Consider the following 288,358-nt stretch of genomic DNA (forward strand, 5'->3'; position numbering starts at 1 on the left):
GTGTCAGTCATGTTTTTTGTAGTCTTTATGGCTTTTGTGCTTATGTATAGTTTTTTTTGTCTTTAGGGTTCTGTCTCAGTGTCTTCCCTGTCTTTCCGTGTTTCATGTTCCCTCTTCGTCTCTCCAGTCAGTAATGTCCCCGTGTTTGTTTCTCCACCCTGTTCTCAGTGTTAAGCTTGTGTGTCTTTGTCCGCTTCTCCATAGTTGTCATGCTTCCTGTTTTATGTTGATAGTCCTTGTCCTGCATTCGGCTCATTTGTCTCGTTATGTCAGATTAGTCCCCAGCTGTGTTCCCACCTGTTCCATCTTCTCGTTATCCTACCTGTGTATTGAAGTCCTTAGTCTCCCTCTGCTTGTTGTTGTGTTCTCCACGTTAGCTGTGGGCCCTTTTCTCGTCATGTCTTATCTGCTTTTGCTAGGTCAGGTCTTATACTCCAACTTTACATTATTTGTCCTGGTTTGAGTTTTTATTTATTTTTGTAGTGTTCATGTATTTTGTTTTCAGTTCATTTTTGCCAGCAAATAAAAGCTGCTGCTTTAAGGTCTCTGTCTCAGAGTCCTGCTTTTGGGTCTAATCCCTGCCTGCTACACAGCTTACCATGACAAAAACCTGTGGTATAAATGTGATCCTCTCAAATGAAATCCTCTCATTTTCAGAAAAGTTAACCTCTCGCCTTGAAGTCAGTGTCACTGAGATTTAAACTTATCTGAGACTTTTAGTACATGTAACCATGGTATTGATTTAAAAATTCTACATTGTCTTGTCGTGTAAGTTGTCTTGAGTTATTACATTCACAAACTTGGGTGTACGGTGTACATTTTAGGACATCCTCAGGTCTCAGGAAAAAAGTCGTCAGATCTCAGACAAAAAGCTGTCAGGTCTCAGACCACAAAAGGTCAGGTCTCAGGAAAAAAGTTCTCAGGTCTCAGACAAAAAAAATGTCAGGTCCCAGGTGTCAGACAAAAAAAATGTCAGGTGTCAGGAAAAAAGTCATCACGTCTCAGGTGTCAGAGAAAATAATGTCAGGTCTCAGGAAAAAAGTTGTCACATCTCAGGCAAAAAAATGTCAGGTCTCAGGTCTCAGACAAAAATTCATCAGGTCTCAGGAAAAAAGTCGTCAGGTGTTTAGCTTCCGGGTAACAAAGAAATGACATCATTCACATAGATTACTGATTGGTGGCGCTAACTCGAAATTTCGAGTTTTCTCAAAATTTTGAGGTAATAACTCCAAATTTCAAGAAAATAACAAAATTTCGAGTTATGGATCCTTTTATTTATTTTTTAGTGGCAGAAACGGGCTTACCATTAACTCAAAATTTCGATTTATGGATCTTTTTATTTATTTTTTGTGGCGGAAACGGACTTACCATTAACTTGAAATTTCGAGTTATGGATTCTTTTATTTTTTTGTGTGGTGGAAACGGGCTTACCATTAACTCAAAATTTCGAGAAAATAACTCGAAATTTTAACTTATGGATCCAGGATTTTATGGATTTTGTCTGAGACCTGACTTTTTTTTGTCTGACACCTGACGACTTTTTGTCTGAGACCTGACATTTTTTTTTGTCTGAGACCTGACGAGTTTTTTCCTGAGACCTGACATTGTTTTGTCTGAGACCTGAGACCTGAGACCTGAGGACTTTTTGTCTGAGACCTGATAACTTTTTTCCTGAGAGGGAGGATGTCCTAAAATGTACACAGTATTGGTGTCCACAGCGACCGGCTACATAGCAAACTTCTTTTAGATAAAGATTACAACACACACATAACAAAATACTACCCTTTTTGACAACACTATTTTGATTTTATTTAATGTAGTGCAAAAAAGAAAACAAAACAAAAAAATAAATAATGTATATACTACATACTATATAAATTCTTGTGTTACTGATCCTCTGGTGCAGCTTAGCAGGGGTACATGGTCTATGTCAACACATAGGCGAAGACTAAGACTTCAGATTTTCATGGCATTTGTCAAACTCAGACACATATTTGTTTGAAATAACTTGCAGATTTTTCACATAACATGGAGGACAGACTTTGTCCCTCATCATTTCCGCTGGACAAATTTTATAAGGTGGTCTTTTATGTGAACATGACACACATTTTCTGCGCCCATACAATAAAAGAGATGAATGACAGTGAGGTCAATCCATCAAACGTTGTTGCCCACATGGATCTAAAACAGGAAACATTATATTCAAATAATTTCTGATCTTTCCAGCTCCTTGTTCTAATCCTTTTAGTTGGATTCGATTGGAATTATTTAAATGTTCTTTGTTTGATCAGTTTAATCGGTTTTCATGATCTCTGGAATTAAAAGTTACACTACGCTAAATTAAATCAGGTATATATGTATTTGGGGTGGCACGGTGGTTAGCACTGTTGCCGCACAGCAAGAAGGTCCTGAGTTCAATTCCACCATCAGGCCGGGGTCTTTCTGTGTGGAGTTTGCATGTTCTCCCCGTGTTTGCGTGGGTTCCCTCCGGGTACTCCGGCTTCCTCCCACCGTCCAAAGACATGCAGCTTGTGGGGATAGGTTAATTGGATAATCGAAATTGTCACTAGGAGTGAATGTGAATGTGAGTGTGAATGGTTGTCTGTCCCTGTGTGTTGGCCCTGCGACAGACTGGCAACCTGTCCAGGGTGTACCCCGCCTCTCGCCCTATGACAGCTGGGATAGGCTCCAGCGCCCCCCGCGACCCTGAAAAGGATAAGCGGAAGCGAATGGATGGATGTATTTGGTTAATTAGCAACCAAGGCTTAATGTCTGTTTGGTACAATTCTAGCAAGTACTTGGAAAACAGAGCTTTTCATCTAGTGTATAATTCTCGTTTTGAACAGGGCTATTCTAAATATTATTGTGTGGATGCCCTAAAGGGCTTCCACACTATTGTTTTCCTGTTTCTCTTTATTCTTTATTATTCCTGTTGCTTCCGTACGTTTTTCGGCACTTAACTACTCCTCCAGTTTTCAGCCGATTTTCTCAGTTCAAACTCTAAACTGTTCTGCCCTTTCTGCTAATTCCAGCTATGACTTTTGGTGTTTATTACTCTTATACTTTTTAAAATATTACACTTTTTTCCTTTAATTTGTCCCATTGAAATGAATGGGAAACTTCCACAATTCTGCTAAAACTTGCTTGTCTTTCAAACTTAACTACGTTCTCATGCTTTCACCTAGAAACTCCATTCAAACTTTAAAATGTTCTCAGATTATTGGGCTATTCCTGTCTGATTCAGCTTTTTCAGATCTTCTACCGTTTTAATCTTATCTCTCTTTAAGTTTTCAGTTGCAAAATTGTGATTTTTCAGAAAATACATGCGTTGCTATGGTTGCTATGCAATTAAGTCAGAGTGAGTGCTGGTCCGTTCTGAATTTTCTCTTCATGTCTAAACAACTTCTTGCTACTCGCTCAATTTCCACTCAACCCCCACAAATTATACATCAAAACGTAGGTATTTTTGCTGGCTTTCAGAAAATGTCACTATCTTTATTGTGAGATTTACCGTTTTTTCGCAATTTGCCTCGGAGTGACACAAGGTCTGACAACTCCCCATTCAAAGTCTATGGGGAGGTTTTGAAATTCAGAGCTGAAATTCTGAAACGGGAGGCATTTTCAAATCGCCATATCTCTTTAACAAAGCAAAGTTAGGACATGAGGCTTGTGCCAATATATCTTCAGACACTGCTGACTCTCACAGTGGAAGCAGTTTTTACAATTATCTTACCGTTAAGCAATGAATTACGTTTGTTTGAGGGGTGGAAATCTGTCCTTCTCTCAGTCTTCAAACTCTGGAAATGAAGCCGTTTCTTCTCTCGTCATATCTCCGCGACGGAGGTAGAACGAGCTATGAAAATCGCAGTCAAAATACACCAAAGTCCGCTGATTCACCCAGTACAAGAATTATGCTGCTAGCCCTCCTAGTTTTTGAGTTACACGACGTTTTGTAACTCCAAAAAACGGCGTTTTTCGCCTCTCACCCGATCTATTTTCTGACTGCCCAAGTATCTGTCTTTCAGACCGCCGCCCCCTTTCCAGGTGGCGCAATCAGTAATGACACGGCTCTGCAGCTCAAAGGTCGTGGGTTCAATCCCACCTTGGTCCACGTTTTTTTTTTTTTCACTACAAATTTATACACTATCACAGACCTGTAATTTATATTGCTAATTTATTACAATTCTGCAAAGTTTTATGATTTTAGCAGCTTTTCTAATATGGACCTCAGATTCTTGTTAACGCTCCATGGCAGAAACAAGTACACAGCCTGATGAAGCAGACTGAGGCAGTACCTCTGATTGGTGAATTTGAGCAGAACCAGGTTGTTCTTTCATTTCATTTCTTTATTTATTTCACACATGGTTCAACAGTGTTTCTTTTTCTACATACAGAACCTTCTGCCTCTTTTCAGTAGAAATTCTGCTCATTCACCTCATCTCTTGTGTTGGAGTGCCCTCTTGTGGCGCCTTTTGGGTAGTGCCTTAGTAAACGTGAACACTGCAAAGAAGTGGTATCAGACTGGTTTGTAGTGGAGGAATTTGTTGCCAGTTTCTTTCATCTTTAATCGGTATTCATGTTGTAATGTAGTAGTACCACAATATGGCAGAAACACTATGTTTTGGCACAAATACTTTGATTTGCTATACTTTACCTTCTTCACCCCTGTAGGAAAAATTTTCATTTTTTTCACCCCTTTTCAGCACAAATTCCAGCTTTTTTGGCTGTTTTCAGAAAAACAAAACTCTTTTCAGCAGAAACTCTGCTGATTCATCTCTTTTCAGCGCAACTTATTGCTTCTTTACCTCTTTTCTGCAGAAATTCTGCTGATTCACCTCTTTTCTGCAAAATGTTCAGCTTTTTCACCTCTTATCAGCACAAATCTCAGCTGTTTTCAGAAAAAAAACTCTTTTGACCAGAAATTCTGCTGATTCATCTCTTTTCAGCGCAACTTATTGCTTCTTTACCTCTTTTCTGCAGAAATTCTGCTGATTCACCTCTTTTCTGCAAAATTTCCAGCCTTTTCACTTCTTCTCAGCACAGTTCTCAGCAGCTTCTGCTCATTTAGCAACATTGTCAGTTGCTCCATCTCTGGTTTTTGAGAGAGTGAGTTTAGCTCAGTGAGATGAGCAGCTGCCTTTAGACCAGCAGGGCCAGGTTCGAATCCTGCTCAAGGCGACATGTTTTTTTTCACCACCATGCAACTTTTTGCAACTTTTCATCTTTTTCAGCTTTTCAGCAGACAGCTTCAGCGTTAAGGCATCCACACAGCATTTTCGCAGGAAATGCAAATTTTTCTAGTTTTGATTTAACTTCTGATTTTTGCCTATTTAGAATTGTAGTTTAAAGATTTTCTTAATTGCTTAAGTCTCAGTGAAATTAAAATACGTTTTCCAAGTGATAATCCTTCTTTCCGGAATGGACTTTTATCTTGTGCTATAGGCTACACTATGTACACTACCGGGCAAAAGTTTTAGAACACCCAAATTTTTCCAGTTATTTATTGCAATTCAAGTCGTTCAAGTCCAATGAATAACTTGAAATGGTACAAAGGTAAGTGGTGAACTTTCTCTGTCTGCATAAAAGCAGTGGTTGAACACACTGTGGTACCTCACCCTTGTGAGCATCAGTTGAACAGTAGTGTGTATTGCAGAAAGCATTGTGTTGCTACAAAAATGGCAAGAAAAAGGCAATTAACAATGGAAGAGAAACAGATCACCATAATACTTAAAAATGTAGGTCTTTCCGACATTTTGTGTGATAGGTGGCTCACAGGACAACAGCTTCAAGCATAATAGTGATTGCAGAAAGCAAGTCTCAGTTTCAACTGTGAAGGGAAGACTTCGGGCTCCAGGTTTGACAGGAAGAGTTGGAGCAAGAAAGCCATTGCTAAGATGTCAGAATAAGACAGAGAGGCTTGCCTGGGCCATGAAACACCACCATTGGACTACTGAAGACTGGAAGAAGGTATTATGGACTAATGAATCAAAATTTGAAATCTTCAGTTCATCACTCAGGATCTTTGTACACTGTCGGGTAGGTGAAAGGATGGTTCCACTGTGTGTGGCACCAACTTTCAAACATGGAGGAGGAAGTGTGATGCTCTGGGGGTAGCCATGACGATCTTTTGATTTTATCACCATCTTCTGGAGCGCTGCAGTGTAACACGCAATGTGGACCTAAGAGCTTGAAAAAGAAGGAAACTGGACTTGTATAAATCTGCAAAGATGTTTCATCTCTCATTCAAGAGACAAAGATGGCCATTTCCTGGTTGTGGGAATAATGTTTAAATTGTAGATTATCCTTTGTTTTATTCTTTATGCTGCTGTAGTAGTCATTTTAATTGCAAGATTAATTACTTTCCAAAAAAGTCATATTACCTCAAATCTATCAAACTGACAGAATCTGAATTTAAATCAGTAGTTTCTGAAACAGCCCAGAGGTTCTATATATTTGATATCTACCTAATCAAGTGAGCAGTGTGTGTGTGTGTATATTCTTTTATTATGAATTATTTTTTTTAAATTTGATCTTTTATTGACCATCGTGCCAAGGAAAAACAAATCTGCATGTGAGTCGTGCATATTTGCTGTCAACCATTTTTGCTATTAATTGCTTAATAATGCTAATTTCTGTGCAATAATAATGTAAAGATTCCAAACATGTATCAAATATGAGAAACTTTGTGTTAAGGGGTTACTGCTTTGTGTTAACCCAATTTTTTAATGTTCTAATAGGCAAGTTCTTTAAAAACGTGACCTTACAGACTGTGTCCATGAGTGTGTACAGGAACTTGTGCAACAAAGGATGACCTAGGTGCAACTCGCAGCAGGATTTCTGAGAAAAATGTAGGGTCACATGGAAAACAAAACCAAGACATAAATCGTACAACTTTATTTTACGTAAAAACTCCATTTTGCTTCTCAAGAAAACTATTCCCGTTTTACAATTCCAGTGACTGGAAGCAGTAGCAAACATATGAAAACATGTCAGTTGTGAATCGATCAGTAATATTTTGTCTCAAATTTAATCCTGCTGGTTATTGAGAAAGCCCCTATAGAGTGATGCTTTTTACGACTATCATGCAGTGATCGGCTGTCTGTGATGAATCCAGTTAAATGGCCCACTTTCACCTGAACTGTTCTGTTCTAAACAACCAGAGCTACAGGAAAGGATCTATTTCACCTCGTAGTGCTATTGATACTTGTCTGAAAAGGTAACCTTTTAGTTAAAGGGAGAGCTGTACAAAAATCCACCACTCTAAAGGCACTCCCCTAAAGCACTAAATCAGAGCAAAAAAAACAAACATAAAAAACAAACAAAGAAACAAACCATCCCACCACATCCAGTTCTTGTCCCTTTGTTCAAAGTCAATAAAAATAAATTCACTTCAGAGAATAATCACACTGACCACAATGCAACAAGACTGCTACAAACAAGCTGGAAGGGCTGACACCTATCAGCATCGCTGTCATTTGTTTGAACATATGCTTTGAGACATCATTTAATCCACAATATTTCCCATTTTCAGTAAATAATCTGACACATCTGACTGTAGTAACAGTAGGGAGGGTGAGGGAAACGACAATTCAGAGGACACCACTGTAAGACAATTCAAAAGGAAGCTGATTAAAAAAAAAAAAATTAACAGATGACTCCACATGTTTGGGACATTTAACAGATACTTAAATGATAACACATACTTCTGGCAGACAATCAGTTTAGCTCAAACACATTGTTTTGGGTTTTTTGTCAGTTTTAACCTTTTTGGTTGTCCTTCCCTACAGGAAAAACAAAAAACCTTCTACAGATTTTACTAATAATGAATATTTCCTCAAAAAGGTACAAATAACAGGAAACTTAAAAAAAATAATAAAAATAAAATACGGCAGTCAACATATACATCTAAACCTAATGCTATAAACTGCATATATCAAATGAATGGCTGCACTAGGCTGCCGACCTAAAGCTGAAAGAACTCATCTGATTTATGAGGGCTGAATGATCTACTTACTGAGTACACGTCTTAAAAACTAGGAGAGACTGGGGTTTTTTTTTTGGTGGGCAATAAATTTGCTGTGGAGCAGGAAGAATAAAATGAGATGGGAATACATTCAGTACAGCTCAGATTTTTGCTTCTTCAGCTGGCTTTGATCTCACTACATTTGAGAAGGAATTAATGAAAAATAAAATGTTTAAAGTTGAGAAGGGATACTGAACACATGAGTCTGAGAGGAGAAAAAAAAAGTGCAACTGGCGATGCATTGAATTTTGGTGTCAAAAAATATATCAAACGGGGTTGAGGGGAACTGAAAAAAGATAAAAATAAAGCTATCAATCACACCGACTGTGATCTGCTCACAGTATCAGAGGGCACTCTGGATACAGCATTCAATATCAAACAATACTGTAGGAAGAAATTAAGAGAACAAATTCCAAAACATGGTATATTTACATGTCTTCCTGTCCATCCGGTGACTACTTATCAAACTAATATTTTTGGGGGAAAAAAACAAAACAAAAAACCTCATTGTGAAGTTGAGAGAGGGAGCGGCACTCTCACTGCCTGAACAGTCCACCGTGGTGCTGGTGACCAACAAGATGTCTTCATTTTTTCTGTCTGTTGAATGCTGAGAACAATCTGTAGGATGAATATAATTTCATGATGACTGGCTACCATTCATCTTGGATCCATCACTGCAGTACTACGCAGCCACCTTGTTCTCCTTCTGCAAAAATGCAAAACAAAAGTTAATCATTTCCTCCACTCTGCTTTATTTGCTAGAAAAAAAATACATGTGAGATCTTCAGAGAGCATAAGAGATGGACACAGCCTCCATGACACCTCACTGTTGAGCAAAAATCCTGGTATGATGCCTTAAGATGAACATTTTTGCTGTCATGATAACTGCAGAGCGAAGTCAAATGAAACTGGACGGTCATCGGTTAACAACTTGTCCATCACAAGTTTCTATCGTGGATAATTCTCCCCTTTCACTCTTAGAATGGCCATATTTTACACGATGAACTTTGTGTTTCAGACAATGTCCTGAAACTAGTGAGTTCTCAAGCTCATTGGGAAGGTGCCTACTGAGATACTGAGTCTTTGTTGCTCACTGACCCCTACAAGACCACAAGGGTTGCCATTGAACAGAACGCACAACGCGCTAGTAAAGTTCAATTCACTTTTTGTATATGGAAGCTAAGTCCATCTTATGCCGTCTATAATGAGAGTTCATAAAGGATTTACCCTGTATTCAAAATCAGAGAACTCCCGGCCTCCTCTGCCACCTCTGAATCCGCCTCTGAATCCAGGTGGAGCACCCCGGGGTGGTCCGAAGGAGCCTCTGCTTACCGGTCGCCCTCGGCCTCCACGAGGCCCCATGAAGCCTCGGCCACGGAAACCACCTCTTCCTCGGTTGTGCCTCAGAGGGATGCCGAACGTCTCAGCGTTCATTCGTCTCTCTTCAGCCCAGGTTGGCCTACGATCCCTGAGACACACAGACATCAATAAGGATCCAGATTTTTTTCTAAATAAATAAAAGCCACATGAAAATAAATTTACACAACATAAAGAAAGGCATCAGAGGCTAACATGAAATTTTATCAAAAATTCATTAGAGAGTGAACAAACCAAGCATTAAGAACTACAAAAAAAAAAAAAAAAAAAAAAAAAAAAGCAGGTGTACATCAGTGAAGTTCCAACTTTGGGCAGATGACAAATCATCAAAAAGTTTGTTTTTTTCAGAATTTTCGTGCACACACAAAAAACCAAAGCATCTTTAGTTCTTCAGAAGGCGGCAATGGACCGACTAGTAGCAATTCGGTGTCCCATTCACATGCGAAGCCTCTACTAACATAGAAAAATGCATCTCCTTTTGAAAAACCTCTTTCACCTGTTTTATTGAAAGAGATAGAAACAAGTCTTTCAGCATACTGATTAAATACAAAGCATAGTTTATGCAGAGGCAGACTGCAGAATCTCCAGAGGGGCACAAAAAACACCGATTCTGACCTTTTTTTCTTCTTCTTAAGTGCAGCTCTACACATCTTTGAAGAACCTTGCTGGCAGTTCACATGTCAAATCTGCTTGTTGTGTAACTTTCGATTTTGTTTTATTTATTTTTTTAAATATATAATCTGGCCAGGCTGAAAACACAAGTGTACAAGTGAATCTTTTTAAATCTAATATGACTACACGAGAGACTTCACATGAGAGATATAGACAGTGCAACACTTGGATAAAATTAACTGCTCTGTGACTTTCTTTTTTCAGTTTCTGTTATTCTTGTACCAGTGCAGAATTGCAACACCAGTTGTTTAGAAAAAGCAGGTTCACTCTCATCAAAAGTGGGTCTAGCGGTGAATGGTTCATATGTTCACACAGTCTAGATTTAGTCTTTAAGTGCAAGCGCAGCTAGTGTTCTGCTTGTTGGATAATGGTGTGGGGTCTGGTTTGAGGGTATACGTACGACCTACATCCCATAAAAGTGACAAAACTTAAGTCACTCAAATCTTAACATGCCCTTGTGTAACTAATGCACCACAGAACAGATTAAAAATAAATAAATGGACGTATTGAAGTACCTGGTATCATCACAGGACAGGTTATCAAAGAAGGACTTGGACTTGTCATAGTAGCAGGTATTTATCACAGCCTCCTCCTCCTCAGCAGCACCTTCATTGGCTGGATGCTCCGATTCCTCCCCATTGAGTGCCTTTTCAGTTTTGTCATCTGTAGGAAGAAATGTTGTAAAATCAAACAACTTAAAATGCCAAAAGTGTTAACATTTGTATCATGGTACATATAGTTTTAGTTGCTGCAGTTTAGGACTCGTTTAAGTGGTACCTTTGAGTTTGAGCTTGTTCTGGAGCTCTTTGTCAATCTCGTCTTTGTGAAACTGGGCGTTGGCAGTCTCAAAGTCAAAGTCTTCATCAAACTTCACTGTGCCATCCCTGCGCACATTTACTTTGCCTCTGCTGCGGTTTCCTCTTCCACGGCCGCGGCGGTTAGAAGGCTGAATGCCAGCTGAGAAACAACAGAAACAAACTTATATGTTAAACTTTAAAAAAGAAAAATAGTGCTTCCCACTTGATAAATTACAAAAGTACATTCTGAGGGAACTTTTCAGATTTGGTTGACGTGAAATGAGCCTAAAGCATTTCAGGAAAAGCACTGCCGTCCCAACATGAATCCAGTAAAGCTTTTCATTATGTATTTAATTTTCAAAACTGAGTGGCTACAAAATAAAAACCAACCAAAAAAAAAAAAACCAACCGATGAACACATCAGTAAACAGCAGTATGTGTTGTGGACATTACTGACTGAAGGTGCAAATTACTCACCACCTTGGCGCTTGTTGGGATCCCGGTTTTCAACTGCACCCTGTTCATTATCTGGCTGCGCTACCTTCTGAACCTCAGGAGCTGAACAGCAAAAGAAAAGAGTCATCAATTTAACTTGGCAGGGCTTTGGCACTGAGGAAGACCATAAATATGAGCTTCAACTGCAGCACAGGTTCAGGTTTAATTGTATTTATTAAAAATAGAATAAATTCAGACGTTAAACTCTTGCTTTTGGTTCTGTAGAGTAGCCATTACCAAACATAAGATCCAATTCAAACTTTAATCATATCCTATAGCCTAACACCTTGCTTATGAATTGCTTGATTAGGCTGATTCTCTATTAACAGCAGTATTTGATAGCCAGTGTTAAATTTTAGTTCTTTCCACGCTAACAAGATAGAACAAGCTGATAATCAAAGACATCAGAAAGTTAGTATTCTTTACATCCTGTGGCTTTGCATACTTTAAAAAAAAAAAAAAAAAAAATCAACATTAATGATTAATGTTAATTTTAAACTAAATTTCAAACTTTACTCTTTTGCTCTGTTATGAACTTACTACAAATAACTTTTTAACCAGCCACAGCCTACACTCTGAAAATCACCGACAGCACTGCTGGACCGTGCTGGTAAGAAAATTGACCAAACCCTGTTGGCTATTTTACCTTTTCTCTGCTCCAGGAGATCTGGAGGCTTCTGGCTGCCAGTGGTGGTGGTGGTTCTGGAAGCTGCCGCCGCCCCTGTCTGACTCCGCTGTCCTACAGGTGCAGGTGGAGCTGGGGCAGCTGATGGTGGGGCCTGCACTGCCTGTTCCAGGGTGGGACTCTTTCTTATAGAATCCAGCTGGGGACTAGTGCGTCCTGCAAACAAACAAACAGCAATTAAAAGCTGTTCCAAAGTAGCTGCTCTTATGGGAAAAAAAAAATTTCACATTAAAAGTGTTGAGTGAAAAACATACTGTCCATTAAAGTCCTGCTTGTGCAGGACTTCACAGTGTAAGCATTTTACTTGTATTTGTAATAGATTTGTGTCCAATGTAAAACATTTTTGGAGTATTTGTGAGTAAAAGTAACATTCAGCCCAATCTACTTAAAAATTTAATACACAGTAGCAGTGAAGATGATTCTGTCAGAGCTGAATGATAAGCTTCAGCTACTCACAGACTTCCATGTTACTGGCAGTGGATGACACAGATGTTCACTGACAAAAAGGTAAAAATCGAATCTGTACATTTAGAGAGAAAATTTGACATGTGTCTTTTATACATGACCTCTCCTTTGAACACTTTAAAAAAGGTCCAGGCTTCACCAGTTTATTAGAAGTATGACGCAAAACTGTCTTTTCTGTTTCCAGTTCAAAACACAATAGGGACCAGGTGTGTAGCAGGAAACTCAAAGCAGTGTGCAGCTGTGATCTATTCAAATGAGCAGGAATCAGGTGTTGCTCCAAATTTGCTTGAGAAACAGATGTTTAGCTTACAATAATATTGTTTAATTGTCTGAGGTCACTACGTAGCATTTAGACAGATATGAGCAATGAATGATTTAACTTCATCTGCTACATTTCACACCATCCATAAAAGAGGGTTTGGACAGCCTTGAACAACCTAATGCTTTTTAATGTGGCTGACTTGCTTATTTCACACAGCTCCTTACCAACTGCTCCAGTAGATCCAAACTGTTGAGAACCAATGGGTGCAACACCAAACTGGCTGTATGATGGGGCAGGAGCCCTGCTGAAAGGTGCATAGGACCCAGGAGCCTGGAATGATGGAGGTGCTGCACCACTTGAGGATCCAATTGATGACTAGACAAACAAATATGCATCCAGTTGAAAACATTACAAGATTTTTAAACATAGCTGTTAACTATGACTGAAAATACTAAGATACAATTATAAAAGGTCTGATGCCTACATTTCAAAACAACAAATAACGCAAAACGAATGTGAAACTGTAGTTAGGACACAAAGCTGTTAATAAACCAATGCACGTCTTAGAAAGTGTTATCTATCTAGAAGATAGATAAGATACCATATCTAGAAGGGAAAAAAAGCCAGACTCTACTTTGAATACACTTTATTTTAACCGACTCCTTTGTTTGTGAATCTGGTTTTCAGGGCTTCTACAACAAGTAGCAGCCCTTTATTTTTTTTGTTGCTTCCTGTATTTTCTAATTGGCTTCTTTCATTTTCTTAAAATGGGCAATAATTAAAAACATTGATAATCACTTATTTTCTGTAACAAAGAAAGAAAAAGCAGTAATACAATAGTTGTCACTTTTCTACCTGAATTTCTTTATAGGTGATCCTTGTAATACAGGTGTTAGAAATAATGTTAACGATGGCCCTACAGCAAAGTTTCTTTAAAGCAAGCTTTGCAACTCACAGAATGCCTCTAGGCAATTATTTCAGTAATAATTCTGAATAGTTATCTCAATTGCTATTATTTAATTATTATAAAATCACACACACACAAACTCCACATACATAATAATTAGTCAGTGTCTCTCCCTTATAATGCCTCAATAAAGCCATGCCTGTGCAACCATGAGCCAGAATACAAGAGCCCTAAAGAAAAGCCTTTACACAGCTGTTTTATAGTAATGGAATGCACGCCAACTGACTTACTTGAACTATAGCAGGGTCCTGCGGCAGGGCACTGGTGGCTTTTGGTGGCTCACAAACCGTTAGGTCTTTAATATCACTTCCTCGGAAGATGATGTACTCAAAGACCTCATCCCGAGGAGGAATAGGCCTGTCAGTGGGCCGATCCTCAGTGCCAAAGGAGCGCACTGTAGGGAAAATTCACAGGTTAATTTACACGACTTTACTTTTTTTGTATTATTAAGGAAGAGAATATCCTTGCGTTAAGAACAGACACTGTTGACTTCACATTACCTGTCAATGTTAGAACTGAATATTATGAATTTGCGTTGGAATACAGACGAAAGAAAACAGACCCTTCAAGTTATATCAATTTTTGTTAACCACATTATTCAACATAATAAACTCCACACAATATGAGCACTTGAGATGAAGTTATTACTCTTCCCATACGCACAGCCCACCAGGTCTAAGCGATACTGTCAGTCAAAGTATTATAATCAGAGTTTCTAAAACGCATGTTAAAAAATAAACACTAAAAAGAGCCAATAAGCCGCAACTAGTGCTTTAACAAGGTATGCCTGGTGGTAAGTATGTGTCACTTGGTGCACAGCATTTGACTTTACCACAATTACAACGTAAACAAAGGACTACAGCGCTTAACTATAGCGCCACTTAGCTCTGTTGGCTAACTAAAAAGCTAACCAACAAAGCTAAATACGCTAAAAAATACTGTTTTCCTTCGCTTAACACTTTTACGCTCTTTGAGTCTTCTCTGCGTGCCTTAACTTACCTTTAGCGAGAGCTACAGTCGAGTTTTCTGTGTCAATCGTGTACAAAATTCCTTCATAGCGGATCTCGGCCTTGGAGATGAGGCTAATTTTGCTGCCGAGGTACGGTGTCCCTCCTCCGCTCATCTTCGTCCTTTAACTTTATTTACACACGTACTTCCAAAGAAAACGTTTTGTGTCACACGAGACGTCGGATGCGTTATTTTCAGACCTGCAGTTCTCAGACTACATAACATATATCGTCAAACGACACTGAATCTCACTCGCCCGCTCGCAACTGATCTCTACCACGACATGGCCGTTTTCATTTTCCTTCCCCTGCCGCAAAGGATATTGGGAGATAGGTAGCGGCCTAGTCAACTAAAGTCGCCTCCTTTTCCTCTTCCGTCCCTTCCACTGTTGCCTTTGCTTAAAAATAGAAACGAATGATGTGACAAATATATTTTTAGCTGTACTAACATTTTTGATGCAGTTTGGACTTTTATTTTGTAATTATCATTATAATATTTCCTCAAAGGGACTAACTAAGTCACTAAATAAGGATACTTAATACAGGTTTGAGATTTAGCCACAAAAAATCTCGCGATATTACACGAGATTACATCCAGAGAAGGTTTAGAGCAGAAAATTTCGCAGCCATTAAACAGTCTAAATTTTTTACGTGTCTCCCACAGCTCTCATGACGCTGTCCCTGCAAGGCACTAATTTTAAATAAAAAATAATAACAACGGTTATTTTCATTTTAGTGTGAATGTTTTTAGGCAGAGGCTTCTGAGCAGTTATAGTTAGGCTAACTCAAACTAAATACTAATTGTGAAAACATTTTTAGTTAACCACAAATAAGTAAATAACTAAATAACTAGATTTCTGAAAATAATCAGAATAAAATAGCTAATATAAAATAAAAAACAAACAAACAAACAAAAAAACCCAAAGGAAATGTCTTTAGCTTTAGCGTTTGCTATTATGCCAATAAAACTAAATAGAATAGACTAAATAGAACTTACATAAACTAAAGTCAAAATATTTAGAAAACAGACAATATTAACTCATCAAAATGTTATTCCTTGGCCAAACAAATTCATAGTAATGTCGTGGTGATGTAATGTTGCAGTGTTGTGATTTATATTAAAAAATAATGCTTTCATTGAAGTTATTTAACGTTACTTATTGTGTGTTTTGCCTTGTTTTGCCAGAACATAAACTGTAGCTATAACTGTACAAAATGTACAAACATTGCAAAAAATGATAAGAAAAAAACTCCATAATTATTGCTAATAATATTATTTTTTTTAGTATTTTACTTTAAATATTACTGTACTTTTTACTAATATTAATGTACTGTACTTAATACAATATACAACTTATTACAATCTTTCAACATACAACAATCAAATACAGCTACCATAAAGTTTTTAAAATTATTATTGTCATTGTTGTTGTTATTTTAACTGCTATAAAAAAGTATTCCCAATTATTCCTGATCAAAATCTCGTCGTCAGAATAGACCAGTGTATTATTCTTTTCTCATAATGCCATTTCATTTCAACCCTGCACGGCCTTGCTATGTTGAGCCAGATTGAGAAATCTCATATTTATTATTAATATTTATTATCTTATTTTAAGACATTTTAAGCTATTTTTTGTATGTTGGATTAAAGACATTTTAATTTAATTTAATACTTCATATTTTTATTTTGTCATATTTTACCTAATTGTATTTTTTTCATATTAGTTATTGCCACATTTCCTTTTATTTGATTTAAGATACAATCCTAATGATTTAGGCTATTATTTTACAGATTGTGTTAACTTCATTTTTAACTGCTGTAAAAAAGTAATTTACTAACTGTATGGATAATAAATGATATATTTCCCATCTGACCTTTTGCAAAAGATGCACAGACAAAGGGAAAAAACAATATCAAAATCAGACCTAATAATTATATAACTTCTGAATAAATGCTTTGTTTCAGATCTATTTTATGTATTCATTAACTTAGTAGCTTTATGTACATTATAACTGTCTTATATCGTTTTAAAATAATCTTTGCTTATTTCTTGAACATTTTTTTCTCATCTATATATGATTTTCTTTAAATATGGTCACAGCTCCTCATATTTTACTTTGGGATGGCGGTGTAACTGCACGGTACTTAGTATGATTACTAATTAATACTCCATGAAGGTAACACATAATAAACAGGATACAATAATCACAGACTTACGGCTACACCTAGGACGCCCCTTCCTCCATTTATACCCCCCTTGTTTAATGACGTCAGATCCATTCCCACAATGCCTAGTAACACGCAGGCGCATTGTAAAAAAATAGAAGACGGCTATCTGTGACCAGAGATGGCGGGCGCCTCCGACCCCCTGGAAGATATGCTCTTTTCGGAGGTGGATGAAAAAGCTGTGAGCGACCTAGTGGGCTCATTGGAGTCACAGCTTGCTGGACAAAGCAACCCGGCTGGTAAAGCAGACGAAAACGGAGGCGCTGGCTCTGTGGCCCCCTCTAACCATCACTTAGGAAAAACGCTACCAGCTCCAGTGAGCACCACAACACTAGAACAACAACAACAACAACAAGGACGCCGAAATAAAACTGAGATGCGCCAGGAGATCAACTCTAAAGACGTTAGCCCGGATAAGACTGTCACATCTCCTTCACCGGGCTGCAGCCCTTCTTTTGGCGAGCCTTCCACCACTTCGGGTGCCTGTGTGAGCGCCACTAGCAGCGGCTCGCAATCACATGGAGCATCCATCACAACACTGACTGCATCTGGTGTGTCAACTTTGGCATCTTCGCCGCCAGCCAGCATCAGCACCACTACATCCAGCCGGGGCTCTAAAGTTACCGTGGGCACAGGCGAGACGTCGACGGGAGCAACCCCGCCGAGAAAACGCATAACGACGCCGCGGAGGAGCGCTTCGGCGCGGATAAAGAGTTTGAACGGCGCAGCTGTAACAACGCGGAGGAACAGCAACACGGCGGTGGTCGACAACGTTAGCCCAGTGGATACGAGTGCAAGTACACCAAACTGTGGACGACCCGTCACAACCTCTATTAACACTTCGACGTTCACCTTATCCAACGCGAGCCTGCCTGTGGGTCAGTCGGCTATTGCTCTCGACAGGGGGACTCCTACTATTGCTTTGCATAGACTCCCGAGTCATATTGTTGCCAGTATAGCCCAGAACGGCAACGGGACCAGTGTTTCGGCCTTGGTCCAGCAGGGTGCTCGTATAGGACCCGTTACCTCTTCAGCTTCCCCGGGGAACCAAACCAAAATGGTCACAGACACTGGGGCTTCCAAAACAGACGACTGTCAGTCCAAAATTGTAATGTTAACCCAGTCTAGCGGTGTCAACTCTGTAGTAAATACTGTTTCCACTTCCTCTCCTCCTCTTCCTCCTCCTTCTTCTACTTCTTCTTCGTCTATTGTCACACCACCAACAACTACTACAGCTGCAGCAACAACAACAATAACAATAACTCAGCCTCTGAGCTCCATCACACCTGCTGCGTGTGTTACAGGGATGGCAACTATTTCAGCATGTGGAGCTGGTCAGACCACATCAGTGACCACCACTATTACTATGGTTAGGCCAACAGCTCCCTCTCCAACACCTGCTGTGGCTACATCTGCACAGTCGCAACCCCGTCCTGGACTTACAGCACCACAAAGGATTGTAACCCCCCAACTGATTGTCAGACCGCCTCAGCAGCAGACCACCATTCAGCTGCCCCCTGGGTTTACCATCCCACAAGGTAAGGTTAGCAGGAGGGCTAACAACCAAGTCAGAGGATCCTGGTTGTGGTTGTTAAAAGGGCTCAGTGTGTGTTGGACTCTCCCATAATAGAAGATTGTGTGTGACATCCTCCGGATTTTCCCTGGCTCAAAATAAGCCTTTGGGCATGAATAATCTACATATATGTATGGCAAGAAGTGTTGTACCTTACATAACAGAAGTTTGTGGATTTTTCATGTTATTTCTGATCATTTACTAAATAAAACTGTGTTTTATGTTTGATTAAATGTTTAAGTAAAACATTTTCATTACAGTCCTGGTGATTTTCATTTACACAACGGTCAAAATATCTTTTTTTTGTAAACAGGAAAAACCCTGATTTTCTTGTTTGGTTTGTTTGTTTGTAATTGGGGAAAAAATGAGAAAACTGAGAGGAAAAAGACAGAAATCAAGGTATTTATACAGATAGATGCAATAAGCACACACACCTTGTGTTTGTGGTAAATCTAGAGCAAAAAACATCAGTTTAAATGTTTATTTATGCAGGATAATAATAGCACACTGTGAAGATGAGTAGAATCACAAAAGACCTCTAAGGAAACTTTGGGAGGCACGGAGAAATGCTTTGGGCAGCTCCAGTGTGCAGACAGTAGCCACTGATGCTTTGAGACAGCAATATGTTGTCAAAAAATATTTGAGTAGATATTGGTTTTTTTTTATGTAGCTAACTTTTGTTATTACAACAACAATTCAGTGGGCCAGGATTCCAGTAGTTCAAATTATAGCTTACCCAATAGATGAGCCATATTTGTAGTCCTAATTTAGCTGTTATATTTAAAACATTGTAATCTCCATAGAAGCTCATATTCTGTAATTGTAAAAGGGCAGGTAATAACAGAGGACAGTGGTCATAATGGTTTTTGTGCTGCACTGCTTGAATGAGTCATCTGACCTCAGAAATAATAGTTCAGTTACATTTTCAAGAGCATGATCAGAACATGCTGTTAACCTTACTATTGACCTTATGTCCTTTTCTCTTTATGGAAATTCTGCAAAGATAAACAAATGTGTAATAAAACATTTTATCATGGCCAGGTGTGGGGCTATAATAACTGCAGTCCTGGTCCTTAAAAACGAAGAGAGAGTTTGTGTAATTTGCTCGTGATCAGAGCCTGAAGCAAATTCTTCAGTCTTTGTAATTTGTGCACTACTGTAACGTCGTACAAAGTCTGGATCCTGTCATGAAATGTTACTTTTGTAAAATTGCATTGTTTTATAAGGTTGCAGTGCAGTGATATACCTGCAGTATAATACGTGACATATACAGTATTTTTTTTAGTGGCTGCTTTAGCTGTTCTTCTGCGGTATTTATGTTGTGGTGTTCTCTAATTTATGTTTCCTGCTCTTTCTTAGGTATGGTGTTGGTACGCACAGAGTTAGGACAGCTGGTAATGGTTCCCCAGCAGGCTTTGGCTCAAGCTCAAGCACAAGCACAAGCTCAAGCCCAAGCCCAGGCCCAGAACAACATTTCTCCACGACCTGCTACCCCCACCACAGGGACATCCTTCAGAGTAACCTCTCCACAGGTGAGACCACAGAACCCACATGATAGCTGGCAGCTGTAGACTCTCACTGCTACAACCATGGCACACAGTGTTGCTGTTCAAATGAGACAAAAGGAAGGAGAAAGACAGAAAAATTAGAAGGAGTATTATACTCATTTGCAACTCTACTAGTGTAGCGTTGCATTGGTTTAACAGTTCAAAATTATCCATGTTGTTAAACTAGACCTTTACACTGGCGATTGTTCAGTTGTTTGAAACAAGCCGTTAGTTTTGCTTCTTCAAGCCAACCTTCTTCTGATTGGCTGCCTCTTGCAAACAGATGGTTTGGGTTTGAACTGCGGATAGGTGGGGCCAAATTCCCATTTGATGCAATTTGTGATTCTGGGAATTTGGCAGCTATCTTGAATCTTGAATCAGCAGACACCCATAACTTTAAATGCACTAGTTAGTGGGACATTAAAAATGCATGTACTAATTAAATCCAATAAAAAGCTCTTCGAAGGTTTAGTGAATTTTCTCCAAAATAAGGTTAAGAATTAAGTTTTGATGGCAGATTGTATTCCTAGTACACTATTACTCAACATTACAGCTTCATTACTGGCTCAGTCCAGAGAGCTGGTATGAAAAAAGTATCTCTACGTATCTCAGCAGACCACTGAACAAATGGCATGCCTATCAATGTGAAGGATATAGTAAGCCAAGAAAAAGTAAAACGTACATGCACCTACATTTTTACTATGATAACATTTGCCACAGCACACCTGCTGTGATTGCCTACCATTTACATGGATAAGTGCAAAAACAACTGGTTAAAGTTTCCTTTTATGGCTTCTGATCTGCTCTTAAGTTGTTTATACACTGGAAATGAGTTGCTTGTCAAGCATTGCTTTAAAACTGCCTGCTGGTCGCTCGCAGATATTCCAGGCTGTAGTGTGGATCCTCTAATGTATTTACTAGTAGGTCATATGTTAATCAACTGTGTTCTTCACTCTCATTAGTAATCTCTTCAGTTCCTTGCATCAAAGTTTATTGCGGGTCCACCCACTTTGCACTTGCACTTGTAGTCATTTTCTCCGTAGTTTGAGGTCGTAAATGTTATTCAGTTTTTTGTCTCTGGTCACTAAGTCACCATAAATCGCTTCCAGTGTGTGGAACAGCTAAAGAGGGTCCTCTTGGGTAAAGAGGACAGAAGTGGAACAGCCACCAACTTTAGCAACTGAGTGTTTTTCAGACAATTTCTAATCAGGATTCTTCTCGTCAGCTTAATGTAAAGTTGTTGTTTTTTTTAACCTGAGCCATAGTGCAGAGCTTTTATAATGTATTTATTTATTTATTTTTTCCATTGGCCCTCATAAGGAAACACTTCTCTGTTTTTTCTTTTTGGCATCCATTTGTTGAACTTCATCCACTTTTTGGCTTGCAGCTAGCAGCACTCAGTTTAGAGTCATTCTCATTCAGAAACATACACAAGTGGTGCAATCTAAACTTGCTGACACACATTGTGGGTAGAGCAAGCAATAGGTAGGAATTTGTAGAAAACTACGCGTGTTAGTTACACAAGGGCTCATTCTGATATTACTCTGATTTTCTACCAGGAAGCTGGCAGGTTAAAGTCCATTTAATGTCTGATCTGACATGTCTAGACATTTGCGCTCTCACACTGATAAAATGAAAAGGTGAGGTTTTAGCCTTGGGGAATCACTTTTACTATCCCGACTTCAGTGGGAGCTCATTCCATCTCTGTGGAGCCAGAACAGAGAAGAGTCATAAATGACCATGTGGTTTTCTTGAGTGATGGGATGACCCAAGGGATATTTGACCGTGACTTGGAGGTAGGAAGGAGCTGCCCTGTTCATGGGATGTAGATAAGCAGGAGAATTTTTGAATGACTGGAAGCCAGACAGGTGTACATGGTAGGAGAACTGTGCAGGAATACAAGTACTAGGCAGACATCAGCTACTTGGACTAATGGTCGTAGCCTAATGGCACAAATGTTGTCTCCAGCAAGGGGGGAAGTTTATTAGTCTGGGGTCATTATCACAAGGATTTTGGACAATTTAGAAAGTGTCAGGGTGTTTTCATCAGTTATTTTGTCTTGATGTCCATTTCACATGCACTGCTTGAAATACTCTTTGGTTTAGGTGTAGGAACTATCTGGATGGAGTGCACAGGAGGCAGCACATATAGTGTCTACTTGATAGGTCTATTAGGTAATTGTTTTCTTTTTGTTTGTTTGTTTAATTTCAGAACTGACAGGTTTAAGACTACATTTGATACCTGCCTACTCACGTGGAACTCGGTTGGCTACTCTTCCTAGAAGAGTTCGGTACCTGTGTGAAAAGAGGAGATGCCTCAGATGCCTCACTGTTGAGGATAGAATGCAAGATGGCCATCTTTTATTGCAGTATTTGCTGCAAATGCTATTTTGTTGTTCAGGGTCGCTTGTAGCTTCCTCGCCAGCTGAGCGAACACCATCATCATAATGGTAACGTGTCAGCGAAGGATTCATTCCCTGTGGGAACAGGGGTCAGTCTACTTGAGGTTGAGCTTTAGGTGATTTCACATCCATTCTTACATGTCAGTTGGAGTTTCAGATTGGCGCTCTAGCAAGGATGTCCGAGTGTCAACCACATGATAGAAACCAGAAGCGTATAACAGAACTAAGTGTCTTTGTGTAGAGGAAGAAGAGGGGCCTACAATTCTCTGGATGGAGAATTGTAAGTTCCAATATTTTCAGGCTGTCCTTCAGTCTGTAATGGCCTGCCATGCAAACAGCGAGTCTCCAACGCAAGGAGAATCATGTCAAGTGAGCAGCCTATATTTGCAAATAAATAATACACACATTTTTCTTAACAGTAGCTTATTTTACCCTCAGTCAGGGAATGTTGTGATATATTGTGGTGTATACCCAAATTCATTTAGGTATCATTACCTGGAATTGTAAAGGTCTTTCTATTTCTAGCAATGGTTGGTTTGCATTTTCTCCTCATATCTTTCACGCTAAAAAGACATGAATGTATGAGTTACTACTCTTAATAATCTTTAAAAAAAGAAAACAGCCAACTCCTAGCTGCTGTGATGTGACTGCTCGCTGCTCCTGAAACATTAGGATGGAGCACAGCGATATATCACATCACATAAAGCAGCAAAAGCATCTGAATGCAGATGCACATTTTGCTTTTGGGTAAATAATTCTGCAACCTTCAGAAAAAGTTAGATGGGATTTCTTTTTTTTAATAAACAAGTAAATAACCTGCATAGTAAAAGGTGTCCAGATGTTGTTCATCTATCAGTGAATGTCAGATAAATAATTGAAATGGAGTCGTATGTTTTCAGTGAGACAAACAGAAAAACAAATTGATTGCAGACAGTACAGGACTGTAGACAGATCCTGGTGCTGAATTAAAAAAAACCCTCTAAATGAATATCAGATGAAACAGAAAGGCCTGATGGTAAGAGTGATAGAGAGTTTTATTATTTTTTATTATTTTTTTTAGCAGCGTATAGAAAAAAAGGAAACGTTTCACTTTAAAGCATATTTAAAAAGCCATGTATCTTTACTGTACCTCTAAAACCTGCTGATATTCCACTTTGTGCAAACTCAGCTTACACCAATGCCATGCATATGATTTACTGGGATTACAAAAACATCGAACTCCAATCCTCATGGGCACATTTCAGGTTTCTTTAGCTTCTCCAGCTCTGCATAATTTCCATCAATGTTAATGCCACAGGTGGTGACCTTTGTAAAAGAATAATCTGACTGATGAGATTTGAAAAACTGTGATCTAATTATACGTGTGTTCCCACAGTTGATGTTGGGTGGGCACCACCTCATTAAATGAACACTTTATTAGTTGTAGACCCTAATTGGGGTGTGATTAATGCGTTAAACTGTGTAATTATAACAAAAGAATATCCTTGATTTTTTTAATCTATAGATTAAACTGAGATTAATAGGTGAATTAATGTCTCAAGGCTTTTTAATGACTCCATGGGGTCCTCTCATCAAAATTTAACGAGCTCCTGAATCATTAATTGGAATTTGCTTATTATCACCTGTGGATCCATCATTCATTTGATAACTTGAGCTTGTGCTGGTGGCTGTACACCTTTGAAGCTTAATTGCTTTTAATAATGAGGTTACTTGATAGTTGGTCCCCCACAGTTCTCTTTAAATCAAGTGGGACAGCTGAAATGGGCTGGTGACAGCAGAGCACTAATAGAGCTGAAATGTGTGCACAGCTTAATATTTGAGCGTGTTAATGTCTTTGGGCTAGTTTTTCTGTTATTGATCTCAGAATGCCAAACACTACCTCTGCAATGTGAGAAGATGTGTTTTATTGTAGGCCATTTTGGGTGAATATTATTCCCAAACTATTATTATTATTATTACTAATAACTATTATTCCCATCCCAAACTACACCCCAAGTCTGTTAATGTTCAGATATTTGGAGCTGGAACCAGTAAAATCTCGATTATTGTGAAAAAACCTACAATTAGTTGTCTAACTGATTAAATTAGTAATTGCTTCAGCATTTGTATTGGATTAAATACAAAGCTTTTGTCTGCATGTAAAAAAATGTTGGCACACCACAGAGGATTTGGCCTTACTCTAAAGAAAAGTCAGCATGACTGGGATATTTTTTACCATTTTTTAAGGAGAAAATACAGTTTTCATCCTTTTTTTCAAATAATAGGAATATGCATAGACTTCAGTTATGTAGGTTGAAACCAGCTTATTACTTTAACTATATGTAGACTACTCATGCTTACCCGCATAGTTATTCCCTTGAGACCTGTTGTTAACCAGGAAAAAAAAATCGTATACACTCAATGCTACTTACAAATTGCTAGTACTGGGCTTTTTAGAGAGTTTGGTCCATGCAGTCATTTGTCAGCTGCACATCCATGATTAGAATCTCCAGTGGCACTACATCCCAAAGGAGCGGTACTGCATTGAGATCTAGTGACTGTGATTGAATACAGTGAACTCATTGTCATGTTCAAGGAACCAGCTTGAGATAATCTTGCTAGAAGCAACTTTCAGAAGAAGGGTACACTGTAATCATAAAGGGATAGACCTGTGAGTAACAGTACTCAGGTAGGCTATGGAGTTGATATTAAGGGGCTCAACGTGTGCTGAAAGATATCCTGAAGGCAGAAGAGTGTTGAGCCCCGTACTTGGAATTTGTGGTGTTAAGTGTATATCAGTTTTTTTTTCCTGGTTAAAACATAACTTTAAGTGATAACTACACTGGTAAACATAACTGGTTTACATATAGTTAAAATAATAATTATTTTTCATCTTAATTATCTGAAATTTGCATGTTAAGTGATAACTCAAAATATTTTGGCCATTCCCATCTGATCTCTGGCATGAACAGGGCATTTTCACCAAGAAAACTGCCTCTCACTGAATATTTTCTTTTTCACACCATTCGGTGTATACTCTAGAGATGGTTAGTGTGGGAAATTCCCAGGGGATCAGCAGTTTCTCAAATATTCAGACCAGTCTGTCTGGCACCAACAACCATGCCATGTTCAAAGTCACTTAAATCACCTTTCATCCTCATTCTGATGCTCGGTTTGAACTTGAGGAGATTATTTTCTATGCATGCCTAAATGTTTATTGCCTTATGATTGGCTGGTTATTATTGGTTCATATCTGTTAATTTGATAAATCTCAAAGGTTTAAATCTAATGTAGCTAGTTGTTGCCCCCCCCCCCGGGGCTTTCAAGGTTGCACTTTTCATTATAACCCTAACCGCAAAGACAAAAGATTAGCACTAGAGGGCAGCATTTCATTGCCTATTTTAACTTGACTTGTCTTTTACTCTGAATTTTGATGACTGTTTGTACTGTTTGCTGATCACGTTGGGCTATGGTAAGATATGCATTCATGCTACCTTATATGATTTTTATCAGTTTTACAACTTTATATATATGAAATTAAAATGGAAACTGAAGAGAGTTTGACTGCTCTTACATAAGGTGCAAGAAGAACTGACGTTGAAATTAAGTCTATAATGTTATATACATATAATGCAAAGTATCACTGTAAACTTTAGTGTTCATGTGTTTAGTGTTATTGTGCTCTATAGTGGGTATAGTATTACATTTTCAGGTAGTTAGGACTGAACTGAGAGACATAATGTGATATATTTCAAACCTAAGTTTAACCTCAGGTGCTCTGTTACTTTCATAGTGTAAAAAACTGTAAACTGTGAATCAGAGTCAGTGTCACACAGAGCATGGTCAGACATTCATCTCCTTAAACGTCATGGACAGAATTCTGCGTTAGCTGCACAACAATCCTCTCTGCTCATAGTCAGCCAACCTGTATCCATCCTGATACAAACCCCTTTCAAAAGAAAGTCGCAGATTGTCATCGCCTCTCACAGTTGATGACAAATTAGTGGGCTGCGGCGTTGCCATCTCGACAGGAAAAGCAGTAGCAGGGAAATGAAAGGGAATGGTGTTTATTCCCAGAGCTCAACCCCTCTGTCGGCCTGTCACTCTTCCCATGACCCTAAGGGGAGAAACGGAAGGCATCCTGAGCTTCCTTCCTTCCATACCTGTTAAATCATTCATCATCCAACTGCCTGATTATTTTAAAAAGCTAACAAGGCTTTGGTTCTCAAGTGTGTTTGTGTGTGTGTGTCTGTCTGAGGGAGAGAGAGTGAGCGAGAAAGCGGCATAGCTAGCGGTGGGATGCACCCTGTGGCTCTTAGCATCACCCTCCTTACTTCCATCGCCTCATCTCTCATACACTCACTTCCTCCAACTCTTCAGTGTAACATTCATTTGGATCCTACTAAACTTTTAGTGGAGGCAAACCCCCTCCTCCTTCTTTCTTATCCCACTTCTTCTCCTCTGCACTGTAGTCTTTGTTTCATTTCTTCTGTCTGTGACAAGTGCAGTTTATCATGTGCATGAATTTGTGTCTGTTAGCCTGCTTTGGTCTGTCTGTGAATGGAAGGCTGAGTGCCAGAGGTCGGGGTTGAGGCCCTCCTGGGTTGTTTTGGCTAATAAACTGGGTAGCAGGGAACCAGCCAGGAAGTGTTTATGAACATTTGTGTGTGTGTGTTTGTTTGTGTGTGTGTGTGTGTGTTTGTCTGTGTGGTGTGTGTGAGTAAGAGATGAACCTCTTTGGCTTTGTGGCACTTGGCACTGTCCTCCTCATTCGTTCTTCTGCCTTTCATATGTTAGCAAACATTTTATTAGGTTACGACACATTTCAGCACTAGCGTGAATCCTTTTCTAAATGCTACATTTGTCAAGTTCCATTTATTCTTCCAGTCTTCATTCGATTGCACATACCGTATTTCGATATGTCACTGTGCTTTGAACCTATTCCACAGATTTTGCAGCCTAACCTGAATTTATACTTCATGCTAGGATGTACTCTGTGCATCTGATTTATTCAGGTTTTTCGGCCTTATAATAATCTCTGTGCCCCTATTTTGCATTTTTACACCTAGGTTAACAACAAAACAAGTTAACATATCTAAGAAATATTTGAGAAACCAGTTGTCTGAGTGCTTTTGGCTCTGCGTAAATATGCTATGAAAATTGTTGTTTATAATACAAACAGTATGCATGTAAACATCCTCAAATTGCAACTCGGAGTCAGCAATTTAAGCTCCCAGTTAATGTGTCATTTGAAATCTAATGAGCTAGAGTAATACGGTACTAAAGAGAATCTGCTGAAATATCCCTAAACATAATTTGTCTGTATGCGTTGAGTGATTAATCCCTCTTGTGTATTCTGTGTGATCCTTCTGCACTCATTGGTTTTGTCTCTGTTATAGTAAAGTGTGCCTTAATAAATTGCTTGCAATATTTCCTTACTTTTCTGCAACAATGTACAGTGGAAATTCTAGACGGTATCAAAGAAGAATAAAAAATAAGAATGTTTTATACAGTCATTGACACTTAATAGTGAATAGTGATATTTTTTCTGTTTATTTATTTGTTGACTAACCCATTTGTGTGTTTGTTGGGTCTTCTATTCTTCCATTAATTTGCTTAACTCACTCCTTAGTGCAGATAAAGTTTAATAAAACATTAAAATATTGCAATGGTTTTCAGGCGTGCTGTACACAAATATCTGTGGTCTGTTAAAAGATCAAGTAGGCAGGTTCAAATTTCTGATACTGTTAATATACTGTACTTGATGCACTTTGTTTTTACATGTTTTCCTTGGTGACATCATCAAGGTTAGGTGAGTATTTAGGTGCTAATATCTGTATTAGTTGAATAGATGGGGTGATATGGTACTATAAGGTCATTAAGATAAGATGGGGCTTGATTATTCAAGACCTTGTATGTGAGGAACAGGATTTTGAATTCAATTCTGGATTTAACAGAGAGCCAATGAAGGGAAGCCAATATAAGAGAAATATGCTGTCTCTTTCTAGTTCCTGTCAGTACTCTTGCTGCAGCATTTTGGATTAACTGAAGACTTTTCTGGGAGTTTTTAGGACATACTGATAATAACGAATTACATAGTCCAGCCTTGAAGTAATAAATGTATGAACTTTACGTGCTATACTGGGGTCTCATCATCAGCCTTTGAAGGCCAGATCACCACCTTGGTTCTCTTTGCCATGTTTGAATCCTGAGCAGTTTTTGTAGTGTGGCATTATTCTTATTGGGAGGCCACTGCTGTTAGGGAGTGCCATTGCAGTAATTGGGTGTGCACCAATATTTGGGTTTTTATAACCTCTCTGTCAGCATGAGTCTCTGGACTCAGATTAAGGCTGGGTGATGATCTATAGTTTAATTTCAAATATGATTTTGCTTTTTGTTTGTGTTGTTTGCTGTATTACAGATTAAGAGCAACTCCAGGGTTTCTTTTGTTTTCAGTAGCAGGGCATTTTCAGTCCTCCTTAAAATCTCAGACTCACTCAAAATTTAATTCTTGAGCTAAGAAGATTGAAAAGTGAACTTTTGGTCAAAAAGACTTATGTAGAAGAAGGTCTTCTGTAAGTGAACCTGTTGAAGGATCATTAGTAGTTACCTGTCTGTTGGTTGTTCACTTACTCTCCACAGGTCCGTGCAGGTCCCCTGAGCCTCATGTTGCACCTGTTAGCTGACAGCAAGTGATGGTTGTCCTTGCGAAACAGACTCCTTACTGTATGACCTTGTTTGCCTCTACTACACCCACCTATTTTTCACATGTATTTACTTTTTAAAATTATTTTTGTTTTTTATTATATTTAAAGTTCTAATAATTCCCCTGTAAAAGCACACATTTATTTAGTCAATGGATAACTCAAGGTTTCCCAGCAAAGCATTTCACTGTAATGAAATCATCAGGGATATTCACTTGACCTGTCAGTAGTTTCAGTGTCGTGGCTGATTGATGTAGGTCCCCTCTGGAATCAGACCCCAGTAGTACGACACTGTGAGCCAGTGCCACCTGACCAAACGTGCTTTCTTGAGTTAAATCTTCACGTCGACAACATGCTGCCACCTTCCTTCTTCTTTCCTGCTGTCATGACCTTTTCTCATCTGTCTGCAAGGCACGATACTGCTCTTTTCTTATTCTGTTGCCCTGTCTCTCTCTCCCTCTCTCACACTTTCCCCCGTCTTTTCTCTGGCTGCCATCCTTCCTCCTCACTCTTTTCTTTCACAGCTGAAACTGGCACAGCATCACTGTTGCTGTTTTTCTTCCTTTGTATCTTTTAAGATGGCTTGTATTCAGTTATCTCTCCTGTTTCTCCTTCTTCACCTACTTCCTCTGATATATTTATTCCCTGTTCTGTCTCTTTTTCCTCTTTCTTTTTCCTCTGTTCTCCTTTTTCCAGCAATCTCCTGTGACCTCTCAGACCAGCAGGCAATGTCCTTTGACCCCAGCCAAGATGGCACCGTCTCCTTCTCCTACTCCTTCCAGCCCTGCCCTCCAGACTTCTTCTTCCTCTTCTTCTTCTTCTTCCTCCTCCTGCCCTGCACTCCGCCCAGTGAGACAACTCCTCCTGACATGTTATTCAGTCCTCTGCCTGGCATTTTCTTCCTTTGCTATCCCAGATAACTGCCTAGACATAGTGCTGGCTGAGTCTAAAGTTTACTTGCAGGTTGTGTACAAGCTGATATGACTTCAAGTATTTCGGAGGAAATTTTAGTAAAACCCTTTTCTGTATATATTATACCTGCTGTAAGCCATAATATTCACTATTATAACTAAAATTTATTTAGTAACAGAAAAAAATCATGGGGACATTTTTTAAAGTATATATCAATTATGTAACAAAGTAACAACTTGCTGTTGTTACAGGAAAGAGGAAGCTTAGATTATATGCACGTCAGGTTCAGTTAATTGCAAATACCTAGAAGAACTTAAAAGTGAATCCAGAGTAAGACCTTGGGTCTCAGAAGGTCAAACCATTTATTTTCAAAGTGTGCAGACAAAAAAAGGAAAGTATGAGTCCCCTGTATTGATGCCCTAGCTACACATAATACATAACCTGTACTAAATACTGGCACTTATTGGCAAGGAACTAGAGCACTGAATCCTCTGATCCAGATCGAATTTGGACTGTTTTGATTTAACCAAAAACATACTACACTACATAGCCGCATCACAAATATAACTGTACACGTAGCCTTGTTACCATCTATATGTCACTCAAATGATAGGACCTTAATGTGTCCCCTTCATCCGGGTGTATTCACACCTGTATTTAGAGCTGTCCACTTATGACCACGTCACATAAGATGTATTTTATTGCCAAGTGTGAACAGGCCCTGAGAGATTTAAAAGAGGTGATGAGGGCCTTAGAGTGAGAGACTGCTGTTGGCACCTCCTCTCATGAGCAAAATTGTGTTTATGAATTTTATTCAACTGCGCACACATCATTATGGGTAGCCAACATTTGTTACAGATCTTCTAAGTCAGGTAGGTGACGATTAAGAAAAGCTTTGATGGGCTCCTGTGTTTCCCAGCCTCTAGCTTGTCACCTCCTCCCCTTCTTCCTCCTTGTCTGTTAAGAGATGTCCACCAAAGTAAGGACACCAGATGTGACAGGAGCGCTGTGGCGCCTGCCTCCTGTTCTCTGTGGCCTTGCTGGGAGCGAGGCGTCACGTCCTGTTTATCTCTCTGTCTCTTCCTTGCTCTTCCAGAAGGGCCCTGTGGCACCGGTCGTGGCTGTGACGGCTCCGCAGCAGACCCCCGTGGTTTTGCCTCCCCAGGCCCCGGCCCAGCCTGCCTCCCAGCCAGTGCAGCCTGCACAGCCGGCAATCGCCACGGCCTCTGGAGCTTCTGTCGCATCCCAGGTCTGTTTCCTCTGCCACACTGCCCTCCTCTCACCCTCCTCCACTACCACCCACACTCCACCCTAAAGGGTGAGGGCACTGTCACAGCTGCCAGGAGGCTGGCTGTGTCACAAGCTCAGACCCGGACCCACAGCTACACCACGTCACACAGCTGGCCATGGACAAAGAGTCTTGCACATGCCCACACATGCTTGCGCTCATACATTCACACTATTGCGTACTAACCCAAGGACATAGAAAGACATAGAAGCACAGATTTACCATGAAGTCACATGTATGCATATTCTCACACACACACACATATATCTGTCAACCCAGGTGCTACATTTTAATGTCCTAAATGTACACTATTCACTGAGTTGTGACTGATGTGTTTCAGCCCCTTTTATCAGCCAAGTTAATTCCACTCTTTAAGCTAATATTTAAGGACATGCAGCACAGTTATAGGGCCACTTCCTCTCTGTCTTATGTTGTGATCTATTGTTTTACATAGCGACTTTAAGGTTGAGATTTGTTAATAGTGGTGTCATTGGGTTTTTTTTGTTTGTGTGTGTGTGTGTGTGTGTGTGTGTGTGTGTGTGTGTGTGCGTGCGTTTCATAGAAAATGAATCGTTATTTTGTTGTCTTCAACAGGAAATGCAAGAGAATGTTAAGAAGTGTAAGAATTTCCTGGCCACACTTATCAAGCTGGCATCTCACAATTCTCCGTCCCCCGAGACGTCTAAGAACGTCAAGGCTCTTGTTCAGGACCTGCTGGTGAGCTTTACAAAAACACTATTCATATCATATAGGAAAATAATTTCACTTGTTTAGATTTGACAATTTTGGGGCAAGTATTTGATTTAGAAAAACTGCTAAGGACCTGCCGTATACCTCTTTTTTTTGTAGGCAAATAATTTTAACTCATGCATCTAACTAATTTAATGAAATCATAACATGGTAAGTGTGAGTCCATTGTTTTGGGGGGTTTTTTTCCCATTTTTTTTGCGGTGTAACATATTTTAAATTTTACATTAAAATTGACACTTTTCTGTGTCGTTGTATTAAATATTTCCAACCTGTAGATGGCAGCATGAAACTCTTTCCGAAAGTCTCTTTTCTGTGTCATGAATTTTCATCTCATACACAATGTGCACCTTAAGTTGTACCCTGAAGTTTCAGGATGGAATGGTTGATGATTCCTTCTGGTGATGGGCTTTCATCTAACTGTGCTTATACCCTGTGGTGTACTGCACGGCTTCTCTTTTGAAATTTAATTTTTTCTTTACTCTTAACCTGACAGGATGCCAAAATCGAACCGGAAGAGTTCACCAGCCGACTGCAGACAGAGCTCAAGTCATCTCCGCAGCCTTACCTGGTACCCTTTCTCAAGGTGAGGTTCTTGCTAGTTAACTTCTTTTTTTAACCTTCTCCCGAAGCTATATCATCCACAAAACTGATTCCTACACTGACTAATGCAATGGCTCATTGAGCTCATCTTCTTTATAAGTCTCTGAAACTGCCTGTCTAACATTGAACCCTACACCTCTGTCATCAAGTAGTCTTCTTCACCTTGGGCCTGATTATTCAGTTTATAGCACCTGTAGGTACTTGAAATTCTCATCCATCCATCCATCCATCCATCCATCCATCCATCCATCCATCCATCCATCCATTTTCTTGTGCTTAACCAATTCAGGGTCATGGGGTCTACTTGAAATTGACCCCTAAAATTGTTTTCTGAACTGCCCCTTATCTTTCTCCTCTAATTATTCCCTAACTTGGCTCCTTAAGCTGCCACTCATAGATTTTTCTGAAATGATCCCCCTAAAGTAGTTCTTTGCATGGGACCAGAGTCAATGTTAGCCTGGCCTGACAGTTGAATGAGACACACACACACACACACAGACACACACACACACACACACCCTCCCTCTGGCCTGACTTCTGACTGCGGTGACGGTGGCCCCTGCAGCCGTTCCAGTAGCCAGCAGGTTTTTTTCAGCCAGCCACGATGAGCATCACATCAAGGCACTCACCCGCCCAACAGGGCCACAAACACATGGTGTCAGGCAATGTTAGGTCATTTACGTCAAAAATCTGCCCTAAAATAGTCTCTAGGGAACGACATCAGCTCCTTAGGTCAACTGACAGTGAGTTATCATGCTAATATTTATGGTAACACTGTATACAGTTTTAAGCATACTGTAGGTTTATTATCCTGAATGCAAATTAAACAATTTCAGGTCACAAATAAGCATTTTTTAAATAACAAATAAAACTCACATGAATCATTGTGCAAACATTCTACAAGCATGTGGTCACATGCATCTGCAGATGTTTTTTTAGCTGTCTATAGCCATATTTTTTTTGATAGCATTATGCTTAATTAGCCAGTGACCACAGCAGTAGTTGTTGCAGCTGTGTATGGTGTTTTGTAATGCATGTCTATTTCTCTGTGTGACTGTAAACTCTGGCTGCCCTCTGTCCATCAACAGAAGAGCCTCCCAGCCCTGAGGCTGTCTTTGCTGAATAGTCAGCAGTCTCTGACCCAGCCCCCGCAGCAGGGACTAAAACCAGCACCCTGTGGCACCCCTCCTGCCATCGTCGCTGGGCCAGCTGTCCGCATACGCCACCCTAATAGTGTCAGCACCACTACGGGTGCCAGTGCACTGCCTGCTGGGACGCTCGGACATGCAGCTGCAATGGTATGTATAACGTGGGCAAGAGTATCCAGTACAGACACAGTCATCACAATTGGGAGTTGCTTTTTAAAACTCTTTTGTTCACACACAAGAGTTTGTTCCCCAAAATCACAGTCCAAATAAAACTACATGTGATCTTTGAAGTAAAACATAGCAAATACAAAGATCGATCCTAAAATGTGTAAATGTTTGTAACTTACATATTCACACCATAGATAGATTGTTTGCATAATGTGCAAGTGGCTCCAGAGCAGAAGCACTGACCATAGCAGATGGCAAAGCACAAGTATCCAATTAGAGGTACTCAATTTACAAACTTTGCTGTTACACTGTTAAGTTGCTCAAAATGGGAGGTGAGAAGGACTAATAACAATGTCTGGGTTGGAAAAAGAGCCAGGGGAAGCATATGGAGAAATAAAACAACTTTTTAACAGAATAATATATAATAATAAAGTATTAACAGATCATTCATTGATACCACACTTCTTCACAAGCATTATATCAACTCCCAACACTTATGAAGCTCGATCACTGGGCTGACCAGCTGCTCTCACTGGCTTTTTATACGTGAATGCTGAGTGCTGAGTGAAGTCAGCTGTGCCACCTGAATTCAGGGAGAGAGCAGCACAATACACCCACACAACACCACATAGTAGGCCTTTTAAAGCTATGACGTAAGGTTTGTGTCTTTATTAGTAGGATTTTGAAAAATTTGTCAGTGAATTTGGAGGGTTTTGTTGTTAGACTACAGTAGTTTTAAACATGAAGGTTCAGTTATTCCACAAAGAAGTCCTTTGGAGGCGTTACATTAAGCTAGGAATACATATGCCTAACACATAGGACTGTGTTATATGTCTTTGTGAGCTTTCTGAAGGGCTATTTAAAGATCCTTCCCCCAGTTTAATGGAAACAGTTTAACACCACACCATCTGTCCTCCAAATCTGTGATATGATTCTTGGTATGCAGTACAGTCTCTGTGATGGTTAGTCACACCCATATGTTGCAGGTTATAAAAGTGTCATGATTATTTGTGTACAGGAGTCAAAGAAGCAGGAGTTTCAAAAAAAATACAAGAAGTAAATCTACAAGAACATCGAAACTCCACAAAACTTGGGCTGAGCGCACACACTGAGGAAACACAGACACTACAACAAAAGGGCAATGTGAAATTGTTGCCTATTTATACAAACTGACACATTCTAAGAGCTAATCAGGGGAATAGGGACCAGGTGGGGAACGAGGAACAGCTGAAGACAATTAAGACAGTTAGGAACAAGACCAAGAAGACAAAAGACTACCAAAATAAACCTGGAAGTCACTGACTGACAAAGAGACAAGACTCTAACACACTTGAACTTGACATAGGGGAGACCATGGGGAAGGCTAGGAGAAACACAAGAGATTATAGAAAAGGTTGAGACCATCTCAACCTTGCCTCTCTAACTTTGTCTCCAAACGCTCAACCTGTGCTGTCCCTCTGATATACTCATTTCTAATCTTGTCCGTTCTGGTGACTCCTACTGAAAATCTTAACATCCTCTACTCTGCCACCTCCAGCTTGGCCTCCTGTCTGTTTGTCAGTGTCACAAAAAGAGGCCGAGTTTTACACCTAAAGGTAGAAAAGAATTCAAAGTCCCAACAAAATTCATATTTTAGGGTCAAAGACCCAGTATGATGACAGAGGGAAACTGTTGGACTGTACCAAGAAGCAACAGCCTTACCTTTTCTTTCTTTTTTTTACCGTTTGTCTGATTTAGTTTCCAGATTTGATTTGCTTGTTTCAGTTATATTTGAAATGTTTTAAAAAATGTTTATTAATTTTAGTCTTTATAATCGTAATACTATAGTTGGTAGTGCCAGGAGCAGATTTAAGAAGTTCAGACAAGGTATTGCAGAACAAAAACCTGGCTCAGAGTCAATGCCTTCTTTTGCTTAATGTATTGAATAATATGGCAATATTAGCAAAGACTAATAATATGGACCTTTCCTCTATATTTCTAATTGGTTTGGCATTTTTGTTAGTTATTTTCTGTTAGTTTTCTATTCCCAGTTTCAGATTGTGGTTTAGTTTTAGTTAACTATAATAACCGCGTTGTGGATACTGAACGTGTGTTTGTGTCTGTGTGTGCAGATGTGCTTGTACATTGAGAATCATGCAACCCCACAGAGCCCCGATGTCTACAGATGGGTCAAGTGAGGTCAGACTCAGATTGGTGTGGTGCAGGCAGAGTAGTGGGCAAGCTAGAGGGGTCTCTCTTTTGTATTTCTCTCTCTCTCTGTTTCTCTTTCCTTCTCCCTCCGTTTTTTTTCGCTCACTTCTTTCCGATTTACTTGGGCTGTCACTTGCATACACACACTTTCTCTCCATCTCTTTCCAACAGCTTCTTTCACTGTATCTGCCCCCGCATCACCCTCTCATTTCTCTCCCTCTTTCCCTCCCTCTACCCGTTAACCGTTGAAGGGTGAAGCGAGGTAACTAGGTCAGCCCCAGGTCAATTTTAAAGCAATGTGGCGGCCGCAGTCTATGTCCAGAACATGCCTCTGGTCTCTCGCTCCCCCTTCTCTCTCTCTCTCTCTCTCTCTCCCTCTCTCTCTCTCTCTCTCTCTCCCTCCACACACACACACAACGGCAACATAAGCTATCACACAAAACATTAGTAAATGATCGCCGCTGGCACATCAACAGTCTGAAACCAGAACGCTAGTTGAATTAGCCTAAAAAAAAATCTGTTCATACTACAGTGGTATGGGAAAGATTTCTTGTTGTAGTATAGTAGGGTATATAGATGTGGGCTTACATTATTTAAGGTTTCTTATTTAATTACAATTAATGCTCCAGGATATCCAATAAGCCACAATCATTTTGGTTTTGAACCCACAACATTTGAAACAATGCTGTGTTTCAAATGTCAGGGGTTTAATTTGATCAAATTTGCTTTTAGCAGAAAACATCTGAAGTATTCTACGTTTCTAAACACATGGAGGATAGACCACTTGATAAAGACATTATTTAGAAAATCAAAGTTAGATACTTTTAAATAATATATATATATATATATATATATTTTTATTGTGCCAAAAGCTATATGGGAACTAGACCATAAACTTCCTTGGGGCAAATTTTATATGAGGTGAATGGCCTTGATAAAAACTCAAGAGGTGTAAGTAGGCCGCACCACCACATACCGTAACAGTTCATTCTTCATTGCAACAGTGTGCAGCGTCAGTACATGTGATGTTCTATGGATGTTTGAGCTAAGAGGTTGAAATAATATATTCCAACTTTGCTGGTCAAGTTATTGGGCATCAACAGCAAGGAAAATGAATAATGAATCAATAATAAATAGACATATAAATAGTAAATAGCGGCAAATTCGTAGCTTTATATGCATTTTTCTGTATTATTGTTTAAAATCTGTCTCTCTTTACATAAAACTAACATGTTATTCTTTAATCTAAAAAACATCTAACATTTAAGATCACTCTAGATGTTAAATGTAGGAAATATGAATCATATGAAAGATGAGCAGTTTAGGTTTACTGTTATTCCTTCTGCCCCTGATTCTAAAACTTCTTACCTGAGGTTTTTCCCTCTCTTAACTGTGTCGCCAGCTGGCCAGAGGTGCTAGCTATCTCTGCTCATTCTGAATGTATTTTTCTCCCCTTCCCCCCCTTACTCGCAGACCCCTGCAGTGGATCTCTGGGAAAAATGGCCTCTGTCTTTTTTCAGTAGCTTGAACAGTAATATAGCATGTGTCAGGGAATGGAAAACAAGGCTAAAAAATATGCAGCAAGAAGCAAACTGGTAGGAATGGATGGCTGAGCCTGAGGCTCGGCCCGTAGCTCCTACCAAGGAAGGAAGTGACTCTAATAGCCCAGCATACTCTCCCACCCCCCGCACCTTCTTCTTCTACTACTTTTTCTTCTTCTCAACTACTTTTTCACTGTGGCCTTGACTTTTTATTGCCTTTGTCTTATCTGCAAATGCAAGCAAATGTAGGTCACATACAGTGGGAGAAATCCATCCTTCTTGTGCATTTAATTTGATCTCTAGTTTCTCTGTACTGTGTGGAGAATTCACCACTCTTGTATGTATTATGCATTTATTCTGTATATACTGCTGGTATTTTCACTGTGTTACAACTGAAAAGAAATCAATATACAAAACTCAAGTGGGTCTAGGTCTACAGATTGTGTTTTTTTTCTATCCAACTATGACAAAAAGTTTGCTTTTTCACTTTCAGTTTTGGGGATCACACAAAAATGGAGCAATGCTTTAATAGGCATTCAGTTTCATCCTTTTTAATTTCCCTTCTTTCCCTCCTCCTTCTCTCCAATTGTTTCCTTCTGAGAAATGCTACAATAAAGTTTTGCTTCCTCAGGGTGTCAAGACAGGAGGCGCTGTTGGTGGCCAGGTCCGGATGCCTGTGGTGATTACGCAGTCCATCAGAGCGCAAGGTAAGACATCTGCAGGCCTATTACAGACACATTTGATTGAATTCAATTACATGTACAGTCCCCATTCTTATATCAGGCATTTAGAGGACTAAAGTATAGAAAGATAAAAGAATGAACAAACATTTCTTGATATTTTTTGAAACTTTGACTCACGGTTTTCTTCCGATTCTGTTATGCAATATTTACATCCTTCGATTAAGACACCATTGCAGAAAAAATATTCAAAGACTTTCAGCCTCAGTTTAAATTTCTTTTTAAATGATGAACCAATAAAACAGGTTATATAGCCTAAGATGGCCATTAGTGAAACCGTAAATGTTTTCTCGGTAGGCTGAAGGTTGTGTAAACAGGCAGGAGCCATAGAGAGAACAGGTGGTTTTTTTTGTGTTGTTTTTTTTTTTTCCTGTCTGGTTATAAAGCCTTCTCAAACATTTGCGCTACTGCTTACTCACACTGATTCACAAACACTCTTCCCACAGAAGCCCACAAATATCGCCCCAACACCAACCGGGTGTAACGCTCCCCTAAGAGAGCTCTGTGCTCTCAAGTGGTGTGTGAAATGAGTGTATGTGTTTGTACCTGTTTGTGCTTGTGCGTTTGTGTTAGTGTGTGTGTGTGTGCGTGTGTGTACGATCGGAGGTGCATACAAATTTGATCTGCCCCCTTCCCCAAGATTGCCTGCAGTGAAAGATCTGTAGGTTGTTTTATGCCCATAAATTGGAATGCGGGGATAGTTCTAAAAATACTTTCCTGTGCCTCTTGGCTAGGAACATGCCTGTTAAAATCAAGTTTAAATTCACTCTGGCAGTCCTTGTGCCTCTCTGGAAAACGTGTCTCGGAGCAGGATGCGGTTTAGGAGTGTAAGGAAAGGCGGTGAAGTGCAGTGATATTGACAGAGCGACGCTCTCCGCACCAACCTGGGGAGAGCGACAGCCCCGCACCCTCACCCTCACCCTCACCCTACCCCTGTGAGGATGACAGAGACAGCTGAAGGTAGTCGTTAGACAGAATGAATATTTGATGCAGATAGAAGGGGACACTTCAATGATAACATTACTCCTTTCCTTTTTGTTTAGTGTTTTCTTCTTTGTTCCCCCCTTTCTTTAACAGGCACAATGGGAAAGGGAGCCATAATCCAAGCAGGCAAAAGTCCCATGGGCCTGCCTGTTCAGATCACTGGGAATCAGAAAAACAAGCTCAATGACCCCGGAGGAGGCACATTCAGGTACAACTCCTCTCGCCAGGAGAGTGACTGTGGAGCATGTTATTTGTGGCTGCCAACACATGGGGGCAGCATTTCACTAAAAAGCTTCTGCATGACTACAGGCTACACTCTCAGCTAAGACTGTGAGTGTTTATCTGAGTTGCCTGCCTGGCCACCTGGCTGCCTGCCTGCCCGACTGGTTGATCGGTGGTCCTTACTTCCCATGCCCACCACATAGCAGCACACTGTCAGTTAATAGATCACCCTCACGATCGCCTTCCTTGTGTCACTGTCACAACTCATCGACAGGATTCCAAATGAGCTACAGCTTAATTTAGAAATAAGATAATTGTGCCCATATGGTTGGAATTTCTGGATGCGGTTCTGAAAATACCTTTTGGTTAAGTCAAACATACAGTATTTAGCCTGCAGCTTTCCTCCCTCTCTCTCTCTCTCTCTGGTCTTGTCTCTGCTTCAGCTGTGCCTTTGTCTCGAAACATAAAAGGTTCATCGCCCACATGCTGGCCTTTGTGGTCCATGTTTTGTGTGAGTCTTTATGTGTTTTATGTTTGCATACATTCCTCTATTTGTCTGTGTTTGTTTGTGTCTCTGCTTGGGTGCACATGAACATATGTGTATATTCCAGAAATCTAAGAATTTGTGTGTGTATGTGTGTGTGCATATCCAGTGTGCTTGTACACATGTATTGACAGGTGCCGGAGGTTTAGGATTGCCCCTGTGTGACTGGGACAGGGCAAGAAGAGTCTGGGTCACATGGGCCAACGGGTTCATGGTAATGGCTCCCATCTCCTGAGGGGAAAGGCAGCGCCCTGGGCTCTGATTGATAAACCAATAAATCTTTAGCTGCGTTGGTAATTAAGCTGTCAGGCTCGCTTGTTACTGGCGACCTTTTTCCCCCCTGCGGTGATCACAGGGGCCCACCACACACAAATGCACTGGTTTCAACACAAGTCCAATAACACACAGTACCACTGTCACGGAAGAATCATGTCAATGATATTTTGTAATTTATTTTCTCTTTATCCGGGTCAGGTGACATTTCGCCTGCTCTTCATTTTATGCGTTAGACACTCTACGTATTGTGTAGTCAATCATCATTGTTTTCATCCCTTTATTTGTCTCTTTCGTTTTCTTCCAACGACACATACATGCTGAACTTTCTCGCCATCATACTGTTACTTGAAGTCACATATGACTTTTCTGAGTCCGATATAAATTTAACTGTTTGATGAGTTGACCTCCGTATTATCGAATTATCTTCATTTCTCACTGTCGCTCCTAATTTTCCACTTTACTGAAAAACGCCTGTGCGTTAAATTCTTAACTTGTTAATGTTTCAGCTGGACCTCGGTTGGTTGCTGTTGACTGAAACCTCAGTTAGAAATTGATGTTATTTTTCTATGCTGTTACTTTTAGTACCTGAGGATATAAACATGCTGGAACAGAGCTCATTGTTACAAGGTGATCCATCTGACGCCACACTGTCTTCACACCACGTCCAGTCAGACGCGACGACTTGTGTCTGTGAGCAGACGCTGTTTTTCATGTTTACCATGCTGAAAAATGCAGACAAGTTGTTAAAAAAAAAAGTTAATTTTGAGTTTCTACAGCCTTTTAAAGAAGCTAATATTTAAACAGCAACAGCAGGTCATTTGCATAAAATAGTCAAGTAGGTCAGATTTAATTAAAAAATGTGTGCCACTGACATAATTTCAGTAATTACTTAGAAATCAAAAAAGGATTAAGACAAGTGGCCAGCGCACACAAAAAAGTCTAAGTGAACTAAATCAGGGGGAATTTGGTCAGAAAGCCATTTTGAACTAACTGCTTCCACAGCAGGATTAGAGGGGTGTAGGTATCTGTTGACTGTAATAAAGAAGCAAAAAAACCAACCAATGGTCAGTCAGCATCCACCGTGCTCTCCCCCACCCAGCCTGCACCATGTTCAGCTGCAGTCTGGGACTGATGTGTGTATGGCTGTCACTCTGAACCGCTGGTCCCAGCGGGCCAGCTGTAGCACAAACACACACATACACACTGCAGGGCTTGTGGGGTTTCCAATGTAGCTACAGCCTTCTGTGTAAGTGCTTGTGTCGGTGTGTGCGCATGTGTGTGTAGTTTACAGTACAGAGTGAAAGCAGCTGTCTCTGCGCCCCCCCCTTCTACCCCTCCTCATCTCTCTGTAAACACTCGACATCCGCTGTAATCACTGGCGAGCCAGCCGAGGCCCTCAGCCCTCTGCCAACCTCCGAGCTCAGCCTCAGCCCCTCAAATCCAACCCTGTGCTTCATGGTGGACACACATCCCTGCGCATTAACAAATACTGGCATGGTTGCATAGGAAAAGACACACACAGATACACATGCAAAATTAGGATCAAAAGTTTTTGTTCATCAGTCACTGTTGCCAGTGGACGCAAAAGTCCACCAGCTCTTTTCCATCATGTACCAGCAAACTGACTTCATTATGCTTTGCGGGTATATCCTTTGTTGCTCTATAAATTGCTATGTGATGTGCCTGTTTTGCTAAGATGAACTTTAAAAGTAAATTTGAGTCAATTAGAACTTAAAAGTGATCTCTGAAAAATGTTGATGTTGCCACTTGTAAGCACGGCAGCCACAAGATTCGATTATGTTGAGATTTGGGGGAAAAATACATGCAGAATGAGCAGAGGTAGCTTGCACCTCTGGCCAGCTGCCGACAAAGATGCTCAAAAACTCCAAAGAAAGTGGTAGCACTCCAAATAGATGCAGGAAAGTTTAAAATGCTACAAAATATACTTATCAGCTGACGAATCCAACAAAGGTCTCTTAGCATTGATCAGATCGTCACCTACATCACACCATTTCCTTGCCAGGTATTTTAAGTGCTTGGGAATAATAACAGCCTGAGTGTTGGTAATGAATTAATTACACTTACCCATTAAACATGAAACAATACTTGGCCTGCTTCTGGTCTTTGGAAAGCTCTTAAGCCTATGCTATCATTCATTTTGGGCATTAACACATGTCCTGTCAACTGCCCATTGAACTTAAGGCTGTTTTATGGAGAATACTTCTCCAGTGGCGCATGTCTCTCAGTGTGGGCACAACAACATGCATGGCCTGGGTGTTAGTCACAGGGATCAATCAGGGCCCCCTGCCTGGGCACAGAGACCTTTATCCACAGGGATAAAGGGGGTGGATCAGTGTGAAGGTGGTGATGGTAGTGTTGGAGACGGGGGAGGGGGGCGGAGGAGATCTGAATGCACCCCACACCTACACAACCTCTAAACAGCAAGTGCAATTCTCCAACCTCCTATGGCATGCCCTCGCTGAAACACAAGCTTGATGTGGAAATGACATGCATATGTATTTATGTGGCCTCTGGCTCCGAGTCCCCGAGCCAACCCAAACCAATAACTGAGAGCCTGCTCTTTAGCTTCCGTGGAAGCTAATTACATATCTGCTTTATTAGTGCAGAGATATAGTCGGGAATATTTTGCATTTCATATCTCACTCCCTCCTTTTAATGTCAGACCTGTCTTTAGCATTCTCGTTTGATTTCAGCCCTGGTGATCTCAAATGGCCCTGAAAACAGATCATCAAAGATAAAAGGATTACCAGAATTCTTGGATACTGAGTGATATTTTGTTTGCCGATACACAAAATGTCAACCAATCTCCCTGTTGGTAGTTTACTCTGTTTACTCAGTTTACTGTTGATTTAAAAATAACACTTTTTTCTGCAGTATAAATTGGAGATCTTGACCCTATGGTATTTTTTTTTTTTTTTTATTACTCAGATAACGAGACTCCGTTAGTACAGTGAATAGATCTTTTTCCTTTATTCTTCTTTTATTCCAAAGAAGTTAACTTTCTTTGTCATTTTTAGTCAAATTATTTGAAATAATACTACTAATAATAAAATGCTTAACTGTTAAACCATGTAATATTGACCAAAAGAATCACAGAAAACTTTTTTATGTACTGAAATTGAATGTACTTGATTTAATTCAGTGGTTCTCAAACTTTATCTCACATGCACAACTTCAGAAGCCGAAAGAACGCCCTACACTTCTAATTTATCATCAATCATTAACAATTAAAAATGGATCCAAGTTGAAGTTTAGTGAATACAGGTTGGGAGGCTATCGTTCCCTTTGTAAATCATATTAATTCAGCTTAGTCTCATTCGATATTTTCCCCTGGTGCTCTATGCCCCACCTGGAGTGGCTCAGTGCCCACCCCACAGTTTGCTGTAATATAACGGTTCATGTAAAAGTAGCCTAGCCAGTTTTGCAGAGATTTTCTAGTCTAAGACTATGTGATGTGTTCTGCCAACATGAGATTTCGCTCTCTCTCCGTCTTTCTATCTTTATAGTATGCAAGAAATATATTCATCTATTCTCAACCCTGAGAAGAAAAGCTTTTCATAACCTGTACCTTTTCCCACAATGTTTTTAGTTCACCTAAAAGAAGCCAGATTAAAAAAATGAGTAAAATAGGAATCAATTTTAGAACCACGAGTTCAGTGCACCACATGACTGTGGTGAAATTGGCATGGTGGTGGGTAGTTAGCACTGCTACTGCCTCACACCAAGAGTTTCTTGGGTTTGAATCCACGGGTCATCTGGGGCCTTTCTGTGTGAAGTTTGTGTGTTTTCCCTGTGGCTTTGTGGGTTCTCTCTGGGTACTCTAGCTTCCTCTCACAGTCCAAAGACATACATATTTGGTTATCTGGCAGTTCTAGGTGTGAATAGTTGTCTGTCTCATTTTTGCCTTCCAACAGACTGGTGACCTGTTCAGGGTATACCCTGCCTCTCACTCCAGATGGGGTAGCTGGCACAGGCACCAGCCCCCTTGTGACCCTTAATTAGACAAGCAGAAGACAATGGATACATGGCTGTCTATATAAGGCAAAACCTAATGTATGATGTTATGTCCTGTCATCAGGTAGAGATTTTTGCATCGGTTCAGATATTTTTTTGATCGCTTTGGATCCATTGATACTGAGATTTTACTTTGGCTTTGAGTGATCTTGTGTAGTCACTTTTCCATCATGGACATTGGCCTGATGTGTAGTTTTTAGTTTTTCTTTCCTTACCTGGTTGAGTATGGCCTAAGGTGTGTGTGTGATTTTAAGCCAGGTCAAGTTATCCATAAGGACGTGATAAAGAAAGGTGCACAGCCTGAGGTGCAACACAGATCATAATCCTATGCATCCACGGTTGCGTTGGTGTGTAGATTCTCTCTGTGAAGGCTTAATTAGAGAGCTGGAGGAGAGGAGGAAAAGACGAGAGAAGGTTGAGGTGTGTAGAGTTCAGGGAGCTACTCTAATCGTCTTTGTCAACCTCCTGCCGTGGTGTCAAGTTTCATATCGGCTCTCCGTGGCCGCACTAAGGAGCAGGAGGGCCTCGGTGGGGTGGACTTGGCTGACGGTGTGTGCCCACACTCCAAGACGCCTGAAAGAACTCGGTGCCCCGTGCTGCACACATGTGTACGCAAAAGCACAGCAACACACACTCTGTCGCAACCAACAACAGTGGCATGAACGTAAATGACTATGGAGGTGAGCCAGTGAGTGGCAAGAGGCCACTCTGTGTGTGTTCTGTGGTTCTTTGTTCTCTCCGTCAAAGCCACTCAGAAAATCCGCTTCTCGCTCTAGGCCAGTCCTGTAAGCACAACATGTCACTGCTCTGCTAATTCAGGCCAGGATCATAATCATTACTTGCCAAGTATAATAATTGTAAAGGAATTTTTCCCAGTGACAACTCACAAAGAAACTCACAGCCTTTTACAGAATATGTAAACCTCTTTGACAAAGAAACACAGTGACCATAGCACACATTTTGCATGTTTATACTCCTTTGTCTTTGCTAAACTGTAATACTGTGTAAACATTGTGAAGTCTGCATTATGCCCATGAGAAATGACCAGTGCTCTGAGAAAATACATCACTGTGTGTTGCACATGATTGTGTAAATAGAGTTTGTTGACATTAGTCTATAGCCAGATTCATTGCAGCTCTTTGCCAATTCTCAGGAGCATCCTTACCGAGCAACACAGCTTCCAAACGCTCTTCATCTCCCTGACTCTCAAAGTGTTGACACAAATAGACCCTGGAATGGGACTTCTGTGCCATTATGAGCAACGTATAGCCCCTTGTAACAAAACTAATGCATAATTTTGTCCAGGCAAATATCCCTGTGAAAAATCTCCTAGTTGACAATGTAATGTTAGGGCGTGAATACACAATTAAGGATTGTGCAAAAGGAATTTTCCTGGTGATTCTGGAGCTAAAAAGAAGAGGAAATAGTTTAAACACAGCTTCCAGTAGGAGTCAGTAGTGCTGTGACAAGCGCCTCTCAAGTTCTCCCTTGGAGAACTGTGGAAATTTCACGGACTTTACCTAAAGTTAAACTTGGACAGATGCATATTTTGAGAAAATGTACCTTTTACGTCTCTTGTGTTTCTATTTTGTCTCGTTGCACAACAGAAATGTGTTGTAAAAATGTACCACAATAAAATGTGTGTTTGCGTATTTTTTACCATCTACCATCTCGTCCTTCAGGGACGATGATGACATCAATGATGTGGCTTCTATGGCTGGGGTGAACCTGAATGAGGAAAGTGCCAGAATACTCGCCACCAACTCTGACCTCATGGGAACGCAGATCCGCTCATGTAAAGACGAGGCCTTTCTTCATCCGGGGCTGCTACACCGACGAATTCAAGAAACAGGTGAATCCTGACCGCACAGTGTAGAAGTGTCATATAAAGACTTGCCCCCTTCCCGGTTTCTTGTTTTTGCATATTTCCCACACCTGAATATTTCAAACAAATTTAAATATTAGACAAAGTTACCTTGAGTAAATACAAAATGCAGTTTGCAGTTTTTAAATAATGATTTCATTTGTTAAAGGGGGGGGGAAGCTATGGGGAAGCTAAGCTATCCATTAAATCATGAATTAACTGTAATTAACCATGCTTAACCACGCTATTCACACTTAGGCCTGATTAGTGCCAGCAGCCTGGACAATGCCTGGACTTTAGTCCAATTGCAATGGTTGGCATGAGCTTAAAACAGGTTGCTCACGCTCAAAAACCCTCCATTGTGCCTGAATTAAAACAATTCTGCAAAGACAAGTGGGCCAGAATTCCTCCACAATGATGTCAAAGACTTATTGCCAGTTATTACTTCATTGCAGTTCTTGCTGCCAAGGGTGACACAACTAGTTATTAGGCTTAGGGGGCAATTACTTTTTCCGATAGGGCCAGGTAGGTTTGATTAACCTTTTTTCCTTAATAAGTGAATCTCATCATTTAAAAACCTAATTTCCTATTTAGTCGAGTTATCTTTGTCTGATATAAAAATTTGCTTGATGATCTGAAACACATAAGTGTGACAAAAATGGGGAAAATAAATAAGAAATCAGGAAGGGGCAAATACTGTTTCATAGAACTGTAGCTCTTAGGTGTTCTTAATGGCAGATAAAAATGGTTACCGATGCAGTAGGAAAATTCCTCATGTCATGTCATGATAAAAAGATTCTCTGTTGCCTTTTGTGTAAGGACCATGTTGTTTTTGTATTTATTGTGTCATCACTACAGACAGTTTTGATTTTTTCTCCTTCTGTGGTTTAGACTGAGCATTTCTTGTTTGGCCTTGGTTTAAATTTGATACACTTAACAATTCTTTCACCTCCTTTAATGAATTCTTCAGTGGCTGTCTGAACTCACTGGACCCCAGGCACACGCATAAATACTTTATGGGTTTGTCTTTTGAAGGCTGGCTGTCAGATTGTCCTCTGGACTAAAGGAACAGAGTTTAGAGGGATGTAACTTGCCAGTAAAATTTTGAATCTTTCTCAGCTTATCACAGTGTCAAGATCCACTAAAAGCACACGATATTGCTTGAGCTAATCAATATAGGCGGAGAAGTCTTGCTTGTATGCAGTATCACATACGAGTGATGGTGTCTTCATTACCTCTTTTTGCTAGCGGCAATCCATTTCATTGCTTGATATATACCTAAGGCTGTAGCTGCACAGTAAAACCTGTGAAAACGTGTAATGAGCATTATTGCTCAAAATAACTGTGCCTAGCATCTTGCTCCTGTGCATCAGATCAAAAAACACACAGTATAATTCCACGTGACGGGGAGTCTAGCACCCTCATCTTGTTTTTATCTCAATTAAAGTATCTTTAGTGTAGCATGGAGGCCTGCGGGTCATGTTTCATTACGTGGACCCTTGGCATGGTTGTTATCCCGTCACCTTGGGGTAGAAGAGTTGTTTAAAAATATAAATCTTTCCTCAGGGGGGGCACGCAGCATGATACGGGGCAGGAGGCTAGGGCGCCCCCTGCTGGGGAAGTGGCACTTATGCAGCTTTGTTGTGTCAGTGATTGGCCCCTCCACGCTCCCAGCTGACAGCAGTCCGAGGGAGGCTCACCGAGCCTGCCAGCTCCATTCAATCAGAAAGGCTCGGCTGCTCTTCTTTCCTGCAAAAGCACCAACTTTGTTCCGATTTAACATTGAGCATCCCGCAAAAAACTTAATTGTGACCTTTCCTGCCCTGGTTGCCCCCATGAAAACACTGGCTGTAGTAGCTTTCTTTCTTTTCTTATCTTTTCTTTTCTTTTCTTTTCTTTTCTTTTCTTTTCTTAGATGTCCTAATTTCCCCTTTCTAACCCCCTTTTGATGTATTTTCTGAATTGTGAATTCAAGAGGGGACTGGCTCTTTCTATCCCCTTCTTTATTTTCATCTTCATGTCTCTCCGTGTCTTGCTTCCTCTCCTCTCTCATTTATCCCCTGCAAACAAACACTTGGGCCGCCCTCGCCTCCCAAACCTGTCTCCCTTCTCTCATAACTCTCCAGGCTTGTCCTTGAGCTTGTGGTGGTGGTGGTGGTGGGGGCTGCAAAGCTAAAAAGCAGCACTCCACCCCCATCTCAGGAACCAGAACACAGGCACAGCTGGAGTTCTCTAGGAAAGCTCCTCAAAGTAATGATAGTCCACTGGTACCTTAAAGGTACACACACACACACACACACACACACACACACACACACACACACACACACACACACACACATACAGAGGGAGCACACATTTATTGAAAATGTTGTTTTTGTTTTTTCATTTTTTTACAAAGCTAAATCTTAAGATGAAATTAAATAATGTTTTGCTGGCTTATTGGCTTTTATTTCTATTTGGAATATCTATAAATAGTATTTCCTGCTAGCTGCTAATGATCTCTAATGCTGCAAACCCATTTTAATTTTTTTTCTTTTTATCAAGAAACTTGCATACCCTGAAGTGGCTAACACAGACACGGTTGGCATTAGAGTATATTTAACCATTGAACATATGCCTGCTTAAATTCGTTTCAAATTTGTTCAAAATAGCAAATTTTAATAATAATACAAGAACCTTCTTAAGCAACATTACCAAATCTGTTTTATTAAGTTTGCTTTATTATGCAGAATATAACAGGAATGAGGTAGTTATGCCAATCCACTAACCTTTTTCGCACTAATAGTATTTGTTTGTGATCTCTGTGAAAGAAATATCACTATTGCTACAACTCCTGTGTGCAACTCCTGTGGTTGTAGAAAGATTACCAGCTGTATAGAAGTCTATTGGCAAACAGTCCTCTGCTCTCTTTCTCTGAACTTTTCTGATTTCTGAGTGCCAAAATGCAATTATGTGTTATTAAATATAACATTAAGTTAACTTTGTAAATGATAGACCTCAATAATTGCAATAAAACAAAGCATGCTTTATCATCTACTTATTATGTTGTTAGCCAAATGAAGGTGCCGTGTCCTTTGTTTTGACATTGAGCACTGCCCTTGACAGATGATGTGGCTACATCCATCTTTTATATCAGTTTATAGTTGAGCTGAACTAAGATATTGGTTGACCAGTGTTATTGGATGGATACTATATGCTAATAAGACCAGAGTTGAAAACTTTTTCTTTTTTTCCCCCCGAACATAATGCAGAAAAACATGTTTCGGGTAATTTAGAAATTTAGTGTTACATGCAAATACTTGTCCAACTCCATTGTTGACGTTGTTTCCAGTACTATCAGGACTCGTTGCATCATTTGTAGCAGAGTATCATCACAGCTGAGCAGATAGTGGTGCAGAGTATAACAGAGTTTCTCTGTAATTTTCTTACTAGTTCGTGAAATACTTTGCGGAAAAGAATTAAGGATTCTTTGTCCCATTTTTTTTTCCCGGCTCTGCACCTGCTTCATAAGATGAGGAGAGAAGACTGTCTTAAACTCCTTGGCTTTTGTAGTACAGTGTTCAGACTTTGCTTTTGTGAGTAAATTTTTCTCGTTTGCTGTAAGAAATTGCTTTGGTCTATTCTTGGCATGACATCAAGCATATGTAGAATGGGTGTGCCTGTAACAGGAAAGTGACTCTGCATGATGGCATCTCTGTCATTTGAGAATGGAGTGGTCCTTGTTGTGGTCTTACTTAAATACTGACTCATGACGTGCAGTAGAGAAGTTTTTTTCTGACTTTGTAGTGGTCAGTTATGGTCTGGCCATCTCGTCAGTGGATGCTGAAATAAATATCAAGACCAGTTATGGAAACTGGCTGTGTATTTTGAGAAGGAATGACATAGTTGCAATTATTTTAGATATAAACTACAACAGATGGGACTTTTCACTGCCAGGTACTTTTCAGGGAGACTCTTTTTCCAATCAATACCAGCAAGTTTCACAGGAACTAAAAAATCCAAGTATCAATGCAGATTGAGTCTCATCATGAGATTTCACTATGTCTGTTGTTTTAAAAAGTATTTGGCAGATGAATAAACAACTTACAATTAGCCAAATGATGTGTTTTTTATTTATTTATCAGAGTTGACATGTAATACATGCAGATTTAGCAGTGAAGAACACAAATATGTAAACTGTAGCCTATTCGATTAACTTTGGTTTACTGACTAGTAAACTCTAAAAACTGACTTTTACTGTGTCATGTAAATAAAAGTTATAATGTGGAAAGAAAGCCCAGGACAGGTGGTCACCCGGTGGGGTCTGAAGTCAGTGTAGCATGTTATTTTATTTAATTTATTTTTTTAGACAAATATTCTTTTAGTTAAACCAGCTCCAACAGGGAGTTTAGTTGTATACTATTTGTTTGCAGTTGGATTTCTGGCCATCTGGACTTTTGTTACGGAGCCACTCAGAGAACTCATAAGTTTTGAACACAATATTGATGTGTCATCATCTTTTAATGGTTTTTAAACTTTTAGGAGAATTGTAGACCTGTTTTTTTTTTATGTGTGGTTTACCTTTTTGCTTATCCTGTGTATACTAATATGTTACTCATATGCACTCATAGGAATTTTAGCAATATGTCAATGCAGACAAGAAAGAAAAAGACTGCTTGCGAGGAAGCATGGATGGTGGTTAAAAAAATTAAATAAATAAATATTAAAAAATCAGTTTTATATCTTTTCCTAAACAATTTTGTGGTGGAACACATTGTGAATTCAGAGAAAGTTTTGAAGAAGAATTTCTAAGGTCTTAAAAACCACAGCGCTCTGAGAACCTGGCTGCCTTTATGCTAAGTTAGGCAATTACACAATCTTGGATGTACTTGAGTTGGGTTTATGTGAGTTTTGACAATATCTGTTTATAAATTAAATTTTCTCCAGATACTGGCATTGGAGGTAATGTCAGAGGTAATGTCACCTTTGTAGAATTTGTATATCAGTTTTCAATATAAATGTTCAGTTCTTTATTTCTCTGAACAACACTGCCATCATTAGTGTCAGTCGTTTGGCAAAACAATAGTACATAAGGTAGCTTAAATGAGTTGAATTAACGACACAACTGGAGGTGTTACAGTCCTTGGTGCTTGTCTTCTTTTTATTCTTAATGCTATTTTAGTCAAAATTAAACAAAATGTTAAAGCTGTACAGATCATTAGCCGTTTTCTAGCTGTTTTACATGCTTTTTCTAGGTGAAGAATAATGATCTGTATCAAGTTGAAGAATATGTTTTTGTTCTCTCTCTGCGGCTAAGTCTCTTAAACTTTGTCTGAAATATTAATGTCCCTGATAGATTGCATTTTTTAGGGAGCAGGAGCCTATTAGCGTTTTTCTTTGACCTTGTGACTTTGCCACATGTATTGCCACTGTAATTATAAGGCTAACAGGGCTCCCTCCATCCGTTTCAAAGCTTTAGCTGCTGAGAAGTGTATGTATTGTTCAGCTGATTTAAATAATTGGTGTGGTTTACTTAAAAGGGTGCCAGAGAGAAAATTATGTTAATGGAATAATTTAAAAGGAAGTTGGAAACAGATAGTAACCCTACCAAAGTCTGTCCTCCTCTCTTTTGTTATGACTTCAGATGAGTTTTGCTCCAAGGAAACTAAATTATCCTTCTATGAAAAGAGATGGTCAATGTCGTTTACACACTTGAAGGAGCTTAGCTGGTAAAGCCACTTGAGAATTTGCACTAAGACTGTGAAACAAATTAACTTTTCTGTGCAATGAGTCTTCTTTCTAGGAGTTAATTGCACATACTAATCCAGACAGTTTTTCTGTATGAATGTGTAAGTACAGTGGGTGTATATGTGTGCATAAGTGAAGGTACTCAATGAAGGTTGTGGTCATCTGTTGATGTGCTTTTACTTCTTGACTTCTTTGGGAGGGGTGTGCGAGCTCGTGCACTGGATCTGAAAAGTATTCACAGCATTTCATTTGTTCCAAATTTTGTCATGTTACAGCCTTATTCCAAAAATATATTATATTCACTTTCACCAAATATCCCGTAATGACCAAGTGAAAAAGTGAGGTTTCAAATTCTTGCAAATTTATTAAAAATACTAAACATACATAAAACATGTACGGACGTATTCACATCCTTTGCACAATACTTTGTTAAAGCACCATTGGCATCTAATACAGTTTCAAGTGTTTTAAGTATGGCGCTATAAGCTTAGCAAACCTATTTTTAAGCAGCTTCTCCCATTTGCCTTTGCAGAATCTCTCAAGCTCAATCAGGTTGGATGGGGAGTGTTGGTGCAAAGCCAATTTCAGATCTCTGCAGAGATGTTCAATCGTGTTCAAGTCAAGGGCTCTGGCTAGCCCACTCAAGGACATTTACAGGCTGGTGCCGAAAACCCCCCCTTTTTTTGGGCTGTGTGCTTAGGGTAACTGTTAAAAGGTGAACCTTTGCCCCAGTCTGAGGTCCAGAGGGCTCTGGACCAGGTTATTTTGTGTAGGGATGGTGTTGGCGGGGTGATGAGTGATACCTGGATTCCACTAGACATGACGCTTAGCATTCAGTCCAAAGAGTTTCTCGTGGTCTGAGAGTCCTTCAGGTGCCTTTTGGCAAACTCCAAGCGGGCTGTCATTGGGCTTTTGCTGAGGAGTGGCTTCCATATGGCCACTCTACCGTACAGGCCTGATTGGTGGAGGGCTGCAGAAATTATTGTCCTTTTGAACAGTTCTCGACTCTCCACAGAGCAACGCTGGAGCTCTGTTAGAGTGACCATTGTATTCTAGGTCACCTCCCTTTCTCTTTTAAGGCCCTTCTACCACCATTGCTCAGATTGGCCAGCCAGCCAGTTCTAGGAAGAGTCCTGGTCGTTCCAAACTTCTTCCATTTACGGATGACTGAGGCCATTACGCTTATTGTGACCTTAAATGCTGGAGAAGTTTTTCTGTACACTTTCTGAGATCTTTGCCTTGATATAATCCTGTGTCGGAGGTCTACAGACAATTCCTTGGACTTAATGCTCTTTTGTGCTTTGACATGCACTGTGAGCGATATGACCTTATATAGACATGTGTGTCTTTCCAAATCATTTGCAGACAACTGATTTTATCTCAGGTGAACTTCAATCTTCAAAGTTTTAGAAACATCTGATAAAATATCAGTGGAAACAGGATCGACCTGTATGAATATGTTATATATTTGTTTTTTATTTTTAATAAATCTGAAAGTACATCAAACAAACTTTTTTTCCCTTTCTCATTATGGGATATTGTGTTTATAATTTTGAGGTGAAAAATTAATTATTCCATTTCAGAATAAGGCTGTAATATGACTAAATGTAGAATAAGTGAAGCATTGTGAATATTTTACAGATGCACTGTATGTGTGTTTTTCTTCTACCTGCTTATCTGCTGCTTTTCTTAAGTCTTAGCAGCAATTTAAGTGATGATATAACAGTGACTTATGACCTGTTTATAACCTTAAGTAAATTAAATGTGGAACAGATGTTACATTAGAAAAGTCCTTGTTGGTAAAGTGGAGGATCAATATTTTAGGATTTAATGAATTAGATGAAATTATAAGAAGCAAAAGTACTAGCTGTACCTGGTGTTTCCAAAAGATGCATCTGTTTGACACTAATGATGTACTAATCCAGTGATTCCCAGAGTTTTAGATTCTGTTTTTAGGACATATATGTGAGCACATGTGCACGAGTCTTCGCCATTTATGTTTGCAATCAGTGGCCTCTCAAGTGAGTCTCTCATCCTTCACATGAACTCCAACTTCACCTTCTTGGCCTGCAGCTGGCAGTGATTGTCCTTGTTCTCTTTGTGTAAAGGCACATTAACCAGTTCTTCAGTGCTGCAGCAGGTGCTGGTTGAAGTGGCCCTTCACCTCGAAGTGGGTCTCCAAAGAAGAAAGGCTATTGCTGCCAGTTGCAGAGCAAGATAGTGGAGTTAGAGTTTCTTAAACTGTAGAGGGGGACCCTACTTGAGAAAGGAATGTTGAGAACTGAAAAAACACAACACCGGAAATGTGTTTCATTAACTTACTAGTGACAAAAAAAATGAACAAATACAAAAAAATGACTTATTCTCTCAGACAAATTAAAAATATCTAAATAAAAATCCGAAAATAATCTCCATATGTATTTGTGCAGTTGTTGATAAACCTGGGCAAAGTAAGAAATATTTGCAAAACCCTACCTGATCATAAAAATGTCATCTTGTCCTAAATGTGTGTGTTAATATATCTTTCACAGCTAAAAAGTTTGGAATTACGGAAGTCCCCATGGAGACAGTGACATTCATCTCACACGCCACGCAGTCACGGCTTCGGACGGTAGTAGAAAAGGTTTCTACTATTGCACAGCACCGACTGGACTCCTGTAAGGTAGGACGTTTGCAAATAAATATGCTCTGCCCCTATACACACACACACTCAAAAAAGATATGTTGAGGGGCTTGACAAGGGCTGTCACTTTGAGCTTAGTATAGTTTCAGCATGAAAAAAAGGAATAATCATGCAGCTGCATTTCTGAAACCTTTGTGTTACTGTTGCATGCCACTTGAGTGAGGCAAATGAAGCACCACGAACTGAAACACAACAAAACACAATAAAAGAAAACCATGATTAGATCAGCCACCTGCCAAGATTTAATTTTATGAGCCTCATACTTTATAACAAGTATTGAGTGTTTTTTGTGGTGGCCCTTATCCAGTGAATGAGGGTAGAGTGAACAGAAGAATAAATGAGTACATGGGATATATTAAATTTGAATAATAATGATATACACTGACAATGAAAAATTGATTATTTGGGGGGATTTTTTTCTCCTTTTTATGGGAGTTATTTCCTGTCATACGGATATACCTATGTGTTGTAGAATTACAGTATTTATAGATCTTTTTATAGCGATAATACTGTATAATGAGTGACTGTGTGTCTCACACCCTTACCACACATGCCCCAGCATGCAGCAAGTACCATCCGGTTTATTATAAGACAATCTGACTAAGTGCCTGTTTAGGTAGCTACCATATGATTAAGGGCTGCAGAGAAAAAACTCATCAAATGCATCACACCTGTATAGTTTGAGATTGTAATGTGTAATCAGAGCATGGTGGTTTATATTGGTAATTGTCATGTTTGTTCTGGTTTATAGTCTTTTCAGCCATCACTGAGAGGGCAGATAGGTTTCTTGCACCTGCTGTGTTTATAAACCTTAAACTGCTTTTATGGGCAGAACACAAGAGCTGAAATTAAAGAGAAATGCTCCTGTAGTTTTTTTTGGCACCACTTTATCATGATATGACATAAACTGTTGATGAATGAAAGGTTCAGTCAACAATTCTTTCCTTCTTCTGTTCACGGGCTGCATAAAATGTTACAAAGTACCACCAAGTACCACCAAGTACCACCAAAGGTACTAAATGAATCCTAGCTAGACTGTCACTGTACTTAGGAATACACAAAACACTCAAGATGGGGAATAAAATCCATGGGGATATTATAGCAAACATGCAAAACTAAACTGCCATGGATATGAAGGCATTTGTATGCTTCAACAGTCATGTAAATACACACTGGCATATGCACATGCATTTTTTTCCTTTTACTTGTTAACTCACAAACAAAAATGGAAATATAAACACGTAAAAGTTAATGTCAGAAATCTTATTTACCTTTAAGTTGATACAAAGCACCAGAGCTCAGAGTTTTCAGCCAGTCAAAACTTATAAAAGAACTTGTAAGTGCCTGTCTACCTACAGCTGCATACTTTTGTTATTATTGGTGACTTTACTTCTTGTAGCCCTTAAATATAACTATATAACCACATTTAATTGGTAAACATTAAAGCACAAATTCATCTCCGCTGGAAGGCTATATCTTTGCATCGCTATGAGAAATTGGGGTGTGTCGGGGGGGAGAAACTTTTGAAAATGTGTTTTTCTTGATGCCAAGACGGGAGGATGAGGAGGAGGGAGGAAGAGCATTGCTACTGCTGTCCCCGTCTTGTTTTGTGATTCTTCTTTCCATTCGTTCTTTGCCTTTTTTGTGGTTTTGTAAATGAGGTGTGTGTGAAGGAGGCATGAAGCACTGTGAGCCCAGCTCTGTTGACATCAGCGAAAAAAGAGAGAGAGAGAGAGAAAAGACCGAAAGACAAAGCGGCCTTAAAGTGCAGCCGGGCTTCGGCAGGAGCGGCGGCGGGAGCTACGGCAAGAGTGCAGGCTCAGCGCTGCAACAAAGAGGAGGGAAGCTGGATGAGAGAGAGAGAAGGAAAAGGGGGGCGGGAGAGTGGAAGGGGGCTGGTGATGAGTCTCCTCTGATGTGTCTTTGTGCTCTGTGCCACTCGGCGTCTCTCATCCACTCATGGAAACACACACAGAAGAGAGTGATATAGAAATCAAGTGCAAGCAAGAACAGAGATGCATGAGAGACATGCAGTCACACAGAAACATGAGAAATAAGCAATTATCCTATTAACTTTTGATGGCCTAAAAAAGTTGTTTTTACTCTTGCCTTTCCGTCTCCCAAGTGGGAAGTGATGTGACATAGGTAAAGAGACGCAATGTCTGTAAATAGAAAAAGTTTGTTGATGTGCTCAGACTGGTGGTGTTCCAGTTGAGTTGTGTTTTCATTGTTTAACCAAAGAATGGTGAAGGAATTATGACTCCTTCTCAACAAATAATTGATTTTAAATATAGATTTGTATGGTCACGGCAATCTACTGCAATTTTTTATACAATAGCTTAAGAAGATTTAGTTAATCTGGAACTACAGTTAGTCACTGCACTGGATAAATATCCTATCTGTTTAGGGAAAAAGGATTTGAAAATTAGGTGGTTTTTTTTTACATCATTAAATCATAATCAGTGTTTTTAAGGTAATTAGTAATGATATGACATATTGAAAAATGTGTGACACTGCATAACAACAGTCCACAGCCTGTTGAGGACTGTTCCCTCATTATTGCATGACAGCTTAAGCAGATAAAACATCTGCAGTTGATTCCAAGTGTTGAACTTGCGGAAGGTATATTTTCACTAGAACTCTTAATATGAGGTCCAGATAGACGTCAACGTAAGTTAAGAGAGATGTCAAAATTTAGGAGTGACCAAATAAACAACCTGGTACTTTCTCAGAAAGAGTGAATGCACTGGCCAGCTCAGTAACTTCAAATCATCTAACCAAGTCGAAACCAGATGAAACCTAGACTAACTTGTACCAGAATGATGGGAAGAGAAAAGTATGGAGAAGCATTATCCCAAAAATTGTCCAAACCCAGGCCTCGAGGGCCGGTGTCCTGTAGGTTTTAGATGTGTCCTTGATCCAACACAGCTGATTTAAATGGCTAAATTACCTCCTCAACATGTCTTGAAGTTCACCAGATGCCTGGTAATGAACTAATCATTTGATTCAGGTGTGTAGACCCAGGGTGAGATCTAAAACCTGCAGGACATCGGCCCTCTAGGCCTGGAGTTGGCCAAGCCTGCATTATCCCAAGCATACCATATTCTCTATCAAATAGGGTGGAGTCAGTGTTATGGCTTGGGCATGTGTGGCTGCTAGTAGGATTCAAGTGCACAAGACCATGGTCTGTGGAGATTCTACAAAATGCTGCAAAACTGATGGACCAGCTCTTTACACTACGAATTTATAATAACCCAAAGTATACTGCAAACGCAGATGGGACATTCTTCAATGGCCAACTCAGTTACCTAATCTCAACCCAGTGGAGAGTTGAAATTCATTTTCTGAAGAAAAAATTGTATGCCGAGAGAAAAACAAGCAAACAGCAACTGAAGGTAGTTACAGTAAAGGCCCAGAAGAGCATGCCAAGGGAAGAGACCTAGCATTTGGTGATGTGCATGAGTTCTAGACTGCAGGCAGTCAGTGACTGCAGAGTATTTTCATCCAAGTATTGAAAACAGTTCATATATTTAAAATTATGTTACCATGTCCAGTTACTTTTGAGTGCTTAAAAATGTATAAAACTTGCTTTAGTTCCTAAATGGTTAATGTGATAGTTTTGTTAAACCCCTCCAATTAAAGATGATGGTCTGTACTTCAATCACATATTGATTGTTTGATTTAAAATCCACTGAGGTGGTGGAAAACTGGAAAACTGTGTAACTGTCCAAATACCTACATACCTAATCGTGTAGTATTAAATGAGCTGCCCAGGGAATATAGATGTACACTAGCAGACACATGAGAGGACTAACCTTAAATGTAAATCATGAAATAAACAAATCATTAACAGTGAAACATGAAGACTAACATTAAACTTGAAAACAGAGACAGGGAGACATAGAAAGCAGGAAGAGTCTCAAGTGTCTTACATTTGAAATATTCTGTTTTCTTATTGATATCACAAGCATCTTTATTTTCAATTTGAAATATCTGAACTGAAGGCAACCCAGAGTTTTGAAGTATGTGGCTAAAGCCTTAGAAGTAGCCGCTGAGTGGGACTTGTTCAACTATTACCATTGAAACAGTAATTATCTCTATCTGCTTGTCAGGATGATGAGTGCTACGAGCAGTCTGCAGACGTTCGCTCTCAGCTTCGCTTCTTTGAGCAGCTGGAGAGAATCGAGAAGCAGCGGAAGGATGAGCAGGAGAGAGAGATCCTTTTGAAAGCCGCTAAAGTAAGTTACTGTCGCCTTATCATCATGTTGTGTGTGTGTGTGTGTTTGTGTGTGAAAGTTATGTCCCCATGCAACAATGTGAACTTGTGTACTGGTGTGTGCATGTGTGAGCATGTTGCTCTTGTGCAGGCCCTGACAGATGAATTAGAGTGTGACACCAGTGGATGAAGTGACCTCCCTGTGTCCTCCCAGGCTCCTGGCCTAAGGGCTCCTCTGTCCTGGCTCTTCCTCCCCGGACACAGCAAGGAGGGGAAAAATCCGTACCTTACTCAACCCCCATGCACTTTGAAGCTAACAAACACACTTATCCGCACCATGTATTACCTGTAAAATATCCTTCTATCACAAGTCTTGACAGCTCAGGTGCAACAGAGCATCTGTATCACCTGAGCTGTTTTCAAAAAATAAACAGCAAGTCAGATCAGATCATGCAAATGTTTTTCTAATGATGTGCAAGAAGTTAATCATTTTTGGGTTTGTTTGGAATAAGGTAGCATTAGAAATTAAAGACTGTTCCTCAGGAATATCTAGTCTTACCCACTGGTGCTCAGTAGTCATGGGTCAGACCTCAAATATCTTCAAACTTAATTAATTTTGATCTCATGTAAAAAAAAAAAATTGTCTTTGCATATTGAAATTTTGACAAATTCTGTCTGTAGACAAGTAAGTGACATATTAAGGGAAAACCTGAACACTTGACCCCTACAGTGAGGGGTTCCGGGACTGTTATATAGTGGGGCACATTTTGCCCTAACGATAATGTAACGTTTTTCATTTACCTTTTTATAGGAAGTGCCTTGAGACAACTAAATAAAATGAAATTGAAAAATAAAAAAAAAATAGCCTGAAAGATTTATAAAACAATGGAAGAAGAAAAAAATTGAACGAAGCAAAATTACCTCAGTTTACCTTAAGCTATACAGCGATCCTCTGTCCTCCTCTGTCCTCTTATGTTCCCTATTTACCATAGGCTGAATCAAACATCGCTTTCTCTGCAAACTGCATTTCGTTGCCCTGTACCTGTGACATGTGCAATGACAATAAAGTTGAATTCTATTCTATTCTATTCTAAACATCGCTTTCTCTTGCCATCTCCTTGCAGTAGCTACGATGTATCTGAAGTCAGAAGCACCTATACAGCTGTTCCAATCTTACCATGCAGTATGTTGTAGGAAGTGTGGATAGTGCTCTGTTAATCCAGGAAGTGGTCTTAATTCAATTCAATTCAGTTTTATTTATACAGTGCCAAATCACAACACAGTCGCCTCAGTGCGCTTTATATTGTCAGGTAGACCCTACAATAATACATACAGAGAAACCCCAACAATCATATGACCCCCTATGAGCAAGCACTTTGGTGACAGTGGGAAGGAAAAATTCCCTTTTAGCAGGAAGAAACCTCCGGCAGAACCAGGGTCAAGGAGGGGCGGCCATCTGCCGTGACCAGTTGGGGTGAGGGGAGGAAGACAGGATAAAAGACATCCTGTGGAAGAGAGCCAGAGATGAATAACAAATATGATTCAATGCAGAGAGGTCTATTACCTCATAGTGAGTGAGAAAAGTGACTGAAAAAGAGATACTCAATGCATCATGGGAATCCCCCAGCAGCCTTACACCTATTGCAGCAAACTTTACATGGTTCATGGTAAGAGCATTAACAACCTATCTATAGGGTACAAGGCGTTACTTAGATTCTGGGACAATATCAGCACCATCATCAAAACTTAAATAACTGTTTGAGTAGTGATGTTCCATCCCTTTAGTAGAAGTTCAGGAGATTTGTGCAATCATTGCCAAGGTGTGTTAAAGCTGTTCTGCCAGCACTTCTCCCAAAAGCTTTCTAAGACCCTTTGTGTTATTGTTGCTTTGTTTTTTTTTTCCTTAATTTGTCGCCGGTCTCCATGAACATCTGCCAAAAAACTCAGAACTGCCTTTGAGCTACTTCCCGCTGCAGTATTTTTTCCAGGCCTTTGCCTTGATGATGCACACACATTGACAGACTTACAAAACAATAGCAACTATAATATATTGGTGGAGATCATCAAAGAATAAGCTGATAGGTTTGTTGGGTTTGGCAAATAGAGTACACTTTATCTTAACTATTAACTATTCATCAGATGACAGATGAGGTTCACTTTGCTAGGACAGGGTTGGACCATTTTTTGCATTCAGAACCACCTTAATTCTCTGTGGCAAAGATTTAGAAAGGTGCTGTAAACATTGCTCAGATTTTTACCATATACCTACACAGTTGCTCCTGATTTGTCATTGCATATGATGCAAATGTCCTGTTCCACTATATCCCAAAGGGGATGATTGTGGAAGCCATTTGAGTACAGTGAACTTAACCTTTTTATCTCTGTGACATAGCACATTATCTTATCTCAGCAATGGTCAGCAGTACTCAGGTAGGCTGTCCCATTTAAATGATGCTCAGCTGGTACCAAGGAGCTCCAACTGTGCTAATAAAATACCCTTCCACGCTATCTTTGCTGTTGCCAAAGTCTTCCATACATGTCCAGTTCAAGGCTGTTTGAGTGACATATGTGTTTTTTTATAAGGCATCTGAATATTGTGCTTCAATAACGTCATGACCGTTGAGGTCTCATGTTACTAACTGTGGCATGATACAGACATGTTATCAAGGGTTAGTGCAGCAAAACTCTGTTCATGATTGTAAACAGTCAAATCAAAAATTCTATTTGACAGTATGGGAGAGGAGGAAACTAACTGGTATGTTAGCCAGTCTTTGTGGTAAAGTACACCTAATAAATACGCGCTGATTTATAAATTTTCTTTTTTAATTAAGACTGTGTTTTTATAAACTGCAGCTTTGGAATTAGCTTGTTACTGTGCATTATGTAATGATATGCTAATCAGCCATGTGCTTATCCTGCTTATGCTAGTTAGTCATGTGGAGCTGTTACTCCCTCTTTAAAGCTTGCCTTCCTTTTTAAAGCCGTAATAATTAATCCTTAAGGTAAAGGTGGAAATCCAATAACGGAGTTTTATTTTGATTATGATCTATCTCCTCTATAAACAAGCAAACAAAAATGATACATAAGCCTAAAAGGTGGTGAACTATGAAACTGGAGAATAGTTAGACACCTAATTCTCTGTTCTTTAAAATTGTTCCAGATTGAAGGTTACTTTCGTCCAGTTAAACATTGTAGCACATGACATTTAGAACAGAACTACTTGCGCTAGCCTTAAAAAAAAATGATCAAAACTAATGGGGTGCTAGTAGCACGGACACATGGCCAGTATTCTGATCTCAGCTTTCTGCATGTAAAGACATTTGTCTCTCAGTAAAAGAAGATCACCACTGACCAGAAAAAGAAAGAGAATCTTTTGCAAATGAAAATGCCCTGCAGTGTAACATTAGCAGAAGCTAGGTTAATTTAATTAATTTTGAATGGAGCCAATGTCCCACAGTAAAGATTCTCATTGCAGCACACCTCACTGTCTTAATTGCATTATTACGCTCCAGTCCTGCCATGCAGGATATTAGAAAATCCTCTAGTTGATGAACAGGGCCACCAAACCCCATGACCTATCTGTTTTTTTTGTTTTGTGTTTTTTTTTTAGAAGGAATAAAAAGACATTGCCTCAGCAGGAAACTAAACTGTAAAGTTGGTTGTTTAAAAAAGAAAAAGTGCAGCTTTAGGATCCTCTTTGTCAGGTCCCAGTTCTACATGGTTGAACACTCTAATCATTTTTTTTACTTTGGAAAGCTCTCTTTATTAACAGGATTACTGAAGAACTTTTGCAAATGTAGCCAAGTTCTGTTAGAAGGGCTTACCTCGGGGCTGTTTGGATTGCCTGAGCTTCGTTGAGGAAAGTCTGACTTCACCTCAGAGCCATGTCTGTGGCTTTTTGGCTCTTGTTGCCATGGCGTTTCAGTTCAAGGAGAAGTTTGGAAAGAAAATTGAACGATATACTACACAAACAGTGCTTGATAATATTGTAGTACTTTCTCTATTATTTAATCATGTATTCGTTTTACTTTTCCTGCTTTTTTCCCCCTTTACAGCTTTATAGGTATCACATCTGTTTTATGGTACACTTGCTTTGATACTCTGCAGCCAATATAACAGACTGATTTAAGGGAAAGCAGGAAAAATCCATCCTAAAACACTTACATACTGTTAGGGAGTGGCTGATGATTTAACTTGATTTTTGGTTCGATTTTTCTGACTTCTAATAACCATTTCACTTTAAATGTTATGTTTTTGGCTCAGTTCACTAAAATGTAAAGGACCTTCTTCATACATAGTATTTCATATTCAGCCTTCATTTGAGAGATATAGATCACTGAATATGTTAAAACTCTCAATAATCCATAATGTTATGTTCTCATATTGCATAAGTGAGCCGTTTATTGACTTAAAGTTTCATAAAAGAAAGATTTACGGTGAAGCTTGATGCCGGCGGTTGGTTGGTGGATATTATTATTTTTTGCCTTTAATTTGTAAAGGAAATAAGATTGATCAGATTTATAAATACTATCAGTGGTAACTTAAAGAAGTATGACAAGTTTCGCTCTAAATATTTGGGAGAATATGTTAACTTTGCTGTTTCCACATAGAACCCAGAGCTTAATCAAAGAAAAATAACCCTCTGATTGTTCTCATAATTCATTTTTGGCAACAAAATGAAATTTCAACATTACAAAACAACTCCAGAATACATTCCCAGACTGTTTGTATACTATACTACACTGCATTTTTTAAGCACAGTACACTCAATTACACAAAACCAACAAAGCTTGTCAGCATTTAGTACGCAGTCCTCTTTTCCCTTCTCTACTCTGTTCACTCCTGTAAGTGGGAAAACCAGGGCAGCTGACACAGGAGATGTAAAGCATGCCAGTGGCACCACTGCCCTTTGTAAACAGTCCATCTGTACCTACCCCTCCTATCCTCCACCCACCTCCCTGCCTGCCTCTTTGCTGCTCGAGCGCCCGCTAATTTGACCTCTTGAATAAGAAACGCACTGAAATAATCCTTTCCACCCCCTCCTCCTCCCTTCACAACAAGCCTTACCCTCTGCTATGCCAGCCATTTAAAATATGACTCAAGTCTTGAGGGATGCTCTGGCCGACTGGAGGGCAAACACATTAGTCTTAGTTGAGATACCGACCACTACGTGAACTGCCTGATATATTTAAAGCCAATTAGCAGTAAGGCTACGAAGAGCAGGTCTCCGTCCATCAGAGAGAGTACATAAGGAGAGGAAGGGAGGTAATGTTAAGAAGGGAATAGGGATGGCCTGGCGCATGTTCTAACTGATTTGTTGTTTGAAGAAATTAGATGAAAGTAAGATAGCTTTTCACTTCACTGAGATGCAGGCTGTATTGTAAAAATAAAATATGACAGGTTCTCTACATATGTAGACCTACACGATTAACCTTTTGCAATGTTTCAGTGAATAAAATGAAGACATTATAAAGCTACCAAAATCAGGTTAGACAGTAACTGAGTGCTTTGTTTGCACAAAAATGTTAGGGTCGATCATCTTATGTTCATCTTAATAGGAAAAAAAATCAAATGCATAGATTATTTCCAGATTAACAAACAACACGCAATTACTGTGTAGTGCCATAATCTGCCTCTGTTGCCTGCAGTGGTCAGCTGTACATGTACATTTGGCTGTGTGGTGAAGGATTCCCAGGGACAAATACATTCACCCAGATCTTAGCAGCTGATTAAAATAGAAGTGCTGTGTTGTTATGCCAGGGACACACACACTCACACACACACAAGCAACGGATAGCCACACTGGCTCTCAGTGACACATAGACAGCCACTGCCACTGATAGTCACCAACATCCTTTCCCCTTTGTGTGTGTGCGTGTGTGTGCGTGCTGGCTCGAGCAGAATTTTTAATAACCTCTTTTGATTAGAATCCCCCTCCAGCGGCTTATTTAGGGCTGGATTTGGAGCGGGTTTAAAGGCCACTGCCCCCCGGGGGGCGCTCCATTGCTGTTCTCTGAATTCAGATACGATGTCCTTGACACCTCTGTATCCTGTTCCCATTTTGCACTATTTTTGCTGCCGCAGCAACAGATGAGTAGCGGAGAGGTTGTGGGCTCCTTAAACCAGCTGTTAACCTGTGTCCCCCCCCCTCCTTTGCTCCACAGAGTCGCTCCAGGCAAGAAGACCCAGAGCAAGCTCGACTGAAACAGAAAGCTAAGGAGGTAAGCTGCAGCGGAGATCATTACCCTTGACATTTCCCCGACTCCAACGTATTAATTTTTCATGCCTCACTACATATGTAATGCCATTTAAAGTCGGACTTAAAAAAGTTTGAAGAATTATTCGCACCGATTGATGCCCAAGTGTGGAAAATGATTTTCTGCGCACCCAAGACACCCTCCACTTCTTCCTCTCCTCTTCTTTTTTCTTTTCCTCATCTGTGTCGTCTCACAGCAGTGTAAATTTTGACTAATTGCTTTTCATTGGGCCCGGTGTCTTTCGGTAGATGGTGTCCTTTATTTACTGTTAATTTCTCAACTCACTTTTGGCATATCTGTATCTCATCTTAAAAGTACATTTGTATTAATTTTATGTAAATTTTGTTGCCACATAAAAGTGCGATTATCTCAGCCTACACAGTGCAACAGAATTTATAGTGAGAGAGCAAAATGGATTAACTTTTTATATCTGTTTGTAAATTAGTCCAGTTGCAGCAATGCATAGTTCAGCAAAAGCATAAAAGTATATGATGAATGAGGTTTTAAGATGTACCAGTTCATGGTCTGCAATAACTTTTCTTAGTAAAAAGTAGTAAAAAGAGTTATTTCCTTTTCCAACAGGCAAAGACATAACACTTAGCTCTGCAAACTGGGAAGTGTTTAAACTGGTATAGTGCATTTCTTTTCTGTACAACGGGGGCTCTTCATCTCAAGTGCAGGTCTTGTATAAAATGAATTCCCAGTGGAGCTCAGAAAGTAGACCACACCGTGTTTTAGTGGATGGTTAATGTTGTTTACGCAAAGGAAAAGGAAATAGCACTTTCACAGTGGAAGTTTGCCTTTTTAATTTTTTGTTTTTTTGTTTTGTCTTGTTTTTTTGTTTACACCCGAATAACTTCACTGGGTGCTTTCAGTCCTTGGCTTGCTAACAAAGATCAAGAGCCCTGTGTGGAGCTTCCATTGAAAAGTCTGAGTAGGCAGGAGGATAAAACGAGCAGCATTCACCTGTTGTTGTTGTTGTTGATGTAGAATGTAAGGAGCACACAGGGTTTTGTCTAACTTGCTTACTCTTTTGAAGCAAGCCTTTTGTTTATTTAGGTAAAGTTTACTGAGCACGCATGCACTTTTCTGACTTACACCGTCATTTATACTCACACAGTTCTACACTTTTGGCCACTTATATTAAAAATGAATTGCATCTATCTCATTCAACGGAAACTCTTGTATTGTTGTTTGGCCAGAATATTTAAGTTTAGGATGTACTTAGCCAGAGTGTGATATTGAACTTGTGACCTTAAAGTGACGAGTGCACTTACCTCAGGCTACTTGCGGCACTCTGTCTTTTCTCTTCTTCTCTTCCGGACATTTCTTTCTAGCAACAGTGAGCCCTGCTGCAGTTTAGAACATTCACACTAGATCTCAGCCTTCCCATAAGCCCCACATATGCAAATGAAGCAGCGTAATAGGCAGCGCGATAGGTTTGCCCCAGGGGCCATGTGATCAAAGTGGATCTCCTCCCTGTTAAGTGGCAGTCCGCTCGTCATCTGGATACGGCCAGATTAGTGCCTCGTGAGGAGATGCCGCGTGCATGTATGCACATTTTCATTTTCATCTGGAATTTTAAGAAGGTGGTTTGGAAATTGTTACTTTATGTAATGCTTTCTCCCGCTAGATAGAGACGAGGAAAACTCACCAACCCCTCCAACTGCCCCCACCCCCACCTCCAACACACACGCACACACATACACACACATTCAGCTCCCCTCTTCCACCCTCCCTCACCTCTTTCTTTTTTGCTTAATGGCCGTCGTTTCTCAGCCCCCGTGCCTCTCCAGTTTTCATCACCTGACTGGCTCAAGGGGACAGAGCTGGCTGTTTGTGTCACTGCAGAGTCTGTCGGCAGCTCACACATCTGCGCAAATTTCATCAGGATAATGAGCCCGAGCTACTCTTCCAGGCGACGGGCAGAGGAGCCAGCCTCTCTTTAAGCCCTTCTCCCTGATCACACACACACACGTAGTCTAATACACATGCACACGCGCACACACAACCACCACCACCAAACAGTCATCATTTTGGGGAGATGGAATTACAGAGTGTTATATACTCGAACCAAGTGTTGGCATGTAAATTGAGCTGGCGCATGATTTGTTTTTAAAAAGGCCAGGTACATTGTGCTGTGAAACTACTTTTGCAGACCTGAATCAGTGCTGGAGCCTGACAGCCAGGTGTTAACCATGACTCGCAAATAAATTGTACGAATCGAAATGCTCAGGCTGAATGTCTAGTTAACTTATAATCACACATTTGCCTCATAGAGTTTGATACATATATAAAACAACTGCATCATCTTACCCTTATTTAAACCATTAAAGAATTGTAATAGGTGGGACACTGGTGTTGTGGCCCACTTGGGGCCTTTCTGGATTTTGCATGTTCTCCTTGTGTCCCACCCAGCTAATAGGTTGGTTAAGCAGGAGAAAATAGATGGATGTATATTTAATATGCATTCATTATCAGTGTTATGACCAAGTTTTACAAAAAGCAGAGACAACATTTTTGACTCCTGTTGAAGCCAAAGAAATTAATTGTTTTTAACTACACGGCATTGTCTCTGCTGATTGTCCATATTTAGCTTCCCAGCATGCACCTGTCTTTTTTGCCCCACATAGTATCTTTGCCTGAGGACCCCACTTACCTTCAACCCGACGAGTGAGCATCACTGCCTGATTAGTGCCATTAGTGCCATGATTAGACCAGAGCTTTGACTTGTACCAAAGATATTTTAGAATTTAATAAGCAGATTGCTGCGACATTTATTAAATGTTCTCTAATTGATGAACCATTTCTGTTTTGAACAATCCACGAGCTTTCTGCTGGCCAAAACACGAACTTTGTTCCGACTGTCTCATAATTTAGGCACTTTGTTCTTAAGTTTACAGAGACTAGATCTGTGTTTCTAAGGGGATAAAACCTTCTCTTTTTAATTATGTAACAATCTTTTCCTCTAGCCCTAACCTTAGGACAGACTTAACTTCACTAAAAAAAAAAAAAAAAAAAAAAGAATGCCAGAATACAAAAAAAATACAGTGTTCTATTGGGTATGTGTTGTAATGAACATCTTATGCTCTAGGTGTTTCCAGCTGAGCTGCAGGATTTTAGTTTTGTATATTTATGTAGCTAATCCTCTGATTGTGCTTATGTATATACACCAACAACCTGAAGCTCAACCTTGTCACCAGCAGTGTAGTCTGGTCAGATAGTTGTTGGCAGAGGTTTTGTGTGCGATAGGCTTAGCACTTCTGTTTCCTCTATTCACTACCATTTGGCCGAAAGGTCAGATGGGCTATTTCAGAAATGCCCCCAGTGAAAATCAATCGGCAAATCGTGGAGCTCAGTTCCTGTTTGTTTTTGTTGTTGGTGGGTCTGTGTGTTCTGTCTGTTCCATCACTGAGGCAGGGGGCCAAGCAATGCCTGATCATTGAAAGTGAGAGAATAAGCGAGAGAGAAGAGAGAGAGAAAGGAGGAGACAGAGAGACAGAGACAAAGAGATGGAGAGAAAAGAATACTGGGGGTGAGGGTGGGGGCAGTGGCGAGATAGAGAGGGAGTTAAGGCCAGTGGAGATACATCACAATGTCAGAAACACAGACACACTGCAGCCACAGATTCATCATCACAACCGCGTCTGCAGGCACAACTGGATGCAGGAAACGAGTGAAGTGGAGAAGAGGTGTGGAGAGAGGACAGGACAAGAGAGACGAGGGAAGAGAGAAAAGACAAATTGGCTACTACAGCTGGCCAAAATCTGGCCAAAAGCTCCTGTTTGAGTTTGTTCGACCCCGAAAGCAAATAAAGCCACGAACACTAATATTTCCACTATATGGCACAGTTGATATAAGTTGATTAAAAACTGTCACTAAAGCATTATGCAGTACCTACTCAGCTTCCACTACGATTCAAATTGGACAAATGATAATCATAATAATACGAGCTGACTTGGGATGAAATTGATTTTACAGCCGTGCAGCTACAGGTAATTTTTACCTGAACTGCTGCATTGGGGAGAAAGTTAATAACTCAAGTGCCACCTGATCATACTTGGCAATTGGTTCATAAGTAGGCTTGTAATGGTGTGTAGTGTGACTCTTTGGTGTATGTCGTACATAGGTTTCCAATAGAGTCACAAAGGTTTTTTTGTTTTAAATGGACAGATCCACATGTGTTGTAGTACATGTTGTTAAAAAATGTTGTTTTTAACTTGTGTTCCTTGAAGGAGAGAACAGTGTAGGCACATATTTTATGGGATACAGCATTCATCAAGTCAGATGACCAGTGTCATCTGTATGTGAGCCCCCACCTGTACACATGTACATAACTTCTAAGGGTCATTACTCATTGCAGTTGTCTGTCTTCACCAAGTCCAGTTCCACAGCAGGGCCATTATTTGCTGTACCTTGTGCCTCTCTTTAAGTTAGGTAATCTAGTACAATGCATATTTTATTGGATATGGATTCAAGACTACAGCTGAGCCACAAGCACACTAGTGCATCGTAGACCTGATACAGGTAGGATGAATCGCCTAATGAGCTGTCACATACACATGGTGGAACTAAAGACAGGTTTGCAGTGATAACCAAGAGGGTGCAGCAAGATGCAAGTTTATATCCCTTTAAACAGAATCTATGATGTTACATTAGCCTTGATCGAAATTGCCCTATGTGAAAGTGAGGTAAAGGAAGACCTTTGTGACTATAAGCCTTTGAGAAAGTCTTTACTATGCTATTATATTTATGTATGCTTATGTTTTGGTAATTGATATTTATTCGAGTCATTATTAACATTTTTTTAAATAAAGAAAAAATAAGTTATATGAAGAAATAAATGTTGACAATCAAGAATTCAAACAGCACATCAAGAAAGTGCTGTTTAGATAGAGATCTACTTCTGGGGATAAAAATCCATGATCTCCAACAGCAAATAACGTGATCTTGGCAATCCAAGGGGAAATTCGAATCCAAGAATAAAACATGGAGGTTGCCCACCTCCTTTGTGGAAGTGAGAAGCAGTTCAGTTTTATCCATAAAAATCTTATCTTGAACAAAAACAATTATAGGGAGTTACAAACATATGTTTGTAATGACGAGTTTGTGTGCAAAACACAAAACCGATGTTTCTGTTTTTAAAATGAGCTAAAAAAAAAAAAAAAAAGCTGAAAAAAGCTTTATTTCCAATTTAACCAGCCAGCACACCCACTTAAGAAGAGCAGAACCACCTGGCCTTATTCTTTCAGACCCAACATCATAGGCTGAAATACCCACTTGCCAAATAGACTTTAATTGACAGAATGTCTTCAAAAAGCAATTAAAAAAGTCTGAATAATTCTGTCCTTTACACCACTGCTTGAATGAGTGCCCTTTATAAAATAAGTGTTATTTAGAAAGAAGAATTATGGCTACATAAGGAGCAAGTAGTTGATTGTTCACAACACACTTGAAAGCTATTAAAGAGGCTCCCTCCCGGTAAGCGTGAAGTCATCCACACTCCCCAATATAGAGTAAGAGATGAGAGCCAGGGCTTTGCTACCAGGTTTCATCCTCTGATAAACTGGCTATCTCCTACTGTGGCTGGTTAGCACTCTCAAAGGGCTCCGGGTCAAATAACCCCTCAATATACTCCATGTGGTCAGCCCACTTACCAGCAAGGACTTCATCTCAAAGCTCCTCAGTGTTGGACTCAAGACTTCTCAACATCTCGAGAAATATGACATGCATTTTCCAGAATTAAATACTGAAGCTGAGGACAAGTCTGATGCTCAGCTGGCTGATGCTCAGCTGGCTCTCCTATTGTGAACAATCCCCAGACTGGACATACCTTGTCCTGAATCTTGGTGTGCAAAGATAAGCAGCATTGGAAGACTTCTCCGGCTTCGGCTTTGTGATCTGACTCAAAAATGATTCAATTCAATTCAATTTTATTTTATTTATATAGCGCCAAATCACAACAGCAGTCACCTCAAGGCACTTTATATTGTACAGTAGATACAGAGAAAAACCCAACAATCATATATGACCCCCTATGAGCAAGCACTTTGGGACAGTGGGAAGGAAAAACTCCCTTTTAACAGGAAGAAACCTCCGGCAGAACCAGGCTCAGGGAGGGGCGGGGCCATCTGCTGCAACCAGTTGGGGTGAGAGAAGGAAAACAGGATAAAAGACATGCTGTGGAAGAGAGCCAGAGATTAATAACAGATATGATTCAATGCAGGAAGGTCTATTAACACATAGTGAGTGAGAAAGGTGACTGGAAAGGAAAAACTCAATGCATCATGGGAATCCCCCGGCAGCCTACGTCTATTGCAGCATAACTAAGGGAGGATTCAGGGCCACCTGGTCCAGCCCTAACTATATGCTTTACCAAAAAGGGAAGTTTTAAGCCTAATCTTAAAAGTAGAGATGATGATGGTGAACTTCAAAAAAAACTTTAAAAAAATTGTGCTCCGTGGGCAGCCAGACTGACTGCTTGTAGCTTGCTAGTCCAACCCTGTGGAGGAATAATAGAATAGCATAAAAACAAATTTAACTATGTTTTCCAGGAAGTGCTTCACATTTGTCATCACAAGTGATGTCCTTAAGGGTCTGAATAGAGGATGTTTTCAGATCGGTTTCAAGGGGCTGTGATATCCCATAGAGAGTGAATGTGGATTTACACTTAGTCGAACAAGTGTTTCTTGTTCCTAAAACAAAAAAAACAAAAAAACACTTAGATATTGACTTGCCGTCACATGGTTGTATTCTTCTCTAAATTGAAAAGAGATCTACATACATCTTGAAAATGATTTCCCAGCATTTTATGCCTTTATTAGGCAGTTGATGTTGTTAATAATACAAAAACAAATAAGTGGGAAGACAATGGCATTAGTCAAAGGTGTTTGGCTGGGAAGTTGAGGGAGCTCATGGTCAACACCTTTAACACTTAAGCCACTGAGGGCTTAATTTTAGTTTTTTTTGCTAAGATGCTTGGACAACTGCAGACGTGAAGCTTGTGTGCTGTTGGAAAAAATGAAAACCGCAGGAGGATTGAGAGATGCACAAAGGGAAAGGAAATTAACACCACAGAAAGCACTAAAACTACAGAAGAAACTACTAAAAGTGAACATTCAGCACATTTTCAGCACTTGATTCAAATTCTTTTAGTTTCCACAGTAGAACTCTGTGGTGAGATTTAGTAACAGGGTGTTTCTTAAAAGCAGCGGGGGGCTTAGTCAAGCTTCCCTGGATAAATAAAGGTTAAAAAATGGTTAACACAGTCTGTCTCCCACTGCCAGCCCAATCACTGGCAGACCTTTAGATGATGTGGGAGGGAGCGTAAGGGAGTACATGGTCTTCTCCTCTCCTCTTCTCTCCTCTCATTCTTTTTCCATTCTTCCACATTACCATGCCCTTGCAGCAACACTCCACTTCTAGCTTAGAGTGATTCCAGAAGACTTGTGTGAAACCGAGAGCTCTCCAATGGGAATCTCAAAGGTTTTTGTTAGAATAATTTTCCTCAAATATTTTTTCTTCTTCAGGCATTGAGAGATTTTTTTTGCCCATTTGACGCAGCAGCATTGCTTGAAATGTCTTGAACCTCTACCAAATTAATTCTGCTCTTGCTCAACTTTGAACCTTGCATGGCTCCAATTAAAAGCCTGCAGGTATATATCCGTCCTGAGGTGCAAACATATATGTTAGAATCTGAATTCAGTTAGACCACTATTCACGTGAGATATGCAGAGCCTTTTTCAAAGGAATATATTTTACCCATATATTGCCTATATCCTCAAGAACTGTTTGCATTAATTTTTTGTGTTATTTAGATCGTACCCGATTGTTCAGCCAGTCCTTAATGCACGTATACATGTGTATGACTGGCCTTGCCTTCGCCACAAGTGACCAGGTCGTGGAGAAACTGGAATCCACCCACACTATGAGCCCCATCAGCTGCAGCCTCACACTTCTCTGTCAGAAGACGATGTAACAGCCCCTTGCTTTTTATTAGGCCAGTTATATCTCCGAGTTCATAGGCTCTCATCCTCTGGCCCTCCTCAAACTGCTCTGCTCAAAGGAGCGCTGTCCCCCATTAGGTAGGCCCCAGGGCAAAAGCCTGCTACCCTCCTCCACATTTGCTCCCTCTCCATGCTGACTTTCAAAGAGAATTCCTGCTGTTATGCGTGTCCCAATTCATAGTTATTATATTCTTGTCTTCTAGCCTTACAGATACACAATACATTAATTTCACTTGAGCACCAGCTATCGTGGTCAACTTGCACAATCATGGTTACAGGAACATGCATGTGTGCTTCTTGAGTATATTTTATATATTAGGTTCTTTTTAAAAATTCTTTTTTCTAAAAAAAAAAATAATTTAACAAAAGTGCTTTTAATCTGTTTTCAACTTGATTTCAATTATGTTTCTGAAAGATCACAAAACAGGTTAAGATGGATAATTTAATTTAATTATCACATAAGAAAGGTCTGTTTTGTAGGTCCTCCAGATATGCAGGCTACTTAATAGTACACTGTAACCTTATTTTTTATTTGTTGCTTTGTTGTCTGTAGTTCCAACTTCAGTTTTTTTTTCTTCACCTCAAGACATATTACATGAAAAAAAAAAAAATAGAAACAGGCTTTAAAAGTACCTTTGGTGTTCCTGTGTGTTTTCGAATATTACAAAGTGCTGTAATGAGAAGGAAAACAACAAAAAAAGGAGATTTTTTTTGCCTCAGAGGGAGATAGCGACTCGTCTAGTTGCTGTACAAGCCTGTAGGTTCACTTTTCTCTTTGTGCGCCGGAGCACTCCTTGGGACTCAAGCGACAAGGGAATTGGGCATGCTGAGCTATGCTGAGCTATGCTGGTGGCGAGGTGCCAGCCTCCTTTGCCTGGGATATAAGTGAGAGAGAAGCAGGAGGCAGGACATGTTTCAATTAGGCAACAAACACCGCACACAGAGGATAGAAGAGGGGAAAAAATAGCTTGCCCACATCAGCTACCTTCTCCCTCCTGACCTTTCCCAAAAATACACTTCCCTGAACTGCTGTGCCCCACCTTTCTCTTTTTTTTCATTTAAAATCTAAAGAGTCATTTTTGTGGAAATCTTATGGGAAGGACAGTAGCGGGGGTCTTTGAGAGGTGATGCTAAGTGTGCCAGCTCGGCCTGCATGTTTCCATTAGATTGTCATGTTGGCTAATTAGAGAGCGGCAGCATGATTCACCTTGTTAATTAGGAGGACTTGCACACCATGTGCCTAGGGGCGGTGTGGGGAAGAAGAGCCCAGCCTCAGAGCCTCCTAGTCGCCTGCTGCCTATGAAGATTCCCCTTCTCATCTACCTTCCTTTCACTCCTTTTTTTTTGATTTGGAAATGAATAAATCATTGAGATCGTCCTCTCTCGGAGTGTGAATATCTGAGTTCTCATCTTTTCCTGGATGCAAATTAGGCGTGATCAATAGAAGGTGACGAGCGGCGAATCTAAATGTTAAAAAAAGAGAGCAAGACAGGGAGAGAGAAGATTGCTAGACGAAGCACAGCAGCATAGAACGAGACAAAGCAAGAGAACATTTAAAGTAGGAAATTTTCCCTTAGATAAGCAGTATTTTTAATGATCACTCCTCTTCCCCTGTCGCTCCGGTGTAACACTGTCAGAATCTGCTTAACACTGATTTCTGGCTCCTTCATTAAACACCGTTCCTTGGCAAAATGTGTCGTGCAAATGTTATTATTTATAGAAGTATTACTTACTCCAAAGTAAAGGCACCAAGTCTGTAAGACACATTCAATTTATTCATGTATTTCATGCAGTGTCCCTTTATACATTTTAATTCCTGCAAATAAGTTGCATATGAAGAAGAACCACAGGGCTGTGATAGTGACACTCACATAATGACCTTAGCTCCAGGGACAACTGAGGGCTCTAAATAATTGGTCCTTCGCCCTGGAAGGACTTCAGACATACTCATCTTCAGAGGAAATGGAACACACTGTACTAAGACTATTAGATCTTGCACATTTTGCTCCATAGGTAAAATACCACAATCACAATTTAAGTGCAAAGAATTTATGATGAAACTGAATTTCAAAACAGTTTATGTCCCTTTGTTATTACATTTTTAACTTGGGGTGATTTATTATCTATTATCTATCTGTCTATATTATCTATTGTCTTTCTATTCAGAAAGACTAGTATCTGAACTGTAGTGCAAATCCAAAGTTTTAAGTGCCGTTTATAATGTGTCAGAACATATTAGTAATGCACACTGAATATCGTATAGTTTAACTTTAAGTGTTATAAATATTATAAATCTTTAAATATAAATTCAATATAATAATAATAATACAAAATATTTTATGGCGTTCTACCATTTGCATTTCAGTTTGTCTAATGAAGCCAAACATGTCTCTATCCACACTTGCCTACATTAGCAGGTCGTGGCTCAACTCGTCTCTTTGTAGTGTATGAGTGCAGATGGAGAAGGGAAACCTGATTGGTTACTGCAAATGGCCCCTCTGCCTGCAGCAAACTAACTGCCAGGCACTTCACATGAAGAAAGGCCTCAAGATGCGGCTCACAGATGTTCACGTAATGTCGGCCATGTGGGTGTCAGGTGAATGAGTTGCATGGATTACAGACATACATAAAAAACATACATAAAATGTCAACACACACACACTCTTATGTTAGTGGGAAACTTAGACAAAGGAACTCGCAATGTTATGAATACCTGAATTTCAAAAGCAGTCTTTATTAAGAAACCAAACAAACAAAAATATCTATTATTCGAATTCATGCTGAAGAAAAGACATTGCCTTTGCATCAGATTAATTCATTCATATGAAATGAATATAATATAATCAAAAATATTTAATGTGCACATATCCTTTTTCTGTTTTGTATTAATTATTAATAATTAAATACTAAATAAACATCAGTCTCTTGAAAAGACAAAAATCTATAGATATCCTGTCTGCTCTGCAGACCTACACTGCTATACACAGTTACATATAGGCATGCAATAGTTTCCCAGTGATAATGTCTGCATTGATTTAGCAGAGATTTTGTTATCTTTCATGCAAATATTACAAAATACCAAACCATTCTTATGAACAATCAAAAGTTATTACTTTTTCTTTTACCTTATATTAATTTTATTATTACTACATTAATAAATAATACAAAATAGTGTCATCTACACAAGGTCACATGACAGTCTAACAGAATGTTACAAATTTCAGAAATTCATCTAACATTGTCGTGTAAGACTGACATTGCGATCCCTGGAACCATACTGCTAGTGAAGCTAAAAACTAAAACCTTATTGTGTTTACTTATGGTTCCATTAAAAAAAGAATAAATATAGTTTTTTATAAATACATTTTGCATGCATTTGATTATGTCCTGGTCCTGTGGATGTATATACTTGAAGCTGTATAATATATCCACAAGTGTATTAGAGGCAGACCATAGACTGTTTCTGTAAATCAGTGTGCAGACTTTTTATCTTTTTACAATTAGTGAGTTGACACACTGCCAGTTAAAGCCTTCCTGCCTTTCTCTTAAACTGCTGGCATTGACTACTGTTATCATTAATTTAACACTTTTTATGCAGTCAGCACCAGATGACTTATTTTTAATGCTGGCAATTTGGCTGTATTTTAAGAAAAAAGTGATACACTTTAAATTTATTGAGACTGGGTAGTTTAAAAGAGCAAAAGACAATATGCTGTGGTTGTAGTATTTTGGTAAACTTTTGTCCCTCAAACTTTTTTACACTATTAGAAGATTAAGAATGAATGTAGAAACTACAAAACAGCACAGTTTGTACCCATCTCTGTTTAAAAAATGTTTGCACCAGGGGCCTTGGGTCCAAGAAAGACATTCACCAAATACAACATATGCTTTGTCTATATAGTCAAAAGCTGCCTGCTTTGTTGTATTGGATCAAAGCTTTTGAGGGGTGTTTGCAGGGGGTGTTAGGACAGACACTAACTGAAAACCCAAAAACCCATGATCCTTATACACTATATTGTGGGCTTTGCAGGGCGAACAGCCCTTTAGCTTCCTTCACAGCCCCGTAGCTGCTTGTGACGTCAAGCAGAGCATGTTCTGCTCTAGCAAGGACATCTGTCTGTAAGCGTCTGGAGGGCCGCAAGCAGTCCCCCAGGCCAGGAGCAGGGGGAGTGGAGAGAAAAGACTTTGTTAAAAACAGCAGAGATGGAAAACGGCAGGTTGGCCATCATGGCTCCTACAGCTTATCCTCCTCTTCACTCCAAGCGTGTCAGACCGCTCTAAGGTTCTTTCTGTATTTTAGACATTTTTGCATCATAAGGGGGCATACTGCTCTTTCTTCTGTGATAAGAAAAACCCATGTTATTTCTTACTTACGTCTTGACAGATACTTTAACGAATCTATTAAGGGCGCAGAGCTCGAGTTAACTTGTAAATAATTCATGATGTTGGGAAGCAGGTGACTGAAAAGAAGAAAAAATAGTACAGTTGATCACAGATCAAATCAAGAGGATTTTCCTATTTTTTGCTATTAAAACTATGAGTAATAAAATACGTGAACTTCATAAATTTTAAACATGCTTATACAACAGGTTTCTTCTTATCCCGGGAACTTAATCTGCAGTACAATATTATAATAAATCATTTTTAAAAAGCTATTTAAATCCAGTAGTCATAATTTACATTTACAAAAGCAAAGGAACAGTTTAATTAGAACAATTGTAATATTCTCATTAACTGTTTTACCTTACTGACTTTATAATTGCCACCTGCACGTATATAAACTTAAATCTCATAGCAAAGCTGTAGATTGATTCTCTGGGTTATCTCAGAAATGTTCTACATCTCCTGACCTTTGCTAATAATTTGACTTTACAAGTCCCATTTCCTTGCCTACAAAGGGCATACCGGCAGACTGGAAGCACTGGTATTTAAGCGACTTCAGAACAGCAGATATTTATGTGGTACCATTGATCGGACTTGGCAAATGTATGCATCTTGTCAGCTGGTTATTTTTCCAGTCCGGGAAGAATTCCAATGGTGACCTTTGCAGTTTTTGGCAATGATTGTACCTATCGCTTAACAGTGCTAACAGCGTACTCCAGAAGGTTCAGAGCGATTATTGCACTTAGAAGTCACAGTTCTGCTTTTTTTGTATTTCTACAAGATTAAAGAATGTGAAAAAGATGTCCTCAGCAGCATTGTCACTCTGTAAAATCTTTTTCAGGAACATCATTAGGAAAGATGAATAGCTCTGTTTGTAAAAACATACTAGAAGAGACTGACGGTGTATTTAACAGTATGGTGTCAGAACCTTATTACTAGATCTTGGAAAAGGTAAATATTTTTGCTGCTACCATTTCAAGTCAAGTGGCTTTACTGTCATTCCAAACGTGCAGTGGTACAGTACACAGTGAAACGGGACAACGTTCCTTCAACACCATGGTGCTACATATAACATATAACAGACAGTCAAGAAAGGTTTACAAAAGGGGAGTTCATAGCATTTGTACACCTCTTTGTGACCATATGAGCATACATATGTAAACATTTAAGGGTAGCCAGAGAAAGTTGTAAGGCAAAGCAAGTCTGTCCCAGCCCTGCTCAACTCTGGCTTGTATCCACTGGCAGTCAACAAAGGAAGGTAGACTCTGCATAATGGCACCAGATTGAAATCAGAAATAAGTCTCCCACTGTCACGGCGGCCACTTTACTGACGGGAAACGCAGACTGGAGGGTTGCAGATGGTAAAATGAAGTCTACATTCATCATACAGTCATAAATCTGAAAATGCAGGCAGTTGCTGTGGGCGCTGGGAGCCCATGCCTGGTGCCAACTGCCAGCCAGAGTTGCCGGCATCCTGGTGCCATCAGTGAGATAGCGGACCTCACTCACTCTCTTTCTGTCTCTCTCACTCTCACTCTCACTCCCTATGCTCTGTCACAGCTCACTTTTCAGTGGGATTCTTTAAGGTCAGGCCTGAAGAGGTTTGTCTGTTGTTTGTGGCAAAGCCTAATAAGGATAACAGTGATAATATTAATGCAATCTTTTCCATGTAGACAGGGGCAAAAATCATATCCACTCTGTTTCCCATATCCAGCCACAATCCGTAGTGTGTGACTCTATTCTAATGCCCGTATACATTTGCATGACTTTAAGACTGACTCAACATTTGTCCAGATTGTTACTATTAGTCAAAATCTTTATTTTGACCACTATCCAATGTAAAAGGAATAAGTAAATGTAGTTTATTCATTGAGCTGGTTGGTACTGCTGCTATTATTCCCCCTACTTTGTGTTGTCAGCGTGTTTGAATCTTTCAACATTCCGCCGTGCTAAATGTGAAGTGGCAACACCCTAAAGGGCATGCCTTGCCAGCGGGGTTTTAGGAAAAAATCAGAAGCAACTGCATGCACATTTAAGATCAGACTTTGTACACCAAAGCAACCTTTTACAGAGCGCCATCTGAAAGTAACATGAAATTTTCCCCTGATCAGACAACATACATGCCTCACGCAAACACCAGTGCCCAGTGAACACATGCTGAGAGATAACATAAAAGAACATGAAAGACATCAAGGCGCACATTGATTGTCCCTGTACGCTTCAACCCAGGCCTCTCTCCCCCAGCGGGCAGACACGCAGGCAAGCTGGTGGGTAGGCATTCCCTGTGCTGTGGCCAAGATTGATAGGCGTGTGTGTGTGTGTGTGTGTGTGTGTGTTGTGTGTCTGTACACTTTGTTTGCATGTTGAAGGGAGTGCTGACACCCTCTGTACCGTGGCCCCAGGCCCTCACACCTCCACCCAATATAAAGGGCAGCTCCCAGCAATGCTGGATTCCCCCTCAACCCTGAGGGTAGGCATGACATTACCTTGGGCAGTGCCTCCCCGCAACCCCCACACTTCCTTAGAACCATGTGACTACACACACATAGTCTTTGAGAGGAGCTCGGTTAATGGCTGAAAACAGTCTACCATTTTGTTTTGCTCAGGAAATTCTACTTATACAATACATGGACGGGCAGTAGAAGTTCAAGAGATCTTTTTTTCTTTGCAATCTCCCTTAATTCTTATTCTTATATTTGATCTTAATCTTATGTGCGTGACAGTTGTTGTTGGTTTTTTTTGAGCCTCTGATTGCAAATTGCAGTTTGGGGGTTACTGTTACTGGCTAGAGGTAACTGCTATGGTGGCCCTTTATTTGGTTTTGGGTTCATGACAGGGAGATGGTGATATTTTGAAGGTTTGCACCATCAGTATTCACAAGTCAAAAGTTTCATTTCAGAGTTCGAGATCGTGATTCAACATTTTATTTTCAATGAACAAGCCCAGTTAAATTAGGAATATGTCAACATTGAGAGTGACATTTAAAACAATACAGTGATATTGATGAGAGATCTGTTATTCTATACTTCTTATGATATTCAAGATAAAGAATCTTGAATCTTGAATATCATAAGAAGTATAAAATAACAGATCTCTCAGCATTATGAAAGAACAAAAAGTACAACAACAGCAAGTACATTTGGGAGGAGCATTAAGCTAATGTGCCTGCATGCACCGCCATGGTGCAAATTTATCATGTGCATAAGACTTAGAAGAACTGAACAACATGTGAAAATGTGAAAATATTAGATTGTGAATCTTATGTTCATAGTAAGGTCTGATTGTTTCTTGTTATGTTCTCACTAGATGCAACAACAGGAACTGGCCCAGATGAGGCAGCGGGATGCCAACCTTACAGCACTAGCCGCCATTGGACCCCGAAAAAAACGTAAAGTGGATTCACCAGGGGCCACACCATCAGGGACCGAGGTGAGAACTATATTGTCTCTATTGTTTTTTTTGTCATCACCAGTTTGTAATGCTGACTTGCTATCGATCGTTGGGAAATTAACAGTAGAGAATTTTGGATTTAATCTAATTTAATCAATCATGTTCTACTATTTCTAGTTAGTGGACATGCCTAGGCAATGACATTGTTATCTTATTTGACAGAAATCTGTGCACTTTCTTGTTATTTATGAGGAACTGATAAGCTAAAAATAAAACAAACAGCACAATTCATTGTGATAAAAATATTTTTTTAACTATTAAATTATAACTAACTAACTAGTTTGAATTCAAATTCATTTTTGCCAAATTCATATCATATCAAAAGGCCAAAAAAATCATTTTTGCCTTTTGATATGATAACAATAAGCATTACAGCGTATTAGATTTTTACCTAAAGACATTGTTTTTCCCCAAAATATTGCTTTTTTGTTTAAATTTCTTGTGTAGGCAGTATTCAGTGGTAATTTTACATAGTCGTGTCATCCCCAACTGCGGTAAGTACTCAATAGTAAAAATGAGTCACTGAATATCTTATCTGCAAGACAGTGAATAAGAATAACAATGGATAACTGCAGGTAATGTTGTGGTTTCTGATACTGGCTGGTGGTCAGATTGCTGGAACACATCTAAGGTGTTCTATTTTTTGAGAAGTTTTTAATGCCGTCTATTCTCCTGAATCTAATTACCATGTTTTTGTTAAATCATACTTTTCACATTTCACAGAATGTTCAAGGTTTTTTTTGGTAGCCATGAACTTGGCACTCGGTAATGAAAAAAAAAATTAATTATTGCAAATTTTAAGCCTCTGATGAACTGTATTGGATGCAGCTGCTATAGAGGGCACCCAAATGCAACACGTGAGGCCAGGTTATGAAAAAAAAATGTGACTCTCAATTCTCTTGTTCAACTTCACCCCTAAGTGCTTTCTTGAATGCAATTTGGCTACAGTGAAAACCATCTGAGTGCAATGAGCTTTCGGTCATTGCGATGGTCATATCTGCTAATACAAATTATGACTCCACAGTCGTACTGAAAGAAGTTTGACATGATCTAGCGTTATCCTGCTGGAAGCAGCCATTAAAGGCGGGTATTCTGTGGTGATAAGGGATGGACATGGTCAGCAACATTATTTAGGTAAACTGTGGCATTTGTTGTTCAGTTGGTGGTAAGGGGCCCATTGTGTTCAATGAAAATATCCACAACATCATTATACCACCAAACTGAACTGTTGATACAAGACAGGATGGATCCATGCTTTCATCTTGCTTAAGCCAAATTTTGATAATGTCATCCAAATGTAACAGCAAAAATCAAGACTCATAAAGGAATGTTTTTCCAACCTTCTGTTTAGGGGTGGACGATATTTTGAATATACTCGATGTATTGCGAGCTTTTCAATGTATGTTTGTTGAAATAGCTTTATGGTAATCATCGAGTATAAATTGCCATGGCAATATTAAGCTGTCTGCATGTAATTTACTGTGAGTTCTTTTTTCTCCCACATGCTGCAAATGCATCATTAATCCAACCGGAAAATTGTCTACCTGGCAGACTGCGCTGAGCATGCGTGTTTATATACTACCAGATAGGGAAAATATGGCGACAGCGTAAGTTTCAAACAAGCGAGGGAATGAGACTCGCTGTTGTTTGGATTTCACAAGGAGGGTGTTGAACAAAATGCGGTAACTTGCAAAACATGGCGTGAAACGATTGCCGCAAAAGTTAGCAGTACCACGAATTTATTCCACCAGCTGAAAAGTCATCCACTGCAAAATGAAGACTGTTTTAAACTCTGCATGTCAACGTCTCCTCACACACCAAAGGAAACGTTAAATAAACCAGCTGTGATAGCTGTGACTGTTCTTGGTCAGTCGTTTTTAGACTTTTATTATCGTTTTTATTTTATTATTTTAATATGTTATAAGCACAAAGAGCACTTTTTAAATTTCAGTTGTTTTATTTTCTCTCATTAATTCTTGCTTGATGTACTTTTTTGTTGCTATGATCGTTTGTTTGTTAAAGGTCTAGTGTTGACCACAGAAAGAGACTTACTGTGACAGTATTGACATTTGTGAAAAACCTCTGTGTGCAACTGATGGTTAAAGACTCAATCATTCATTCAGTCATGTATTCAATCGATTTTTTGTATTCCATGTAGAAAAAAAGTATTCAGTGATTTGAATGAGTATACCAGTGCAATTTTAGGCACTATATGGTTGAAAATAACATTTGTTTTTGGAGGTTATTTTAACATATCGTGATATATATCATGTATCGCGATATTACCAAAAAGTGTCGCGATATTAGATTTTCTTCAGATGGCCCTGTTTCTGTTGTATAATTCAAATGAGCCCATGCAATATATAGATCTCTTTTTTGGACCATTCTTTGTATAACAATAAAGATGGCCGTTTGGAAAAACCCTAGTAAATCAGTAGTTTCTGAAATACATAGACCAGCACAGATGGCACTAACAGCCATGGCATTTTTAAAGTCACTTAAATCACCTTTCTAGCCCCATTGGTTTGAACTTAAGCAGTTTTTCTTGGCCATGTTTAAATGTCTATATGGATCGAGTAGCTGCCTTGTGGCTGGTTGATTAGATATTTACATCAACGAGCACTTCAGGCGGTGGATGTGAACATCTTGTCCTTCGACACATCTGATCCTCTGTCACTGCTGATACAATAAAGTGGCCTCTTTTCTGTAGTTGTCTTATCCTCTTATCCTTTGTTTTCATTAAACCACCTACTTTACTTATTAATATTTTATTGGCGAACACATTATTTAAGTTCTTGGTTTCTTAAAATTATGTATTTAAAGTGTCAAAAGGAATAAGAAGACACAACAATGAAACTGAAAATAAAAAATGGAGGTAAATGAAGTCTAGCAAAGTGCCAAACACCATGTAAACAAAAAGTCAGAAATCAAGATATGAAATGTGAATGTGAAGCAGGCAGTGTTGGGGAGTAACGGAATACATGTACCGCCGTTACGTATTTAAAATACAAAATATGAGTAACTGTATTCTGTTACAGTTACTGTTTAAAAAGGTGGTGTTCAGAATACAGTTACTTTGTTGAAATCAAAGGATTACACAGCAGTCTTTTCCTGTTTCATGTTAGCGTATCCCCTCTCTATGTTTGGTAATTCCATGCCGGTGGAAACCCAAACAAAACACACATTAGAGGCTCTAATGCCTGTGTCTCAATCTTGCGACCCATGTCACCTCTACTTGCGGCCCGCATAATGAAATGTACACTGTGTTCGTGTTTTTCTCCGAAACAATAAGTTCCGTTGGAGCAGCCTTTCAACGCCTCTCTCTGTCTCTCGCTAGCAAAGTTGACCCAGACAACAAAGTAAAGCTATTTTTCGGCTACGAGCCCGACACGGAACCCAACATATTAGCCAGAGATCCCTTTACTACGGTTCGGAGCCGCAGACCTGTTTTATATACACGCAGAATAGTTTTCTATACGAGATCGCTGCAAAGTGCAGCCTTACCTAATGTCCACCCTACTGTTACTCATTTTATATTAAGGTTTAAAAATCTAGTTGGTTTTGGTATGGTGAGTAGCCTTCCGTAATAGTAAAAAACCACACAGCAATAGTATATTCATGTAGTTGTAAAAGCATGATAATATATTAAGTAATCCAAAGTATTCAGAATATGTTACTCTCATTGAATAACTTAACAGAATACCTTACAAAATACATTTTGGGGCATGTGTTCTGTAATCTGTAGTGGAATACATTTTAAAAGTAACGTTACCAACACTAGAAGCAGGCATAGTTTTAGAACTACTGACACAACAGGCATTGAGATCAGCAGTGACAAGCCACATTGACCGTGTGACATTCACATGGGGTTTATATGGGTTCCAAAAGGGTTATTGTCATTCTGCACTAAAATTATTCATTTTATTTCATATTTATATCAATTAATACATATTATGAACATTTTGAGCCAGGTAGTTCATTTTTTTAGCAGAGGAACTTTTTTTTTTTTTCTCCGAACAGTCAGTTCTTTTAGTCACTATGTTAGATGCAGAGGAAATTAGCAGTTTTAGTCTGAGTGACTCTGACGAGGGCCAGATTTTCAGTACCAGATGAATGAAACAGAGCATTTCAAAAACAATCGGGCCTGTGGCGTGCATCAAATGATCAGCGATGATTACCTACAAAGAAATGTCCAAGGCGTGAGTAAATAAAGAGGATAAAATCTTAATCTTTAGAGTGATGAGGCAGTACTTTTCTTGAAATACCAGGAAGCAGGTTTGTCTTGCAGACTAGTTTTGTTGGTCTTATTTATGCCTGTCTTTATCTGTGAGATCAGTTGTGTTCTTCTACTGTTAGGAATGATTTAAGTTTAGAGATACATCTAGACTCAACCTGTTTCACTCAAAGTTAGGAAGCATGACATGATGGATGTAAGGAAATATCTGCACTGTACAGAGAGCACGGCGACACACTTCCATGTGACTTGCCTGTTGTGGTTTTAATTATCCTGAACTCTGGTATTACAAAGAAAACTCTCCCGTTGCAGGTTCAAAAAGCAACAACCTTAGTATCACATTTCTGTAGCACAGGGTTATACATGAAGTCATGCCTAGTTGCTGTACCAAATCATATTTTTCCTTTAGGCAGCTGGGGAAACATTTAAATTCCACATATTCATCTGTAAATATGATGAATCTAAAATAAGCCTGAATTTTGAATGTCAATTGGTCATTTTAATAACCTGCTTATCGAGTTGCATCTTCACATCCTTCGCTTAGCAGCAATATGCTGCAGAGGAGCATGGTAATGCAAACGGTAAAAAAGCATAAATAACAAAATAAAAGCATTATTTCTGGTCCTTGAGTACAGTGCCAACCTCTTTCAGAATGTTTTACCCTGATGGGTATTAGCCCCCGACCTCATGCTGCATTAGAAAAAAAAACCCAACCCTGCGTTTTCAAACTGTTTTCCTAAATGCAGTTACACAACATAAACATGAATATACATTATGGCAGAGTTGTTGGCTTTTTCTGTTTTTCTCCCTTTTTTAATGTCCTGTATATGTTTAATTAGAAGGCATAATAAAGTGAAGCCACAGTGTGCCCCTCCTCTGGAGTGATTGCAGAGGGGGCGGAGGAGGAATCTTAACTTATTTTCACTTCGTTTTCACCTCCTCACATTTCTTCATTTCACATGGGCTGGAATCGCCTGCGGCGTTCTCTTTCCCTTCTCCAGAGCAAAGTGAATGTGACTTTTCTAAGGGGGTCACAGGATGCCTGGAGGCCTGTGGGTGTTACTGGACTGTTGCCTGCTCTTAGCTTCACTGAGGGGCTTGTCATAGATTTCATCTCCACAAAAATGAGCCGGGGGCCCTGGCCAGGAGCACAAGCAGCCAACGTTATGAAGGGCCCACGCTGATTATTTCCCTCTGACATCGCATCCTGAGCTTTCCGCATTAATCCTAGACAAAGGCAGCCCTTCAGTGCTGTGCCAGAGCTCAAATTAGGAGCCAGATAATGGCCTTGTTGAGATCCTGTTCTGTTCACTGAGAGGCATAGCTCCTGTTGAAATCCTCTTTTTTTATATTCCTTTACTCCTGCTTATTTTTTCACTAAACAGACAACCTTTCCACCTTGTTTGGACTGTGACGGAATTCACGTGACACAATTTTGCTTCTTTCCCCGCAGCCCGATCCCCCCTTTCAATCACCTTTAATGTGATGGCTGCTTGGCCGCAGTTGGGCCTGTGCCTGGATGTAGATCGCTAGAAGCTGTGAAATTGATAGCCAGTCAAGACTGGAGTGTCTGTCTCCAGCTTGATCTAGTCTGCAGGAGGGAACAAAGGGGGTCTTACAGGGCTCCTCGGGGTGGATTAGTTCCAAGGAACCAATGGCTGGGGCTGCTGGCTGGCTTGCTGGAAGAGGGCCTGCTGTGGCCCCAGTGGTGGGTCAGCACACAGGCAGAGGGTGCCCAGGCGCACATACTCCAACTCTGCCTCCAGCTTAATTGTCCCAATCCTACAACCCTTACCCAGCTATCAGCACACACAGGTTCAACACAAAAGTCAAGGGTGAGCTACCAGTTTTAGGAGTTTGTGATGACGTGTGCTAGCAAAGGGTGTTTGAAGTTGTATGGAGAAATGACCTTTGGCCTCATGAATGCTTTAACAAGTATAGAATGAAAGGGAATTAACTTTTAGGATCATTACTTCTACACATTACTGCTACATCCTAAACAAAAGTCAACTCTATTCCATATTCTTTTCTTTTTTCCAGCCACCAACGTTTGTATATTGTATGTAAAAGCTGGTAAGATGGTAAAGGTAGACTTGAGTTCAGTGAATAAAGGATGAGAGACAAGTCAAAAATAGCTCTGTTTATAATGATTATTCCATGACACCCTCTGTACTCCGTCCTTTAACACATTTAATACGATTTGAACACTTTACTGTTTCATTTCCACCCATTGATTTTTGTATGTTGTGATCTCCTCTCATCTCATATGGTGAATCCTGTCTGAACTGAGTTGCTGCTGTTTTGCTAGCTTATGAGAGGCAGAGGCTCCTCTGTACATCTAAGGTTAGCATTAAAGGTTCTGCGATGTAAACTGTGCCTCAGTGCACAATGTCCTGCAGTGTTAAACATGCTCAGAGCTTTGAAACATCCTTGACACATTTATGAGCTCTGAGTTATCATCCAGGCACTTAGGCCATTTATCACATCAAAGGAAGAGCTTTGTTTGTTGACGTAAAAGCGACAATAGCAGCTAAATTGCCCCAGTTTGTACAGCCACTCTGGCTTTCTCCTATCTGTCTCAACCAGGCGCAATGCGAGGGACAAAGGTAGGCGAGCGATTTAATAGTGAGCACAGTCTATTTTTCCATTTGAATTCATTTCACCTTCTTTCTTTGAGGCTGTAGATCAGAAAGAAGGAGTGAGGCAATAGAGTGAGAGGCATGGGGAGAGAGGGGGAAAAGCACAAGGAAAACTGATGCCCTTTCCTCCAGCTAAATTAACAGGAATCACGTGGAAAACAATCTGAGTCTCCAATGAAGGAGGGAGGGGGGGGGACCATTAAAATTAGCCCCAAGCTATGGACTGCACCCAATATCACTAAAGCTGCACTCACTACAGATGTGGAGGCTGGCTTACAGGCAAACTATGCTCTGTTCTATAGCTACAATTAAAATCAACCTCGCTGCCAAAAAATAGGAGGGGGAAAGAGGGGGTAGAAAGGCAGACATGGAACATCAAAGACAGATTGAAATGTGTAGTCAGTAATAAGAGTGGTCTCCAAGCCCCGAGGTTCTCCACGGTCCCCTTGTTAATGAGAAATTTTGACCTCTGGTTTGTAAGTTAAACTTGTAATCTCGGTTAATGAAGTAAATCAATCCCAACTCGGGAGTGTTCAGTGTCTCTCCCTTTGCCTTCGCCCGCCAACCTCCCCTCTGTCCTTCTCTCTTGTGCTTTTCTCCTTTGCTTACTCCTCCTCCTCCTCCAATGTCCCTCCCAATGTGCCGCCTGGGAGTAAAATGTCCAGGTCTTCAACCAGACAAACAGGAAACTCTGAGAGTACAAGGCTTCCGGAGCTGGAGGGGGTGTGTAAGGACTCAGAGGACTAGGACCAACCAGGCTGTTTGGTTAAGAAGGAGACAGGCCAACCGAATGATAGTAGAAGGCACAGCATAAAGGAAAACACTTGCTCCTCCTCCTCATCGCTTTTTCCTTTCCATCTTTTTCCCTTCTCTGTCCAGAATCTGTTGGGGTTAGTATATGGTTGGAAAGTCGTGCCTACTTGCTAATGTTGAAGGAGCAGGGGAAGTAATGAGCAAATATAATGTAGTCACAGCAGCTGCCTCCTGTTTTGTACCTTCCTTGTTCTCCTCTCCGAGTCCGAAGCATACACAAAGTGGACGGTTTTAATGGAAAAGACAGCTAACTTAACCTTCTTGTGGAGCTCTGTTTTTGCCCTTAACCAAACAGAGCCTATTGTTAAGTCCACTGGGAGCCTTGACATTAACCCCTGATTAGCTCTTGCATTTATAAGATTTTTTTCACCTCTAATGCAAATAAGGGTGGGATCTGAGACGAATGCAACGACTTTAGCATGACTTCTATGAGGATGCAGTGAAGCATAAGGATTCCTGTGTGAGCTCCCCTTCTCTACATACTACATAAATATGATTAAAGAGGGCACGGAGAGGCTGCTATTGGTTTCATAATGTCAAGAAGATTTTAATGTTAGTTTGACTTTACGTCTCAAGGCAATTCAGTATTTCTACTAGTGAGGACACAAAGGAGACAGAGTTGAATCTTCCGAATGGTTACAGGGGTTTCTTGGCCAGATGCCATCCGTTTTTAGAGCTTTAACACGGTGAACTTAGCCAACTTTCTTTTCCCCTACACAATACAGAGCACAGTTGTACCCACTAGGATTTTAACATTGTGTTCTGTGGGTTAAAGCATTTAAAATACAGCTATATCATGGAAAGATAAAACTGTTGGTTTTTGCTTTAATTATATCAAACACTTTTCTTTCCACTCCCATTCAGTTCTATTGTGAGCTAATGTGAACCATAAAAACATGAAATTCATGTAATCAGTAGATATGAATTGACCTGAAATGCTTAAAATCATAGTCAGAAGTCCAGCATCTTAGTTTTAGGTAACAATAGACCGATTTCCAAGGGATGGCATATCTCCATACAATAGTCACAGTTGTCACATACTTTTGCGAGCATGTCTGGAGTCACTTCAGCCACTGCTGTTGTTATGCAACCTACCGGCAACACATGAAAGTCACGAATCCCCTCTTTTTAATAGTATGTTTTAGTCATTACTGGACTCTAGAGTTAAAACAGTTTGAAATTGGATGATTCTTTTTGATACACCTTGCATGCGTGTTTAATATACACCACGAGAAAATTGTTGTTACCAAGTCTCTGGACTGCTTCTTTGGGGGCCACTAATGTTTGTACTCAGTTTTGTACATGTACATATCCAGCAGATATTGAGATATTGAGAAATTTTGTAAAACCTTTTACTGCTGGAGGTGCTGCAGGAAAGGTCACAGGATCACAAAGTTGTAATTCGGGTTCCTACTTTTTTCCACCATGGTTATATATGAAAATGTTTAACTAGAAATTCAAGAAAAGTCAAGATCATCAAAGTCTTAGGATTAATCCTCTGGGCATTTTATATGCATGTCCAGCATTTAATGGCAGACCAACAGTTTTTGAGACATCTCAGTCAGCACTAAAGGGTCGGAACAGCAAAATGACCAACTATCCAGCCATCATTGCCTTACATGAAACCAGTGCTGCTAAGATGATAAATAAGCACAAATTTCTAATAAAGATTTTGATAAACTTCAAAAACTGTTATTTTCCTTATGGCCTCTTGCTTTAGGATAATAGTTATGAATATTTGTGCAGTTGCTTATCCTGTTTTAACATGATGGCAGGATTAAAATAAACTGAGTTTAGTGTACTTTTATTTCTGAATAGCCTGTTTCCTGTTTGTTTCTACACCCCTACATATTTGAACATATTTAGGGGGCATATAAGATCTTACTCATATGGATGTATCACCTTCTTTTCTTTTCCCTACAACTACAACCAGTTGATTAAAAAAAATAAAAGTAGCTCAATATACTTTACATTGAAAATATAATTATAAAGTTCCAATGTCTTTTTGTTAGTGATTCCTAAATAGAGCATACATCTATACATGTACATGGTAGTTTTAACACAGTAGTCTCCTTATTTAGATAAGAGGCTTCTATATATTCATATTCATGCCAAAGTAGATATCCCCCTCATTTCTGCCTTTAAAACTTTGCCCTGAAATAATGGTTAAATATACAGTTTTGACAACAAAGTTGAGCCCCAGGCACTTAAAAGATACCCATCTTAAAGAAATTAATTACCTCCCTTGTTAATCTTGATATAATTAAATTTCTGAAGAATGAAATTTGCTACATTTTTTTTCCCCCTCCGCCTCGCTGCTATGGAGGCGGACCAGTAATGGCTGGCTCTCTAGCTAGCCTGCTGGCCAGGGACATGGGGACAGCCTAACATCGTGGGCCCCATGCTGTGCTATACCGCACTGTGCAAACCCACTCTCCTCATCCTACGCTTTCACCACTCATAGGGATAGGCAGTGAAAATGCCTCAATCACTCTTTGCCATTCTGTGCTGCTTATATTTCCTCCATCCTGGAGGAGATGGAAACTCTGAGCCTCAAGTTTCTTATTCTTAACATGTGAGAATGGCATCGAATGACTCGAGAACGCAAGAGCTGCTAATAAAGTTGTCAACATAGAGCCTCTGAAACTTACATGGTGGAGCCCTGGAGAGGCATACATAGAGAGTACTTTTTGTTATGGCTCACTTAAGAAACTCCTGTGCCTTTGTGTGACTTACTGTCGTTATTTATAGGACCTCCTGCGATGCTGTTAGATTTAACCCTGATTGCCTTTTGCAGCACAGCACTAGCATTACAAAGGAGGAGTGCATTTTAATGTTGCTATGTATTTAGGTTTGTTGTCTTTCACTGTTATTTTATGTGCACTCCATTGTCAGCGGTCTAGGTTTAGGTTTGATCCCAAGGAAAGAAAGAAGAAAAATATAGTAAAGATGCTGGTAGGAGGGCAGAAGAATGCCAAGAAGGGAGGAAGAGTAGCTGTATGTATAGAGATGGCAAACTACAACTAGATGCTAGAAATGCCTGCTCAGAGCATAGAACAACGACTTTATGGAGGTGCACATCATGCATCCTGTAAGCAATTCCTCTCCACTCATAGGTCAGTGCTAAATAATTTAGAACAGTCTTCACTGTGTAATAGTTGAACTATACTAGTTTGCACTTTCCTATTTTTCTGCCAGAAATAGTTTCTGTGTAACCTACAGACATACATTTACAGTTGTTTGTATATTTAATAATGTATGTGGGAATGTATGTGGAAATGAACCCTTGAAATTTAAATAATACTATAAACTGCTTAAAAAGGTAGAAATTGTTAAATTTAATATAATCTATCATGATAGATATTATTTTTACTACAAATATCACATTATTCTAATGTTTTTAGAAAAATTAAAAATATATTGCTCTTAATCGAGGTAATATTTAAGAACTCCAAGTCACTATTTCTAAAAATATAATTTAAAATGCCTTCACTCTTATAACATGAACATAACAAGTTTCATTGTACAAACATTCATGAGGGAGTTAAACAGAAATTCTTCCATGTCCTCCAACCTTACTGTGTGTTTTACACTTAAAATGCTATTCAGGGATTTATAAGTTTCTGTTGAAAGCAATATAGAAAGAACAATTAAATTATAATTTATGTGATTTTATCTACTTTCTATTATTAACATGATGCCAATGTCAGTGTATTTAATTTTCACCTATCATGGTTATTGTCAGTATTATACTAACATCACACTGGTTGAGCAGGTAGGCAGAACTGAACTTGTCCTAATTTTGAAAACAAAACCAAAAACATGTTTTAACACATCTTGAGCTTCAGCTTCACCATAGATATTTGATGGATATTTTAACCACCCGTGTCCACTCAGTGCCTTTTATCAGCTTAACTGTGAGGTGGATTGATGTTAATTATATTCCCTGACTACTCATACTGTAAAGCAGTTTTGGAGCTTGTACTCTAGTTATGCTGTAACAGCTGTGCTCTTTGCATTTTTATGTTAATTTCAATTAGTAAAAAAAAAGTTGTTATTTTCATTATTATTAGTATGTATATCAGTAATCAGTATCAGCAGGTGTAAAGTCATATTATTTATTCTTGGTCTACAAAAAATTTGTATATCCGTAACTAAAACTGAAGCTTCAGATTTATTTAAAAAGTTAAAGGTTAAGGCTAAATTGAGATTAAGACAAGCAGATATTTTAGTCCCAGGCTTAAACCAATCAAACAGCTGATCATTGCTACTCCTAAAAGCTACTGCTGTTTTCTACCCACCATAAGTCAAGTCTGACTTTGTTACTACAGCCCATTGAAGCCTTTTCTGTAACCCCCCTCTCTGAGACAGACCCTGTTGTGGCTTTCAGTTACACAATAGCTACCCTTCATAACCTGGATGAACAACCACATGATTTACATGCAGAGAATGTCCGTGCATAAATATCATATCTGTTACAGCTGCCTTGCTGTTCTTCATTTGTTTCATTGTTTTTGTTAAAATGTTGTTGTGATACAGTGTCCTTTATTTTGTATTTTAACAGGAAAACAGAACATCTAAAATTAGCTTCTGAAAATGGTAAAAGAGAACAAACAAGGCGATCCATTAGTGAGGATGGGTTATTGGCTGACTTGCCTCTTCTCATGGCGGCCCATTAAAAGTGGTAATGTCTGCCTGCAGCAGTGCCTGGGGAAGAAGAAGGAGGCCATGGAAGGCATATTTCACATGCATCAGACACTGGAATTAAATAGACCAATGTTCCCTAAAAAGACTGAAGTACATCTCTTTCTGATGTGCGTCCCGGGCAAAAATTCATTGATCTTAGAATGTCCCTTGGCAATTATAAAATATTAAATCCAAGTCGCACTTTTCGGCTCAGCTTAATTTTTTTTCCTCGCTTTTCACTGCTTTCCATTTGACCAATTTAGAAAAAAAAGTTAGAAATGGATGGCCATGAAAAAAACGACACTGATAATAAAGGCTGTGCACACTTTCAGATGTCTTTTGTTATGTTTCTGTATTGTTTGTGCAGAACATCTCACATCATTAAATGAATTGAGGTCCCAGCAAAGCTAGGAGTGTCTGAAACATGTCTTATTACACCATCAGAGCTGTGTTAACCAGGAGCACTAGTGATTGAAGCAGACAAGGGAGATGACTCTCAGTATATGACATCTTTATTTTGAAGCACAAGGTCTTCTGAGTCGCCGATGCCTATTTCAGCACTCTGGGGACAACAAATATTTGTCAGCTGCTTTCCATTAGGTCTCTGGCCCTTGTGCTCAACTCCCTGGCCTCTTTATGTCCCTCAGAGATTACAGAGGGGGTCTAACAGTTAATTGCCCAAATCATTAAATTTAACATATATCTCAATAAATATAATCAGCCAGCTGTTTGACAAGGTACACAGTTCATTAAGTCCCGTTGCTTGTTTGTCGTTTCCCTAATTAAGATTTAGAATCGATCATTGAGTGTGTAATGTACAGTGTAGCTCGGTTTGCACAGGGAGTCTCTCTGCTCAAATGAAAAGGAATGGCATCCGCTTGCTAAAGCTTTACCATTTAGCACACTGACTGCAATGGGAATTAGACATCCTGTGCTAATTAGGGAGGCCAATTAACTGTGAAATTCAGGCATTTTTGACAAATAATCTCAGCAGAATTCAGACATCACCATGCACATAGATGTTATGAGCCCTGAATGAAGAAAGGATAAAGGCTTATGGCTCTTTCACTGTTTTTTGATGCCTGCTTGTGTTGCTGGAAATGTGTGAACTCCCATCAATTTTGCTTTTTCTTTTTTGTGTCAAGTGGCATTCACTCTAACCTACTGTCTCACAGGTTGGCTTAATATGTTTTACATGCACGTCCTGTAAATTCCACATTTGCTGCTGAATGGTGTATTCTGAGTTTAATAATGTACTTGACTACGACACAGACGATAGACAAATACAAAACAATCTTGTCAGAATAAGAAAAGAGTTGTATCGACCATAGATTGCTGGTACTTTTAATATTACCAGGGCTGGCTTTGGTTTAGCCTCTAAGAAGGAGAACAAAGATGCTGCGGTTGGGCATGTTTGGCAACATTTGACCACTACTCGTTTTTCCAAAAAAAGGAATTGGCATCATCAGAAAGCCTCAGTGTTTCTGTGCCTCTCATTCCCATTTTGATTCATGATCACATGTATATTTTAGATTGCATAAATTATGTATTTGTTGGACTAATGAACGGCCTCCACTGATAGAACTTTGGGGGAGTTGTGAATAGCTGGCTATGGTCCCTATCGCCCGCATCAGCATTTTGATTACATGTCACGGCATTTCTGAGCAATGAGATGTGGTTTGGCTTTAAAAGGCTTGTCTGGCCTTTGGAGAAATTTTTATATACACATACCACAAGGTCCAGAGAGCCACAGAATGCAAACATACCTCCTGGGCTGGCCTCTGTCACTACACATGATGGCTTTGTTGTGTGTTTGCGTATACATTTGTATCGAGGTATGTGCAGTTATGCGTGTGTGGTCTTGACTCATTGACAACTATAAAACAGGCCCCTGCTGTCTTTATTACCTGTTCAGCCGGTCCTAACTGCTTTGTTCCTGCAGTACATAGAAACACATTTACCAGTGCTTGCGTTGGCATTTTCTCTTCACTTGGAATCTAATAGAAAGGCGCCATTACACCATGGAAGGCAATGGCTTTGGGTGCACGCTGAAGCTGTTTGGATACCAGGCAGCGCCGGAGGTGTGTTTGCTGGGCGCCGAAGGGTAGCTCCTGCAGCTGCCCGCCTCAGGTGCAGGAAGAATTGAGTACTTCCTTTTACAAGATGTGTAATTATTATGGCAGACAAGAGTGTGGATTTATACCAAGTCAATATGTAGATAAGCACTATACACACACACACACACATATATACACACACAGCTGCTTGGAAAAGGATGCTGTTGTATGTGGTATAATAAAGCAGGTTGCCAAAATGCTGTGCAGGTAGGAAGTAAGCCTTCTGGGCCTGTGGAAGAGCAATCTGATGGGAGGAATGAGGCCTCCAGAAAAGTGCCAACAAAACCATAATGAGGAACTCCTTAACTGCGTTGAAATTTTGCAAAGCTGCCAACCATTTTTACCCCGTTCGCCTCCCACACATCTGGATTTTTTAAATTAATTGCATATTACTCTATACAACTTGAATTTCGACAAGTGTCACATACCATATTGTTAATCAAAAGACTTCTGCTTAACAACAAAACTAGTAGAAGTACAATATAAGTAGGGCATTTTACTCTAACTTTACTGTAAGTTGATTTAACACCATAAAGCTCCAGAATGGTAAAGAGATTTGTTTCAGTATAGCTTTGAAAACTTTGGCAGCTTCTCCCCTTCAGCTTGTTGGATAAAAAGCAATGACACTGGGGGTCACGAATGTTCACAGAGACACTCTATTTAAGTTTTGGTTCGTCTTTCTGGGCCATCTATATAAAACATGAAACTCTACTCTTTCCCCTGAAGAGCGTGGATTTTAATCAGACCTGCTCTTCAGACAGCCATTTTCCTGCTGCTCATCTTAGCAGGCGCTGCATCAGGTGCACGGGGACCAGTGTCAGCAGCGTGGGAGCGAGCCTGTGATGGCTAAGTGATGTCAAAAATGGCCCCATTAATGTCAATTTAAGATCAAGGGCCGATTCATAGCGTGAACCTCTGCCATAGATGTGCTCTCTAAAACCCCACATCTGCAAATCTACTGTGGCTCCTTGGTGTGTTCCTTTTCTTGTAAGTGAAATGTGTCACTGCTCATATGAGGATTTATGTGAAGACTGACAGCTCAGGATACAGCACATGTCTGCAGAGCAGCAGGAACTGTTGTGCTGCTTTTCGTGTCTCATCCTGCGCTCGAGTCCATGTCTGTTATTGCGCGTGGGGTTCTGTGTTATTCAGTGCCATGCTATTTTGCTAGTGTACCATTTTCCCTAATTAGGCCATTTGCAGGATGCGTTCTTCTTAGTATGGTCATTTATGTTTGATACCATTCTGAACCGATAGGCTTTTGTTAACTGGTTATTCCTATTTGGAACGTTTCGCAAAGACATCAAAGGGTGGACCACAAGCCTCATTTGGCAACTTCTCCCAGCTATCCATCGGCTGCAAAACACCCCGATGCCTTGATTATTAACTCAGTCACCACCCTCTCATTCAACTTGAATTAAAAATTAAAAACCAGCAGAAATGACAGTGCCACACCATTGAAAGTAAAGTGTGTAAAACCAACAAGGGCTCATTAGCGAGTAGTTCTGAAGACAAGCATTCTGACTAGAGACTCATTACACTTCTCCTATTTTAACTCTAATTGGGTTCATTTTATATATGAAACGCCTTGAATATTTAATGCTGAAAAAGTTCTACTTCTGATACTTTATGTAGCCAAAGATACTTGGCCTGTGTTAATTGTCCAGGTTATCAGGGAGGCTGTTAGCAGTTTCGTAGCCACTCTATCCCTCACTTTTTAAAGTGCCAGAGAAGCAAGACATTGAACACATTGCTTGGTGGGTTATTGGTTGGATTATGATCTTCAGACAAATAAAACTGATTTATTAATCACAACAGCAACAAACTCACCATCTGGATCCTTGTTATGTTAGCTGTTCTGCTGGTGTGCTACTCTGGTTGTGGACAATATGGCTTTCCTGTCATTTAGCAGATAATAATTGGCAATATGTGAACAAATGTTATTACCCCCAAATCCTAAGCGGGGTTGCCAACTTAAGCTACAAAGCCCCACCTAATAAAGCCTTTGTACTATTTAACAAGTTGTTCAGCTAGCCAGGCTTAGAGCATTTTAATTAAAAAGATTAAAAACGGTGTTATGGTTTCTTCCTCTAGTTGCCTTCACACAATCTTTTGTTTCTCTCAGGTTGAAAAGAAAGAGAGAGGGGAAACAAAAGCAAGATTGTGTTTCCAGGCAGGAAAGTTTGAAGTTCTTTGTTTGGAAGCAAGGTTCCGGGTGCAGCAGACTGTTTAGCTTGGTGACCCTGTGACTGTCTTCTGAGGAATTGTATGAGCAGCCCTGCAGAATAGTGCTCCGGGGTCGGCTTTCATCTTAGCAGTAACCTGTGGACTCAGGGCGATGGAATTGCAGCTTTGTCAGTACACTACTAATTAGAAAATTCCTGACCTCGAGCAAGATGTTTTAATTATGTGTTGTGTCAACGAGTTTGCAGATTTAATCCACCGTTGATACACACTCAAGTGTGCAAACTGTGTCGCACATTGTAGTAGATCAAGTGGAATGGAGCACTTTTTTTTCTTCTTCGTCTTTCTCTTCCTCGTGTAACCTTACGCCTTTCCTGCACCATGTTATTCAAGAGCCATCACATGCTTAAGTAGCCAAATTAGACGTGGAGTTAATGTGTTAGCTCGTGAAAAAGCTGGTCTGATTCGCTTTGGTTGTGGGAGGCTGAACAATGTGACAGTATTGTGCTGGGTGTGAGCTCTCTGTTGCAGTGAGTCAGTGTGAGGGAAGGCAGGAAAGGGTTAAACAGAAATTGAGCGGGGATGCTGGGGGCAGCAGTGCTGCAGAACATAGCAGTGTTCGTGCGAAGGCAAGTCATTTCCCGAAACACTGCAGACACATGGCCTGCGGCGCTCTAAAACCTTTGGAGACCAAAATGGCTTGCAGGAGTTAGAAGTAATAAGGTGTTTTTTTGCCTTCTTTCTCCTTGACTGAAATTCTGCACGGTTGCTATGCATTGCCATGGAGCTGTGTAGCTGTTTTTATGGTTTATGTGGGTATTAAGATGCTCTGCAACTGGCCATTTTTGAGATTTGTTGTTGTTTAGTTGTGAAGCAAATGGAAGTTGTTTGTTTTGAAAGTAATTCCCTCATCCTTTTTGCCATGATCAGAATGCTAGACCTCACTCCTGTCCCATTGTGTTTTACCCTTTATTCTTTTAGTTTTTCTTTCTGCTGTTCACAAAATGACAAATTAAAAAAAACATGTTTGTGACAAGAAAAGAAATATATAGCAAATGGGCTTCACTCGCCTCCATTTTTGAAAGCATGGCGACAATGGCTGCCTCTTATTTAGAAACCTCTGATAGGAACAAAGGCCATCTGCGTCAGTGCATGAACATAAAGCTGTGGTATTAGTCCATTCTGACCTCTGTGATTATTGGTGGACTGAACCAAAACCCTTTTCATCCTTTCCCCTGGTTCTGTTAATCTTGGCTGCCTTGTCTGCTTCAAAGGGGAGCTCCGGCATATAATCTGGGTATGTACATCTGTGAATTATTATTCTAATTCTTTATACGTTTATTAGAGCTGAATAAACTCCACATCAAATACATCACTCGGGCAATGTCAGAAAGCCTGGGGCAAATCAGCCGACATCTGTTAACTCTTTCAAAATGGCCTCATCCAGCATGTCTGTGGGCGTAGAAGAGCGAGAAAAGGGAGAGGCGAGAGAGGGAGAGAGAAAGTCTCTGTTGCTGATTAATGGCGCCCGGAGAAGAGGCGTTTCAGGCCGAGTGTGGAGATGGAGCGGGGCTGCACTCCCACGGCTGGGCTACACACTGTAAACACTGAAGGGACGAGGCAGCGTTCCCCAACTGAAATGCAGCATGGAGGAAAACATGTGGGAAAGCTTTGCATCCTGGCACATAGTCAGTCAACCAGGCAGTCAGTTAGTCAGCCCTTCAGTCAGTAAATGAGTCGGTCAGTCAGTGAGTCAGTCAAGCTCTGAGCCAGTCAGCCCAACAGTCAGGTCTTCAGTTTGTCAATCAGCAAATCTGCGAGGCCCTCAGTCAGCCAGCATGCATGATAGTTTGTCAGCACATCAGGTACTCATCACGTGAGGAAGCCCAACAGGAGTAGGACCTGCAAGCCAATTTAAAGGATCTAAACACCTAATGCAAATATATTTGGAGCACTAAATGATGACTTTGTGCTCTTAAGAGTGACCGAAATATGAAAGAGAAAATTTTCACAACTAAATAGCAGCTATCATTAACTTCCACCCTGTTTTTAGCTTTAAAACACTACCTGGTTTAGCTTTTGCTTCACTTATTTGTCTATGTTATCAGCAGTCTTTCACTGTTGTTCTATATATGTCCTCATTGCCTGAGGCTTAGACATGAGAGTTATCTCACCACCAAAGTAAAAGATAAATGTTGTATTATGAACAGCTTCTATTTTTCTTAACCAAGGGTCTAGTATTTGTCTTTTAGCATGACAGCTAAGCAGTGTTTTCTCCCCATATTGTAGTTTTAGTTAATACAGTGTGATTGTAAGTGTGTTTTGTTGTACATACACCCTCTCTCACCACCAGCCTCTGTCTGCAACTTCTGCCGTGAGGAGTGGAGTGCTGAGACAGCAGGTTGGACTGTGAAGGGCCGAGCAGCTCTGCGTGCCTGGCAAAGTGGGCCATTAACCCACCGCCCTAAGGTGTGACCTGGGCCAAATCCAATATTGGCTTCGGCATCAAGGCACAGGTGCCACTCAGGGTTCAAAGACACAGATCAGCAAGAAACCCACTGCCCTACCCCCTTTCCCTTTCTTAAACAGTAAAGGACTGAATGTAAATTGCATACACATACAAGCACCACTACTGTTACTGTTCAATTGGAGAAAATAAGTCAAAAATAAGGGGAAGCTTAAGAGAGACAGAGAGAGTGTAAATAGTAATATGAATTGAAAGTAAATTGAACAAAATATGAATTCATTTTAGTTCTGTCAAAGTTAAAATGAATTTTGCAGTCCATTTATGATCTGATAATCTGAAATTGTGATTTGGTGACTTTGTCCTTTCTAGTAAAATATTATTTTTTTCATGAATCTCTGATTATCATGTAAAAGTAGAAAAAAAGTAATGTCCAAACATACCAGCCTTGTCATTTTGATGAAATCTGCCCTCACTCATAATTTTATAATTGCATTGCGACTTAAGAAGATAATAACACTAAATAATACAAGCCTTGTATTTGTTGTTACCTTTGTCATTATCTTGAAATCTGTGTATTCTGCCAAACCGTCTGCTCAGATGAAACAGTGGGTTTCTCTACTAAACAAACAAATAAAAGATAAATGAAGGAACATGTGGAACGGTTTTAATATGTTCCAGTTCACTCTTAAAATCACAGTGATACCAGCATGTTGACGTGACTATGCACCATTCTTGGTTTAAAATGATGTTAAATTCAGCTGGTCTCTAGTCATTGTTTAGGGAAAATCAAATCTCCTCTCCCATATAAATCAGTTAGAGGGGATAAACTGTCAAACTTACGAAGGAAATTGAGTGTAACAAGTTGAAAATTCTGCCTGATATCAGGCCATATTTATTGTGAATAACTTCTGGAAATCTTCCTTCAGTCATTTAAAGTATGCGTTCATGTTCTATTTATAAATCTAATCTGAAGTTTAGCTTCACAAGAAATTGCTGAAACAATTTTTTGCCTTATTATAGGGTCACAACCCAAGAATGTGCAGGACTTGTTCTGTGCTTCACTGCCTCTTTCAGTCACTCGCTCTCTCATTATTTTCCACTTAGTGTATTATGCTAATTGCAAGATAGATAAAGCACATTTAGACTTGCTGTTTCTGCTTTTGTGTGCATGCACATATGTGCTGGAAACCACAGGGAATTAAATAGTGTAAAATAATGTGTCTGGACCATTGGCGCGTTGTCATGTATGTCAACACACTGTGCTGAAGACCAGAGCCAGCAAAAGAGGCCTTATTACAGATGAGCTTTAAAGCCTCTGCTCTCCCCTCCTCAGGTTCTATCCACCGCACTCTCTTTGTTTTTTCTGTCTGTCCCCCGCTCCAAACAAGTCAAATGTCTGAAGAGATGTATCGAAGTATCCCTGCGCATTCTGTACGATGGATATGTCATATGACATAATGCCTCCGAGCACCCATCACAGATAAAATGACAGATGCTGTTTTTTGCCTCATGGATCTTTCTTGGCCAAGCTGATTTTGAGACTTTCCTTTTTGCTGTACTCCTCTGTCTGTCTTTGTGACTCTGCTCTCGTACTCTTTCCTCTGCTCACGTTTTCCTTTCATTAACCATGACCTTACAAAAGTCTACCATTTTGTTTTTTTTATTGAATTTCAAACACAATTACAGTGTAATTGCTAGACAAGGAGCAAATAGTCATTGATGTCTCACTTCCCTTTCTAACTGACACTCCACCATCTGCTTTGTTTAGCGTTGGTGTTTACCCTGCCCATCCCTCTCCTCCCTCCTCTGCAACATTATTTCCTGTGTGTACTGGTGAGAGGCATTGGTCTCCATAGATACTGACAACAACATACCACTGTTTGGGTTGTTGGCATTCCTTATGACGACAGCATATAAAGACAGAGAGGAGAGGAGAGGCTGTTTTGAATGAATTCCTCTATAAGCGCTGGACTTTCTGCCTGTATTATTTCAATCACTTAAGACTGCCCTTGTCCCCAAAGGGAATAAGGCATTCTGGGATCTGCAGTGCACTACCTGTAGACCATGATCTATCTGTGCTTTCTGCCTCCCTCCACCCCACCATCACCCACTTTAGCCACAGCACCACCCCAGCACTGACTGCCTGCCTGTGGCCAATGCTGCCCATCCATCTAGGTGGATGGATGGCTTTGATTGGTAAAATCTGTGGCCCTGTCGTCAACCTTACTTGTGAGTGGCAGTAATTGGCATGGCAGTAGGCAGGCCCATCTTTCACATGTGGTCAGCTATGATTGACCTGATTAAAGTGGGGTTGCTCCCCAAAGTGAGGGTCTGGTGTGCCCCAGGGTGCTGAGGAGCATGCTGTACCCACTTGCCCCTAGATGTGGTTGAGGTAAGTTGGCAGGAGAAGTGGTCTGGCTAGCCTCAATCATCATACAGCTTCCAAAAAGGGACAAAATGTGTTCTAAGGGTAATTTGAGACAAGGCATCATCATACATTGTACACAAACACAAGCATATGAGGGGGTGGGTACTGGAGGGACTTTGGTTTTGTTCTTGTAAATTCATACCCATCATATGTTTGCAATTAAGGCCTGTCTGTACTCTGTGTTTACAGAGTGGTGCAATCAATGTAATTATGAGAGGGTGTTCCTGACTGAAATGTCTGTCTTATTTCTCTGTGCCTGGGTTCAAGTGGGCACTCGCTGGATTTGTTTCCCAGTGTTTCTCATTTCCAAATGTAAATGCATCTCTTGATTTGTATCAGCCTCTGTATACACTCCCTGTTTTTTTATCGTTCTCATTTTTCCTGGATCAAATACAAACAACAAGGTCTCCATTTCAGACTGGAACGTCAGCTAAGATCTATGTCAGCAGAGTTGTTTATTTAGAGGAAAAATCTGTTCATAGTCCAGGCAATGTAAAGAGCCATAAAACATACATGAGTAAAAATTATGATTTCCCTGGCCCTTGGTGAATGTTGCCAATGTTTTGTTTTGTAAGTTTAAAGATTTTTTTTTTTGAACATTTGCCCGCATCTGAAGATCTGGACAATATTAGTGTGTCTTTTGATCTCATCCAGCTCTTCAAGACAGATTATTTTTCTTTATTGGAGGTGTATACTTGCTTAGAGGCCACATTCCTTACTATTGATACTGTCAATGTGTTTGCCATTGAACAAAGATGACTTCATTTTCTGAATGGAAACCACATATTGCTTGACTCTAAACAGTTTTGTGTTTCACTATAGAAACTGTTCCAAAGACTTGTGTCCTTACTGAAAAAAAGTGAGGGAAAAACTCTCAGTAAAAGAAACAATAAAAAAAAAGTCATACTGAGTTTGGGGTTTGAGTTGAGGTCACAGCATGGTGGTGCACTGATAGGAGGTGGTATACAGGGCTTTGCAGAACCTCATGTACATGTTGTAGCTGTAGCTGCACTGTCACCAAGTGACAGTGTCAAAAATACGCAGAACAACCACTAAACTTGGCTACTCTTGGTTAAGTTGGGACTTTAGCTTAGCTGTGAAAAAAAACATACAGAAAGCTTGTTTGCAGTGAGGTGATACCAAAAATAATGAAATCTGTCCATATTTGAGCTATATGCTATCTTTGATGTGTTTTTTTGCCATTTTTCCTCGTTGTGGTGGACTTTACTGTCTGTCCCACTCTGTTCAAGCCAACCTTTCAACCAGTTGCCAATCTGTTATGCTTTTAGCCTTTTAAATGAAAAAAACATCCAATGGCAACAGCTACATTACATGCACAAGTGCAATGTAGCTGCCGCATTAGTTGAATTCCCACAGTCCCTCTCTTTGCATAGCCAAAGTACGTAAACAGACACCAATGTGGGGCGAAAAATCTATCATTATACACCGCGAATTTACTCATCACAATTTGCCATTCAAAAACAAAAGTATTCTCTTTTCTTTTTAGCTGCATGATTCCTACAAAATCACAAATGAGTTTCTAGAAAGTAAAATAAGATCAAGTAAATCCGTTGTCATCCTATCAGTTTGCGATTGAATGGGGTCAAGTGGGCAATTGTGTGGTCTCTATGTGGCCATATGGCAATTAACTGTGATAAATTAATGAAAATTGCAAACCTTTTTATCTGCTGAATGGCATAGGCACATGGCAAGCTTCTTGTTATATAGAAATATAACAAAAATACAGCCAGCTGGCAACCAGTTGAGTTTAGTCCCCCTTTGCAAAGAGACACATTGCAGATGAGTTTTGCTTATCAGTGCAGACGGAACCAGATTTACTGCAAAGTATTTGCAATCTGTTTGCATTTATAAATTAGATGGCAGTTTTTTGCAAATCTTTGTCAATCTGTCTGAAAGTAATTGCAGTCAGACTGAGTCGGACTGTAGTAGTTCAGAGACAGGCTGCCTACCCCCAGGTGACCCATGCAGTCGCCTCACAATTCAAAGTGGCTGCCCAGAGCTTGAGGGTTTTGCATGTGCAACGTCTGGGCAACCAGTTGATCATCCAAACTCTTTGGTGATGAAATGCACACAAAAAAAAACAGTATTGACCACCAACCACAATGCTCACATGCTAAGATGCACGTTTCAATTTGTTTAGAAAGCATGGATCCACTGTGTCATACAACAGACCTTTCAATTTGAGTTTTATTTTAGGGGAAGAAGTCACAAGAAACAAAATCTAGCAAGTTTGCCTTGTCATTGTCAATGATTGTATTGGTTTCACCAAGAAATGTGCTGTCAGTGGACACATGCTGTGTAGTTCAGGTTTTGGGCAGTGAATGTCCCTCTAATGCCGGGACATTGCGATGGAACTCCATGTTACATATATATATATATACATACATATATATACATAAATATATTTACACTGAACCACGAAAAACGTGTGTGTCCGGTCTCAGATTTGAAGCCAGAGACGTAGCACCTCAATATGAAAGCTGCACCATTATGGTATAAAAGTTGATGTTAGCTCTTGATACAAGTTTGAAATGTGAAAATAAAAGGGGTCAAAACGGCAGCAATCCAAATGTAGCAGGAGTGCTGGGAACAGTGTATGGCTGCACAAGGAGATGACCTTGAAGTGTTTAGTAGCTTTTACTTAAATTGGGTGAGGGTTTTACTGTTTTACTGCTGCAGAACTGCAGAACCTGGCTTTTACATGGATAATATAGCACTTGATGAAAAGCATCAACAAATCCTGTATGAGTTATTTCATTTCACCTTTCGACCTCTGCATTGTCTCCAGGTTTCCGGCAGTACAGCAGGCTCCCCAGCCAGCTCATCCGCCCCATCCACCTCATCACGCCAGTATACGCGGCAGCGCATCACTCGTGTCAACCTCAGGGACTTAATTTTCTACATGGAGCAGGAGAGAGAGACCGCCCACTCGCTCCTCCTTTACCGTGCCCTGCTCAAGTAGCCTCTGCTCCACTCAGCGCCCACCTCAACCACCTCCTCCTCCTTCCCAGCCACGTGCCTTCAGATCAGGTCTAATGTTTCAGCTCTGTGTCTCCATATGTATTGTAGTGTGATGTTTGATGTAGCTTTTAATAACAAGGAAGAAAGCGAGAGAGATATAGACAGAAAAAAAAATACAAATAAAACTGGTGTTCCGTGTCTTCTCCTTTAGCTTCACAGTGTGTAGTTAGATCATTCAGTTTAAGGGCCCCATCATTTCTTATTGCTGAAGTTGGATTTGCCAGAGGAACGATGTGTTTACGTCATAGGACTTGACCAAGACCTTCTTCCATGTGTACTGGGTAGCTGTTTGTTTGATGTTCTTGGCAGAAGCTTCAGTGAACCACCTTAAAGTAGAAATTTCCTTGGCTAAGAGAATATAATAGCACATTGATACAGCCTACAATATTATCCATGAGTTATTTGTTGAACACAGTTCAATGAATGTAGTCTAGCTGAACCTAATAAGTGGGACTTTACAGATTTCTAGACCAACTCATAATTCTGAAACATCCAGATTCCAAATAACAGCAGTAAATTCAATTTCCTTACTATATGTGTAAATAGTTCTTTTTGAATTATTTTACAGCATGTATATTTTTATCACATGTAAGCTTTGTAAGAAAAGGAATAATCCATGTGTCAATATTATGAAACCTGATGTTTTGTACAACCACGTGCTTTGAAAGAGTCAAATTTAGATGGTTTATTCTGTAGAGTGTTGTTACAAAGGAGACTCCTCTTGAGCCTTCTTGAAAGGTCATTTAACAAAAAACACATACGGCACTATGTGACACCAGTTTCAGACTGGTTTCCCTTGTTGAGTGAGTCAGTATTTTTTTAAACACATAATGTGAACATTGTTTTATGACTAGCTGTTTGTAATTTGTGTCTTATGGTATCATGCCCACAGTAATGGTTTACGAAGGTCAATTTTGCTGTTATTCTAGGTGCATCAGTGGCATGGAAGAATGAAAACAGACATTCCTTTATCTTCCACGTTCATAGTTCTTTCTGCATATCACTGATGTTTGGCAAAAACACTTTTTAACTACTTTCAAAGCAACCCACACCCTCACTTTGATATTAATTGAATGGCAAAATTAATCCATGAGATGTTTTAGTGCACAACATTTATATTTGTGTGAAATTTGGTCCAAAATATAATGTCATAGCAACAAACTAATGGTAAACTGAAGCAAGCAGCTCTGATTTGTTTCTGTTGTTGTTTTTTCTGCAATATCACTGACTGAAGAACACTATTTGACCAGAAAGTCCTTTCTACATGTCTTGCATTTTCGTCGTATTACTTTCATCCCCCCATTCCTTATTGTGTTATGTAATGGCATTCATTATGTTCTTTTGTTGTTTGTTTTCTCTATTTAACTAAACATCTTGGCCTCTATGCAGCTTTTCTTGTCATATTGAAATTTATTTAAATATTGATGACATTTGCAAAAGTCGTGCATTGTAAATTTCGACGGCACTTTTTTGATATCTATTTTACCTGACAACTGAAAGCTGTCATTGTATTATAGCAGAGAAACAGTATTTGCCACTTTCTGTCAAAAGACACTTATTTTTTAACAATTAATATATTTCTTCTGTTCTGCTTTTTTTTTTAGATTGTCTTTTATGCTCAACACATTTTCATAAACTTTATCTCTAAAATGCCATGTTTTAAAAACAAGCACAACAGTACTTATTGTAGTGATTTCAGATGATTTTATGAATTATTTCTATGGTTTCCGGTCGTTTCACAGGAGGGCATTTCTACTGCTACTGCTACTACTACTCCTAGAACAACAACTACTACTACTACAGCTTTTTAGCCAAAATATTAGGACAATATTCCTGTGTAAACAGATGGGGGGAAAACATTTCAGTGTAAGGATGATTTGTAAATATTGTTTACAAAACTATGTGTTTATTAGAACCACGTTATTTTTGGTAAACTCTTGTATATATCTTGAAAATTTCCTGTTTGTGTGAAAAACAATACTTATGTATTTGTACCTATTTTGTAAAGGAATAAATAAGCTGTTTGCTAAACTGAAAAGACGACTTTTTCCAGTTTCTTGTGTCATTCTAACAGCGTATGCATAAACATGTTTTGTAGGTAGGAGCTTTTTACTCTAAAATGTCTCTAAATAAAAATAATAAAACAACTAAGCAATGTGTTCACCTTTTAGATTTTCAAGGGAGAATGAGCTATGCTATGTTTTCCTTTTTCATTTTTACCAAAGTCAACTACTAATTCAGCCTGCTTCATTTCCATTTCTAACATTGCACATGCTAAGTACAAACTGAGTCAAGCGCTGCTGCTCAACTATGAAAAGTCCCTCTAGGTTTCTGCTGCTAATTAAGCAGAAGCATTTTCGAAAAGACCAAACCGTTTAACTCAGTGCAAAATATTGGGGTTTAGGAGCATATTGGTTTTTTTCAAGATCTCGGCCTATTCCTTGGTCCCTCTGGAGCTTTAGAGTGCTGATCTGGATTCAGCCCTGAAGACGACCTTCCCCCTTTGCAAAAATGATGAACGGGGAGCACACACATGCTTGGGTAGAGGAAGGCTGGTGAGATTGCATCAGTTCAGTGAGAGAGGACACACAGTTGAAATTTCTCATCCTATAGGGGTTGTTGAAAAACTTGAGAGCAATGCGACACATGTCAGATATACAGTACATCCTTTTATTATCGCAAATATGCAAGAAAAGTCAAATGGAGACACTGTAAATGAACACATGCCCTTTAATACCACAGTCTAATGGTTTTTAAACACTTTAAATAATATACATTTGCACCTTATTATACCCTTTGAAATGTTTTAATCCATATTTACACAATGTTACGCTTTGAATTCTTTTCATTCTTTTTCTGAAGAGGACTGAGATGTCTCTTAAAAACATGAGGGTCCCATAAAACCCAGCGTCCTGATAATTCAATTTACAATAACTGTACAACTGACCCGCCTCAGAAGTGGAGCAAATGCCGTGTGGACAGGCTGAACACTGACCAGTATTTTAACTTAATGGGTGGTGTGTGAACATGTCTATGAACTTTCCAGTCCAATTACACGTTCCTGTCTCTGTAGATAACCTGCTATTTGTATACTGAGGTTTTATTGCAGAAACCCATATCTACTCTTTTTTTCTCACAAATACAAATCTTTGTTTATTTTTTATTTCAAATGCGTAACCCCTTAGCTCTCGGAAGTTGTTTAGAGTCCATTGTATAATTCAACGTACCAATTCAGGGAGGCAAACTAAAACTGCTTTCTTTTCCTCCTTCTTGAAAAAGTTGTTCTTGTACGTGTAGTTTTAGAACACTGATCACTGATTTTTACCACTCTTCCTCAAGAAACTACCCAGATGGAGTTCCACACCTCATATCACATGAATCAAAGATCTTCGCATCTACACCACAGTAAAGTGGACTGGCTGCACAGTACAGTCTGCTCGGAGTATGTTCGTATTTTGACTCATCAGTTTGTTTGGTTTGCTGTGGTGTGGTCCAACGAGCTATGGCGTGGGAGGGCATTTTGAAAATGGGGCATGAGGGATGACACAGCAGCAGGGGGTACAACCCGTGTTTCTACTGGCACCACTGAGCTTGGAGCCTTCAGGGAAGCAGAGGGGGGTGAAGATGACTGTGAAGCGCCCAACATGCCTTGGCACATGAAAGGGCTGGTTGACCATTCCCTTTGAGGCGACTAGATACAAAGGCGCAGGCCACTGGCAGGTCAGAACAAAGGGCTTGATTGTATATTTTAAAAAAAAGACCCGCAGGGAGGACTGCATTTGACTTGAAGCAACACTTATACTCAGTCCATCTTCACCCACTAATTGGCCTCTTTTAATCAGCAGCATCCAGAAAAACTAGATATTCTATTACAAACAACATAGTCTGAACAACCGCCGCCCATTTTTAATGGACTGCTAAAAACAACCCCAGTTTAACTCAAAAAACTGCCAGCACCCACAAAGATCAGAATGGGCTTCTTTTTTCTCCTCAGTCTTTTGGAATGGAAGAAACAGCATCTGTAAGTTACACACAAATATAAAGCATGAAAACTTGGCCTTTCTTGTTTCTGTCTTTGATCCAGAAATGTTGAGAATAAGACCAAAAGAATGAGAGCAGGATAGAGTAAATGCCGCCCACACGCCTCTTTGTGAATAATATGCTGATGCTGTGAGTATAGTTCAGTTTGGGTTCTGCCATACATACATGTGAAGAACCGATGAAATAATCTTCACTTAGAAGTGACAATCCTGAAACAGAGACCTTGTCTTTCAAACTTGGTCTGGAGGTTCTGTGAGCTACTCTCAAGAAAACTGTCAAGACTGGCGGCCTGGAGGATCAAATATTGGTACCCTTCATACAGCTCTGAATAATGCATTTAGTCTTATTTTGCTATAAACTGCAACAAAGAACATCTTTATATTTGTACAATCAACAAAACAGGCACCTTGTCTACTTTGGTACCAGAGTGTTTGTTCAGTTGGAGTTTTTTTTCTTTCTGTTTTAAATATTTTAATGTCACAGTCTCCTAAAACACGAGAGGAGAATCAGCTTGACTTGGTGCCGTTCACTGGACTCCAGCAAGTGTGTTGAGGGAGCAGGTCCGAGCAGCTCTGTTGGAAATGTTGAAGTGCAAAGAAACATTTAGCATTTAAAGTACATCTCGTGCTGATTATGAGATATACTGGTAAACGTCAGCTTTCTCCGTTGGTCCTCAAGTCTTTAACATTCTAACTCAACAAAACTGCAATACACTTAGAGCGTGTGCAAATTTGACCTGAATTTCAAATTTACAAATGTTCTTTAACTAAGTGTGAACAAATCCTTTCTGCTCGTGTGAGAGAATCCAATCAGAGACCCGAGATATGTTTTAGAGCTAATAAGCAGAAATTCTGGATCACTTCTTTTTTTTCATGTGTGCTACACATTTGACTAAAAACAATGTCAAAACATCCAGGTTTTCTTCCATTCCGGTTCGAACAATGGGACTTTTTCTGGCTCTGAATGCATTGCCAGTCAGATTGCTTTAGCCACATAGCCTGCAGACATCTGAGTTTCTGCAGCTACTGCCAAGAAAAGCTCCCTCACAAGCTCTCAGAGCCTAATGAATACAATTTTCATACATCCTTCATATTGGAGAAAGAAAAAACAGAGACATTAAAAATAATCCTATTAATAATAATTGTTTACACTATGTCATGATAAGAACAGCAAAAGGAGCAAGAAGAACATACTTTAGAAACAACAATGAAAAATTGTAATAAACAATCAGTTGGCAAACGATGTCGTGTTTGGCGAGGTCCTGACAGTTGAAGCCAGACCTGTGGGGTGAGGGTCGTGGGATCTTGGGGGTTGTGGGAGAGGGGGTGGGAGTTCACAACATTAAATCATGTCCTCTTGTTGTCATCCTTAAAAACATCCTGTCTGCCAAATCTTCCTTGTCCCACAATAGACCAGACTTGTCACCAGTCAGAGAAGACTGAGGCCTCACACACAGACACGGACGAAACGAAAGATAGAGGGTTGGGGTGTATGTGGTATGCTGATGATGAAGTGGATTGGAGTTCAAGGCATGGGAGGGGGGGAAACTGTGTCCCTCCAAGAGTCTCGGGACACCTTTTTATGACAAGGTAAGGGGAAAAAAAACAACAACAACCAGTCACTGTGTTAAAATGTTGAGCTGTCAGCTGCTGTGGTGTCCGTTTGTCATTGTTGTTTTCATCACAGTCCCAGATTCTTTGGGCGTTGTTTAACATAATCAAAAACTTTTGTTGCTGATGCTTTTTTTTTTCCTTTGTTTGGTACTACATTCCCCTTAGAGTTTTTGCAGAGAACTGGTGAGGTTAACAAGCCTCTGCTAATACTTAGGTATGTTGGGGGTGGTTGTGGTCCTATTAGGGCAGGAAGGGAGTTGGAGTAGGCAGGGGTGGGGTGGTGTGAGAAGATGGAAGGAGTATTAGGGGGAGGTGGGGGTGTTGGCAGTCCCTCGCCCAGAACGCTCTAGTCCAGGGGTTCTTGTTTTATCCTGATGGGCGTGTTAATGGAGAGACTTCGCCGGTCCTCACGACACAACACATACTCGCTAAACTGGGACGAGTCCACGCCACCTCCGCATGATGCTGCCACACTGAAACCTTTCTGGAAAAGACGCTCCAGAACCTGCAGAGAGGACAGAGAAGAAGGCATTTACAACAAAGGTACCATGTCAGTAAGCACAAGTCTAAATGAAACCATTTACAGATAGGGATGCAGGTTTCAGGTTTTATACAGCTCTAAGGAATAGTTTGACGTTTCGTGAAATATGCTTATTCTTGCCAAGATGGAAAGATTAATAGTGGAGCTTTGTTCAATAACAAATTTGTCCTCCCGTCACCTCAAAAGCTCACTAACACTTTAGATTTTGTTTGTTTAATCTGCACAAAATCCAAAGAGTAAAAACAAAACAATTCCCTGTTTTACAAGGGATTACTCTGTGCTCTGCTTTATGTCTTGGTGAGGAACAGTTGCCAAAGCCACCACCAGACACTCCAGAAAGTTAATGATCTCATAACTGCTTTGGGCTGTAACCAATGAGAAAAATTTGTTGAGTTTATACTTCAGTTTTAGTGCAGAGTAACAGATTACAGCATCTTTAGAGGTGCTGGTAGGTTAATTTCCTTGGCTAACCTTTTGTTTTTTGTCTTTGTGCTGATTATAGTTTAGTATTTATATATAAGACGTATAACGTAATTCTCAACAATTAAACAACTTTGTGTATTTTCCCAAGAATTGGACTTTTTCATTGTTTTAACTTTAACTTTTTGTGTGATAAATCTTTTTTTGTTTGTTTTTGCGTAACAATTTTGTTGTTCCAGAGTCTGGCCACGGCCAAGTCTTTCCACTGTAAAAATAAAGTTTGCTATCCATTTTTACTAATGAATGAGCAGCAGTACCAGTTTTTGATATCTACACATCCAGTCAACAGACATCAACCTCCGATGTTCATCAGTCACAACATGCACCCTGTGTCATTAACCCTCCCCCACCTCCAATCGCACACAGTGATGAGATAAAACCAGAGGGCACTCCGACATCACACCATCTCTGCAATATTCATGCTGCTTGTGCTAGATTGGCTACCGAACTGAGGGCATGAGCTCAAAGGGATGAGGAGAGCTGAGAGTGAGTGAGGTGTGTTAAGAGGCTGAGTGTAGCTCAGCGTGGTGATTACTGGAGCTCCTAATTTGAGTAATGAGGCTTGGGTGAGAGGAGAAGTGAGGTCTGTGAGCGAAAGAGAGAGCGACGTGTGGGGAATGACGATAAGGAGTTATGGGTGATCTGAGTGTGGACAACGTGCTGGAGCTGCAGGGAGAGAAGAGGAGATGGGGTTCATGTTACCCCTCTAGTCTGGACAGTGATACACACACTAGTCCAAACAAGAGATGCGCTCAGACTCAAACGTGTGAACTTCAGCATCACTTTTCTCTCCTCATCTGGGGTAATCCATGTGGGATGTTGTTTTTTTGGAGGGGGTATAGATCTAAATCCCAGTGAGAGGAGTGCCGTGTATTTACTTATCCCCCCTTCCTTTTAAAGAAGTGTGCAGCGCATGGAAATGAAAGGTCTCGCCGAGGGCTAACTCTTTCTGCCAGATAGAGAGCCAAAGAAGTTCACGAAAAACAGAATGATTTCTTCAGAAGCTCGTACACACACGCACGCACAGACACATGCACACACACACACACACACACACACACACATTGACACGTGCACTCGTGGCGAAGGATGACCTCTCTAATTACAGCTTAGGCCCCATTGGCGTGCTGTGGTTGAATGTTTAGGCCTGCAAGTCAAAGGGCCGCAGCCTCCTCAGTTGGGGATACAGTGAAGAAGAGCAGATAACCTCACACAACGTGCAAGAATTAAAATGTACAAAACCAAAATATAACAAATGCATACAAACTTGTTGAACAGACCTGAAAAACCCCAGCACCCATCCGCTTTCAAATTAAAACTTAAATGTGCACCGACATGCTACTTGTAAGCAGAAAGGACCACTTGCAAAAGTTAACCCCCTCCCCCTTTTTGTCCTCTAGCAAAATGACAACAACAAACTATGTAATTTGTGAGACAGAAGGGGCAGCAGACAGCTGATGGTGAGGATGGCTAATTAAGAGACCTGCCCAAGCATCAAACACTCCCAAATCCATGACAGACGACGGAGGAGCCTAACGATTATGGAAATGATATTACATAGCCTTCTTTGATCATTGCATCACATTGCATTTTTCCCCATCATCTCTTAACGCATGTGGGACTCCATCATGTTCAGCAATGAATTTGGTCACAGAGGAGAATGGCCTGATCAATAAAGATAGTCTGAAAACACTTTTATCATTAATGCATGGCAACACAAAAGACTTAAGGATATTATTATAGATAGTTGTAACTGACTCAAGGATACTGTAATGACTATAAGATGCCATAAAAAAAACCTTCGCATTCAGTTTGACACAGTGAGTTAGTGCCATGGGGGAATAAACAATATAGTGAATAATTAAGACGTATCCAAGCAAAAGGTTTTAATGTCCACAGGACAATGTCCCGAAATCAGTCTCTGTTGACAAGGAAAAGTAATGCACCCTCTTAAAAAGCTAAAACATGTCTGGTTTCTCAGTTCTGCAGAACATACTTCTGACCGCAGGCTTTCAGATCCCAGCTTATGTTGTACTTATGCAGATTTCTTTGCTTCCTTTACTGCCTCACTTGAGCGAAACCATAACAAAATATTCTAACGGCGAGTTGCATGTGGGCACCCTCATTGGTCGACGCCTCATCTCTAACACGGTGATTTCCACGAAATTGGATTACAGCTAATTAGCAGTCTTTGTTTTGTTTTTTTGTTTTTTTCCCCTTTTCATGTCCACCACTTTCAACTTAAAGACAGGCTTCTTTTCAGCACGACACCACAATAATCAAAACAGGAAATCAAAATAGCAGTGAAGAGGATATTGCAGCACCAAAGTTTTCTAGTTGTTCTATGAAATCAAGCACTTCCTTTTGTCTTCTCCTCTCTTTGTGATTGAAGCTGAATACAAGTGTCTCTTCAGCCTCTTCATCCCCAGTGATCCTGCATTTGAAATCAGTCTCGCGGTTGCACGGTCGACTTGGCCGCACAGGGATCTCCCCTCAAACACACGCACACCATTCAGCATTTAACCATCTATCTGAGCTGCCACTCAACCTGGAGTCACCACGGGGATCAGGAGGGTATACATCAGCCTCACTCCTCTAACCTCCCAGCATCTTAGCCAAGATGGCGAGGCATGCATCAAAGTGGATGAGTCTCAGGCCTGGAAACCGGAGCACAATACAATATTGATGGCCACCAGAGTGCACAGACACACTTGCAAGACTTCTCAGGAGGAGTTGTAAGACACTTGCTCCTCATGGCACAAGACACAGAGATGATTGACACATTATGACACACACACACTGTAGCATGAGATGGGCGCCACACTCAGGGGGTTGCTTTTGTTTAACTATGCAGTCTTCAATATGTGACAAGGAGCACTAACTGCAGTCTCTGCGTCGTATCCTTTGCTTATCACAAGCATCTGGCATAAAACATCCGTGAAGCTCCAACTCTTTCTAATTCTCTAAGCCATCTGCCAGCTTTTTAAGGAGTCACAGACAGCAAAAACACATTGACAGAACAGTCTATTCTTAAAGTACTTGCAGCTGACTGAGCTCCATTACAAATAGGCACTCTAAAGTGTCTTTAAGCATTGTGATTCACCGAGGATTTTTAGCTCAGGTGACCCTTGTGGGAATGCAACACTTAACCCTGGCACAGTAAATACAAGCACAGAGGTGTTTTGGGTTAGGTCAGTCCTCAAAGGGACTGCAAGTAGTTCAACTACTAAACTGAGGAGACTTAAATACACAAGGGCTCCACCTGACTCATCCGGTGACCTTTTCTATTTCAATTTTAGTTACTTGTTCTCGTATTTAAGACACTAAAAGCCATCATCAAAGAAAACTTTGTGAATATACTCATGTACTACATAAAAGCACAATCTTTAAAATCCTTTACATTTTATACCACTTTATACTCCCGCACCAGTTACAGAAAATGCAAACCATCATCCAATCTATAGATTAAAACAATCCTGGAGTGTATATAACTGTTACAATTATCTTGATCAGCTATTAATAATAAATATTAAATTATCGCTTAGCCCATAAGCAATAATGTAATATTCTATAAATCTCTTTTTTTATATTTTATAAGCTCATTTTGTTGATAATACATCTTTTCCTTAAATTAGACTTGGAATAAATAAGTTTAATTTGTAGTGAAACATATTCTCATTGGAGCATTTGACTTCTCTAATGTTCACATTCACAGTGCACTTACTGTATGAGCCATTTCTACAGAGATAAAGATTTTGTGATGCTTGATCAATAAAATGTAACACAGGAAAAAGTGCCATATATTTGATTCATTTCATTTGATTAAACTACGATACTTGGTAATCACCTAATTGTCTTCAGTTGAATTGTCCTTCTCTGTCATTATTCTGATTTACTTTCCACTACCTAATCAGCCCGTGTCCAACAAACGAATTAGAACAATTTTTTAAAGATTTTTCTGGCATCAACTGCTGAAGCTGTCAGCAGCCAGAACTGCCCAGCTTTAATCCTCTCTACACACTGGCTTGCTTACTGTTAATCTTGACATTGTGCTTTACCCACAGAGCCACACAAAAAGTCAAGGGACCCAAAGTCATAGTAGTGTTAATGTCTTACTCTGCCACTCGGGCCACTGAGGAGCGCAGCGGAGGTGTTTGTGTGGCCGTGTCGGCTCTGATGAGCTGTGCTTTCTCTTTTCACCCAGCGCAGGATTGATGGAGTGGCAGTGTGACATGTAAGAGAGTGTTGCGACGTGTTGCGTTCTCTGCCTGGGCAGCAGGGGGACAGGGGACCCTTCTCTACGACTGCCTCCGCTGTCACATTGATGTAGGACGGATTGGCTCTGGTCTGATCTGAGTGCTTCATCATGGTGATGTATGGAGCAGCAGGCCCAGCTCTAGCACTGGGACGCGTGTGTGTACACCTCTGTGGCTCTTTGGCTAAATGTTTTCCCTGCATTCAGTGCCTTTGCTGCTTTTTGTTTCCCCCCGCTGGATCTACATCACAGCGCAGGTGGTTTGCATTACTCCCGAAATTCCATTCATGACTTCATGGAGAGTTACTTGCCAAGGTGGATTTGTTTATTCTCCCTCTCTCGCATTTAAATACACAAGACAACAGATTAAAAAAGGGGCTAAATTTGCAAGGCAACAGATTACATATATATCTCAACATGCAAAGAATTACTGCTGCCACATTTCAAACTATAAATAGATGATACAGTATAATGATATATCACCAATTTTAAAAGCATGATAACTGAGTCATGGAAATTTTTTCAATGCTCATGAATTATCCTCATGTTTTATCTTATTAAAACAGAATATTAAATGTTTAGAAAACAGGTTGATATACTTAGTGTACAGTAAGGTATGGAGAAATGTGTGTTATCATTTTGTGACCAACTATAACAAGGTCTAGCAGTGTCCAGCCTGGGGCACGAAAGCAACAGTACCTCAGCTCCAATAAAATCTCTACACCTCTGACATAATAAAGTGAAAACAGCACACATTTAAATGTCATCATATATCCATCTCTTTCCTGTCAAGACCTCTTCTGAAACTGATCCAATCACACAGTAAATAAGTTTCAGACGGTACTGCCGCAGCCTCCCCATGCTCTCCCTGAACTTCCTCTGTGGGCAGGGTGTGGTTGTGTGTGTGTTCCCCTGGGTCAGGGTCCAGGCTTGAAATCAGATCAGAGGCTCATTGTCTGGCAGGTAAGACAAGGATTATTTTCCTAACCTTTTCATTCCTTCACGCAACAATGAAAGAGAACAGAATGAGTAAGTTGTTTGGAAAAATCTCCCCTTACAACAAAAAAACACCTCCATCTGCTCCTTGTGTCCTCATCTACATCGACTCAATGAGCCGGGCCCCTTCACTGTGTGTGCGTATGTACGTGTGTGTGTGTTTGTGCTTTTCATTATTTTTTTTAACGAATGCCATGGAGCTGTATCTAAGAGGGCTCACGAGGAGACACCACAGAGAGGCCAGAATATGAGACAAGAAGGGGTCGCTGCTTACAGGAAACCTCGCAGATCCGCCTTGTACGAGTTTGTATGAGAAAAGGGTTTCAGCTCACCTCGCCTTCAGAAGAACAGCCCAATAAATGCCTAAACAATAAAGATGCCGTTCAGATTGTGTTAGTCAGATGTGCTCACATCCCATAACCAGTCTCACTGGTAAACAGAGTGGGAAAATGTTGTGTTAGTTGATGCGGCCAATTAATTATATTGTAAGTCATTTAAAAATCTATAAAAGAAGTATAAACCGGTTTAGGCTGTTTGAGAAATTGTAAGTATGGTATTAAAAAATGCAATACGTGTATTTCAATTGCCTTGAGCGGTGTTATATTGGAGTCTTTTTAAAAAAGGAGCTGTGTCTTAAAAAGGAGTAAAGCGTAAATTATGCATATCATTTTCCCCCCCTTTCCATTTCTCTTCTTCATTTTTTCGCAGGAAAACATGGCCGCAGTCCACACGTGCTTTGTCCCACTCGCTCCGCTCTCCTCCCTGGAGGTGGTCTCTCACGCTGGCAGGAAGGAGGTGGAGGTGTCAGAGTGCACTAGCCTGCCTGGGAGAGGCTCTCTCTGGGTGCTGAAGGGGTGAAGGCTCTTCTATGTGTAGGTTTGTTCATGGCTGTGGGCACTCAAGTGTGTTATATCGAGCCTGTGGTGTCAGACTGTTATGTTTCCCCCCGTCCTCTCTTTCTCTCTCAGACCTCGCAGGGTAACACTACTGTAAAACTATTTTTTTCTGAAGTTGCTTTTAATCTCTTACTACTTGACTCCACAACATTGTCAACTCTGCTTGACCAAAGACGGATGTTCATCTCACACCATTTTTCAAACCGGTGCCAAACTTATTCAAATGCAGATCATAAAGCAAACGTATTTGATATGATATTGGCGGTAAATTGCTTTATGGTAATACCGTGCTGAGGCTTTGCATCATTTTCATCCCCAACAGCCAACTGAAAGACCATCGTTTGACAAAATGAAAAACTCCAAAGGTTTTTGTACACCTGCACACTCCAGCTGTTGCTCCAGAGTGGCTATTATGCCAGTTATTGACAACAAGCTATTATCTCTACTGTGGCAAAATGCAATATAGAGGGCCACAAATCATGCCAAGTGCCTTACAGCAAAGTTTTGAGGTGTAATTCCAGCTTATTGTTACTGAAGAAAATCAGTGTATATAACAGCATTTATCTGGGAAAGCAACCTGAAAATAAACTCTGCAGGCTGACACAGGACTCAGACAGAAGGTGACCAACAGAAAGCCTCCTCTCCCTCAGCAGATGCCATCGTGTGCCATTCAGCAAAACAGCTAAGTGGATCTGCAGAGTGGTCACAAAAGCCCAGGTTGAGCAAATCCCAGCCAGGTGTTCAAATGTTTATGAAAATGTTGAAAGTTGGTGTGAAAAATGGTTTGCTTGCCAAGCAGAATACTTTGCTGGATAAATGAGTAGATAAATACATAAGTTCCTCTTTGGAGTCTGCATCCTGTGGCTAACATTAAATAAAGAATTGGTAAGAAAATAGAGATTTATGGGTGTACAAGCACAGTATCATAAAACATTGTGTACAGTTTCACTATGTGACAGTTAGAAATAAAAAAATATTCAATATTTTATCTTCATGTTGAAAGTAAGCAAAGATAATGAAACATAATGCATATAGGCATTTTGACACTTTCTGACTCTTCCTGTGCGCCACTAAAGTTACTTTGTGGCTTTTCCCCCATGCATATTGCACAATGTTCATATTAACTACCACTGTTAGTTTCATGATCACGTTGTAAGTTTTGTTGTTAGCAGTGAGCCAGTAAGTTGGATCTTTGCATATTCAAGTTAAAAATTAAAGTTTTAAAGGTTGCATCTATAAGATTACAGTTTATTCCTTTTCAGTTGAGGTGAGGAGGTGTTGGAAGAGCAGCTGTCAGTTACCTAACTTAGCTGATTTGGTAGCTACAGAATACAGCCTTTATCATGATGCCGCCTCCAGTTTTAGAAAGACTGTGACTATGCTGCAGTCACATATTAGACACACATCAAAACTTTCTGTTACACAAAGCCATTTTGCTCTTGATTCTCTGCAAGTACCATGATATCACGCTTATTAGTGAATAAATGTAACAGAAAAAATAACTACACATAAAAGTCATTGTTAGATATCAGCACATATTTGTTATATTGGCACCACACTCAGAGGTGTACACACAGGACAATCTAACTCAAGTAAAACTGTAAACACTGTAATGTGTTTCACACACAAGTCTAGAATGTGATAAATAAATCATGGGCAGAGAAGGAGATTTTTTTGTGCTTCCAGAAAAAATTAAAAGTACAAACAAAGGACAAGCATTTCAGTGTCTTACCTGGACGGAGTTGAGCCTGCAGTAGCCATTGAGGGGAAAGCGGATGACGTGTGTTGGGTCCTGGTTCCAGCCAGCATTGACCGAGTTACACATAACGTCTCCAGTCTCAGGAAAGATCTCCTCAATGAGGACCTTCTCTCCGCTCAGGGCGATCCTCTCGCCCAGGTCAGGTGTGACACGAACCACAAGGCAGTCACAGGGCTGTGCCATCCGTCGTTGCTCGCGCTCCTGCTTCCAGCGCTCGAGCTCCTTGATCATGGGTGTCAGCTGGTAATAACGCGCCTCTTCATACAGCAGGTGGAAGTCCTGTACAGGCAGACAAACATACAGATGAGAGCAGTGACTTTGCATGTGTATTATACTCCTCTTGGCTATATCTGTGACTAACACACTATGACTTTCCCTGGATTGCAACTCATCACCAAGGTCACAGAGAAACCCTACACATATACAGTATTGTGCAACATTAATATGACAGAGGAAAGTATATCTGGGGGACTCCTTATGGCTTCCTCACAGCAGCTAATGATGTCCTTGACCAAGACACTTAACCTCTAATTACTCCAAGAGTGGGTTCTTGCTGTATATGAACTCTGACTTTTCCACTGTAGTGAAGTGTGTGTTACCTGTGTAGCAAAGGTAACGCATGGAAGATCTAATAACTAATTGCACAGTGACGAATGGATAAATTCAATTTTTTTTTACAAATGGCAAAATAACAGTGTAGGATTTTAAATTTATAAACTTGCACAAATGACAAATTAATCTTAATATAAGACAAAAATGTGAGCTAAAATAAATTAAAAATGCATTTGGTTTCATGTAATACGTCGACCAGATTGAAGAACAATAAACCAAGATCAGTGATGGACTCGGACCAGCAGGACAACACTCTCAATAAACAAAGGATAGCCATGCTGCAGCTCTCCTCCACAGTAGCTCTTGGCAGAGTGGTGTTAGCCTTTAGCATGTTTTAGTGAGCCGACTCCAGAAAGGCCGTCAGTAGGGCTCTGGTGAAGTGGGATGGTGCATTCCTGTGCACAGACAGTCTGCAGCAGATTGCCTGCCTCTCCCTCCTGGGCAGGGTTTGCTGGGGGCCATTTGCCCCTGCGCTCTTGCCTCTAATTTCCCACAAGACCAGATGGCACCATCATTCACCACTACCACAGAAAATACGGGAAGGCGGAGGTTCGCTATTGGAGGCAGACGGGAGGTGAGGAAAAGATATGTGCAAGTGAACATGAGGACAATCATCAGCCAAGGAGGTTTTTAATGTATTCCTCACATGGAGGGAGTTTTATGTTAATAAGGCTTGTGGCCCGATGTTAAGCTCCTATTAGAACAAGATTTAATTAGGTTACACCTAAATGCTGCAAAACCTTTTTGCTAAATAATTAGTAATTAATAAATCTGTGTTCTGATTAATGTTTCACAGTGGCAAACAATGACAGCTTAATTCAATGAATGGACATAGTAAACTGAAGCAAAGAAGTGAGTGTCCATTTTCGGGAAAGAGGTTGCTGGTTTTTGCGTAGAACAAAGTCCAAACACCCAAGTGAGACAATGTGTGTTTGTGCTGCAAAAACAACATATGTTTCATATAGTCTGCATCATTGGTGGCTCTGGGTGTCTGGGTGTCGGCGCTGGCAGAGAGCCCTGATCTAGAAAGAGTTTTTCCCCTTTTCCTTCTCAAGACCACTGCTGGGCACAGAAACAGAGCATGGCAGCAAACAGCATATTCATTAACCCTGCTGCTTCTGTCAGACTCTTTAGCCTTGAAAAGCCTCCCTCACTGTTTTACCCCTTCATCTAAACTGTGCCTTCATCCGAGGCATGTGAACGACACCCAAATACAACTCCATCTGGACGCGGCGTTGACGCAACACATCTTAAGCTGACGGTCTAATGTTTAAGATTTCAGAATGCGAAAAGAGGGGGTGGAGGTCCTTTTTTCCCTTTTTCTCTCCCTTTCTCCCTGTCTTTTTTCTCCTGGCCTTCTTGCTGCAGCTGACAAAACTCATACTGAGACGCTCCCCTTCAGGCAGCTCGCTGTATCAAAGTGCTACTCCTCATCCTTCACAGGTCTGAAGCCATGGATGGATATGTTTTTAACAGGGGTCTGTCTGCGAGGCACTTTAGTCATCCTGAGTAGAGCAGAAAACAACAGAGTAATCCTAAGCGCTGAGGTGAGGATGAGAGGGAGACAGGGCCAACAGCTCCGTCCTGGCTGCTGAAGCCGCTGCTACTGCTGCCAGCTCTACGAGACAATTCATCCCCCAATCCTGTGTCCAGACAGCCCGTTTGAGCTTCAAAATAATGATCCGACCTGATCGCCCACTGGCAAGGCAACATTTCAGGGAAGGACAGAGGGAGGGAGGGAGAGACAGAGAAAGAGAAGAAGAAAATGATGGAAAATGTCACTATAAGGTAGTTTAGAGGACTAGTGAAGACCTAATGTAGGTTTTGGTCAAAAATGACCCCCCAAAAAAGCAGAAGTTCAAGGTTGTTGATTAACAAAGTCACTCAAAAATAAAATAAAATCACAATAAAATCGCCTTTCTGTCATTTCCAGCATCTGAGATTAAAAAAAATAATCAATTTAAGGAGTAATGCAAAACCTGAATAATAACAGAAAACAGTAACTCTTACCGGTTTATAACCATGCCCTCAATATGACTGAGCATTGCTTACTCTCTCGTGATTAATTGTAGTTTGAATAATGTGATGAGGGAGGATATTAATAGTGAATATTTTGTTCCAGTGATGCAGGCTGAAGAATTTCTTTTCCTATTCTGCTCAGACTTTCACATTGATTTAGCAAAACACACAGCGCCGTGGCTGCCAGCAGCAGAACAGACCCAGCCCTGGGGCGACGGCAAGCCTGATTGTGTTCAGATAAGGACATGCTCAATTCCGCCTTGCACTATTTGCATTTTTTTTTCCCCGGCTTCACGCAAATTGAAAGGTATGCAGATCAACACAGGCTTATGCGAGGGGATCGTAATGAGTTGAAACAATGAAGTCCAATGCATTCTCTTCCACTGTGGTGCCTGATTGGACTGTCAAGATTTAACAGAGGGGAGGAGGGGTGTATGAATAAGAAGGGAAAATCTAATCGGTACTGAGTCAGGCCGTCATTTGCCAAAATATGCAGGGCTTTCATGTCATGTTCTGTTGTCTGTGGTTTGGCTCTTGTTCAGACTATCCGTGGGGCCCAAAGAGTTTGCCCCTGGCTCTCAGTGGCTTGGCTTTGCCTTGTTACCTCGTACAGAATGATGAACAAGTGCCAGTGCAGTGAAAAGGTCACGAAAACTAAGGTGGGGTCGACGTGAAGTGAAGTGTAGAATACACCTAGGAAACTGTATCATGGAATGAAAACCTCGAGAAGGAAGAAGCTGTAGGCAGATAATCATTCTGACAACGTCACATATGATTGTATGAATACTTGTTGGGTGAGACTAACGCTGTACTAGTGCCAAAAATAAATTTAATCGTTATCTTTTATATCACAGTAGATTAAATGGCATGTGTGCGATGTGAGCGGGGTCATAGGTAGTGATCATCCCTCTAACTCTTCAGCCTTTTTCAGGGTCAACTACACATTTTAGCATCTTTTAGATCATCGTTTTGGTTTCACAGCCTGTAGCTTTTCTATTTTGGTTTACGCTCACCCCTCACTCTCATCACCCTCATTTCAAGCAGCAGTAGCAGCAGGAGGCAAAAAAAAAAAGCTCTGTTACACCAACTAAATGTTACCTGGCCAGAAGCAAACAGCATGTAGACAAAGTCAACTAATGAACATAGGGAAGAATTTAGCAACTAAAGACACAGATAGTTTGGATTTATTGGACTAACATTGGCAGGTGTCCAGAAACACAACTTCAGTGAAATGCTAATGTTTAAAGTTTGCAAACACTCTCTCACATCAGCTTCTTACACAACTTTTACAGCTAACACACACACACACACACACACACACACACACACACACACAAGGTTTACTCTATCAAACTGAAACCTTCACAACACAAAAATACAGAAAATGCAAAAAAAGCTTGTACAGATAACACATTTAAATTTAAAACTTCTCACAATTTGTTTTTGCGCCCCGAACATGTGCTTGAAATTGTTTAATACAGGAATATGACAAAGCACCTACATTGTCTGCAATAGATACTGACATGCCACTAAAACAAGACACACATGCATGCAGATTCAGTGTCTCACAAAGAGAAAAGAGCAAGTGCAAAGAAGTATGCATATACGGGGCACCAGGTATTAAACTGCACCTTTCCCTTCCAATTCTAGACTCTGGGTGAGAGTTACTGTCTGCATGGGGCTCTGTCATTGGACTGCAGCTGAGCAGAAGTTCATAAGGGGTTATTTCACCTGGGACCACTTCTATAGAAATTACACTGGGTGAAAAACAACAGCTCAAGGCTTTGGCATGCACACCACCAGACCATTTTACCTTTCCACCATTTAATAATCAGGCTGCATCCATTTTTTCCTCTTTAAAGTTTCCTAACTACTGTTTATGTTTTTACTACAAATAATTCATATGATACATTTAAGGGGGGTAAGGCTGTATTGTGCACAACTAGTTGCACTGTTGTGGTATCAGGTTTATTTTGAAAACACACTATCAATTAGAGAACAGAGAAACTGTAATAAATACAGAAGTATTCACACCTAAATGTGCCATCTTTTGAAAAATAAAGAAGCACACACAGTGTGAGCTGATGTCTGGGCAAACGCCTTTTATGTTATGTTGTTCAAACAGTGAGTTGATGGTGCAGACAGGTACACACAATACAGTATATTGTGCTGCAGACACATACCTTGAAGTCATCTGGAAGGAGCAATTTGCTGGTCCTGAGGAAACTGAGAATGTAGCGGAATATCTCGCCATCCCGATCTATGAAGTAGTGCTGCTTCAAGCTGTCCAACACGATGGGCTCGGTGCCATTGAACAGACGACTGATTCTGGAAATTGAAATGCACACACAAACACACGCACGCAGACAGCCGCACACACAAACACAACCACATAATGGAATGAGCCAGTTCCCTTCAAATGCATGAAACAATTACCCTCCATTTATTTTTCAATTTTATTAGCACTAAGCTTGAAATGCATTAGCATCCCAGGTTGAAACAAGGGGCTTAAGGCACCGTTCCTCCATTCCAGACTTGTTTGAAGTGTCCCTTCTGTAGAGAGATTACAACAACACACACGCTTGCTGCTTGTACTTACAGAAATTAATGGCATGAATGTAGCATTACAGCTCTATTATTCCATCTGTCAGAGGGCTGGAAATGAAACAGAGGTAGGAAATGGTGACGGGCCACATATTAATGTGAGAATATGTGGAAAAAGATATTTTACTTTTACAGTTTGATTTCGTTATTAATTTAAGGGGAATTCGGACAGACTCAATCCTACTGTAGGCCATACTGCTTTAATTTAATACAGTGTTACAGCTTGTAATAACACTCTTCTTGTGCTGTATTGTCTTAGTATGAGGGAAAATTGCAGAACGTAATTTTGTTAATGTATGTAATTGCAGTTCGCTTTAATGGTGAGAAGATTATTGTCTTGCAGCTGGAATTATAGTATATTAGCGTTTCTTTCTTTGCAATCTGTGCAAGTTTTTTTTGTAGAAGAATAAAAAGACAAAGCACCAGCTGATAATTCTGATCTAAAACATATACATTTATATTTGTGAATATGAACCACCCCACTGAGAATGGACTGACCTTTAAATATTTGAATTTGTTTTCAGAAATCCATTTTAAGACGAGAAACATGACCAGAACCCAACAAAGTGTCCTGAATTTTCATTTTCTCCCTCTATTAAATGGGTTGGTTAAAACGAATTAAAATAACTATATTAGTCAACAGAGGTATCTCTTCCACATGTTGAAGCAAGGACACAATAACTTCAAAGATAATGTAAATATCAGTGCCCAAATGATGTGAATAATGATAAACTAAAGACAGTAAATAGATATATACTTTTAAGCTTTCACTAAATATTGACAAGACTTTGCTATAATAATAAAACACTTGTTGCCTCCTAGTATCCCATGTTTAACCCCTTCAGTTTACTGCAAGATTAAGGGCTGGGCTGAAGCCAGCTACAGGGGCTCATCAAAGCAAAGAGTGGAAATTGCTGTTATCTTTAAACTTTCATCACACCATGCTGGTGCCGCGCCTCGAGATACCCTTGGACAGATATTCATTTCCCCTAATATTTGTGTGCTTTTCCTGCCGCTTACCTGCAGGTTCCTCTCTCGCTGGTCTAATGATCTCATCTAGGCACCTTCACTTTATCTGTTTGTTCATTTCCAAGTACTAAATATCCCCTTTTTAATAATTAAAAAACAGTTTTTTAGCATCTCCCTAATATTGAGAATGTGCAAGTGTCCCATTTCGCTAAACTTTCCGAAGTCTGAAGTGCAATAATTTAATTTGGTGACTCATTTTTAAACAAAACTCACCCTCAGCAGAGAAACCTGGAATGCCTACGCAGTGTAAATAAGCTGTACCGCTGATTTACACGAGAAATCTGTTGCACGTAACCTCCTTAACGTTTTCCGTGCACATTTACAGTACATCGTCTTGCAGAGAAACAGCTCTTGGCACGGAGCTATGTTGCTGTTATTATCATCATTTTGAAGTAATCAGCACTTTAATCACAACAACAGCTTCTAGGTTGGCTGACAAAGTTGTGCGACAAAAGAAAATCATAAAACCTATTTGCAAATGTGCCGACCAGCACACGCACACACACGCACACAAAGCACTGCCTGAACACTGGCATTGTCAAACTCTATTACATGACAGAGGAAGGGAGCTGTAGTGGGAATGTCAATGAACAAACACCAAGGCTTTACTCACAGACTCATTTCGCTTGAATTTACAATTACAATCGGCTGCTTTGTAAAAGTGTATGAGCTTGTAGTTATTGGCTGTATCAGGTATCTTCTGACCCTGATGTGTTGGCTCAACACACAGAAGCTATCAAATCAAATTTGCTCTGTCTCTTTTCTTTGACTTGACTGTGTGAAGAAGGAGAGCAAAGATGGTTCTCCCCCCTCTCTCCCCTCCTGCCATCCTTTCTCTTTTTCACTCTCTCCGACTTTCCCTCTTTCTGTCTCTCTCTCTCTGTCTCTATCCTTCTCCCTTACTTGCTTTCTCTCTGGAAATCGATGCAAAATGCTTTATAAAAAACCAATACTCATCTCCCTGTTTTGCCCGAGGTGTTCCTTTCTCATATGGTCTTGCAATTCTTCCAGCTAGAATTTCACCATACCCCTCCAGGCTAACTCTGTTTTTCATCTCCACTTTTTTAAAAAGCAATTAAAATGCTGCCTGTTTTTCTTTTTCTTTCCCTCTCTCCAACTCCCTTCTCTCTCGCTCTCTCTTTCTCTCTCTCTCTGTGTCTCGCTGTCTTCTCTGTTGGTCTCCTCATTTTTCCCTTTTCTGTTAAATCTCTGAATTGGAGAGTGGGCTGTTTTTAACAGGTAGGTAGAGAGAAAAGGGTGTGTCCACAGGGAGTGGGGGTTGTATAGAGAAATTAAGAGACAAGATACACAAACAGAAGGGCCAAAAAACAAAGAGACAGGCAACGAGATATCATTGCAAGAGAAGCAATGATAGGCGAAAGTACAAAAACACAGAAGTACAGAGAAAAGAAAAAGAAGCACAGAAAGAAACAAACAGAATGCAGGAGAAATGCAGAGAGATAAAGTGGGAGAGAAAAAGGTTTGACGGAACTAAAAAACTTGGATAATGCGTGCTAGTCACTGAGAACGAGGGAGGTGGTGGGTGTTAGAGGTTATCACGGATGGCTCAGATCTCCTACCCTTGTGGTGCCAAGCGAGGGCAGGCAGTGGGGCAGTAGGTGGGCAATATCTGGCAGGATGTTTGCTTCACCAGTTAAAGCCAGCCAGAGGCTGAGAGCTGCCAAAGACGCATCCTCGCAAGGTTGGGAATAGGACCCAGGTAACACTAATTCTACTTGAACCGACAATGTGTGGAAACTGTATCACTTGTGGACCCCTAACGAAAACAAAGCACCCAGTGCTTCTTGGAAAGTGAAACAAACACACCCAGGGATCTCGGTGAGGCTGTCCAACCTGACATCAAAGGCTGCCCACAATGGCTTCCGAGTAGGGAAAGTCAAATAAGAAAGTTCAAAACCAAATCGCTACAGTCCCTGGCTCTGATTCGCAAAGTCATGCTTGAAGCAACTGTGAAATACTAGATAAACTCATGGTTCTCCAAACAAGCTCTCCCAAAGGAAGGGTGATACAGGTTTCAAAATAAGGAAACACACTTTCGCTTTTTCCGAAGATGGTGACTTATGGAAAATAAATGAGAACATTTAACTCAAGTTCCAGCCTAACTATAATGCCTTTGAAAATCTTGACATGTCAAAGCAATCAGCAGCAACAGAATTCGTTGGTTCTCTGGTAATAACTTCCACTGTGTATAGCTCAGTTGCTCAGTATCTGTCCATATGGGGGTTAATGGCAAGATTATGTGATTTAAACAAAAAAAATACTATAAACATGAATGTATTAATGCAAACATCTCCACTTTGGTACTGCCAATATTTGCCTGCAGCTCTGTTTTCTTATCTGTTACTTTATGGTTGTATAATACGGCTATTTCTACTCCGGAGCAACAATTACTTCCTGTTAATATTTAACATTAAGTGAACAGAGTAAAAGATTTATTTGAAAGCTTCAGCTTTATCTCATGGTGGTGTGTTGGTACTAAAAAAGAAGAGGCTTGTGATAATGAAACAAAATAGCAATGAAATAACACAACTCCAAAATTCTGTTACATATTTTGAGCTCAGCTTATAGAAAAGTACATTTCCAGAAACAGAGGACCACTGAAAAAGCATAAAGCCAGTACAGATCTATCATCTCTGGACATAGAAGTCTCGTCTTCATAGAGAAAAATGTCCAGTGGTCCTTTCAAAATAGTTTCCTTGTCTGTGGAACATTTCCCCTAATTTCCTCAGCTTCTGTTCAAGTGACTGCTGAGACTGTCCTCTTTGAGAGCTACACAGAGTGCACATCAATGTTTCATGACCCTTGTCCCTTAATATGGCCCACACAGAAGAAGATGAATATCCACACATTAGTTACTAGACTAACTTTCTCTTGGCACCCTGCATTATTTAGAACCCAATCTATTAAAAGTAATCAGCAACTTCAAACTCTTTAGCCCTGCTCTTTCAGTCGTCACGTTTTCAGTTTTGCCCGTGCGCCTTTCTTGACCGGACGTAGCTGAACACAGCATATGCGGTTATGCCAGTGTAATTGTTTTGCTTTCTGCTGTCAGCCATTATCCTAATTCACACAAAAGGGCCCCTCCTTCCACTGGCTCCAGTGGAAAGTGGAGCCCTGAGGCCAACTGTACGCTGAGGAGGCTGGGAGAAAGAGAGAAACAGTGAGTGTATGCATGTGAATATGTGCGTGTGTGCGCGTGTGTTTGTGTGTGATCCAGAGTGAGAAAGAAACAGCACAAGACAGAGGGAGGGAGAGAGAGGGAAGGAGCAAAGGAGCATGTGTGAAAAAGAGAAGGAGAAAGAAAGAGGAAAGAGCACTCCAACCAAACCAACACTCACACTGATATCCGGTCTTTACTGTAAAAACACTGCTTGGATGCTCTGACATGACTCTGTGCTGCATTTGGAGTAAAGACCCTGTGCATCTCAGAGTGAATAACTTCTTTGTAAAGTGTAAAGCTGCATCAGAGCATAATAAATACGGGAACACAATAGCAATGCACAATTGCGAATACAAATGACACAGAAATGTAAAAACCATCTGTCCACTGGATAAACTGACTATGACACTGAAATAGTGGACAAAAAAAATTGTCTTAATAACACAAACAACGATAAACCCTTTTCTGGTTTAAGCTTTATCTTTCTCATGACATGTTGCACTGGAATAAAAAGAGAGTTGTCAGGGATTTCCTGTCAGCGGACTCTATGAATATCAAGACTTTATTACCAGGGGATTATGCGGATTATTTCCTGTAGCCAATTTGGCAGGTTTTCTAACAACCTGGTGTATGTTTACCTTGGCCCACATGGGATTCAGCTGATGCCGAAATGCAGGGAGCATAATGCAATAAATGACACACTGCATTAGAGGAAAATACGGAAGGGGTAATTCAAATCAGCATAAAACGGAGTCATTTTATCATTATTTGAATTTGCTTCCTTTAGTAGTGGCACCTTGTTTGTGGATGGAGCTAAAAATGTGTATAAAAATGTGGGATGGTGGATTACCATCAGCTCTTACACAGCCTGAATCATCATGCTTTTTTTCTTACAAGTGCAAATGCTTCATGTGTAACTATAACAATCAGATGTCTGAAAGAGCAGGAGGAGCTTTTTTTGCACATGCACATGTACCTGATATACAGAAAGTCGTTGCTGCGGTGAACAATTCAAAGTTTGTCTTCGGTATCATTCATCTCTTAGGCTCAAGCTGCAGCTTAAACTCGTCAAAAAATATAATGAAAACAATAGCTCACAAGATAAAAGGATAAGTCATGCAACTTTTTATTAAAATGTATTGATAAGGTCAAGCTGCAACACATGATAAATGGTGGTTGCAAAAAAAACCTACAACTTGTAACATGCCATGATTTTAATCACATTTGAAGCTGTTTTACATCAACTTTGATTAAGGGGGTTCTGGATGCTTACGTCATTATTTTTTTTCTAGTATTCCAAACAGCACCCTGATCTGCGGGAAAAATAAAATAAAATAAAATAAATAAATAAAGACTTTGAAAAGGGGGCGTAGTGTGAAAATGTTCTGCGTGGTGTGAATTCACACAAACACTACTACTCACATCAGCAGTAAAACATGTGTAAGGTTCTGCACAGCAGCTGAATTTTCAATAACAGCTACCATGTGAAAGGAGATAAAAAATAAAACCCTCGGAGGTATTTATTGGAAGATTGAAATAATCACCTTTAAAACAAACAAACAAAAAAGCAATCACATGTATCATTTTTAATGTAAGAAGTTGAAAGAATGAAGAGCAGAGAAATGCCCCCACATGATTTGAAAAGATATATGGGGAAATTGTCCCCAAAGTTTAACTGGTGGTGTCCCAATGCCAGTCAGCTATGTGACTTGCTAACATTTCAGATTCTGTTAGACTTCATTAACAAAACCGCCAGTCAAATCTATTTTTTAAACGATTCACTGTGAAAAATGCAACATAAAGCTACTAAGATAAAAAGTGACTGAAATCTAACTGAATATTTATTTAGGAAACATTTTCCATTATTTAGTTAAACTGGAATAAATGCATAACTGTGTCACATTTTAAACAAAAGCAGCAAGAGACAGATTAAACTACTCTTTAGTTTGCTCATATTTCTTAAAGTTGATTTAAAAAAATAAAAAATAGATAAGCTATGAATTAATACATTAAGATCAGCAGTGATGCTAGAGGCAGGGACTGATCTTACCTTGAATCTGGGTACTTGGTGAGAGTTGCCAGGCTGCTAGTGTACATGTGTCCCCCGACATCAATGTGCACCGGGGCGTTCGCCTTGGTCAGCTGAGCCGGCAGAGGGATCCCCTGAGCGGCCAGAGGAGAGACCGGGGACCGGGTCAGAGACAGCCTTGACATGCTTCTTCCCTCCTGAAAGCAAGTATAGAGAAAAGCCATGGGAATAAAGGTAAAGAAGAAATAAAAAAAATCAGCAGAGTGCTCCTAAACAGGGAAGTAGATAGTATCCTTTCTGAATGGTATCAGATCACTTCCATGTCTGTCTGGTCGCATATTTAGCCTGGAAATTATTGCCACCGCTCTAATTAAGTATGTTTGCATCTTTTCATGCAGCACCGCAGGCGAGGATAGGAGGATGCTTATTAGAATCGGGGTGAGAGAGAGAGAGAGAGAGAGAGAGAGAGAGAGAGAGAGAGAGACAGAAGGAGATAGACAGATAGAAAAAGAGAGGGGGAGAGGGAGACAGGGTGAGGGGGGAGAGAGAGGAATGCTAGGTGTCAGCCTCCAGGGGAATAAAATAAACTGCTGCTGCAATATTCTAATTAAAGGTCGCCTTATGTGTTAGACGTGATGCGCCCAGACACACCAACCACCAATCTAAGAGTAAGGAAAGCTCGACGGGGAGGGAGCTTTCAACTTTTCTTCTAACACGCACACGCATCCATTCAGTACACAAAAAGATTAAGAGTGTCATGTGTCCGCAGATAGTTTGAGGCACACGGGCCTCATGTACTGCACAAAAACGCACCAGATTTCAGTCGAAACCAGGAGAAGTATCATGTTACTTGCAGGCCAAACTATTGTGTATCTTATTCCGTACTTGGTGTAGCTCAGTGTCGTTGATTAACCATTAAAATAATCTTACAAGTAAAGTACATGGCACTAGAGCCTACTGTATACAGACTGTGGGTGCACATATTTGGGACTGGGGCTTACTGGGAGCACGCCGGAGCACTCCGAGATCAGTGCAGAGCTGAATTAGATTATCTGATGAAATGTTTGACAAAATATTTTCAATTCGATACGCCGTCATTTGATTCCGCACTGCTTCAGGAGGAGCGGAGGAGGCGTTTATATCCAACCTACCTACTGGTGCGTAATTTGTTTGCCAACAGCGGCAGGTGAACCACAAAACCTCAGTATGGCCACATTTCAGTGTTACTATTATCTGTTACGAAGCATATTGTACATCACAGTGGCTGAGTTTATTATTTTTTTTTTAAAGGAAAAGTAAACAAAGATATACTGTTCTTAGTTCATTTTCTTTAATAATCACAAAATAAAGGTCACCGTTTCTCCACTTTATCACCACTAGTCCGTGCCTACAGGCTCTGGTTGAAATACAGACCTTCCATTTGAGGAAAAATCTAAAACAATAATAGGAGCTTCATAGTACACATGTGTGTGTTTAAACAGACTGATATAATAAAATCCCAGCTTTCACTAAATTATGTGAACTGATCAGTTTTCTGTTGCACATATGGGCTGTTGCACTGTCATTACTGATAGACGGGAGACCTTTTGCCAAAGTCCAGATCATCCCCGCGGCTCTGAGAGAAATGCCAGTGGGCACACTATGAGACAGGAGACTTTTTTATATATAGACCTCCTCACAGCAGTATCGTATTCGTTTAATGCGATTACAAGAAAACGGGATTACATTTCAAAACCCAGGAACAGAGAAAAAACTTATAGAGACTTAAGAAGTTTAGGGCACATACACAAAGACACACACGGACACCCATCGGTCTGTCCCATCGCGGGTATCTTCCTCGTTCCTACTTATCCACCATTTAAGCAATAAATTCCCTACACTGATATACAATGAAGAACAAATGTGGAAAATAAATATAGAAATCTTCTTACTATCCCGATCACATTCTCATTGATTTCTGTTGTTCCCAACTCCCTTGTTCCCTATCACATACACACAAACAGTGAGTGACACACGTAGACACACAACACATAAATTCCTTCACAAAATCACAGCAGCTACAGAGACTCAACTTTCCTGCTTTGAATTGCTTTCTTGCTGCTTCCCTTCGCTGACCCCTGCTCAGACATACTGCTGTCGAGCTCACACTTAATGACAGCGACATAAACCTGACGACTGATCTTTAAAACAACCACGAAAAAGGACACAGAAATCTCTGAAAAAGAAACGGTGCGATACAACACTCCCTCCGCAGGAACACCACAAGCCCGTGCTCTGCCTTTAATCTACCAAATGCTCAACATGGCGTCTTATTGCTGCTGTACAATTAAAAGCATAATCCCGACACGTGTAATACACGACCCGATTGATAAAACACACACGTGTTAACTATAGGGTACAGTCTGGCAGAAAAGACAGAAAATACACTTTGGTCGAGCAGTAGCCCTATGCAGGACTCTCCAGCACAGTTCAACTGTCCTTCCCGAAAACTGTACAGCCTAAGCCTACACTGTGCGTAAAAAACATTGGATTCTGTAATATTAAATTGTCACCCTACCGTTTCAAACATTGTAGGGAGTCCGGAGGAAATCCGTGCCGGCGGTCAGTCCCAGCTGCTGTCCGCGTAACCCCCAAAAATTTTCAAATATTTTCTCCAAATGCCCCCGAGTTTGTCACCGAACTACACCGCCGTCCAGTTCCAATACCTATACTGCCGCACGGAAAAGCCAAGTATTTTTTCTGTATCCCACACAAAACTGCTTTTAAAAGACGCTAGGTTGTGGCCAGGATCGACTGCAAAGAGTCTCTGTGGCTTTAAAGGCTCAATTGCAAGGCTGGCTCGACCTGTCCTCACCAAGCTTCTTTGTACCAAAGCGCACAGGAAGCGTCCTTACCTTGAACATAGATGAGATGATCTCCTTCCCCTTCTCTGCTCTTATTTGGATACGCGTAAAATGTGCGCTCTTATTGGAATCCTGCTTCGTATTTCGGCTTCTTGTCTGCCTTTTTGCCTAAATGAAACTGCCCCTGTGGTTTGTTATGAGAAGAAGAAAGCCAATAATCCTTCTCTAAATAACAGAGCGGAGCTAAAAAAGAAAAATCTTGCTCCGGGCTGCCCAAGCGCCTCTGGGCCAGGGATTAGGCTACAATTAGCTCAACTACACTCTCTCACCCAGGCAATTTTCTCAAGGAAGAAAACGTGATACCCTCTATTCCCGAAATTATGACTACATAGATATAATAACTTATCTTATTTTTTCCGGCAAAAAGTAGACCGATCCCCTTAACGGTGTGAAGTTGTGATTTCGAGGGGGTAGGAAACCTAACAGGCAACTGTCTGTCGCTCAATAGATTTAGAGCAGCAAAAAGCAGATTTTAATCATTGTCATTTCGTCTGATGTAATAGTTCCCCAGGCTGTCCAGCTAGTAGGATTACATTTCCATCTCCATCTCCAAGCTAAATTTAAAGTTTAAAGCGGGCGGGCTGCCATAGTCCTTTACTCAGGCAACATATAATAAAGACGCAATAACTTGTTGATAAAGTCTCAGCAGGAAAAAATATGTTGAAAATGAAGCGATATCCTTGAACCAATATCTTTCATGCCGTGATTTTTCCCCCGTGTTCCCGCTCTCTATTCCTCTCCCTCTCTCTCTTGCCTTAATGTCTGGAGTTGTAACGCCAAATTTCCTGCAGGCCATTAAAATCAAATGACGTCTATGGACATGCATGCATGCTGCTGCAGAAAGCGCCCTCACAACCTGCCTGCAGCCAAATGCGCCATTTCAATTATAGCGCAGGGCTTAGATGGAGATATCTGCCCAGAACACCCCCCTCTCTACTCAACAATGAAAGGAGGCAGCCTCCAGACTTTTGGAAAATAAGATTGTGCCTGATTATTGTTATTTTTCAACAGAGAAAGACACAATGCAAGTGATGAAGCGCTAAAGTGTTGCGCCACTTCAGCACAAAGTAAAAGGGGGAAGAAGGAGTCAAGCAGGTGCTCACGCCAAGGAAACTATTATTTATTTATTTGCATGTTTGTTTATTTGCGGGTAAATAACTGTGAATAATTGATGCAACATCGAGCCCAGTAATTACTCTGTACCAGAATCGTGAGAGGGGTGTAATATTCGTTTCTTGATATTTGGCGCCAACCAGTGTAGGAACTTATTATTGGTCCACAGGAAATACATCAATTCACTCACTATTTTGGAGCCTCGTTTATCCCGAATAGTATTAACATTCTTTTTAAGCACATAGATTTCCAAAGCAATATCACTATGATACTCTAACATTTTCTTATCTTATATATATATATATATATATATATATATATATATATATATATATATATATATATATATGTGTGTGTGTGTGTGTGTGTGTGTGTGTGTGTGTGTATAACAAAGCGAGAGAGAGAGAGACAGAGACAGATTTATAGAAAATCGGCATAAAATAACGGATATTTAAATATAAAATTAAAAAGTGCTGGTGATATTTGACAGCAAGCTGATGGATGTGTGAGAATGCGCCTCTCCTTGAAGCAAGTGAAGTCTTTATAATTAGAGAGACCTCAGCGTGCCTCAAGCGCTCCCTTCTTCCCCTCTGGCACAGATTTGTTGCTTCCAGAGGTACAGACTGGAGGGAAAGCGGGATTTTTTTTCTCATTAAAGGAAACAAGCCCGGAGTTAGTTCAATTACATGAAGTATGCAGGGATGTTGTAAATTTAAAGATTTAAATAGCTTACAAAGTGGCCCCGGGCCCCATCAGTTAATTTCCTTAATTTATGGATTTTATCGGTGTCTATGTGGAAGGGAAGAAGTAGGTCATCTTGAGGATTTGCATGCAGCTTTGAGATTTCCCAAATCTAAACATCTGTCCTCCTGACCAGCACCTCAGCAAGTGAGAAGACAGACAGGTTTCCATTTCTATTTTGCTAACCGTCCAAAAAACTGTCCCTACGATTAATTTTTTTTTCTTCGTTTCCAGGGTTAAAAAATGTAGATCTGATTGTACTATTTGACCCAGGTAACGGGATTATAGATGTTTGGTCTCCCTGATGCAGGCACAGAGAGAGATAACAGCTCTGTTCTAGTTTTCTTTAAAGGATTATTCCACATAATTTCTCCATTATTTTAAATGTTTACTTATGTAAAACTACAAAATGAACATAGATTTTTGCTCAAATCTGAGTCAAGATGTTTATGCTGCAACGTGAAGCGTTCAACTGCATACATCAGTCAAAATTTCAAAGTCTCCTTCAGACATATGTTAATGAAGTATATGAATTAATGCATGACCCCGAGAAGAATAACTTTGCCTCTAGGTTCAAATGCAAGGTGCTATTAGTTATGTTGCCTAAAGTGGCACAGAGGACAATGCTGTGCCTTTCTCCAGCTTTATCACAAGAGGATTATATATGATTTTTAAAGCTTTTTCTACTATATATTAATCACAGCATCAACAGTGTATTGTATGCTTTATGCCTCTGAGGGATAAATTGTACTATTTTTTTTATTAAAAACAATTTATTCCACCTTCTTTTTTGTGGTACAGACACATGCTTACCTTTTTTTTTTAACATTTATTTTTTGCTGCAAGCAGGTCAGATATCTGACACCAATGAATGAGCGCATGCTGGTATTTTTTTTTTTTAATCTGGAGGATATACTTATTACTCAAATGAAAGATGGAACATGGCACCATCTGCTGGTTAGGTGTAACACTGTGAACAAAAAACCCTTTTCAATGAATACTCTGCTGCATACTGATGAGCTTAACTATTATTAAATCCTTTATTTAAACATGCTGTCTCATTGAGATCAAGACATCGTTTTCAACAGAAACCTGTGTATAAAAAACATATTCAATTATGACATCAACTTTTTTCTTTTAATCCAGCCTCCCCCCCAAAAACATAGGGTTGGATTTGATACTAGCATTGGGGTCAGAGGATCTCAGAGGATTAAAAAAAGCATGTACAAGGGATCTTACTGTGGGATTTGCAAATTTTGGTATTGATCTAAAATCAAGCAAATACAGGGTCAGTATTGCCGATTCTGATACTTTTAAGCTATAAAGGCAGCTTATCAAGGGGAGAGCCACGTGTCATGATTCATAAGATGAATCATCAATTTGCAAATTCAGAACACGCTTGAATGACCACTAATTCAAATTGATTTTTTACTTTCCCCAATACTTATTTAACACAGAACACAACTTTCACCTTTTATGGATTTTAAAGCTGGGTTTTTTGGATACCTGGAATGTAAATGTGCCCGTCACTAAATCACTTTGGATCATCTTCTGTTGTTCAAATGTGCTATAAGCTACAAATCAAACAGATGTGACTGGAACACATCTATTTGATTTATAGCTCCTATTTGACATATAACTTTGATTTAAAGTTCAGACATTTTTCATAGTGCATGTTTGAGGTAAAAACAAATAAATAAACAGAATTCAGCGGGCAATAAACAAATAAAGTATCTATCCTAACTTGTCAGTATCAATTCAATACCAATGCCAGTGTTGGTATTAATACTTTCAATATCTGGGTCTATCCAGCCACCTCTAGTTTTTGCATAAACATAAATTTTACCTTTGAAAAATGTTCAAATAAAGCCAGAGAATGAAGCTTCATAGTCTTCTGTAGCTCAATCCATTTGTAGGTAGCAAAGTAATGAAAAAATTCCTTGAAGACGTTTCACCTCTCATCCAAGAAGTTTCTACAGAAGCTCCTCGGATGAGAGGTGAAACATCTTCAAGGAAACTTACAGAAGTCCAGAGGCTTTTCTTTCCAAGCTCCTTAGACTACGATGACCTGGATGACTGAGAACCATCACAGACGTAATGAAAAATAGTTTTTCCAGGTTCACTGTGAATAACAGGTAATGTTAGCACATTCTGTGACCTGAAATTGCATGTAACCGAGCAATTCCACAGTAGAGCTTTGTAAATAAACACCACACACTGCCACTTTTTTCTGTTTCCTAAGGTTGACCATCCTACTTCTTCATAGAAGAGTAAGAAAGGCCTACATCAATTTATCATTGGTAAATTACAATGCACTGTGATGCAAGAATCAAGATGCTTCAAGGTGGATGAAGAAACATCAATATAAACAATATCACCATAAGAAATATAAATATCATTTTCTTGATTGGTGTTTCAAAAGGGCTAATGAACTGTTCACTGATACATTTCGATGATCGCATGCGCTTCAAGGGAAGAGCCAGTGGCATAACACAGTGCCGTCTGCATAAAAATGTACATTATAATTTTTGGACCAGGTGTAATATTGTTTCTATATATGGTGGAATCTGACAGTCAGTAATCATCAATAATAATTAATCAGTAAAGTTGGTATTAATGAACAAGGGTGATGGGTAATGATAAAACACACATTTACCAGTCATTTTGAAGCCATATGCTGTACTACTTATTATTTCATTAAATGTTTAAAATAGGCTTTTATATTATAGTCTTTCCATTTGGTTTATTTTTTAATATTTATTCTCTCTTTTTTTATTCTTACTTTTCAATTAAAGCCTTTAGGGCATTTGGCCAACATGTCCTTTTTTTGATCCACATAACCCAGGTCACCCACACAACTGTACTACATGTGCACAAAGGTGAAAACAGTAGGCACAATACAGTCACATCCGCCCTTCTAAATGTGAGCATTTGCAAGAATCTCTTTCAAGCATTCCACTTCTACTTGCCCCTCTGGCGTGTGGAGAAAGTTTGAAAAGAACGCTCAGAACTTGCTTTTAGTAATCTGCATGCCTTGTGGAGCCCGGTTGCTGTCAATCGCTCCGTTCTTACAGCCATTTGACATTCTGCTTGATGTTGGTGTGTGTCTGAGGTGCAGCAGCGACACTTATTGTTCATTATTTCAGCGAGAGAGAGAGAGAGAGAGAGAGAGAGAGAGAGAGAGAGAGAGAGGGAGAGAGAGAGAGAGGGAGGGAGAGAAGGTAAAAAGGTGTCAGTTTATTAATAGAACGTATGGAGTTGTGTTGCTCACAAACACCTAACAAGCACAGCTCAGAATTCCCTCAAGTGCTTAATGCCAGCAATTAAGTTTCAGAAAAAGCTGAGCACAAGGAGAGTGTGTACACTCTGTGTACTTCTGAGAGTTGCTGTTATGAGACAGTTCCACTTTTACAGGTAAAACTGCAATGACTCTGATGCTGTCAAGTTCAGTCTTTGTTTATTCAGAATCTTAATGTGATTGGTTGAGACATTTACTAAATATTAGCCAATTGGAAGCCTGCAGAATACCCCAAACATGCTAGACTCTGAACCTTGAAAAAGGCAGTGTTCTTTGATGCCATCATGGTACTTAATATTACTTCACTAAAAAATGGAAAATCTTACATATTCTACCCCCTTTTTTGACATCTTTAGCAACTGGATACTTTTAAAATAAAAATATTTCAGAAAAAAGGCAATTTCCCATATAGACCAATAAATCGATTATAAAAATACAGTATTGTGATAATTTCATATATTATATTACCTGTATTTTTATTTTTATTTTTTTTTCTTTGTGCAAAGAAAATATCCTCCTCTCATTCTGGCGTGTTATAGATCAGATAAATTAAAAAAGAAATCTGACATTTTAATGAAGCAGAAAATGTATTTTCCACATTTTAAGAATTGTCTAAAATCTCAAAATCTGCTGCCATCATGTGGTCTAAAGCTCTAAATATTTACAAACTGATGAAAAAGTACCTGTGAAGGAGGTCATCAGGTAATAGAGGCATTCGTGAGTACAGGATGAAATTAGAACATGAGAATGTTTATGAAACTTTGCCAAAATGCCAAGAAATTAGACATTTTCTCTGTTTTGTCAGAGGAGAAGAGGTGATAATGTAACTTTGTTTTATGTCATCTCTTGTATCCGTCACCAAATTTTCATTTCTATGTGCAGTCCTCTCTGAAGTTCTTTGGGAAAAAACAAAATCCTCTGAAATGTGTTATTCTGCTTCTGGCTCAAACCAGTCTTACAAGCATCCAGCCTCATGCCTTGAATGTGTAAACAGAGGAAAAATGATCTTTTGCTTTTGTTGCTGCTACTATTTGGTTAGCAGTAACAACGTGAACAGTGTGATGTCTCCAATCACATCTGGTATGCATCACATAGCATTCCCCCTGCTCAATGTGCCTTGGGGGAAGTCCCTGGCATTGCAGAGCACCCACAGTCCTCATTAGAGTGCATGTGTCATGATGGCATCAACCCACAGCCTTGACTTATGTTTTATATTTACAATCATCCATCACAGCACTGTCATCACAACAGTCAGAAAACATGGATTGAGTCTTGAATGGTTTGAGCTGATCCAGCTCATGTTTGTAAGTCTTGGTACGTACAACATCCTCGAGGGCCTTTTTCTGTCTGTAGCTATGTTGTTGAGACTAGTAATGGCCTGAGACTGAAGCTTGAGTCCCTGTCCTTTTGTTGTGCGCTGAGCTCCCTAACAGCACAGTGGAGGGACAGGGTTTGATGTGTCTTCTGAAGGCCTGCTGCTTTGTCAACACTGAGGCCTGTGCACTGACACTATGGAAGCTAAGTGCCGCAGGGTGACAGGGAGGGGAGTGGTGGGGTTGGGGTGGAAGGGAAGGGTGGGTCACTGCAGCCTGGTAAAAGAGAGACAGACAGAGGAGGAGAGAGAAGAGAGGCAATGGGGGAAGGGTGCATAGTGCGGCCAGCGCCCAAGGCTAGAGGAGAGTGCTCTGTGCAGCAGACTGCCTGATAGGGACTGAGGCTGCTGGCTGATGACATTTTATGGTCACAACATGCAATCCAACCAACTTTAGTTGGTGAAAATCCAGTTTTCATATACTCAATGGTGGTGGGTTTTTTGTTTGGGCTTTTTTTGTTACAGCCACACAAAGAATGACGCAGTTTTGCATGTCATCATGTCCTTTGAGTTTTAGTTCTTTTACAGGAAACACAGCAGTGGTTGGTAAAAAAAACTTAAGTCATAACATATGGAAGCACAACACACTATTAAAAGTATTTTTGTAGCTTACACTTTACAACAAAGAACTAAGAAAACATCACATATGAGTAAATGATATAAAATTAAAAAAAGCATTTAATTCTGTAATTCAGAGTTACTGTTGATAAATTAGGCATATGCTGCCTAAGGAAAATGGTTAAGTGGGGTGAATGAAGGTAACTCAGGTACTTTTCTTTAATTTCTGTACTTAAGTGGATTGTTGAGGCATTCTTTTGTTATTTTAGGATGGATAAAAAACTGTCATCAATTATGTTATAAAAATGATGTACAGTAATGAAATAGTTAATAGAAAATAAAAAAATAAACCTGGCTTTGTTTTTTTCTTTTCTTTTAATGACCTCATCTTGTTTAGACTACCTTACTATCACCAAGCTACAACAGTAAAGTTCTGCTTATGCTACACTACTAGAAACCCATCTTCTGGCATAAAATGCATGACTTTTAAAGTGCTTTGACAATGTCGGGTTATTAATTCTTTCCTTCGTCACTGGAGTTTCTCTAAGCAGCATAATACAGTATCATTTATACAAGGTGAAAAGATGCAACATCTGGGTTTTGCTGAATAGGGTGTTACGAGCCAGTTAACCCATGATATATCTGTTTTGTGCAGTGAATTACAGTCTGAATGTGTTAGCTGTCCTCCAGAAGGTGAGGCAGTGCTAACGCTGGGGCTTGCCAGAGGCACTGCTCTCTCTCAGCCTGGGCTGGTGCAGGCTAAGAAGCCAGCGCCTCATAGACATTGCTTTCTTTCACCAACACTTTGTGTTAAGTGGCCATAAGTAATACTGGGTGTGTATTATGTGCTGAAAGCGGAGTTTATTCTCTTACACATAATTACTGTTCAGCCATGTGTGTGGTCTCAGTGCTTTCTCATCTGTTTCAGCTCAGACCTCATCGAATCACTTTATGCCCCTGATAAATGATTGTAACCAGTGGTGCAGTGCAGTGAAGACCAGTCCCTTCATCAGCATCAACTTACTTTTCATTATAAAGTGAATCTTAGTGGTGTTTAGAGTTAGTGAAATAGTGAAAGGTCTCATCTAGTCACACGGTCAATGTTTGGCTTTATCTGACCCATTAATTCACTAGTATTATTTACATACTTTAACATATATACATTACTTTTAGATTTTTGTTACCTTTAAGCATGAACTAATTCTATTTCTTTCTGGACTATGTTAAGGTTATCATTTACTTTAAGGAATAACGTTCACCTAAGCATTCATCAATTATGCCAAACTATTTAAAATATGTATTCATAACTCCTACTATTCCATTTAACACCTACCGTTTTTAACAAAATAAAAACTGCTAAATGCTTATCATACATAATTTTAACTGCCACCCCACCCCTATTTTGGCCTTGAATTTAATATGTCTTTTTTTTTCCTGGCTATCAGGTCAGCATAGAAGGCACTCCTTGTCCAGTGAAATATAAAACCAGGACTCAATTAAAACCTAAGTGATAGTCATTGAGCTTTTCATCCTTTAAATTAGTCTACTGCCCTCTTGTGGCTGTTGGAATGTGTCTCTGGAAGGTGGTTAAACTCTGCTCGCCTACAGTTCTACTGAAATCTGTAACAGTTCTCGATTTCAGTGGTCTTTCCATGTCCCGTTAACATTATACTGTCTGTTAACAAAAGCTTGTGCATGCTGAGAATCCAGTACACTGTAAAATATAACTTGTTGTTTCAACTTAAAAATATGAGGTAAAGGGCTGCCTTAAAATTTTAAGTTAAGTCAAGAAATAGAGTTTGTTCTTATAACACAACCAATTGTTATCTTAATGAAAAATTACATGTTGTCTAAACTTTCGTCTTAGTTTAGTTGACTGAGATTTGTTAGTCAGTTCAACTCCTTTAATTGTCATCTTTACTTGGGAAAACTCTTTCAGCTAAATTAAAATAATCTATTGTTTAAACTCTTGTCCTAGTTCAGTTGACTTGGGTTTTTTAGTTAATTCAAATACTTTAGTAGTTCTTTTAACTTAGGAATCTATTTTAGCTTAACTAACATAATTTGTTAGCTAAGTTGATTTAAGTGTATTAATTAACTGAGCTCCTTAAGGTAGCTGAGTGAACTTGTAAATCAGTTTCATTTTAATTATCAGAGTTGATTGACTGGATGTAAAGAAAAATGTGTATTAAACATCTTAAGTTTTGTTTTGTTTTTTTAGCTTTCTAACATCCATTTCAGCAAAACTACCTGTTAGGTTCATCTTAGAGCTCAGGTTTAAATACCTACATTCCTTTAAATAAATTTTCTGTTGTTTACAGAAAAAAAAATAAAAACCCACAGATTCCATTAAAGTCTATCTGATCATTTCATACAAGTATAGTACATAAGTTTGTTTTAAGAACATGACAAGACAATTACTCATGAGCGCCCAACATTCACCATTTATTGTGCCATCTTAGTCATCTGAGAAACAGAAAAATCAGTGACGTAGCTCATCTTTCTCACAATCCATCAAAACTCAAAGGCTGCTCCCTGTGAAACAATAAATTTGAACTTGGTCTTGAGCCCAGTTTGGGTGAAGATTAAATTCTGACCAATACTCTAGGAGCAGTAGTGATTCTTGTGAAGTAACAACATAAAGTCTGCATTAATGTAATGTATCAACGGGACACTTGCTATTTTAGAAAAGTTATTCTTTACATTTGCAAAATTTTTAAACTTCATTGTGCTCAGTCACACCTGTTAGCATAAAACTTGAAATATTAAAATAGTACAAAACCTTTGATAAGTGACAGTAAAGATCAGTTTATAACAACTAAGATATCAAACTCTTGTATTTGTCTTCGTTTACAATTGCAACAAATTCCACAGAACCAATATCTCTGAAAATGAGTGCATGCTTCTGAAACATTTGATAATATGGATATTTCAGAAACATCAGTTTGAGTCTGCTCAATTGCAAAACAAAGGAAAAACTACTGACTTGCATGAGATAAGCATCTGCAGAGTCCACCATTATATTGTTGTTCACATAAGTTTCTTAAACCATGAACAAATGAGTAATTGTCTAATCTGGAATGTAAAGTGTAGTCATTTAGTGACATACAAAAGTGAGAATGAGAACTTGCAAGAATAAAAAAACAAACAGTAAAATAAAAACTGTCCTTAACACTAAGGATCATACAATTACAGTTCTGCATGGCTTTCTGCAAGAGTCTGTTTCTTAGACCATGCACTAGTGAGATGCACTGCCTTCCACCAATGTTCATTAGGATGTTCTGAATGACTTCAAAGATGTCCTTAAGTTCCTTTGGATAGTGTATGTTGAGGGCAAAAAGAAGGCCCATCAGCATGGAAATGGCACTTGAGACATCCCTCAGATTAGACAGGATTACTGCCGCCTCAAGGACAACCAACACGTCGATGATGTCTTCTTCTTTCACCATCGCAATGCCAACTTTCATCCTCTTAGAAAACGTGTCTTCAATACCTGTCGGCTATAAAAGGGTTCAAAGACAAAAAAAAAAAAAAAATTACATAATTACAATTACACAATATCCCTTGTGCTTAACAATTCATGTCTTTCCAAAGAAGAGCCATACTGATGCCTTGGATGATGGTGATTGGCTTTGGGTAACACTTATTAGTTGTTAAAGTTTTTTCAGAATGAGATATGCACCCCCATGTTACAAATCCATTTCTTGCTTTAAACAAAGACCATGTTCATAAATAACTGAGCATGTCTTCAATTGCAGAATTCAAACAAAATTTTCAATTTAAATGGTAAATGGCCTGTATTTGTATAGCGCTTTACTAGTCCCCTAAGGACTCCAAAGTGCTTTACACATTCAGTCATTCACACACATGGGTGGATGACTGAATCGTGACTCAAGAGTTGACAGTTCGTCTTATAATCGGAATGTTGCCGGTTCGAGCCCCGGCTCCGACAGTTTCAGTCGTTGTGTCCTTGGGCAAGACACTTCACCTGTTGCCTACTGGTGGTGGTCAGAGGGCCCGGTAGTGCCAGTGTCCGGCAGCCTCGCCTCTGTCAGTGCGCCCCAGGGCGGCTGTGGCTACAATGTAGCTTGCCATCACCAGTGTGTGAATTTAAATCTACTTATGCTAAATATTGGCTGTGCTCTAAACCAAATCTGGCTGAGAATACATGAAATGTGCAAACTGCAGCTACACTACAGGATCAGATTGTGGCTCCATAGACAATGCTTCTTTAATCAGTTTATTGATTAAAGTTTATTTTTCCCCCTATATTAACAGCATGAAAAAAGAGCATATAGACATGGCTGAACAGGTTGCATAATTGGCACTGAATATCAACATCCACCTTTACCCAGCTGCCCAATGACTCTCGGCCAGTAACCTTTAATTGCTTACCCAGTCTACACAGTCTCTTTTCCAGGGTCCAAGACATTTCACCAAAGTATTGCCCCCCACAGCTGTAGCAGCCACTGCAGCCCCTTAAATATCCTAATATCTCTGCCATTACAATATACAATGTGAGAAATCAAACGTAAAGCTGAAGTGAACAGTACAGCAGCGAAATGTCAAAGACCCTGGTGAAGACATGAATAAACACAAGACACTAATAATCTCAATGCTAGCTTGCCAGTTAGTTACTCTGAAACCCAGACCAAATCCAGTGTCAAAGATCTTGTAATAATACATTTGGTGAGGAAAAAGTACACATGTTATCATGTGGCATCTATTGTTTCATAGATGTCACATGTTTCATTTAAAATCCACTGTGGTGCTGTCATTATTAAATTTACTAAAAGAAACAATGCTAACCTTCACAGTCTTGAAAGTGTGTGAGGGATCTTCCTTTAGAAAATGAGGTCCTCTGTCCTCTTCCTTTGTGTAGGGCTCTGGTCAAAGAAGTCAAAAACAAAACCAAAACATTTTTTAAACAGTGTTTATGAAGCATGTAGACAGCTCCAAATTCACAGCTTTTTGATACATAATTCCATCAATATATGATTATCATTGGAGATTTTGAATCAGGCTTATCAGGACATTCAAGTAGAATATGATATCCAACCTACCACCAATATACACAGATTCTGTAAAAGTTACCACACTAAATGTCCGGTTGTGAAATATGATCACAGACTTTACTTATCAGCTTTCTTTCAGTGAGTTCATCAGTTGAACTGGATAACCTAAAACTTAAACAAAGGATTAGATTTCGCAGTTGAACACTTACATCATCACCGAAGCATCTTATGAGCCTAGTTAGCCCTCCTATGCCGCTCTTGATTTTCTACAGCTCCACGAACCTCTCCATAATGGTCAAGCACAGCAAAAAGGAACCCTTTCAGGTCAACAGATGTAAGACGGGCAAATTCTGCTTCAACCTGAGCAATAGAAGAAGAGGGGTGGAGAGTACAGGCAGAATAAAAAAAAGATTCTTTGAGACCCAAATTTAAGCAAACAGTCATCTGAGGCCCATTAGAGAAAACACAAACACACAAAAGCAAACAAACAAAAAGATGCACTTTACCTGCCGTTCAGCAAACAAGGAAGTTCAGAGAACAATAAGCTCTGTCTCGAAATCTTTTAAAGTAGAATGATTGTGAAAATGACTTATGTGATGTAAAACTTTAGTAAACGTGCGATTAAAAGAACACTGAGTAAAAGGACAAGTAACAATTTCCTTATTCCTCAGATGTTTACCTTGATGAGCAATACTGTTTTAGTCCAACTGCCTCATTAAAGTTACACAACAGGCTTTTTACATTAAAGCCAGCAAGTCCATTACATACTCCCTTTTTAGATCTGAAATACTGTGCACATTCTGTGTATATGTAGTGGACAGCAATTTACCCCCAAAAAGTGCAAAGTTTGCAAGTCCACCTCATTTAAATGACAAAGTCAGACGTGATCATCTAGACCTGTGAAAATAAATTAATGACAAACTTGCAGTTATGGATGTTATTACAACCACAAGAACCTAAACAGTCTGCTCCATTGCTTTTGTTAATGAATCATTTGTTGGTAGCACGTCTGAATATTTAGTTTATGCCACCTGCATGTGATCATCAATAGTGCCATATTACTTCTTAAGAAGTACCCTGACACTACAATCTTTATATCATTTGTTCTACAGAGCTATTAAGTTACAATATAATCTGTGGTGTTTCCAGTATGACAAAATGCACAAATTGTAACTTACCATTTGACTCCACTGACAAAAATAAATCCCCAGCATCAAGTTTGGCTTCACAGACCTAAAATAAGTAAAATAAAAATATATGTTATAATTATATTGTTTTCGCCATTTATTAATGTTTGCTAATTTTCTGACATATAAACAATATTAGTTTTGTTACAATACAGGGAATGCAGTTTAATTAAAAGGTAAATTATGCAAAAAAACAAAAAAACAAAAACTTCTGCAGTATACCATGCCAAAAATCAGTGTCTCTGATGCCAATTATTTTATCACTACAGCTCTTTTAGTATGGAAACTCACACAATCTAGTCATACTAGTCACAAGAGTTCAAAAATAAGTTAAAATAGTGAGCTGTTGTTAAGCATCAAGCATTTCAGGGTAACAAATAACTGCACAATAGAATTAAAGCAAAAAATAAACACACTGGAGGACTATCTGATAAAAACTAATATAATGCTGGTTTGTAGACCATATTTTGTCTCAGTCCTCAGTGCACTCTTGCAGCTTAGCATGCAGCAGTTAATAACAACTTAAGTGATTACATAGGGGTAAACAGATGACAACAAGCATCCGAGTCCTGCCAAAAAGTTCTTTTTGAACCCAGCCAGTTATTGGAAATATTGCCAAAATGAACTTCCACCAAAATACAACAGCCTGTGAACTTGAAAGAAATTTACAAGTACAGAGACAATATGAAATAAGCTTTATTAATTAGCTGAGTTAGCTTGCTAATATCGCAACAGTGGTTGAGTGCACAACCTTAAAGCTAGCGGCACAATACTTGTGATTTGGTCAGCGCCACATTAAACCCATAAAAAAGACCATATGTCAGTTTATTAGGTCAAGTTTGGTCATGACACACAAGCTGGACCTTGTCGGCTAAAGTTACATTAGCTAAAGCAAACATTTCGGTAAAAGAGAAAAACACACATCATGCCATAGATTCAAAACATGTTCCAACTTTTGTAGCTCTCTTTCCTTATAGTTATAACCAATGTTACTCACCTTGAAAGCAGATTCCAAAGAAGACGATTAGAAAACGTCCAAGTAAAGTGAGCATGTCGTTAACCGCCAATTCCCCATGATGCACCTCGGTAGGAGTCACGTGAGGCAGTTTTGAATCCTGCTGTGCTCAACTTACCCACATTGTCAAGTTCACATAAGTTTCTGATTTAGCTGGACATGAGTTTTCAAGTTAGCTTTTTTTGGTGTAATTGGGACGTTTTTAACTTGTAATTCTATGTTATAACAACAACTTCAGTCATCTATCGTCAAACTGATATAGAATAATATGTTGAAATAACAAACATCTAGAATTACATTTTACAGTGTAGGCTTTTGCGGTTGTTTGCGCATGCGCATTCCGGATAAACCTTCCTCGGACGGAAAAGAGATGGAAGATCTTTGTACAAGACAAGCTACTGCTGGCTCTGCTTTCACTGCTCTCACTATCATTCGCGACTGGTATGGAAACAGAGGTACAGAGTAAACAATGTTTTTGTGATCTAACCTCTTAACAGATAAGTTAATCTTACCTTGCCCAACACGTAAGAAACTTAATAATTCCTTTAGCACGTTAGTGAGAAAAGCCTTGAAGCTCGACCGGAGGCGCTAGGTCCTGGCATGGTGACCTGAACAGGTGAAGGCTCCACCCACATTTTCAGATTAGCGTTTCCTAGAAATACTTTAAATCTACCAAGTTTAATCAGCTGTTTCACCAGTACCTCATCTTAATTTTTCATTAATATTTTTAATTCCCTTGTAGAAATTGGTAGTTAACCATGTCACACAGTGCTCAAGCCTTATAATATAGCTGATGTTTTGTTGTTCATGTATTTTAATATACTTCTTTAAAATCAAACTGAAAGCATTTGTTTGTAAGTGCAGTAAAAACTGTTTTTTTTTGTTTTTTTTACGAGATATGCGGTCCTCGCAGGACAGCGGCACTACAAACATGATTTTGATATATTACTGTATATTTAAAATGAGCTCAACTGTACATATCAGCAGCAGTAATATTAATCCATATTACACTGACAAGGAACATTTTTCTGCAGAATAATTACTGTTACTTCCAATACATTATGCCAGTAATACACAGTTTATGTGTCGTGATGTGTTTTCATAGTGTTTTATTGCTTTTACTAAATAAATGGCTCTGTAAAATTCCTCCAGCACTTGTCATTGTCAGCTAATTGTAAAAATGTGATGATAACTATAGAAATAATAATTTTTACAATTCTTCAACCAGGAAGGAGTGTAGGCAGCTGTAGATGTCCATGCAGAGTGCAGAATATACAAAAGAATAAAAGAAGTGGAGCATGAAAAGTGTTTTTTTAATCATGGTCTCTGCTTGTCTTTCTTCAGCATATACCACTGGCTCACCTGTTTAAGCTCACTGCAGGGTCATGCAGTGGTTAGCATGGTAGCCTCATAGGAAGAAGGTAACTGGTTTGAACCCTGGCAAGGGTTTTTCTGTATGGAGAAAAGCCCTTGCCAGGGATTAAACCTACTGTAATCACATTATGGTAATACAATAATGTACATATCCTAAATCACAGTAATCACATTACAGTTATTTGCCAATTATGTGCCTGTGTTACAAAGGTTCTTCAGTTATCTGCACAACGGTAGAAAAAAATCATCAAACATGCCTTTTTCTTGAGCTTCAGTCAGCTGATTTCAGCTTGTGTGCATAGGACAACGATTTGCGTTGGCGTGTGAGTCCACAGCCTAAGATTTATGATGTTAACTGTAATTATGTGACAGTGCATTTCAGAACATTTTACAGAATAATTTAAAAGTAATGCAATTAAAAAATACTTTCCCTGGGGAGTAATTAAAAGATATAATGCATTACTTTTTAAAAAGTAAAAAGTAAGTGTGATACATTACTTTTTTGAGGAATGAGCACAGTATAGCCAAACAACATACACGTTAATGTAAGATTAACTAGTCATCCTAAATTGGCTGTGAACTACATAGAGTGCTAAAATACGTAGAATAAAACCCTGTGTTTGTATATGGTTAACTGCGGCTTGTAGTTGAAAGCTTTATATAAATGTCAATCCATTCCATTAATTTTAACCTGTCATTTCTCTTTTTTTATACATACAGCTGAACCTGCTCCTAGTTATATCTCACTGTAGATGAGTACCATGCTGTAGCAAAACACTCTTGGCTTTGAATCATTGCTTCCTTGTTGTGTTTGTTTTTTTTCTTTTTGTCGGATTGAATCTCTGAATTGTATCTAAAATGCTCATACATTCCATATCGAAACTTTACAACTTGCTACTTTGTTTTTCCTTTTCTAATTTATTTAGTAGTTGGAGCATGTATTGATATTTTTATATTACCAAACTATACAATGCAGAAGATAAATAAGGTCATCAATGACCAGCAGAACCATGCTCCATATCTCTGTGGTATATTTTGGGTTTTAAGGCCACAGCCTCCTTTTTTTGGCTCACGGAGTTACTAACAAACTGCTTGTTCACTTTGCATTGGAGTTAATGGACAGAAAAGGAGCAGCTGATTTCAAATGAATGCTAAATCTGCTCTGTTGGATGCTGGAAAAAGTTATTAGTTTGCAATTAAGTGAAAACATGTCAGTGTTGTTCACTGTTGTAGCCTTGCCCCCTAGTTGGGTATAAAAGTCAATAATATCATATTTAAAGGGGAATTATTTGATATTCACAAGCGCAAAGTTGCTTCTCCTTTGTTGCAAAAACAAAAACTAGTTTTTAAAGAATCCCCCAAATTTACTGAACTGATATTTTGTTTGTGATGCTCATACAAGAACTTCCCCCTCTTGTAACATGTGCCTTCACTTTCAGTACATAGTAGAAATCTCTCTGTCTTTGAAAACTTGAGATTCATCATCCCCAGAGTCTAATATATAATGCCACTGCTGTGGCCTGCTCAGGAATGAACTGCTGTGAATCGGTGTGGTGCACCTGCCTTCTGCCAGGCAGCCACAGCGCTGCAGCCACGCCAGCCAGCCTACAGGCACTTCTAGATAACTCCTGTCTGATTAGCTCCTTAGGAGGACATTGTTCCAAAAGCAATTCACTAGACTCCCAGTATTAATTTAGTCCCGAGAGAGAGGCCCATCCATCCTATGTAGGACGGGCTGCGCTCAGGGCCTACCCTACGGCCTGCTAATAGCACGGCACCTCCTGGCCTGTCACTATAAGTGATAGTCTCTGCAAGTTTGTTGCCTCGTTGTGTGTTTCTCCCATCAGGCAGTGCGTTTCCCTCCCTCCTCTTCCCTCCTTGTTTCTCTCCCTCTCTATCAGTGGTGGTTCAGGGCAGGTGTCTTCTCTGTCACTTCCATCACTCATGCTGTTTGACGAAGGGAAGACACAGTTCAGAACATGGCGTGAGCAGGGGGTGATTCATTGAAAGCTTGCCTCTCTCCTTGAAAGGGAGGAGAGAGAAAAACAGTGGCTGCATTTTTTTGGGAGGGTGGGGAGTTTGTGAGAGCTGCCTGCCACGGGAAAATAAAAGAAGGCGAGAAAGCTTTCAGTGCTGTTGAAACTCTGAGGGTGACTCCAAAGTGAATAAGGCTGCTTTTAAAAATCAAAGGTTGACTGCGATGCGTGATACACCTTAATAGATAAAGAAAACCAAACAGCTTTAAACTGGCAGGGGATCTCAACTTGTTTATGGAGAGAATGAAGTGTGTTCCTCCTACATATTTGTTGTTTCTGTTTGAGAAGAAGTGCTTTATTTTTTCGAATAGGTGAAGGAAACTGAAGCTGTACAGCTTTATTTGTGTCAGAAAAACTGATGGTTAGGTTCCACCAGCTTTAGAAAAAAAAAGGTTTTGAAGTTGTGCTTTTGCTTATAAGAACAAAATATGTAAGATATTTTTCCATTTTGCTCCATGGCAATTAATCTAGATTATTTGAGTGAAGAATCCTTAGAGGTGTTGCTATAATCTCCATCATATCACCCACTGGTTTGTAAACTCTTCTGAAGGATATTGATCTTCTGTATCATTTCTTTTTTTGAGAAACATCTGAGCATTTCTGGACAAGAGAGGGAAATGCGCTTATCAGCAAATGCTAACAAGCTTGGTTATCAAAGTACGTTCAGAGACTGTATGTGTGATTCATAGAGATGCAGATACCTACTTAATTAGTACAAAGTAACTCCACTCAGTAAAACTGCAGCACAGGCATTTTAGACAGGCTGTCAGCACAGTTATGTTCACAAAAATCTATGATATTTGACAGACAACATTAGAAATTCTTCCAAAGGTGTTGCCACAAACTGTCCACTTCAGTGGCTTAAATTAGCTGTGGCCAAGGCTAGCACACAGCCGATGGATCAGTTGAAAACACCTGCTAGTCAAACGGGCCATGCTAAAAAAATGAGTCAAAACAAAATGTTTACTCAAGATAGACACCAAAACTGGGTTTTGTACCAGCCTGAAAACATGTCTCTTTCTGGTGTAAAACCGTGCAGTTATATGGAAGTCTATGGGGATTTATGCAGGTGGCCATGGCGCTTCCATGTTGGATTAATTTCTCAGTCTCTAAGCTTGCCAGTTGGAAAAGTCCACTACATTTTTGTGTGTTTTGACAATTTTTGAAATAAGGAAAGGAGCATAAATGTCAGAAACTGTTGATTTTAATTTGAAGATTGTTAGATCTGTTGCACTCTTGCACTTGAGTTTAAATAACTGTTAGGGTGCTTTTTGGAAGGGAATTGACTTAGTTAACAAAGCATGCTGAATTACATGTGTGTGATGTTATCTGACTTTTTTGCACAGCCAAGAGAGTTGGCAGTGCTACTGGAAAGCTGTGCTCAGTGTATTAAGGCATTGTTAGGAACAAGTGAGTAACACTGCAACACAAATCAACTGCAAAAGCTTGCCTGCATTATTGTCATGCCAAAAAAACCCCAACAACAAAAAAACCAACTCTTTATTAGTGTTAGTGTTACATTTTTAAATATGTGCCCACTTCTCCAATAGTATTTTTCAGTTTTGTTTATCACATATTACTTTTCTCTACTGTGAAAATCTGCCATTACAGACTTACAGACACATTGCTCTGGTTAGAGGGTTCGAGGTGTTTCAGCTCCGTGTTTTTTCAAGAATTTTATACTTAAACTGATATCAATCAATATTTTTTCCGCTTTATCTCTTTACTTCATTATCTGCTTTTAACTCTCAGTGTTCTTTCTCATCTCCTGTCCATCATCATCACCACCCAGATGTTTGCTTCACCCCTTAATGTGTTTTAAATAAATATACATACGTGAAATGTTGCCATGTGTTAGAGAGCAGTGCTATGGTATAAACACACAAAGGCAGTGTGAAAATGCATTTTATCAATGCAAATGTTTTAGCCATTCGTGGCAGTTGTGTCAGTTTGGTAGAGATGTAGCCCCAAGGTAAAGAAGCACTTAGCCTTTAGCAGCTTGCGTGACTTCATTATGGAACCTATGTTTATTGATTCAAGTTCATTAAGGCTGCTGCATAATTTATGTCAGTTTCAGCATATAACCTAATTAGAAGCCTTGCAAAGGCCTTCATTGATGTTTTAGTAAAGCATGACAGGCAGTGACAGCAAATTTGGTACCTAAGTTCACATTACTATACACACCTCTATGTCCATAAATCATTCTTTGAAAAGCAAAAGCATTGTTGGGGTTTGTCATATTTCAGATGCAGTACTGCCATCATGTGGTTGTATATGATATGTCTCTGGTTAGCAGAGGTAACAGCATGGCTTTGCAGTTTTTAGAATAAAGAGTAATAACATAGCTGAATATAAAAGAATTTTCTTAGAAATCCCTGGATACTTATAATTTTATAGAGATACTTACAAAATAGAGAAAAGAACAATCAGATTACTCATTCTGCTGTGATACCTTTTACATAAATTTAAAAACACAAATCATCAAATTGCAAAGAAAAACCCCAGTTTGCATCAATTATCAGTTTTGCCAATTTTTTCTATCCTTACAGAATTAAGAATGGAAATTATCACAAATATTTACTAAACTGGTATTTTGTTTGTGGTGGTCAAATGAGTACCTCCACCTCTGAATGCGTGCCTTTACTTTCAAGTGCACTGTGGAAATCTGTCCTTGAAAACCTGGGAATCATCATGGTGTGAATTGAATATATAACACCACTTCTGTGGCCTGCTTAAGAATGTACTGCTGTGTATCTGTATGGTTCACTTGCCTACTGCCAGGCAGCCACAGTTATTTTTGTCTCTGTCTTCAACTAACTAAATGACGAAGTTTTGGTTTTCAGATTGAGCTGTGTGTTGATGAAAACCAGCATAGCTCACCAAATGAGATTTTGGGAAAGGTTGTGCCCTTAACAGGACTTGAATTTTGAGATTTCTTCCATAAAATTATTTTCCACTTGTCGTTTTGCTTGGCTTGATTAATAACAGAGCTTGAGCAAATCATTTTAATGAGGCTTATATCATTGAGAGATGTGTCTGGAGCGTGCTGCACACTCATTGCCAAAACAAACAAGGGTTTCATGCAAAAGGCGGAGAATTAACCTGGCATGCGTGGGAATCAGCCAAGTTTTGTATTTGACATTTGAGGGAATTTCCTTCCTCTCAGATTTTGTTCTACTGAACCGAAGAGTCAACACCTTAAATTGGTTTTGTTCTGTTATTACATGGGAGATTTTGCAGAGGCATTGATGCAGTTGTTGCCTTTGTAGACAGCCCTTGCAAACAGCTTTGTGTCAGTCTTTGTCCTATACATGTGTGCGTGCGTGTGCCTGCTAATGTCTGTGTGATAGAACTGTCGTCAGCGAATCAGCCGAAACCTGTCATCAGCCATGTTAATGCTGGCTTGAAGGCAAAGAGGAAGATTAGCTGAGGAACTTATAATAATAATACTTGAAAAATGGAGCAAAGTCTCTTTTTACAGTCCTCCCAAGCAAGGCGAGGTTGTTTATCACTTTGGGAAGATGTTTGGTTGCCTCCCTTGTATGTCTGCTTTGGGCCCTTAAGCTGATTTTGCTACACAAGCACGTTCTCTTCAAAGCATGTCAAGATTTTCCACGCACACTAATGAGGTAAATGGATGGCTTTTGTTTTCTCCACAGTTTTAACTTCCCCCAAAGTGCTCTCATGACTTATACACGAGCTGTTGCGGAAATCAGCCTTGAGCATTTAATCAAATTTCTAACTCTACAGAGTGATCAATTTGTGCTGCAATATTCATCTTCCACACAAGCATAAACATAACCGCACATTTACACAGACACGCACGCACGCATGCAGGCACGCACGTACATACATACGCAAGCATGCACTTACATACACACACACAGATACAAGTGCATTGTAAGACTGCTATTTGTTTATGTTAAAGTAATGTAATTTTTGACAGGTAAATTGAAAAAAAAATGAAATGCTTGAAAAAAATGCTGCTGTGACAGATTTTACTTCCTTTGAGTGTGTGAGAATCATACAAATGACTGTAAATTTAGGCAACATAAGGTACCTACTTTAGTCTAATAACAAAATGGAAATGAAACGAGTCCTTTCCCTCAGAACCGACACTTTATGGCTGTGTGATGGAAGAATAAAAGCACCAATTTGAAGGCACTTAGATCTCAAAATGAAAAGTTGTACTCGCAGACATAAAACATGCATTGACAGTTATTTGCCAGCATTTAGTTTTGTGAGCTGATGTGACTTAACCTTCAGGGATTCTAATATGAGTCCTATCCCTTTGAGGCACATAATGGATAGACATGACTTACTGTTTAAAGAGTTAACTCTCAACACTGTTAATTTAAATATTAATCAGTGCAGCAATAGAAATATCCTGCTGAGACCACTGTTATGTAAAACCAAGTTTGGAACTCAGGTCACAGACACAATAATTCAGAGTATTGGTACATTTAATTTTATGGACACTAGAGACAGGAAACATAATTCGTGTTTGTCCCTTTGATCTTTTGAGGATTGTACTAACACGTTTATTCATTTTGCTTTTGAAAGTGATACTCTTTTACTAGAAGGACTTACCTGTATATGCTGGGATATAACACATATAAGCACATTTATGTTGTACATTTATAGAGTAATACAGTTTTGTTACATTTAAGTGACATTTAAAAAAGTACTTTTACATAAACTCTACCTAACCAAAAAAGCATAACCCTTTAGGGAATAACTACTGGTAGATTTATTTAACATTATTATTCTGACTCTAAAGTATATTGCTATATGCAAAACTGAGATAGTGGATACAATTGTACTTTTCGTTTTATTCACTTTTAAGTCCAGCAGTTGGAAGAAATTTTTTTTAATTCTTTCTTTCTTTTTTTCTTTTTTTTTTTTACAAAGTTAACACTTGCTGTTAGTTGGGTCTCTCATGGGGGGAACCTGCTCTGTTCATCAACATAATTTCGATTCCAGGATCTTGATTGGTACAGTGACATTGTGTGTTTGGGGTGGCATGGTGGTGAGGCAGGAAGGTCCTGGGTTTGAATCAGCCAGCTGACGGGAGCCTTTCTCTGTGGACTTTGCATGTTCACGCTTGTCTGTCTCCCCTGTAGCCTTGACTGGTGACATATCACTGTTGACAAACCACTTCCTTGCAACCTGTCTAGGGTGTAGCCCACCTCTCACCCCCTGACAGCTGGGATAGGCTCCAATCCCTCTGTTACCCTGAATTGGATAAGCAGTTAAGAAAAAAAGATGAATATGTGTATTGATTGATCAGTAAAAACTCTCCTCCTGTTCATGTGTTGATTACTTCACTCACCATGACAGCTTGGCGGTTATATCTATTCTAGATTGATTACCATTTGGCACAGAGGGGCATGATCCCAAGAAATCACTTCTTGTTGTTATTTGGTGACTTTCCCTTTTATACTATGAATCTGTATTAGTCATTTGTATCACATTCCAGCATTGTCAGATGTGCCATAATGTTTGTGGCTACATGAGTTCAATTTTTAACTGAGCAGCTTACACGTTAGTTTTTTCTTAATACCGTCTTCATAATAAAAGAGCATCAATATCTGGCCTTTGTTATTTAAAACAGAATTAATATTTTGTTCTCATACCAGTATTACCATGGCTGCCAGTTTTTACAGAGTATCTTTTTACTTGTACACTTAAATTTCATCCTCGGTTGCATCCAACAACATTAACATCACCCACTACCAACTAAAATATTCACTCATCTCTGACTGCCTCGTATTCTTGAATACCTCTCATATTAGTCACACACTGCTTTGTTTCAGAAAGACAAAAATGGTAACCTTATGAACCCTTCTGTGAATCATACCTCTTCATCTATCACTGTACAGTATTGCTCTAATAACACATTCTTGGAAGCCATGTGCTTATATTCTGAAATATACAAAATGTTCTAAAAAACAGCAATAGTGTCGATCAAATTAATTAAAGGTACTTGTAAACTATTTGTTGATTTCTGTAGGCAGGACCTCAAGCACTACATTGTGAGAGGGGAAACCTTTTATGGCAATTTTAGTTGAATAAACAATTGGTCAATTTCAACCTGGAACAGCTTCATGTGTAAAACCAACTTGGACTATTTTGGTAATTTCCTTAACTCCTGTAACCCACACAATATGGACTTGGGATTTGTAACTACAGGGCAACAGACAATGTCAGAATCATTTGTTGTAACTTTTGGTGATATTTGGTGAAAATTTAAAAGGTAATGACATATCCAGCAGCATTATCTGCACTTTATTGTTAGTGCTAATTACAGAGTATTTGTAGAACTAAACTAATACATGGTAAAAATTTTATTTGGAGTCACACATGGCTCTGGCTCTAATGCTGCTGGTTTTCATTCTGGAGCTCTTTAGCTCTACAAAGCTCACAAATCACTTAACTCGAGACTGACAAACAACATTTTTTCAATGAAAAAAAGAAATAACACATGAAAATGCTAAAAGACAGTTTATTAGCAGACACTCATCAGCCAGAAATAACCTCCTGAAAAATATCTTCCTGAAATACACCATTTGATTGGCAGTGTAAAATAAGGCAAAGGGCTTAAGATAATCTTTTTTTTTTTTTTTTTTTTTTTTACAGATTTGCACCAACAATAAACTGTTATACATTCACTTGTTACTGTAGTTATGCTTTTGATCTGTCCGTATACCCACAAAACCAAGAAATCTTCTTTAGAAGGGGGGCAGGGACTGACAGAGTATTTACAAAAGTAATACTCATCATAATGCATTAGCTGTTTTGGCCAAAGATTGGCTACACCTACATAGATTTTGACCAGAACCTAAACAAAGGTTAGATTTTGGCATTGCAAAAGCCAACACTACACTGACAAAAGTTCATACAGTTACCATCACCAAAATTATTAAAGGTCTTAAAAAAGTATTATAGAGTGTATAGATTTGAATAATATGACTTCCCTCTTTTCTCTAGGCAAATACAACTTTTGTTACCATAAAATAAATTTCCAGTGAGCTGCAAAGGACATAACAGAGCTAAACAGCAACTGCTATTTTATTGGAGATTACCCATAGGTTGTTCAGAGAATCTAATAAATCTACCTTCGATGGCATTAAAATGACTTTTTCTTTAATCAAGTGTTTATTTTGGTGTGTTATACACCATTTGTAATCACTTCTGGTTGTGGCATGTTTACCATTTCACAGCTTAAAGATGAAACAGTAAACCAAGTTGATTTTAACTAAATTTTAATTCTTTGAATCCTTGTCTGGGTTTTATGTTACATTAAACTCAACATTTATTATATTTAATATTTCCATGTTTTTTTTTTTTTTTTAACTCAGATGAAAACCTGGAGTATTTAACCTCACAACATTTTGTTCCACTGGTCCTGTATTTAACATGTCTGAAAGTCTAAAACATGTTTAAATATCTGATTGCTTAGGACCTAAAAACTGCAGTTTTTTTTTTTTTTTGCAGTTTTAACTAGTGCACATTATATGTAGTCTGATCTGCATCATGTTGCATATTAAAAAGAAAGAAAGAAAAGAACAACATGACTTGCCAGTTGGGTTGTGTGTTGGGAATAGCAGTTTAGCCATGTTGCACAAAGGATACGATAGCTGCAGCTTTCTTGTGTATATATTTTTATGAAAAGATGTGCGGTGGGGTTAAAAACATCTAAACAGGTAGTTCAGTACTACACATATAAACACACAGCATGGGTATGCTATGGGTAAAAATGTCCTCAGCTTGGATGGCTAACTAGGTGGAATGCAGCTCATTTGTACAGGGTCTATTATCCCATTGAGCATCAAAATGAATCTGGGATAAATAATCAAAGAGCTAATTTCCAAAATTGTACATATCCATTTATATTAAACAAAATCTTACCCTAACTCCAAAGCACCAAAGAAGATCAATTCATCACTCAAACATAGCTATTTGCACTTTTTAAATGCTGCATCAATAGTTTGCAGTCATTTCAATTTTTTTGAGACGTGTTGGTTTTCAGCTGGTGGATATTTTGTTTTGGAAAGAAACTCTTCAGTTACACAACACTCTACACTGATATTACTGAAAGAACAACAAATGACATCAAAAAGGAAATAACCATCACCAAGAAGAACTGAATATATATATCTATATATATATATTTATATTTTAGAAATACATAGAAAAATATATATTCATCTGAATGCCCATTATACAATTTTACACAGTAGAGTCAGAAAAAAGCCTATATGTTGGTATTGAATAGCTATGATATATACAGAGGGGATGGGTTGCTTTATAATATTATGAGGTGGTTAAAGTGGCAGATAAAGAAGTTTAGGCAAACTCGTTATCCGTTTCTTGCTGGAAAGTCCAAATTGTACATGACTGAAAAATGTCATATGTAATATGAAAAAAGTGTTTATCTGTTTTTTGTTTTTAGCCTGTATTTTTTTTTTTTTTTAAATTTCCAATACCATCGACTGGTAAATCAGCAACACTAATAGATATTGATAGCAACACTTTATACCCTGCATTTAGACACCCTATTGATGAAGGACCTACAGCACATGTATGTGTTAGGCAAAAGCACAAAGTGACAAAGTTAGAAGTATAAAATGCTACAATAGGCGCACACAGCTTCCAAGTGGGCAGCACTTGACACATTTAAAGATTTATAGTATTTGTAGTGTTTCATTTAGTTATATTTAGTAAAGCCATTCACATCAAATATCTGTATTAGTATGCACTGATACATAGAGGTATATTGATGCCTAACTTGCCCTAGGTCAAACAGTAAATGCAAACATTTTAAATCATGAAAGGGTTTGACTGTGAACAATTTAAGAATACCAAGGACTCAAGCTACTACATTTATGAATATAAGATAAGGGACTTGGAACGCTTTTCTAAATTCAGGTATGTGGTTGAAATCTATGGTAAACTTGGTGCTTAAACAATAAACAAACATTTACAAATGCTATCTGACCTAGAGTAAGGCATATTTTTAAAGCCTGTTCAACAATAATAAATCTTTTTAGAAGCTTAATGTTTACAGTTTTAAATTTCTACCTCACCATCTGCTAGTAGTGAATAAATGCTTTGCATTTTAGGACAATTTAGAGTATTTAATACAACAGCACACAAACTGTCTACAAATCAATATAATCTGGTAAAAAAATGTAATTAAAGTGTTTTTGAGTGAAATTTGGTCTCTCTGATCTCTCTGCTAAGACGCAAAGACCTATTTGAGCATGTGAGTAAGGACTTGTATGGTAAAATTACAGTTATGGTAAAAATGTAGTGGAATGTGACTGAAAATGTGACGTGAAGCAGTCACATAATTCTTAAGTCAGTATAAATCTTTAAAAGGCTTAGAATAGTTAAACATCAGATAGTCCATGTAGTAGAAGTCATATACTCGCTGTCTCTCCAACGCGCCAACCTGTGAAAAGTAATTTTCCGTGATCTGCATAGAGGTCCGCTTGTCACTTGGGTTCCTGTCTTTAAAACTGGGCAGTGTGAGGTTAGGTGGTGCCCCAGCCAATCGCAAGAGAAAGTTAGACTCTTCTTCCATGTTTTCAAACTTGCCGATAAAGTCGTAATCTATGAGGCAAGGGTTGCACAGCTGATTTGCCTGCTCCCAGTGGATGTCCATTCCCACGGGCCGGTGGACATCCAGCAGGTATTGGACAAATTCTTTAAATGTGACCCCATTTCCTGTCTTCAGGGCTGCTTTTGATGGGTTCACCCTGTATTTGGAAATGATGGGTTTCCCAAACAGGGAGTGGTAGTAGTTGTTGGGATTTTCAAACTTGTCCCGGTAAGCTGACACCATTCTCTCCAAGGGCTCACGGACAAATATGACTTTGGTGTAGGTTTGCAGACGGTGCATGATTCCCTGTTGGTCAAAGCTATCAAGCTTCTTGAGATGCTGCCCGTAGTGGACTGTATCATGCTTAATACTCTGAGTGTTGGAGGCCTTACCCGCCAGCACCATCAGGGTTCTCTTCCAGTTGGAGCATCCTGCCTTGGGGACCTGGCAGTATAGCAACTTGTACTTGTCCTCCACAAAGATGCTTTTCACATGATGACGTGTGATGGTCTTTGAAATGCTGCTTTTGTACTTGGCACAGATTTCCTTCATCAGTTGCTGGCGTGCTTCCAGGATACCGGAGAGCTTTTGCCAGCTCTCAGGAGAAAAAAAGCCTGATGTAATGGAGGAGGACATTGGGGATGAAGAGGAAATTGAAGATGAGGATGAGACTGAGGATGAGGAAGATGAGGAAATGGTATTTTTGGTGTGTCGAATTGGGGGACTTGTTTTTAGCAGTTTGCGTTGTCTTTTCGTGACATGAAGGGAACCTATGTCCTGCTCCTGAGACCCAGGGGAGCCAGTTTTTCTGCTCTTCTCAAAATGTGGGAACTGCATTGGAGGGATCGCGCTGGACAGGATGTTTTCTGTAACTTGGAGGTCCTGGAAACTCTCAGATTTGCCTCTCTCGCGGTCCCGAGTGGAAAGTGTCTGTAAAACAATGACAAAACAGGTTAGAGTTGATAGCTGCAGACCTCTTTACACTAAACAAACAAGAACAGTTTCAGGTGGCTATGCAAAGAAGAAGCATTAATATAAATATTTTTTATTTATTAATATGGTATATATTATAGCTTCAATGTCAGAAATATACCCCAGATTTTTTATTCTTCAACTAGCCACTTGATGGGGCTGTTTCACTACAGCTTAAAGGTCTAACTTTGGTACACACAAATGTCACACACTGCCCAATGCCATCTATGACCTATCAATAAACTGAGCTGTAATCCCATATAAATGTCTTATAAACACTTAATGAGGAATCCAAATTAGAATCATCTACTGCCTGATTACTATCAGATGATGCCCAAGGCCATCACGCATTCTGACATTTTATTTCAATTAAATGCTGTAATGGCATCATAAAGCCAATGGACTGGATGTATAATTTTAATTTTACAACAGACAAGGTGATGAGACCACCATGAATCTTGGTTCATCCCTCTCCAGACGTAAATGGTCATATTCGTTCATCTGGAGGGAGGAAAGGTGGGGGGGAGGTCCTTGTGTGTTTAAGGTGAGTGCAAGGCAGATATTGGTACACATTCTTCAGGGTTTACACCGGTGTAAGTCTCTCTGGTGCTGATGATCACAGCAGAGAGAGAGAGAGAGCAAACAGGGGTCAGCTGAAAGAACATAGTAGGAACTACCTGACCATTGTAGCTCATATTATGAAAACAGTTTTGTACATTTTCTAAGCTACAGATCTATATTTAAAGTGGATCCTCACATGTTTTGTTCATCAAAGAGTGAAGCCATAGACCACGTATTGTTTTGAATGTCCATATGCGTACAATGTAATATTCATAGCAGGTTGTCATTAAAAATAGATGATGTATCTTCATTTATTTTTTATGATATAATTTATTTTATCTATGATCCAAATGGAAAAAAAATGTGATTATTTTGGCTAATTATCTAAGTGTTTGCACTTCCTTTTTCATCCCCAACGATTTCATGTTGCTGAAATTTATTGAAAAACGTTAAATCTTGATGATCAGTCTTGCTCTTTTATCTTAACTTTCCCTTTTGTGCATTTTGTTTTAGCAATTTAATTGGTTGTTAATGTCTTTTTTCCTTTTAAAAACTTTCTCATTACTTGATTAAAACTGGCTTTTAAGTGATATATTCTTTCTTTTGGTTTTTTAGCATTTTACCATCTCTTTTGCTAATTTTAAGTGAACTCTATTCTTTTTGTTATGTATGTTTATTCCTGATAATATTTGTGCTAATGATGAAAAATATAGCACATTAAAGCCGCAGCTCAAATCCTCATTGCCTTTTATAATGATGTTTAAAACATTTAGAACACATTTTGTTGTTTATTCAAACTTTTCAAAGGTTTTAATTCTGCTTTATTTGTTCAGATGAGAAAAATTCCAATTACTTTAATTCTAACTTGTTTTTGTGCAAGTTACTGTCTAATAAAAACAAGAGTTGATGTCAAAATATGAAGTGATGTGGAATCACAGGGAGGGATAATCATAAGTAATAATTTCTGTAGTTAATACAATTCAAAAACCCTAATAATAAAAAGAAATGGATGAATGTGAGGGTTTTCCTTGTTAATGACCTAAAACACAGCCACATCTTTATTTATATATTACATCTACATAATCTACATTATGACTAATAATATACAAATGATTGTATTGTTCCTGCCCATATTGATTGCATCAATTAAAAATTCACAACATAGATGGGGAAAATGCATGTGAACAAATGTGGAGGTGTAGGTTACAGTAACCTTAAGCTTATAAAAGGTATGTATGTAAAAGGGTGTGCTAACTGCCCTTTCTCCTCTGTGCCCAGAGCTACCAAACAAAATTTTGTTGTGCGAACACAAAATGGCAATAACCTTCTTATGAGTTTGCAAGATGCATCTGCAGTTTTTAGGCAATCAGAGTCAGGAAGACCATTATGTATTTGTTTTAACTGCTTGTTAATGCAAATACCTAAGCAGACAAATACTTGGAAACAACTCAGTGCATGGTGGCATGACAAAGACAAAGTGCTGAAGTTTAAATCTAGCATCAGAATTGGGAAGAAGATTTAGGAGACTTTGAACATGGAATGATTGTTGGACCCAGTCAGATTGGTTGGAGTATTTTAGAAACAACTGATCTGCTGGGATTTTCCCACATAACCATCTCTAGGGTTTAGAGAGAATGATCTGAAAAAGAGAAAATCTCCAGTGAGCAGCAGTTCTCTGAGAGAAAATGCCTTGTTGAAGTCACAGGTCAAAGGAGAAAGACGAGACTGCTTTAAGCTGATAGGAAGGCAGCAGTAATTCAAATAACTACCTATTACAACCAATGTATTCAGAGGAGTGTATCTGAACACACATTTATCCTTCAATTAAATGTGCTACAACAGCAGCAGAAGACTACACTGGGCTCACCAACATTTGACAATAGAAGATTGGAAAAACATTGCCTGCTTTAATGAGTCTCGGTTTCTACTGTGACATTCAGATGGCAGGGTAGGAATTTGGCATAAATAACATAAAAGCATGAATCCAGCCTGCCTCTTATTAATGGTTCAGGCTAGAGTTGGTGGTATAATGGTGTGGGGGATATTTCCTCGGCACGTTTTGGCCCTATTAGTACCAACTGAGCATCGCTTAAATGCCACAGCCTGAATGTTGTCTCTAACCATGTCTGTTCCTTTATGACCACAGTGTACCCATCTTGTGATGGCTGCTTCCAGCAGGATAACCCATCATGATACAAAGCTCAAATCATCTTAAACTGGTTTTTTGACCATGACAGTGGGCTTACTATACTCAAATGGCCTCCACAGTCACCAGATCTTAACCCCTGGGATATGGTGGAACGGGAGGTGAAGCCAACAAATCTGCTCCAACTGTGTGATGTCATGCCAGTATGGATCTCTGAGGAATGTTTCCAACACTGTGTTGAATCTATGCTATGAAGAATTAGGGGAGTTCTGAAGGCCAAAGGACCACCAATTAACATCCGTGTTCATGTCTCTAAAATACATATATCGCTGAATAGACAGAGTTGATAGTAGGATAGCATAGAGGAAGCTGCTGAGCTCCAACAGAAACCATCTTCTCTCATCTAAAGATTGCAAAGAAGAACCTTTACCCTTGACGCCTCTACTGGGAAAATGTTTTGAGGACTTATGAAACAGCTGAATTATTTGGGAACGCTAGGCAGCACTATGTCTGAACCTTTGGAAGCATCATTCCAAAGGTGATGCACAGTTGAGAGAGCATTACAATTTTCTGCTTTTCTGCCTCTGGGCCTGGGCATTTTGGCATCGTCACAGCGAAAATGAACTCCCACACTTAAAACAATATATTAAAGGATACTGTCATGATGCCAGGCGATGCAAGCGTAAGCGTAAAATGACCCCAAACATTAAAGTAAATCTACAGAATAACTTGAAACAGGGCAAACAACAGAAAGAAAATCCACCTTTTGGAGTGGCCCCATCAGGGACCTTAATCCAACTGAGAAGCTGTGGAATCAAAAGAAAACAGTTCATGCCAAAAAATACGGCTGAATAGAAGAGGTTATTTAAGGAAGATCGGTCCAAAATGGCTTCTGAACAATATGCAAGTCTGATCTTGCAGTTATAGAATGGGCCACCTGTTTGATGACTCAAAACGAGATTTGACCAGGTATTAAATCAAAGGGTTAATTTATTGTTATTATTATTATTTTTAAATATTGTGAATATTTAATGTTAAATAAAGGAACTCATATTTGTATGTTACTATATAAGCTTAAGCCCATGTGGATGTCTGTATTTGTGACTTAGATAAAGAACACAATGTATACTTTTTACACCTAAAAAAATGCTGAAAATAGTAAAACAAAAAGAATAAATGCAAGAAAAAAAATTTTGCTGTGGGAGAAGAGAGGGAAAAAAAACTCCAGGTGTGATAATACCCCGAGGAAACTGGCCTAGTGCAACTGGGATCGTTTACTCACTAAACTCAGCTTCAGTCTGACTGGCTGAATGCACAGTGTGAGGTCAGCCTTTCTACACAGATGCTATCAGACACGCTGAGAGGTACAAGGCTGACAATCACGTTTTTTTGCAATAGATAACAGGTGGGAGCAACCTGTGTGTATGTGTTTTGGGAGAAATGGAGTAAACACATACCTCTCTGGACTGCCGTGGAGTACTTCCAAGCTTCACGCCTGGAGAGAGAAGAGAAAAAAGACAAGAAAATCAGTGCTTAGGCAAACAACATGTATTTTTGTCCTCATAGAAGAAGCTGGGAACCTCAAATACACCTCAGACAACCTCCAATAATTTAGTGCTTCTGTTCAGTTAGCACATCTTTCATCCCGAGCAAACTAACACTGCTTTACCGATCCAAAGAGGTAGGATAGGTAATATTATCTGAGTAATGAGTTGCCACCAAGCATGAATAGTTGGCAAATGAGCTGCGCTCCATGTAATAAGCCCTTTTCAGTGAAATGTGGGAAAAAAAACCCCTAAACAAATAAAACTGAACTTTAACTGAAAATGAGAGATCCAAAAAACCAACAAAGCAAAGTAAAAAAAAAAGTTTAAAAAAAAAGGTCAATTACAAACCAGAAGAGAGAATGACACAAACTGAAAGATACATTTTGTTGAAATTCTAGAAATCAACAGGAGAGTGATGGAGACATATAGACTGGTTATGTGGCAGCCTTGGTGACAGGTGGGATGTGTATTGGCAGATGTGCAGCAGCAGGACAGACGATGCGTTTAGTGGTCTGTCTCCAGCTGGACATCTCTTTTTCCTTAGGTACCCCACCCCTCACCTCACTCCCTTTCCCACCCCTCCCACCTGATATGTAATCAGGCTGACAGCTCTGAATGGGGCTGCATGGCTGCTGATGGGGTGAGCGAAGACACCTCTGCCTGAGTGGCTTGTCACTTCCAATATGAGGATGGAAGTGATAGGAACCTGCATGGGGGTGGGGGTGGGTGGGGGTGGGGGGCTGAAGATGCAGGCCACAACCTTTCCTAAGTGATGAGATGTGCAGAGCCCTATCTCACACATCTCACACTTAAACACGCCTCAGTGGGGATAGAATAAAACATGTTGCCTAGATGCAGTGTTGTTTTAGATTAGTATGCACTAGAGAGCTCTCTGTTGCTGTCTGGCTCTGTGTTGAATCTTTGTCTTCATTCTTCTGAATGAGACACTGGAGGAAGAGGCTAAGGAGGAAAAAGAAGAGTGGTGGACCAGAGAGGCGGCATGTGACATTTCCTGATCGTGTTTGGGTGCTGCCAAAACATTTGATCACTTAACACTAAAAAGAGCAGGATGGGCATCTCGAATTTCACTTTATATTGAAAGACGAACATATAAATATTTATCGTAACACACGCAAATATTATTGTCAGGCAGACACATCCTAGCACAAAAATAGCAACGGTCTTTGAGAGTCTGTTGTTCTAAAAAGTGAGCCCCTGGTAGCACCGAGCATCTTGTCAAGACACATGCGTGGTTATCGATCTTGAAAACCCCATCAAGGGAGTAATTGAAATCTCCAAAGGTTTAATTGGTTCCTTCTAGGAGGTGTTTTGTCTGGCTGTTGATACATATTTGTCCAAGCTTGTGATGCGATGACTACATCACCTTCCTGTTTCGTGCTGCACACTCAGTCTGAGAGAAAATGTTAAACCTCTCATTGTATTGTTTTAGTGAATCATTAACAGAACTGTGAGGCGATAAGATAAGGTATGGGAAATTCTTATGATACATAATTATGACACTAATAACATTTTTAATATTGCTCCCTTATTTATATAATTTGTTCTGCAAAGGCAAAGGCTGGAGAAACATGAAAAATGAAGTGAAACAAGGCATTTAAGCCTAATGCCTAGAAATGAGCATGAAGGATAATTTGTTGTCATGTTCAGCACTTGTGAGTTGTTGAAATTGATTTGAAAATGAATCTGACATGGCTTGATTTGATTAAAATGCTGTTGCAAAGAGGGTTTGAATTTCAGTGCTGAAAATGCAATTCTCTCAAGTTGGGAGTCAAAATTACATTTCAAGAGGAAAAACATTTTCCCATGACAGCGTATAACAGAAACAAGTAATATGACATTGTAAACAGGATTTCAGGAGGATTTGTAAACATCATTTATCTTTGTAGTATGTATTTGGTTGTGGCTAGTAGTTGCTGTTTGATTGCAATTTCACACTCAGTAAATTCTACTCAGTATAACTAAGCTATTGATTTTAACTCCTGTGCAGTGAAACAGTAATTGATAATTGTGATACATTTAATGCACCCTTTAAAATTCACATATAGATATAAAAGCTTCAGTTGATGCCCATCCTTTTTTATCTCCCAGAAGTTATATTAACTAATCTGATGAATCCAGAGGTCAAAACTGTATCTGGATTTGTTAATGTATACTGTGTCATTCACAAAAGGGACTTGCTACAGCAGTACCACATGCAGGATAAATGCTTCAATAGGAAATTCTATACTGGGGAGAAAAAGTCAACCAATAAAGTTAAGGTTGTTTTTACACCCAGATATTAAATGTCACTTTCTGGTAGCTCTCCTTTTGAAGCTCTAAAGTAAGCAAGTCTACATGCAAGATATGGCATTTATAGCAGAGATCAAAAGAAGTCCTGTGTTAAGCTTTGCTTTGATTTTCAGGTATTTGACTGTAATTTTTTTGATGATAGAGAACTATTTAATAGCACAATCTCCTTTTGAGTCTTGTCCTCTGTTGCCCTCTAAAATAACCTTGAGCCGACACCTCTTTTTCACAGACAAAGCCATGAATATTCATGCAGACAACCCAGCATTACTGCAAGGATCCACATAAGCAAAGGCCACATCATTAGCAGATCCATTATCATCCTTCCCTCTCAGATATCCTTATGCAACTCTCTAACAGAGACATACATCAAAGATTATCTTTTTCCCTGTCACTGCCACCAAGGAGGAGCAAAGGACAAAAACAATGCGAAATAATGAGCTTGTTAAGTGAAGGATTGTGGCCCTATGTTCTGGAAGAACTTGTTAAATGCCTGTTTTTAACTAGTGAAGGGCCAGGAGGGTGCTAAAAGCCAGACAAGGCGTGCCCTTCTCCAGCCTACAATTCAGACTAGTGATGCTGCACCACTATAAACCTTTCATTAGTCATTCAGCACACTAAGGCACTGTGACCCCAACCAGCTGCACTCCTCTCTCTCTCCCAACAAACCACCCACACCTGCACTCTGCACACACGCTCCTCCTCCACTTGACTCTGTGTGGGAATACAAGGCTCTGGTATGCTGGAAAAACGCTTGAGAATGGTGGTATTAGGCTTTGAGCTCTGGTCCATTGATGTTTTAACTTGTTGTGGTAAGAGATAAAACGATGTTTAAAATCCTCCAGGACTGGGCCAGAGAGAGCAGCTGCTTGGGGGGAGGAGGAGGTGATGGGTGAGCAATCAGTGAAGCGAGATTAAAGATGTGCTTGCAGAGACTCTCTAAAGACCAAACACAGACCATCTAGAATTTGTGTGCCTTGTCATCTGAAGATTAGCTTGTGAGAGGAAGCCACACAAAGCACAGGTTTGGCAAAAAATGAATCAGTAACAGATTTCTAATCCAACCAATGACAACATACTGTAAATGAAGAACACACACACACACGACAAATGATTTCCTCTAGTTTAGTGATACAAACCACGTTCTCTTTTAATAACAACATCTAAAAACTTTCAGTATGAGTCCTACAGGAGGACATTACACAGAAATTTAGCCTGTCTGAAAAACTGATTTGAAACTATATTATCATGGTCATTTTATGCCTTTATATAGAAATCAAGGAAATGTGGTCGACAATGACACATCAGTGATATAAAGATCCCATAAAACTAAACAAGAAGCAAAGGGTATGTTTGTGTGGGAAGCACACTACTAATGTCGACAACTGGTCTGAAGCTTTGACATAGCTGACTTAAAAAAAAAAATATATCTATATATAAAATAAATAAAAACAAAACCAACAAAAAACATGTCATTTCACCTCATAAAACAAATAAAACAAAGGAAGTGCCAGAGCATCACCTTCTGTTGGACTCAACAATTCATAGCCAGTCTCCTAGGCTTTTATTGTAGCGGTTTTTATTTTTTCTTTATATGTGTTTGTAGTTTTCATTACTGTGAAAATCTGACGAGCTGGTGATTTCAGTTTTCCCGGTTGAGCATTGTGTGGGTAGCATGGTAGTAACATTTTAAACTCCTTTTCCTCCAATTTTAACCTGTGAAATATAAAGCCAGTCAAAATGTGGAACATTGTCTCAACATGTAGGTCAAGGGACAGAGGATAAAAATGTTTTACAGTGCCAAATAAAGTGGGACACTATAAAAACAACAGACTCACATATTGTACGTCATGGTCTGTGTCTTAACTGCTAAACTAAAAAGACTCCACATGAAAGCAGTAGGACTAAAAACAATGAGGATAAATTCTATTTCCAACAATTTTAATGAGTTTGTTTTTATACAAAAAAATCCCAAAACAAAACAAAAAGGAATCTTTAAGACTGACAGAAATGATGATTTAATTTATATCGTTATATAGAGAAATATTGACTGAAGTGAAAAATTATGATAAGATTTTTTTCCATATTGCCCAGTTCTGGGTCCAGGTCACAGAGACAGCTAAGCAGAAAAACAGACCTTTCTCTCCTCAGCTAACGGCTCTAAATCTTATACAAGCCAACAGAGATGACGCTCTGTCCCTGAAGCCACTATAGGCAGCTGAAGGTCAAATGGTGAGGGCACCCGCCTCCAACTGCTGAATGATCGACAAAGCTCCTCCTGCGGGTGCTGGGCCCACTGGAGGGTATACATAGACTTTACCTCCCCCAAGGACCACAAAAAAACAACACAATCATGAACACAACACAATCGTGTTTAACATAATAAAGAAAGCCTTTGTGAAACAGATTTAATGGAGACAGTGCCACTGTGGTCTGCCAATAATGGCACAAAATATATGTTTAGTGGTCTAAAAGAATGTCTCAACAGATAAAAACATCAGAAGATGCCATTCTTTTGGATGGAAATATCTGTCAAGTTGCTTCTTATTGTCATGGTCCTTGGATTTTTTTTTTTTTTTGTTATTGGTTTGGGGTTTTGAATTCTTTGGGAATTTGAGTTTGAGTTTGTTTGGATTTTTCTTCTGGTTTTGGAGGTTTTGATTGACATGGTTGTTAGGTTTTTTTTTTAAACTGTCTTTTTAGTATATTTGAGTTTTTTTTTTGCTCTGATATATTTGAGTCTCTTTATTTTCTTTATTGTATTCTTTATTCAGCTGTTATTATGGTTTTCCTCTGTTTGTCTTTCTTTTTTGCCTTCATCCACCACTATTCTCTTATTTCTGTCTTAAGTGTCTTAAGAGTGAGTGTTCGTGCATCCGTGTTCATTTTGATTCTTTTGAATGTATTTTTTTTTTTTTTTAGCTTTGATAGTGGGTTGTTTCTTGTTTCTAGTTTTGGATTTTATATCTTTGTATGTCTGGATTTCCTTCACCTGTGGCTCACTCTCCTTCTGTTTAAATCCCCAAATAATCCTTAGTCTATAATTCTCTGCCATTATTCTTTGCCACAGCACCTGTTGTGGTTTTCCATGTCTTACCCCTCGACCATCTGAATTGGACTTTTGTCACTTTTTGGACTTTGGTTTTTACTAAAATAAAAGACTCATCTTTAATTGCGCATTCAGCCTGTGGTGTTCTGAATTTGGGTTCACTACACATTTAACATTGACACTTAGAGACATTAACAGCAACAAAAATGTTCCATTTTTGTTTCTTTTAAACAAAAAAAGCTCCTGAATCATTGAAAGGTTATATGGCGTCAGAGTTGAAATAGCTCAAGAGCCATCTTCATAGACCAGATGACAAAGTTTAATTATTGTTGCAGTTTTGCAGGGTCGTATCTTCTTTTGTATTACATTATTTGGCACTTCACTTATTTTCTTTGTGTCCTAATTGTGCTATTTTAGCCTTTATTGTTTGTACTTTGTTTCCAGTGTAGGATAATCACGAGATTCAGGGTCTGTAATTTTTGCTTTGACTTCTCTCAGCTTTGTTGGAAGTCCTTCTCTTCAAAAGGTTATCGAAAGCTTTGATTTGTTAAAGTTGCTTGATTGACACTTGTTGATATTACCGTGATGCTGATAATAATGCCATGATCTTCTGACTTCCTTGGCCATTTTAACTGCTCTTCAAAGGGCTCATACAAGGATTTACAGAGTTAGTTCATCAATTACATGTTGTTTACAATGCCACATGAAGGCTTCCCTTCCACAACTGACCGAAATCAAGGTCAGCTTCTGCGAGGCCTTGTATATCATCAGGAATGTGCTCTCTCATCAACTGAAATTCGAATGAAAATGATGACACTCCCTCCAACTCCCAGCCATGTTAAATCATTGTGCCATTCATGTACCGTAAATAACACATGGTTTGGCTCATAATTGTCAACGGCAGAATACAGACTCAGCATACAAAGTCTCAATCAACATTCAGTGAGATGAAACCCAAGCTCCGCTATAACGTGAGGCTGCGGTGCTACGCTGACATCTTTGCACTATTTTAATGGCACTTTCTGCTCTGAGGCAGTGCGCCTGCACAGCTTGTGTACTTTTGCTTTGATCATATTGCCCCAGTATGAGTTTATGACTGGGTTAAAAATGCCACTCTGGGAAGTAGCAAGTTGTATTAAGAGTATTTTTTTTTTTTTATTCTGAATTCCAGTTCGATTTTATTGATTATTTGGAAGCTGGAACTAAAGGCTGTAATTTACTTTATGCTATTAAAATTATTTTGAGTTGTCAACGGAGGACCCTAATCTTTTTTTTTGTTCTTTTTTACTCTAAACTGATACACTGTTTAGCACTTTAGGAGTAAAACTGCTCATACAGATCCCAAATAATATCATACTGAATTTAATGATAAAGAGAAGCTGTCTCTGTGGGGCAGTGGTAATATATATAAATATGATATGCTTCAGTCTCAGGCTTCTTTTTCTGTGCAATCTTCAGATTCTTTTCTCATGCTGTTAACTCAGGCACAGAACACAGCAGGAGGGGAAATAATGAACTAGGAAGATGGGATGCTGCTGAACGGGGGTATCAAATATAGCACTGATTACCGTTATGACAATTCTTTTTGACAACAATATATTCTCAGAGTCGATCCTACTTAGGGTGCTTTCAAGGTTAGAAGATGCAAAAGCTTCCTAGGGCAGATTTCCATGGAAACGGAGAGCCAGTGAGCTGTGTGTGGGGGTGTGGTGGGAGGCGGCTTGTTTTAATACCGTGTAGAGAAAAGGGCCTGGCAGCTTGCGTGAGGAGGGATGTGTAAACAAATGCTACCTGTCAGCTGCAAGCTCAGGGTTAAGTGAATTATCTGGGCCGAGACAAGCTGCAAAGCGGCTTTAATTGGCACATATCTTATTTAGATGCTGCAGAGCTCTTGAACTATAGGCACAGTGCACACACTGCAGTACTCTCTTTATGAACTCCCTTGCCAATGGCAATAGGATGCCTATGGGATACAAACATAGTAAGCATTTTTTTTAGAATCCTGAAATTTCGTTAAAATTTCCGTGAAGTCCTTTGTGCCGTCCTGAAAGTTAAACAGGAATGGTTAGATAAAGAAAAGGATTCCCGTGATGATTATAACAAGACAACCTTTATACAGGACTTCACCATAATCTCTATATAAGATATTTGGACAATGACAAAATTTGCAGTTTTTCTTCTGCAAATGAAAAGAGTGGATTTTAACTCAAACAGCAAGAACATAATTGAAGTGTAGACTTTTAGCTTTAATTGAATTAGTTAAAAAAAAATCTTGCATTAACTGCATTAACTTGCATTAACTGTTTAGAAATTACAGATATTGCAGTATATAATTCCTCAATTTCAGAGGCTCAGAAGTATTTATAAATATAAGGATTCTTTACTATACTTGGTAGAAAATCCTTTGCAGTCAATGACTGCTTAAAGTCTAGAACCAAAGGACATGACCAAATGCTGAATTTTCTCACCTGAGATGCTCTGCCGGGTCTTTAGAGCTGTTACCGTCAGTTGCTGCTTGTTCGTGACATTCTCTGCCAAAACAGAAGTTTTGTCTTCAGTAACTGGCCATTAAAGAATACTCTATTTTTCTGTGTTGAAATACTCTTGGGTTGCTTTTGCGGTTTGCTTTGGGTCATTATCTTTCCCTGTAGAGGTCATTTAAATTAAATGGTTTCCTGGCACTGACCTGACTTTTAAGCATAGTCCACAATTTTCAATAGTGTTAAGGTTTGTGTCGTGGTCCTGGGTCGGTGACCCAGCGCTTTAAGTTTATTATTATCATTTTCTAGTTTATTCTGATTTTGTATTAGTTCTTTGGGTTTGGTCGTCGTGTTTATTATCCCTACCTGTGTCTTCCCTCTGTGCTCCGTTCGGGTCCCCGCGTTTGTGTTGTAAAATAGTCCGTGTGTTTCCTGCTTTACTTTGTAGGTCTGTGTCTCATTATGTCCATTAGTTCCAGCTGTGTCCCCTCCTGTGTGCCATTTCCTGATTACCTGATGTGTGTATTTATACTGTGTGTCTGCCTGTGCTCCTGGTCGCGTCGTCTGTGTTTCCCAGTGAATTCTCTGTGTTACTCGGTGTTAATTCAGTGTTTCTCCGCGTCTCTCTGCCCAGCCTTCTTCATCGGCCATCTCTGTATATCTCTCGGTGTCATTATGTTATCTGGTTTGTTTGTTAGTTTTGCCCAGTTTAGGTTTATGTTCAGTTCTGCCCTCACCTTTGTTATTTTTCACTGTAAATAAAGCTCCACTCGCATCTCCACTGCCATCTGCATCTTGGATCCTCATTCATTCAACCACACGACTGCCACCCCAGCCGTGACAGTTTGGCGCTTGGAAATGCCATTCCAGAACTCCAAAACCAGCTTTGATGTGTTTAGAGTCATTGTAATGTGTCAGCTGTCTAGCTGTTGAGTCTGACCATAAGATTTTCCTCCAGAAGGCATTTGGCTTGTCCATGTGGACAGCTGCAAATTTCAGTTAAGCTTGAGGGTCTCGACTTTGGAGCAGGGTTTTTTTTTTCTTGGTTGGCACCCTCTCAGTCCACGACAATGTAAAACTCTGCCTTTTTTTTTTTTTTTTTTTTAGAAGAAAATACCCTCTTTCTCATATGAGACCTCTGTAAACACTGAAGTTACTTAGTGTTAAATTCATTAGAATCTTAAAATGAGTTTAAGGCTTCATTATTTTTTCCCCCAAAACTTATTTAATACAGCATGAAGTTCTTCTTGCAAATTAAAGTAGACTGTAAAAGTCAAATTCTAAACTAAAATTCTACCATGTGTGGAGATGACTCCAACGGCGCACCTTCTGTTACAAATATTTAGAATATGCAGATGACACGGGGAGTCCTCATTAACTCTGTTGTGGCCTATCAGGAAATCAATTATGGGTTTTCTTTCCTTCCTGTACCTCATGGTCATGAAAACAAAGGAAATGCTGATCAGCTCCCCGTCTACAAACCCGTGTTCTATCATTCACATCACAAATTCACCTTAAAAAGTGACCTCATTTACAGCAATCTGAAATAACCTCTGTTACGACCCGGCTCAAAGCCGCAACATAAAAGAAGATGAATACCAGGTTGTGGGTGAGAAGAGGCTTTATCTTAAAATGGACAACCAGGTTGGCTAAAAATGGCTGGTGCCACTAAGGCAAACACAACAAAAGAGATGGACAAAATGGTGAACGGCGAACTAAACTATACTGGGAAAACTAAACTACTGACCCTGAACAGAAACACAAACCTGAACACGAATAACGGCGAGCAGAAAACAGATGACGGTTGGGCAGCAGGATTAAATCATCTGTAAACAAAGTACAGCCCTAAATCCTGTATACCATAAAGTCAGACGTTGTGTAAAGTAAATGTATTTACTTATTTGCTGAGGTTAGAATCACAAGCAGAAACACATTCTTAAAATTTGACACACAGTTGACCAAGACTTGCTCTTCCCACTCATATTTGTTGGGATATAGCATCTTCTGCCCTTTGTGGAAAGCATGCACAATTTTCACTTCACTCTTCTACTCTGCCTCCTGCTTATAAAGGACAATCACGTACAGAAGGACCTGCATCAGCAAAAGCTTTATTTCCCTTATCCCCACTTCATGTTACATTCAAATAAATAAATACACAGCAAACAAGATCTCCAAAACATTTTAGAACTTGCATATTCAGCTAGTTTGGGCACATCACTTAAACATGGGAAAAGATATTGTTTCCGTACACTGTTGGACCATGGACAGCTCCTGGTGCTGAAACAGAGGCTTGCTTTTCCTGAGAGGAAACTTTACCTGAATAGGAAACTATTAGCTAAAATTGGAACTGGATATACAGACAGACAAACTGTGTTGCCCTCAGTTTTCATGATCCACCATATTTTTTTCTTCCTGATGGCTCTTAATAAAGAAGAGGTGATGGCTTCGACTGCTTGCTTCAAACAAATACAAAGTACTCAGACCATAATTGCGTACCCTTAGTGGAATATTTTTATTTTTACAAACTCATTTACAGCTTTGTGCACTAGCTCTGAGAGGGATTAGATCACACGCTTGATGACCCCTTTTAAGTTTTTCCACCCATATTTTTCATTTCTTCTAGATTAAAGTCAAAGCGTAATCCTTTTATCACGACCTGTTGGTACACTAGTGGCGTGCTGAGGTGCTGTGATCAGATGCTGCTATGTCTTCGTTAAGCCTCTGTGCTCCCCTGTTCACCTCTATTTGCAGTGAGATTGGGAACTGGAATTGGCCCTGTCACTGTTTACGCTGGCCTCTCATTTGAGTTAGCTTCACGTTCTCTTACACACCCCTTGTTTTGCTGTCAGAGCACTACTGATTACAGCTGGGACTGATGAGTCCAGACATGTGAGTAAAGCACAGGGACCTTGGCTGAATACTAAGTGAATATTTAGGGGGCTGCCTCAACATATTGGTAGATCAGCAGCTTTGGTATTCGCCCTGTGCCTACAGTTTATGTCCATACATCATACCGTCATGAAAAAAGATAAAAAAAAAAAAATCCTGAACCAAGTGCAATCATTAAAATCCCACTAAGATCTTGCCCTGATAATTTATATGCCTTATTACACTAAAATACATTAAAACTTCACAAAATTTGTAATAACAACAAATGCATTAAATGCAACTAAAACTAAAAATTAGATGATAATAATTTAATGCAGTGTTTGATTTGTATGCTGTAGTCAGACAAAGGATTCATGCAGAGAAAATCCACAGATTTTAAAATTTACACAGCTACTCTGGCCAATATTATTGCTTTTCTGAAATAACTTTCGCTCTATTGAACTAGATTACTTTCACTATGACACATAATTGTAATTATTTGGAAAGACAGAAAATTATGACCTGGGGCAAATTTTAGCTGCTAACATTTTTAGCATAGTTCAGCAGTGAACGGTTGGGACTTCACTTTTTAGTGATCTTGTAGTTGCGATTGTTTTGTCCACGACAACCTACGAGCTAAAGATTACATCACAGCCTTGTAAGGCTGGTCAGCATGCAGTAATTTGAATGAAATCACAGGGTTGTAAGAACATTCCTTTAGAATCGCATATTGTGCTGCTAACAATGACCTTTATCCCTCCCCACTACTTCAGAGAAACATGTAATTGGAGTTGGGAAAGCAGCTTAAGAGTCTTGACACTAAAGTGTAAACAGCTCAGATTGATTAACTGTCATAAGAAAACATGCATTATGAGGTGGGAATAGCAGGACCGTCACCTGGGTTTATGCCTCCAGGAAACCTTATTTCTCCATCAGTCATTCTTAAGCCATCCATTCTTAAAGGTTAGTCTACCAGCTCACCTTTGGGCTTCAGCCACCCCACAAATAAGAACATTCCAGGCCTTCACAGGAACTCCTGATTAGCTTCAAGCACTTTCCTGTTTTCCTGTTATTGGCTTCAGTTTTCCACTGCATCCATTCCATTATTATTCTTTCCCCTGCAGATGCTGATCCTTTATTCTGCCCTCCCCTAAGTGTTTTATCTCCTCTCTTCCATTGACTCCCCTCCCTTCCTCTTTAGTGCATCACCTCTAGCTTCCAGACTCCAACCTATAATTTCCTCTTTCGCCTCTCTATGCCCTTTGTGCTGCACTCCAGCTACATTCACGATAACCGGTAAAAAAAGCAAAATAGCACCAAACAATAAACAGAACCACAGACCTACAACTTTTGTATAGCTAGAGCTACAACTGTTACAGCAGCAGATTTCTCACTTTGTTCAGTCCTGCACAGATAATGAAAATAAAAGTTCCCTTCGTAAATGCATTTCTTCCACAGAGGCCTGTAGTCTCACAGTGCTCTGTGTAGTTGGGCTCTGACAGGCAGTGAAGTGTATGTGAACATCTGAGCAGAGCAGCACTTACTCAGGCCCTCACAGCTCTGTGCTAAAGAGAGGTGTGTATGTGTGTATGAAAATGCTGCAAAGGGCTGTCACATTGACTGACTGACACTCCCTTATGCCTGAAATAACTCTTACACACGTCAGGTGGATGTTGCCCCAAGGTCCCTGGAGCTCAGATGTCATTTAAGAAACGCAGCCTACATACTGCCGACTACCAACCCACTGCTGTGCCTATTGAGGAGAAAACAAAACAAGAACTAAAGCGGCACTGCTGGGGCAAATTCTAAGACTAGATAAGACCAAAAATTGCTGAAAATGTGCAGCTAATCTGTCATTGCTTATGCAATTTCTTTTTCTTTTTTTCTTTTTTTCTTTTTTAACACCAAAACTCTGAAATGACTGATACACTGCTTCAGGATGTTTTGCATGCCACACTTAGGTTTGTGTTCTCCAGTGCAGGGATCCAAACTAGCATTATGTTCACATCATCTGTCTAAGCCTCTGCTCTTTGCTCTGTACTGCCTACTGCACCAATAAGCAGAAGCAATACAAAAAATCTTCCTGTCATGAATCTGACACCTAGCAGCTGACTGCAAAACATTGCCGAGTAAACCACTATGGAGTATGAATTCAGTTTGCAAGCATTTTATATTTTATTTCTTTCTTTTGCTTTCCATGCAAAGCACCAGGCCAGGTATTCAAATATACAGTCTTGCTCTGACAATTTGCTGAAAACCATCCATAGGAAAACATCTTCGATCCAACAGTACACTCCTGGTCTCAGACTGAGTCTGTCTGATTACCTGGTTTCAGCATTTAAAATACTCATTGAGCCCCAAGCCCTCCCTCGTTCTGCTATCTCAGACTCCTTTCTTCTCCCTGTCAGGGAAAATGCCAGAGAGGTGCAGTGAGAGCCGTGCTCTGCTCCCAGCACTGGTAATTTGACAGCGAGCAGAGAGGGTGCAGAATAATTGGAATAGCATTTGCGTGTCAATGTGACACTGACGAAAAGAGCTCAACATTTAACGTCAGAGGAAAAAGGGAAAGTCAGAGATTCCTGGAATAGATTTCACAAGTTGTCTAGAAGTAGTGGGTTAATCAGACAAACTAGACAACTGGCCTTTTGTCAGAGCTGTTTGTGTCTGATGCTCTGAGAGAACAGACTGGAGCAACAGCAAATGATGATTCTGGCCAAACAGTGGTCTTGTGAACAACAAGCCAATTCTGGCCAGAGTTGGGAATTGGTGATGGTTTTAATTGGACTCAACTCAGTGGGACAGATGCATTCAGAGACAGTTGGATGATATGACTGGCAGCTTTCATGGAGTGATATTTTTCCGAGTGATGTGTCACATAAATTTCAGCAACAATGGTGCTTTCGTACAATTTAGACAATAGAGGCTGGCAAGTTGAAGAGACATATTCATTTTTCTGAGCCTGACTTTGTGTTCCACTTCCTGTAAGAAAGGTCTACATGAAAAGCTCATTGCGTAACTTATCATCAAGAGGAAGACAAAACTTTACGACTACAGGTTACAGCTCATAGGATGGTGCTGGCTTTCCAGGGAGGACAACTTTTTGTCCCTCTTGTCATACTGGCTGCTGCTGCCAGTCTTGGAACTGTGGGACAGCAGTGTAATGAGCAGGATTACCAAGGGAGACTGGCAGGAATAGTATGGTATCAAAGGAAATCCAGTCAGTGAGGGATATTCAGACAGCAGTCCCATTCTTTTATTCATTGCCTGCGTGCCCAGAATGACTCAGCTCACTCTCCTGCTGTCAAACCCTGTCATTATCCATTAGTGTGTTTCTGTCTCGCCAGGGACCGCCCACTGCTACCGCTGGCATGCACGAGAAGGTGAATTAATGTTTGTGTGTGCGTGTGTATACGTTATGATCAGGTGCACATATATAGTATGGTGTGTAGTCATTTGTGCTTGTTCACTCTGTGTACACACCTGAGGTTAGAGTTTGCCCTCGAGACTGCTGGTAGTGGGCAGGTTTTCTGCCACGATTGTTGTAACACCGAGACTTTGCTAAGCGGTATCAAAGCCTTCATTAAGACTATTCAGAGAGATGGAAAAGATAGATACCCTGCATGTGTGTGTGTTTATTATTTTTAACAATGCCATGCATAACTTCTATATTTAGCATTTCTGCCCTTACATAAGGAAAGTGTTGTTAATTAAATCCTGACTAAGTGCTCTGACAAGTGGGGCAGCTATCCCACCTTGGCTTTGTCTAAATTGGATGGGTAGGAGCCAGAGAAAAAAAAACAATCAACCAAACTAAAAACTAAAGAAAACAAAACAAAAAACTGAAAACAAACATAAAAAACATCTATTAAGTTATAACAACACAAAACAAAATTTTGTGTTGTTATAACTTAATACATTGAAAATTCAAGTCATTTTTTGTCAATTTTTAGTTATATTCTTAGAATGGAAGCTAATTACTAGGTCCCATAGAATTTGTCCTCAGCAATCAAAGTTTTTCTATCTGTATGACAGACATTGTGTCACCTATCTACCTTAGGAAGTTTGGTACAGTTCCTGCATCCATTTCTATATAACTTAAAAGTATATGTATAATCTATCCTAATTGGCAAGGTGGAAATCTGTGCAAGCTCTGTCACAACAACCTTTATTAAACTGCAGATGGTTCTTAAATTTCATAACATGTAGGTAGAGTATATCCAACTTTTTTTATGTTGCCCTGTTTGTGACCACTATTTAAAACATGTTTGCAAGTTATTTAAATGTCCAGTGCCACTATTGCTGGGAGTGCTGAGGCATGCTGTATCATTGTATGTAATATACACAAAGGCAAATTTCTGCAAGGCCAGATTGCTGAAATTGTAGTAGCAGAAAAAAAAAAAGCAATTTCGTTTCATCTTGCTGTACAGGAAAAAAACTGATTCATCGAGAAATGCACTCATGAGAATTGCAATTCTGTCAAGTTGCAATTTCATGTACCCATGTGAAACTTCAGTTTGTGTTGTGACTATATGATGTAAGGGTGTGTGTGTGTGTGTGTGTGTGTGCATTTGCGTGTGTGTGTGTGTGTGTGTGTGTGCATTTGTGTTTGTGGGTGTGTGTGTGTGTGTGAGAGATAAGAAGGCTAAGGAGGCTGGGCCTTAGGCGTTCCTCCTCTCCTCTCTGCTGTGTTCCCTGAGGAGGGCAGGCAACGGGCCAGAGCTGGCAGGCAGGTAGAGATCCAGATAAGACGGACGGAAAGAGAGAAGGGGATGTGTGCATCAGTGCGTGTGTGTGCACGTGTAAGTCAAGGTGGGAGGGCAAACCTATATCTTGTCAGAGAGAAAAAAAGAAGAGTAAAATCTGATGAGGGAAAGTCAGGAAGAAAGAAAAGTAATGGAGGAGAAAAAACCGACACACGCAAACACACACATACATGAAGGCACACACATAGAGAAGTGAGACAGATATGATAGAAAAAAGCAAAAAAAAAGTCTTGACAGGTAACAGAGGATCAAGGAAAAGAGAGCGATGGAGTGAGGCTGAGATGTAATAGAAAAAGGGACAGAGACAGAGTGATGGAATCAAAGGGTGAGAGACAAAAGGGAAAGAAAGTGAAGAAAGAAACTAGCAGAGAAAGAGAAAGAGAGCATAACTGAAATGGAGCGAGGGAGTTTCATGTCAGTAGTGAATTCTTTCAGGCCTTCTGTGTCCAGCTAAGCAGAAAGTCAACTTTTGCCATCTGTAACACACAACCTCAACGCAACACCAGTGATGGTGTGATCCCTTTTTTCAGTGAAAAGTAGAGCTATATGAGTAAGTACATTTATTTTGATAACTCCAAATCTGTCATCTAATTAGCTACTGGCTGATTACAGTCAGAAATAAAGTGGAGGGTATATTAAATTCCTGCACCCTGACTGTGAGGAGTGAACAATATCATCATTGGAAACGATGATACCTATACACTGAACCAACAGTTTTCTAGATGACGTATTTCAAACTGGGCTGAGTAAAAGAAGGAAACTCAATGCAATAAATAATGCCACTAATTACTTTACATTAAGTACAGTTACTGAAGTGGTGAAATGCTTTCTACACACACACATATCCACATGGATACATAGACATGCACTTAAAACTCTTGCCAGTTGTCTTGTGTTTTATTATTAATCAGCACCTCACATCATGTGTGTCATGTTTTTACAAATCTCTAGTGCATATGTGCTTCCAACCATATTAAGAGTGACAAAAAATGAGCTCAATATATTCATTTAGTCTTTATAAACTAGGAAAATTAAGAAAATTGTGTAATTCACAAATCTCACTCTAACTTCCAAAAGTTTCCTCAAATTTAATTTCTTACATAATGCATGTTCAAAGGATAAATCATCAACCTATTAAACTACTTGCTGAGAGATTATAAATGAAGGAATTGTTTTTTTATTTTCTATTTTTCCTGAAAATGACATTCACAGATGTGCATTTCCCACAATTCAGATTTTTTTTTAATACTCTTAATTATTATCTTTAGTTGTACGTTTCTCTTGTTTTGTTTTGTTTCTGTTATGTCCACTGACTTCTGTCTTTTTTGAAACAGAGCTGTCTGTCTCCAATGTGTTTCAGGTTTATTCTGTAACACCTCCAGATGCCTCATCACATACACCTGAACACCATCTGGTTGTCAGTGGAGCACACATCCAGCTTGAGAGTCCCTGCCATTTGGCCACTGAACCGCATGCTGAGTGGGTGCTACTGTTGCGTTTTCTTTGGCATCGGGTAGAATTGTGTTTTTGCTGATAACCTGCTTGCTTAGTTAAACCTTTATCTTTTGTATTAGCTGCATTTGGCCTTGGAGACCCACTTCTGCCTTTGACATTATTTAGCTTATGTTTACTGATAATTACTGGACTGTAAATGAACGCCATTTTATTGCTACACTGAAAAAAAAATGCAAATAGGGATTTTGGCAAAGGGTTTTGCTATTACATTGTTATTTCCCATGGTACCTATTAAGAAAAGGTTGTAACAATATCATTCAGTATATTCTCAGTAAAAAACAAACACCCACACTTGTGTGTTATGAGCACCCACAGGAATGAAAACTGATTTAAATATTTACTTTAAGATGCAAGGCAAGTAATGTAACAAGAACTCAGTGTTCTAGTTCCTAAAGAAATTTCAGAGCAACTGCAGACAGCCAGCATTCAGTGCCACTGCTACATTGTAATTGTGTAGAATGAAAACCAAACAAAGTGCTTTCTCTCCAGTAGTCAACAATGTATGCTTAGTTTGTTAATGTACAGAGCTCTGAGGAATGAAGGCAACCATCCAAAAAGAGCTGGTGTCAGAGTGGGAGGCTGATTTACTGAAAGTGGTGCATGCTATTATAAAATTGGGTACTCTTTGTCCCATAAAATGATTCAGTGCAGCTTTGCCATGTCATTTGTCACAGATTGTCCTTTGAAATGAAAGAGAGAAAAATAAGAGCTTCTGTTTTACAATTTAATCACACAAGGACAAAACTCACTTTTCTGCAATTGCAATCACTTGTCCATCTGTACATTTAAAGCAACAAGCTGTTAGTGCAAGTCGAGAGAAACTGACTGAAAGTCAGAGAAATATTGCCCATTCTTTTAATGGATTAGTAATAAAATTCAGGCAGGCAAAGGTTAGATGGAGTTAATAAAGAAAGCAGAGAAATGTGAGATAACACCAAATAAGTTTCACAATGCATCATAACTTTAGAGACTGGATCACATATAATGGTGGAAATGTTTTGAGAATGAAGTTTGCCTTTATTTCTGGACATTTTTAGAGAGGCAGAGAAATGTAGGTCTAATGGACAGATAAGCTTCACTTTGTGTTGCTGTGTGTTACAGAAAATGGACACTTTAATACTTAACTCCACACCCAGTCATCTTAGGTTAAAACTATGTAGCTTCCTCAACATGTTATTGTGGTACTCGCTGTTTGAGGTTGCTGACCTAAAACTTTAAGCTTATTTTATCATTGCACTCACAGCTTCTGTAGAATGTGTACAATGAAAAAGTGAAAGTAGATATGCCTTCCCCTACTGTGGCTGCCTGCCTTTATGGCAGAATCTTTTTGTCTTGTTTTGTAGTGTACTGCGCTGTGAGACTGTGCTGCAGAACTTGACTGGTTTCTATACTCTCAGTAGGCAGATCGACTGACAGCTCTGATGTTGCATGAAAAACAGGTTCGACTGATGAGGGCTCCGGCCGAGCGGGAGTTTGGCCGGCGGTGCGTTGCAAGAACGTTGGCTCTATGGGAGATCTGTGTTATTGAATGGGGCTCACTTTGAACTCGGCACTTGCTCAGTAGCTGACAATGGACTTATAACAAATGTACCAGTTCTTCAGTTTATGCAGTGTCAACAGCCAGGACAGAAGCCCTGGTGGGCTGTACAGGGGATGTGGGGTGTAAACAAAAAAAGGAAGAAAATCAAGAGTTTGGGAGACAGAAAGATGTAGAGAGGCGCGTGAGTGTGGTAGTGAAAAATATCACACCAAGGGGCAGTGTGAGAAAAACAGAGATAAAAAGAAATGAGAGAAATGGAGAAACAAAAGGCAAAGAAGCACAAGGCACAGAAACAGAATACCAGCGGAGTACAGCAATACAATATGTGACCCAAATATGACAATGAAATTAACTACAAAGAGAAGTGGGTAGAGATGAGACGCTCTCATGGGCCTCTCACACTGTAATTATTCATGAACTATGGTCAGTCATTCATATGGAGTACCTGTTAACCACATGCTGATCTGGCATCAGTTACACTTATTTTACTACTATTTATTTGAATGCTTATAAAAAAAACCACTCAAAAGTTTTATTATTTTTAAACACAGTTTTCACAATAATCTTTCAGCATCACATATATATATATTTTCCACTAATTAGACTCAGCCAGTAATTAACCACACATACAAAGCAAACATTTGCCTGCATTTTCAAAGTCCTGTCTATATTTTATGCAGACAGTACTTTGACTTTTATGTAGTACTTTTTATCTTGTACTCAGAGCTGGATCCAGAGCTGGACTAGAGCATATTTAAGGTTTACTTAGAGAGGCCTTTAGAGATCTCCATCATGTATTTTTAGGTTGTAACTTGTAGTCGTATTTAACCAATCCTATAAATCTATCAGAATTATATTTCAAACTCCAGAAATTCTTATGGTGTGAAAGTTCATAGCTAAAAGTAGCCTGTATTTACTTAAAATTAATAAAGGTGTGAAGCTGTCTATGCCTTTAAATCTAATAATAAACTAAACCTTTTACATATTTGGTATTGTACATCAAATTACGGTAAAGACGGACATAGCATGTTTAGGTTAAAAATAAATTGGATTGAAATACAATTGATTGCATTCAAGAGTTATCCGGTCTTTAAGTCTGATGTCATTAGCCGTTGCCGGGTCCAAACTCTGATTCAGGTCCCAAGTCAAATGAACACTGCAGCACCAATCAGAGTTAAAAACTGTCTAAATTCTTTCATCTTTAATAAAATGATCAGTGTGGCTGCTCCACCAGGTGTAACAATTAAGTTTAACATCCATGACACCAGATGACATACCATGTTCTGACTGAGGGATTTCTGAAAAATTAAAACGTATAGCTCTGCTATCACTTCCGAAATAAATGAAAACAGAAAACTAAACAGTAGTGACGTTTGTAGGGTTACTGAAGTTGGGCTTGCTGGAATATAATGATGTGCTACATGGTGGCTAGCTACACAGCAATGGTTAGCATAATATAAACACATTAGCAAAGTAAAGCTGGAGGACGAACCCTAACTTTTTAAAAAAAGGGCGGCCGATGAATCGTGCTAATAAAAACCGAGAGTTGCTGACAGTGATCACTAACTTTTTAACTTTAGTTTGGACCCGGAAGCAGGGTAGCAGGGAACAACTGGATAGATTCCAGACTTCAAAGACCACAAGCAATAAAATTACTTCATGAGTAAAATTATTAAAATTAAATTGAAGTTTTAGATAGTTGGGCTTTTTTTAATGCATATCACTATTTGTGAGGCAAAATTGACTGTGCTGCGTTGTGTCCCAGCAGGGTTTGAACATCAGATTGAGCTTCATGCCTATGCATCAGGAAACATCTTGTCACGCTGCTTAATCCATTAATCTGTCCTGTGCATCAGTCTAATAGAGAACCATCCGTAGCAGGTGTACGTGAACAACACAATACAGATGACATCAGGATGATGAGCTGTCAGGGAGGTGATAGACAGACTTGTAGGCAACAGCAGCTGAAAGTTAAAAGGATACAGCCGATTGCTCACTGAAGAGAAAGAGAGAGTGGAAGCAGCGAACTACCTTGCCAGCCATCCTGCCTAATGATTGCGGCCCACAAACCCACATACCAGGATAGATCAGCCTTGTGTCACGTCAGGGCAGCATTATTAATGACACGCACTTAAAACCTTATTACAGGCCCAGCTCTTGGGCACGCCTGATGGCTCAGAGGTTCAGCCAGGCAGAGATTTGCCAGGTAATGAATAAATGACACGCTTAACCAATCCACAAAAATAATATTTTGCCACATTAATAAAAGAAAGAAAGAAAAGGAGAGTTTATAAAAGTGGAATACGACTTTCCATATGAAGAACAATTGCAGCCGTGTTACAATAATCACTGTCAGATGGCGGTAATGAACAGGTGAGATTATGGGCTGATGTGATAATATTATTCCCCATGGCCAATTTTTATATTCAAAGAAACTTAAATAGCTGAAGTATGACATGGCTATAGACTTAATACCTGTCATTAATCTTCACAATGCTTCCACAGAAAATGGATGAGAAATTCAGTCGGCTTTTCATTGCAGGTGCCTAAAGAGATGGTCAACCAAAGGCAGGGAGTTTTCAGCTGTCATCAATATTAGCCCCTTTCATGTCATGTGTTTTGTTAAGCTGCACTAATATATTTAAACTAGAAAGCGAAAATTTCAGAAGAAATTTTATGTGTGCCTATGCCGCTGCTAATCTGTGTAGTTTTCCATTCATACGGCTACAGACAGCAAAACTCAGAAGAGCAGCCATTCTCCACCATGAATTATGGTAAAAACAAACACCGCTCGCGCTTCACAGATGACAGCTTACAGTTTTGGGTAAAGATGAGGTCACTTTGTACAGCCCCGATTTGCAGACGCTGTGCACACAGGTTCATAAGCAGAAGTCCCTCTGTACCACGGCAGACCCCGACAATGTTTGCACGAACACACTTTGAACCAGTACGTTATGGACCACTTTTCACACATGGTTGGTGTACCCTCCCAGCCAGCTGTAGCTTTTCAACTCACAGCCCGACACACACCCAAAAAACAGCCGAGAGAGCACAGACTACGCCCGAGAGGTGTGATTGCAGATGCCCCTCAGGTGGGTCCACCTCCCCTGCAGCGGCACTGCAGACCACGCCCCGCCACACATATCAAACACGTAAAATAAATATTTATGCACTTTTGCATTCACTTTTTGTTTTTTGTTATTTTTACACAGTGTTCTGAATGATGAACAATGGTCTACAGCCAATCTTGTGTATTATTATACAAACTTTGGTTGTAAGATTCAGATAACTATTTAATAAAAGCTAAATATTTTATACAGGGAGTGCAGAATTATTAGGCAAATGAGTATTTTGTCCACATCATCCCCTTCATGCATGTTGTCTTACTCCAAGCTGTATAGGCTCGAAAGCCTACTACCAATTAAGCATATTAGGTGATGTGCATCTCTGTAATGAGAAGGGGTATGGTCTAATGACATCAACACCCTATATCAGGTGTGCATAATTATTAGGCAACTTCCTTTCCTTTGGCAAAATGGGTCAAAAGAAGGACTTGACAGGCTCAGAAAAGTCAAAAATAGTGAGATATCTTGCAGAGGCATGCAGCAGTCTTAAAATTGCAAAGCTTCTGAAGCGTGATCATCGAACAATCAAGCGTTTCATTCAAAATAGTCAACAGGGTCGCAAGAAGCGTGTGGAAAAACCAAGGCGCAAAATAACTGCCCATGAACTGAGAAAAGTCAAGCGTGCAGCTGCCAAGATGCCACTTGCCACCAGTTTGGCCATATTTCAGAGCTGCAACATCACTGGAGTGCCCAAAAGCACAAGGTGTGCAATACTCAGAGACATGGCCAAGGTAAGAAAGGCTGAAAGACAACCACCACTGAACAAGACACACAAGCTGAAACGTCAAGACTGGGCCAAGAAATATCTCAAGACTGATTTTTCTAAGGTTTTATGGACTGATGAAATGAGAGTGAGTCTTGATGGGCCAGATGGATGGGCCCGTGGCTGGATTGGTAAAGGGCAGAGAGCTCCAGTCCCACTCAGACGCCAGCAAGGTGGAGGTGGAGTACTGGTTTGGGCTGGTATCATCAAAGGTGAGCTTGTGGGGCCTTTTCGGGTTGAGGATGGCGTCAAGCTCAACTCCCAGTCCTACTGCAAGTTTCTGGAAGACACCTTCTTCAAGCAGTGGTACAGGAAGAAGTCTGCATCCTTCAAGAAAAACATGATTTTCATGCAGGACAATGCTCCATCACACGCGTCCAAGTACTCCACAGCGTGGCTGGCAAGAAAGGGTATAAAAGAAGAAAAACTAATGACATGGCCTCCTTGTTCACCTGATCTGAACCCCATTGAGAACCTGTGGTCCATCATCAAATGTGAGATTTACAAGGAGGGAAAACAGTACACCTCTCTGAACAGTGTCTGGGAGGCTGTGGTTGCTGCTGCACGCAATGTTGATGGTGAACAGATCAAAACACTGACAGAATCCATGGATGGCAGGCTTTTGAGTGTCCTTGCAAAGAAAGGTGGCTATATTGGTCGCTGATTTGTTTTTGTTTTGTTTTTGAATGTCAGAAATGTATATTTGTGAATGTGGAGATGTTATATTGGTTTCACTGGTAAAAATAAATAATTGAAATGGGTATATATTTGTTTTTTGTTAAGTTGCCTAATAATTATGCACAGTAATAGTCACCTGCACACACAGATATCCCCCTAAAATAGCTAAAACTAAACACAAACTAAAAACTACTTCCGAAAACATTCAGCTTTGATATTAATGTGTTTTTTGGGTTCATTGAGAACATGGTTGTTGTTCAATAATAAAATTATTCCTCAAAAATACAACTTGCCTAATAATTCTGCACTCCCTGTATGAGAGTAAGAAAGAAAAGTATATCTTTGTGTCCACCTTTCTCTGTTAATGCCCTACCTGGCCCCCTGGCAAAAGCTTTGCTAGATCCGCCCCTGCACAGTTACCAGCTGTCAGCTAAATAAAAAAAGGAGCTTGGTGTTTATTTCTCTCAGAAACAGTTCATAACTTCCCTTCAACTCATTCATGTCACCTAAAAAAAAGGTAAACCTGTTTCTCCATCACCAGTTCAGCTCTGATGATTCAGTAAGGTCATCTCCTGGTTTCGACCAGCCGCTTCTACAGCTGTGGCTCCAGCAAACATCAGCTGATACTAGAAATTAAAATCAAATGAATTCTAACAACAGCTGATCAAGCTTAAACGTGCTGCTGTTGTTTAGCGCGATAAACAAACAAGAGAGAAAAGCCGATCATTGATCAGTTTCATGACTGAAGTTTGAACAGGCGAGAGAATGACAGGGGAGGCTGTCATAAAGTTCAACATCAGTAACTTAGCGCGCACACAGCTGTATAGAAACTCCATCGTGCTAGCTACCACGCAGTACGAGTTATTATAACTGATTGTAAAAAGTCAGCACAACGAAAATAAACTACACCTAAACTCGGTTTATATCTGACCCAAATAGAGTGCAGGTCATAACTTCTTACCTGAAATTCAGTTCACCTCACGCTCCGACCGGCAGCCGCCTGCTTCTCCTGCCTTCGGTTTCCCTGATCCACGATCTACCACCGGTCGATCGGCGGTCGCCTCGCCGCCTCGTTCCCCGCATGTTCTTTCTGACACACACCGGTGGATAGCTGCCCTCGGTTGTAGCTCCGCGTCAGCGACTACCAAACAACTCAGTTATTTTTTCCACATCGACCAGCATCTGGACAATCCACCACCTTTCACTGTTTGTACCGTTACTAAAAAAAAACCCTCATCGGCTCATAAAAACGAAAAATAAGTCCAGCTATGACCCTGAGTCAAAAAGACAGCCAGCTCGGGTTAGCTAGCTACCTGTCTAGCTCTTTGCAGGCACCGAAAACATCAGAGCTAATATGGGATGTCTTGGTAACACGAGCAGATATTTGAAGTTTACATCTGGCCAATCCACCACCTTTCACTGTTTATACCGTTACTAAAATGAATAAATAAATAAATCATCGGTCCATATAAACGAAAAATAAGTCCAGCTAAAACACATACTGTCGGCGAGCGACCGGGTGCTGACACGAGTTTCACCCGCCTCAATATAAGCCAAGCCTGGGTGCTTTTTCACGAAGGGTCGCTAGCGGTGCTAGCTAACTATGCTAGCGGCGCTAGCTAGCTAGCCGGCTATCAGCAACACATAAGAGAACTGCTGCTAAATAAACTACACCTAAACTCGGTTTATATCTGACCCAAATAGAGTGCAGGTCATAACTTCTTACCTGAAATTCAGTTCACCTCACGCTCCGACCGGCAGCCGCCTGCTTCTCCTGCCTTCGGTTTCCCTGATCCACGATCTACCACCGGTCGATCGGCGGTCGCCTCGCCGCCTCGTTCCCCGCATGTTCTTTCTGACACACACCGGTGGATAGCTGCCCTCGGTTGTAGCTCCGCGTCAGCGACTACCAAACAACTCAGTTATTTTTTCCACATCGACCAGCATCTGGACAATCCACCGCCTTTCACTGTTTGTACCGTTACTAAAAAAAAAACCCTCATCGGCTCATAAAAACGAAAAATAAGTCCAGCTATGACCCTGAGTCAAAAAGACAGCCAGCTCGGGTTAGCTAGCTACCTGTCTAGCTCTTTGCAGGCACCGAAAACATCAGAGCTAATATGGGATGTCTTGGTAACACGAGCAGATATTTGAAGTTTACATCTGGCCAATCCACCACCTTTCACTGTTTATACCGTTACTAAAATGAATAAATAAATAAATCATCGGTCCATATAAACGAAAAATAAGTCCAGCTAAAACACATACTGTCGGCGAGCGACCGGGTGCTGACACGAGTTTCACCCGCCTCAATATAAGCCAAGCCTGGGTGCTTTTTCACGAAGGGTCGCTAGCGGTGCTAGCTAACTATGCTAGCGGCGCTAGCTAGCTAGCCGGCTATCAGCAACACATAAGAGAACTGTTGCTAAATAAACTACACCTAAACTCGGTTTATATCTGACCCAAATAGAGTGCAGGTCATAACTTCTTACCTGAAATTCAGTTCACCTCACGCTCCTGCCTTCGCTTTCCCTGATCCACGATTGACCTCCGCGTTAGCAAACACCGGTCGATCGGCGGTCGCGGCATGTCCTTTCTGTCATACACCGGTGGATAGCTGCCCACTGTTGTAGCTCCGCGTTATAGCACCACCAAACAACTCAGTTATTTTTTCCACATCCAGCTGTAACTCCGATTCTGTGCGAGCATTTGCGAGAGACCGGGGAGGTGAAACGACAGAGAGAGTCCCCTCGCTATCCATTTGCAGCCAAGTGAGGCAGCTAGCTAGGTAGCCGGCTAGCTGTCAGGCAGGACCAACGTTGTCAGAGCACTGTCGCTAAATATGGGATGTCTTGATAAAACAAGCAGATATTTGAAGTTTACACACCTACATTCTCGCCTGAAAATATCTTAAAAGTTTATTTTGTGACCTAGAAACACGAATAAAAGACATATAAAACGAAGTGGTGGCCGCCATTGTTCACTCTGTAGAGGCGTGCTATGAATTGTGGGATATGGAGTTTTCAACACAAGGATAAATCTTTTCGGCTGTACTACTCCCGGTATACCACTAGAGAGAGCCAAGACACCACAAATGAAGTCTGTTTATTTGGCGCCAAAAGATGAATTGGCCTAAATTTGTACTAAAATATTAATATTTAAAAAACTATAAAAGTCATAAACACCAAAAGTCACAACATAATAGTCCAGCTCCAGCTGCACAAAATGATCTAACATATGTAATCCTAATGTCAAAACTGTTTGGCAGAGGAGCGCGGGAAAATTTTCACTAAAATATTAATATTTCAAAAACTATAAAATTCATAAACACCAAAAGTCATAGCACACCATTCCAGATCCGGCCGCACAAAATGAGGTAACATATATGAAGCTTGTCTCAAAACTGCGGGCGTGATACGTGCCGAAATTTAGGCGGAAGATGGAGAATAATAATAATAACTAGAAAGCGAAAATTTCAGAAGAAATTTTATGTGTGCCTATGCCGCTGCTAATCACTGTAGTTTGCCATTCATACGGCTACAGAGAGCAAAACTCAGAAGAGCAGCCATTCTCCACCATGAACTATGGTAAAAACAAACACCGCTCACGCTTCACAGATGACAGCTTACAGTTTTGTGTAAAGATGAAGTTACTTTGTACAGCGCCGATTTGCAGACGCTGTGCACACAGGTTCATGAGCAGAAGTCCCATTGTACCACGGCAGACCCGACAATGTTTGCATGAACACACTTTGAAGCATTACATTATAGACCACTTTTCACACATGCATTCACTTTTTGTTTTTTGTTATTTTTACACAGTGTTCTGAATTATGAACAATGGTCTACAGCCAACCTGTGTATTATTATACAAACTTTGGTTGTGAGATTCAGATAACATTTAATAAAAGCTAAATATTTTATATGAGAGTAAGAAAGAAAAGTATATCTTTGTGTCCACCTTTCTCTGTTAATGCCCTAGCTCCCCCCCCCCTAAAAGCTTTGCTAGATCCGCCCCTGCACAGTTACCAGCTGTCAGCTACACAAAAAAGGAGCTTGGTCTTTGTCTCTCAGAAACAACTCATAACTTCCCTTCAACTCATTCATGTCACCTAAAGTGTAAACCTGTTTCTCCATCACCAGTTCAGCTCTGATGATTCAGTAAGGACATCTCCTGATTTCATCTTCATGCTCCAGCAAACATCAGCTGATACTAGAAATTAAAATCAAAAGAATTCTAACAACAGCTGATCAAGCTTAAACGTGCTGCTGTTGTTTAGCGCGATAAATAAGAGCGAACAGCCGATCATTGATCAGTTTCATGATTGACGTTTCAACACGCGAGAGAATGACAGGGGAGGCTTCGTAACGACAGAATAAATCATAATGTTTTCTCTGAATGTGGGACGATTCCGTTTGTACGGCACGGCAACTCTATGAACTAACCCTAATGAATAAAATAAAGTCCAACGTCAGTAACTTAGTACGCACACAGCTGTATATAAACTCCCGTGGCATTACGATTGTAAAAGGTCAACGAAAATAAATTACACCTAAACTCGGTTTATATCTGACCCAAATAGAGAGCGACCGGGTGCTGACACGAGTTTCACCCGCCTCAATATAAGCCAAGCCTGGGTGCTTTTTCACGAAGGGTTGCTAGCGGCGCGAGCTAACTATGCTAGCGGCGCTAGCTAGCTAGCCGGCTATCAGCAACACATAAGAGAACTGCTGCTAAATAAACTACACCTAAACTCGGTTTATATCTGACCCAAATAGAGAGCGACCGGGTGCTGACACGAGTTTCACCCGCCTCAATATAAGCCAAGCCTGGGTGCTTTTTCACGAAGGGTTGCTAGCGGCGCGAGCTAACTATGCTAGCGGCGCTAGCTAGCTAGCCGGCTATCAGCAACACATAAGAGAACTGCTGCTAAATAAACTACACCTAAACTCGGTTTATATCTGACCCAAATAGAGTGCAGTTCATAACTTCTTACCTGAAATTCAGTTCACCTCACGCTCCTGCCTTCGCTTTCCCTGATCCATGATTGACCACCGCGTTAGCAATCGCCTGCCCGGCCTCATATGTCTCGTTGGCGGCATGTCCTTTCTGTCACACACCGGTGGGTAGCTGCCCTCTGTTGTAGCTCCACCACCAAACAACTCAGTTATTTTTTCCACATCCAGCTGTAACTCCGATTCTATGCGAGCATTTGCGAGAGACCGGGGAGGTGAAACGACAGAGAGAGTCCCCTCGCTATCCATTTGCAGCCAAGTGCGGCAGCTAGCTAGGTAGCCAGCTAGGTAGCCGGCTAGCTGTCAGGCAGGACCGACGTAGTCAGAGCACTGTCGCTAAATATGGGATGTCTTGATAAAACAAGCAGATATTTGAAGTTTACACACCTACATTCTCGCCTGAAAATATCTTAAAAGCTTATTTTGTGACCTAGAAACACGAATAAAAGACATATAAAACGAAGTGGTGGCCGCCATTGTTCACTCTGTAGAGGCGTGCTATGAATTGTGGGATATTGAGTTTTCCACCAAGCATTACCGTAACTTTTGAATGATTTGCGCAACCTTAAAAATTCCAAGGGCTCCTGAAAGCAGCGACGCTGTGCCACCGTTGAAATTGTCATCATTACGGTAATCCAAATAAGGGTACACAGGCTGTACCACTCCCGGCATACCACTAGAGAGAGCCAAGACACCACAAATGAAGTCTGTTTATTTGGCGCCAAAAGATGAATTGGCCTAAATTTGCACTAAAATATTAATATTTAAAAAACTATAAAAGTTATAAACACCAAAAGTCATAACATAATAGTCCAGCTCCAGCCGCACAAAATGATCTAACATATGTAACCCTAATGTCAAAACTGTTTGGCAGAGGAGCGCGGGAAAATTTTCACTAAAATATTAATATTTAAAAAACTATAAAATTCATAAACACCAAAAGTCATAGCACACCATTCCAGATCCGGCCGCACAAAATGAGGTAACATATATGAAGCTTGTCTCAAAACTGCGAGGCGAGATTCGCTGCAAAATTTCAGGCGGAAACTGGAGAATAATAATAATAACTAGAAAGGAAAATTTCAGAAGAAATTTTATGTGTGCCTATGCCGCTGGTAATCAGTGTAGTTTGCCATTCATACAGCTACAGAGAGCAAAACTCAGCAGAGCAGCCATTCTCCACCATGAATTATGATAAAAACAAACACCGCTCGCGCCTCACAGATGACAGCTTACAGTTTTGGGTAAAGATGAGGTGACTTGTACAGCCCGATTTGCAGACGCTGTGCACACAGGTTCATGAGCAGAAGTCCCATTGTACCACGGCAGACCCAACAATGTTTGCATGAACACGCTTTGAAGCATTATGTTATGGACCACTTTTCACACATGGTTGGTGTACCCACACAGGCAGCTGTAGCTTTTCAACTCATAGCCCAACACACACCCAAAAAACAGCCAAGAGAGCACAGACTTTACACCCGTGGGTCCACCTCCCCTGCAGCGGCACTGCAGACCACGCCCCGACACACACATCAAACACATAAAATAAATATATATGCACTTTTGCATTCACTTTTTGTTTTTTGTTATTTTTACACAGTGTTCTGAATGATGAACAATGGTCTACAGCCAACCTTGTGTATTATTATACAAACTTTGGTTGTAAGATTCGGATAAGCATTTAATAAAAGCTAAATATTTTATATGAGAGTAAGAAAGAAAAGTATATCTTTATGTCCACCTTTCTCTGTTAATGCCCTACCTCCCCCCCCCCTAAAAGCTTTGCTAGATCCGCCCCTGCACAGTTACCAGCTGTCAGCTACACAAAAAAGGAGCTTGGTCTTTGTCTCTCAGAAACAACTCATAACTTCCCTTCAACTCATTCATGTCACCTAAGTGTAAACCTGTTTCTCCATCACCAGTTCAGCTCTGATGATTCAGTAAGGACATCTCCTGATTTCATCTTCATGCTCCAGCAAACATCAGCTGATACTAGAAATTAAAATCAAAAGAATTCTAACAACAGCTGATCAAGCTTAAACGTGCTGCTGTTGTTTAGCGCGATAAATAAGAGCGAACAGCCGATCATTGATCAGTTTCATGATTGACGTTTCAACACGCGAGAGAATGACAGGGGAGGCTTCGTAACGACAGAATAAATCATAATGTTTTCTCTGAATGTGGGACGATTCCGTTTGTACGGCACGGCAACTCTATGAACTAACCCTAATGAATAAATAAAGTCCAACGTCAGTAACTTAGTACGCACACAGCTGTATATAAACTCCCGTGGCATTACGATTGTAAAAGGTCAACGAAAATAAATTACACCTAAACTCGGTTTATATCTGACCCAAATAGAGAGCGACCGGGTGCTGACACGAGTTTCACCCGCCTCAATATAAGCCAAGCCTGGGTGCTTTTTCACGAAGGGTTGCTAGCGGCGCGAGCTAACTATGCTAGCGGCGCTAGCTAGCTAGCCGGCTATCAGCAACACATAAGAGAACTGCTGCTAAATAAACTACACCTAAACTCGGTTTATATCTGACCCAAATAGAGAGCGACCGGGTGCTGACACGAGTTTCACCCGCCTCAATATAAGCCAAGCCTGGGTGCTTTTTCACGAAGGGTTGCTAGCGGCGCGAGCTAACTATGCTAGCGGCGCTAGCTAGCTAGCCGGCTATCAGCAACACATAAGAGAACTGCTGCTAAATAAACTACACCTAAACTCGGTTTATATCTGACCCAAATAGAGTGCAGTTCATAACTTCTTACCTGAAATTCAGTTCACCTCACGCTCCTGCCTTCGCTTTCCCTGATCCATGATTGACCACCGCGTTAGCAATCGCCTGCCCGGCCTCATATGTCTCGTTGGCGGCATGTCCTTTCTGTCACACACCGGTGGGTAGCTGCCCTCTGTTGTAGCTCCACCACCAAACAACTCAGTTATTTTTCCACATCCAGCTGTAACTCCGATTCTATGCGAGCATTTGCGAGAGACCAGGGAGGTGAAACGACAGAGAGAGTCCCCTCGCTATCCATTTGCAGCCAAGTGCGGCAGCTAGCTAGGTAGCCAGCTAGGTAGCCGGCTAGCTGTCAGGCAGGACCGACGTAGTCAGAGCACTGTCGCTAAATATGGGATGTCTTGATAAAACAAGCAGATATTTGAAGTTTACACACCTACATTCTCGCCTGAAAATATCTTAAAAGCTTATTTTGTGACCTAGAAACACGAATAAAAGACATATAAAACGAAGTGGTGGCCGCCATTGTTCACTCTGTAGAGGCGTGCTATGAATTGTGGGATATTGAGTTTTCCACCAAGCATTACCGTAACTTTTGAATGATTTGCGCAACCTTAAAAATTCCAAGGGCTCCTGAAAGCAGCGACGCTGTGCGCACCGTTGAAATTGTCATCATTACGGTAATCCAAATAAGGGTACACAGGCTGTACCACTCCCGGCATACCACTAGAGAGAGCCAACACACCACAAATGAAGTCTGTTTATTTGGCGCCAAAAGATGAATTGGCCTAAATTTGCACTAAAATATTAATATTTAAAAAACTATAAAAGTTATAAACACCAAAAGTCATAAAATAATAGTCCAGCTCCAGCCGCACAAAATGATCTAACATATGTAACCCTAATGTCAAAACTGTTTGGCAGAGGAGCGCGGGAAAATTTTCACTAAAATATTAATATTTAAAAAACTATAAAATTCATAAACACCAAAAGTCATAGCACACCATTCCAGATCCGGCCGCACAAAATGAGGTAACATATATGAAGCTTGTCTCAAAACTGCGAGGCGAGATTCGCTGCAAAATTTCAGGCGGAAACTGGAGAATAATAATAATAATAATAATAATAATAATAATAATAATAAATCCGAGGAATAGTAATATGTGTGCCTCTTGTCATAGGCACACATAATAACTAGAAAGGGAAAATTTCAGAAGAAATTTTATGTGTGCCTATGCCGCTGGTAATCAGTGTAGTTTGCCATTCATACAGCTACAGAGAGCAAAACTCAGCAGAGCAGCCATTCTCCACCATGAATTATGATAAAAACAAACACCGCTCGCGCCTCACAGATGACAGCTTACAGTTTTGGGTAAAGATGAAGTGACTTTGTACAGCCCCGATTTGCAGACGCTGTGCACACAGGTTCATAAGCAGAAGTCCCTCTGTACCACGGCAGACCCCGACAATGTTTGCACGAACACACTTTGAACCAGTACGTTATGAACCACTTTTCACACATGGTTGGTGTACCCACACAGGCAGCTGTAGCTTTTCAACTCATAGCCCAACACACACCCAAAAAACAGCCAAGAGAGCACAGACTTTACACCCGTGGGTCCACCTCCCCTGCAGCGGCACTGCAGACCACGCCCCGACACACACATCAAACACATAAAATAAATATATATATGCACTTTTGCATTCACTTTTTGTTTTTTGTTATTTTTACACAGTGTTCTGAATGATGAACAATGGTCTACAGCCAACCTTGTGTATTATTATACAAACTTTGGTTGTAAGATTCGGATAAGCATTTAATAAAAGCTAAATATTTTATATGAGAGTAAGAAAGAAAAGTATATCTTTATGTCCACCTTTCTCTGTTAATGCCCTACCTGGCCCCCTGGCAAAAGCTTTGCTAGATCCGCCCCTGCACAGTTACCAGCTGTCAGCTACACAAAAAAAGGAGCTTGGTGTTTACAGGGAGTGCAGAATTATTAGGCAAATGAGTATTTTGTCCACATCATCCTCTTCATGCATGTTGTCTTACTCCAAGCTGTATAGGCTCGAAAGCCTACTACCAATTAAGCATATTAGGTGATGTGCATCTCTGTAATGAGAAGGGGTGTGGTCTAATGACATCAACACCCTATATCAGGTGTGCATAATTATTAGGCAACTTCCTTTCCTTTGGCAAAATGGGTCAAAAGAAGGACTTGACAGGCTCAGAAAAGTCAAAAATAGTGAGATATCTTGCAGAGGGATGCAGCAGTCTTAAAATTGCAAAGCTTCTGAAGCGTGATCATCGAACAATCAAGCGTTTCATTCAAAATAGTCAACAGGGTCGCAAGAAGCGTGTGGAAAAACCAAGGCGCAAAATAACTGCCCATGAACTGAGAAAAGTCAAGCGTGCAGCTGCCAAGATGCCACTTGCCACCAGTTTGGCCATATTTCAGAGCTGCAACATCACTGGAGTGCCCAAAAGCACAAGGTGTGCAATACTCAGAGACATGGCCAAGGTAAGAAAGGCTGAAAGACGACCACCACTGAACAAGACACACAAGCTGAAACGTCAAGACTGGGCCAAGAAATATCTCAAGACTGAGTTTTCTAAGGTTTTATGGACTGATGAAATGAGAGTGAGTCTTGATGGGCCAGATGGATGGGCCCGTGGCTGGATTGGTAAAGGGCAGAGAGCTCCAGTCCCACTCAGATGCCAGCAAGGTGGAGGTGGAGTACTGGTTTGGGCTGGTATCATCAAAGATGAGCTTGTGGGCCTTTTCGGGTTGAGGATGGAGTCAAGCTCAACTCACAGTGCTACTGCCAGTTTCTGGAAGACACCTTCTTCAAGCAGTGGTACAGGAAGAAGTCTGCATCCTTCAAGAAAAACATGATTTTCATGCAGGACAATGCTCCATCACACGCGTCCAAGTACTCCACAGCGTGGCTGGCAAGAAAGGGTATAAAAGAAGAAAAACTAATGACATGGCCTCCTTGTTCACCTGATCTGAACCCATTGAGAACCTGTGGTCCATCATCAAATGTGAGATTTACAAGGAGGGAAAACAATACACCTCTCTGAACAGTGTCTGGGAGGCTGTGGTTGCTGCTGCATGCAATGTTGATGGTGAACAGATCAAAACACTGACAGAATCCATGGATGGCAGGCTTTTGAGTGTCCTTGCAAAGAAAGGTGGCTATATTGGTCGCTGATTTGCTTTGGTTTTGTTTTTGAATGTCAGAAATGTATATTTGTGAATGTGGAGATGTTATATTGGTTTCACTGGTAAAAATAAATAATTGAAATGGGTATATATTTGTTTTTTGTTAAGTTGCCTAATAATTATGCACAGTAATAGTCACCTGCACACACAGATATCCCCCTAAAATAGCTAAAACTAAAAACTACTTCCAAAAACTTTCAGCTTTGATATTAATGAGTTTTTTGGGTTCATTTAGAACATGGTTGTTGTTCAATAATAAAATTATTCCTCAAAAATACAACTTGCCTAATAATTCGAGTCCGTGTACTTTTTGGTATTTGAAGTTTTGTTTCAGAAACCAAAACGAAAAAACGATATTTAAAAGAATTTTCATTTTTTTAATTTTTGATAAAGAATAAAATGGGCGAAAATAACTTGTTTTTCATTCGGTGGTAACAAATAGCCGTCATACACTTAAAATTAGACGTGCTTTTTTGGATTTCTTCGTGATTCAAATAATGAAAGTATACTAGCGCAAAAACAAAAAAATAGACGCATTTTCAATGTCTCAAACGGGAAGTACTTCTTCTGCGCGTTTTTTATGGCGCGCGCACACCGTCCCCCACACAAGAGATCGACGGCCTTAAAGTTACACTGGAATAAACAGAGGATGGACCATTACGTTGTTTTTAGGAAAACTAAGAGAGTGACACTCCGGGACGAAGACATGACTGCAGAAAAACTGGGTCGCATCTTTCAGGTAGATATGTAAACTTCGCAAACTTTGCTTTCAGCAGTTTTTTTATGAACGTTATTGTTCTTCCTTACTGCGGAACGGCTAACGTTAACATTTGGTGATTTCATGTAGGCCTACTTTTACTAATACTATGTCTAGCCGTCTTCATTGTGCTAATATGTGAATTGTGCACATGTGCTAATGTGTAAATAGTTATTCATTGACTTTTACCGGCTACTAGCTAATAAGTAAGCCTTTAGAGCCTATTAACCGTGTGCACAGGAGTAACACGTTAGCAGAGCAACGTGATTTACGGAAACTTTTCTTAAACAGGTATCCGCGCATACTCTGTACATCACGGATGATTCAAACGTGGCTATGTTCCCCGGTGCGGTCTCTGGTGTTTTCAGCGCATTAGACCTTACACCCAGAGGTCACTATGAAGTCCACGGAGAAGACATGGAGTCAATTCCAACAGCAGGTTCCAGCGGGCAGCGTTTTGCATTTATGCGAGCACCAGCTGTGGCAGCGTCTGCACCTTCACGTTCACAGCAGGCTACTTCAAGTTCCCCTATGTCCTCCAAAACATTTCAGAGGTAGGATGAGTCTGTGTTCTTGAATATTAAATTACAGAACAGGCAAAATAAAAAGAAACATAAGGTGCATGGATAGTTGAATTGTTAAGAATAGCAAAGCTGTTTTAGTACAATTTGCCTATAGCAATCACTGAATGGATTTGTGGCCTGCTGTCTTTTACAAGATATGTAAAATTATTATGTTTTGTTTTACAGATCAGTGTACTTTGCAGATGTAGTTGGTGGGAGGTTGATTCCCAATAGAATGGTGGTTGTACGATTCCTGGAGTCTGAGGCTACGCTTCAAGGGATAGTAGGAAAAGTGCAAGATGCCATTGGTAATTACAACCCAATAATTTTGACAGATGCACAGGGCAATGCAATTCTGGAGTCGGAGGGCACAACAGGTGAGCCATAATATTACAGCTAAAGCCCATATCTTATGGAGAGACATGTCTTACCAGACTCTTTGTAATATTTATTGGGTAATATGGTATTGGCTTCTAAACAGGTTTCTTTGGTTTTGTTTTTCATCTGTAGGGTCACAGTACTGGAGACAAAATGCACGAAAAATTCTTGCTGTGCCTGAACAAGACTTTAATTGCCTCCAGGGAACAAAGAGGAAGAAACTGAGGTATGTGAATAAATATGTATATACTATAGGATGAACATCAATATAGAAGAATTAATTTGATTTAAATCCTATAATAGCAGTAAGACATCACTACATAAATCATCATCTATCAGTAAGTGATGTGATGTTTCTTTAAGCCAGTAAGTAGCTTTGACATCTGATTATCCATTTTATTTGTAGCAGCCGTAAAGATGATGACAGTGCCAGTTTGGGAGAAGTGAGTGACAAAATAGAAGAGTTGGTGTTGGCATCTCAAAGTCTGCCAGCTGTCACAGCAGCAATCAAAGAGCTCACTGATCTTGCAGTTGCCCAGAAAGTCACAACCCCCAAGCTGCAGACACTCAAGGAGGGATTTAGCTGCGTGGTTTGTATGAGTATGTTCAAATGTTGCTTAGTAAATACATTACATCTACACTAACATTTTAATTACAATTAAAACAATGTCAAACCACATTCAATCATTACTTTGGACAAACATTTTTTTACCAAACATAGGCTCTTTATTCAGCAGTGTCCATTTAAATACTTAGGCACAGACAATCAAGATGCAGGTCTACTGTAACATAACATTCAAAAGTTTACATGCACATTTAATTTGGGTTCTCCTTGCAATCTTGACTATGAAAGTATAGCTTTTCAAATTGATTACAATGTCAGTATGGGTGACGGTACACTGTTCACAGTAATGTAAAACTAAAAAGTTCACATTTAAAATGGGACTGTAGTTGCATATATTGAATCAAGTACCTGTAACTTTTTCATTTTTCTTGCTTGCTAATTGAGAAAATGTACTGATTTTGCCCCTCATCAATTATAGACAAAAATATAGACAGGGACTTTCTCAGAACAGCGTGAACAAGAGTAATTACAGAATAACCAAAAATATTCTGCATGCTGTCTGTAAATTTATGTCAAGACTGACTTTGAACCTATAGTTTGAACTAAATTCAACATAAATGGATAACAGTCTCACTTATCTGATTTACTTTTGCAGACATCATTGAGGATCCAGTGTTCTCACTGTGCTGCAGAAGCATTATTGGCTGCAAGACATGTGTGGAACAGTGGCAAGAGACATCACAGCACTGTGCAAAATGCAGGGAGAGTAACAACGGAGTTCTACAAATTACTGGTCTAACAGCTGCATTTTCTGTATTGAAATCTTTTTTTGCAGAGGAGTAATGTAGTGTGTACACACAAATGTTTACAGTCAGTTGATTTTTTTTTTTGTCTGTTCTGTACAGTTTACAGATGCAGTGGTTCATACATTTCTCTGAGTTATGTTTATGAGACAGAGCAGAGCTTCTTTGTATGGCATAAAGTCACCATTTACGGCTCTAAAAAACAAATGTGAAATATCAGGATATTTTTCTGCAAAATGACTCTCTGTTCTAAGTTTGTCCTGTTCGGTTGTGAAGGGATCAACTCCAAAAGTCGAATATTCTTTGAGTGCAGATCCCAAGTGCTGCCTGTAAAGGTCTGCTGCTTCAAGTGCATTTGGCAAGAGCTCTGGAGAAATTCTTCTTTTACACCCATGTTCTGCAAAGTGATTTGGTATGCCTTTTCCTGTAAAAAATAGAGGAGGTGTTTAAATGTTCATTATCAGGGTTGTAAGCAATCTGACTTTTTTTTTTTTTTTTTTTACCTGGGATTCTATGAGCATTCCATGATTCTACCACACTTGCAAGACCAATGTTACACAGCTGACAGGTTAGATTGGACACACAGTATCGCACAAGGTTATCCTCCATATCTATCTCCTCCTGGTCCATCAGCTGGAGTAGGGCAGTTTTTAGTGGGTAGTTGACACGGTTGTTGATTTCAGGCCAAATCCTTTCAACTGTGTGGTTCTAAAAGAGTTAAAAGAAACATGTCTTAAATGTACGTAGTAGTACACGTAATAGTATAAGAATTTCAGCTGATGTTAATGGTACTTAAATCTTACTCTTGTGGATGAGGTCTGTAAATAAGGCAGTCTCTCCTGATTGAAGCGATGATGTGACAGCATCTCTTGCATGAACAGTGTTAAATAAAATTCCTTTCCATGGTCTACTCGCACCTGGTCCCACATACCATAGGTGATCACTGCAGGTCTGGTACAGGAAAAATAAAGAACATTTATTAACTATTTTGCTTTAAGACCAGCAAAGGTGTTATTATTTTGAATGTATTCATTCATGTTTTTTTTGGGTAATATTTTAGTTGTAGTAGGACAACATATATTTCTTAAGTTTCTTTGCAATGTCACTGTCATGCTCAGACTTTAGATGTATGTCAGAACAATTGAAAGATATGTGGAAATCCAAGAACCTTGTTCCATTCATAAATGAACACTGATTAATTGCAATAAAGTAGTTAAATGATTCATGTGCAATTCCATTTTATTTATTTTTACATTAATAGAAAATGTTGATCAAAATGTTTGGTAAGTTCTTAATATATTATATTCAGGAACATAACCAGACCCATCTGTTGCATGTCTAATTTAAATTCAAATATTGTAAATTTGGGTGCAGCTCATGTCCAATATGACTAACATGTCCATCAAAACACTTAAGATGAAATAAATGGTTTGAGAGGTTGTATTACCTGAAAACATATTCATAGATGCTCAAGTTGTTTTTGATTGGCATTGTGGAATGACTCACAATCTTTTTACTGAATCCATCTACAGCTAAAACATGGGTGACTCCAAACATTACAAGTTTCTCGTTTTGGTCCAGGTGAACCTTGTGCCCCATGCATTCAGCATGGTACGGTGTGGGATTAAGATTCCGAGCTCCCTTACAAAAAAATCACAAAAATAAATGACAGCTGACTGGATAAAGGCAGATTTGATCATACGTTTGAGGAAGAGTCAAGTAACTGTTAAAGCAGGGCGTACATCTGTTAAACAGAATTAGGCCCTACCATTACATGATGTATATCACAAATATGACAAAGAACATTGGAATACAGTTCTAGTGGAAGATTAAATAACATAGGCTACCTGGCGTCTTGCTTCATGATAAGGTTGATGCACCTCTCTTAAAATTGACCCAATTCGTCCCTCTGCAGCATGTACCCCTTTTGTGGACAGATAGCCCTTCATCATTTTGCGGCCATATGTTGGGCCCACCTGTTTAAAATAAAAGATCATGCTACTACTAGAACAACAAATGTAAAGTAGCTTATTCTGAAAGCAAATGTGTAAAGCTAAAGTATTGTGCTAATTAACTGTACAAATACCAGTGAGAGACATCTTTAAAATAACTAACGTTACCCACCACCCGCAAGACGCTAAAACGCGCGGGCGCGCGCACACAGTCTAGACTAACCCCCTTACAACCCAGTTAAGACAACCATACACAGTCATAAGGTGAAGGAAGAAAGTACCTTACCTCATTTATAGCTTGTGTCACCTCAAGCTCCAACCGTGTGTCCGAGAGTCGACAGCTAGTGATTTGCTCAGCACAAAACTTTCTAACATTTCTCGCAGAAAATCCTCTCACTTCCCCGTGTTCATATGACAGACGCTCTGATATAATTTCCGATGACAGGCCTTGTTTTGCCATCTCCATGATCACGTCTGAGTATTTTTCCAACGTCATGATGTCCACACTACAGTGTTTGCCATAAGTTTGCGCATCACTTGTACAGGTTGTTGACCTACTAAAACTTCCGGTTCAGACAAAATAAATAAAGGGCCCTTTCTCGTTCTTTTTTCTTGGGTTTTTCGTTTCTGATGTGCGAAAGGACAAAATGAAAAAAACAATTGTTTTACGTTTTTCATTTTAGCTTTTTAAGTTGAGAATTAAATAAGTGTCTCATTTTCTTTTTTAAATTATACTTTCTGAAACGAAACTTCAAATACCGAAAAGTACACGGATCAATTCTGCACTCCCTGTATTTGTCTGTCAAAAATAGTTCATAACTTCCCTTCAACTTATTCATGTCACCTAAAGAGTAAACCTGTTTCTCCATCACCAGTTCAGCTCTGATGATTCAGTAAGGACATCTGCCGTTTTTACAGCTGTAGCTCCAGCAAACATCAGCTGATACCAGAAATTAAAAGCAAATGAATTCTAACAACAGCTGATCAAGCTTAAACGTGCTGCTGTTGTTTTGCGCGATAAACAAACAAGAGAGAAACGCCGATCATTGATCAGTTTCATGACTGAAGTTTCGACAGGGGAGGCTGTCATAAAGTTCAACATGCGCACACAGCTGTATAGAAACTCCGTCGTGCTAGCTAGAACGCAGTACGAGTTATTGTACGTGATTGAAAAAGTCAGCACAACGAAAATAAACTACACCTAAACTCGGTTTATATCTGACCGAAATAGAGTGCAGTTCAAAACTTCTTACCTGAAATTCAGTTCACCTCACGCTCCTGCCTTTGCTTTCCCTGATCCATGATTGACCACCGCGTTAGCAATCGCCTGCCCGGCCTCGTATGTCTCGTTGGCGGCATGTCCTTTCTGTCACACACCGGTGGATAGCTGCCCTCTGTTGTAGCTCCACCACCAAACAACTCAGTTATTTTTTCCACATCGACCAGCATCATCGGCCCATATAAACGAAAAATAAGTCCAGCTAAGACACAGACCCTTGCCGAGCGATCGGGCGATTAAACACATTTTAGCCACCTCACTATCAGCCAAGCCTGGGTGGTTTTTCACGAAGGGTCGCTAGCCGCGCTAGCTAGCTAAGCTAGCGGCGCTAGCTAGCTAGCCAGCCGGCTATCAGCAACACGTAAGAGAACTGTTGCTAAATAAACTACACCTAAACTCCGTTTATATCTGACCCAAATAGAGTGCAGGTCATAACTTCTTACCTGAAATTCAGTTCACCTCACGCTCCTGCCTTCGCTTTCCCTGATCCACGATTGACCTCCGCGTTAGCAAACACCAGTCGCCTGCCTCGTATGTCTCATTCGCGGCATATCCTTTCTGTCATACACCGGTGGATAGCTGCCCACTGTTGTAGCTCCGCGTTATAGCACCACCAAACAACTCAGTTATTTTTTCCACATCCAGCTGTAACTCCGATTCTATGCGAGCATTTGCGAGAGACCGGGGAGGTGAAACTACAGAGAGAGTCCCCTCGCTATCCATTTGCAGCCAAGTGCGGCAGCTAGCTAGGTAGCCGGCTAGCTGTCAGGCAGGACCGACATAGTCAGAGCACTGTCGCTAAATATGGGATGTCTTGATAAAACAAGCAGATATTTGAAGTTTACACACCTAGATTCTCGCCTGAAAATATCTTAAAAGCTTATTTTGTGACCTAGAAACACGAATAAAAGACATATAAAACGAAGTGGTGGCCGCCATTGTTCACTCTGTAGAGGCGTGCTATGAATTGTGGGATATGGAGTTTTCAACACAAGGATAAATCTTTTCGGCTGTACTACTCCCGGTATACCACTAGAGAGAGCCAAGACACCACAAATGAAGTCTGTTTATTTGGCGCCAAAAGATGAATTGGCCTAAATTTGCACTAAAATCTAAATATTTCAAAAACTATAAAAGTTATAAACACCAAAAGTCACACCATACTAGCCCAGCTCCAGCCGCACAAAATGATCTAACATATGTAATCCTAATGTCAAAACTGTTTGGCAGAGGAGCGCGGGAAAATTTTCACTAAAATATTAATATTTAAAAAACTATAAAATTCATAAACACCAAAAGTCATAGCACACCATTCCAGATCCGGCCGCACAAAATGAGGTAACATATATGAAGCTTGTCTCAAAACTGCGAGGCGAGATTCGCTGCAAAATTTCAGGCGGAAACTGGAGAATAATAATAATAATAATAATAAATCCGACGAATAGTAATATGTGTGCCTCTTTCCATAGGCACACATAATAATAAATCCGAGGAATAGTAATATGTGTGCCTCTTGGCATAGGCACACATAATAAAGAGAAACAGGAAAACAATAGTGTGGAAGCCCTTTAGGGCATCCACACAATAAAGAGAAACAGGAACTCAATAGTGTGGAAGCCCTTTTAGGGCATCCACACAATAATAAAGAACTAGAAAAATTTGCATTTCCTGCGAAAATGCTGTGTGGATGCCTTAATGCTGAAGCTGTCTGCTGAAAAAGATGAGAAGTTGCAAAAAGTTGTATGGTGGTGAAAAAAAAATGTTGCCTTGAGCAGGATTCGAACCCCGCCCTCTTAGTCTCAAGGCAGCTACTCATCTCACTAAGCCAAAGTCACTCTCAATTACTCAAACTCATTCTCACAAGGAAAGAGATGGAGAGACTGACAATTTTGCTGAAATGAGCAGAAGCTGCTGAGAATTGTGCTGGTAAGAGGAGAAAAGGCTGAAAATTTTGCAGAAAAGAGGTGAATCAGCAGAATTTCTGCTGAAAAGAGGTAAAGAAGCAAAAACTTGCGCTGAAAAGAGATGAATCAGCAGAATTTCTGCTCAAAAGAGTTTAAGAAGCAGAAAGTTGCGCTGAAAAGAGATGAATCAGCAGAATTTCTGCTTAAAAGAGTTTTTCCTGAAAACAGCTGAGATTTGTGCTAATAAGAGGTGAAAAGGCTGAAAATTTTGCAGAAGAGGTGAACAAGCAGAATTTGGGCTGAAAAGAGGTGAAAATTCTGCTGAAAAGAGTTCAATCAGCAGAATTTCTGCTGAAAAGTGTTCTGCAGAACTCTTTTCAGAATTCTGCTGAAAAGATGTTTTTGCTGAAAATAGCTGAAAAAGCTGGGAAACTGAAAATTTTGCTGAAAAGGGGTGAAAAAGCTGAAACTTAGTTAAAAAAGTTTCTCTGCGTAAAACAGGTTTCTGCTTAAAACAGCTAAAAAGTTGAGATTTGTGCTGAAAACAGGTGTTCAAATCCCATGACCAGGATTTGAACCTGGTCTTTCTGGTCTCAAGGAAGCTACTCATCTCACTGAACTAAACTTGTTCCGACAAACACAAGGGATGGAGAAACTGACAATTTTGGTAAATGAGCAGAAGCTGCTGAGTTCTGTGCTGAGAAGATGTGAAAAGCTGAAAAATTTGCAGAAAAGAGGTGAATCAGCAGAATTTCTGCAGAAAAGATGGAAAGAAGAAGAACATTGCGCTGAAAAGAGGTAAATCAGCAGAATTTCTGCTGAAAAGACGGAAAGAAGCAATCACAGTAGCTGCTCATCTCACTGAGCCAAAGCAGTTCTTGTCCCACCAAGAGATATGATGAGAAAAAATATGCAGGGGGGGGCGAAGAAGCTGAATTGTTGTGAAAAGAGGTGAAAAAGCTGAAATTCTTCTGAAAGAGCAGAACAGGCTGAAAATTTTCAGCTACTCATTGAGCCAAACTGGTTCTCACATAACTGAAAAAAGGTGAAAAAGCTGAAAATTCTGATAAAAACATCAGAAGTGGCTGACATTTGTGCTGATAAGAGGTGAAAACACAAACTTTCTGCTGAAAAGAGGCAGAACAACCTGGTTCTGCTCAATTTCACCAATCAGAGGTACTGCTTCTGTCTGCTTCATCAGGCTGTGTACTTGTTTCTGCCATGGAGCGTTAAAGAGGAATCTGAGGTCCAAATTAGAAAAGCTGCTAAAATCATAAAACTTTGCAGAATTGTAATAAATTAGCAATATAAATTACAGGTCTGTGATAGTGTATCAATTTGTAGTGAAAAAAAAAAACGTGGACCAAGGTGGGATTGAACCCACGACCTTTGAGCTGCAGAGCCGTGTCATTACTGATTGCGCCACCTGGAAAGGGGGCGGTGGTCTGAAAGACAGATACTTGGGCAGTCAGAAAATAGATCGCGGTGAGAGGCGAAAAACGCCGTTTTTTGGAGTTACAAAACGTCGTGTAACTCAAAAACTAGGAGGGCTAGCAGCATAATTCTTGTACTGGGTGAATCAGCGGACTTTGGTGTACTTTGACTGCGATTTTCATTGCTCTTTCTACCTCCGTCGCGGAGATATGACGAGAGAAGAAACGGCTTCATTTCCAGAGTTTGAAGACTGAGAGAAGGACAGATTTCCACCCCTCAAACAAACGTAATTCATTGCTCAACGGTAAGATAACTGTAAAAACTGCTTCCACTGTGAGTGTCAGCAGTGTCTGAAGATATATTGGCACAAGCCTCATGTCCTAACTTTGCTTTGTTAAAGAGATATGGCGATTTGAAAATGCCTCCCGTTACAGAATTTCAGCTCTGAATTTCAAAACCTCCCCATAGACTTTGAATGGGGAGTTGTCAGACCTTGTGTCACTCCGAGGCAAATTGCGAAAAAACGGTAAATCTCACAATAAAGATAGTGACATTTTCTGAAAGCCAGCAAAAATACCTACGTTTTGATGTATAATTTGTGGGGGTTGAGTGGAAATTGAGCGAGTAGCAAGAAGTTGTTCAGACATGAAGAGAAAATTCAGAACGGACCAGCACTCACTCTGACTTAATTGCATAGCAACCATAGCAACGCATGTATTTTCTGAAAAATCACAATTTTGCAACTGAAAACTTAAAGACAGATAAGATTTAAACGGTAGAAGATCTGAAAAAGCTGAATCACTCAGGAATAGCCCAATAATCTGAGAACATTTTAAAGTTTGAATGGAGTTTCTAGGTGAAAGTATGACAAAGTAGTTAAGTTTCAAAAACAAGCAGGTTTTAGCAGAATTGTGGAAGTTTCCCATTCATTTCAATAGGACAAATTAAAGGAAAAAAGTGTAATATTTTAAAAAGTATAACAGTAATAAACACCAAAAGTCATAGCAGTCATTAGCAGAAAGAGCAGAACAGTTTAGAGTTTGAACGGAGAAAATCGGCTGAAAACTCACGGAGTAGTTAAACGGCGAAGAACGGAGCAACTAGAAGAATAATAAAGTATAAAGAATAAAGAGAAACAGGAACTCAATAGTGTGGAAGCCCTTTGAGGGCATCCACACAATAAAGAGAAACAGGAACTCAATAGTGTGGAAGCCCTTGAGGGCATCCACACAACTAGAAAGTGCATTTTCTGAAGAAACTGCAGTGTGAATGCTTGAATCTGAATGTATGCACTGAAATGAATTAATTGCTGAATTTTGAGTTAAAAATAAAAATGTTGAATGAGCTGGAAAATGCAGAGTTTTTAACCTGAAAACAAAAGTGCAGAACTTTTGAAAGCTGATGTTCACACAGAAGAAGTTGGAAAATAGCTGAAAAGTTTTTAAATTAAAATTGGGAAAACCTAAGAAATGAGAACAGAAAATTTAGAGTCAGAAAACATCTGAATGAATATTAAAAGTTCATATTCTTTGAATCACTGAATGACTGAAATGTGATCCCTCCACTTGGATCCACACAGTTTAAAAAGTTTATATTTCTGAGCTTTGAAAGACATGCTGTTGGAAAGAGAACATCGATGGCGACGTTTTGAGGGTAAAATGATGGCTGTAGGGCAAACACTGTGGACACAGCAGCAGTTGAAAGAGAAGTAGTTAAGATGAATCTTGGCAGAGTGAGGGACAGAGCTCGTTAGGCAGGCAGGTGTGAGCCTGGTTGCTATAGTGACTGCACCCAATGGCCCCATACACACGCAGACATGCACCTCACTTTTGCTGCTTAAAATGAACAGAAAAGTCAGGCCGAAACAAATCGCTCCCAAATGAAAAGTATAAGTCGTATTGACAAAATTCTTTCACCGTGAGCGGCAGCAATGTCTAGTCTACCTAATTCTCAGTTTTCATGCCTGTGGAGTTTATTATATGGACGTGGTGACAGTGTAAAGACAGCCTGCTCTTCTGATTTTCAAAGGAACTTTCTGAGCCATTTTAACATTGGAGTCTATGGAGGAGTTGGAGGGAGGAGGCTGTGCTTTGGTGACATTTATGAAAGAACCATAACACCTAGCACAATAGTAAACACATTGGATGAAAGAGGACAGCGATGGCTACGTTTTGAGGGTAAAATCATACCTGTAGAGGAAACGCTGCGGACACAGCAGCAGTTTTAAAAAAGATTTTAAGATTAATTTTTTCGCTCCTCTCACTCTAGCAGTTGAGCTGTCTCACTCTAGCCCCAACATTCCGTCCCATACACACCCATTATAAACGCTGAAATGGCTGAAAAAACATCATGAAACTTAAACTGGAACTGAAGAAAAAGTATAACAGATATTGAAAAGATAAATACAAGTTGAATAGTTGAATGTCTTGTCTTCGTTTTAAAGTTTGAATGATCGCTCTATGTCAACGTATATGGAAGTAATACGAGTTTAAAAATGAGTAAGTTGAAGGAGAATTTTAAGGGTCTCCCCATTGAAATACATGGGAAATTTTTGTTGAAAAAAGTTAAATAATTTTAAAAATATAAATGTTATGAATGAGAAAAATACAAGCAGTCATGTCCAAAAGAAGAGGAATCTAAAGGTGTTTGAATGGTTTTTCTAAGTTGAGCGGTTTTGAAGGAATTAGATGCCAAAAAACGTACGGAATATATAATAATAATAACTAGAAAGTGCATTTTCTGAAGAAACTGCAGTGTGAATGCTTGAATCTGAATGTATGCACTGAAATGAATTAATTGCTGAATTTTAAGTTAAAAATTTTGAATGAGATGAAAAATACAGAAATTTTCGCCTGAAAACAAAAGTGCTGAACTGCTAAAAGCTGACATCCACAGAGAAGAAGTTGGAAAATAGTTGAAAATGTTTTAAATGGAAATTAGAAAAACCTAAGAAATGACAAAAGAAAATTTAAAGTCAGAAAACATCTGAATGAATATTAAAATTTCATATTCTTTAAATCACTGAATTACTAAAATGTGATCCCTCCACTTGGATATACACAGTTTAAAAAGTTTAAATGTCTGAGCTTTCAAAGTCACGTTGTTGCAAAGAGAACAACGATGGCGTCGTTTTGAGGGTAAAATGATGGCTGTAGAGCAAACACTGTGGACACAGCAGCAGTTTAAAGAGAAGTGTTTAAGATGAATCTTGGCACAGTGAGAGACAGAGCTCGTTAGGCAGGCAGGTGTGAGCCTGGTTGCTATAGTGACTGCACCCAATGGCTCCATACACACGCACACAGACATGCACCTCACTTTTGCTGCTTAAAATGAACAGAAAAGTCAGGTCGAAACAAATCGCTCCCAAATGAAAAGTACAGGTCCTATTGACGAAATTCTTTCACCGTGAGCGGCAGCAATGTCCAGTCTACCTAATTCTCAGTTTTCATGCCTGTGGAGTTTATTATATGGACGTGGTGACAGTGTAAAAACACCATGCTCTTCTGATTTTCAAACGAACCTTCTGAGCCATTTTAACATTAGAGTCTATGGAGGAGTTGGAGGGAGGAGGCTGTGCTTTGGTGACATTTATGAAAGAACCATAACACCTAGTACAATAGTAAACACATTGGATGAAAGAGGACAGCGATGGCTACGTTTTGAGGGTAAAATCATACCTGTAGAGCAAACGCTGTGGACACAGCAGCAGTTTTAAAAAATATTTTAAGATTAATTTTTTCGCTCCTCTCACTCTGGCAGTTGAGCTGTCTCACTCTAGCCCCAACATTCCGTCCCATACACACCCATTATAAACTCTGAAACGGCTGAAAAAACATCATGAAACTTAAACTGGAACTGAAGAAAAACTATAATAGATATTGAAAAGATAAATACAAGTTGAATAGTTGAATGTCTTGTCTTCGTTTTAAAGTTTGAATGGTGGCTCTATGTCAACGTATGTTGAAGTAGATACAGTTTGAAAATGAGTAAGTTGAATGAGGATTTGAAGGGTCTCCCCATTGAAATACATGGGAAATTTTTGTTGAAAAAAGTTGAATAATTTTAAAAATATAAATGTTATAAATGAGAAAAGTAGAAGCAGTCATGTCCAAAAGAAGAGGAATCTAACGGTGTTTGAATGGTTTTTCTAAGTTGAGCGGTTTTGAAGGAGATAGATGCCAAAAAACGTACGGAATATGATATAATAATAATAATAAAGATTAGAAGAACAATACTGTGAATGCTTTTACAAGCATTCACACTAATAAAGATTAGAAGAACAATACTGTGAATGCTTTTACAAGCATTCACACTAATAAAGATTACAACAACAATACTGTGAATGCTTTTACAAGCATTCACACTAATAAAGATTAGAAGAACAATACTGTGAATGCTTTTACAAGCATTCACACTAATAACATCCTCCTCTCTGCTCTCTGGTCGCTATAGTAACGCGTAAATAGTTCTTTCAAAATAAGACACACGACTACAACACGGGAAAAGACCCAGGGAACCCGACTTAACGATTAAAAACCCTGAAAATCATACACTTCACACCCGAGCCTCAACTCTCGCGGCCCGATACCAAACGGGCCCGGGTGATGGGGACCGCTGCTGTGCAGAAGACACGGCACTAGATTGATTGACAATGGTCTACAGCAATCAGAACGCACAAAACAATGTGCTGTTAAGAAAAAAAAAAAATCAGCGAAACAGCGAGTCCGCGAAAGGTGCTGATAAATAAATTCTAAGTGTTTTTTTTAACAATCTGGGTTAAAAACACTTGGAATCAAATTTATTTATCAGCAGCATCAATAGTAACAAAAATACAATTTAGTTTTCGCTGTCAGTTCTCGATTTGTACGGTCCGACTTTGCACATGCGCAGTAAAGATCGGGGAGTCCTGATCCGTCACTATCTTTTAATTTTTTGTTGTTGTCTACATTATATTAAATGTTTCATTATCGGAAACATTTTAAGAGATGCTTATTATTCTTAACATCTTAAGAGATACTCTGACCCGTAACTATCGTAAAACGCTTCGACCGGAAGTAGACACCTTTCGCGCATGCGGGGTACCGATCGGGTTTCCGGTACGGATCGGGTAGTGACAAGCTTCAAGCGGACCATCACTACCTCTCACATCTAAAGGTAAGTGCCAAGGTAACTTTGAACTGAGTTCAGTCAATCTTGAGTTTTTCGAAGTTTTCTGAATGAAGTTTTCTGTTGCTCTCTGTGAGAGAAGACCGTTAAAGGCGAGGCTCTCCAGAGTGTAGCAAAACAGGAAACAGCAGCTGGCTGTGTGTAAGTGTGCAAACGAATAGATTAGAAGTGAAAGTGAGCCACGAGTATAGAAAGGTCCAGTTTCGTGAGTTGTTTTTCTCACCACTGATCACGCGCTCAACACTCTACACATACTTGCATCACACGCGCGCTCTCAAGCATCAGTATTGTACAATTCTGGGCGTCACGTGAGTTGCAGGTGTTACCATATAACGGAAATCTCCATTGTTCTGTAGCAGTGGTTCTCAAACGTTTCACCCTTACGAGCGACATCAAAGCGCAGTAGTATAGGCCTATTTAACACCACATACACATACTTGCCAACATTCAAAAGGGCTCTCTCTCTCTCTCTCTTTCTCTCTATCCATCGATCGATCGATCGATAGATGTGCAATATCACTGATCACACTGCACCTCACATTGCACCTGCTAGTTAGATGGCATGTATGTGTATGTATATAGATGCAAGCGTGTATGTGGAAATATGTGTGTGTATGTATGTACGGATGCATATATGTATATATACATATATGTATGTATGTGCATGTATGTTTGCAGGTGTATGTATAACTTGTACATATCTTTCTTGTGTAAATGTAAATTTGTCTGCTGTTGTGTAAATACTTAGGCTATTGTGTACTCCACACACGGAGAGATGCCAAACTGCCTTTCACTGTTCTTGTAACAGTGACAATAAAAAACTATTCTATTCTATATATATGTATGTATGTATGTATGTATGTGTGTGTGTGTGTGTGTGTGTGTGTGTGTGTGTGTATATTGGTGTGTCGGCCCACTGGGCATTTGATTCTAATAACAGGCCTCAGTCTCTCCTGCTATACTGCTAAATTTTGTATCGGTGCTTAAACCTTTTGTGTTTCCAATAAGTTTCCCACCTCGGGAAGCAAAAATGTGTTCTTTTACTTGTCAGATGAACATATGAGACACTTTGACTCTTCAGTGCAGTGTGGAGCCTAACAAAGATCTGCTTTGTGTTACAGCTGATCAGCAGGAGGAGAAGAGTCTGACGGAGCAGCAGAGGAACATTTTCAGCTACTTGGACTCAGCTCAGTCACTACAGAGAAAACAATGAGCTCAACACAGAAGGTGACAGACAGAGCAGGGCGATATGACCAAAAATATTTATCACGATATACATTTGAAAATTTGCGATAATGATATAACTGACGATATAATTGACGCGAGACAAAATACTTTTACAACTCCACAACTTTATTAAAAAACCCATCAATGTATTTTCACTTAAACAAGCAGCTGTTTTTTATGTGTATTGAAGTTATATAAAAATTTAACAGTGCAAATTCCATTTGCACTGTTAATATTTTTGGTCATATCGCCCTGCTCTACTTTCATGTGTTACTGTTTAGGCTTAAATTGGTTTGATGTTTGGTGCCTTTTCTTAATGTAAAACCCCCCCTCAGGTTACGATCAGACATTTTTCTTCACTGAACCTATTGGGTCTAAACTCAGACCCCGCTGTCTCCAGGACTTATTCCCATGAAAGAAAAACAAGGCAACAGCGATCGATCGATTTACTTGCAAGGGAGGCCTGGTGTTTCTGAAAAATGGAGCCTAATGGGAGCATATATAAGGAGAATAAGACCAGGCCCAGAACAGAGCCCTGAGGTATTCCACAAGTGAGTGTAGCTGGAGAAGGGTATTTGTTACCCAGCATCACAGAATATGTTCTGCTCTCTAGGTAAGAGGCAAACCATTTTAGAGCAGAGCCTTGAATGCCAACACGTCTTTAGACGGTTTAATAGGATTGTGTGGTCGACAGTGTCAAATGCTACGCTCAGGTCTAAAAGGATTAAAACTGTACTTTTTCCAGAATCAGCAGCTAGAAGCACATCATTGAACACCTTCAGTAGAGCAGATTCTGTGCTGTGGAAGGAACTGAAACCAGACTGATATTTTTCCAGAATATTATGCGTGTCTAAGAATGAGGATAATTGGTGGAGGACAATCTTCTCAAGAAACTTAGACAAAAAAGGCAGCTTAGAGATTGGTCTAAAATTGCCAAGAACTGACTGATCTAAACCAGGTTTTTTTAGAAGCGGCTGGACAACAGCTTGTTTAAACAAGTCAGGAACAGTTCCATATGAGATACTGCCATTTACAATAGCAAGGATGTTGGGGCCGACTGTCTTCAGCACATCTCTGAGAAATGGTGTAGGTAACATATCCAAGGGGCACATAGTTGGTTTCATGTGCATTATTATATCAGTGAGATGGGATAATGAAACCGGTTTAAATTCTGAAAAAGGAATGAACATGTAGATGGTTCAGAGAAAAACAAGGCAACAGCGATCGATCGATTTACTTGCAAGGGAGGCCTTGTCGGTATCTCAGAAACGCACTTCGAATCTCATTTGATTTGATAAATTTTGATCTTTTGATCGATAAACTAAAATGTTATCGATTTTCACCAGCTGCTCTGTGCTGGATGAAAGTTATTTGTCTGGAAGACGGCAAAAGGTTTATTATAATGTTTATTTCTCCGAGAGCTGCGACATGAACTGTGGTCTACCCCAAGGCAGCTGCCTCACTTCTCTATTCAGTTTCACAAACGATCTGCAATATGTCTTGGGTTAATCTTGGGTATGCCAATGATTCCACCATGTTTTATTCAGCCAGTGACAACTCTGAATTGACCAGTTCTGAAAGACCCCATCAGAACTCATGAGAAATCTCTGCATCACAAGAAATGAATTGGTGCTCAGTCTGCAGCATCTGTCCCAGAACAAACACCAATTGCAAAAACCATACTAAAATAAACCAAGCACAACAAGAAGTCCTGAAAAAGCTGTTTAGAACTGCGTACTACGTTGCAAAGATTGAACTACCACTGGCAAAATTTAGCAGTCTTTGCAAACTTCAGAAAGCAAATGGCCTAGATCTTGGTTCCACTTACCTCAATGACCATGCTTGCAGAGAGTTTATTGGAGCAATAGCACAAATTTCAAGAGACCAGATTGAAAAGGAAATTCAAGAAAGCAGGTTCTTATCCATTCTTGCAGATGGCAGTACAGACACTGGTATAATAGAACAGGAGTTGGTTCACGTCAGGTATGTGAGGGATAATGGTGACATATCCACATACATGATCAAATGTCAGCCAGTCAAGAGTGCAAATGCTGCAGGTATTTTAGAGGCTATTGATGAAGCAGTGAACACCATGGGTATCAGAGAAGACACATGGAAAAAGAAAGTAGTGTGTGCAAATTTTGATGGTGCTGCAGTGATGATGGGTGAGAAACAGGAGTAGCTGGGAGACTGAAACAGAGGATACCCCACATCATAACAATCCACTGTGTGGCACACAAACTAGAGCTAGCCGTGCTGGATAGCGTGAAAGGCTGTGAGTACCTGGTGAAATTTGAAGATACACTGAAAACCATCTTTAAGATGTACTACTATTCCCCAAAGAAGCGAAGAGAGCTGACAGAAATAAGTGAACTGCTAAATGAGAGGCTGGCACATTTCAGTGGCCTGAAGAGCACACGGTGGCTTCCAAGCCGGCTGAGATGTCTAAAGGCTGTGGAAAAAAATTACACTCCCACTGTTGTTCATATGGAGAACATGGCAGAAGGAAGTGATGTCAAAGCCGAGGATGCAGCCAAGGCTAAGGGGGTGGTGCAGGAGATGAAGACTGAGAAATTTGTTCGCTTCCTGCATTTCATGTTGGACTACAGTACCATCTTATCCAAGTGCTCTACTGATTTTCAGCATGATAACCTAAACATCACACGAACAAATCAGTTAGTTGAGAGCACAACATCACGCTTACTCAGCCTAAAAACAAAACCAGGAGAATATCAGAAAACCTTGGACACAAAGTTCACAGCGAACCAGGATGGTAGTATTTGCTACTGTGGAACTCAGCTAACAAAAAGTCAGCGACCTGCTAGAAGAGGTGAGGGAACAGACAAAGACACCTTTGGTGCAGAGATCCAGAAGATTATTGACAACACAGTCAAGTACATGGACAACAGATTTAAAAATCTCCATGAAAAGCCTCTTTCTTGTTTCAAGGTTTTTGACCCTTCCACTCTTCCCTACCCCAGAGAAGAACTAGCAAATTATGGGGATGAAGAGGTGGATTATCTTGTCACAGATTTTGCCTGTTTGCTAGATGCAGAAGAGAAAGAGAAAATTCCACAAGAATGGATGGATCTAAAAGTGCGGCTTGCAGAACGCCGGGGTCGCAAAGTAGATTGCTTGTACAGAGATCTCCTCTCTGAGAATCCAGAACATCTCTCTCATATCTTGTTGCTGGTGAAATTAATGCTGACACTTAGTCCATCAACAGCCATCTGTGAGAGAGGATTTTCTTGCATGAACCGAGTGAAGACAACACATCGTACCTCTCTACACCCTGAAACATTGAATGACTGCATGCAACTCTCCATTAATGGGGAAACAGTTGAATCTTTTTGCCCTGACAAGTCGATTCGTTTCTGGATGTTTTCTGGAAAAGGTTCAAGACACCTGGATCATAAAACCCAGACAAGAACAAAGAGCAGTGAAATGGAGGGCAATGCACAGGAAGAGAAAGCTGATGAAGGAGATGCTATGCCCTCAACGTCGAGTGGCATTTTCTCATCCGAGACTTCAGTGGAAATTTCAGATTCAGGATCTGACACAGACTAATTCATGTTTTACACAGTTCTAACAAGTTCACAGAAATTTCTGTTTAATTAGAACCAGATATTTGAGGTGATTGTAATGTTTATACAGTTGTTGTAATTTGTGTTTTAACAATTTTTTGATTGATGTTTTGTTTCCTTTACAATATTATACAATAAAAATAATCTTTTTTATTCGGGCTACTTAAATTTATTTTGGGCTACCAAAAACTAAAGAGTGCCTGCCCGAAGGGCTACCAGGGATTTTGAAATTTTGCGAGCCCTGGAAAGGGCTCATTTGGTATAACGGAATAGCTTTAGTGTCTTGTTTTTAAAACTTGAGTATGAACTTATACAAAATGCAGCAAGATATTTATTTAAAAAACAGTTTTATTGATTACAAAAAACGCCATATCGGATTCATATCGGTATCAGCAGATATCCATATGATATCGGAATCGGTATTGGACATTAAAAACTGGCATCGTGCCATCTCTAATACTAACATTGATAAAATACATTATCAACTTTCTTGGCTTCCTGTACAGGCTAAAATATTCTATGGCTTACTTGTAGTTATAAAGAACGCAATTCTGTTAAACACACCACATTTATTTCTGCTCAGCTGCAGTATCCAGATGAAATACATAATCATATTACACGATTTTCAACAAACTGCAATTTAGTAAATGCTCGAGTTAAAAGTAACTTTTTGTAAAACTTTTATTTAGAGCAACTTTCAAGCCTCATAAAATTAGAGAATTAGCAACTATTCAAAACTTCAATGAACATTTAAAAGCCGATTTACAGAACTTTTAGTTGTTGTAATATTGTAAGAGATGATTTGTTTTTGATGCACATTACACAAATATCAATGTCATTGATATTATTGTTGTTATTGATTGCTTATATTTTAATTGTGAAACCTCACTGTAGATGTAAGAGCCAAATTATGTGGATATTTTGAATCCACTTTATTGTGTAATATTTTATGTGATTATATTTGACGGAAGACGAGCAACATCTGTTGTGGAAGCTAATGGGGTTCCTTTTGAATAAACAAACAAACATAGGATTTAATATCACTGAATAATTATGTATAGATCTAAATTATAGAAATATGTATTACAAACAACAACTGTGTGTGTGTGTGTGTGTGTGTGTGTGTGTACAATCAGGAGGGATGGGCATGATTTTAGTGTTTAAACAGTCATGAATTATTTTTAACACCAGGTTGGATGTAATGTGTTAGAACTACCAGCAGGTGGGGATAAGAGACCTTTAAGGTGTTTGGTGCCACGCTCCACCTTCAGGTTTAAAACTAGTGTTAATGGAGGGAGTTTGAAGGTTCAGTTTGTTCCACGACTGCATTTCACTCACTGCCTCTGTTTGTATCTCTGTCACTGCAGGACCAACATGGAGCGAGAAGTCAGCGCTCTCAGGAGGCCGACAAACCTCACAGAAGAAAGAGAGAGAAAACATACACCTGTGACGAGTGTGGGAAGGATTTTACTGTGAAGTCTACACTAAAACAGCATCAGATCATCCACACTGGAGAGAGACCGTTCAGCTGTGACTTGTGTGGAAAGTCTTTTTCCTGGAAGCTTTCCCTAAAACAACACCAACTCATCCACAGTGGAGTTAAAGCGTACAGCTGTGATCAGTGTGGCAGAGCTTTTACTCAAAGTAGCAGCTTACAGAGTCATCTAGTTACCCACTCTGGAATTAAGGCGTACAGCTGTGACATCTGTGGAAAAACTTTCAGCCAGAGAGGGCACCGAAATACACACCTACGCATTCACACCAGACATGATGTGTACTGCTGTGAACAGTGTGGCAAAGAGTTTATAACTCACACAGAGTTACAACAACACATGTTTACCCACACTGAGGAACGACCTTATAAATGTGACCTGTGTGAGAAGACTTTTAAATCTCCACTTAGCCTGAGACGACACCAACAGATCCACACCAGAAAGAGACTCTACAAGTGCAGTTACTGTGAGGTATGTATTTATATTGTTATCTTGTCATTTTAGCCTGACTGTTTGGAACAACTCTGCTCATTAAACTGTGTTAGCATGTTAGCAATTCTACTGCATGCAAAAGCAGCTCTGAGTGATTATTCAGATTTTCATGTCAGTTATGATTTTAGTATTACTGTAGTATTATGGTGGTAGTATTGTAGTTATTGCAGCCCAGTAAACTGAGTGTGTTAACTGAAACAGTAAAATGTAATTGGACGTCTGCAGAGATGCTCTTTATTTCAGGCGACGTTCAGGATAAAAATGTTGAAGGACTGACTTACACTGTCTTTGTGTCTTTGTTTAGAAGCAGAGCGACACAGAAGGATCCAGTTCTCAACCCTGTCATCACTGTGGTGGTGGGAAAGAGTTTCATTGCGACCTGTGTGGAAAAACTTTCAAATGGCAATTGACCCTAAAAAGACATCAACGTAGACACACTGGAGACAAACTGCAAAGAATGTGGGAGAAGCTTCACCACATCAGGTGGATTAAAACGACATGAACTGATTCACAGTGGGGTTAAAAAGCACCTCTGTGATCAGTGTGGGTCATCCTTCACCACTGCAGGTCAGCTTAAATCACACAAACGAGTCCACACAGGAGAGAAACCATACAAGTGCAGACACTGTGACAGAAGCTTCTCACAATCATATCATCGTAACAAGCATGAACGTGCACACATGGATAGAAACTACAGCTGTGACCAGTGTGACAAGAGCTTCAGGAATCTCAATTCATACTCTGAACACAAACGATCCCACGTTACTAATAAACTGTTTCACTGTTACCAATGTGCCAAAACATTCACCTCATTGTCTGCTCTGTGCAAACATCAGCGTGATCACTAAGGGCTGAAATCACTCCCATCACTGGATCACAGTGAATCTGAAGAGACAGAAAGATCCTCTGGTTTCAGTGTCAGACTCAAAAAGCTTGAGATCAGGCTCCACAGAGTTCAGATAGAATCATTTAAACTTGTGTTGACAGGGCTCTAGACTAGCTTTTTGACATGGGCACACCGGTACGCCTAACTTTAAAAAGTTAGGCGTACCGGCACAAAAGTTAGGCGCACTCAAATTTTTCAACCGCATCGCTTAACACCGCAGTTTTACATGTGCACTTTCTTTGGGGGGGGAAGTCCATACAGACAATATTCATTTCTAAATTATTATCTAACAAACTTGTGTTTAAATTGCTTTTTCAATATTGTAGAAAATGTTAAACTTAATCATCATCTCGGCCTCTGACGACCTGTTTGCTGCTGCCTGCTGCTGAAAGGCAGTGGGGACACTTGGGCAGTGCATTTATTGCAGCATATAATGTATTTCCTGGATACACTGTGCTTTTTCAGCATTCAAAGATTGATGGCACCATGTCAGAGCTGGCTATGAATTTCAGACGGATCAGTCCTTAACACAAAAGTTATCAATAGTTCTTTTCATGTTTTCTTATTACCCACAGCTACATCCACTTCTGTCAGGCCTAGGCTTCTCACTAGGGCTGGGTATCATCATTGATTTCTATAATCCATTCGATTCCGGTTCTCAAAGTCCTGAGTCGATTCAATTTAGCCTCAGACAGTCAGAAATATTATAATTCTGATCATTTATCAGTACTGATACACATGAGACTTCATCAGAATTGTGAACATCACAGCAGATGCCTTTGTGTGAAAGTAACTGAGAATAAAACACAGAAAAACATGAAGGAGATTTTCCTGGTCTGGCGTTTTACAGCAGATAACCTTAAAAATATTCTGCAATTTTGCATAATTTTAAGAAGTTTAAATTTCTTCAGTATTGAACAGCAGAAATTAGGCTTTCTTGTCCGAGGTCATTTAAGTGAAAAAAGAAAAAGAAAAGAAAAAGACAGCGGCCGACAGCGCTGTAAACAACGGTAGACTGGTGGGTAATAAGCGAATGGATAATGCAGAAAACAGAGATTTGAGACGGGAAACTGTTCTTGAAGTACAGAGAGAGAGAGAGAGAGGGAGAGCTGTGCATGAAGTGTGATTTTTATCGTGGTGGAAGCAAAACAGCAAAAGTCAGAGGGAATTCATGACAACATTGATCAAATGTGAAGCGTAGTTTGCTGCTTCTTTTGCTGCTGGCTCGGCGAATTTTGGTTGGAGAGACAAAACCTGCAGCTCAGAATCAGCGCAAAAAAGACGGAAACACAGCGGACCCGACGCATCAGAGTCGCTAAGCTCCGACAGCGTGTCCGTGTTCGGGCCGTCGGGTGAGAAAGCCGAGAAAAACAAAGCTGATTCTGATGCGTCGGGTCTGCTCTGTGTTTACGTCTTTGTGTGGAATCCGTTAATGAATTGATATCACTTTATTCAAGCTACTCACCTCTCTCTTCCACCTGCACTTTCAACTGGACCACGGCCAATCAGAGAGGTCCGCCCCTGCCTATCTCTGATTGGTTTAGTCCATGATAGGGGCATAATGTGTGTCTGTTGTTGGCACACGGAGAGTTGCAGAGATTTTTTTTTTTTTTTTTTTTTTTTTTGTTATCTGAAAATATTTGGTCGCACAGGTGCAACCAAATATTTTTTTTTTAGTCGTACCACTGAAAAATTTGGTCGCATTTGCGACCAAATTGGTCGCACTCTAGAGCCCTGGTTGAACTGAACTGGTTGCTGGGCTGAACTTCTACATAATACAGATTTACATGGGATCTTACTTTCTGTCGTTTTACTGAGTCAGTTTTGTCCTTTTTTCTCTCTCCTGGTTTTGCTCGTCTGTAAATAATTGAAACTCAGTCAAATAGTTCATTGTTCTCCAGCAAAACGTTTTGGAAACTCATGTTTAACCTTTAAAACTCTGACATGTTTTAGCACACAAGGCTTCATCGGGGAGTTCACTCATGATTGGACCATGAGAATAAAGGTTTTTAGTTCTTTCAAAGAGAGTCTTGGAGCTGTTTGATGTTTTTGTTTTTCTGAAACCACCTGAAAGAAAAATTATTTTTCTTGCTTTATGTAGTGTGGAAGTTTTTAATGTTTCTTTCATCTGTGATGTTCTTGAATGTGTTGACATGAAGATGGTACAAATAAACTGTCCTTTCAGCTTTAGCTCCTAATTTATTCATTATTTATGGAAGTAGCACAGCAGCAGTTTCTTGATTAACACATGGAGGGCTCGGGATCTGATGGTAAATAATGTTTTGTGTCCTTGTACACATCATACAGCTCAGCTGTTCCACAGATGTCAGGTTTACACAGTGGGATGGTTTGTAAGAACGCAGCTCTCCTGTGGATAAATCCTTACTCTTAGCCTCAGGACCTCACACAGTCCCAGCAGGTTTGGTCAGAAGATTTATACCTTTTTCATTTCTATATGATTCTTCTTGCATCTAAACAAAGATGATTATGATGATGATGAGTCATTTATGAAAAAAGAAGCAAAAAACAATATTGTTGTATGAGGATTTTTATGGCAGATTTTGTACATCAACATTTTTGTACATGAAAATGTTGAAAGGATGCAAAGGAGGAGGAGGGCACAAGAGCTCAGCACGTGATACTGACTGGAAGCAACACAGCCGCTGTTGACAAAGCAGCAGAGTCAGATATGAATGTGTATTGAATTCATCGTGTAAATATACCAGATTTATCCACATACGCTAGTTTTCACCCTTTTTTCTTTTTTTTACTTTCAGTAAGTTTACTTTTATTTTATTTTTACTTTCTGAAGATGCAGGAGAATCTGATTCATCATTATTGAGCATTTCATTAAAGTAATGTTTAAAAGACATTTCTCGTTTGTTCTTTCAGCTGCAGCCTCGCTGGTGTTTAACTGTCTGACAGTAAAGAAGATAAAAGATATGTGCAAACACAAACACATGAAAAGTATTTGCAGAAAAGCTTAAAGCTCTTGTTTGTCTGTTTTTTCGTTCCAGTCATCGCCAACATGGCGAAGATGTGAAGCTGCCTTTCTGCTACAGTATCTCCTTACATACATTTGCTCATATCGTGGGACTTCTTATACTTTCTTTCTTTGACCATGTCTCACTGTGTTTTATTCTTGACGTTGCATTTGAGTCTTGCATGACTTTATTTTAATTAATGCTAAAAATGGATGGATGGCTAGACGGACCCCCTGAATTTATCATCTGAAATCTTTTTATTCCTTTATTCCACTGCTTTCAGGCATTTCTGTGCATCCAAATTTATATATAGATATCAAAACACTCATAACTGTACAATTTGGGGGGTTTTTTTGTTTTTTTTTGTTGTTTTTTTTTAACCTGTCCCGTTTGGTTCTTTTGCCATCAGAATTATTGTCTAAAGGCAAAGAAAGATGCCCAACGGATTTACTTTACCAAATGGACCATCCCAGCCTTGCCGTAATGGTCCATCTGATTCACCTTTTATTGTTTATTTTATTTTCACTTGCTGAATACGGGACAGACTTGACTGGTGGAAAGAAAGGGGAGAAAGAAAGAGGGAAAGAAAAAAAAAACCTGAGAAGAGGGACGGGGGAAAAGGGCAAAAAACAAAAACCAACAGAATAAGCAGACAAAAAATACATATCGATCACCTGGATCACCTGTTGAGAAAGAAAAAAGAAAGCAAGCAGAAGAAGACGAGAGTAATAAACAAGATCACAGGTTGGGGCAGTGGCCCCCCACACCCTCTAGCAGATCATTACATGAAGGAACCTTTTAAAAACAAGCGCGTTCATGCTCACAGGTGTACACACGGGTGATCACACACACAAACTACACCCTTTTTGGCTCCTACCTCAAAGCACACTGTGCGCTGTCAATCTCACGTGCTGCACCATAATGTTTAATATTTAGTATTTACTGTCATATTCCCATATATCATTGTGATCTTGTTTATTACTCTCGTTTTCTTCTGCTTGCTTTCTTTTTTCTTTCTCAACAATTTGTTAATATCTTCATAATGTCCAATAATGTTACACCCCAGTGCTTTCATTTGAACCCCAAGTGTCATTGTCTTTGAAAAAGCACAGAGTATAATGCATCTATTTTGCAAAAATAAATAAGACAATAAATGTTAAAAGACTTTCAAAAAGGTACCCTGTTTTTCCCTTCGTCGTATCGTACAAACAGAGATAATATAATTATCCGAGGAACAATTGTCAATAAGCAGAGAAGTTCTTAAAATATTAATGCAAGACATGGAAGCAGCTGGTGTTGTTCCCAAATTAGGAAGAATATTTTAAAATTACTTCACAATTCTTCTTGCACTTCAGATTGTTACAAACTATCAGAATATAAAGAAAGTCAGAAAATGGACAACCTCAGCTTATAAAACTGCTATTTTTTAACCACAAACCACTGGATCAATTTCAAGGGTTTTGCACTTGATTTTTATTTAATCATAAAACACTGCAGAGATGCAAAGAAATAATCATTATAACAGTGTGCAAATACTATGTGTCCAAGCTATAGACGTCTCTGAAGCGACACCTTAAGAAACTCCTGCATAGCTGCGGGGTGCACAGTCCACATTTCACAGTGACAGCACAAAGACCCACACAGCTGGATTTGGATATTTAACATTCATTCAGTAAAAATTAAACCCTGCATGAGTCCATGAATATCTGGCATTAATCATATGAAAGCCTCTGCTGTAGCACCCTGTCATCCATTCATCCAAGAGCAGTGTTGGGCAAGTTACTTTGAAATAGTAATTCAATTATAGTTACTAGTTACTACTTCAAAAAAGTAACTGAGTTAGTAACTGAGTTACAATATTCTAAAAGTAATTAATTACTTGGAAAAGTAACTATTGCGTTACTTAAAAAAAAAACAAAGAACGTTTAACCCTCTGGGGTCCAGGGTATAATTGGCCATTTTTTTACTACTCTTGATTTTCTCTCCACATTTTACCTTTAAAAACTATTTACTTTGCCTTGTTTGGTATCATTCTTTTTAGCGCAACCTCACGTGCCTGAATTTACAGTTATGTTCTCATTTTGTCATACTGTATAACCAGAATTGATCTAAAATCAGACAAAAAACATAAAATCACAGTAGAAAAAGTTATATTTTTACTGTAACAACCATAAACATGTTTAATGAATCATATTTCATAACTTCAAATGCAAATATTAATTGTCAATTTTAAAATCCTATGCACAAGTTTTGCAAACAACAAAGTTATTTGCATCCATTTACCTTTTACCCTTTTTTTAAATAACCATTTCAAACTATTTAAAGAACAATCAGCTGTTCTTCAATAAGATGCCACACAAATTATTTGTGCCACTCCAAAAAAATCATTTCTGTCCACTATACAGGAGAACATCACAGCCTGATACCTGCAGGTCTGACAGCAGCAGGTGTATCACTCCCGTTTCTACCTGGAGACAGCAGTCGCCTCATTGTTCTGACACACAACACAAAACTATCCACAACACTACACACTAACTACACAAGACAACACATTAACTACACACTCCAAACACGCTAAACGTCACAAATCTCACATCTCAAAACTCGCTCTCTCTTTTTCTGCTGTCTTTCTCTTTCTCTCTCTCCCTCTTTCTCTTTCTCTCTTTCTCCCTCTCTCTCTCTTTCTCTTTCTCTCTTTCTCTCTCTCTCTCTCTCGCCGTCACTCCTAAAACTTTTTTTTGTTTTGTTTTTTTGCTCATAAGCAGAGAGTGTGGCGAAACTATTGAGGAAAAAACGCCGCGTATATATTGTTTATCATATCTGGTTTTACGTGGCCTATCGACACAATTTAAAAACTGGTACCTTGTTGCTTTGTCTTTAAGTGGTCATGTGATTGACTTACCACGACTACTTTATTCTTCCTCAGTCAAACAGCAGCACTCATGCGATTGTTTTGCCCCCTGAGCTCCAGGTGTTGTGCTAGACAGTGATCGTGATTACCGTCCGCGGGAGCGCGCAGCTGCTTAAAGCTGTAGCGTCCAGATTACTTACAGCTACTTCCGTGCAACTGATATAAGATGCGGTAAGCTGAACACAGCTTCAACCGTCTGTTTGTTGAAAAATAGTAACGGACCGCGTTACCTTGTTAGTAACTGTAACGCCGTTGTAACGATAGGAATAGTAATTAGTTAGATTACTCGTTACTGAAAAAAGTAACGCCGTTAGTAACGCCGTTACTTGTAACGCCGTTATTCCCATCACTGTCCAAGAGATGTAACCAAGATACTGCCTCTATTAGATAATTATTAGATAATCATTTTTGAAAATAATCTTTAACATCTGAGTAATTTCAGATTTTTAATGTCAGATTTTACACGGTCAGGTGTATCAGAGTTTAACTCAGAAAATTAAACTTTAACTCAAAATTTCTTTTAAATAAATTTCAAACGAGCCATCATGATAAAGGGAATGTGTGCAGTTTTGGTGCTCCGTAAGTTCTGTGCTGAACAGCGTGGCTGACTCTTTGTATCTACTATTGCCTCCACAGTCTGAGTCCACACAGGTAATGAGCCATTATGACCAATTATGGAGTCCCCTGCCAGCTCGCGCTTTTTTGAGGTTATGTCAAAAGGTCTCTTGGAAATAAACACGGACTATTTGTTTAGGCAGTCTGTGTCAGTGGGCTCAGTCAGTGGTCACATTGTCTTATTACAATGAACACATGCAGTGTAGTTTATTTTGAGTTAATCCAGCCTTCTACCTGCAAGAAATCTTTAGTGCAGTATGTAATCTGCTTCTGAAAATAGCTCCCAGCAAGAAGAATCTGTTCTTTCAGCTCTAATCCGTGAAAAACAGACAAAAAAAAAAAAACTTGGTTGGTCTGTTCATTGTCACCGCTCTGATGTCAGGTGTACATGATTGGAGGATTTGGGGTTGGGTTCTCTGCTCATTCATCACTGCAGATTTTAGTTAGATTTGTTTGTCCGTGGGAACTGTGGGAACCTTAAATTACATTTTGGATGTAAACAAAAAGAAGAGCGTGAAGGGGTGTGAAGAAAAACAGATTTTAAACTTTGTTTCTTTTACCTGGACTCTGGTGCCATCCTGTGGCTGCTATGAAACAAAAGTGAAGTAATGAAAATAAAAAATGTTCTCAGTTTTCCTTGTTTGCCAAACTTCTCTCTAAAAACCAAGTCTGGTCCCTGTGTTTTTCTTACAGTCTCTACAGTGTGAGATAATAAAAGGAGGATGTTGAAGGCAGCACCGCTCCACCTGCACTATACACACTATACAATTTTTTCATAACAGATGAGTTTTGTTTTTTTGGGGGGGTTTTTTGTTTTGTTTTTGTTTGGTTTTTTTTTTTGGGGGGGGGCTGTTTTTTTATTCCCACCTATGCTTCTATTTTCTATATTAAAAAAACAACTGGAGTTATGCAGGTTTACTATGACCAAAACTTCAGACTCACAGTGAAGCATCTTGCTGTGTAACACTATACAACAGTGTAAAGTTCAGGAAAGTTTCTTCATGGTTCAGAGGCTGCTCGGCAGAGGATGATTTAAAGATGTGTGTGAAATGGGCTGTTATGATTGGTCAGAAAACCTTGGAGTCATTTTTGACCAGGACATGTCCTTCAACGCACATATTAAACAAATATGTAAGACTGCTTTCTTCCATTTGCGCAACATCTCTAAAATTAGAAATATCCTGTCTCAGAGTGATGCTGAAAAACTAGTTCATGCATTTATTACTTCCAGGCTGGACTACTGTAATTCACTATTATCAGGATGTCCTAAAAACTCGCTGAAAAGCCTTCAGCTAATCCAAAATGCTGCAGCAAGAGTACTGACAGGGACTAGAAAGAGAGAGCATATTTCTCCTGTTTTGGCTTCCCTTCATTGGCTTCCTGTTAAATCCAGAATTGAATTCAAAATCCTGCTCCTCACATACAAGGTCTTAAATAATCAGGCCCCATCTTATCTTAATGACCTTGTAGTACCATATCACCCTATTAGAGCACTTCGCTCTTGCACTGCAGGCCTACTTGTTGTTCCTAGAGTATTTAAAAGTAGAATGGGAGGCAGAGCCTTCAGTTTTCAGGCCCCTCTTCTGTGGAACCAACTTCCAGTTTGGATTCGGGAGACAGACACTATCTCTACTTTCAAGATTAGGCTTAAAACTTTCCTTTTTGCTAAAGCATATAGTTAGGGCTGGACCAGGTGACCCTGAATCCTCCCTTAGTTATGCTGCAATAGACGTAGGCTGCCGGGGATTCCCATGATGCATTGAGTTTTTCCCTTCCAGTCACCTTTCTCACTCACTATGTGCTAATAGACCTCTCTGCATCGAATCATATCTGTTATTAATCTCTGTCTCTCTTCCACAGCATGTCTTTCATCCTGTTTTCCTTCTTTCACCCCAACCGGTCGCAGCAGATGGCCGCCCCTCCCTGAGCCTGGTTCTGCCGGAGGTTTCTTCCTGTTAAAAGGGAGTTTTTCCTTCCCACTGTCGCCAAAGTGCTTGCTCATAGGGGGTCATATGATTGTTGGGTTTTTCTCTGTATTTATTATTGTGCTATCTACTGTACAATATAAAGCGCCTTGAGGCGACTTTTGTTGTGATTTGGCGCTATATAAATAAAATTGAATTGAATTGAATTGAATTGAATAGAAAATGTGAAGACGGTTGCCTTTTTATAAAGAGTAGCCTTTCCTTTTTGCCAGTGGTCGTGGCCGCTAAAGAGCGTTTCCCTGAGCCTTAAAATTGAAAATCCGGCACGGCGCTGTCACGCTGATGGCCCGGGAGACACCGTTGGTGAGTCGGAAACTATTGCCTGGATGGCGAAACTCCCAGTAGCCAGGAGAATGCCAGGAGGGGTTTGTTCATATGAAATAGAAAACAAATACAAAGCATTAAACCACGTTAAAAACACAACAGCCTTTATAAATGCAGTTTGGACCACTTTGCAGTTATTTATTTGTAAAAAAAATGTTTGGAATCATGTATGATTTTCGTTCCACTTCTCACGTGTACACCACTTTGTATCAGTCTTTCACGTGGAATTCCAATAAAATTGATTCATGTTTGTGGCTGTAATGTGACAAAATGTGGGAAAGTTCAAGGAGGCCGAATACTTTTGCAAACCACTGTAAAATAGAACAAAATACAAAGCATTAAAAAATGTTAAAAACACAACAGTCTTTATAAATGTAGTTTGGACCCGGAAGCAAGTTTCATCAGGTCATCACTTAAAGACTGGATATCCCACCTGCTGTGGAGTTTTAATGCAGTACAGTTGTTATTATTAAACTCCTGTCACATTCTGACCGTTAAAATGAATAATATTCATATATGAAATGAAATTGTTTCAAGTAAACTGTATATGGTGTTAAATAGGCCTAAACTACTGTACTTTAATGTCGGCAATAAGGGCGGTACTTCAAGAGCCATATATTTTATGAGGTGGTACTCATTGTGATATATAGAGGACAGCAGGAGCAGAACAGACACACAGCAACAACCAACAACAACCCTGCAAGTGGACCTATTTTGGGGGGACTTGTGTATCATGTAAAGCACTGTGCAATGCTCTATGTGACAAATATTAAAAAATAAATTTCATTCAATCATTCAACAAATATTTTGTTCTCTATGAATGCCCAGCAGCCCTGAAACCCTCTGAACTCTAATGTTCACAACCCAATAAATCGATAGACTTTGAGGAGCATGAATTAGACTGGATAAGAATTTTTATGGAACTTCTTTTATCCTGGACCTGGAAGAACCCTTGACCCCAAGCAAGCTCATGCCATCCCCCTGTACCCAGCTCCACTTGTTTGTGAAACAAAGCTGTGTCCCATTGGTTCTCCTGTTTGGTCTACCTTAGTAAGTCCATGTCAAGTTCTTGTCAACAGGAAGAGAAAAAGTGTCTCATCAGTTTGATACCTGCTACGTGAAGGTGTTAGAGAAGATTTGCATCAATAAGATTTCTTTTTCTGGTCTATTATGGTTACTTGTGAGTTTAGACTATTCAGACATCTATGAGGGCTGTGATAAGAGAAGGAGAAGGTTTTAGAGATGTTAAAAGTTTGCCTATACTTTCACATTTTAAAACACTCTAAACACAGTTACTCCTGCTACAGAACCTGCTGCCTTCTGGTGGTGTCTAATAATCTTAGGCCCCCTCCTCGATTCAGAGATGGTCTTTCCCTTTTCACGTAAATGGCCTCCTTGACTCCCCCCTCAAACCAGCGTTCCTCCCTGTCCAGGATGTGTACATCCTCATCATTGAAAGAGTGTCCACTGGCCTGTAGGTGTGAATAGACTGCAGAGTCCTGGCCTGATGAGGTAGCTCTTCTGTGTTGTGCCATCCGCTTCGCCAGAGGTTGTTTGGTTTCCCCGATGTATAAATCCTGGCAATCCTCCTGGCACTTAACAGCGTACACTATGTTACTCTGTTTGTGTCGGGGGGGACCGGATCCTTAGGGTCGACCAGTTTTTGGTGCAGCGTGTTTTGGGCTTTAAAAGCCACAGAGACCCGGTGTTTAGAAAAAATGCGTCTCAACTGCTCCGATACTCCTGACACATATGGGATCACTACAGGTTTTCGCTTGGGCAGCGGTTGTCCTTCTCTCCTGGATCGGCTGGAGCTTTCTTTAGGTGCCTTTCCCGCTTTGACAAAGTCCAGCTGGGATAACCACATTTACTCAGGGCCTTCTTGATGTGCTGTTCTTCTGCCTCCCTGGCCGCTGTGTCAGTGGGGATGGTGTTCGCTCTGTGTTGTAGCGTCCTGATGACACCCAGTTTGTGCTCCAGTGGATGATGAGAGTCAAACCTTAGATACTGATCCGTATGTGTAGGTTTACGGTACACGTCAGCTTTTAGATGTCCCCATTACTGATGGAAATCTCACAGTCTAAGAAGGCTAACCTGCCACTTTTCATATCCTCCCTGGTGAATTTGATGTGTCGGTCCACCGAGTTAATGTGATCCGTGAAGTGTAGTACATCCTCAGATTTGATTTTCACCCAGGTGTCATCCACATATCTGGTGGTGTTCCAGGGTAGGATAGCAAAGCCCTCTTTTCCTCTTCTTCCATGTACAAATTGGCCACGATGGGTGAAACTGGGGAGCCCGTGGCACACCCATGTTTCTGCCTGTAGAACTGATCCTTGTATGTGAAGTAGGTGGAATGAAGACACAGTTCCAAAAGCAAACACACTTGGTGGATGCTGAGAGTGGTCCTGTTGCTGAGGTTGGTGTCATCCTGTAATCTCTTATGGACTACCTCCAACGCTTCCGTGACTGGGATGCAAGTGAAGAGAGATGTAACGTCGTACGAGACCATGGTTTCATCTGCCTCCATAATGACATCTCTCACCTTCTCAACAAAATCCAGGGTGTTCTGGATGTGGTGTTCAGAGCTGCCCACCAGCGGGTTGAGGATCGAAGCCAGAAACTTGGAGATGTTTTAGGTGACAGAGTTGATCATGCAGACAATCGGTCTTAAAGGTGCCCCCTGCTTATGTATTTTCGGTAAACCATACAGACTTGGTGTAGACCCCCCTGGGTACAGCCTGTGGTATGAGGTCTGGTCGATATCGATAATAAAAAAAATGGCGAACTGACTGACTGGTTAAAGCTGACAAAAGCTGTCAAGACTGACTGACTTAACACCATTGTGTGAAGTTAACCCCCACCTGACAAAGGTGTGGATGTATCTCTGTGTGTGTCTCTTGTTGCAGGAACAGGAGACCACAGGAGGAAACTTGGGTCACATGACTATATGAACTCTGCAAATTTAACCTTTTAAGTTTTAATTTTTCTGTGTCTATGAATTTACCACGGGTGTGTTATTCACTACCTTGTGTTGCTCACAGAGATCACTGTGAGAAAGAGTGTATACACCTGTGCAGCGCTAACATTTACATTTCTTTTCTACAACAGATGGTTAATCATGTGATTTGATCATGTGATTTACAGCAAGACACAACTTAATGTTTTTCTACCACAGGATTACTGAGATTTTGTGTGAAGAAAACTGTGGTTACAGGCTATATGTTGGTGATGAAATTACACTGTGTTGTTGAGAAAATGTTGGAGAAAATGTGAATGTTACAGGGGAGAAGTGAATACAGTGTGATACTGTGTTTAAAACCATTGTTGCTTCTTTTACTTAACTTTATGACCTTTCACAGCACCTCTGGAATCGGGATGGCCGACGCCTGAACACCAGGATGATCCGTGTGTTTGGCTGATGTTTGTTTTTCTTTAAGAGTGTTTGTAAAGGATTCAGCACAGACAGACAAGTGACAATCGACAGATGTGCAGTGGTTACAGAATAGTTACATGGGGTTCATTATCTGACCACTATTGGGCTCATGGTGAGTGACAAACTTAAGGAAAGTCACTGATTACAATGTGGAATGACGTTGAGATGTTCAATGATTTGGAACAAATTATGGAAAAAGCGGGAGTTTAATGAGTTTAGAATAAACCTGCAATGATCCTTGTCTCTGTGATGCTGAATACTTTATTATACTTATGAGTTGCAGTTGGTTGCAAATGTGAAGTTGTTTTAACTTGAAGACTTTGTCTTCTAGGATACAGGCTGGAGCTGGGAGTTAAACAATCTAAACATTTAACCACTGACTAATGTTTTTACACAGGGTTAAAGGTTGGAGAATGGCTGTGTTTCCAAGTGGGAAAACCTGGAGATTGTTTTAGAGAGAATGTGCAACATTCTTGTACATGTCTCATTGGGGAGTTGACACATGGCGAAAGCCATGTGGCGAGAGGAGTGTCATTTTTTAATTTGCAGATGTCGTGAGGTCCCATGACGAGAAGGAGTGACTGAGGGGATCGTCCACAAGATGGAAGCTGAGGCTTCAGGAGGAGAGAGGCTTCAGGAGGATCAGAGATCACCTTCAGCACAGCAGACATCGCGCAGAGAGCTGTGCTACTGGGCTTCCAGGAGATCATCGAGAGGAGTCTTTGCACAGCAAACAACCATAAGGAGTGGAAGCGTTTCAACGTTGACATTGAGGAAGACAACTGAGGTGTACGACGTGCTCTGCCTTAAATCGTCTGCAGCGTTGGAACATGAGAACCTGAGGGATGATGGGAGCGTGCCAAGCTCCATAAGCAGTGTTGGGGAGTAACGGAATACATGTACCGCCGTTACGTATTTAGAATACAAAATATGAAGGTCCCACCTTCACTGTTGTGATTGGTGTGGGGGTAGGGACAGGCTTAGGGCATCGGGGGGGTTCCCCGGGAGCATCTTCCTTGGGGGGCTCAACCCGGGGTAGCGGTCATGGCCAATTAGGGGCTCTGTTGGCTCTTAGGTGACAGTTTCCTCGTGGCTGCGTGCAGCAGGGCTAGGGGAGGGTCTGTGCTGATGGACGTGGGTTACTGACCTGGTAGCCTGGCTGCCCCTGGGTGGGTCCGGGATGGGCGTGAGTTCTGGGGGCGTTCCGTCTCTGGGCTGGGGCCCTGGCCAAGCCTCAGGGGCTTGGGTCCTGGTTGGTGTGTTGCCGGGGTTGTGGGCGGGTGGGTGTATGGGGGCCCAGTCCTGGCGCGGGGTGCCGCCGGTGCATCGAGCCACCTGGGGGGCTCTTCAACTGGTGGGGGAGGTTGTCACATCCTGCAGGAGCCTTCCTCTCTTCAGGAACTCTCTCTGCAGGAGGGGGAGATACAGGAGAGGTGGAGGAAGATCTCAGCCTGGGCGTCTATTGTCTTGTGTAGTCTGGAAGATGAGTGGATGATGGGGTGGTTGCAGTTTTCTCTGTGGTGGGGTCAGGTGGACTGTCCCGGGCTCTGTGGGGCCGGGCGGCGCTGCTGCACTGGGCCCCGGTCTGGATGGGCCTGGGCCCCCTTTCCCTGGCGGGTTGCAGAGTATGGGGGTGCCTACTGGGGTCAGCGGGGAGCTGACCCCAGGGAGGGGTCACTTGCCCCTCCCTTCCTTCCCTCCCCATCTCCAGCTGCCTCCCTCTTCCCGTTCCACCACAATCACCCACACATGCAGGGCCTTGGGGTAGGGGTGTGTCACCAGGGTGCAGAGGAGACATCCCCCCCCTCTGTCCCCTTCTGGCTGCCTCTGCCTCAATTTTATCCCACAACTTAGACATTCACATTACTCACACTCTCATTACACATACATATAGGATCTTGGGGGTGGGCACGCTACACGGATTCCAATCACCATCAGGGTGTACACCTCACCCCTGGCGTCGCTGCCCACCTCTCAATTTTAAATACACGTAGACATTGAGGGCTAGCAGGAGGGGCTATACGCTTACCTGCTGCTCTGGCAGGTAGCTCCATGCCCTCCTGGGTTTTAAATGCACCTTAGAACACACATACATCAACACTACATATGAGCGGGTGGAGGGAGGTTTGGAGTCTTCCTACACCCCCGTTCTCTGCGGCCTGCTGGAGCGGGGGGGCTAGGAGGAGGAGTTGGCCGTCCGACTGGGGTCTGGAATGTGGGGCCTCCCTGCTGCTGCGGAGTCGGGGCGGTCTGCTTCTCCCCACCGCAGGGAAAAGGGTAACACCACCTGGATCTGGGCGCAGTTTCCCCCTCCAGGGGCAAGGGTACCTAGACCCGGGGCTTAGAGTAGGCTTGGGGAGTGTGATTGTGTGTACAGCGTCTCTTTATGTCTGTCTCCACGTTGGGTGAGTGTTGAGAGCATGAGGGTGGGAATAGATGTTTGTATCTGTGTGTGCCTGTTTGTCTCTGTCTATATGTCAGGTTGGGTATCAGACCCCACCTCTCTGGGGACATCTCAGGCCCTCCAAGGTTTGGAGGCCCATCTCCCCCCACCACTTCCCCTGCCGGTGGCAGACGCCCTCAGACATCGGTGCATTGGTGGTTCTTTGTGTCCGGGGGTGGGCGCCCAGGTACCCACCGGCTCACTCCTTGGCGGCTGCTTATCGGGGCATGGAGCCTGGGGCTCGCTCGGGCCACTTCGGGGATGGGGTGCCCTCGGCCTCTCGGCCCGGGGCTCGGTCACTCAGGCACAGCTGGCTGCTGGCGGAGCTCACGGGCACGTCACTGCAACCCCCCTGGCTTCTGCTCCGCGGCTGCTGAGTGACCCCTCATCTGGGACTCTCCTCAGCTCTTTCTGGATAGTGGCGCGGCTGCCCCTCTGTTGGTCTTCCTTGGTCTCTTGTGTTCTGGGGGCCTCTGGATGTCTGGAGTTTTGATCTCCTCCATACCTGCTTCATGCCCTGGAGGTCGGGGCAGTGGCCCCCCACACCCGCTAGCAGATCATTACATGAAGGAACCTTTTAAAAACAAGCGCATTCATGCTCACAGGTGTACACACGGGTGATCACACACACAAACTACACCCTTTTGGGCTCCTACCTCAAAGCACACTGTGCGCTGTCGATCTCACGTGCTGCACCATAATGTTTAATATTTAGTATTTACTGTCATATTCCCATAGATCATTGTGATCTTGTTTATTACTCTCGTCTTCTTCTGCTTGCTTTCTTTTTTCTTTCTCAACAGGTGATCCAGGTGATCGATATGTATTTTTTTGTCTGCTTATTCTGTTGGTTTTTGTTTTTTGCCCTTTTTCCCCGTCCCTCTTCTCAGGTTTTTTTTTTTCTTTCCCTCTTTCTTTCTCCCCTTTCTTTCCACCAGTCAAGTCTGTCCCGTATTCAGCAAGTGAAAATAAAATAAACAATAAAAGGTGAATCAGATGGACCATTACGGCAAGGCTGGGATGGTCCATTTGGTAAAGTAAATCCGTTGGGCATCTCTCTTCGCCTTTAGACAATAATTCTGATGGCAAAAGAACCAAACGGGACAGGTTAAAAAAAAAAAAAAAAAAAAGAATACAAAATATGAGTAACTGTATTCCGTTACAGTTACCGTTTAAAAAGGTGGTATTCAGAATACAGTTACTTTGTTGAAATAAATGGATTACACGGCGGTACTTCCTTGTTTCATATTGTAGCGGGTCAGGACTGTTTGGGTTTGTTTGACAGCTACGTAATGTTGTTCCAGGCGGCAGCGTTACGGTTGCCATGGTTACAGGGTGACGCTCTCTCTCTGCGTGTTTCCTGTGTGAGAGAGCGCTTTTTTGTTGTTGTTGTTGTTGTGCTAAGCTAATAGGCAGAATGCTACAGGCATGGCCCTAAAGAATGTAGCATCATGGGCAGTGTAGTCCGTGCTGCAGCGAGAATGGACTGCCATACACGTTATGTGTCTGTGAGCGAGGGAGGGAGAGAAAGGAAAAGTCCGAGCTGTCACGGAGCAAAAACGGGAGCTGGAAGCATGTAAATATAATAATAACCACTGCAGCCAAGAAGAGTGCCTGACCAGCCCATTTGTAAGTAAGCTATTAAGACTCAACTGTACACTGTGTTCGTATAAATAAGTTCCGTTGGAGCCTTTCAACGCCTCTCTCTGTCTTTGGCAAGCAAAGTTGACCCAGACAACAAAGTGAAGCTAGTTTTCGGCTACCAGCCCGACACGGAACCCACCGTATTAGCCAGAGGTCCCTTTACTACGGTTCGCAGACGCGGACCTTCAGTATCAGTAATAAATCACAGCAATAGTACATTCACGTAGTTGTAAACAGCACGATAATATATTAAGTAATCCAAAGTATTCAGAATACGTTACTCTCATTGAGTAACGTAACGGAATACGTTACAGAATACATTTTGGGGCATGTATTCAGTATTCTGTAGTGGAATACATTTTAAAAGTAACCTTCCCAACACTGTCCATAAGTGACAGCGCAGAGGAGGTCCAGCGATGGACTTGTGGTTCTGTGAACAGCACAAATGCCAGGTGACTGTGAAATAACTAACAGCACTTTTTCCACAAGTGAAGCCAGTAACTTATTATCCTAAAAAGATTAGCTCTAGTTTCTTGTGCTTTACCTCCATGCATGAGATCAGTATGTGCAGCAGCTTAAGCAGTACACTGTTTCAGGAAATAGTTTATTTCACCTTTTGACACTGTTAGTTCCACACGAGGTAGATGTCTACTACTGCAGACTAAAATTACATTTCTGTCACTTTCCGCCTTTAATGTTACTGTTACTCTTACAACCACACATAACCATAAAATGGTGCACAATTCTGAATCCATCAACTCTTTTGCCAACGAAAGAAGAGGGCACTTCTCATGAGTGTAGAGAGCACGTGGAGAAGGAGTGTAAGCCGAGGGATGACTTAACAGATGTGCCACTTGATGAGGGAATGGTTTGGTTTGTTGATGGTTCGAGTTTTACAACAGCAGAGGGACAGGCTGAAACAGGTTTTACTGTAGTAGATAGTGAGAAAATTATCTGTGCAAGACAACTAGCATGTTTCATATTTGCTTAAGCAGCAGAGATGCTAGCTTTAACGGAAGGGTGTAAAGCTGCAGACAGACAATATACACTGATAGCCAATATGCATTTGCTACATTACATTTCTTTGTAGTGCAGTGGGTGAGACGAGGTGTGACAGCCTCTACAGGGAAGCCTGTACAACACAGCAAACTCCTGCAAAATCTGCTGGAAGCAATAATATTGCCCAGTAGAATTGCCATTTGTAATTGTGCAACACGTGAGGGAAAGATCCAGTTGCATTAGGGAATGCTTTTGCAGATAAGATCGCAAAAGAGGCAGCTTTAGGAGCACATGGTGTTCACATTTTAGCAGTGCAACATCAACAGACATCGCCTATTATACAAGATGCACTGGCAGACATGCAGGCCCACTCACCTACTGCAGGAAAAACGGTTGTGGCTTACAGAAGGAGCGAGCTTGCAGGATGGTGTTATTGTCTGTGCGATAAACCAATACTGCCATAGAATTTGTATAAGACTGCTGCTATTTTGAGCCATGGGCCGTGGGCAGCAGTAGTGCAACATTTTCATACTCTAGGATTTAATACCTTTGAAAAATTTTGCAGGTCATGTATGATATGTTGCAAGCGCAATTCTCGGGGTAATTTGAGACCTAAGAGAGGGAAATTCCCCAGACTCAGTCACCGATTTCAAGTTATTCACATGGATTTTATAGAGCTGTCCAACTGTAATAACTATAAGTATTGTCTAGTGATAGTGTGCCCTTTTTCAAAGTGGGTAGTGGGTTCTTCCCATTCTATGCAAGGCCACCTGGGTTGGCTGGAAGACTGTTTACTTAGCCTGGCAGGGCGAAGGACACTGTCTCAGCTGAACTCTGGACACATACACACACACACACACACACACACACACACACACACACACACAGACATATATCCACAGGTTTCTGTAAGAGCGTACGTAGGCTGCCATGACAGACCACTACTTCCGTTGTCCGGTTTTATACTTCCGGTTACTCGAAGCGAGACCCAGCGTTCAGTCGTTGCTAACAACAAAATCAGTTACTTTGTGCGGTAATAAGTGGCTTTACCTGTTCGAAGATGAGCTCGGGTTCAACGTGTGCTGTTGTCGGCTGCCACAATAATTCAAGAAAACGGAAAAACGCATTAGAAACATTTTGCCTTGAGCATCAACAACTTAGAAAGGCCTGTCTGAGCCCACCGCCCTACGCACTGCACTCTATGCCGCGGAAGGAGGATCGGAAACTAGCGTGGCTGGCAGCTTTAAGACTCAAACACCCTCCAAAGAGAGTTTATGTTTGCTCCTTTCATTTTATCGATAAAAAGCCCACAGAGCTACACCCCGACCCGGAGCTTTATCTGGGCTATGACCGACCCCCACCGAAGAAAAAAAGAAAGCTCACTCTGACCACTTTGAGTGTGACAGCTTCCAGTAATACGAACAAAAACACAGAATCTGTACCCGGTAAGTGAAACGTAAATGTGGTTTGCCACCGTTTCACATTTTAATCATGCAATTCTTTACTTTTACTAAATAATAGCCTATGGTGAATGGCGTTAGTATCAGCACTGGCTGGTTATTAGCAGAAAAGTCTCAATTTTAACGAAAGTTTACACCCGTGGTTAGTAATTAACACCAGCCGCATGCTGCCAAAAGATTAGCCCCAAGGGCTGTAAAAGTCTTAGGTTTGTGTTTATAAAGAACATGTTTTTTCAAGTCGAGAAAACTCAAGTAAAAACGTTAAAGGCAACCTTTGCAAAAATACCAACATTTGTGACTTTTTTTAGAATGAAAAATAAAATCTAATCACAGTAATTGAATAAAATTGTGATACATTTTTAGGGGACTTGGGAACATTTTATGTTGACATTTATGATTTTGCATTTGTGTGAAAAAATGTAAAATGAGAAATTTCATTCAAAAATATAATAAGCTAAGTGACACTTTACAGTTTCTCTTATGCTAACAGTTTGAGTGTACATCTGATCATATTTTTGTCTTATTCAGACTCCACAGTGTTATGTTCAGTGGAATTAGACCAGGCCAGCATCTCCACACAACCCCCTGAGCCACATCTGCACTCAGTCCACACACAGTGGGAGGATCATTCGCAACAAGACCATCAATACTGCAACAGGTCTTGCAGGAAAGATGTGCAGGATAAGATGACTCAGTGTGATGAAGTTGCATATTTCATTCTTCAAAATGATGCAGATGCTTTGCTGTACACTGGGATAGCCTTAGAAACATTTAACACACTTGTGTCGACACTGGAAGGATATGACAACAATGAATTTACAGTGCCTGTCCGAGATCAAGTCCTCATGACACTTATGAAATTAAAGAGTAACCGTGCAATAGATGACCTAAGCCGCCAGTTTCATATATCACAAAGCATGGCCAGCACGATCATCTCACACTGGTTAGACAAGCTGGAGGAAGTTCTCCGACCATTAATTCCATGGCTGCCAAAAGAAACTATTCAAGCAACTATGCCTGAAGCCTTTAAGAAGAACTTTCCAAATACTACATGCAGAGAGACCCTTTTACAGAAACCCAGAAATCTGGGCTCAAGAGGGGAATCATACAGCCATTATTATTCACAAAACACAGTCAAATATTTGGTTGCTGTTGCACCATGTGGACTAATCATGTTTGTGTCTGCAGCATATGGCGGCCGATGTAGTGACAAATTTATCACAATGGACTCTGGAATATTAACATACCTAAAACCTGGTGATGAAGTCATGGCAGATAGAGGTTTTACAATTAAAGACTTACTCTTTGAGAGAAAAGTTAGATTAGTAATACCCGCTTTCACAAAAAAACGTAGACAGCTAACTGAGGAACAGGTAACATACACACGTCGGATTGCAAATGTAAGAATCCATGTTGAAAGAGCAATCAGATGCTTGAAAGTCTACAAAATACTTTCACAAATTGTTCCTATAAGCATGGCTCCTAAAGTAGACAAGATACTGAGAATATATCTGCTGCTCTAGTGAACTTAAGAGAGGATCTCATTCGAGGGGCAGGGGCGATTCTAGGATCAGAGCTTTGGGGGTGCTGAGCACTCAGAGAGCTGCCCAGCCAGGCAAGATACACTTTACTCGTCACAATCTTCCCTGTCTCTGTCAGTCCCTGCATCCCAAAATGTCTCCAGTTGTCCCGAGTTGTCTCCTTGTTGCATTTAAACCCCTGTTCCTCCCTGTCCTCATCGTCTGTTGTCTTCATCTCCATTATCAGTCATCATAATTTTACCATCTCTGTGCAAGTCTGCAAATTTCTTTATTAAATCATAAGATTCTTAAATTCATCAAGTCTCTCTGTGCCTGGGTCCTCATCACAAAACATGACATCACTGTTTTGTACATTTTAACACAATTTAATCCCCACATTTGTGAAAGAAATGCTAAACACTTTTTTGAAACGTCTGTAACAAAATCATCAAATCTGATAAAGGTTATTTAAATGCTGTAAAAGAAGAATGGATTGGAATAAAAAAATACATATCCTAACCTTAATTACTGGGGGAGGATAATGAATGATGCTCATAGTGAGTAAACAGTAAACCGAGTGCAATTTATGGATACATACAAAAACACTGCCAAAACAGCATAAATTATTACAAATAAATTATTATATAATATTAATGTTTTTTAAAAACTATAAAAATGGAGGCAACTTTGCCTGTGGTAGAATGTATAAAATGTATGAAAAAATCTTTACTGCAGATGCTAATTTTGTGTTGTAAGATTTATGAGTTTCATGCTTTCATCGTGGTACTTGGGAGAGCTTGACATTTTCCTCACACTGTAAAAAGTTTGAGAAACACTGGTAAGGTAAGTGTATGTGTGCTTTTAGAAAACATTTAAAGCTGCTGTACAGAATCTTTGAAACAAGCTTAAAACATTTTTAGAATATAAACAGAGCATCTGCTTCTCTTTACAGCTCCTCACTCCACCAGGGCTCCGTTTGGCTCTTTCTGGTTCAGTGCGCAAACGTGATGTATGTACCGCGGCAGTCATACAGACAACTGGACGGTCCAAAAGTTGGCCTACTTATTACTGGCTGAGGTTTTAGTAGAGTTGTGGCTGAACCACATAAAATATATCATTAATTTTAATCTCCCCAATCAATGATAATGTTATGTTGGAATGTTGTTAAAGAGGGTCAAAAATGTTTCAACCCAGTTTGTTTTGCAGATTCTGTATAGCAGCTTTAATATAGGGAGGACACAACTTCCAGACTGTATGAGTAAAATCAGGTTTTTTTTCTTTGTCAGTTTAATAGTTTCTGTTTTGCCTGTCACTGTTCGCTGTCTGTTTTCTTACCTGGTTCTTCCTGACCTTTCTCCTCACGTTCCCCTCTTTCCTCTCTCCCTCTTTGGACTGACAATCATACACAAATAGATTGTATTCAATTAGATGAAAAATTACATTAATATGAAAAAATACTATTAAGATCACTAACGAAAAGTCCTCTCTCAGTGTACTTTCAACCAAAAGGCAAATAACCAAACCACATCTACATCTAATAAAAGATATAAATATTGAAACACTGATCCAACATTATCCTTTATTGATGGATCATTTGTTCTTACACTTTTACCTGAATGTGGCTCCTGTTTTTGAAAAAAACTTTCTTATATCCATTATGAACCTGGTTGTCTCTCTGTACACACACACCACACACACACACACACCACACACACACACACACACACACACACACACACAAAACAGGTGTTCTAAGGTTAATGGGCATTCAGTCAGTTAGTATCCATTTCAAACAGCACAGTGGTAACAACAGCAGGCTACGGACAATTATAAATTTTAGATTTTAAATAGGCTGTATACATTTCAATGGGAGCAACAGGACGGCCAAATGTCGCTGATTTTACTACAGAGCAGGACGGATTGAAGGGTAGCAAACATCATCGGAAAACACGTTTTCAACACTGCAGGTTACCTGGTGTCATGTTTTTCAGCTAAAAAGAAACATGTCTGATTCGGACCTAACTATATAAAGAGTAACTGAAGGTTAAATGCATCTAATATGTCCTGTTTTAAGCCAGGCCTCACACCTCCGCTCCGCTGCATCTCAGCCACCATCACTGAGAGCAGGGGAGAGGTGAGCTGGAACAAACCATTTTAGGAGGGTTGGGGGATTTCTATACTTTTGTTGTTAAAATGTTACGTCTCAACCCAGTACTGTATGTTTTTTATATTTTTAGTAGTGTGTCACACAAACAGCAAATATTGTAAAAAAACAAAACAAAAAAAAAAGTCAAAAAAGTAAGAAATCTGTGGGGGTGCTTTGATTCATTTTGCGGTGCTTCAGCACCCCCAAAAATGGGCTAAAATCGCCCCTGGTAGAGAGTAAATAATTCCAGGTCTCCCTTTTTTATCTTCTGTTCTAGAAGAAAGGTTATGTGATACAGTACATATATATATATATATATATGTACTGTATCACATAACCTTTCTTCTATTCTATTCAATTATTACTTTTTTATTCAACCACAATGTGATAAATTTCTTAAATGAAAAAAAAATGTTTTTCTCAAATCTACAATAATTAGTTGTGCATTCTTGACATTTTTTTGTGTTGGAAGATTACAGAAATACAGAACTATTCACAACATTTATTGTTGTCAGTTTGTCATTCATTTCCCACCATATGTTACGACTATGTACATTTTAGTTGTATTGAAATATTTAATAGATTTCATATTGAATGTCTCCTTTCATTCACAAGACAGAGACCAAACTGAGAAGTAAAACCCTCTCAAGCGCTTTACTTGTTCCTTTACAAATGCTTCATCATATTGCACTGTAAATGAAACATGCTCAGTAGGTGTCCAGATCACAAGTGTGGCAGTCTTGAGTAGAGATGGCACGATACCACTTTTTTATGTCCGATACCGATATCATAAATTTGGATATCTGCCGATACCGATATGAATCCGATATAGTGTTTTTTAATCAATAAAACTGTTTTTTTAATATCTTGCTGCATTTTGTATAAGTTCATACTCAAGTTTAAATAAACAACAACACTAAAGCTATTCTGTTATACCTGTATGTAAAAAATACACTGCACCCAAAATATGGTAAATGGCCTGTATTTATACAGCGCTTTTATGGTCCCCAAGGACCCCAAAGCGCTTTACATATCCAGTCATTCACCCATTCACGCACACATTCACACACTGGTGATGGCAAGCTACGTTGTAGCCACAGCCACCCTGGGGCGCACTGACAGAGGCGAGGCTGCCGGACACTGGCGCCACCGGGCCCTCTGACCACCACCAGTAGGCAACGGGTGAAGTGTCTTGCCCAAGGACACAACGACCGAGACTGTCGGAGCCGGGGCTCGAACCGGCAACCTTCCGATTACAAGGCGAACTCCCAACTCTTGAGCCACGATCGCCCCAATGAAATATTTCATAGTTCAGCAACACTGATCAATCTAATAAACTTAAACCTGCTCCATCCTCCCTATTCTGGTATTTTAAAGAGTACTTAGCAGAAATATTAAGCAACCTAACTAATAGGGTTGCAAACTCCCAGCAAAAGAAAATAGGGAACCACCCCCCACCCTCCACCTCATGATGCTTAATCGACGTAATCAACTTTAATTTGATGCAGTGTGAAAAAAAATGCACAGAAATAAATTATTTTTCAAGAATAATTAAATAGATTCAACATCTTTCTTCTACAGAATTGCAGACTGCACAGATGGTACCTTCCCAAAGGAAAAAGTACTATAGCTTACTAGGGTATATTAGACTTAACAGTTACTATATACAGTAATGGACTTCTATACATTTTACATCAGATTAAAACTTTGGGTGTAAGATTCAGATAATTATTTATTAAAAGCTAGACATTTTAAATGAGAATAAGAAAGAAAAGTATGTCTTTGTGCCCCCTTTTCCCTGTTAATGCCCTATCGGCCCCCCTGGCTAAACTTTGCTAGATCCGCCCCTGCACAGTTACCAGCTGTCAGCTGCCTAGAAAAGGATCCTGGTCTAGAAAGTAATATTAAATAAATTCTAACAACAGCTTATCAAACTTAAACGTGCTGCTGTTGTTCAGCTGCTGTTTTCCTCTTTCTGGTGCAAAGTGGGCCAAAAACAAAGAAGAGAGACGGACTCGTGACAGAAAAGCCGATCAGCTGATCATTAATAAGTTTCACAATTGAAGTAGCAGCAGGAAGAGGAGGGAGAGAGAGAGAAGAGGCAGTCGCTCCATATATCGGTTGTTAAGCTTAATGTGGGAATGCTTTACAAACATTCAGAGATGAACTTACACACTTGCTTTACTTCTCTGGGATAACTTCCTCGGAGATGAAATGCCGGTTTGGTAGGAGGCTACAAATACACACAGCCGCTCTATCACGTGAGCACACTGCTCCGACGTGCTACGGTTATGAGCCGAGTTACGCCGTGTTGCAAGTTTTTTGAGGTGCTTTTTTGATATTTAATGGATCGGATTACATTTTTTATTTCTCTCCGATATCCGATCCAGTAATTTACGTCAGTATCGGACCGATACCGATACGTAATATCGGATCGGTCCATCTCTAGTCTTGAGCCCTGTGCAAAACATTGCAAGTTGCACTTGCATGTAATAGCCTCTGCTGCCAGTTTTCTGCAGCTGCAGTTCTCCATCTACCAGTTTGATATCGCTGCATTTCTGGGTAAGCTGCTCCGTGAGTGAAGGATAAGTCGGCACAGGACATTTTATTTCTAGAAGCACATCTGAGTCAATGACCCCGTCAGGACTCGCAGAGAGCCATGGCTCCTGGATGCTGATAACACTACCCATGTGAAGGATGTTCATACCCTGTTCTTTCAGCTGATGACAAGCTCTAACTTCATTGTCTTTACCATAGTTTCTTTCATAATTCCCACGAAAGGAAGGGTACATGTGCTCAGATAAAAATTTGTCATTTTTTGTGGTGGCACGTACTGCAACTTTTTTTAGCGGAGCTTGCTGTAAGTCTGATTTTCCTGCAGTTGTGCCACAAATTAGATGCACTTTGCTCTTTTGTTTCTTCTTGTAATTGTTCTGCTTGCTCTTCAGAAACTTGAATGTATGCCTGGTAGAATGCCCTGCATGGATTACAGCTTAGTTTGTAACTGTGTGCTTGGTGTGGCTGAAAAAATTGCTCATCAACTTTACTGTTGCGGTGAGGACCTGCAGATGGCGAGGCATTGTAACACTTTCCAATTAATGTGTTCTTGAGGAGGAAAAGTGGCTTCACTGGTGCTTTGCTAACACTGTCAATAAAGTCTTGATGTGTAAGGTGATATGGTGTGTTAGGGAGAAATTGTGTCACTGCAGTCCGGGAGTTCACATCGTACTGCTGCTCTGCCCTGTGATGTCTGAAGTTTATCTGGCTTAGACGTTTAGGTTCAAGGTTCTTTGCTGTCCCTGCATTCCACCTGCGCTGCTCGTCTGTACACGCAAGCCCTGTCTTTCCACTGATCGCAGCATTCTGCACCTGTAACAAACAATAGTTTTTTCTCACTGTCAATACTCAAGATTTAACATAATGAGGAAGTTTACACTAACAAAAGCAGTACACGGTCGGTGTCCTGCATGTTATAGATATGACCCTGGGTCAATACACCTGAATCATATCCAAAACAGATATAAACACTGGCAAAGTCACCCATATTATCCATTTCATATTAATAGTTACTTTTTGATGCAGAAATATACACCCACAGTCTAATTTTTTTCAAAGTAGTGCGTGTGTACAAATATACATATATATAGACAAACATGTATTATATGTTAAGGTTCAAATATTGAGGAGGAATCCAAAAATAACCACTGATCTGGTCCGGTGTGCAATTAGACGGCATTTTAATGAATACACATGTGTGAGTCCGAACGCTGTGCAGATTTCAGCGTCGAACTAAACTTACAATAATTAGACAAAGGTTTTATAGGGTTGGCAGTCTTCCTGTTGCCAGGCAGACTCAAACAAAGCATACGTCACTCCAAAACCACAAACGTTCAGTTACTTTGAACACAGTCTTAAACAGAACATCATCTTCGCGTCGAAGCCAGGTGCTTCCTGTCTCCATCCTCGGACGCTCGCCTCCGCTGTCGCTTATCTCTGGGACATCTGGTGTACTTCCTGGAACAGACTAACACGTACGCCTCGACTTCGCAGCCATAGCAAAACATATTTCAACTCTTGCCTACTAAATGAGTCTACAGATGTGTGTGTATATGTCAGCTTCTGCTGCCCTATGTTTCACCTCTCAGCTCCCCAGCTAACCCAGCACAACTGAAACTATGTGTGTATGTATATGTCTGTGCGTGCACAGATGCTCTCTGCACCTTAGTTGACCTCAACTTAAGCAACCAGGCTAAGGCCATCCTGTGTGTACTGATCTTGACTTATATGTAGAATATATAAAACAACTGTTTCAATCTAACACAACTACTTAAGGCTTAATCAGCTCTTAATTCAACGATAAATGCATAATAACACCCTGCTCTTAACTTGCACTCACTCTGCTTTCAGTTTCACTTCTGCAAAAGCATGTAACTTCAAAAACATGTACTTCCTGTCGCTGCAGCTCAGTTTTCTCACCCACTGAAGACTATGTGTAAGAATATAAAAACATTCAAAAACCTTTAAATTATAGATTCAACTCCACAGTTTGAAGTGGTTATAACTGGACCTGTAATAAAGACTAATATAATACCCATATATTTGAACATCTGAATGCATCTGAATGCAACATCACTATTAATAATGAAATGGTAATGATGATTATAGAAATAGCAGCAAATAATAGCAGTAAAATATTTCTATTCTTCACATATACTACTCTGTGTCACTTCTTATAACTATAATTGTTCTTGTCTTGTAAATTTGCCCTTAATGTGCAGTCTTTTATTTTTTTTTATATTTTATCTTCATGTGATTGTACAGCATACAGCCCACACAAAGTTAACGCAGGGTTCGTACGCTTTTTTCAGGGTCAAATTCAAGCACTTTTTAAGCACTTTCAAGGTCCCTTTTTAAGCTTTTCCAGCACACAGTTGCAGCAACTGTGACGTTCACTAGTAGAACTGACACACAAAACAAAATGACTACACCACACACTAACTACACAAGAAAACACACTAACTTGAGACTCCAAACACGATAAACGCCACAAATCTCTCACGTAAAACTCTCTCTCTCTTTTTCGCTCACTCGCTCTCTCTCTTCCCAACAACCAAATACCACGTGTTGCCGTATCATTTTTTGATTGGTCGACATGGTACATTTTTCCACCAATAGGGAAGGAGTGTTTTTTTCTTTTTTCACCCACAAGCAAAGCGTGTTTGCTAGCGCTCTCCATAAAAAAACGCCGTTTTTACTGTTTCTTCCCGGAGTAAACGCCACTGTTTTATTCAGAAACACCCCCCCCCCCACATGACCTATCAACACAATTTAAAAACTGGTATATAGCTTGAAGTCCGCACGTTCGACCCAAGTTGAAATGGAGACTCTGGGTCCGCCGACCCCAGAGGGTTAATCAGAAAGCCTTAAGTTGGCTAGTTATGTATCGGGCTAATGTTTAAAGCTTTGACTTGAGTAAATTAATTCATATTACTGCTAAGTAATGTTAGCTAAGTTCACAGCATATTCCGTAATAGCGCTGCCATACTGCATCACACTCAGTGCATTTCAATCATTTCTCCAGCGAGTTTGATAGCTAGCAAAATAATAACCATAATTTTAAAAAAAAATAGCATGTGTAACGTACACGTACTGGAAAATTATTTACTAGGACTCACCTATCATGCGACTGGAGAACACAAACTCTGCCATTGTTGTTTTTCACCAAACACTCATTAAAACAGCAACCTACAGGTATGTTAGCGCACTCATCCCCGACTGTCCGAGGGAGGGGCGGGGTCACATATTGAAACAGACGCAAGGCAGCCCAGGCGGGGAAATTTTGCTTTTGCGTCTCATTTTATTTCTCTATCTGATAAGAAAACAATTCAATCAGATAGCTATTTATTGTGAATGAAATACAGTTACATTTTCAAGCACTTTTAAGCACCACATCTGAAATTCAAGCACTTTTCAAACCTTGAAAAGACGACATTAGAATTCAAGCATATTCAAGGATTTCAAGGACCCGTACGAACCCTGTTAACGAGTGGCTTTCACATGTAAACAGTGCTCCACGTAATACTTGGCTAGATGGCAGTAGCGTGACTCCTTAATCACAGCCTTTGACCAGTCCAGCAGGGCCGTGCAGAGACGTTTATAGGGGCGGGTGCTCAAAGCTAAAAAGGGGCACATTGAACCAGGCTGAATAACAACAACACACATTCATCAAGAATCTAATATGGGATTGCATCATACTATATCACTGTTGTGAGGCAAAGCAAACGTAGCCTATGTTTTACCTGATGGGTACAATGTTGCTGTTGAGGGGTTGCTGCTGCTCCTGCTGCTGATAGTGCTGGAGGGCTGTGCTGATCTGAGACTGTAGACATTAAAAAGTCCATAGGAGAGATGGTAGCTGATTAAACAAGCGTCATGAGATAATAACAAAATGCAAAGATTGGTGACAGCGCTTGGAACCATAAGGCAACAAAAAACTGAGAAATAAACTAGACCCTGCCTGTGAATCACTCTTTGCCTCTCTTCCATCCCCTCATCTCATCTATCACTCTCCACTTGCTGTCCATCTGAGAACAAGGCACAACTTGCTATTGCAATAAACTATAATTTAATTATCCACACTTAACAACTCTTACACTTAATCTATAATAAAATGATGACAGAAAAATGTTATAGAAGCAAAACATTTCAGTTGTGCTTATTATTATTTTTATACTGGAATACCTCTCCAACAACTGGTACATGTGTTAATGTTACCTGTGCTCTTTGTAATCCAGCTGCTGAGGGATCCACTGCCTTTAGTAGCCTCACACAGCTCCTACTGTTTCCTCCTCATGTCCTTACCAGCCATGTCTGGACAATGTGATATTATGAGTAATAATTCAAAAATCCATATACATAAAACACACACATGCACACACAGTGACATTTTAGACCTCCTTCAGAATACTGTATATACTGTGGGCACAAGTTTCCATCATGGTGCTGATCCAGAATCCTTCCCTTATTATTTATTACTAGAGCTACAATAATAAAGCAATGAGGGAAAAAAAGTAATAAATTTATAATAATGTATTTATGATGATTCCATTTGTTTCACTATCCACTCTGTGCAGGCAGAAAGCTTATTACATTTTTAAACTGTAGAGATACAATAATTTTGCTGCTGTAAAATCAGCATTTTGTCTTATTTAAAATATAAATCTAATATAATCTGTTTCTTAATGTATGTTCTTTAAAATACAGCGTGTTTTTTTAAATATTATAATTATAATAATCCATTATTATGTGGACATGCATATTAGATCGTTTTAAGTGAAATATAAGCCCTCCAGAAAGGCAGGAAAAGCCCTGTAACTTACTTTAAAACTAAATATGTTCCCTAAAACGGTGGACAGAGCTACAGACCCATGACAGCCTTACCCAGTGAGCCAGCAGCTATGACCAGCACTACCTGTGCAGTTAATAAAAGGACAGGTAAAGTTTGTCGCGCTGTTACACACACACAGCACGCTCATTTGTTTCAGTTCGTCAGTTGCCACAACTTACCAACGTGTACGTGATAAGCTAATACTCCTGTGTGCTTTAGACTACAGTGTGCGCTGTACAGCTACTTACTGGTTGTGTCGCATCAGTCTGTGTCTCGGAGTTAATTTGTGTTTCTCCTACAGCTCCGGACCGCAAAAAATGCGCGTGCTCTTTGTGAGCTCGTTCCCGGCTCGTAACCAGGGCGTTCTGCCGTCAAGGGCGATCATTGGTTAATGGTGATCATGTGACTGATGCAAGCCAGATCCTTTTATTTAGCAAAAATGTGATTAATAGTTAAATATTATTGTTGAGGGGCACAGACAGGACTCCACATGCACACACACATTTAAAAAAAAAAAATAATTAAAATTTAACAAAAAAAATTGCCTCAACAAAAGGGCACTTTGGGCACCCATCAGGAAAGGGGCGGGTGCTCAAGCCCCTTCCGCCCCCCCCTCTGCACGTGCCTGCAGTCCAGTGTTTCTGTTTCAGTGATTTAAACATTGTGATATCCAGATAAGTGATATACCTTCCACAGAATAGCAGCCGCATGACTACATGATCTCCCTAATCAAGCGATACAGGAACAGCCGACTGTCTCCACTACTCCACTTTCTCTTAGCATTACCCATGCTAAGTGTTTCGCTTGATTAATGCTCTGGCTCGGCTCTACAGCTGCTTTAAGAAAAATAAAGTCGCCTTGTTTGTTGAGCAGTACTTTATCAATTTTGTTGCTGTGCAGGTAATTATACGCCTCGGTGCTCTTGTAATTACGTAATTCCTCGCCATCAACGCCTTCGGAAAATACAAGGTAATTAATAATGTGGATGTAGCTAACATCGGGCCATAGTTTCATGTCATCTATTCGCTCTGTGAGAAGTGACGGGCGAGGCACTGCAACTGAACTGTCCTCGCTGCTTTTTAAAACATCTCTACTGTGTATCCACCTTCAATGTGTTGCCATTTACTCCAGGTAAAAGAAACTGCAGTGAGAGAAATCTTTATCAACAGTGAAGGTGTAACCCCGCAACTGTCAACAACAGCGCAAGCGGAAGTAAAAAACCGGCTTTCGCTATGAATCGGGGTAATGGCGCGAACTCAGAAATACTGTGGATACACATGCAGATATACACTCATCCCCCCTCCCCCTCCAAACGCCTTCGACGCTTATTCCCTTCCGATGCTGACGGTGAATCAAGGAGACCAGCACATAGGCTGCAGGCCCGGATGTACTGTCTACACTGACTGTCTCTCACCCTTTACCCACCCCTGTTGCTTCTCATGTGTTTCTTTTGTGTATTAAGAGTTTTTTCATGTGCTATGTGCAGAGGTGTTTTTGTCTGTTCTCAAACTGATCTCCCTGTTGGAGCTCAGTCTGGGGGGAGTTATTTTTTTCTCCTTATCTTTCCTCATGTGGTGCTTTTTCCATTGTTATACCTCTCTGACCTGTCTTCACCATGTGATGTTTTTGTGTAATGTATGTATGGTTGGAGGGTAAGATGGCGCCCCCCTTGCGTGCAATAGGTCGGCAGCCGTAACATGAAATTTCCCCTTGTGGGACTAATAAAGGTATATCAATCAATCAATCAATCAACTAGGGAAGCAGATGCCATTTCGGTTGCCAAAGCAATATGTAAGAATATCATCCCGGAACACGGGACTCCGGAGACTATTTATAGTGATGATGGTCCACACTTTGTAAATGAAGTGACTGGATTAATGGCACAGCATCTAGGGATAACACTAAAACATCATTGTTCATATCACCCACAAAGTGCAGGGTTGGTAGAGAGAACTAACGGCACAGTAAAGCTAAGACTTAGGAAGTCAATAGAAGAGACAGGCAGGACATGGTTAGACTGTATAGAACTAGTTAAGATGTACATGAAGATTACTCCAACAGAGAACGGTCTGACTCTTTGAGATTATATATGGTAGAGTATTTAGAGTTTTAGTCTTCTGTAGTGATGATAGAAACGCAGAAGAGAGAGCACATTAGCAGATTGGATGCTCAAAATGTTTAAAAGTACAGAAGTCATGAGAACAAATGATCTGCCAGATGATTCTGTTTCTCCTCAGGAGCAGAGTCTGAAGTCTGGAAATTGGATGTTGATAAGGCCATGGAGAGGAAGTGTTCCGTTCTTACTGCAGGTTTTCATAGAAAGTATAGAGAATAACACCCTCCCTCCTACTCTTACTCAGGGTCTCATAACACTTATTCCAAAGCCAAACAAAGACTTACTTCTTATTGATCATTGGAGACCCATCTGTCTGCTCAATAATGACTATGAGATTATGGCTTTAGTACTTGATAACAGAATTAAAGAGTTCTTGGATACAATTATCGATGAGACACAATCAGGCTTTATGAGAAATAGACACATTTCTAATAACATTAGACTGGTTTTGGATCTACTTGATTACTCTGATTTGGTATCTGACAATAGCTTCATTCTCTTCCTGGATTTTTAAAAGGCTTTTGATACAATTGAACATCAATTTATTTTCCACTCTGAAAAAACTTTGGCTTTGGATAATTTTTCTGTAAAGCTTCAAAACCTTGTACACGAATGGCAATAGCTCAATTAAAATGATTAAGACTCCACCCCAAGATTTGACCTGTTTTACAAGGAATCACCATAGCTGATAAAGAGCTCATCATCAGCCAGCTAGCTGATGACACCACTCTTCTCGAAGAATGCAAATCAAATCCGTCCAGCCCTTAGTGTCATTAGTGATTTCTCTGAGGCATCTGGTTTATGTCTAAATCTAAAAAATGTGAATTGCTAGCAATTAAAGGCTGCACTGCAAATGCTATCTGTAACATTTCTGTTAAACAAGAAGTCACATACCCAGGACTGTTAATATCCAAAGACCAAAAGTCAAGATGCTCGTCAAACTTTAACAAAAAAAAAAAGGTACGTTCTAAATGAAACGTCAGACGTCACTTATCACGTGACTCTGGCCAAACGAATCAAGCCTCGACACAGTGCTTCTGAAGCAGCGTGTTGATCTTTCTGAAACACTCACCGGAGCAGCTTCAAGCGGACCATCACTACCTCTCACATCTAAAGGTAAGTGCCAAGGTAACTTTGAACTGAGTTCAGTCAATCTTGAGTTTTTCGAAGTTTTCTGAATGAAGTTTTCTGTTGCTCTCTGTGAGAGAAGACCGTTAAAGGCGAGGCTCTCCAGAGTGTAGCAAAACAGGAAACAGCAGCTGTGTGTGTGTAAGTGTGCAAACGAATAGATTAGAAGTGCAAGTGAGCCACGAGTATAGAAAGGTCGAGTTTCGTGAGTTGTTTTTCTCACCACTGATCACGCGCTCAACACTCTACACATACTTGCGTCACACGCGCGCTCTCAAGCATCAGTATTGTACAATTCTGGGCGTCACGTGAGTTGCAGGTGTTACCATATAGCGGAAATCTCCATTGTTCTGTAGCAGTGGTTCTCAAACGTTTCTAAATGAGTTTCACCCTTACGAGCGACATCAAAGCGCAGTAGTATAGGCCTATTTAACACCACATACACATACTTGCCAACATTCAAAAGGGCTCTCTCTTTCTCTCTATCCATCTATCGATCGATCACTGATCACACTGCACCTGCTAGTTAGATGGCATGTATGTGTATGTATATAGATGCAAGCGTGTATGTGGAAATATGTGTGTGTATGTATGTACGGATGCATATATGTATATATACATACATATATGTATGTATGTGCATGTATGTTTGCAGGTGTATGTATAACTTGTAAATATCTTTCTTGTGTAAATGTAAATTTGTCTGCTATTGTGTAAATACTTACGCTATTGTGTACTCCACACACGGAGAGATGCCAAACTGCCTTTCACTGTTCTTGTAACAGTGACAATAAAAAGCTATTCTATTCTATATATATGTATGTATGTATGTATGTGTGTGTGTATATTGGTGTGTCGGCCCACTGTGCATTTGATTCTAATAACAGGCCTCAGTCTCTCCTGCTATACTGCTAAATTTTGTATCGGTGCTTAAACCTTTTGTGTTTCCAATAAGTTTCCCACCTCGGGAAGCAAAAATGTGTTCTTTTACTTGTCAGATGAACATATGAGACACTTTGACTCTTCAGTGCAGTGTGGAGCCTAACAAAGATCTGTTTTGTGTCCCAGCTGATCAGCAGGAGGAGAAGAGTCTGACGGAGCAGCAGAGGAACATTTTCAGCTACTTGGACTCAGCTCAGTCACTACAGAGAAAACAATGAGCTCAACACAGAAGGTGACAGACAGAGCAGGGCGATATGACCAAAAATATTTATCACGATATACATTTGAAAATTCGCGATAACAATATAACTGACGATATAATTGACGCAATATAATTGACGAGACAAAATACTTTTACAACTCCACAACTTTATTAAAAAACACATCAATGTATTTTCACTTGAACAAACAGCTGTTTTTTATGTGTATTAAAGTTATATAAAAATTTAACAGTGCAAATGCAAATTCCTTGCTGACAGTTTAACCAAAAGGCATTTCCAGTGGAAATTGGCCGACATTTGCTCCGAGGAATTTGCATTTGCACTGTTAATATTTTTGGTCATATCGCCCTGCTCTACTTTCATGTGTTACTGTTTAGGCTTAAATTGGTTTGATGTTTGGTGCCTTTTTCTTAATGTAAAAAAAACCCCTCAGGTTACAATCAGACATTTTTCTTTACTGAACCTGTTGGGTCTAAACTCAGACCCCGCTGTCTCCAGGACTTATTCCCATGAAAGAAAAACAAGGCAACAGCATTCAATCGATTTACTTGCAAGGGAGGCCTCGTCGGTATCTCAGAAACGCACTTCGAATCTCATTAGCATGATTTTAAATGTATCTAAATCCAAATCTATGTTAATTAGAAGCAGATTAGTCAACAACCCACAACTGAGTCTTTCCATAGCCAGTGTTAGAACACGTCACCCAGATTAAACTACTCGGCGTTACCATAAATCACCACCTTTCATGGTCTCAGCTAGGGCTGCACAATTAATTGTTAGAAAATCGCGATCTCAATTCCAAATGACAACGATTTTTAGAAAAAGAAAAAAGAAAAAAAAAAGGTGACGATTGTACCGCATTTTGACCCGGGACATAATCTGCATGAAAACAAGCGCTCACTCTTCCTGCTCAACAAATGACAAGGGCGGAGCCTTATACCACGTGAAACAGAAGCCAGCTGGCAGGGTAAAAACAACGGAGAGCACGGGAGAGATGACGAAGCTGTAAAGGCCAAGAAAGTGACAGGAGAAAATTCGTCCCGGTCAACCACCCAAACATCAATAACGGGAACCGTATACAGCGCTTCCCCATAGCCGTCGAACTCCTGCAGGCACAAAGAAATTACGGAGGCTATCACTTATCACCTGGCTAAAGATATGGCTCCCATCAACACTGTGCAAAACGAGGGATTTAGGAAAATGATCAACACCCTAGACAAACGCTACGCAGTGCCGTCCTGCAACTATTTTTCAAATGTTGCACTACCTGCTCTATACATGCAGTGTCGAGCAACGGTGGAGACGGAATTACAAGCAGTACAACATTTTGCGGCAACGACAAAATGTGAGACATTTATTGTTTTTATGTTCAGTCTCAACTGTTACGAAGTTGATGTGCAGTTAAAAAGTGCAATAAATATTTATATTGGAAAAGAAAATCGTGAGAGAATCGTGATCTCAATTCTAAGCAAAAAAATCGTCATTCTCATTTTATGCAAAATCGTGCAGCCCAAGTCTCAGCACATCGACTGTTTTTAAGAAAATGGGACAAGGCATAGCTATGGCTATGAAATGCTCTTTCTGTATCACTTCTTCAATTATGAAAGATGTCATTAATGCACTAGTAATGTCTCATCTGGAGTACTGTTCAATCATTTGGTCAGCAGCTAATAAGACAGATCTTAACAGACTTCAGTTAGTTCAGAATAAGGCGTCCAGATTAGATGTTCATACTATACTAATTAAAAATGGACCGATCCTCGCCTCACAAAACGCGCTACTTGGCGTAACCCAGCTTTGCTTATCAGAGAAGTATGTGTCACTCGATAGAGCGGCTGTTGTCTGCGAGACCTGTCGGCGAACTGGTGGAGCATTTGGAGTCTCACATGCTTCCAAACCGCAGCGTTTTTAATCTTAATCTCTTCCATACTGAGGCGAAAAGGAAGCGATTTGTCCCGTACTTCAGCTAGAATGGGGGAAAAAAAGACTGGAGTTAGTCTGTGTCCTTAAGTTGCAGCTGCCTCTTCTTCTCTCACGTTTTCTAAGTAGCTGACAGCTGGTAACTGTGCAGGGGCGGGTCTAGCAAAGCTTTGCCAGGGGGCAGGTAGGGCATTAACAAGAAAAGGGAGGCACAAAAAATACTTTTCTTTGTTATTTCATTTAAAGGACTAACTTTTAATAAATAATTATCTGAATCTTACAACCAAAGTGGTCATCTGATTAAATGTATAGAAATCCATTACTGTATATGGTAACTATTAAGTCTAATTTACACCCTGGTAAGCTATAGTCCTTTTTCCTTTGGGAAGGTACCATCTGTGCAGTCTGCAATTCTGTTGAAGAAAGATGTTGAATCTATTTAATTATTGTAGAAACATAATTGATTATTTCTGTGCATTTGATTTACACGTGCATTAAATTAAAGTTGATTATGTCGATTAAGCATCATGAGGTGGAGGGCGGGGGTGGTTCTGGGAGATTTTTGCTGGGAGTTGGCAACTCTATTAGTTAGGTTGTTTAATATTTCTGATAAGTACTCTTTAAAATACCAGAATAGGAAGGATGGTGCAGGTTTAAGTTTATTAGATTGATGTGTGTTGCTGAACTATAAAATATTTGAATAGAATAGAATTCAACTTTATTGTCATTGCACATGTCACAGGTACAGGGCAACGAAATGCAGTTTGCATCCATCCAGAAGTGCTTTAGCCATGATATAGATATATTACAATATATATTAGCAATAATATAGATATGTAAGTATATTACAGAAATGGGTCTATTATGGTATGTTATAATGTACACGGTATGAAGTATGTTATGAATATGCTATAACTATAAGTATGTACAGGCTGTAGTGAGTACAAGCTATGAACAGGATATAAATATGAAAAACTATACAGAATATGAAATAAAAAAACTATGCAGAAATATGAGATATACAGCTATACAGAAATGGGAAATATGCAAGTTAAACAGTTGTAGAATTAAAAATTATCATATTATACAGAATGATTATTTATACAGAATTATACAGTGGTGCAGTTAAGATAAGTGAGATATGTGGATAATTTCTACAGAGGCTATATAAAGTGCTAGTGGTTGTGAGTGGTGGTTCAGTCCATGTTATTATTGTGTGTTTGAGGGTACAGTTGTCCATTGTGTGTGTGTGTGTAGGTGGTTGTGGGTGTGTGTGTGTTCAGTCCACGTGGGTCAGATGTCAGGAGGCAGAGTTCAGGAGTCTGACAGCTGTGGGGAAAAAGCTGTTCCGGTACCTGGTGGTCTTAGTCCGGAGGCTCCTGTAGCGCCTCCCAGAGGGCAGGAGGGTGAAGAGTCCATGTGATGGGTGACTGGGGTCTTTGATGATTTTCCCAGCCCTTTTCAGACACCGCTTCCTGTAGATGTCCTTTATGGCAGGAAGTGGTGCTCCGGCGATGATTGGAATCTGTATTGGACATTAAAAAGTGTCATCGTGCCATCTCTAATACTAATATCGATAAAATGCATTATCAACTTTCTTGGCTTCCTGTACAGGCTCAAATATTCTATGGCTTACTTGTAGTTATAAAGAACGCAATTCTGTTAAACACATCACATTTATTTCTGCTCAGCTGCAGTATCCAGATGAAATGCATAATGATATTACACGATTTTCAACAAACTGCAATTTAGTAAATCCTCGAGTTAAAAGTAACCTTTTGTAAAACTGTTATATTTAGAGCAACTTTCAAGTGGAATAAATTGCCTTATAAAATTCGAGAATTAGTAACTATTCAAAACTTCAATGAACACTTAAAAGCCGATTTACAGAGCTTTTAGTTGTTGTAATATTGTAAGAGATGAATTGTTTTTGATATTTGTGTAATGTCCCTCAATGTTATTGATATTGTTATTATTGTTATTATTGATTGCTTATATTTTAATTGTGAAACCTCACTGTGGATGTAAGAGCCAAATTATGTGGATATCTTGAATCCACTTTATTGTATAATATTTTATGTGATTGTATTTGACGGAAGACGAGCAACATCTGTTGTGGAAGCTAATGGGGTTCCTTTTGAATAAACAAACAAACAAACATAGGATTTATTATCACTGAATAGTTATGGCTAAATACACAATCGGGGGGATGGGCATGATTTTAGTGTTTGAACAGTCATGAATTATTTTTAACACCAGGCTGGATGTAATGTGTCAGAACTACCAGCAGGTGGGGATAAGAGACCTTTAAGGTGTTTGGTGCCACACTCCACCTTCAGGTTTAAAACTAGTGTTAATGGAGCGAGTTTGAAGGTTGAGTTTGTTCCACGACTGCATTTCACTCACTGCCTCTGTTTGTATCTCTGTCACTGCAGGACCAACATGGAGCCAGAAGTCAGCGCTCTCAGGAGGCCGACAAACCTCACAGAAGAAAGAGAGAGAAAACATACACCTGTGACGAGTGTGGGAAGGATTTTACTGTGAAGGCTAATCTAAAACATCATCAGGTCATCCACACTGGAGAGAGACCGTTCAGCTGTGACTTGTGTGGAAAGTCTTTTTCCTGGAAGGAGTCCCTAAAACAACACCAACTCATCCACAGTGGAGTTAAAGCGTACAGTTGTGACGAGTGTGGCAGAGCTTTTACTCAAAGTGGCCAATTACAGAGTCATCTAGTTACCCACTCTGGAATTAAGGCATACAGCTGTGACGAGTGTGGAAAGTCTTTTTCCTGGAAGGGTCACCTAAAAAGACACCAACTCATCCACAATGGAGTTAAAGCCTACAGCTGTGATCAGTGTGGCAGAGCTTTTACTCAAAGTAGCTACTTACAGAGTCATCTAGTTACCCACTCTGGAATTAAGGCATACAGCTGTGACATCTGTGGAAAAACTTTCAGCCGGAGAGGGCACCGAAATACACACCTACGCATTCACACCAGACATGATGTGTACTGCTGTGAACAGTGTGGCAAATACTTTATAACAGACAAACAGTTACAACAACACATGTTTACCCACACTGAGGAGAGACCTTATAAATGTGACCTGTGTGAGAAGACTTTTAAATCTCCACGATACCTGAGGCGACACCAACAGAGCCACACCAGAAAGAGACTCTACAAGTGCAGTTACTGTGAGGTATGTATTTATATTGTTATCTTGTCATTTTAGCCTGACTGTTTGGAACAACTCTGCTCATTAAACTGTGTTAGCATGTTAGCAATTCTACTGCATGGAAAAGCAGCTCTGAGTGATTATTCAGATTTTCATGTCAGTTATGATTTTAGTATTACTGTAGTATTATGGTGGTAGTATTGTAGTTATTGCAGCCCAGTAAACTGTGTTAACTGAAACAGTAAAATGTAATTGGACGTCTGCAGAGATGCTCTTTATTTCAGGCGACGTTCAGGATAAAAGTGTTGAAGGACTGACTTACACTGTCTTTGTGTCTTTGTTTAGAAGCAGAGCGACACAGATGGATCCAGTTCTCAACCCTGTCATCACCGTGGTGGTGGGAAAGACTTTCATTGTGACCTCTGTGGAAAAACTTTTAGTCGACAAGACACCCTAAGAGAACATCAACGTAGACACACTGGAGACAAACTGAAATACTGTAAAGAATGTGGGAGAAGCTTCATCACATCAACTGAGTTAAAACGACATGAACTGATTCACAGTGGGGTTAAAAAGCACCTCTGTGATCAGTGTGGGTCATCCTTCACCACTGCAGGTGAGCTTAAATCACACAAACGAGTCCACACAGGAGAGAAACCATACAAGTGCAGACACTGTGACAAAAGTTTCTCACAATCAGGTCATCGTAACAGGCATGAACGTACACACATGGAAGGAAACTACAGCTGTGACCAGTGTGACAAGAGCTTCAGGAGTCTCAGATCATACTCCGAACACAAACGATCCCACGTTACTAATAAACTGTTTCACTGTTACCAATGTGCCCAAACATTCACCTCATTGTCTGCTCTGTGCAAACATCAGCGTGATCACTCAGGGCTGAAATCACTCCCATCACTGGATCACAGTGAATCTGAAGAGACAGAAAGATCCTCTGGTTTCAGTGTCAGACTCAAAAAGCTTGAGATCAGGCTCCACAGAGTTCAGATAGAATCATTTAAACTTGTGTTGAACTGAACTGGTTGCTGGGCTGAACTTCTACATAATACAGATTTACATGGGATCTTATTTTCTGTCGTTTTACTGAGTCAGTTTTGTCCTTTTTTCTCTGTCCTGGTTTTGCTCGTCTGTAAATAATTGAAACTCAGTCAAATAGTTCATTGTTCTCCAGCAAAACGTTTTGGAAACTCATGTTTAACCTTTAAAACTCTGACATGTTTTAGCACACAAGGCTTCATCGGGGAGTTCACTCATGATTGGACCATGAGAATAAAGGTTTTCAGTTCTTTCAAAGAGAGTCTTGGAGCTGTTTGATGTTTCTGTTTTTTCTGAAACCACCTGAAAGAAAAACTATTTTTCTTGCTTTATGTAGTGTGGAAGTTTTTAATGTTTCTTTCATCTGTGATGTTCTTGAATGTGTTGACATGAAGATGGTACAAATAAACTGTCCTTTTAGCTTTAGCTCCTAATTTATTCATTATTTATGGATGTAGCACAGCAGCAGTTTCTTCATTAACACATGGAGGGCTCGGGATCTGATGGTAAATAATGTTTTGTGTCCTTGTACACATCATACAGCTCAGCTGTTCCACAGATGTCAGGTTTACACAGTGGGATGGTTTGTAAGAACGCAGCTCTCCTATGGATAAATCCTTACTCTTAGCCTCAGGACCTCACACAGTCCCAGCAGGTTCGGTCTGAAGATTTATACCCTTTTCATTTCTATATGATTCTTCTTGCATCTAAACAAAGATGATTATGATGATGATGAGTCATTTATGAAAAAAAGCAAAAAACAATATTGTTGTATGAGGATTTTTATGGCAGATTTTGTGCATCAACATTTTTGTACATGAAAATGTTGAAAGGATGCAAAGGAGGAGGAGGGCACAAGAGCTCAGCACGTGATACTGACTGGAAGCAACACAGCTGCTGTTGACAAAGCAGCAGAGTCAGATATGAATGTGTATTGAATTCATCGTGTAAATATACCAGATTTATCCACATACGCTAGTTTTCACCCTTATTTTTTTACTTTCAGTAAGTTTACTTTTAGTTTATTTTTACTTTCTTAAGACGCAGGAGAATCTGATTCATCATGATTGAGCATTTCATTAAAGTAATGTTTAAAAGACATTTCTCGTTTGTTCTTTCAGCTGCAGCCTCGCTGGTGTTTAACTGTCTGACAGTAAAGAAGATAAAACATACGTGCAAACACAAACACATGAAAAGTATTTGCAGAAAAGCTTAAAGCTCTTGTTTGTGTGTTTTTTTTTCGTTCCAGTCATCGCCAACATGGCGAAGATGTGAAGCTGCCTTTCTGCTACAGTATCTCCTTACATACATTTGCTCATATCTTGGGACTTCTTATAGAGAGTCTTTCTTTGACCATGTCTCACTGTGTTTTATTCTTGACGTTACATTTGAGTCTTGCATGACTTTATTTTAATAATGTTAAAATGGATGGATGGCTAGACAGACCCCCTGAATTTATCATCTGAAATCTTTTTATTCCTTTATTCCACTGCTTTCAGGCATTTCTGTGCATCCAAATTTATATATAGATATCGAAACACTCATGTCTTTACAGTTTGTTAATATCTTCATAATCTCCAATAATGTTACACCCCAGTGCTTTCATTTGAACCCCAAGTGTCATTGTCTTTTAAAAAGCACAGAGTATAATGCATCTATTTTGCAAAAATAAATAATTACAAGTGTTTCAAGACTTTCAAAAAGGTACCCTGTTTTTCCCTTCGTTGTATCGTACAAACAGAGATAATATAATTATCTGAGGAACAATTGTCAATAAGCAGAGAAGTTATTAAAATATTAATGCAAGACATGGAAGCAGCTGGTGTTGTTCCCAAATTAGGAACAATATTTTAAAATTACTTCACAATTCTTCTTGCACTTCAGATTGTTACAAACTATCAGAATATAAAGAAAGTCAGAAAATGGACAACCTCAGCTTATAAAACTGCTATTTTTTAACCACAAACCACTGGATCAATGTCAAAGGTTTTGCACTTGATTTTTATTTAATCATAAAACACTGCAGAGATGCAAAGAAATAATCATTATAACAGTGTGCAAATACTATGTGTCCAAGCTATAGACGTCTCTGAAGCAACACTTTAAGAAACTCCTGCATAGCTGTGGGGTGCACAGTCCACATTTCACAGTGACAGCACAAAGACCCACACAGCTGGATTTGGATATTTAACATTCTTTCAGTAAAAATTAAACCCTGCATGAGTCCATGAATATCTGCCATTAATCATATGAAAGCCTCTGCTGTAGCACCCTGTCATCCATTCATCCAAGAGACGAAACCAAGATACTGCCTCTATTAGATAATTATTAGATAATCATTGTTGAAAAATAATCTTTAACATCTGAGTAATTTCAGATTTTACACGGTCAGGTGTATCAGAGTTTGACTCAGAAAAATAAACTTTAACAGAAAACGTATTTTAAATAAATTTCAAACAAGCCATCATGATAAGGGGAATGTGTGCAGTTTTGGTGCTCCGTAAGTTCTGTGCTGAACAGCGTGGCTGACTCTTTGTATCTACTATTGCCTCCACAGTCTGAGTCCACACAGGTAATGAGCCATTATGACCAATTATGGAGTCCACTGCCAGCTCGCGCTTTTTTGAGGTTATGTCAAAAGATTTCTTGGAAATAAACACGGACTATTTGTTTAGGCAGTCTGTGTCAGTGGGCTCAGTCAGTGGTCACGTTGTCTTACTACAATGAACACATGCAGTGTAGTTTATTTTTGAGTTAATTCAGCCTTCTACCTGCAAGAAATCTTTAGTGCAGTATGTAATCTGCTTCTGAAAATAGCTCCCAGCAAGAAGAATTTCTTCTTTCAGCTCTAATCCGTGAAAAACAGACAAAAAAAACCACTTGGTTGGTCTGTTCATTGTCACCGCTCTGATGTCAGGTGTACATGATTGGAGGATTTGGGGTTGGGTTCTCTGCTCATTCATCACTGCAGATTTTAGTTAGATTTGTTTGTCCGTGGGAACTGTGGGAACCTTAAATTACATTTTGGATGTAAACAAAAAGAAGAGCGTGAAGGGGTGTGAAGAAAAACAGATTTTAAACTTTGTTTTTTTAACTGGACTCTGGTGCCATCCTGTGGCTGCTATGAAACAAAAGTGAAGTAATGGAAATAAAAATGTTCTCAGTTTTCCTTGTTTGCCAAACTTCTCTCTAAAAACCAAGTCTGGTCCCTGTGTTTTTATTACAGTCTCTACAGTGTGAGATAATAAAAGGAGGATGTTGAAGGCAGCACCGCTCCACCTGCACTATACACACTATACAATTTTTCATAACAGATGAGTTTTGTTTTTTGGCTTTTTTTGGGGGGGGGGGGGGGGGGGGGGTCTTTTTTTATTCCCACCTATGCTTCTATTTTCTATATTAAAAAAAAAACAACAGGAGTTATGCAGGTTTACTGTGATGAAAACTCCAGACTCACAGTGAAACATCGTGCTGTGTAACACTATAAACCAGTGTAAAGTTCAGGAAAGTTTCTTCATGGTTCAGAGGCTGCTCGGCAGAGGATGATTTAAAGATGTGTGTGAAATGGGCTGTTATGACTGGTCAGAAAATGTGATGACGGTTGCCTTTTTATAAAGAGTAGCCTTTCCTTTTTGCCAGCGGTCGTGGCCGCTAAAGAGCGTTTCCCTGAGCCTTAAAACTGCAAAGACGGCACGGCGCTGTCACGCTGATGGCCCGGGAGACACCGTTGGTGAGTCGGAAACTATTGCCTGGATGGCGAAACTCCCAGTAGCCAGGAGAATGCCAGGAGGGGTTTGTTCATATGAAATAGAAAACAAATACAAAGCATTAAACCATGTTAAAAACACAACAGCCTTTATAAATGCAGTTTGGACCACTTTGCAGTTATTTATTTGTAAAAAATGTTTGGAATCATGTATGATTTTCGTTCCACTTCTCACGTGTACACCACTTTGTATCAGTCTTTCACGTGGAATTCCAATAAAATTGATTCATGTTTGTGGCTGTAATGTGACAAAATGTGAGAAAGGTCAAGGGGGCCGAATACTTTTGCAAACCACTGTAAAATAGAACAAAATATAAAGCATTAAAAAATGTTAAAAACACAACAGTCTTTATAAATGTAGTTTAGACCCAGAAGCAAGTTTCATCAGGTCATCACTTAAAGACTGGATATCCCACCTGCTGTGGAGTTTTAATGCAGTACAGGTGTTATTATTAAACTCCTGTCACTTTCTGACCGTTAAAATGAATAACATTCATATATGAAATGAAATTGTTTCAAGTAAACTGTATATGGTGTTAAATAGGCCTAAACTACTGTACTTTAATGTCGGCAATAAGGGCGGTACTTCAAGAGCCATATATTTTATGAGCTGGTACTCATTGTGATATATAGAGGACAGCAGGAGCAGAACAGACACACAGCAACAACCAACAACAACCCTGCAAGTGGACCTATGTTGGGGGGACTTGTGTATCATGTAAAGCACTGTGCAATGCTCTATGTGACAAATATTAAAAAATAAATTTCATTCAATCATTCAACAAATATTTTGTTCTCTATGAATGCCCAGCAGCCCTGAAACCCTCTGAACTCTAATGTTCACAACCCAATAAATCGATAGACTTTGAGGAGCATGAATTAGACTGGATAAGAATTTTTATGGAACTTCTTTTATCCTGGACCTGGAAGAACCCTTGACCCCAAGCAAGCTCATGCCATCCCCCTGTACCCAGCTCCACTTGTTTGTGAAACAAAGCTGTGTCCCATTGGTTCTCCTGTTTGGTCTACCTTAGTAATTTGGACACCCTCAACAAAACGAACAGTAAGTATGGAAAATTCAAGTCCATGTCAAGTTCTTGTCAACGGGAAGAGAAAAAGTGTCTCATCAGTTTGATACCTGCTACGTGAAGGTGTTAGAAAAGATTTGCATCAATAAGATTTCTTTTTCTGGTTTATGGTTACTTGTGAGTTTAGACTATTCAGACATCTATGAGGGCTGTGATAAGAGAAGGAGAAGGTTTTAGAGATGTTAAAAGTTTGCCTATACTTTCACATTTTAAAACACTCTAAACACAGTTACTCCTGCTACAGAACCTGCTGCCTTCTGGTGGTGTCTAATAATCTTAGGCCCCCTCCTCGATTCAGAGATGGTCTTTCCCTTTTCACGTAAATGGCCTCCTTGACTCCGCCCTCAAACCAGCGTTCCTCCCTGTCCAGGATGTGAACATCCTCATCATTGAAAGAGTGTCCACTGGCCTGTAGGTGTGAATAGACTGCAGAGTCCTGGCCTGACGAGGTAGCTCTTCTGTGTTGTGCCATCTGCTTCGCCAGAGGTTGTTTGGTTTCCCCGATGTATAAATCCTGGCAATCCTCCTGGCACTTAACAGCGTACACTATGTTACTCTGTTTGTGTCGGGGGACCCCATCCTTAGGGTGGACCACTTTTTGGTGCAGCATGTTTTGGGGTTTAAAAGCCACAGAGACCCGGTGTTTAGAAAAAATGTGTCTCAACTGTTCCGATACTCCTGACACATATGGGATCACTACAGGTTTTCGCTTGGGCAGCGGTTGTCCTTCTCTCCTGGATCGGCTGGAGCTTTCTTTAGGTGCCTTTCCCGCTTTGACAAAAGTCCAGCTGGGATAACCACATTTACTCAGGGCCTTCTTGATGTGCTGTTCTTCTGCCTCCCTGGCCGCTGTGTCAGTGGGGATGGTGTTCGCTCTGTGTTGTAGCGTCCTGATGACACCCAGTTTGTGCTCCAGTGGATGATGAGAGTCAAACCTTAGATACTGATCCGTATGTGTAGGTTTACGGTACATGTCAGCTTTTAGATGTCCCCTATTGCTGATGGAAATCTCACAGTCTAAGAAGGCTAACCTGCCACTTTTCATATCCTCCCTGGTGAATTTGATGTGTCGTCCACCGAGTTAATGTGACCCGTGAAGTGTAGTACATCCTCAGATTTGATTTTCACCCAGGTGTCATCCACATATCTGGTGGCGTCCCAGGGTAGGACAGCAAAGCCCTCTTTTCCTCTTCTTCCATGTACAAATTGGCCACGATGGGTGAAACTGGGGAGCCCATGGCACACCCATGTTTCTGCCTGTAGAACTGACCCTTGTATGTCAAGTAGGTGGAATGAAGACACAGTTCCAAAAGCAAACACACTTGGTGGATGCTGAGAGTGGTCCTGTTGCTGAGGTTGGTGTCATCCTGTAATCTCTTATGGACTACCTCCAACGCTTCCTTGACTGGGATGCAAGTGAAGAGAGATGTAATGTCGTACGAGACCATGGTTTCATCTGCCTCCATAATGACATCTCTCACCTTCTCAACAAAATCCAGGGTGTTCTGGATGTGGTGTTCAGAGCTGCCCACCAGCGGGTTGAGGATCGAAGCCAGAAACTTGGAGATGTTATAGGTGACAGAGTTGATCATGCAGACAATCGGTCTTAAAGGTGCCCCCTGTTTATGTATTTTCGTTAAACCATACAGACTTGGTGTAGACCCCCCTGGGTACAGCCTGTGGTATGAGGTCTGGTCGATATCGATATCGATAATAAAAAAAAAAAGGCGAACTGACTGACTGGTTAAAGCTGACAAAAGCTGTCAAGACTGACTGACTTAACACCATTGTTTGAAGTTAACCCCCACCTGACAAAGGTGTGGATGTATCTCTGTGTGTGTCTCTTGTTGTAGGAACAGAAGGAGACCACAGGAGGAAACTTGGGTCACATGACTATATGAACTCTGCAAATTTAACCTTTTTAGTTTTAATTTTTCTGTGTCTGTGAATTTACCACGGGTCTGTTATTCACTACCTTGTGTTGCTCACAGAGATCACTGTGAGAAAGAGTGTATACACATCTGCAGCGCTAACATTTACATTTCTTTTCTACAACAGATGGTTAATCATGTGATTGATCATGTGATTTACAGCAGGACACAACTTAATGTTTTTCTACCACAGGATTACTGAGATTTTGTGTGAAGAAAACTGTGGTTACAGGCTATATGTTGGTGATGAAATTACACTGTGTTGTTGAGAAAATGTTGGAGAAAATGTGAATGTTACAGGGGAGAAGTGAATACAGTGTGATACTGTGTTTAAAACCATTGTTGCTTCTTTTACTTAACTTTATGACCTTTCACACCACCTCTGGAATCGGGATGGCCGACGCCTGACCACCAGGATGATCCGTGTGTTTGGCTGATGTTTGTTTTTCTTTAAGAGTGTTTGTAAAGGATTCAACACAGACAGACAAGTAACAATCGAACAGATGTGCAGTGGTTACAGAATAGTTACATGGGGTTCATTATCTGACCACTATTGGGCTCATGGTGAGATACAAACTTAAGGAAAGTCACTGATTACAATGTGGAATGATGTTGAGATGTTCAGTGATTTGGAGCAAATTATGGAAAAAGTAGGAGTTTAATTTAGAATAAACCTGCAATGATCCTTGTCTCTGTGATGCTGAATACTTTATTACAGTTATGAGTTGCAGTTGGTTGCAAATGTGAAGTTGTTTTAACTTGAAGACTTTGTCTTCTAGGATACAGGCTGGAGCTGGGAGCTAAACAATCTAAACATTTAACCACTGACTAATGTTTTTACACAGGGTTAAAGGTTGGAGTTTGGCTGCTCCAAGTGGGAAAACCTGGAGATTGTTTTAGAGAGAATGTGCAACATTCTTGTACATGTCTCGTTGGGGAGTTGACACATGGCGAAAGCCATGTGGCGAGATGAGTGTCATTCTTTAATTTGCAGATGTCGTGAGGTACCATGACGAGAAGGAGTGACTGAGGGGATCGTCCATAAGATGGAAGCTGTGGCTTCAGGAGGAGAGAGGCTTCAGGAGGATCAGAGATCACCTTCAGCACAGCAGGCATTGCGCAGAGAGCTGTGCTACTGGGCTTCCAGGAGATCATCGAGAGGAGTCTGCACAGCAAACAACCATAAGGAGTGGAAGCGTTTCAACGTTGGCGTTGAAGAAGACAACTGAGGTGTACGACGTGCTCTGCCTTAAATCGTCCGCAGCGTTGGAACATGAGAACCTGAGGGATGATGGGAGCGTGCCAAGCTCCATAAGTGACAGCGCAGAGGAGGTCCAGCGATGGACTTGTGGTTCTGTGAACAGCACAAATGTCAGGTGACTGTGAAATAACTAACAGCACTTTTTCCACAAGTGAAGCCAGTAACTTACTATCCTAAAAAGATTAGCTCTAGTTTCTTGTGCTTTACCTCCATGCATGAGATCAGTATGTGCAGCAGCTTAAGCTGTGCAATGTTTCAGGAAATAGTTTATTTCACCTTTTGACACTGTTAGTTCCACACGAGGTAGATGTCTACTACTGCAGACTAAAATTACATTTCTGTCAGCTGCAAGACACTTGTCTTTAATGTTACTGTTACTCTTACACATAACCATAAAATGGTGCACAATTCTGAATCCATCAACTCTTTTGCCAACGAAAGAAGAGGGCACTTCTCATGAGTGTAGAGAGCACGTGGAGAAGGAGTGTAAGCCGAGGGATGACTTAACAGATGTGCCACTTGATGAGGGAATGGTTTGGTTTGTTGATGGTTCGAGCTTTACAACAGCAGAGGGACAGGCTAAAACAGGTTTTACTGTAGTAGATAGTGAGAAAATTATCTGTGCAGGACAACTAGCATGTTTCATATTTGCTTAAGCAGCAGAGATGCTAGCTTTAACGCAAGGGTGTAAAGCTGCAGAGAGACACTATACACTGATAGCCAATATGCATTTGCTACATTACATTTCTTTATAGTGCAGTGGGTGAGACGAGGTGTGACAGCCTCTACAGGGAAGCCTGTACAACACACCAAACTCCTGCAAAATCTGCTGGAAGCAATAATATTGCCCAGTAGAATTGCCATGTGTAATTGTGCAACACATGTGAGGGAAAGATCCAGTTGCATTAGGGAATGCTTGTTTACTTAGCCTGGCAGGGCGAAGGACACTGTCTCAGCTGAACTCTGGACACATACACACACACAGGCATATACCCACATGCAGATATACACTCATCCCCCCTCCCCCTCCAAACGCCTTCGACGCTTATTCCCTTGCGATGCTGACGGTGAATAAAGGAGACCAGCGCATAGGCTGCAGGCCCGGATGTACTGTCTACACTGACTGTCTCTCACCCTTTACCCACCCCTGTTGCTTGTCATGTGTTTCTTTGGTGTATTAAGAGTTTTTTCATGTGCTATGTGCAGAGGTGTTTTTTTCTGTTCTCAAACTGATCTCCCTGTTGGAGCTCAGTCTGGGAGGAGTTATTTTTTTCTCCTTATCTTTCCTCATGTGGTGCATTTTCCATTGTTATATCTCTCTGACCTGTCTTCACCATGTGATGTTTTTGTGTAATGTATGTATGGTTGGAGGGTAAGATGGCGCCGCCATTGCGTGCAATAGGTCAGCAGCCTTAACATGAAATTTCCCCTTGTGGGACTAATAAAGATATATTAATCAATCAATCTATCAACTAGGGAAGCAGATGCCATTTCGGTTGCCAAAGCAATATGTAAGAATATCATCCCGGAACACGGGATTCCAGAGACTATTTATAGTGATGATGGTCCACACTTTGTAAATGAAGTGATTGGATTAATGGCACAGCATCTAGGGATAACACTAAAACATCATTGTTCATATCACTCACAAAGTGCAGGGTTGGTAGAGAGAACTAACGGCACAGTAAAGCTAAGACTTAGGAAGTCAATGGAAGAGACAGGCAGGACATGGTTAGACTGTATAGAACTAGTTAAGATGTACATGAGGATTACTCCAACAGAGAACGGTCTGACTCTTTGAGATTATATATGGTAGAGTATTTAGAGTTTTAGTCTTCTGTAGTGATGATAGAAAAGCAGAAGAGAGAGCACATTAGCAGATTGGATGCTCAAAATGTTTAAAAGTACACAAGTCATGAGAACAAATGATCTGCCAGATGATTCTGTTTCTCCTCAGGAGCAGAGTCTGAAGTCTGGAGATTGGATGTTGATAAGGCCATGGAGAGGAAGTGCTCCGTTCTTCCTGCAGGTTTTCATAGAAAGTATAGAGAATAACACCCTCCCTCCTACTCTTACTCAGGGTCTCATAACACTTATTCCAAAGCCAAACAAAGACTTACTTCTTATTGATAATTGGAGACCCATCTGTCTGCTCAATAATGACTATGAGATTATGGCTTTAGTACTTGATAACAGAATTAAAGAGTTCTTGGATACAATTATCGATGAGACACAATCAGGCTTTATGAGAAATAGACACATTTCTAATAACATTAGACTGGTTTTGGATCTACTTGATTACTCTGATTTGGTATCTGACAATAGCTTCATTCTCTTCCTGGATTTTTAAAAAGCTTTTGATACAATTGAACATCAATTTATTTTCCACTCTTTGAAAAAATTTGGCTTTGGATAATTTTTCTGTAAAGCTTCAAAACCTTGTACACGAATGGCAATAGCTCAATTAAAATGATTAAGACTCCACCCCAAGATTTGACCTGTTATACAAGGAATCACCATAGCTGATAAGGAGCTCATCATCAGCCAGCTAGCTGATGACACCACTCTTCTTGAAGAATGCAAATCAAATCCGTCAAGCACTTTGTGTCATTAGTGATTTCTCTGAGGCATCTGGTTTATGTCTAAATCTAAAAAATATGAATTACTAGCAATTAAAGGCTGCACTGCAAATGCTATCTGTAACATTTCTGTTAAACAAGAAGTCACATACCCAGGACTGTTAATATCCAAAGACCAAAAGTCAAGATGCTCGTCAAACTTAACAAAAAAAAAAAAAAAGTACGTTTTAAATGAAACTTCAGACGTCACTGATCACGTGACTCTGGCCAAACGAATCAAGCCTCGACACAGTGCTTCTGAAGCAGTTGATCTTTCTGACACACGCACCGGAGCGTCAGCTTCAAGCGGACCGTCACTACCTCTCACATCTAAAGGTAAGTGCCAAGGTAACTTTGAACTGAGTTCAGTCAATCTTGAGTTTTTCGAAGTTTTCTGAATGAAGTTTTCTGTTGCTCTCTGTGAGAGAAGACCGTTAAAGGCGAGGCTCTCCAGAGTGTAGCAAAACAGGAAACCACAGCTGTGTGTGTGTAAGTGTGCAAACGAATAGATTAGAAGTGCAAGTGAGCCACGAGTATAGAAAGGCCAATTTTCGTGAGTTGTTTTTCTCACCACTGATCACGCGCTCAACACTCTACACATACTTGCATCACACGCGCGCTCTCAAGCATCAGTATTGTACAATTCTGGGCGTCACGTGATTTGAGGGTGTTACCATATAACGGAAATCTCCATTGTTCTGTAGCAGTGGTTCTCAAACGTTTCACAATGAGTTTCACCCTTACGAGCGACATCAAAGCGCAGTAGTATAGGCCTATTTAACACCACATACACACACACACACACACACACACACACACACACACACACACACATATGTGTGTATATATATATATATATAGATATATAGATATATAGATATATAGATATATGTATGTGTGTGTGTGTGTGTGTGTGTGTATATATATTGGTGTGTCGGCCCACTGTGCATTTGATTCTAATAACAAGCCTCAGTCTCTCCTGCTATACTGCTACATTTTGTATCGGTGCTTAAACCTTTTGTGTTTGTTTCCAATAAGTTGCCAAAAATGTGTTCTTTTACTTGTCAGATGAACATATGAGACACTTTGACTCTTCAGTGCAGTGTGGAGCCTAACAAAGATCTGTTTTGTGTCCCAGCTGATCAGCAGGAGGAGAAGAGTCTGACGGAGCAGCAGAGGAACATTTTCATCTACTTGGACTCAGCTCAGCCACTACAGAGAAAACAATGAGCTCAACACAGAAGGTGACAGACAGAGCAGGGCGATATGACCAAAAATATTTATCACGATATACATTTGAAAATTTGCGATAATGATATAACTGACGATATAATTGACGAGACAAAATACTTTTACAACTCCACAACTTTATTAGTGCAAAAAATCCCATCAATGTATTTTCACTTAAACAAACAGCTGTTTTTTTTATGTGTGTTGAAGTTATATAAAAATTTAACAGTGCAAATGCAAATTCCTTGCTGACAGTTTGACTAAAAGGCATTTCCAGTGGAAATTGGCCGACATTTGCTCCGAGGAATTTGCATTTGCATTATTTTTGGTCATATCGCCCTGCTCTACTTTCATGTGTTACTGTTTAGGCTTAAATTGGTTTGATGTTTGGTGCCTTTTTCTTAATGTAAAAAAACCCCCCTCAGGTTACAATCAGACATTTTTCTTTACTGAACCTGTTGGGTCTAAACTCAGACCCTGCTGTCTCCAGGACTTATTCCCATGAAAGAAAAACAAGGCAACAGCGATCAATCGATTTACTTGCAAGGGAGGCCTCGTCGGTATCTCAGAAACGCACTTCGAATCTCATTAGCATAATTTTAAATGTATCTAAATCCAAATCTATGTTAATTAGAAGCAGATTAGTCAACAACCCACAACTGAGTCTTTCCATAGCCAGTGTTAGAACACGTCACCCAGATTAAACTACTCGGCGTTACCATAAATCACCACCTTTCATGGTCTCAGCACATCGACTGTTTTTAAGAAAATGGGACAAGGCATAGCTATGGCTATGAAATGCTCTTTCTGTATCACTTCTTCAATTATGAAAGATGTCATTAATGCACTAGTAAAGTCTCATCTGGAGTATTGTTCAATCATTTGGTCAGCAGCTAATAAGACAGATCTTAACAGACTTCAGTTAGTCCAGAATAAGGCGTCCAGATTAGATCTTCATACTATACTAATTAAAAATGGACCAATCCTCGCCTCACAAAACGCGCTACTTGGCGTAACCCAGCTTTGCTTATCAGAGAAGTATGTGTCACTCGATAGAGCGGCTGTTGTCTGCGAGACCTGTCGGTGAACTGGTGGAGCATTTGGAGCCTCACTACATGCTTCCAAACCGCAGCATTTTTAATCTTAATCTCTTCCATACTGAGGCGAACAGGAAGCGATTTGTCCCGTACTTCAGCTAGAATGGAGGAAAAAAGACTGGAGTTAGTCTGTGTCCTTAAGTTGCAGCTGCCTCTTCTTCTCTCATGTTTTCTAAGTAGCTGACAGCTGGTAACTGTGCAGGGGCGGCTCTAGCAAAGCTTTGCCAGGGGGCAGGTAGGGCATTAACAAGAAAAGGGAGGCACAAAAAATACTTTTCTTTGTTATTTCACTTAAAGGACTAACTTTTAATAAATAATTATCTGAATCTTACAACCAAAGTGGTGATCTGATTAAATGTATAGAAATCCATTACTGTATATGGTAACTATTAAGTCTAATTTACACCCTGGTAAGCTATAGTCCTTTTTCCTTTGGGAAGGTACCATCTGTGCAGTCTGCAATTCTGTTGAAGAAAGATGGTGAATGTATTTAATTATTGTAGAAACATAATTGATTATTTCTGTGCATTTGATTTACACGTGCATTAAATTAAAGTTGATTACGTCGATTAAGCATCATGAGGTGGAGGGCGGGGGTGGTTCTGGGAGATTTTTGCTGGGAGTTGGCAACTCTATTAGTTAGGTTGTTTAATATTTCTGATAAGTACTCTTTAAAATACCAGAATAGGAAGGATGGTGCAAGTTTATTAGATTGATGAGTGTTGCTGAACTATAAAATATTTGAATAGAATAGAATTCAACTTTATTGTCATTGCACATGTCACAGGTACAGGGCAACGACATGCAGTTTGCATCCATCCAGAAATGCTTTAGCCATGATATAGATATATTACAATATATATTAGCAATAATATAGATATGTAAGTATATTACAGAAATGGGTCTATTATGGTATGTTATAATGTACACGGTATAAAGTATGTTATGAATATGCTATAACTATAAGTATGTACAAGCTATGAACAGGATATAAATATGAAAAACTATACAGAATATGAAATAAAAAAAAACTATACAGAAATATGAGATATACAGCTATACAGAAATGGGAAATATGCAAGTTATAAACAGTTGTACAATTAAAAATTATCGTATTATACAGAATGATTATTTATACAGAATTATACAGTGGTGCAGTTAAGATAAGTGAGATATGTGGATAATTTCTACAGAGGCTGTATAAAGTGCTAGTGGTTGTGAGTGGTGGTTCAGTCCATGTTATTATTGTGTGTTTGAGGGTACAGTTGTCCATTGTGTGTGTGTGTAGGTGGTTGTGGGTGTGTGTGTGTTCAGTCCATGAGTTTAACGTGGGTCAGATGTCAGGAGGCAGAGTTCAGGAGTCTGACAGCTGTGGGGAAGAAGCTGTCCCAGTGCCTGGTGGTCTTAATCTGGAGGCTCCTGTAGCGCCTCCCAGAGGGCAGGAGGGTGAAGAGTCCATGTGATGGGTGACTGGGGTCTTTGATGATTTTCCCAGCCCTTTTCAGAACTTGAAGCTGCTCACACGCTCCACAGCCGTCCCCTTAATGTAGATGGGTGGATGTGGGTCAGCATTCCTCCTGTAGTCCACGATGAGCTCCTTGGTCTTGTTGGTGTTAAGCAGCAGGTTGTTTGTGTCGCACCACTCAGCCAGACGATCCACCTCCTCCCTGTAGACGGCCTCATCGTTGTCACTGATGAGGCCAATCACCGTGGTGTCATCTGCAAACTTAATGATGGTGTCAGAATCATCAGGAGGTCTGCAGTCGTGGGTGAAGAGGGAGTAGAGGAAAGGGCTCATTTGGTATAACGGAATAGCTTTAGTGTCTTGTTTTTAAAACTTGAGTATGAACTTATACAAAATGCAGCAAGATATTTATTTAAAAAAACTGTTTTATTGAGCACAAAAAACGCTATATCGGATTCATATCGGTATCAGCAGATATCCATATGATATCGGAATCGGTATTGGACATTAAAAAGTGGCATCGTGCCATCTCTAATACTAATATCGATAAAATGCATAATCAACTTTCTTGGCTTCCTGTACAGGCTCAAATATTCTATGGCTTACTTGTAGTTATAAAGAACGCAATTCTGTTAAACACACCACATTTATTTCTGCTCAGCTGCAGTATCCAGATGAAATACATAATGATATTACACGATTTTCAACAAACTGCAATTTAGTAAATCCTCGAGTTAAAAGTAACTTTTTGTAAAACTGTTATATTTAGAGCAACTTTCAAGTGGAATAAATTGCCTTATAAAATTAGAGAATTAGCAACTATTCAAAACTTCAGTGAACATTTAAAAGCCGATTTACAGAACTTTTAGTTGTTGTAAATATTGTAAGAGATGATTTGTTTTTGATATTTGTGTAATGTGCCTCAATGTTATTGATATTATTATTATTATTATTGTTATTATTGATTGCTTATATTTTAATTGTGAAACCACACTGTGGATGTAAGAGCCAAATTATGTGGATATCTTGAATCCACTTTATTGTATAATATTTTATGTGATTGTATTTGACGGATGATGAGCAACATCTGTTGTCGAAGCTAATGGGGTTCCTTTTGAATAAACAAATAAACAAACATAGGATTTATTATCACTGAATAATTATGTATAAATCTATAAAAAAAATATAGAAATATGTAATAGAAACAACAACTGTGTCGGTGTGTGTGTGTGTGTGTACAATCAGGAGGGATGGGCATGATTTTAGTGTTTAAACCAGGGGTCGGCAACCCGCGGCTCCGGAGCCGCATGCGGCTCTTTAGTCCTTATACTGCGGCTCCGCGTGGTTTGGGAAAATAAATTAGAAGTATTTTGCTGAAGTGTATTTTAATTATGTTAGTTCTTTTAAACTTGTAGTTCTAAAGTGGAAGATTATTGTGATATTGAAATATAAATATAAAATTATATTCTATTACTTTTTTCCTCGCTCAATATAAGCGTCACACTTGTGGAAGCCGGTATTCCCGCCGAAACACCGTGCATTTATCGAGACTTTCAACCCCAGGTAGGCCAATTATGGATCTTCGGATCCACATTATGTCAGCAGCTCCACCCAGGGGCGGATCTAGAAGGGTGGAATGGGGTGGCAAGGGATCATTTTAGGGTGCCACCCTAAAATGATCCCTTGCCACCCCAAGTGCCACCCCAGTTTTGCATATGACAGTGTTGTTTATTAAAATAAGATAGCATTAACAGTTTGAGCGTATATAGTTACAGTCAACAGTGAATATAAATGCTCAAACTGAATATATTGCATAGTGTTCCCCCCCTCCACCATTAACAAATGGTTCAGCCCATAGCGCTGACCGGCTTTTTACTTGTTTTCAGTAGCAGGAGATGCTTATGATTGTGCCAGAGCACATTTTGAACAACACCATGGGAATTTCGGATTTTACACAGGTGGTTGGATGTTACACTCTGGAAATGGAAGGAAGGTGAGTGTTATTAACCCTCTGTGGTCCACGGACGCTGCACCTCCAAATCACATGACTGATTTAAGCTGACGCAGCAACAAGCTGCAGCCACGCAGAGTCTCTATTTCAGCCATTATTGAAAGTTCGGACTTCAAAGTTTTTAAATTTTAATTACAGGCCAGTAAATCCACAGTTATGATAATATATATAAGCCACGCTTTTTACTAAATACTGTCATCACGTTTTTGTTTTTTGTTTTGTGTGTGTGTGTGTGTGTTTTCTTTTTAAGCGTTTTCTAAGGACAGCGTGAAAACAGTAAAGAAAGAAAGAGCCACCTCTTTCCTATTGGTGGAAAAATGTAGCATGTCGACCAATTTAAAAAAAAAGTTGACACGTGGGATTTGGTTGTTTAGGAAAAGTTTTGGGAGTGACGGCAGCGAGACAGAGTGAGTGAGAGAGAGAGAGAGAGAGAGAGAGAGAGTTTTTAGATGTGGGAGATTTGTGACGTTTAGTGTGGAGTGTATAGTTAGTGTGTTGTGTTGTCTCGTGTAGTTGTTCTGTTGTGTAGTCGTTGTTTTGTTTTGTGTGTCAGTGAGGGCACTAATGAATGTCACAAAGGCACATTTGCAATATAAACACTGTCACGAAGTAGAAAACCAGCGGAGTGATACACCTCCTGTTGTCAGGCCTGCAGGTTTATCCCTGTGCTGTTCTCCTCTGTCTTTTGGTGGACCAACAATGTTTTTACTGGCACACCTAATTTGTGGGGCATCTTATGGCAACACCTGATTGTTCTCTCATTTTATTTTTTTTTTTTTTTTAGCGTTTTTTTACAGTAAAAAAAAAAAAACTACTATGATTTTAAGTTCTTTGTGTGATTTCAGATCAGTAATACTAATGCTGTATGTCAGTAAAAAACAACTACATTCAGTTGAGCTGAAAAGAATGATCCCAAACAAGGCAAGGGGAAAAAATAAAATGAAACAATTTGAGGGTGAAATACAAATGTAAACTCAAAAGGAGTCAAAAATGGCCGGTTGTATTTCAATCCTCAGTGGGTTAATTCAACAAATCATAAAATATTAGGTTTAAATTTTTGTTCATGACAGCGCAGGTTTCTGACCTTTTCTGTAATTTAAGCTGTAACAATGTGATTTCTTTCTAAGAACAGTGTGAAACTTAAGTTAGACTTGTGTTTATAAATGAACTGCTCCATGTTGTGTAGCTTTCTGGATTTTATACTTATTGGGCTACATATTTATTTATCATACACGCTATACAGTACATAAGATCAAAACTCACATGTTTTATGTAACTAAAGTGTGTAATTATGTGGGCTACAGACAATAATTAAGTTATAGACTATAACGCGTATACTTACTGCATTTGAATCATTTTAACCATATGTAACCACCTGCATATGTGTTTGAAAAAAAAAAAGGCTTTGATTTTGCCACCCCATTTGATTTCTTTGCCACCCTCATGCCACCCTAAGAAAATTTCTCTAGATCCGCCCCTGGCTCCACCGTGAACTATGTTAAAGACAAACGCTGCTCACGCCTCACAGACGACAGATGACAGCTTACAGTCCTGCGTAAACTGACTTCGCACAGCACCAATTAGCAGACGCTGTGCGCAGAGGTTCGGGACCAGAAGTCTCATTGTAAACACATCACGGCAGACCCGACGATGTTTGCATGAACGCGCTTTTCAGCATCTCTTTATTGACCACTTTTCACACACGGTTGCTGTACGCATACAGCCGGCTGTAGCTTCGCAGCTCACAGCCCGACACACACCACCAACAACAACAGCAGAGAGAGCACAGACTTTAAGGCGGCGAGGCGTGATTGCGGGTGCCGCTCAGCTGCGTCCGCCTCCCCTGCAGCGGCGCTGCAGACCACGCCCCCGCCGCACACATTTACCAGGTAAAATACATATTTAGGCAGAATTTTGCAAATATCTATTTTTCGTTTTTCAGCAGCATAGAGCTTTTTTACCAATTATTTTTTAAAAGTCAGGTCAAGGCTCCAAAAGCCCAAAGGAGATATAAGGGAGGCGGCTCACAACAGTTTTTGTTTGCTACATGGATCATTTTAGTTCAGCTGGGTGTCTTTGCTTTTGTTATATTTCTTTAAGAGTTCAAAATGTGTTGATTACATAAATAAAATGTAATTTTCTCTGTAGCACTTCATGGATTTCATAATAGAATAGAATAGCCTTTATTGTCATTGTACAGGGTACAACGAAATTGGAGTGCCACTCCCTTGGTGCAAAATGCAATAATAAATATAATAAATAAAAAATAGTAAGATATAAAAGGTACAATAAAACAAACATAAGTACTCAAACAAAAGTAAGTATGATATTTACAGGATAGCAGCATTAATATAATGACAGTATGACAGTATGAATAGCAGCATAATATAATGACAGTGACAGTATGGTATGGCTAAGCAGGTTCAATTGTTTTTGTGCTTATTTGCAATGGTGATAACTTCGGGAAAGAAGCTATCCCTGAATCTGTTTGTCCTGGTTTTATGTGACCTGTACCGTCGGCCTGACGGTAATAGTTCAAACAGTTGATTGCTGGGGTGAGAGTAGTCCTTGATGATATTGCCAGCTCTGCTGAGGTACCGAGAGTTTGCAATGACCTCCAGGCTGGGCAGAGAGCAGCCAGTGATCTTCTGGGCTGTGTTGATGACCCTCTGCAGTGCTTTCCTGTCTGCAGCTGAGCACCCTGCATACCATGTTGTTATGCCATACGTTAGGATGCTCTCTATGGTGGCTCTGTAGAATGTCACCAGCAGCCTCTCCTCCAGGTTGTAAGCAGCACACCTTAGTTGTTCACACAAAGGTAGAAAACAATATATACAGTGTTATCTTCATTTTAGATGTCAAAAAGTATTTGTGGCTCCCAGTGTTTTCTTTTGCGTGGAAACCGGGTCCAACTGGCTCTTTGGGTGTAAAAGGTTGCAGACCCCTGGTTTAAACAGTCATGAATTATTTTTAGCACCAGGTTGGATGTAATGTGTTAGAACTACCAGCAGGTGGGGATAAGAGACCTTTAAGGTGTTTGGTGCCACACTCCACCTTCAGGTTTAAAACTAGTGTTAATGGAGGGAGTTTGAAGGTTCAGTTTGTTCCACGACTGCATTTCACTCACTGCCTCTGTTTGTATCTCTGTCACTGCAGGACCAACATGGAGCGAGAAGTCAGCGCTCTCAGGAGGCCGACAAACCTCACAGAAGAAAGAGAGAGAAAAAACACACCTGTGACGAGTGTGGGAAGGATTTTACTGGGAAGGCTGAACTAAAACGTCATCAGGTCATCCACACTGGAGAGAGACCGTTCAGCTGTGACTTGTGTGGAAAAACTTTTTCCTTGAAGGGTTCCCTAAAAAAACACCAACTCATCCACAGTGGAGTTAAAGCGTACAGCTGTGATCAGTGTGGCAGAGCTTTTACTCAAAGTGGTAGCTTACAGAGTCATCTAGTTACCCACTCTGGAATTAAGGCATACAGCTGTGACATCTGTGGAAAAACTTTCAGCCAGAGAGGGGACCGAAATATACACCTACGCATTCACACCAGACATGATGTGTACTGCTGTGAACAGTGTGGCAAATACTTTGCTACAGACGCCAAGTTACAACAACACATATTTACCCACACTGAGGGACGACCTTATAAATGTGACCTGTGTGAGAAGACTTTTAAATCTCCACATTACCTGAGACGACACCAACAGACCCACACCAGAAAGAGACTCTACAAGTGCAGTTACTGTGAGGTATGTATTTATATTGTTATCTTGTCATTTTAGCCTGACTGTTTGGAACAACTCTGCTCATTAAACTGTGTTAGCATGTTAGCAATTCTACTGCATGGAAAAGCAGCTCTGAGTGATTATTCAGATTTTCATGTCAGTTATGATTTTAGTATTACTGTAGTATTATGGTGGTAGTATTGTAGTTATTGCAGCCCAGTAAACTGAGTGTGTTAACTGAAACAGTAAAATGTAATTGGACGTCTGCAGAGATGCTCTTTATTTCAGGCGACGTTCAGGATAAAAATGTTGAAGGACTGACTTACACTGTCTTTGTGTCTTTGTTTAGAAGCAGAGCGACACAGATGGATCCAGTTCTCAACCCTGTCATCACCGTGGTGGTGGGAAAGACTTTCATTGTGACCTCTGTGGAAAAACTTTCAGTCGGCAAGACAACCTAAAAACACATCATCGTAGACACACTGGAGACAAACTGAAATACTGCAAAGAATGTGGGAGAAGCTTCACCACATCATGTGACTTAAAACGCCATGAACTGATTCACAGTGGGGTTAAAAAGCACCTCTGTGATCAGTGTGGGTCATCCTTCACCACTGCAGGTGAGCTTAAAACACACAAACGAGTCCACACAGGAGAGAAACCATACAAGTGCAGACACTGTGACAAAAGCTTCTTACAATCAAGTGGTCGTAACTATCATGAACGTACACACATGGAAGGAAACTATAGCTGTGACCAGTGTGACAAGAGCTTCAGGAATCTCAGTTCATACTCCACACACAAACGATCCCACGTTACTAATAAACTGTTTCACTGTTACCAATGTGCCCAAACATTCACCTCATTGTCTGCTCTGTGCAAACATCAGCGTGATCACTCAGGGCTGAAATCACTCCCATCACTGGATCACAGTGAATCTGAAGAGACAGAAAGATCCTCTGGTTTCAGTGTCAGACTCAAAAAGCTTGAGATCAGGCTCCACAGAGTTCAGATAGAATCATTTAAACTTGTGTTGAACTGAACTGGTTGCTGGGCTGAACTTCTACATAATACAGATTTACATGGGATCTTATTTTCTGTCGTTTTACTGAGTCAGTTTTGTCCTTTTTTCTCTGTCCTGGTTTTGCTCGTCTGTAAATAATTGAAACTCAGTCAAATAGTTCATTGTTCTCCAGCAAAACGTTTTGGAAACTCATGTTTAACCTTTGAAACTCTGACATGTTTTAGCACACAAGGCTTCATCGGGGAGTTCACTCATGATTGGACCATGAGAATAAAGGTTTTTAGTTCTTTCAAAGAGAGTCTTGGAGGTGTTTGATGTTTTTGTTTTTTCTGAAACCACCTGAAAGAAAAACTATTTTTCTTGCTTTATGTAGTGTGGAAGTTTTTAATGTTTCTTTCATCTGTGATGTCCTTGAATGTGTTCACATGAAGATGGTACAAATAAACTGTCCTTTTAGCTTTAGCTCCTAATTTATTCATTATTTATGGATGTAGCACAGCAGCAGTTTCTTGATTAACACATGGAGGGCTCGGGATCTGATGGTAAATAATGTTTTGTGTCCTTGTACACATCATACAGCTCAGCTGTTCCACAGATGTCAGGTTTACACAGTGGGATGGTTTGTAAGAACGCAGCTCTCCTGTGGATAAATCCTTACTCTTAGCCTCAGGACCTCACACAGTCCCAGCAGGTTCGGTCAGAAGATTTATACCTTTTTCATTTCTATATGATTCTTCTTGCATCTAAACAAAGATGATTATGATGATGATGAGTCATTTATGAAAAAAGAAGCAGAAAAAATATTGTTGTATGAGGATTTTTATGGCAGATTTTGTGCATCAACGTTTTTGTACATGAAAATGTTGAAAGGATGCAAAGGAGGAGGAGGGGACAAGAGCTCAGCACGTGATACTGACTGGAAGCAACACAGCTGCTGTTGACAAAGCAGCAGAGTCAGATATGAATGCGTATTGAATTCATCGTGTAAATATACCAGATTTATCCACATACGCTAGTTTTCACCCTTTTTTTTACTTTCAGTAAGTTTACTTTTAGTTTATTTTTACTTTCTTAAGACGCAGGAGAATCTGATTCATCATGATTGAGCATTTCATTAAAGTAATGTTTAAAAGACATTTCTCGTTTGTTCTTTCAGCTGCAGCCTCGCTGGTGTTTAACTGTCTGACAGTAAAGAAGATAAAAGATACGTGCAAACACAAACACATGAAAAGTATTTGCAGAAAAGCTTAAAGCTCTTGTTTGTGTGTTTTTTTGTTCCAGTCATCGCCAACATGGCGAAGATGTGAAGCTGCCTTTCTGCTACAGTATCTCCTTACATACATCAATCAATCAATCAATCCTTATTTATAAAGCACTTTTCATACAAAAAATGTAGCACAAAGTGCTTTACATGGTTAAAAGCAGCCCACCCCACCCTCCAACTCACTCCCCACACTCTCATTAACATAAATGATCATGAATACATGGATTTCATTGAGTTATACTAATTTGTTTCTTTTTTTTTTTTTTTTTTTTTTTTTTTTTTTTTGTCTGTCCCATTTGGTTCTTAAGCCGTCAGAATTGTTGTCTGAAGACCAACAAGGATACCAAATGGATTTATTTTGCCAAATGGATCATCATGGCATTGCCGTATTGGTCCATTTGATCAAACTTTGTTGTTATTATTTATTTTATTTTCAGTTGTTACAGATGGGACAGACATGACTGGGGGATAGGAAAGGGAGAAAGAAAGAGAGGAAGGAAAAGAAAAACAGAAGGGAAAAGGGACAGTGAGAAAGGGCACTTATAAAGAGAAAGAGAAAGAAAAAAAAAAAAAAAAAATCTCCTGGATCACCTGTTGAGAGAAAAAAAAGAGAAGACAAGCAAAAAAAACCAAACAAAAACAAAGCAACATACTAAACACAACACCATCACGTTAATCTAGCTGAGTGTGAACAGCAGTAAATACTAAATATTGAAAGTTGTTGTGCAGCACGCAGGACAGACAGCGCACAATGTGCTTTGAAGTAGCAGCTAAGAAAGGTGTAGTTTATGTCTACGAACAGTGAACACCCGTGTGCACACCTGTGTGGATCAACGCGCTTGTATACAAAAGGTTTTCCCATGTAACGGTCTGCTAGAGGGTGTGGAGGCCCATAGCCCCGTCCCCCAGGGCATGAAGCAGGCATGGAGGAGATCCAGGCTCCAGACATCCAGAGGACCCAGAGTGCGAGAGCCCAAGGAGTACCACCGGAGGGGCATCCGTGCCACCTTCCTGGGAAGGGCTGAGGAGATCCCAGACGAGGGAGTCACCCAGTAGCCACGGAGCAGAAGCCAGAGGGGGCTGCACCGGCGTGCCCGCCGGCTCTGCCGGCAGCCAGCTGTGCCAGAGTGAACCGAGTTGCAGGCCCCGAGGCCGGAGGCCCGAGGGCCCCCTTTGCCCCGGAAGAGGCCTGACCGAGCGACAGGCATCGGGCCCCGCCAAGTAGCCACCGGGAGTGAGCCGGTGCATACCTGAGCGCCCAGCCCCGGACACCAAGAACCACCAATGCACCAACCCCTGAGGGCATCAGCTACCAGCAGGGAGTGTGGTGAGGGGAGATAGGCCTCCACACTTGGAGGGCCTGGGAGTACCCAGGGAGGTGGAGTCTAAGACCAGACCTGACATATAGACACAGACAAACAGGCACATACAGACATAAACATGCTTTCCCACCCTCATGCACACATATACAAACACTCAGCACTCACCCAACGTAGGGATAGACATACATGGACATGTACACACAATCATACTCCCCAAACATACTCTATGCCCTGGGTCCAGGTACCCTCGCCCCCAGAGGGGGAAACGGCACCCAGACCCAAGAGATGTGACCCTTTCCCC

General features: G+C 40.0%; 6 protein-coding genes and 4 long non-coding RNA genes across 17 annotated transcripts in view; 5 read left to right on the top strand and 5 right to left on the bottom strand.

Moving 5' to 3' along the window:
- Positions 1-6,879: 6,879 nt before the first annotated feature.
- Positions 6,880-15,081, bottom strand: lsm14ab (LSM14A mRNA processing body assembly factor b). Of its 2 annotated transcripts, none has more exons than XM_019360561.2 (9): positions 14,743-15,081; positions 13,974-14,137; positions 13,001-13,151; positions 12,011-12,205; positions 11,347-11,427; positions 10,850-11,029; positions 10,588-10,735; positions 9,251-9,530; positions 6,880-8,729 (listed from the first exon to the last, which is right to left on the bottom strand). In XM_019360561.2, exons 1-9 carry the CDS (start codon positions 14,864-14,866, stop codon positions 8,706-8,708), a joined length of 1,347 nt encoding a protein of 448 aa, XP_019216106.1. In that variant the 5' UTR covers positions 14,867-15,081; the 3' UTR covers positions 6,880-8,705. The 2 variants fall into 2 exon arrangements, with proteins under 2 accessions (XP_019216106.1, XP_003437719.1); XM_003437671.5 differs by having other exon boundaries at positions 9,251-9,491; positions 14,743-15,080.
- A 1,935-nt stretch (positions 15,082-17,016) lies between these two features.
- On the top strand, positions 17,017-107,818 carry LOC109202667 (transcription initiation factor TFIID subunit 4). 3 transcript variants are annotated; one of them, XM_019360565.2, is made up of 15 exons: positions 17,017-18,515; positions 19,910-20,082; positions 29,878-30,030; positions 31,190-31,342; positions 31,976-32,098; positions 32,625-32,714; positions 33,820-34,029; positions 38,410-38,485; positions 39,596-39,710; positions 46,262-46,431; positions 54,705-54,835; positions 58,969-59,094; positions 65,237-65,293; positions 81,025-81,147; positions 105,546-107,818. In XM_019360565.2, exons 1-15 carry the CDS (start codon positions 17,099-17,101, stop codon positions 105,717-105,719), a joined length of 3,291 nt encoding a protein of 1,096 aa, XP_019216110.1. In that variant the 5' UTR covers positions 17,017-17,098; the 3' UTR covers positions 105,720-107,818. The 3 variants fall into 3 exon arrangements, with proteins under 3 accessions (XP_019216110.1, XP_019216116.1, XP_019216113.1); XM_019360568.2 differs by lacking the exon at positions 29,878-30,030 and having other exon boundaries at positions 17,018-18,515; XM_019360571.2 differs by lacking the exons at positions 65,237-65,293; positions 81,025-81,147; positions 105,546-107,818 and adding an exon at positions 59,224-60,399.
- A 607-nt stretch (positions 107,819-108,425) lies between these two features.
- On the bottom strand, positions 108,426-149,654 carry kctd15b (potassium channel tetramerization domain containing 15b). 3 transcript variants are annotated; one of them, XM_005447670.4, is made up of 5 exons: positions 149,548-149,654; positions 131,855-132,030; positions 125,174-125,318; positions 120,333-120,638; positions 108,426-111,937 (listed from the first exon to the last, which is right to left on the bottom strand). In XM_005447670.4, exons 2-5 carry the CDS (start codon positions 132,016-132,018, stop codon positions 111,779-111,781), a joined length of 774 nt encoding a protein of 257 aa, XP_005447727.1. In that variant the 5' UTR covers positions 132,019-132,030; positions 149,548-149,654; the 3' UTR covers positions 108,426-111,778. The 3 variants fall into 3 exon arrangements, with proteins under 3 accessions (XP_005447727.1, XP_005447726.1, XP_005447725.1); XM_005447669.4 differs by lacking the exon at positions 149,548-149,654 and adding an exon at positions 134,728-135,603; XM_005447668.4 differs by lacking the exon at positions 149,548-149,654 and adding an exon at positions 134,391-134,718.
- On the top strand, positions 149,355-150,333 carry LOC106097729 (uncharacterized). The gene is made up of 3 exons (XR_001223839.3): positions 149,355-149,490; positions 149,585-149,651; positions 150,264-150,333. It is a non-coding gene; the product is annotated as an uncharacterized LOC106097729 (long non-coding RNA).
- An 8,601-nt stretch (positions 150,334-158,934) lies between these two features.
- Positions 158,935-288,358, bottom strand: part of chst8 (carbohydrate (N-acetylgalactosamine 4-0) sulfotransferase 8) — a 409,028-nt gene continuing 279,604 nt past the window's right edge. Inside the window, exons 3-5 of one of the 2 annotated variants that reach the window (XM_025907668.1) lie at positions 175,103-175,165; positions 167,189-167,226; positions 158,935-162,982 (exon numbers count right to left, since the gene is read on the bottom strand). In XM_025907668.1, coding sequence (XP_025763453.1) covers positions 161,810-162,982; positions 167,189-167,226; positions 175,103-175,165 — 1,274 coding nt within the window. In that variant the 3' untranslated portion in view covers positions 158,935-161,809. The remainder of the gene's footprint in view (positions 162,983-167,188; positions 167,227-175,102; positions 175,166-288,358) is intronic. The other variant, XM_005447671.4, reaches the window with a different exon arrangement.
- LOC109202683 (uncharacterized) lies at positions 201,941-205,644 on the top strand. Of its 2 annotated transcripts, none has more exons than XM_019360613.2 (6): positions 201,941-202,094; positions 202,404-202,666; positions 202,862-203,052; positions 203,186-203,279; positions 203,460-203,653; positions 204,274-205,644. In XM_019360613.2, the coding sequence occupies exons 1-6, from the start codon at positions 202,005-202,007 to the stop codon at positions 204,459-204,461; spliced, it is 1,020 nt and encodes a 339-aa protein (XP_019216158.1). In that variant the 5' UTR covers positions 201,941-202,004; the 3' UTR covers positions 204,462-205,644. The 2 variants fall into 2 exon arrangements, with proteins under 2 accessions (XP_019216158.1, XP_019216161.1); XM_019360616.2 differs by having other exon boundaries at positions 203,460-203,643.
- LOC109202681 (uncharacterized) lies at positions 203,757-207,143 on the bottom strand. Its single transcript, XM_019360607.1, has 6 exons — positions 206,660-207,143; positions 206,269-206,397; positions 205,869-206,062; positions 205,225-205,372; positions 204,925-205,129; positions 203,757-204,845 (listed from the first exon to the last, which is right to left on the bottom strand). The coding sequence occupies exons 1-6, from the start codon at positions 206,867-206,869 to the stop codon at positions 204,541-204,543; spliced, it is 1,191 nt and encodes a 396-aa protein (XP_019216152.1). The 5' UTR covers positions 206,870-207,143; the 3' UTR covers positions 203,757-204,540.
- Positions 222,611-223,637, top strand: LOC112847047 (uncharacterized). The gene is made up of 2 exons (XR_003220358.1): positions 222,611-222,931; positions 223,257-223,637. It is a non-coding gene; the product is annotated as an uncharacterized LOC112847047 (long non-coding RNA).
- On the bottom strand, positions 249,463-254,689 carry LOC112847049 (uncharacterized). The gene is made up of 2 exons (XR_003220360.1): positions 254,380-254,689; positions 249,463-249,674 (listed from the first exon to the last, which is right to left on the bottom strand). It is a non-coding gene; the product is annotated as an uncharacterized LOC112847049 (long non-coding RNA).
- On the top strand, positions 263,026-263,987 carry LOC109202693 (uncharacterized). The gene is made up of 2 exons (XR_003220350.1): positions 263,026-263,219; positions 263,541-263,987. It is a non-coding gene; the product is annotated as an uncharacterized LOC109202693 (long non-coding RNA).

Source organism: Oreochromis niloticus, linkage group LG1, assembly GCF_001858045.2.
Source record: "Oreochromis niloticus isolate F11D_XX linkage group LG1, O_niloticus_UMD_NMBU, whole genome shotgun sequence".
In the NCBI taxonomy this organism is placed as follows: Eukaryota; Metazoa; Chordata; class Actinopteri; order Cichliformes; family Cichlidae; genus Oreochromis; species Oreochromis niloticus.

Excerpts from the sequence above, each read along its gene's own strand:
- LOC109202681 (XM_019360607.1), bottom strand. The coding sequence starts at position 206,869 with ATGACGTTGGAAAAATACTCAGACGTGATCATGGAGATGGCAAAACAA. Across the intron at positions 206,398-206,659 it reads TGACACAAGCTATAAATGAG|GTGGGCCCAACATATGGCCG; the intron begins GTAAGGTACTTT and ends TATTTTAAACAG. Across the intron at positions 205,373-205,868 it reads ATCTATGAATATGTTTTCAG|ACCTGCAGTGATCACCTATG; the intron begins GTAATACAACCT and ends TTCCTGTACCAG.
- lsm14ab (XM_019360561.2), bottom strand. The coding sequence starts at position 14,866 with ATGAGCGGAGGAGGGACACCGTACCTCGGCAGCAAAATTAGCCTCATC. Across the intron at positions 13,152-13,973 it reads AGGACCCTGCTATAGTTCAA|TCATCAATTGGATCCTCAAG; the intron begins GTAAGTCAGTTG and ends TTGTTTGTCTAG. Across the intron at positions 9,531-10,587 it reads CTGTCCTGTGATGATACCAG|AAAAAAATCTGGATCCTTAT; the intron begins GTACTTCAATAC and ends TTATTTATTTAG.
- LOC109202683 (XM_019360613.2), top strand. The coding sequence starts at position 202,005 with ATGGACCATTACGTTGTTTTTAGGAAAACTAAGAGAGTGACACTCCGG. Across the intron at positions 203,053-203,185 it reads GGAGTCGGAGGGCACAACAG|GGTCACAGTACTGGAGACAA; the intron begins GTGAGCCATAAT and ends TTTCATCTGTAG. Across the intron at positions 203,654-204,273 it reads TAGCTGCGTGGTTTGTATGA|ACATCATTGAGGATCCAGTG; the intron begins GTATGTTCAAAT and ends TTACTTTTGCAG.
- kctd15b (XM_005447668.4), bottom strand. Across the intron at positions 125,319-131,854 it reads ACCAAGTACCCAGATTCAAG|AATCAGTCGTCTGTTCAATG; the intron begins GTAAGATCAGTC and ends TTCAATTTCCAG. Across the intron at positions 111,938-120,332 it reads GCAGGCTCAACTCCGTCCAG|GTTCTGGAGCGTCTTTTCCA; the intron begins GTAAGACACTGA and ends TCCTCTCTGCAG.
- LOC109202667 (XM_019360565.2), top strand. The coding sequence starts at position 17,099 with ATGGCGGGCGCCTCCGACCCCCTGGAAGATATGCTCTTTTCGGAGGTG. Across the intron at positions 18,516-19,909 it reads TGGGTTTACCATCCCACAAG|GTATGGTGTTGGTACGCACA; the intron begins GTAAGGTTAGCA and ends GCTCTTTCTTAG. Across the intron at positions 34,030-38,409 it reads TCGGACATGCAGCTGCAATG|GGTGTCAAGACAGGAGGCGC; the intron begins GTATGTATAACG and ends TTGCTTCCTCAG.